This window comes from Pelodiscus sinensis, chromosome 22, assembly GCF_052426305.1.
Source record: "Pelodiscus sinensis isolate ZL-2025 chromosome 22, ASM5242630v1, whole genome shotgun sequence".
In the NCBI taxonomy this organism is placed as follows: domain Eukaryota; kingdom Metazoa; phylum Chordata; order Testudines; family Trionychidae; genus Pelodiscus; species Pelodiscus sinensis.
Window position 1 is genome coordinate 2,102,410 of NC_143073.1, and position 238,211 is coordinate 2,340,620.

Consider the following 238,211-nt stretch of genomic DNA (forward strand, 5'->3'; position numbering starts at 1 on the left):
AGATCTATTGACAATGGAAAAGGTCCAGAAAGAGGGCAACAAAAATGATTGGGGGTTTAGAACAGGTTCCATATGAAGAGAGATTAAAAAGACTTGGGACTTTTCATCTTAGATAAGAGACTGGGGGGGGGGGGGGGGGGGGGAGATAGGATCGAGGTCTTTAAAATCATGACTGGTGTCATGTAAATACAGAAAAGTTATTTGCTTATTCCACAATACAAGAATAGGAGTCACATGAAATTAACAGGCGACAGGTTTAAAACAAACAAAAGGAAGTTTTTCTTCCCTCAGTGCAGTCAACCTGTGGAACTCCTTGCCAGAGGATGCAGTGAGGGCTAGAACTTTAACAGAGTTCTAGCCATCACCGCATGGCTATTGGCCAGGCTAGGTAGGAATGGCATCCCTAGCCTCTGTTTCTCTGGAGCTGGGTGACAGGGTTAGATCACATGAGGATTCCCTGTTGTGTTCTTTCCCATTGGGGCATCTAGTATTGGCCACTGTTGGCAGCCAGGATACTGGGCTAGATGGACGGTTGGTCTGACCCAGCACGGCCATTATGCTGAAGGTAGCTAGCCACGTACCAGCTCTACATACTAGTCCCTGGCAAGCCGAGATGGGCATAGGCACGTTGGCTCAGCTTGTCACATCTACCTTAGTCTTTCCATGGCGGTTGCAGCCAGAGGGGACGCAGCTCCTCCACGATCTGTAACGCCCCCAGCCCCTTGCCCAAGCCCACACAAATCAGAAGAGGCATTTAAAAGGGGAAACATTTTAACAACCTATAAAAACCAAGACAAGATACAAAGAACCCTTTGCTTCGTTCAACTGGACAGGCTCAATCAGAGGAAGAGATTCTTCATGTGCTTCAGCCAGCAGGATGCTATGCAGAGGGGAGTGTCAAACTGCAAGTCAAACACACCCCACATCAGAATGCATGAGACACAGGAGCTTCTAGCAGCCTTTTCAGGGCACTCAGAAAAGGCCTTGCTTTCCCCCACCTGAGGGGGCTAGTTCAAAGCTGATCATGTCCCTCAAGCTACTGCCAAGATTTCACTAGTGACAGAGCAGCAGCCGAAAGGGAGTGTGGAGCGTCTCTCCAGGAAGCTGGCCTGGTGGAAGAGGGATGATCACATGAAGTTTGGCTCACTAGCCAGGCAGAGAAACGTGCTTGACAGTTCTGCCTCACAACAGGTTTAAGCTTAGGGACTTCTCTTCCCTGTTAGGCCCAGATGCTGCAGGTAAGCCACCTAGGATGGCTCCATTTTGTGCAAGTAGCAGCACGTGGGATGTCAGTTTCCACTCCTTAGGGGCTCAGGCACTGACAGTAGGAGGCTGCTTTTGGAAGTGGGTAGGGAATGGTGCAGCCCTAGACAGCTGAACCAGGCTGAGAGCCTTGAGTTCCAGGTAGACGTGCCCCCAGATACTTGTGTGGGGGCAGCCTTGGTTAGAGGCTTTACCTGGGCAGGTCACTCCTGAGTTTCCATGCTCTCTTCCTCCTCTCCTGCGGCCGTTTCTTCTTGATTCTCCTCTTCCTCCTCCCCTTCCTTCTTCTCGGGAGGCTTCTCATACGCCCTCTCTGAAGGGGTGACTATCACCCCATCCCACGTGGACATTTCAGAGGCCAAGTCTGCAAAGCAAATAGAAAAAGCCCTGTCTGCTAAGAACCCTGGTGCCCTAACCCGTAGTCTCTCTCACTGGCCCGCTGAAGTAACGCACCGCCTCCGGCTGTGGCGGTCACAGGAAGTTGGATAGCTAACCCCTAGTGACTACACTTGCAAGCCCCAAAGGCAAGAGAGGGATGGATTCATTTACAAGGCAAGGGGCTGCTCCCAAGTTCCAGCGGCAGACTCCTGCATGTAGGGCCCAGGCATGTCCTTGCCAGGGTGGGTTTGCCTCCATGCTTGATTTGCCGAGTCTGACCAATTCCAGCCCGATGGGATGGTCTTCTCTGGTGGAGCCCCTCTCCAGGTTCTTCAAGCCTTCCACACCCTCCCTGAGGCGACCCCAAATAGAGCCCCAGCTCTGTCTAGCCATGCTGCCCAGTCGGCACAAGCCCCCAAACCCCTACTCACAGCTTGCATCCCCCTCTTGGCCAAGGATCTTCCTGTAACCTCCATGCGAGAGGATTCGGACGAGCGTCTGTGCCGTGTAACACACCATGTCCTGTGACGGAAGTAGAGAATTAATGCAGGCATGCCCAGCTCTTGCTGGCGTTGTATCCGATACAGTCAGGCATTAGTGTCTGGCTCAGCCCAGGAGATGGGCGCCTGCAACCCAGCCTGTTCCAGGAGCTGGTGCACACTCAGCTATGTTACTGAGCTCTACCCCTTTCCAGACTGCCATGGGGCCAGGGCAGTCCCACCGTCACATGCCCAAAGATTAGTTCACCTGTTGTTCCAGGGTCATGACTGTGTGGACTCTGAAGTTCCCACTCTCACAGGGATCGGTGATCCCAACAGATCCAGGGAGGAACAGCCCAGCCGCCAGGATCTGAAGGCAGCGCCTGTGGGGTAGGCAGAGGTTAGCAACACAGACACTGTGATCCTCAGCGTATTTGCCAAAAGCATGTCACTGAGCCAGGGGTAGCCAGCGTGGCACAGGACAGGGTTAGCATTAAGGAGATTAAGAGGCAGGTAACTGCATAGTCCATACAAATTGTATGCACTACACCATTCGTCAATAGGGAAGGCGCTCAGAAGGAGCTATCCCCGCTGTGGCTCTGCAAATTGAACACAGGCAGCCTGGCTCCTACTACAGCCGCAGCAGGGGTAGGCCCTGGACCCACTCGCACCAGGTGCCAGATCCCAGTGGGGAGCTGGGACCACCCCCCCCACAGATAGGGACTGCTGCCAGAGCAGCTTCTGTTCATGGCCAGCCCAGGCCACCATGGACAGGGGCTGCTGGGGTGAAGCAGGCTCCCCATGCACTGCTGCCTCTGATGTGTGTGCGTGGGGGGCGGGGGGGAAGAGAGTGGTAGACAGCACTGGAGGGAACTGGCTTTTATAGCCGATATATAAAGGGGGGGGCCACGCACGCGCAACGGGGAGAAGATGCAAGTAGTCACCTTGACTACCTGAGAAGCCTGGGCTTATCTACTCTTACATCCCTAGTCAGCACTAGGCACAAGCGGCCTGAGATGCACAGCAGCAAACTGCCGATTTCAGGAGGGACAAGGCAGCCAGAGCCCGAAGCACTGGGCAGCAGACGCATTTCCAAGTCGACCTTCACTTCGCCTGCAGCACACCTACCTGTACGCCACATTGAGCGCCAAGGGCTGCCGAGTAGGGTTGTTCATCACAGCATAGTGCCCCTACAGGGAGGGGAGGAAGGCATTAGGCACAAGGGTTTGTCTAGGGAAGGTCCATTTTCAAGCTCCTGCAGGGAGCTGCAGCTGGGATTCAGAGGAGGGGGAAGCATCCCTCACAGCCCTCCCAACCAGGCCATAGAAGCCATCGTAATACCCCAGGGCGGGCAGACAGACGGTACCACATGCCTTTAGCTCAAACCTCCCTTCCACTCACATACCAGAAGGTCAAGGATCCACGGAGTGAGGGGCTCGAAGCCAGGAAATCGGATTCTCAAGTCCTTCAGCAATCTGATTAAGACTTTCACCCTGAAAGACAAACAATGCTCACTGGGTTTCGAGGTGCTGGAATGTCTCGCTGGATGCCGAGGGCCAGACTAGAGTATTACCGATGGAACTGGGCTCAGGTGTTGCCACTGCACAGCACTGACGGGGCCCTGCACCTCTGCCCAGCATCAGCTCTAGAAGAGCCCAAAGCTTTTCCTTTACCGGTTACTCTGCTAACCGGCACATTGTCAGAAAGGCCTGGCTATGAAGGAGCATGGGTGGGCTGCAGGGAGCCGAGTGAAGCCAGACCATCACAGCTACCGTGACTGCTTTGCTTGAGCTCTGGCAAGACAGGGTTCTGCCACATCACTTCAAGGTGTGCGGGAGCAGGGAAATACCCCGTTCACTGTATACAGGGAAAGCTGGAGAAATGAACCCTCTCAGCTGTACAGAAACTTACGTGGACTGAGAAGCGTTCTCTTCAAACCAGCGAGCATGTCTGATGGCAGCCAGAGCACTCTGCAGTACTTTGATATCCACTGGAAGAGGAGAGGCAGGTGGAGTTGAGTACGAGAGGAGAGTCAGGCCGAGCTGCTAAAGCACAGACTTGGCAAACAAGCCACAACCCTCCCCCCCCCCCCCCCCCACACACAGCAGGTCTCTGTGTAAACAGGGCTGCTCTGTAGTGGTCACATAGAAGCCCCCCAACCCCGCCTGCTAACCAAGCAGCCAAACAAGCTGTGGTTTCCTTACAGTGAAGCTCTGGGTCCAGCTTGCGAAGGTTGGGGGGCACAGTGGTGATGAGGATCTTCACCGTGGCATCAGCAGAGCTAATCTCAAAGCCAGTCTCGTTGGTTAACATGGTCAGCACTGCGGGAGAAAGCGTGACAGTCACTCAGTGGAATTGTGAAACACCACAGACCCAACCCAAGATGTGAAGGGTAAATACAAGGAGCAAAGCGGGTCTGTGCCTGACAATGCTGGATTTCTAGCAGCTCTCAGACCCTCCATGCATAAACCAGAAGATGGCCATCAGCAACATTAGTGCCATGCTTATTCTGGTTATCTGCATCCCCATCACGTCATGTCGCCGCAGGTTCTTACTGACCTTCAGTAGGATCTTGTGCTCTCAGGCTTTCCACCACTTTGTTTCCCAAGGCAGCAACAGCTTCCACTAGTGAGAGAAACGGAACACGTGGTTATGCTCATTCTAACCACCATCCCCAGTCAGCAGCAGAGGAGCCAATACTTACATGTGGGCAAGATTTTCAGGATCACCACCAGATCAGCCACATTGTGCCCCGTTGTCATGGTGCCCTTCTTGTAGGACCCCACCTGGCGGACTTCTTCAATTTGCTGGTTTATGGGAGGAAGCCAAGAATTCATGCCAACAATTCTACTCATATGGTCCCCTTACACACCCCACCCTCCAAAAGCAAGACTGAGTCTTTACTCAGACCAAAGAAAGCCTGTTTAATACCATGTAGACTCTGGTGTTAGCTCGGTTTTCCATTTGATATTTATATACCCACTTCCTCCTTTTGTTCTCCCCCTCCCATTTTTCCTCTCCCCTCCCCCCCATTTATTTTAGTTCTGGGCATCCAACACTGGTTTCTACAGAAGTGAGCTGTGCCCACGAAAGCTCTGATCCCATCGACATGTCTTTAAAGTGCTACCAGACTATTTGGTTTTTAAGTTAATCCTGTACAGACTAACTCAGCTACTCCTCTGAAGTATTTAATACCAGTTATGTTTAATGCTCTCCTGCCTCAGCACAAGATCAGGATAACGACCACCTGAAGTCAGAAGACAGTCTCCCATCTGAGCCAAATCCCTGCCCAGCTTGCACATCTTACTAGATAGGCTGACTCACCACTTCGAAAGTTCCTGGGGCTACGATCAAGTTGTCAATCACATTGTTTATTTTAGTCACCAGAGAAAGAATGGAAGCCTGAAAAGGAATCAGTAAGAGTGGTTGCAACACCAACGGACTGACTGGAGCCTTGAGACACCAGGCTCATGTTACAAGCTTTGGAAGGCTACAACTTACACAGCCACAGTGCAAGAGATGCACTAACCAGGTTAATTCAACCATGTTTAGAAGCCACATCACATTTCCCCTCACCATCATTCTAGAGTACCCACCCCCCGGCACGCATCTCCCATGTTGGGGTTAGAGGAGCTAGCCCTCCTTTTAACAACGTTATGAGTACAAGAAATAATAGAATGCTCTACGAAAAGCAACCTGGCCATACCCTGTGACGGCGAGTCGGGGTTCCCCCCCGATCCTGCACCCCCATAGCTGCGAGAACAGATTCCGCCAGCCAGTAGAGTAGAGAGTTTATTGCTTCTCCAGGATACGGCACAGCATAGACATGATGTGGTTATAGGAGTCAGGGCCAGGATGCCTCAGACCCTTGGGTTAGGGGCTCCATCGCCCCCTCAATCCTCAGCTTAGTCTGTTCCCTTATGTTTCCCAGCCAGCAGCTGCCTCGCTCCCAGACCCTACCCCCCAGCCAGGTGTCTGTCTCCACCTCCCTTCCTTTGTCTCTCTCCCCCAGACCCCCACAGCCTTGTTAACTGCTCAGGTTGCGACTAGGTGTCTGGGCCAATACACGTGGGTGAGTCAGTGGAAATCACACATCACAGCGCAGGGGAACCCCAGGTCACAGAACAGACAGCCCCCCCCCCCCCCCACTACATCACACCCCCACTCTTAACGTGTTTCCACTGGCAAGCACCCAGCACACACGCTTTATTAACCTGCTCAGCAGAATTGGGAGCCAGATCCTGGTTTCTCTTCAGCAAGGCTTCACTGAATGCTGTCTCGTCTGGGGCAGGTTTCACACGAGGGAAGGCCATTTCACACTGAAACAGAGAGACTGGGGTCATGCCAATGAGACAGGGTCATTCGAGTGGCTCATTTAGCAACAAGACAATTATTCCAATTTTTAACTCCACTGATTACATCCATTAGTCACTCCCAAGTGCCTCCTGCTTCTAATGACTGTTCCACTGTAGCAGTCAAGATGAGCATTTTATTTTCAGTAGGTTTTGAATGGAGCATGGAAACCTTCAGTCCTGCCCACACAGCTTCACTGGGCTCAAAGAGAGAATCACTAGAACTGGTCAATGAACACCACAGAGCATGTGTTCTACATAGAGCTGCCTGGGAACTTAATGCTATGAAATTACAGTTGAGAGAGGCACAATCACAAAAAATTCAGAAGGAACAATCCTTAAAAGCCAACGGGAGCTGCAAGGACTGTGCTGGGGCAGTGCACAAAGACCTCCCCCCCAAGAGGTAAGCGCCATGCATCCACACACATGCTGGCCCCAGCAGCCAGCTACTTGCTGGGCTAAGCCAGGGTCTTGCTGGGCTGTTGGCCAGGAGCCACCTAGAGTAAGCGCCTTCCAACCAGAGACTGCACCTGGCACCCCAAATCCTCACCCCAGCCAAAACCCCTTCCCTACTCCTGCACCCAGCCTCTGCCCCAGACACCCCCTTTCTCCCATTAATATCATAGAAAAGCATGGCCCTTGACCACTTACCAGACTCTTGGAGTGGCCTCCCCATCCAAAATTATTGCCCATTCCCGAGTAAAGCTATTAGATGCCTCAGCCTGCATGGTTTGAGCTGGGAAATGCGTGGGTACGTCTGCACAACAGATCACTCAAGTTTCCCCTAACTTGATTCCTGTCAAACAGGAGTGTCTAGCTCAAATGAAGGGGTGCTTTGAGCTCACAGCCAACATTGCAATTTTCTCCTTAACATGCAGAATAATTTTTGTTCTGTGCACCATGGCATGTGTGGATGTGCAACACCAGGAGAAACACATGCTGCTGGCTGTGGATGCTGTGTTAATCAAGTGGGCAACATTTGGATGTCTCCTGGGTGGCCACCCAAGTGCTCAGCTTACAGGGAACACTGCTCCCAGCTAGCTTGTGTACTGTTTAAGTGCAGAAGGGAAGATACAGTCAAGCTGCAAAACAATTCAGCAGCAGCTAATCAAATCACTTTGGGTAACTGAATATTTTGCAGTATAGCTGCTCTCAGTCTCACTACAGCTGAGAAGCTAGATTAGTTCAAGTGTCATTAACTAAAGTGTGCTAACTATGCTGTGAAGAAACACCTTACAATCAAGTTTATTGTTAAACCAGGAACATAATTGCAACACAATGTCCCTGCACCAGTTTTATAGAGGCAATACTATGGACTGGCTAAGCTAAGCCAGGTTACTCACCACATAGAAGTCAAAGGGGATGTGTGGCACAAAGGGCCTGAACCTAAAAAAAGAAAAAGCTGAAGATGAGTTATGATGACTTTAAACTCTAACTGCCCTTTGATGACAGGGCAGACACCCTACAGCAGACTGAACCACTGGTTCAATACATCCTACACCCTGATTAGGAGGGTGTTCAGAGAAAAGCAAACTCTTTCCCAGCCTCTCATGGGAGGACTTCTCACCCTGCTGGACAAGCCAAAATTCCCTTTTACCTGGGAGACAGAAGTTTAACACACACTGGCTTGGACTCTCCTCATAGCAGAGAGCGAAGCCACCCCAAATTGACCAGCAATTGTGCACCATAAGTAGTAGGGATGTGAATGTGTACAGTTAACGGATGAGCCTGGGTTCATCAGTTAGCATGCAGTTACACAAGGCTCCCCCCATTTACCTAAACACATTAACGTTCCTAGTAACCAGAGTATATTATTTGAAAAGGAGAAGTCGGTCAAGTGTTCCCCATCTTAGAAGGGGCCCCATTAAGAGCTCTTGCCTCTGCTGTATGTGGTTGGTTCTCCCCCACACAATGGATCTTAGCTTAAGGGGATTATGGGGCTTTGCTTCACAGTACATAGATAAAGCTCCCTCCCCCCCCCGCTTCGCAACAAGCTGCCAGAGCCACCCTGGACCCTACACACTAGATACCGGTACGGCAGGGACACCCCGGGGTGCCCACCCTTCTGCTTCTTCCTGGCCCTTGTTCTGTGGCTCTAGCGTCAGCTTAAAAACGCGAAACGCTGGCAGAGCGACGAGCCGAACGCTGCGCCCGTCCGGGGTAACGGGCCGTCTGCAGGCGGCTGCCAAGGGGGCACGTTCCGCCCCTTCCCGGGCCCCAGCGGACCAGGCCCTGGAGGTTACAAATCGCCACTTCCCTGCAGCGCCGGGCGGCCCCCCAGCCCCCGCCCCCCGCGAGCGCCACTTACCCGCTGCCCGGGCCGCCCCTGGAGCCAAAGCGCCCGCCACGGCCACGGCCTCGATCGCCCCTGGGGGAGGAGGCAGGTCGCGGGTCAAAGGAGGGAGCGGCCCGGCCCGCGGAGCCTCCCCCCAGCCCCCTCCCCCCACGGGACCGGCCCCCCTCCCCCGGCACCTCCCCCCACGGGACCGGCCCCCCCCTCCCCCCACGGGACCGGCCCCCCTCCCCCGGCACCTCCCTCCACGGGACCGGCCCCCCCAGCCCCCTCCCGGGCCCCCCCCAGCCCCCTCCCGGGGCACCTCCCCCACGGGACCGGCCCCCCTCCCGGGGCACCTCCCCCACGGGACCGGGCCCCCCCCCAGCGCACCTCCCCCCACGGGACCGGGCCCCCCCCCCAGCGCACCTCCCCCCACGGGACCGGCCCCCCTCCACCTCCCCCCACCCCCGGCCCCCCCCCGGGGCACCTCCCCCCCGGACCGGGCCCCCGCGGGGCATCTCTCCCCGCAGTCCCCCCCCAGGACCGGGCCCCCCCGGGGCACCTCCCCCCGCAGTCCCCCCCCCCCCCAGGACCGGGCCCCCGCGGGGCATCTCTCCCCGCAATTCCCTCCCGCGGATCCCGCCGCCCCTCACCTCATGGCGCCCGCTGAAGTCGAACAATGGAGCCCGCGCTGAGGAGAGGAGAAGACGCCGGCCTGCGCTGCGCACCCGCCAACAAGCTGCCCGGCTATTGGCTGGGCGCGGCCGGCCCCCTCCTGATTCCGGCTTTGCCATTGGTCTCCCCACCGATCAGTCATGAGGTGTCGGCGCCTCGGCCAATCGCAGGTCGGGCGCGCGGCGGGGCCGTTGGAGAGCAGGCGCGCCCAGCGAGGGGCCCTTGCTGCGTGTGCCGCCAGTGGCCCCGCTCTGCAGCGGCGGGTAAGGGCCACTAGGTGGAGTGCAGAGGGCGGTGCAGGGCGCATGCGTGCAGGGCGAGCACACAGCTCCATGTGCAACCTTAGAGGCTGTGGCAGCGTGCAGCAGAGTGGCGCAGCGGAAGCGTGCTGGGCCCATAACCCAGAGGTCGATGGATCGAAACCATCCTCTGCTAACCTGTTTTTTTTTTTTTTAAAAGCCCTGCCCCCCCCCCCCGGGGTAGGAGGCATTTTTATTTGGCACATCACCACCTTGCTGGCGTCCCTGTGAGCTGGTGTCCGGGTGTGACATCACCACCTGGGTGACATCATTGCTGGTCAGGTGTGACATCATCACCACATGGGCAGTTGGGTGCCAATGTTCTTGCACAGTTGTGTGTGGATGTGATCTCATTGCACTGGTGTTCAGGTGTGACATCCTGTCAGTGTCTCCGTGGGACAGCATCTGGGTAGAATATTGTTGGGGCATGACATCACAGCATCTGGGTGTGACGTCATTGCGGAGGTGTGACATCACTGTGCCTGGCTTCTGGGTGTGGCACGATGGCTTCTGTGGTTCCTGCAAGTGACGTCACTGCAGATTAGAGCCCGCTGGAGCTGCCATACAGGCCATGACGTGACCCCTGGGCCTTGCCAAGGCGTCTGGGCTAAGGAGTGGTCAGCTGGGATGGTCCCTTTAATAAGTCCTGTCCCTGCTGTCCAGGCGTTGCAGGTAACAGTGGGCATTTGCAGGGGCGGCCCTAGACTAGCTGCCAGCAACTGGCGCCCTAGGCGAACCATGCAATCAGCACCCCCCCTCCAAACCCCTCAATGATATTGCACCACCATTTGGCGCCCCATTTAACTTGGCGCCCTAAGTGACCACCTAGTTCGCCGATATGGACGGGCCGCCCTTGGGCATTTGTCCCATTCGCTCTGGCCAAGTTGGAAAAACCAGCGGGGTGCGGCACAGAGGAATGCCAGCCCGTGCAGGGGGGAGGCGAGGCTGGGCTGGAGGGGGAGAGAATGAAGGGTTCTCGTGGGGGGCAAGCGGGGTGCCAGGGATCAGTGACAGCTTCAAGGGCAGTGGAGGGGATGGCAGGGTTCGACTGACCAGTGAGTGCCTGGGGCGTCCCTTGGGCAAGGGCCCCCACAAAGGATGGGTGGCTTGGGCCAGCCCCATGCGGTGTCTCGTTTTCCCTTCGAGAAATACGGTCAGCCCACCCCTCGCAGAGCTGTCGGTCCCTGGGATGCCCACACGTGCAATTGTACCATGCTGGCGGGTGCTTTTGTTCTTAAAGCCCGACTCTGGGAGTCAGGTGGTGGCACAGAGCAGCTCGGCTCCCCTTTCGCAAACCAGAAAAACAGCTTCCAGCCCCCGGTGGCTGGGGAGAAAAGCGGGAGACCGGGGCCCAGAAGGCAGGTAACACAAGTCCCGCGTCAGGTATTGAGTGAAATCTGATGGCTTGTGGAAGCCCTGACTTATGACTTGTGAGCTCCTGGGAGCCGGGGAAGCTTCAGGCAGAGACCCAAGCAAGGGCTATGACCTACAGGCCAGGTTCCATCCACCGACCAGGTGCCCCCTGTGTCAGGCGCAGCCCTGTCTATACTCTGCATTCGGACTTGACAGCTAAACAAGCAGGAGGCTACCAATCTGCCTGGGACGGAGACAGACACTGTGGGCAGGAAGCGGGAGCAGGGAATTAGGGGGTGGTCAGATCCTGGTACCATGTAACAGGGCCCAGGCAAACCCGGGGCTGCTCACTGCAGAAGAGAGCGAGTCGCTGCCCCGCAGAATCTGCAGTCTCCCTGGAGAAGACAGACGTGCTGCACAGGACTCGGTCTCAGCCCACAGCCTCTTTCCTGGCCTGGCAGGATTTTGGAAATACTGACAAATGCTCCCCTCCCAATTCGGGGCAAAAAAGTGAAAACTTTGAACAACCCCTTATCCCCCCCTTCCGTTGCCGGTGCCGGGTCGGTCGCATTTTAAACCAAGATGCTGGTGCCTCCACAAGGCCCAGCGAGGTTTGGTCCTGTCTGCGGGGTTGGGGCTGATGAATCCGCCTTTTCCAGCACACGGGAAAAGTTGGTCTGAAAGTTTGCAGCCGGCTGTGCTCCTCCCGCCCATTGTCTGCACGTGTCTGGTGCTCCAGACCTCCGGGTGGCGCCAGGACACCACCGAACATCTGCTCGGCCCCCTCTGGACACCAGCTCCGAGCACGGAAATGTCAGGAGCAGGGCCCTGAAAAGGCCACCTTAGGGCCTCTTCTCTGGGCATCTCGGAGGATAGGAGGGGTCGAGGGCGCAGCAGGAGCGCCGTAACTGCCAGAGCCAGAGAGGAGCAGTGTGGCCCCAACACAAGGGCGAGATAAATAGGGGGTGGGCAGAGGGGCGGGGCTCATGACGAGCAGGCACCAGTGGACGGGGGGCTCCAGGCAGGGCTCTCTGCCCCCTCTCATGGCCACCCGCCTTTGGTCAGCAGGCCTGGGCTCATGGCCACTGACGTGGGTCCCAGCTGTGCCGAGGGATGGCCGGCACCTGGGGGAACAGAGCCCCGGAGCCTCAGAGTCCTGTCCTGCTGCTATAAACTCTCCCCTTCTCCTGGGTGTGACCCCCCCAGCATGGACTGGAGGACCCAGCTGTGAGGATCAGCCCCCAAATCCGGAGGGGGTTTACTGCCCTCTGCCCTCCAGACAAGAAGCACAAGCCTCAGGAGCTGGCTGAAGGGACAGAGAAACCTTTTGTGATCCAGGGCTGGGGTGGGGGTTTGTGGAGCCCCACCCCAGCACTGGCTGCTGGAGAAACCCCCCCCCCCCTACAAAAAAATCTGTACCAAGCCTGGGAGTACCAAGCTCATCTCCCCCTCCCCTAGGCCCAGGCAGTTTGGCGGGGGGAAAATTGAATTTCCCACCCGCCAATGGCATCCCCAGCCGATCCATAGGGCCACAGAATATAGGGGCCAAAATAACCAGCTTCCCCCTCCCCCGCCAAGAGTGGCTGTCCCCCCACAGCCAGCCTGAGCATCATCTCTGCAGATGTGCCTGGGCTGGGGGAGCCAGGGGGCTGGGCGGACTTAGCCGGGGTCCCATGGAGTGCCAAGGAAGGAGAGACCAAGGCAGCCTCACCCAGAGTCAGGCAATTTGGCATCCCAGCGCCTCTCCTGGGGCAAGGGGTGGAGTTGTTACAATATTTCACTTGTGGGGAAACTGAGGCAAGGGGAGGGGTTCCCCTGAGGTCAGTGGGAGGCACTTGGAAAACAACTCAAGAGTCTTGTCTCCTACTCTAACCACTACACCCCACTCCCCAGAGCTGGGAAGAGAACCCAGGAGTCCTGGCCTCCACCCTGCTTTCCCCACAACAGCCCGCTGCCCTCGAGCAGGCAGGGGTGGAGCCCGGGGTCTTGGCTCCCTCCATTACAAACGCTTTGCATGGCCCATGGGTGTGCTGAGTTCCCCTGTTGCCCAGCAGGTCACAGTCCAGCAGGGGGCAACTTTCCTTGCTGCCCCCCAACAGGCAGCCCCCTCTCTGGGGGCCAACTGCAGGCGTGGAGTAAAGAGACCAGCTCTGGGCAACCTCAAGGCAAAGGCCTCGCCCACGGGGCTGCGGCGGAACCAGAACCGCCTGGGTCTCGAACCAGGCTCCCTCTACCTGGCCTGGGCCGCTCGCTCTGCCACCTCCTTCCCAGCCGGCCCCTGGCTACTTCCCGCCCCCACCAGGGGCCCAAGCCCCCTCTTCAATCACGGAGGTGAGGGAGCAGCAGGCCATGAAGCAGTCCTGTGCTCTGCATGCCCCACTGGGGGGGCATGGCCCCCTGTGTCTCTCTAGGGGGGCATCACTCACCCATTGGGGTCTTTGGGGTTCCTACAGGCTGACCCTGTGCATGACTTCCCTTCTCCCTTTGGGGGACCCCCCACAGACTGCACTGGGCTCGGTGCTGCCAGCCCCCAAGGCTCCAGAACAGCAGCCAGCTCCCCAAAGCAGGCGGGTTTCTAAAGGCTGGGCCCTGCTGGGTGCCGGGGCCTCAGGGCAGCCCCCTTTCCCGGTCTCCTTTCCTCTGCCCCCAGGGCCAGGGCCAGACGAGGGCTGTACGCGCCAGCCCAGTCGCCTGACCGGGGGAGCTGGGGGTTCAGTTCAGGATGCTGGAATAGCTGGGAGGAGAGCTGCAGTCCTCGCTACTGCCCCCAGGGGGGGTGAAGGAGAGCTGCAGTCCCCGCTACTGCCCCCAGGGGGGGTGAAGGAGAGCTGCAGTCCCCGCTACTGCCCCCAGGGGGGGGGTGAAGGAGAGCTGCAGTCCCCGCTACTGCCCCCAGGGGGGGGTGAAGGAGAGCTGCAGTCCCCGCTACTGCCCCCAGGGGGGGTGAAGGAGAGCTGCAGTCCCCGCTACTGCCCCCAGGGGGGGTGAAGGAGAGCTGCAGTCCCCGCTACTGCCCCCAGGGGGGGTGAAGGAGAGCTGCAGTCCCCGCTACTGCCCCCAGGGGGGGGTGAAGGAGAGCTGCAGTCCCCGCTACTGCCCCCGGGGGGCGAAGGAGAGCTGCAGTCCCCGCTACTGCCCCCAGGGGGCGAAGGAGAGCTGCAGTCCCCGCTACTGCCCCCAGGGGGGGTGAAGGAGAGCTGCAGTCCCCGCTACTGCCCCCAGGGGGGGGTGAAGGAGAGCTGCAGTCCCCGCTACTGCCCCCAGGGGGGGGTGAAGGAGAGCTGTAGTCCCCGCTACTGCCCCCGGGGGGGGGGTGAAGGAGAGCTGCAGTCCCCGCTACTGCCCCCAGGGGGGGGGGTGAAGGAGAGCTGCAGTCCCCGCTACTGCCCCCGGGGGGGGGTGAAGGAGAGCTGCAGTCCCCGCTACTGCCCCCAGGGGGGGTGAAGGAGAGCTGCAGTCCCCGCTACTGCCCCCAGGGGGGGTGAAGGAGAGCTGTAGTCCCCGCTACTGCCCACAGGGGGCGAAGGAGAGCTGCAGTCCCCGCTACTGCCCCCAGGGGGGGTGAAGGAGAGCTGCAGTCCCCGCTACTGCCCCCAGGGGGGGGGGTGAAGGAGAGCTGCAGTCCCCGCTACTGCCCCCAGGGGGGGGGTGAAGGAGAGCTGCAGTCCCCGCTACTGCCCCCAGGGGGGGTGAAGGAGAGCTGCAGTCCCCGCTACTGCCCCCAGGGGGCGAAGGGGAGCTGCAGTCCCCGCTACTGCCCCCAGGGGGGGGTGAAGGAGAGCTGCAGTCCCCGCTACTGCCCCCAGGGGGCGAAGGGGAGCTAGGCTCTGGGGCTGGAGGGGGAGCAGGCAGAGCTGAGGAGCCCCGTTCCCCCCTCCCTCCGGATTTGGCCCCCTCTCCAGCCTTCATGGTAGACTCTGGACATTTGATTTTCTTCACACCCCCTGCTCCTGGCCCATTGCCCCCCCCGCGTCACTGCTCCCCCAACCCCGCCTCTGTACCCGCGCCCCATTGTACCCCGGCCCCTTCTCCGACCCCTGCCCCCGGCCCTGCCTCGGCTGCTCCCCCCCAGGCTGAGATGCTCCGGGACCCTTTGTGTCCTTGCTCTGCCTGACGGTTTATAAACAGGGGGAGCTGGGCGCCCCACCTCGACCTCCGCGCCAGAGCCCTGCTCCAGCCGGGCCCCCGGAGAGCCCCGCAGCAAACGGGGCGGGGGGGTCAGCTCTTTCCTTTCCACCCCTGGGGGGGCTGCCCCCTTGGCAGGCAATAGGCAGGATGGAGCCATGCTCTGCAGCGCAGCTGGGAATCGCCTTTCCCCCCCCCCCCAGCCCCTTCCATCTCCTCCCGCCCCATCCCCGTCCCTGCCCGCTGGGATTTCCCCCAACTCCCCCAAAATCCAGCTCCCCATCCCCCCAAACGCCACTGCCCCCATCTCCCCCCAACTCCCGCATCCCCCAGCTCCCCCAAAATCCAGTTCTCCATCCCCCCAAAATCCAGCTCCCCAACCCTCCATCCCACCCAACTCCCCCATACCCCCAACCCCCCCAAATCCAGCTCCCCGTCCCACCCAACCCCCCAAAATCCAGCTCCCCGACCCTCCATCCCACCCAACTCCCCCATACCCCCAACCCCCCCCAAATCCAGCTCCCCGTCCCACCCAACCCCCCAAAATCCAGCTCCCCGACCCTCCATCCCCCACCTCCCCCATCCTCCCTACGCCCCCAAAACCCAGCTCCCCAACTGCCCCGTATCCCAACTCCCCCAAATCCAGCTCCCCAATGCTCCATCCCCCCAAACGCCACTGCCCCCAACTCCCCCCCGGGCGGTTAACCAGTTCCGGGCAGAGTTGCCAATTTAACCCCCCTGCCCCGTGTCCCTCCCTCGGGAAACCAGGGTCCCCCCCGGGCCCACGGGCGGGGGCTCCCCCGGGTGCCGCCCGCCCGCAGGGGCAGGAAGGGGTTAAGGAGCCGGCGCTGCGAGCGGCCCTTTGTCGCGGAGCAGGGGAAGGAAAAGGCTCCAGCCGGGCGGCAGCCGCGCACTCCGGCGGCGGCGCGGAGCGGAGCGGAGCGGGCAGCTCCCAGCGCGGGGCGGACGGGGCGCGCAGCGACGGCGCGGGGCCCGGGGCTCCGGATTCCCACCATGGTCCAGGGGCAGGCGGCGGGGGTCTAGGGGCTGGACGGGGCAGCCGGGGGGCGGATCTCGGGGGTGAGGCGCAGGGCTGGGTCTTGGGGGGCCGGGTTGGCGTGGGGATAGCTGGGGGCTGGAGCGGGGCAGATCTCGGGGGTGTGGGTTGGTGGTGGGCAGCCGGGGCCTGGATCTTGAGGGGCCAGGTGGGCCTGGGGAGGGCTGGGGGGCCGGATCTCGGGGGGCTGGAGCGGGGCAGCCAGGGGCTGGATCTCAGGGGGCTAGAGGGGGGCAGCTGGGGGCCGGATCTCAGGGGGCTAGTGGGGAGCAGCCGGGGGCCGGATCTTGGGGGGCTAGAGGGAAGCAGCCGGGGGCCAGATCTCGGGGGCTAGAGGGAAGCAGCCGGGGGCCAGATCTCGGGGGCTAGAGGGGGGCAGCCGGGGGCCGGATCTCGGGGGGCTAGTGGGAAGCAGCCGGGGGCCGGATCTCAGGGGGCTAGAGGGGAGCAGCCGGGGGCCGGATCTCGGGGGCTAGAGGGGAGCAGCCGGGGGCCGGATCTCAGGGGGCTAGAGGGGAGCAGCCGGGGGCCAGATCTCGGGGGGCTAGAGGGAAGCAGCCGGGGGCCAGATCTCGGGGGCTAGAGGGGGGCAGCCGGGGGCCGGATCTCGGGGGGCTAGTGGGAAGCAGCCGGGGGCCGGATCTCAGGGGGCTAGAGGGGAGCAGCCGGGGGCCGGATCTCAGGGGGCTAGTGGGAAGCAGCCGGGGGCCGGATCTCGGGGGGCTAGAGGGGAGCAGCCGGGGGCCGGATCTCGGGGGCTAGTGGGAAGCAGCCGGGGGCCGGATCTCGGGGGCTAGAGGGGAGCAGCCGGGGGCCGGATCTCGGGGGGCTAGTGGGAAGCAGCTGGGGGCCGGATCTCGGGGGCTAGTGGGAAGCAGCCGGGGGCCGGATCTCGGGGGCTAGAGGGGAGCAGCCGGGGGCCGGATCTCGGGGGGCTAGAGGGGAGCAGCCGGGGGCCGGATCTCGGGGGCTAGAGGGGAGCAGCGATGCCGCAGTGACACCATGCCGTGGGCACTGGTGGTGCTGTGCGGGGTGCTGTGCCTGCCCGGCTGGGCGCAGGGCCAGGGGGCCAACCTGACGCTGGGCGTGGTGCTGCCGAAGCACAACGTGACCTACCCGTGGGCCTGGCCCCGCGTGGGTCCCGCCATCCGCCTGGCCATCGAGCACGTCAACCGGCAGCCGGGCCTGCTGCCGGGCCACACGCTGCGCTGGGTGCTGGGGGACAGCGAGGACAAGCACGGCGTCTGCTCCGACCTGGCCGCCCCCGTGGCCGCCGTGGACCTCAAGATGGCCCACAGCCCCGACGCCTTCCTGGGGCCCGGCTGCGTCTACGCGGCGGCGCCCGTGGCCCGCCTGGCCACCCACTGGCAGCTGCCGCTGGTGACGGCCGGGGCGGAGGCCCTGGGTTTCGACAACAAGCAGGACATGTACGCGCTGACCACGCGGGCCGGGCCCAGCCACCGCAAGCTGGGCGAGTTCGCCACGCGGCTGCAGGCCCATTTCCACTGGCCCCACCGCGCCCTGCTGCTCTACTGGGACGAGAAGCTGGACGACCGGCCCTGCTACTTCGCCGTGGAGGGGCTGTACCTGCAGCTGCCCTCCTTCCGCAACCTCAGCGTGCTGGACGTGCACTTCAAGGAGAGCGCCCGCGCCAACTACACCGGCCTCGTGCAGGAGATCCGGCACAAGGGCAGGAGTGAGTGACCCGCACGGTGCCCACCCCCACCTTTGGCCTCCGTCCTCTGCCCCCCAGCCCCCTCCCCCCCGCAACTTCAGCCTCTGCCCCCCAGTGCCACAGCCCCCCTGCAACTTCACCCCACCCTTTGCAGCCTCCACTCTGCCCCCCGCCCCACGGTGCCACCCCACCCCCCGCAACTTCACCCCACCCTTTGCAGCCTCCACTCTGCCCCCCGCCCCACGGTGCCACCCCACCCCCCGCAAATTCGGCTTCCTCCCTCTGCCCCCCAGTGCCATACCCCCCGCAACTTCAGCCTCTGCCCTCTGTCCCCCCACAGAGTCACAGCCCCCCCTGCAACTTCAGCCCCCCATTTGTAGCCTCCTCCCCCTGCCCCATGGAGCCACAATGCTCCCCCATGTAATTTGCCCCCCCCTTTGAAACCTCTGCCCCCCCCCCCCCCGTACTCCTGCTGCCCAGGGCCACAACATTCCCCCATTCAACTTCAGCCCCTTTGCAGCTTCCTTCCTCTGCTTCCCTGCCCCCCGCCTCCGGGTGCTACAACACCCCCCCATGCAACTTCAGCCTCTGCCCTCCCCCCCTGCTTAGTCTCTTCTCCCCCTGCGCTGCGCTGCAATTGCTCCCGGGGAGATTCGCGGGCCCAGCACGGCGCCCCACGGCTCCCCTCTTCCCCAGACAATGCAGTACCCCCCCTCCACGCTGGCCCCCTCCTCTTGGCCCCCCAGCCCCCGTTATTCCCCCTGGGCTGGGGGGAGTTTGTTGCGAGGTGGCCTGTGGCCGGGCTGCCTGCTCCGCTCCGCCCAGGCGGGGGCTGCCTGGCTCCCTGCCCACGGGTGGGGGCCTGAGTGTGCGGCGAGGGGCTCTGAGCTGACAAAGGCAGGGGCTGGTCCCGTCCGAGCAGCGTGGCCAGGACGCGGCCAGGCCCCTCCAGGCGCAAGTCTGGCTCCGTGCTGGTCCTGCTCCCACCTGCCATGTAGGTGCAACCCACCCATCTAGTGCCCAGGATGGGCCCCACAGGCCGGTCCCAGGGCTCTGTGCCAGCCACAGCCCCCCCTTGACATGTAGGGGCGTGTCTCCTGGGCACAGGTCCCCTGCCGGAGCGCCCCCAGCCGCTGTGGGGTGCACAGGCTCAGGGCCCCGCGCAGCAGCCTGGAGTGAGCCGCAGGGCCAGTTCGGCTGAGCCCCCAGGAGGGTGCCGTGCGGTCAGGCCCCCCGCCTGTGGGGGGGCAGCGGGGAGCCCCGCCTGGGGCCCACAAGCTTGGAGTGGCTCGTGCACGACTCACGGCTCAAGGACCCGATCCCGATCCGGCCGGCGGAGACTTCCCACTCGGGCTTCGGACCAGGCGTGGAAGTGGGCGGGGACGTGGGGAGGTGACCCACGGACAGTCAGTGAAAGCCCCCCCTCCCTTCCCCCTGCCGTGTCCAGCCGGAGGCCCTGGCGTTTTCCAGCTGGCCGGAGCGTGCAGCAGGGATTAAGTGGTGCACGGCCGGGCGTGCGTTCGCCGTGCGGGTGGGTCTGGAGACAGACTGATTGGCAGGGCTCCCTTTGCCACGGAACGACGCGGAACTGGCCCCTGTACGGAGATTCTGGGGCTTTTGGGACAAAGCCCAGCCCGGTACCGTAGAGCCGAGCCCCTGACCCGGTGCTTCCTGGGCGGCAGCTGTCAATCGGCCCCCCTGCTCCTCCCCTCCTCCCCCTCCAGCTCCCACAGGCAGGTCCCAGAGGTGCGGCCGGGCAGGGTCCCATGGGCTCGGCTGATACAGGGTCAGCCTCTCGGGGAGAGGGAAACCATGGACGGGTTGAGTCTGTGCCGGGGAGTTTCGGTCGCTTTACTGGAAAACTAGCAGCCCTGGTGATGGCAGCGAACGTGTTCCGTCCCCTCGCACGTGTGAGAATGTGTGTTTCCCTGTTTGCGTTTGCACATGCATGGGGGCATGGCCATGTGTGTTTGTGTACACGCGCGTGTGCTTGGAGGTCCGTGTTTGTGCACGCGTGTGCTGGTGTGCCTGGGTGTGTGCACGTGTGATTGTGTGCATGCGTGTTCATGGATACATGGGGTTGCATGGCGATGTGTTTGCGTGTGTGTGTTTGCATGCCTATGGGCGTGCATGTACATGTGTTTGCGTCTGTGCATGTGCGTGTACATACGTGTGCACACGCAGACTTGCGGCTGGTCGGATCGAGCCGTGTGTCGGGGAAGGGGGCTGGAGCGTCTCCCTTTCAGGATTTATGTTGCCCTCCCTGGATTTCTGAGTGCCTGGCCCTGAAAACGCCTCCGCCCCGCCCGCTCCGTGCTCCCGCTGGACAAAGTCCCTGACCCCGCGGCCCATCCCACCCAGCACGGCTGCCGACCCGCCGGACGAAAAACAAACGAGCTGCTATGGCAACGGCAGCTGCCTGTACGTGGCGGCTCCGGGAGGCCTGCCCGGCCCAGGGCCGACCCACAGGCCGAGCCGGGGCAGCCAGACAGCAGGGAGCCCCGGCAGCGCCGCCCTGGGGCAGTGCCGCCCTTCGGAGCAGGGTCCGGCCCCCAGGCTGGGAGTGCGGGCCGGGGGGTCTCCGTGCTGCGTCTGGCCCTGGGGGGAGCATCCCAGCGCTGCCCGAACAAGCCACCTGAGAGAGCCGGGGGCGGTGGGGCCAGCGGGCGACGGGGTGAGGCTGCGCGGGGGGCGGGGGTGAGCAGAGACACGCCAGGGGCCTGGGATATTCAGCCTCCCTGGCTCCAGCCGCCCCATCCTCTTCCTGCAAGGCCCTTGGGACCTCGGTGCCTGGGACAGAGCAGAGCAGGAGGGGATGGGGACAGGGGTCCCGCTCAGCCCTTCTGACAGTCGGGCGCCCCAGCGCCACGGTGATGGGCCTCCCACAGAGACGCTGTGATAGCTGGGAGCAGGGCGCCCCGTGGATGGGGCAGTGCGCCCTGTGCCGGGGGGGTATCTCTGTAGCGCCCATGGTCCCCGTGGGCCTGCCCCCAAACAGCCCAGCCTCCTGCAGCAGCCCAGGGGGGTGAATCGGAATCCGCTGCCCGGCTTGGTCTGCAGACACGGGGAGCTGGGCCGGCTGCCCAGCCGTGGCGGGGTGGGTGTGGGGTCCCACGTCGTCCCTCCCTGTACAGCCTGTTCCCCCTGGCTCAGTGTCCCAGGGCCGCCCGGGGCCCATGGGGGGCCTGCTCTGAGCCACGGCGCCCTGGGGGTGGGAGGAGCCGGGCTCCGTGGCCACGCTGTGGGCGGGTTTCTGAGGCTGCTGCTGGGCTGAGGCGTCCTCCCAGGGTGCGAAAGACTCCGCATGCCCTGTCGTGGCCCCGGCTTCTCTGTGGCTGCGTGTGGCGCTGTCCCACCCGCTGGCACCGAGCCCCCTCGCAGAGGGACGAATGAGTCTGCGCCTACCCTCCATCCAGCTGGCTTTTTGCTCACTTGCTAGAGCTCATGGCCTATGCTCCAGAGGTCGCAGGTTCTAGCCCACCTGTGGGCGCTACTTTAGCCTCCATTGCCAGGGCCGGATTTACCAGAGAGCTGGGCCCAGCAGGCTGGGTTCTCCTGTGGCCCTGCTAGAACTTGAGGCAGTCCCAGCAGAGGCAGCCAGGCTGGGTGGGGAGACAAGGCCTTGGGGGACGGCAGGGGGGTGGGGCGCTAACAAAGGCTGAGGGAGACAGAGTCAGACCCTGATCTCTGTGGCCCCGTGGAAATCCCACGCCCAGTGCCCGGGTTTGCTCTGGATTCGCACAGGCAGCACCGGGCGGGCCCAGGTCTGTGTGAAGCCCCCAGCGGGGCGGACGGCGCTGCCTCATGGGCAGCAGCTGGGCTGTGCGAGGCCTGGGGCCGCGCCACCCCGAGGGCAGTCAGCTGAGCAGGGCCAGGTGTGGGGCGGGGGCGGGGCAGGGGGGCTCCCAGAGCACCGCGGAGCCGGGGGGGGCAGGGGCAGGGGCAGGAGGGCCCTGTCTGTCCCTGGTGCCTATTTCACAGCATTTGTTCTGTGTCTGCCTGAGTTTGTTTTGTCTCGGCGGCTGCTATTTCTGGGGCCTGGCGCTCTCCCTCCAGGGACCTTCCTCGGAGCCGGGCACTGCTGCTGGAATGGGCACAGAGCAGCCCCTGGCGCCTGGCTCGGCTCCGCAGCCGGGGTGCCGGGGGCCGTCCCGGGGCTGCAACAGCGAGGGGGCAGGCGCTCCGGGCTGGCTCTGCCAACTCTGCCTCCCCCAGCAAACCCCCTGGGCGCAGCTGCAGGAGATGCCCTGGCTCCGCCCTGGCGCCAGAGCCACCTTCCACACACAGCCCTGCCAGCTGCCCCCGCCGCGCACGCCCCCTCGAGGGCCAGGCCCGGGGTCTGCATCCCAGGCAGGAGATGGAGCCGCCCTGCAAGCCCTGTGGGTCCTGCCCCTGCCCTGTGCGCCCCCTCGAGGGCCAGGCCCGGGGTCTGCATCCCAGGCAGGAGATGGAGCCGCCCTGCAAGCCCTGTGGGTCCTGCCCCTGCCCTGTGCGCCCCCTCGAGGGCCAGGCCCGGGGTCTGCATCCCAGGCAGGAGATGGAGCCGCCCTGCAAGCCCTGTGGGTCCTGCTCCCGCCCCGTGCGCCCCCTCGAGGGCCAGGCCCGAGGTCTGCATCCCAGGCAGGAGATGGAGCCGCCCTGCAAGCCCTGTGGGTCCTGCCCCCGCCCCGTGCGCCCCCTCGAGGGCCAGGCCCGGGGTCTGCATCCCAGGCAGGAGATGGAGCCGCCCTGCAAGCCCTGTGGGTCCTGCCCCCGCCCCGTGCGCCCCCTCGAGGGCCAGGCCCGGGGTCTGCATCCCAGGCAGGAGATGGAGCCACGCTCCGAGCCTGCTGGTCCTACGCCCAGCCAGCCCCTGCCCTGCCGGCGCGGGCGGGCTGGTGGGGAGGCCGCGCCGCGTCAGCACAACAGGAAGGCCGTGGCCTGCGGAGGGGCCGGGTGCTGACTCGGCCTGGCCAGGGCCCCACTGACGGAACGCGCCCCCTGACCCCGGCCGCCTTGGCTGACACGGCCGGGCCGAACAGGCAAACAACACGCCGGGCTGCGCGCGGCCGGAAAATAACAGGATGTTCCCGGCCAGCTGGGGCCCGGGAGGGGGAGGGGGTGGCCTCCGCCCCGGGCTGCTGCCCACCCTGGGTGCCTGCCCCCCCTGCACCTGCCTGCCCTTGGTGCGCGGGCCTCCGGCGCCAGGCTGTCGGGCCCCCTGCTCCTGCCCGGGGGCTGGGCTGGCCGGGTGACTCCCCCCGCTTGCCCCTGGGCCGCAGGGCCAGCGGACGTGCCAGGGCTGAGCGCCAGGGTCTGCCAGGGCCTCTCCCTGCTGGGCAAGGGCTGTGCCCGCTGGCAGAGGGGCAGCGGGACGTTATCGCCCCCACGCCTAAGGCTGCAACACGGCGCCTGTTGCACACCCTCCTGAATGACGCCCCCAGCAGACCTGGCTGTGCCCCAGGGCTGGGGGAGGCTGGGGCACATGTAGGGGTCTGCCCCCAAACCCCGGAGGGCTGGCTCCCAGCCCACCCTCTGCCCTGCTCCAACCACTAGACCCCACTGCCTTTCCCGAACTGGGGAGGGGGAGAAGCCAGGGGCGCGCTCAGCCATTCGGTGCGGGAGGCGCTGGCCCTCACCCCGCTGGCTGGGGAGCTGCTCGCTCACTTCCAGATTTCACAACCGCGGGGTGGTGCGCGGGGTCCCCGGGGAGGCGGCCCTGGCAGCTCGCGCGGGGGGGCGGGCTCTCCAGCTCAGCACGGGAGGAATATGGAGAAAAGTGCAGGCAGAGCCCTGGGGGGTTGGCTTCCTGGCCACACCCGGCCCTGGGCTCTGGGGAGGGTTAGGGGGCGGCTGGGCAGCCCCTGGCTGCTCCCACCCTGGGCTCTGCCAGCGGGGGGTGCTGTGGGGCGCAGGCCAGGAGCAGCGCTGGGCGGGGGGGGCGGGGTATGTGCGGGAGTGTTGGTCGTGCCCTGCGCCCGGCCGTGCCCCATAGGGCGACCCCACCCTGCCCCGTCCAGAGACCCGACCCTGCTCCGGGCCAGCCGCATCCCCTCTGGCCAGAGCGGGGGCGGGGAGCGTTGGGGGCAGGCGCTCGGGGCTCCCTTGGCTCTGACAGCCCCTCAGCCTGGCCGGGCCCCTAGGGCAGCGGCACCCCGGCTTGCCCTGGGGACCCCGACACTAAACCCCTCTCTGCCCCCCAGTCGTGTACGTCTGCTGCTCCCCGGACACTTTCCGCCAGCTGATGCTGCAGGCCCGGCGCGAGGGGCTGACGCGGGGGGACTACGCCTTCTTCTACATCGACATCTTCGGGGCCAGCCTGCAGGGCGCCCGCTTCCCCGAGCCCCAGCGGCCCTGGCAGCGCGGGGACCAGGACGACGCCGATGCCAGGGAGGCCTTTCAGGTGAGGGCTGCCCAGGACAGTCCTGGTTTGGCTTGAAGCTGGCCTGGACCCCCCCCCCGAGCCCCCCGGATGCCTGGGTTCTAGTCCCAGCTCTGGCCTGGCGTGGGCTCTTCTGCTTAGAGGGGAGGGGGGCTGATGCTATCACAGGGAATATGGGCGCTTGGACTCCTGGGTTCTATTCCCAGCCCTACCCCCAGGGTGCTGTGTGACATTAGGCCAGGCCCCGGGCCTCAGTTTCCCCATCTGTGGAAGAGGAGCTAGCGACCTGGCTGGCCCGGTGTTCTGCCTCCGTGCCTGAGAGGTGCCCCCCTCGTGGGCAGGAGGTGCCATGTTTGCGCCTGGTGCGCGGCCGTGACGCTGTCCTGGGCCGTGGTGTGCACACAGCTTCCCTAGGACAGAGGAGCCGCAGACAGCGCCAGCCGCTCCCCTCTGTGCGGGGTCAGCACCTTTATACCCGCACAACAGCCAGCTGTAGGGGGTTACGTGACTTGCCCAAGGTCACCGAGCACCTGTGTCGGAGCAGAGAACTGACCTTGTCCGACCCCAGGCCCGCCTGCCCCCCGCAGACACATGCCGGGGAAGGGCGCCAGGCCGGCGGGCACAGCTGCCGTCACGAAGCCCTGGCTTTGAATCCTGCCGAACGCACTTGTGCAGTGAGTTTGCTGGGCCTCCGCTGGACTGCCCCGGCCCTTGTGCCAGGCCCCTGTGGCCCTAGAGACAGGAGCCTGGCACAGGGCGGTGGGGACAGCCTGGGCCCTGCCTCTGGCCAGCTCCTGCCGCACACTCTGCAGCCAGCAAAGGAGGAGGAGGAAGGAAGCGAGATAATTTCCCTGGGTCCGAGAGCTGCCAGGGGCGGCTATGAATAGCCCAGGGGCGGGAAGCCCCCCCCCCATGGAGCCCAGGGGGGGAAGGAGCCTGCGGGCTGCCCTGGAGGGACCTGACCCCTGGGCTGGCAGAGCTGCCCGGGTCAGAGGGAGACCCGGCCCCTGGCTGGGGGCAGGCGCCGGGCCCCGCGGTCACTGGAGGGCTGCCCACGCTCCGCCTCTCCCCCCAGGCAGTGATGATCATCACCTACAAGGAGCCGGAGAACCCCGAGTACCAGCCCTTCCTGGAGCAGCTCAAGCAGGGGGCCCTGAGCCAGTTCAACTTCACCCTGCAGGACGGGCTGGTAAGAGACCCCCCCCTTTCTGCCTGGCCCCCCCTCGCCCCACCCGGCCCTGCCAGCCACCCGACTGGCCCCGCCCTGCCCCGCCCGGCCCTGCCAGCCATCCGACTGGCCCCGCCCGGCCCTGCCAGCCATCCGACTGGCCCCGCCTGGCCCTGCCAGACACCCGACTGGCCCCGCCCTGCCCCGCCCGGCCCTGCCAGACACCCGACTGGCCCCGCCCTGCCCCGCCCGGCCCTGCCAGCCATCCGACTGGCCCCGCCTGGCCCTGCCAGACACCCGACTGGCCCCGCCCTGCCCCGCCCGGCCCTGCCAGCCACCCGACTGGCCCCGCCTGGCCCTGCCAGACACCCGACTGGCCCCGCCCTGCCCCGCCCGGCCCTGCCAGCCACCCGACTGGCCCCGCCCTGCCCCACCCGGCCCTGCCAGACATCCAACTGGCCCCGCCCTGCCCCGCCCGGCCCTGCCAGCCACCCGACTGTCCCCGCCCTGCCCCGCCCGGCCCTGCCAGACACCCGACTGGCCCCGCCCTGCCCCGCCCGGCCCTGCCAGCCATCCGACTGGCCCCGCCTGGCCCTGCCAGACACCCGACTGGCCCCGCCCTGCCCCGCCCGGCCCTGCCAGCCACCCGACTGGCCCCGCCCTGCCCCACCCGGCCCTGCCAGACATCCAACTGGCCCCGCCCTGCCCCGCCCGGCCCTGCCAGCCACCCGACTGTCCCCGCCCTGCCCCGCCCGGCCCTGCCAGACACCCGACTGGCCCCGCCCTGCCCCGCCCGGCCCTGCCAGCCACCCAACTGGCACCACCCGGCCCTGCCAGCCACCCGACTGGCCCCGCCCTGCCCCGCCCGGCCCTGCCAGACATCCAACTGGCACCACCCGGCCCTGCCAGACATCCAATTGGCCCCGGCCAGCCCCGCCCGGCCCTGCCAGCCACCCGACTGGCCCCGCCCGGCCCTGCCAGCCACCCGACTGGCCCCGCCCTGCCCTGCCTGGCCCTGCCAGCCACCCGACTGGCCCCGCCCTGCCCCGCCCAGCCCTGCCAGCCACCCGACTGGCCCCGCCCGGCCCTGCCAGCCACCCGACTGGCCCCGCCCTGCCCCGCCCGGCCCTGCTAGCCACCCGACTGGCCCCGCCCGGCCCTGCCAGCCACCCGACTGGCCCCGCCCTGCACCGCCCGGCCCTGCCAGCCACCCAAATGGCACCACCCGGCCCTGCCAGCCATCCAACTGGCCCCACCCAGCCGCACCCGGCCCTGCTAGCCACCCGACTTGCCCCGCTCGGCCCTGCCAGCCACCTGACTGGCCCAGCCCAGCCCCATGTTGGCCCCCCCTGTTACCCGAGGGGGACGGGGGCCCAGAGGCAGCGCGCGGGGTGGAAAGGAGCAGATCGGTGCCAGGGGGCCCCCCCCGGCCTGCCTGCCCTCCTGCCTTTCTGAGCCAGCCGGCGCCTTGCAGATGAACACCATCGCGGCGGCCTTCCACGACGGGGTGCTGCTCTATGCCCAGGCCGTGCACGAGACGCTCCAGCAGGGTGGCAGCGTGCGCAACGCCAGCGCCATCACACACCGCATGTGGAACCGCACCTTCTCCGGTGAGCGCCGCGCCCGCCCCCCGGCCCCGGGCACTGCGGGGGGAAGGGCCGGAGCAAGGCCCAAGGGGGTTCGGAGCCGGCCCCAGCGCAGGGCATGTGGCCATCTTGCCCCCAAGACTGCCCGGGCCCCAGAACTGAGCCAAGGAGGGGGATGGGTAGCACGGCGGGGGCGGGGGTTGGGGGAGGCTCCCAGTCAAGCCAGGGGGGCACAGAGCCAGGTGCCAGCCGCGCCCCTGCCCTGCCCTGCGGTGCCAGATGGCACCTTCCCCCAGGCTGCTCCTCTCCAGGCTTGTTGGCGGCTCGGGGCGCAAGGGGGTCTGGGTGCCACGGGCCGGGCCGTGCAGCCGGAGGTGGATGGTCTGGGGGGGGCGGGGCTGGGCCTGGCTCCATCTCCACTCTGGTGCCCCTCCGCCGTGGGGCCTGTGTGCTCAGGAGGCAGCTCCTGGCTCCTTGCCAACATGGCGGGGGGGTCGAGTCCTGCTGCAGGCCTGTGCTACGCTCCACCCCAGAGCCAGCTGCACCTCAGCCCCAAAGGAGAGATCCCTGCATAACCCGCCCCGCGCTCCACCCCCGAGCCAGCTGCACCTCAGCCCCAAAGGAGAGATCCCTGCATAACCCGCCCCGCGCCCCACCCCAGAGCCAGCTGCACCTCAGTCCCAAAGGAGAGATCCCTGCATAACCCGCCCCGCGCCCCACCCCAGAGCCAGCTGCACCTCAGTCCCAAAGGAGAGATCCCTGCATAACCCGCCTCACGCCCCACCCCAGAGCCAGCTGCACCTCAGACCCAAAGGAGAGATCCCTGCATAACCCGCCTCACGCCCCACCCCAGAGCCAGCTGCACCTCAGACCCAAAGGAGAGATCCCTGCATAACCCGCCCCGTGCCGCACCCCAGAGCCAGCTGCACCTCAGACCCCAAGGAGAGATCCCTGCATAACCCGCCCCGCGCCCCACCCCAGAGCCAGCTGCACCTCAGACCCAAAGGAGAGATCCCTGCATAACCCGCCTCACGCCCCACCCCAGAGCCAGCTGCACCTCAGACCCAAAGGAGAGATCCCTGCATAACCCGCCTCACGCCCCACCCCAGAGCCAGCTGCACCTCAGACCCAAAGGAGAGATCCCTGCATAACCCGCCCCGCGCCCCACCCCAGAGCCAGCTGCACCTCAGACCCAAAGGAGAGATCCCTGCATAACCCGCCCTGCGCCGCACCCCAGAGCCAGCTGCACCTCAGACCCAAAGGAGAGATCCCTGCATAACCCGCCTCACGCCCCACCCCAGAGCCAGCTGCACCTCAGACCCAAAGGAGAGATCCCTGCATAACCCGCCCTGCGCCGCACCCCAGAGCCAGCTGCACCTCAGACCCAAAGGAGAGATCCCTGCATAACCCGCCCTGCGCCGCACCCCAGAGCCAGCTGCACCTCAGTCCCAAAGGAGAGATCCCTGCATAACCCGCCCCGCGCCGCACCCCAGAGCCAGCTGCACCTCAGACCCAAAGGAGAGATCCCTGCATAACCCGCCCCGCGCCCCACCCCAGAGCCAGCTGCACCTCAGACCCAAAGGAGAGATCCCTGCATAACCCGCCCCACGCCCCACCCCAGAGCCAGCTGCACCTCAGTCCCAAAGGAGAGATCCCTGCATAACCCGCCCCACGCCCCACCCCCGAGCCAGCTGCACCTCAGTCCCAAAGGAGAGATCCCTGCATAACCCGCCCCGCGCCCCACCCCAGAGCCAGCTGCACCTCAGACCCAAAGGAGAGATCCCTGCATAACCCGCCCCACGCCCCACCCCAGAGCCAGCTGCACCTCAGACCCAAAGGAGAGATCCCTGCATAACCCGCCTCACGCCCCACCCCAGAGCCAGCTGCACCTCAGACCCAAAGGAGAGATCCCTGCATAACCCGCCCCGCGCCCCACCCCAGAGCCAGCTGCACCTCAGTCCCAAAGGAGAGATCCCTGCATAACCCGCCCCGCGCCCCACCCCAGAGCCAGCTGCACCTCAGGCCCAAAGGAGAGATCCCTGCATAACCCGCCCCGCGCCCCACCCCAGAGCCAGCTGCACCTCAGTCCCAAAGGAGAGATCCCTGCATAACCCGCCCCGCGCCCCACCCCAGAGCCAGCTGCACCTCAGACCCAAAGGAGAGATCCCTGCATAACCCGCCCCACGCCCCACCCCAGAGCCAGCTGCACCTCAGTCCCAAAGGAGAGATCCCTGCATAACCCGCCCCGCGCCCCACCCCAGAGCCAGCTGCACCTCAGACCCAAAGGAGAGACCCTGCATAACCCGCCCCGCGCCCCACCCCAGAGCCAGCTGCACCTCAGACCCAAAGGAGAGATCCCTGCATAACCCGCCCCGCGCCCCACCCCAGAGCCAGCTGCACCTCAGACCCAAAGGAGAGATCCCTGCATAACCCGCCCCACGCCCCACCCCAGAGCCAGCTGCACCTCAGACCCAAAGGAGAGATCCCTGCATAACCCGCCCCGCGCCCCACCCCAGAGCCAGCTGCACCTCAGTCCCAAAGGAGAGATCCCTGCATAACCCGCCCCGCGCCCCACCCCAGAGCCAGCTGCACCTCAGTCCCAAAGGAGAGATCCCTGCATAACCCGCCCCACGCCCCACCCCAGAGCCAGCTGCACCTCAGTCCCAAAGGAGAGATCCCTGCATAACCCGCCCCGCGCCCCACCCCAGAGCCAGCTGCACCTCAGTCCCAAAGGAGAGATCCCTGCATAACCCGCCCCGCGCCGCACCCCAGAGCCAGCTGCACCTCAGTCCCAAAGGAGAGATCCCTGCATAACCCGCCCCGCGCCCCACCCCAGAGCCAGCTGCACCTCAGTCCCAAAGGAGAGATCCCTGCATAACCCGCCCCGCGCCCCACCCCAGAGCCAGCTGCACCTCAGTCCCAAAGGAGAGATCCCTGCATAACCCGCCCCGTGCCGCACCCCAGAGCCAGCTGCACCTCAGACCCAAAGGAGAGATCCCTGCATAACCCGCCCCGCGCCGCACCCCAGAGCCAGCTGCACCTCAGTCCCAAAGGAGAGATCCCTGCATAACCCACCCCACGCCCCACCCCAGAGCCAGCTGCACCTCAGTCCCAAAGGAGAGATCCCTGCATAACCCGCCCCGCGCCCCACCCCAGAGCCAGCTGCACCTCAGTCCCAAAGGAGAGATCCCTGCATAACCCGCCCCGCGCCCCACCCCAGAGCCAGCTGCACCTCAGTCCCAAAGGAGAGACCCTGCATAACCCGCCCCGCGCCGCACCCCAGAGCCAGCTGCACCTCAGTCCCAAAGGAGAGATCCCTGCATAACCCGCCCCACGCCCCACCCCAGAGCCAGCTGCACCTCAGACCCAAAGGAGAGATCCCTGCATAACCCGCCCCACGCCCCACCCCAGAGCCAGCTGCACCTCAGACCCAAAGGAGAGATCCCTGCATAACCCGCCCCGCGGCCCACCCCCGAGCCAGCTGCACCTGAGACCCAAAGGAGAGATCCCTGCATAACCCGCCCCACGCCCCACCCCAGAGCCAGCTGCACCTCAGTCCCAAAGGAGAGATCCCTGCATAACCCGCCCCACGCCCCACCCCAGAGCCAGCTGCACCTCAGTCCCAAAGGAGAGATCCCTGCATAACCCGCCCCGCGCCCCACCCCAGAGCCAGCTGCACCTCAGGCCCAAAGGAGAGATCCCTGCATAACCCGCCCCGCGCCCCACCCCAGAGCCAGCTGCACCTCAGTCCCAAAGGAGAGATCCCTGCATAACCCGCCCCACGCCCCACCCCAGAGCCAGCTGCACCTCAGGCCCAAAGGAGAGATCCCTGCATAACCCGCCCCGCGCCCCACCCCAGAGCCAGCTGCACCTCAGGCCCAAAGGAGAGATCCCTGCATAACCCGCCCCGCGCCCCACCCCAGAGCCAGCTGCACCTCAGACCCAAAGGAGAGATCCCTGCATAACCCGCCCCGCGCCCCACCCCAGAGCCAGCTGCACCTCAGTCCCAAAGGAGAGATCCCTGCATAACCCGCCCCGCGCCCCACCCCAGAGCCAGCTGCACCTCAGTCCCAAAGGAGAGATCCCTGCATAACCCGCCCCGCGCCCCACCCCAGAGCCAGCTGCACCTCAGTCCCAAAGGAGAGATCCCTGCATAACCCGCCCCACGCCCCACCCCAGAGCCAGCTGCACCTCAGACCCAAAGGAGAGACCCTGCATAACCCGCCCCGCGCCCCACCCCAGAGCCAGCTGCACCTCAGTCCCAAAGGAGAGATCCCTGCATAACCCGCCCCGCGCCCCACCCCAGAGCCAGCTGCACCTCAGACCCAAAGGAGAGATCCCTGCATAACCCGCCCCGCGCCCCACCCCAGAGCCAGCTGCACCTCAGACCCAAAGGAGAGATCCCTGCATAACCCGCCCCGTGCCGCACCCCAGAGCCAGCTGCACCTCAGACCCAAAGGAGAGATCCCTGCATAACCCGCCCCGCGCCCCACCCCAGAGCCAGCTGCACCTCAGACCCAAAGGAGAGATCCCTGCATAACCCGCCCCGCGCCCCACCCCAGAGCCAGCTGCACCTCAGACCCAAAGGAGAGATCCCTGCATAACCCGCCCCGCGCCGCACCCCAGAGCCAGCTGCACCTCAGTCCCAAAGGAGAGATCCCTGCATAACCCGCCCCGCGCCCCACCCCAGAGCCAGCTGCACCTCAGGCCCAAAGGAGAGATCCCTGCATAACCCGCCCCGCGCCCCACCCCAGAGCCAGCTGCACCTCAGACCCAAAGGAGAGATCCCTGCATAACCCGCCCCACGCCCCACCCCAGAGCCAGCTGCACCTCAGACCCAAAGGAGAGACCCTGCATAACCCGCCCCACGCCCCACCCCAGAGCCAGCTGCACCTCAGGCCCAAAGGAGAGATCCCTGCATAACCCGCCGCGCGCCCCACCCCAGAGCCAGCTGCACCTCAGACCCAAAGGAGAGATCCCTGCATAACCCACCCCGTGCCGCACCCCAGAGCCAGCTGCACCTCAGACCCAAAGGAGAGATCCCTGCATAACCCGCCCCGCGCCCCACCCCAGAGCCAGCTGCACCTCAGACCCAAAGGAGAGATCCCTGCATAACCCGCCCCGCGCCGCACCCCAGAGCCAGCTGCACCTCAGTCCCAAAGGAGAGATCCCTGCATAACCCGCCCCACGCCCCACCCCAGAGCCAGCTGCACCTCAGGCCCAAAGGAGAGATCCCTGCATAACCCGCCGCGCGCCCCACCCCAGAGCCAGCTGCACCTCAGACCCAAAGGAGAGATCCCTGCATAACCCACCCCGTGCCGCACCCCAGAGCCAGCTGCACCTCAGTCCCAAAGGAGAGATCCCTGCATAACCCGCCCCACGCCCCACCCCAGAGCCAGCTGCACCTCAGACCCAAAGGAGAGATCCCTGCATAACCCGCCCCGCGCCCCACCCCAGAGCCAGCTGCACCTCAGTCCCAAAGGAGAGATCCCTGCATAACCCGCCCCGCGCCCCACCCCAGAGCCAGCTGCACCTCAGGCCCAAAGGAGAGATCCCTGCATAACCCGCCCCGCGCCCCACCCCAGAGCCAGCTGCACCTCAGTCCCAAAGGAGAGATCCCTGCATAACCCGCCCCGCGCCCCACCCCAGAGCCAGCTGCACCTCAGTCCCAAAGGAGAGATCCCTGCATAACCCGCCCCGCGCCCCACCCCAGAGCCAGCTGCACCTCAGTCCCAAAGGAGAGATCCCTGCATAACCCGCCCCACGCCCCACCCCAGAGCCAGCTGCACCTCAGACCCAAAGGAGAGATCCCTGCATAACCCGCCCCGCGCCCCACCCCAGAGCCAGCTGCACCTCAGACCCAAAGGAGAGATCCCTGCATAACCCGCCCCGCGCCGCACCCCAGAGCCAGCTGCACCTCAGACCCAAAGGAGAGATCCCTGCATAACCCGCCCCACGCCCCACCCCAGAGCCAGCTGCACCTCAGTCCCAGAGGAGAGATCCCTGCATAACCCGTCCCACGCCCCACCCCAGAGCCAGCTGCACCTCAGACCCAAAGGAGAGATCCCTGCATAACCCACCCCACGCCCCACCCCAGAGCCAGCTGCACCTCAGACCCAAAGGAGAGATCCCTGCATAACCCACCCCGCGCCCCACCCCAGAGCCAGCTGCACCTCAGACCCAAAGGAGAGATCCCTGCATAACCCACCCCGCGCCCCACCCCAGAGCCAGCTGCACCTCGGAGCCAAAGGAGAGATCCCTGCATAACCCGCCCCGCGCCCCACCCCAGAGCCAGCTGCACCTCGGAGCCAAAGGAGAGATCCCTGCATAACCCGCCCCGCGCCCCACCCCAGAGCCAGCTGCACCTCGGAGCCAAACGGTCCCCCTACCTCCTCCTTCCTGGGGAGCCTCCCTGCCTGTCTTTGGGCCCCTCTGCCCGCAGCCCCGCGGGGGCCGGTCCCGCGCGTTCTCACTCTCCCCGCCCTGCAGGGGTCACTGGCTTCCTGAAGATTGACGAGAACGGCGACCGGGAGAGCGACTACGCGCTGTGGGACATGGACCCTGCGCAGGGCGCCTTCCAGGTCAGTGGCTGCCTGGCCCAGCCCCCCGCCCTGTCCTTCGCAGCCCCCCGGCCCCGCTTGCCCGGACGGAGGGCGTTGGCGGGAGGGGCGAGGGCAGCCTGGGGGGTCCTGCTGCGGCCCCTTCCTAGAGCCTGCTGTGACGGCGCAGGGGGCCCCCGACCCTGCCCCCCCATCCGCACCCAGGCGTGACTCTCAGCGGCCAGGAGAGGAGGGCCAGTGGTTCTTGGGGACACAGAGCGGCACGGGAGCGGTGTGAGCACGGGCCCCCAGGGTGGCAGCCTCATCCCTCTGGGGGGCTCCCGGGCCCTGACCCCCCTTCCTGCTCTAAGCCTCTGCTCAGACTAGCCCCCCCCGGCCTAGTTCCCCGCCTGTCTCCTGCGCCTCTCCCGGGGGCAGAGCTGCTCTCTCGGGCCCCGCACACGTTGGGGGAGTCGCCAGGAATCCCACCTAGCACAGTGCAGCCAGGCAGAGCCACCGGGTGACAAGGGGAGACAGTCGCCCCCCCCCCCCGTCACACCCGCCTCTCGCCCTCCTAGGTCGTCTACAGCTACAACGGCACCACCAAGCAGATGAGCCCGGTGCTCGGGCGCGAGATCCACTGGCCGGGCAAGGGCGCGCCCCGCGACGTGCCGCCCTGCGGCTTCGACAACAGCAACCCGCTGTGCAAAAAAGGTGGGGCCCCTCCCCCCCGAGCGGGCTTCCTCCCCTGGGCCCCTGCCAGCACAACCCCCTCCCCGCAGGCCGTGTGGGGCCATCCCCAGGAAAGCGAGCCCCCCAGCCCCCTCCCCGCAGGCCGTGTGGGGCCAGCCCCAGGAAAGCGAGCCCCCCAGCCCCCCTCCCCGCAGGCCGTGTGGGGCCAGCCCCAGGAAAGCGAGCCCCCCCCAACCCCCTCCCCGCAGGCCGTGTGGGGCCAGCCCCAGGAAAGCGAGCCCCCCAGCCCCCCTCCCCGCAGACTTTGCACCCCTTCCCCAGAGTCTGCAACAAGGGCAGGAGCAGGCACAAGCCTCCTTCCCCCCAGATGCCCTGTGCCCCCAGCACCTGGGCACCCCCCCCTCGACACTGCCTCTGCCCCGGCTGTGCGTCCCTGCTGAGGCACCTCCCCCCGGGGGATTTGAACCCAGGCCCCGGGCTCAGTCCCCCTCCCCCTGCTTTTGCAGCCAGCTTCTCCACCCTGGAGATCCTCGCCCTCCTGGTCAGCTTCGCCCTGCTGTGCGTCGCCGCCACCTCCTTCGTCGTGTACAGGTGCGGGGCCCTGGGCGCGGGGGGGGAAGACGCCTGCTGTGCAGGCAGGGGCGGGGCGGGGTGCCCGGGCGGGGGGTGGGCGCCTGCTTGCAGGCAGGGGCGGGGCGGGGTGCCCGGGCAGGGGGTTGGCACCCGTGGCGGGGTGCCCAGGCGGGGGGTTGGCGCCCATGGCGGGGTGCCCGGGCGGGGGGTTGGCGCCCGTGGCGGGGTGCCCGGGCGGGGGGTTGGCGCCCGTGGCGGGGTGCCCAGGCGGGGGGTTGGCACCCGTGGCGGGGTGCCCGGGCGGGGGGTTGGCGCCCGTGGCGGGGTGCCCGGGCGGGGGGTTGGCGCCCGTGGCGGGGTGCCCGGGCGGGGGGTGGGCGCCTGCTTGCAGGCAGGGGCGGGGCGGGGTGCCCGGGCAGGGGGGGGTGCCCGGGCGGGGGGTTGGCGCCTGCTTGCAGGCAGGGGCGGGGGTGGGGCGGGGTGCCCGGGGTGGGGGGTTGGCGCCCGTGGCGGGGTGCCCGGGCGGGGGGTTGGCGCCCGTGGCGGGGTGCCCGGGTGGGGGGTTGGCGCCCGTGGCGGGGTGCCCGGGCGGGGGGTTGGCGCCCGTGGTGGGGTGCCCGGGCGGGGGGTTGGCGCCCGTGGTGGGGTGCCCGGGCGGGGGGTTGGCGCCCGTGGCGGGGTGCCCAGGTGGGGGGTTGGCGCCCGTGGCGGGGTGCCCGGGCGGGGGGTTGGCGCCCGTGGCGGGGTGCCCAGGCGGGGGGTTGGCGCCCGTGGCGGGGTGCCCGGGCGGGGGTTGGCGCCCGTGGCAGGGTGCCTGGGCGGGGGGTTGGCGCCCATGGCGGGGTGCCCGGGCGGGGGGTTGGCGCCCGTGGCGGGGTGCCCGGGCGGGGGTTGGCGCCCGTGGCGGGGTGCCCGGGCGGGGGGTGGGCGCCTGCTTGCAGGCAGGGGTGGGGCGGGGTGCCCGGGCGGGGGGTTGGCGCCCGTGGCGGGGTGCCCGGGCGGGGGGTTGGCGCCCGTGGCGGGGTGCCCGGGCGGGGGGTTGGCGCCCGTGGCGGGGTGCCCGGGCGGGGGGTTGGCGCCCGTGGCGGGGTGCCCGGGCGGGGGTTGGCGCCCGTGGCGGGGTGCCCGGGCGGGGGGTTGGCGCCCGTGGCGGGGTGCCCGGGCGGGGGGTTGGCGCCCGTGGCGGGGTGCCCGGGCGGGGGGTTGGCGCCCGTGGCGGGGTGCCCGGGCGGGGGGTTGGCGCCCGTGGCGGGGTGCCCGGGCGGGGGGTTGGCGCCCGTGGCGGGGTGCCCGGGCGGGGGGTTGGCGCCCGTGGCGGGGTGCCCGGGCGGGGGGTTGGCGCCCGTGGCGGGGTGCCCGGGCGGGGGGTTGGCGCCCGTGGCGGGGTGCCCGGGCGGGGGGTTGGCGCCCGTGGCGGGGTGCCCGGGCGGGGGTTGGCGCCCGTGGCGGGGTGCCCGGGCGGGGGGTTGGCGCCCGTGGCGGGGTGCCCGGGGGGGGGTTGGCGCCCGTGGCGGGGTGCCCAGGCGGGGGTTAGCGCCCGTGGCGGGGTGCCCGGGCGGGGGGTTGGCGCCCGTGGCGGGGTGCCCGGGCGGGGGGTTGGCGCCCGTGGCGGGGGCCCGTGCGAGCCGGGGCCGTGTGGGGGCCTCTCACTGCCCGTGCCGGCGCAGGAAGCTGACGCTGGAGAAGGAGCTGGCGGCTGAGCTGTGGCGCGTGCGCTGGGAGGACGTCCAGTCCAGCAGCCTGGAGAAAAACCTGCGCAGTGCGGGGAGCAAGCTGACCCTGTCCCTGGTGAGCCCCGGGGCCCGGGCTGGGCGGGGGGCCTGGGCCGAGCAGCCCCCCAGAGGCCCCTCCGTGGCATCCCCGGGCACAAGCGGCCGCGCCGGGGCCTTGCTCCAGCCGCAGGCCCAGGAAGGTTTATGAAGCCTGATTGGATGGGGGAGCCAGGCGGGGGGCTGGAGGGGGCAGGAGGCGGGGCTGGGGGGGCCCATCCCAGGCTGTTTCCCTCCCCTCCAGCCCCTTTCCCACAAGCTCTGCAGCAGGGGCGCTAGGAGGGGGGTTTCTCCTGGGGGGGGGCCCCAAAAGCCCTGGGGTTCCATTCCCGGGGGGGTTGGCCCCGCTCCCGGCCCCCGCTGCCCCTCACGCCCTGCGCTTCCTTCCCCACAGAGGGGCTCCAACTACGGCTCCCTCTTGACCACGGAGGGGCAGTTCCAGGTCTTTGCCAAGACAGCCTACTACAAGGTGGGTGCAGGGCCTCGCCTGGGGGGCAGGGAGCGTCACGGCGCTGCAAGAGCAGGGTGGGGTCAGCTGGGGCACTGAGCGGCAGGGAGCGGGGCAGGGTGAGTAGGGGCACTGAGCTGCAGGGGGTGGGGGGATTCATAGGGGCGAGGTCCGTAGGGAGCGAGGTCTGTAGGGGGCGTGGTGCGTAGGGGGCAGGGTCCGTGGGGGGGGTGCTGCACTGCAGGGGTGTGAGGTTCATGGGGCGCTGCACTGCAGGGGGTGGAGTCTGTAGGGTGCGCTGCACTGCAGGGGGCGGGGCCGTAGGGGGTGCTGCACTGCAGGGGGCAGGGCCGTAGGGGCGCTACACTGCAGAGGCAGGGCCATAGGGGGCGCTGCACTGCAGGGGGTGGGGTTTTAGGGGCACTGCACTGCAGGGGTCGGGGCCGTAGGGGCGCTACACTGCAGAGGCAGGGCCGTAGGGGGCGCTGCACTGCAGGGGGTGGGGTTTTAGGGGGCGCTGCACTGCAGGGGTCGGGGCCGTAGGGGCGCTACACTGCAGGGGGTGGGGTTTTAGGGGGCACTGCACTGCAGGGGCGGGGCCGTAGGGGGTGCTGCACTGCAGGGGGTGGAGTTTTAGGAGGCTCTGCACTGCAGGGGCGGGGCCGTAGGGGGCTCTGCACTGCAGGGGCGGGGCCATAGGGGGCGCTCTCCCCTCAGTCAGAGCCCATACATGCTGAAGAGCTGGTGGGGGGAGGGGAGCTGCGCCCCGCCTGACCCCCTCTCGCCCGGCAGGGGAACATGGTGGCGGTGAAGCACGTCAACCGGAAGCGAATCGAGCTGACGCGGAAGGTGCTGTTTGAGCTGAAACACGTAGGTCCCCCCAGCGTCCTGCGCGTGCCAGGCCCCACGGCGTGGGGGGTGCTTCCCCAGAACCCCCTGCCCCACTAGAGGAGGTCGACCTGGGGCGCAGAGATCGGCGGCGGCTTCTCCGTGAGCGGTCCCAGCGCCCCCCCACGTGCTCTGCCAGGCTGGCCCAGTCCCACCCGCCTGCCACGGAGCCGCCAGCCCCCCTGCTGCTGCGGGGGCTCCCCGGGAGTGGGGCTGGGGCTCCCCGGGAGTGGGGCAGGGGTTCCCCGGGAGTGGGGCGGGGGGGTTCCCCGGGAGTGGGGCTGGGGGGTTCCCCGGGAGTGGGGCGGGGGGCTGCCCGGGAGTGGGGCGGGGAGCTGCCCGGGAGTGGGGCGGGGGCTCCCCGGGAGTGGGGCTGGGAGCTGCCGGCCCCGCCCCAAGGTGGGACCCAGGTGCCTGTGTAACCGCGAACCCCTGTGGCGCTTCCTGAGCTCACCGATTCCCAGCGTCCCGCGGGGGGGCCATGTGCTCTCTGCGGGGAGCCCCCCCACTCCGGCGGCAGCGAGACGGCCCCTTCCCCGGGGCCACTCCAGTGCGGCGACCCTCCCCGGGGGGGTCTGCCCCTCCAGCCGCCTGCCCCCGCCGTGAGCCCCCTCGGGGGTCCCCTCCCTCTGGCCCCGGGTCTCCCCTCCCAGAGGGCCTAGCACAGCCTGTTCCCCAGCCCAGAGCGACTCCGGCCAGCACAGAACAGGGGGTCTATGGAGCTTTGGGCGCAGCAACGGATCCCTCAGGCCAGTCGGCCGGGGCCTGCTCCGCCCTCAGCCCCCGTCTCCCAGCAGAGCCCCCGGTACCCCCGGCCACAGCCCCTCCCCCGGCCATTGTCTCCTCCCCAGCTAACGGGGTCGCCTGGGCCCCTCTTCTCCGCCCCCCTCCCCACCCAGTGTTCCCCCCTCGCTGGGACCAGCTGGGCCGGTTGCTGGCGTCTCCCCTCAGCCGCCCCTTGTCTGTCCGACCGTGTCCTCCAAGGAGGGTCGGGGTCACCAGGGCACCAGACACCCCGGCACCAACTCTGGGCTGTTTCCTGCAACAACAAACTCCCCCCCTTGTCACATTGAACCAGTAACTGTTGGGCACTGAGCCCCCCCATATGTAACACCCCCCCTTTGAACCCCCCAAACTCCCCACTTCCTCACACCACCTTACCGACTTCTAGAGGGGCTCCCCTCCGACGTTAGTGCCCACCTCTGTGCCAGGCAGCGGGTGCAAGGCAGAGCTGAGGGGGGCCCTCAAAGGCCAGGGGGAGAACCTGGCAAAAGGCTACGTGGTGCCACTGTGACAGGCAGCGGGGCCACGTGTGGAACTCCCTGCTGCAGGAGCCACGGCGAGGTGCAAATGAGCCGGGCCCGGCCCCTCCTGGACAGGGCGCTAGGGAGGCGCCCCGCACCCGTGCAAAGCTGCAGTGCACACGTGCCGCACCATGTGAGCGTGCTTGGCCCTTCCCAGCACAGCAGGTCTGCCTGAGGGGAGGGCTCCCAGGCAGGGCTGGCCTAGGTTACCGGCGGGGGGGGGCCCTGCCGTGCACAGGCTAATTACTCATTAGCCAGGAAGCAGCAGGGAAGCCGTGTCCTTTCCTTGCTAATTAGAAATCCGGGAGCCGGGGGCAGCGCTGGCAGGAGGGGGCGGGGGAGCCGCCTGCACCGTGTGGGGCGCTCCCACGGCCCGGCGGGGAAGCTGAGTGCGACGCGTGGGGTCTGGGTTCGCTCTGCGCGTCACGGCGTTTCCCCTGGCCTGCGGTAACCCCGGGGTGTGCCTCAGTTTCCCTGGGCCCTGCATTGCTGTCTAGATGGGGACGGGGGATCGCGAGCCATCGTCTAGACCGGGGTCGGTACCTTCCACGAGTGGCGTGGCCCAGCCCGTGTGGCTCTCCTGGGCGGGGGGGGGGAGGGGCTGCTTGGTCTCCTGCCCTGGGCTCCCAGGCGGGGGAGGCGGGGGCGCTGCTCCTGTGTCCCGCCGCCCTGGGGGGCAGGGTGGAGAAGGCAGCGCGCCAGCTCCAGTCTTTCTGGGGGCACGATGCTGGATCGCCAGCGCACTGCCCGTTGCAGGGGGAGGGGTCATTGCGTGTGCCAGTGAAAATCGCCTTGCGTGCCGCTTTTGACACGCGTGCCGGACCTGGCCGACCCCTGATGTAGACAATAGGCAGGCGTGCTGCAACCTGAGCCGGGGAGCGGGCTGTGACCAAGAGACGCCTTTGGCCTGGGGAAACTGAGGCACACAGGGGCTGACTGCAGGCCAGTAGCAATCGCACGCAACAGAGCCACAGAGAGCGAACACGGACCCCGCGGCCTCGCTCCGAGCTGGGGGGGCTCAAGACCCAACGTTTGCCGGGGGGGGGGTCTGAGGCTGGCTATGGACGTCTGGAGCCCAGCTCCCCTCCCCTACTCAGGGGCTGAGCCAGCGAGAGGGACGGAGGGGGGGCAGGCCCAGAGGAGCCAGCCCCCTGTGCCGCAGGGCCCAGGAATGGGTGCCCGGGCCGGGCTGTGGCCGTAGCGTGGCACCGGATCGTTCCTCTGTGGTGGGACGGGAAGTCGGGGCCACTGATCACGGAGCGACCTTGGGCACCCCCCCACTGCGCCTGGGCCCCTCGTAAATATCACGCGCCAGACACCGGCCAGGCAGCCTCCTGCCACCTGCCTGGGGCTGAGCAGCCGCTTCCTCCACCGTGTGGCCTTCACGCTGGGCCCCGCCCCAGAGGTGGCTGCATCTCAGCGCCACGTGGGGGGCCCCTTGGCTAAATGGTTGCCAGCCTCCCCCTGCCGCTCCCACCCCTTTGGGGGGCTGCGTCCCGGGGCCGGGGGAAGCAGCGCCTCCGGGCGTGACCCACAGAGGCCTCGGGGAGGGGCGGCCTGATGGACGCTGAGCCGCCTTCCTGTAACCCTGCACCCCCCCGCAGATGAGGGACGTCCAGAACGAACACCTGACCCGCTTCATCGGCGCCTGCACGGACCCCCCGAACATCTGCATCCTGACGGAGTACTGCCCCCGCGGGAGCCTCCAGGTGCCCGGGCGGGGGACGTGGGGCTGGGAGCCAGGGCTCCTGGGTTCTCTCTCGGGGAGGGCCAGTCCTCCCTGGGCGCCCCCCTTCCTGGGCTAGCACCCCCCGCACTCCCCCGCTCCCTCTGCAGAGCAGTGAGCAGGCCGCATGGCGGCAGGGGGCGGGGGCTGAATTAAAACAGGGGAAGTGGCAGGGTCCCCCCAGGGCTCAGGACCTGCTAGCGAGGGCTGTGGGGGCTGTGGGATGATTACGGGGAGCCCTCCCCGCCCGCGCCCTCTGCACCCACCGGCCGGCCCCGCCCGCGCCCTCTGCACCCACCGGCCGGCCCCGCCCGCGCCCTCTGCACCCGCCGGCCCGGCCCCGCCCGCGCCCTCTGCACCCTCAGGCCTGGCCTCGCCCACGCCCTCTGCACCCTCAGGCCTGGCCTCGCCCGCACCCTCTGCACCCGCCGGCCGGCCCCGCCCACGCCCTCTGCACCCGCCGGCCGGCCCCGCCCGCGCCCTCTGCACCCACCGGCCAGCCCCGCCCGCGCCCTCTGCACCCTCAGGCCTGGCCTCGCCCACGCCCTCTGCACCCGCAGGCCTGGCCTCGCCCACGCCCTCTGCACCCGCCGGCCGGCCCCGCCCGCACCCTCTGCACCTACCGGCCCGGCCCCGCCCACGCCCTCTGCACCCTCAGGCCTGGCCTCGCCCACGCCCTCTGCACCCGCCGGCCGGCCCCGCCCGCACCCTCTGCACCCACCGGCCCGGCCCCGCCCGCACCCTCTGCACCCGCCGGCCGGCCCCGCCCGCATCCTCTGCACCCACCGGCCCGGCCCCACCCACGCCCTCTGCACCCTCAGGCCTGGCCTCGCCCACGCCCTCTGCACCCTCAGGCCTGGCCTCGCCCACGCCCTCTGCACCCGCCGGCCGGCCCCGCCCACGCCCTCTGCACCCTCAGGCCTGGCCTCGCCCACACGCCCTCTGCACCCGCCGGCCGGCCCCGCCCGCGCCCTCTGCACCCTCAGGCCTGGCCTCGCCCACGCCCTCTGCACCCACCGGCCGGCCCCGCCCGCGCCCTCTGCACCCTCAGGCCTGGCCTCGCCCACGCCCTCTGCACCCGCCGGCCGGCCCTGCCCGCACCCTCTGCACCCACCGGCCGGCCCCGCCCGCGCCCTCTGCACCCTCAGGCCTGGCCTCGCCCACACGCCCTCTGCACCTGCAGCATCTCTGCAGCCCAGAGTGAAAGGCCCCCGTGGGTCCCAGCCACCTGGGCCCTGGACACATGCTCCCTTATGTGCCCACTGTCTGGTCACCAAAGAGCTGCCAGACCCCTGCGGGGACAGTGACCCCCGCCGGCCTGCACAGGGATCGCCTCACGGCCAGGCCACGTCCGTGCGTGCCACGGGCACTTTGCACCCGCGCAGCCCCCGGGCCGGTCCCGGCTGCACGTGGCCTGGCTCCGTGCCCTGTCCCCACCAGCCAGGCGTGGTCTGGTGCCCACCCCCACCCCACTGCCAGCAGGGACCCGTGCCGCCGTGGGGGGAGCTGGCGGGCAGAAGGGGCTGCTGGCCCTGGGGGAGGCTCCCGAAGGACTCAGGGTCCTAGACGGGGGAGAAGGGGGGCTCTGGCCGCTCTGCTGGGGGAGGGGAAGTAGCTCACTCCACCCCCTCCCGTGTTTCTGCCCATCCCCCCAGGACATCCTGGAGAACGAGAACATCACGCTGGACTGGATGTTCCGGTACTCGCTCACCAACGACATCGTTAAGGTAATGGGCGGGCTCCCTCTGTGCCCCCACCTGGCTCCCCGACCCCCTCCCCTGCAGAGCCTGGCCCCCTCAACTCCCTGCACCTGCCCGTCCCTTGCCTTCTGTCGCCGAGGGGTGGAGAGTCACCAGCCCAGCCCCCCACCTGCAGTCAGTGTTAGAGTGCCCAGGGGAACCAAAACGTGCGTGCACGCGCACACACACACGCACACGCACACGCACACACACACACACGCACGCACGCACACACACACACGCGCACACACACACGCGCGCGCACGCACGCACGCACGCACACACACACACACACACACAGTGTTACCATGCCCAGGGAAACCGAGGCGCGCACACACACACACACACACACACAGTGTTACAGTGCCCAGGAAAGCTGAGGCACACACACAGTGTTACCATGCCCAGGGAAACTGAGGCGCGCACACACACACACAGTGTTACAGGGCCCAGGGAAACTGAGGCACACACACAGTGTTACCATGCCCAGGGAAACCGAGGCGCGCACACACACACACACACACACACAGTGTTACAGTGCCCAGGAAAGCTGAGGCACACACACAGTGTTACCATGCCCAGGGAAACTGAGGCGCGCACACACACACACAGTGTTACAGGGCCCAGGGAAACTGAGGCACACACACAGTGTTACCATGCCCAGGGAAACTGAGGCGCGCACACACACACACAGTGTTACAGGGCCCAGGGAAACTGAGGCACACACACAGTGTTACCATGCCCAGGGAAACTGAGGCGCGCACACACACACGCAATGTTACAGTGCCCAGGGAAACCGAGGCGCGCGCGCGCACACACACACACACACACAGTGTTACAGTGCCCAGGGAAACTGAGGCACACACAGTGTTACCATGCCCAGGGAAACTGAGGCACGCACACACACACGCAATGTTACAGTGCCCAGGGAAACCGAGGCGCGCGCACTCACACACACACACACACACAGTGTTACAGTGCGCAGGGAAACTGAGGCACACATACAGTGTTACCATGCCCAGGGAAACTGAGGCGCGCGCGCGTACACACACACGCAGTGTTACAGTGCCCAGGGAAACTGAGGCACACACACAGTGTTACTATACCCAGGGAAACTGAGGCGCACGCAGACACACGCAGTGTTACAGTGCCCAGGGAAACCGAGGTACACACACACTGTTACTACAGGCCAGTAGCAATCGCGTGGGACAGAGCAAGCGAAGAGAGCGCATCCGACCCCCCGGCGTCCCGCGCTCTGCGGCCCCCGCTGCTCCCTGGCCAGGCCTGCCTGGGGTCCGGCCCTCGCTGCAGAAGGCCCCGGGCTGAGGCCTCCCCCTTTGCGCTGCTGTGCCCCAGGGGATGCTGTTCCTGCACAACGGGGTGATCGTCTCCCACGGCAACCTCAAGTCCTCCAACTGCGTGGTGGACAGTCGCTTCGTGCTCAAGATCACGGACTATGGGCTGGAGAGCTTCCGCGCGGCCCCCGACGCCGACGAGTCCCACGCGCTCTTCGCCAGTGAGCCCCCAGGCCCGGCTGTGCCCGGCTCACGCGGCCCTCGGCCGCAGCCCCCCAGGTCCAGCCCCGGCTGCCCCAGTCCCCCCGGCCCTCACTGGCCCCCCATCCCAGAGCCCCTTTCCAGGCTGTGCCATGACCCCCCATCCCCCACCAGGCCAACCACAGCAATGGGACCAGCCGGCGGGGCTCTCCCTCGGACACGTGACCAGCGCGGGCTCCAGGCCACGTCGGGGGCTGCCCCTGGGCTGGGGGGTGGCCCTGCAGCTCGGAGCCAGGCCCTCCCTCGCCCAGGCTGGCTGGAGGGCCCAGGCGGGTGCCCAGAATGCAGCAGGGCAGCCATGCCAGCCTGGTCGTGCCCCTCCTGCCCCTGGGCCGACCCTGCCCCCCTGACCCTGCCCCCCGCCCCCTGCCCTCCTGTCCCTGGGCTCAGCCCGGCGCCCCCTGTCCCACTGACCCTGCCCCCCACCCCCTGCCCTCCTGTCCCTGGGCCGACCCTGTCCCACTGACCCTGCCCCCCACCCCCTGCCCTCCTGTCCCTGGGCTCAGCCCGGCGCCCCCTGTCCCACTGACCCTGCACCCCCACCCCCTGCCCTCCTGTCCCTGGGCTCAGCCCGGCGCCCCCTGTCCCACTGACCCTGCACCCCCACCCCCTGCCCTCCTGTCCCTGGGCTCAGCCCGGCGCCCCCTGTCCCACTGACCCTGCCCCCCACCCCCTGCCCTCCTGTCCCTGGGCTCAGCCCGGCGCCCCCTGTCCCACTGACCCTGCCCCCCACCCTCTGCCCTCCTGTCCCTGGGCTCAGCCCGGCGCCCCCTGTCCCACTGACCCTGCACCCCCACCCCCTGCCCTCCTGTCCCTGGGCTCAGCCCGGCGCCCCCTGCCCAGCTGACCCTGCCCCCCACCCCGCAGAGAAGCTGTGGACGGCGCCCGAGCTGCTGCGCATGGAGGTTCCCCTGGCCCAGGGCACGCAGAAGGGCGACGTGTACAGCTTTGGGATCATCCTGCAGGAGATCGCCCTGCGCAACGGGGTCTTCTACGTGGAGGGGCTGGACCTGAGCCCCAAAGGTGAGGGGGGCAGTGAGCCCTGCGTGGGGGGCTGGGGCCCTGGGAGAGCGGGTGACCCCCCCCCCGGGGCCGTGTGCTGGGAGAGGCGTCTCCGTGGGGCCGGACCTGGATCCTTTCTGGGCTCGGCCCCCCGGGGAGCCCGTCTTGTGGGCACATTGGGGGGCCCCCGGGGCTCAAGCCAGCAGGGCAGGGATGACGCAGGCCTGGGGGTCTCAGCCCTGGCCCCTGGGGGGCCCCGAGGGGCGGCTACGTGGGCCTGGGCCTGCTGCTCACCCCCGCCCCCGCGCAGAGATCATCGAGCGGGTGAAGAGCGCCGAGCGCCCCCCCTTCCGGCCCTCCGTGAGCCTGGCCTGCCACATCGAGGAGCTGGGGCAGCTCATGCAGCACTGCTGGGCCGAGGACGCGCAGGAGCGGCCCGACTTCAACCACATCAAGATCCTGCTCCGCAAGTTCAACAGGCGAGCGCCCGGCCCCGCCCTGGCCCCCCCGTCTGTCCTGGCCCCCCCCGGGTCCCCGGTTCCCCCGCCCTGGCCCCCCGTCTGTCCTGGCCCCCCCCGGGTCCCCGGTTCCCCCGCCCTGGCCCCCCGTCTGTCCTGGCCCCCCCCGGGTCCCCGGTTCCCCCGCCCTGGCCCCCCGTCCCCCCTCCCCGGGTCCCCGGTTCCCCCGCCCTGGCCCCCCGTCTGTCCTGGCCCCCCCCGGGTCCCCGGTTCCCCCGCCCTGGCCCCCCCCCCTGTCCCCCGCCCTGGCCCCCCTCCCCCCCTCCCGGGTTCCCCCGCCCTGGCCCCCCGTCTGTCCCCCCCATCCCCCCCCCGCCCTGGCCCCCCGTCTGTCCTGGCCCCCCCCCGGGTCCCCGGTTCCCCCGCCCTGGCCCCCCGTCTGTCCTGGCCCCCCCCGGGTCCCCGGCCCCCCCCGGCCCCCCTGGCCCCCCCCCGGGTCCCCGGTTCCCCCGCCCTGGCCCCCCGTCCCCGGTCCCCCCCGTCCCCCCCCCGCCCCCCTCCCGGGTCCCCGGTTCCCCCGCCCTGGCCCCCCTCCCCCCCCCCTCCCGGGTCCCTGTTCCTCCCCCGGCCCCCCCCTCCCGGGCCCCCCTCCCTGTTCCCCCCCGTCCCCCGTCTGTCCCAGCCCCCTGTTCCCCTGCCATGTCCCCCCCCAGCCCCCTCCCCTGCCCCCTGTCCCCCCCCCAGTCCCCCCCCGGTCCCCCTCCCCCCCCGCCCTGTGCCCCCCCCCCGTCTGTCCCCCCCGGCCCCCCCCCCGGTCTCCTGTTCCCCCACCGTGTCCCCCACGCCTGTCCCGGCCCCCCCGCCTCCCGGGTCCCCTGTTCCCCCGCCATGTCCCCCCCATCTGTCCCGGCCCCCCCAACCTCCCAGGTACCCTGTTCCCCCGCCATGTCCCCCCCGCCTCCCCGGTCCCCTGTTCCCCCGCCATGTCCCCCCCTGTCTGTCCTGGCCCCCGACTCCCCGGTCCCCTGTTCCCCCGCCATGTCCCCCCCCCCGTCTGTCCTGGGCCATCCAACCTCCCCAGTCTCCTGTCATGTCCCTCCATGTCTGTCCCAAGCCCCCCAGCCCCTCTGGCCCCCAACCTCCCCAGCCCTCTAAAACGCTTCCCCATCTACCCAGCCCCTCCAGCTCTCATCACGTCCCCCCCCCGCCCCAGCCCAAGGGCACCTCCCCATGTCACGAGGCCCCTCAAATCTGCCGCATCCTCCCCCTCCTGGCCTGGTTGCTCTATGGCATCCCTGGCCGGGCCCCACAGCGCCTGGGGGGCTGAGCCGGCTGGGGGGGGCAGGGCAGGGCCCCCCGGGCGGCGTCCTCACGGCGTCCTTGCAGGGAGAACAGCAGCAACATCCTGGACAACCTGCTGACGCGCATGGAGCAGTACGCCAACAACCTGGAGGAGCTGGTGGAGGAGCGGACCCAGGCCTACCTGGAGGAGAAGCGCAAAGCCGAGGCCCTGCTCTACCAGATCCTGCCCCAGTGAGTGCCGGCCCCACGGGCGCCCCTCGGCTGCCCCCCCGCACCTGCCGGGCTCAGCCCGATCCCCCCGCCCCTCGGACCTGCTCCCCCTGGGGTCCCCCCGCCCCTCGGCCCCTGCTCCCCCCGGGGTCCCCCCGCCCCTCGGCCCTGCTCCCCCTGGGGTCCCCCGCCCTTCGGCCCTGCTCCCCCCGGGATCCCCCCGCCCCTCGGCCCTGCTCCCCCTGGGGTCCCCCCGCCCTTCGGCCCTGCTCCCCCCGGGATCCCCCCGCCCCTCGGCCCTGCTCCCCCTGGGGTCCCCCGCCCTTCGGCCCTGCTCCCCCCGGGATCCCCCCGCCCCTCGGCCCTGCTCCCCCTGGGGTCCCCCCGCCCCTCGGCCCTGCTCCCCCCGGGGTCCCCCCGCCCCTCGGCTCCACGGGTGCCCCTCGGCTGCCCCCCCGCACCTGCCGGGCTCAGCCCGATCCCCCCGCCCCTCGGCCCTGCTCCCCCCGGGGTCCCCCGCCCCTCGGCCCCTGCTCCCCCCGGGGTCCCCCGCTCCTCGGCCCTGCTCCCCCCGGGGTCCCCCCGCCCCTCGGCCCCACGGGCGCCCCTCGGCTGCCCCCCCGCACCTGCCGGGCTCAGCCCGATCCCCCCGCCCCTCGGCCCTGCTCCCCCTGGGGTCCCCTGCCCCTCGGCCCCTGCTCCCCCTGGGGTCCCCCGCCCCTCGGCCCTGCTCCCCCTGGGGTCCCCTGCCCCTCGGCCCCTGCTCCCCCTGGGGTCCCCCGCCCCTCGGCCCTGCTCCCCCTGGGGTCCCCCCGTCCCTCGGCCCCTGCTCCCCCCGGGGTCCCCCGCCCCTCGGCCCTGCTCCCCCCGGGGTCCCCCGCCCCTCGGCCCTGCTCCCCCTGGGGTCCCCCGCCCCTCGGCCCCTGCTCCCCCTGGGGTCCCCCGCCCCTCGGCCCTGCTCCCCCTGGGGTCCCCCGCCCTTCGGCCCCTGCTCCCCCCGGGGTCCCCCGCCCTTCGGCCCCTGCTCCCCCCGGGGTCCCCCCCCGCCCCTGCTCCCCCCGGGATCCCCCGCCCCTCGGCCCCTGCTCCCCCTGGGGTCCCCCCGCCCCTCGGCCCCTGCTCCCCCCGGGGTCCCCCGCCCTTCGGCCCTGCTCCCCCCGGGGTCCCCCGCCCCTCGGCCCCTGCTCCCCCCGGGGTCCCCCGCCCCTCGGCCCCTGCTCCCCCTGGGGTCCCCCCGCCCCTCGGCCCTGCTCCCCCCGGGGTCCCCCGCCCCTCGGCCCTGCTCCCCCTGGGGTCCCCCGCCCTTCGGCCCTGCTCCCCCCGGGGTCCCCCGCCCCTCGGCCCCTGCTCCCCCTGGGGTCCCCCGCTCCTCGGCCCTGCTCCCCCCGGGGTCCCCCGCCCCTCGGCCCCTGCTCCCCCCGGGTCCCCCGCTCCTCGGCCCTGCTCCCCCCGGGGTCCCCCCGCCCCTCGGCCCCACGGGCGCCCCTCGGCTGCCCCCCCGCACCTGCCGGGCTCAGCCCGATCCCCCCGCCCTTCGGCCCCTGCTCCCCCCGGGGTCCCCCGCCCCTCGGCCCCTGCTCCCCCTGGGGTCCCCCGCTCCTCGGCCCCTGCTCCCCCTGGGGTCCCCTGCCCCTCGGCCCTGCTCCCCCCGGGGTCCCCCGCCCCTCGGCCCCTGCTCCCCCCTGGGGTCCCCCGCTCCTCGGCCCCTGCTCCCCCTGGGGTCCCCCGCCCCTCGGCCCTGCTCCCCCCGGGGTCCCCCGCTCCTCGGCCCCTGCTCCCCCCGGGGTCCCCCGCTCCTCGGCCCCTGCTCCCCCTGGGGTCCCCTGCCCCTCGGCCCTGCTCCCCCCGGGGTCCCCCGCCCCTCGGCCCTGCTCCCCCCGGGGTCCCCCGCCCCTCGGCCCTGCTCCCCCCGGGGTCCCCCGCCCCTCGGCCCTGCTCCCCCCGGGGTCCCCCCGCCCCTCGGCCCCACGGGCGCCCCTCGGCTGCCCCCCCGCACCTGCCGGGCTCAGCCCGATCCCCCCGCCCCTCGGCCCCTGCTCCCCCCGGGGTCCCCCGCCCCTCGGCCCTGCTCCCCCTGGGGTCTCCCGCCCCTCGGCCCTGCTCCCCCTGGGGTCCCCTGCCCCTCGGCCCCTGCTCCCCCTGGGGTCCCCCGCCCCTCGGCCCTGCTCCCCCTGGGGTCCCCCCGCCCCTCGGCCCTGCTCCCCCGGGGTCCCCTGCCCCTCGGCCCCTGCTCCCCCTGGGGTCCCCCGCCCCTCGGCCCCTGCTCCCCCTGGGGTCCCCCGCCCCTCGGCCCTGCTCCCCATGGGGTCCCCCCGCCCCTCGGCCCTGCTCCCCCCGGGGTCCCCTCGGCCCTGCTCCCCCCGGGGTCCCCCGCCCCTCGGCCCCTGCTCCCCCTGGGGTCCCCCGCCCCTCGGCCCCTGCTCCCCCCGGGGTCCCCCCGCCCCTCGGCCCTGCTCCCCCCGGGGTCCCCCGCCCCTTGGCCCCCTGCTCCCCATGGGGTCCCCCCGCCCCTCGGCCCTGCTCCCCCCGGGGTTCCCCCGCCCCTCGGCTCTGCTCCCCCTGGGGTCCCCCCGCCCCTCGGCCCCCTGCTCCCCCCGGCCCCTGGGGTCCCCCCGCCCCTCGGCCCTGTTCCCCCTGGGATCCCCCCACTCCTTGGCCCCCTGCTCCCTCTGGGGTCCCCCCACTCCTCAGCCCCCTGCTCCCCCGGCCCCCGGGGTCCCCCTGCTCCTCAGCCCCCTGCTCCCTCCTGGCCCCTGGGGTCCCCCCACTCCTGCCGCTCCTCTCACCCACCCCCTCTTCCTGTCTCCAGCTCCGTGGCGGAGCAGCTGAAGCGCGGGGAGACGGTGCAGGCCGAGGCCTTCGACAGCGTCACCATCTACTTCAGCGACATCGTGGGGTTCACGGCCCTGTCTGCGGAGAGCACCCCCATGCAGGTAGCGGGGGCGGGGTGAGAGCGGCCCCCCCATGCAGGTAGCGGGGGCGGGGTGAGAGCGGCCCCCCCATGCAGGTAGCGGGGGCGGGGTGAGAGCGGCCCCCCATGCAGGTAGCGGGGGCGGGGTGAGAGCGGCTCCCCATGCAGGTAGCGGGGGCGGGGTGAGAGCGGCCCCCCCATGCAGGTAGCGGGGGCGGGGTGAGAGCGACCCCCCCATGCAGGTAGCGGGGGCGGGGTGAGAGCGGCTCCCCATGCAGGTAGCGGGGGCGGGGTTAGAGCGGCTCCCCATGCAGGTAGCGGGGGCGGGGTGAGAGCGGCCCCCCATGCAGGTAGCGGGGGCGGGGTGAGAGCGGCCCCCCATGCAGGTAGCGGGGGCGGGGTGAGAGCGGCCCCCCCATGCAGGTAGCGGGGGCGGGGTGAGAGCGGCCCCCCATACAGGTAGCGGGGGCGGGGTGAGAGCGACCCCCCCCATGCAGGTAGCGGGGGCGGGGTGAGAGCGGGCCCCCCATGCAGGTAGCGGGGGCGGGGTGAGAGCGGGCCCCCCATGCAGGTAGCGGGGGCGGGGTGAGAGCGGCCCCCCCCATGCAGGTAGCGGGGGCGGGGTGAGAGCGGCCCCCCATGCAGGTAGCGGGGGCGGGGTGAGAGCGGCCCCCCCATGCAGGTAGCGGGGGCGGGGTGGAGGGAGCAGGGGCCCCGGGGCTGGGGCAGGAGAGGCGGGAGCACTCACTGCCCGGGCGGGGGGTCCAGCCAGGCCGGCCCCTGGCCGCTCACCCCGGCCGCTGCCTTGCAGGTTGTGACGTTGCTGAACGACCTGTACACCTGCTTCGACGCCATCATCGACAACTTCGACGTCTACAAGGTGAGCTGGGCCGGGGGGTCTGGCTGCTGCCTGGCCTGGGACGGACACAGGCCGGCTCCCTGCCCCGGACAGCGCCTGGCCCCCGGCCCGGGGAGACGCTGCTGGGCTGGGTCGGCCCGGCCGTGAAACGCCCCCAGACTCTGCCAGCCGGACCTGCCCTGCCAGCCCTTCAGCTCCGCGCTCGGCTCCGCCCTACGGCCACCTCCCTCTGTCGGCCTCCGGAGCTCTCTCGCTCTCCATGCCGAGCCCGGGAACGGGGGAGCGGCCTGGCCCAGGCTCCAGGCTCCGGGCACCGGGAGGACGGGGCAATTCTGGGGCTAAGGGCAAGTTTCCTCCGGAGCCGGTCAGCAGACGCAGCTCGTGGCCCGAGGCCGGAGGATGGGTGTTAGCAGAGTGCAATGCCTGAGGCTCCTGGCCAGCTGAACATGCCTGGGCAGAGGCATGTGCATACACACAAGGGTCCGGGCACACGTGCAAGGGCACATGTACACGTGCGAGGGAGTGTGCACATAGAATCATAGAATCATAGAATCATAGAATAATAGGACTGGAAGGGACCTCGAGAGGTCATCGAGTCCAGCCCCCCACCCCACATGTACAAGGGCATGCACACAAATGCAAGGGGTGCACACTTGTGCAAGGGCACATGCAAGGGAATGCACACATGCCAGGGTGTGGGCACACGTGCAAGGGCACACTCATGTGCAAGGGTGCAAGAGCGTGGGCACACGTGCAAGGGAATGCACACGTGCAAGAGTGTGGGCACACGTGCAAGGGAATGCACACGTGCAAGAGCGTGGGCACACGTGCAAGGGAATGCACACGTGCAAGAGCGTGGGCACACGTGCAAGGGCACGGGCGCACACAGACTGTGGAGGGGCACCCCCCATTCTGCTCTGGGCTCAGGCCGCCCAAGGCCTGCAGTGAGCGGAGGGGGACGGTGCCTGCAACCAGGGCGGTGCTCCCCCCAGGTGGAGACGATCGGTGACGCCTACATGGTGGTGTCGGGGCTGCCCGTGCGCAACGGCAAGCTGCACGCCTGCGAGGTGGCCCGCATGTCCCTGGCCTTGCTCGACGCCGTGCGCACCTTCCGGATCCGCCACCGGCCCGACCAGCAGCTCAAGCTGCGCGTCGGCATCCACAGCGGTGAGCCCCGGGGCCGGTGGGGGGCCCTGGGCGGAGGCCGCCCCCCCACGGGACAGCAGCCGTGCCAAGGACCTGTCGTGCTCTGACCCTAAACGGACGGGGAGCCAGGGGGCTGGGTTCTCTCCCGGGTCCCGAAGGGGAGCAGACCCCAATGGGTAGAGCAGGGGGGTGGGGAGCCAGGGGGCTGGGTTCTCTCCCAGGTCCCGAAGGGGAGCAGACCCCAATGGGTAGAGCAGGGGGGTGGGGAGCCAGGGGGATGGGTTCTCTCCCGGGTCCCGAAGGGGAGCAGACCCCAATGGGTAGAGCAGGGGGGTGGGGAGCCAGGGGGCTGGGTTCTCTCCCAGGTCCCGAAGGGGAGCAGACCCCAATGGGTAGAGCAGGGGGGTGGGGAGCCAGGGGGATGGGTTCTCTCCCGGGTCCCGAAGGGGAGCAGACCCCAATGGGTAGAGCAGGGGGGTGGGGAGCCAGGGGGCTGGGTTCTCTCCCAGGTCCCGAAGGGGAGCAGACCCCAATGGGTAGAGCAGGGGGGTGGGGAGCCAGGACTCCTGGGTTCTCTCCCGGGTCCCGAAGGGGAGCAGACCCCAATGGGTAGAGCGGGGGGGGGGGGGAGCCAGGGGGCTGGGTTCTCTCCCAGGTCCCGAAGGGGAGCAGACCCTAATGGGTAGAGCGGGGGGGGGGGGGAGCCAGGGGGCTGGGTTCTCTCCCAGGTCCCGAAGGGGAGCAGACCCTAATGGGTAGAGCAGGGGGTGGGGAGCCAGGACTCCTGGGTTCTCTCCCGGGTCCCAAAGGGGAGCAGACCCCAATGGATAGAGCAGGGGGGTGGGGAGCCAGGACTCCTGGGTTCCATTCCTGGCTCCATCACTAGCTGGCTGGGAGACCTTTGGTGTTGCCCGGGCGCTTGTGCGGCTGCCCTCAGCGAGATTCCAAGGCAGCCCAGCCCCCAGCTAGGTTTGGGTTTCTGTGGGTGGTGCACATTCCCCCATGCCTTGGTGCACATACAATTTATTCCGCACCTGGATGGGAACGATCCGAAGGGACATCGGTGACCTGACCTTCCCTGCCCCCCTGGTGGCTGCTGACTGGTTTGTTGGAGCGTGTGGGGTCTGGGCAGGAGAGGGGGAGTTCTAGGGGGGCAGGGGGCCAGGCGAGCCTGGGTGCAGTTGTGGGGCGGTGCCTGATGCTCTCTGTGCCTCCTGTCCCAGGCCCGGTCTGCGCTGGGGTGGTCGGGCTGAAGATGCCTCGTTACTGCCTCTTTGGGGACACGGTGAACACGGCCTCCCGGATGGAATCCAACGGGGAAGGTAAAGGGGCCGGGCCGGTGCATGGGGAGCGGGGCTCCCTGTGGGGCGGGGTCCCCACAACACCCACGGCCCCGTGTCTGGTTCCAGCCCTGAAGATCCACCTGTCGTCGGCCACCAAGAGCGCCCTGGAGGAGGTCGGCTGCTTCGAGCTGGAGCTGCGCGGGGACGTGGAGATGAAGGTGACGGCGCACGGCCCCCCCACCCCCCGGCGCCCCACCTCTGGCGATGTCGCCCTGGAGACCTCGGCCTGCACGCTGCTGGCTGCCCCCCCGGGCACGGCTGCCCTTCCCCCTTGGCCTGCCCCGCCCCACGTCCCCAGCGTGGGCGTTGTCCAGCCTGCACCCCCAGCCCCGCCTGTACCCCCAGCCCCGCCCAGCCTGCACCCCCAGCCCCGCCTGCACCCCCAACCCCGCCTGTACCCCCAGCCCAGCCCCGCCTGCACCCCCAGCCCCGCCTGTACCCCCAGCCCCACCTGCACCCCCAGCCCAGCCCCGCCTGCACCCCCAGCCCCGCCCCGCCTGCACCCCCAGCCCCGCCTGTACCCCCAGCCCCGCCTGCACCCCCAGCCCAGCCCCGCCTGTACCCTCAGCCCCGCCTGTTCCCCCAGCCCCGCCCCGCCTGCACCCCCAGCCCCGCCTGCACCCCCAGCCCAGCCCCGCCCCGCCTGCACCCCCAGCCCCGTCTGCACCCCCAGCCCAGCCTGTATCCCCAGCCCCACCTGCACCCCCAGCCCTGCCTGCACCCCCAGTCAGCCCAGCCTGTATCCCCAGCCCCGTCTGCACCCCCAGCCCAGCCTGCACCCCCAGCCCAGCCTGTATCCTCAGCCCCGCCTGTACCCCCAGCCCAGCCTGTATCCCCAGCCCCGCCTGCACCCCCAGCCCTGCCTGCACCCCCAGCCCAGCCCCGCCTGTACCCCTAGCCCTGCCTTTACCCCCAGCCCTGCCTGCACCCCCAGCCCCGCCTGCACCCCCAGCCCTGCCTGCACCCCCAGCCCAGCCCCGCCTGTACCCCTAGCCCTGCCTTTACCCCCAGCCCAGCCTGCACCCAGCCTGCACCCCCAGCCCAGCCCCGCCTGCCCGGGGCCCTGCCTGTGGGGAGCACCCGAGGCCTCGCTGAGCTTGTTCTCCTCCCGCAGGGCAAGGGCAAGATGCGGACGTACTGGCTGCTGGGCGAGCGCGTGAGCAGCACGCGGGGCTGACCTGCCCCCGCCGCTGGACTCTCCTGTTCCGCCTCCTCCGGCCCGGCCACACGCGGGCTCCTAGCGCCCCCCTCTGCCGCCAAGCCACTTGGACTGAGCGCTGGGGGTGCCCCTGCAGCAGCGCCCTGGCCTGGGGCTCACCAGGAGTCCTGAGCTGAACCACTGGCCGGTCCCCTCTCCCAGCCCTGAGCCCCCCTCTCGCCACCCCGGACCCAGAGTCACATCCCACCCCAGCAAGCCTGGGGCCCCACGGGTGGGAGGGAGCCACAGGCCAGGGCAGGAGCTGGGGCTGCCCCCTCCCACAGTGGGGGAGCTCACGGGGGTGGGCATTGCCCCTCCCCCACACGGGGGGCTCACGGGGGGGGGCATTGCCCCTCCCCCACACGGGGGGCTCACGGGGGGGGGCATTGCCCCTCCCCCACACGGGGGGCTCACGGGGGGGGGCATTGCCCCTCCCCCACACGGGGGGCTCACGGGGGGGGGCATTGTGGCCCCTCATCGCAGCTCTCTGGTTTGTAATAAAGCCTGTGTATATCGCCCGCAGTGACGGCTCCCTCGGGCCAGCCCCCTGGGGTGCCTGTTCCGGGAGCAGGGGGCTTGCGGGGCGCTCTGGGTGGTGGGGGGCTGCATGGACAGGGGTCCAGTTGGGATCCTGGGGGGAACTGCGGCCCAGCCCCCCAGCCCCAGCATCTCTCACCCCTACAGCAGCCTGTCCTTTGCAGCACTTTGAGGTGCGCCCCTGGGGTTCCCTGGCTCCGGCCCCCCGGGCACGGCTGGAGCCCCGGGTGTCTGCCAGGCCCAGGGGAGCTGGCTGGTTGCACTCGACAGACCCAGCTCCGTGGCTTCCCTTGCCCCCAGGCTGGCTGAGCCGGTCCCTCTGTCCTCTGGGCCACGGGCTGCTAGGAGGGGCCACCCTCCCTCTCGAGGATGGGGTACGAGGGAAGGTCCTTCCATGGACTGAGAACGGGTCACAAGGCAGGAAACGGGGCGGAAGGAAGGGTCGTTTTCCCAGTGCAGAGGGGTAGTTAACGGGGTCCCCCAGGGTCCGTCCTGGCACCCGTCGCATTCGACCGCTGGGTAAATGATCTGGAGAAGGGTAAACGGTGCGGGGGCACCATGGGCAGGCGATGCTGTCACGGCCCCTGGCCGGAAACCCCCGGGGCAAGACCCCCTCTCCAGTGCGGCACCCCCGTCTCAGGGAGCCCACTCCAGTGCAGTGACCCACTCTCGGGGGGCCCCTCTCCCCTGGGGGGTCCGCCCCTCCGCCTCCGGGACTGCACCTCTCATGGCCTCCAGCCGCCTGCCCCTGTTGTGAGCCCCCTCGGGGGTCCCCTCCCTCTGGCCCCCAGGGCCTCCCCTCCCAGCGGGCCTAGCGCAGCCTGTTCCCCAGCCCAGAGCGACTCCGGCCAGCACAGAACAGGGGGTCTATGGAGCTTTGGGCGCAGCAACGGATCCCTCAGGCCAGTCGGCCGGGGCCTCCGCCCGCACGTCAGCCTCCCTGCAGCCGGCTGAGTCCTGCCTGCTCCGCCCTCAGCCCCCGTCTCCCAGCAGAGCCCCCGGTACCCCCAGCCACAGCCCCTCCCCCGGCCATTGTCTCCTCCCCAGCTAACGGGGTCGCCTGGGCCCCTCTTCTCCTCTCCCTCTCCCCCCGTCCAATGTTCTCCCCTCGCCAGGACCATGACCAGGGGCCGGCTGACCCCAGGCTCCAGTTCTGGGCTGTTCTCTGCAACAACAAACTCCCCCCCTTTGTCACATTGAACCGGTGACATCCGAGGACTGAGCGCCCCCCTCTGCATGCAGCCCCCTTGAACCCCAAAACTCCACTTCCTCCCAGGTCCCAAACTGCTCCAGATAGGTCAGAGCAAAGCAGACTCCGAAGAGCTTCAAAAGGATCTCCCCGAACTACGTGACAGGGCAGCCCAATGGCAGATGAATTTGAATGCTGATCAATGCAGAGTTAAGTAACACGCATTGGAAAACACGATCCCAACCCCACATGCAGAATCAGAGGGACTAGCTGAGCCATAAACCCCTGAGAGAGAGATCCTGGAGTCACGGCGGAGTCCTCTGAACACGTCCCCTCGTGCGCAGCGGCAGGCAGGCAGCGTATTAGCAATCGGTAAGACGGGGCTCGGACAAGACGGAGAACATCCCAGTGCCGCTCCGTAGCTCCCTGGCCGCCCACAGCTTGAACGCTGCGTGCAGACGGGGTCGCCTCATCTCACAAAAGCTCTCGCGGCTTTGGAAGAAGTTCAGAGAAGGGCCCAAAGCTGAGGAGGGGTCTGGAACGGCTGCCGTGCGAGGGGAGACGAGGGAGCGGGGAGAGGCCAGAGGGCTATAAATCGTGCCGGGGGTGGGGAGGTGACTACACAGGAGTTCTTTACTCCTCAGAACACAAGAACGAGGGGCACCCAATGGACTCCACAGGCAGCAGGTTTAAAACAAACCAAAGGGAGTTTTACTTCCCACAACGCCCAGCCAACCTGTGGAACTCCTCGCCGGGGTTCAGGGACGAACTAGATCCATTCGTGGAGCTTCGGTCTGTCAATGGCTGTTGGCCAGGCGGGGCAGGGAGGGTGTCCCGGGCCTGTTTGCCAGAGGCTGGGAACGGGCGACAGGGCAGGGCTCGCTCGGATTCCCGGGTTTGGTGGCTCCCTGTGGGGCCCTGGCACTGGCTGTTCTTGGAGGACGGACACGGCTGGACCGGCCTTGGTCTGACCCCGTCTGGCTGCTTGGATGGCGGGGGCCCAGCAGGGCCGTGTCTGCGCTGCCAGGCTCTCTCGAATCGCTCCCGAAACACTGCTTGGAAATGAGCGAATTCCTCTGCGAGCGGGAGAGATGGCCAGTAGCCGGGGGGGCACGGTGGGCGCTCGCCTTGTGATGCCGCAGTGTGGGCGTGCCCTGGGACCCCTGCCCCTGCCTGCCGGGCCCTGCCCCCGTCCACGGCCGCGTCGGCCCCCCCATCCCGCCCTGCCGGGCCCTGCCCCCGTCCGTGTCGGCGCCCCCATCCCGCCCTGCCGGGCCCTGCCCCTGTCCGCGTCGGCGCCCCCATCCCGCCCTGCCGGGACCTGCCCCTGTCCGCGTCGGCGCCCCCATCCCGCCCTGCCGGGACCTGCCCCTGTCCGCGTCGGCGCCCCCATCCCGCCCTGCCGGGCCCTGCCCCTGTCCGCGTCGGCCCCCCCATCCCGCCCTGCCGGGACCTGCCCCTGTCCGCGTCGGCCCCCCCATCCCGCCCTGCCGGGACCTGCCCCTGTCCGCGTCGGCCCCCCCATCCCGCCCTGCCGGGCCCTGCCCCCGTCCACGGCCGCGTCGGCCCCCCCATCCCGCCCTGCCGGGCCCTGCCCCCGTCCGTGTCGGCGCCCCCATCCCGCCCTGCCGGGCCCTGCCCCTGTCCGTGTCGGCGCCCCCATCCCGCCCTGCCGGGACCTGCCCCTGTCCGCGTCGGCCCCCCCATCCCGCCCTGCCGGGACCTGCCCCTGTCCGCGTCGGCCCCCCCATCCCGCCCTGCCGGGCCCTGCCCCCGTCCGTGTCGGCGCCCCCATCCCGCCCTGCCGGGCCCTGCCCCTGTCCGCGTCGGCGCCCCCATCCCGCCCTGCCGGGCCCTGCCCCTGTCCGCGTCGGCCCCCCCATCCCGCCCTGCCGGGCCCTGCCCCTGTCCGCGTCGGCGCCCCCATCCCGCCCTGCCGGGCCCTGCCCCTGTCCGCGTCGGCCCCCCCAACCCGCCCTGCCGGGCCCTGCCCCTGTCCGTGTCGGCGCCCCCATCCCGCCCTGCCGGGCCCTGCCCCTGTCCGCGTCGGCGCCCCCATCCCGCCCTGCCGGGCCCTGCCCCTGTCCGCGTCGGCCCCCCCATCCCGCCCTGCCGGGCCCTGCCCCCGTCCACGGCCGCGTCGGCCCCCCCATCCCGCCCTGCCGGGCCCTGCCCCTGTCCGCGTCGGCGCCCCCATCCCGCCCTGCCGGGACCTGCCCCTGTCCGCGTCGGCCCCCCCATCCCGCCCTGCCGGGCCCTGCCCCTGTCCGCGTCGGCGCCCCCATCCCGCCCTGCCGGGCCCTGCCCCTGTCCGCGTCGGCCCCCCCATCCCGCCCTGCCGGGCCCTGCCCCCGTCCACGGCCGCGTCGGCCCCCCATCCCGCCCTGCCGGGCCCTGCCCCGTCCGCGTCGGCCCCCCCATCCCGCCCTGCCGGGCCCTGCCCCCGTCCGTGTCGGCGCCCCCATCCCGCCCTGCCGGGCCCTGCCCCTGTCCGTGTCGGCGCCCCCATCCCGCCCTGCCGGGACCTGCCCCTGTCCGCGTCGGCCCCCCCATCCCGCCCTGCCGGGACCTGCCCCTGTCCGCGTCGGCGCCCCCATCCCGCCCTGCCGGGACCTGCCCCTGTCCGCGTCGGCCCCCCCATCCCGCCCTGCCGGGACCTGCCCCTGTCCGCGTCGGCCCCCCATCCCGCCCTGCCGGGCCCTGCCCCTGTCCGTGTCGGCGCCCCCATCCCGCCCTGCCGGGCCCTGCCCCTGTCCGCGTCGGCCCCCCCAACCCGCCCTGCCGGGCCCTGCCCCTGTCCGTGTCGGCGCCCCCATCCCGCCCTGCCGGGCCCTGCCCCTGTCCGCGTCGGCGCCCCCATCCCGCCCTGCCGGGACCTGCCCCTGTCCGCGTCGGCCCCCCCATCCCGCCCTGCCGGGCCCTGCCCCTGTCCGCGTCGGCCCCCCATCCCGCCCTGCCGGGCCCTGCCCCTGTCCGCGTCGGCGCCCCCATCCCGCCCTGCCGGGCCCTGCCCCTGTCCGCGTCGGCCCCCCCATCCCGCCCTGCCGGGCCCTGCCCCCGTCCACGGCCGCGTCGGCCCCCCATCCCGCCCTGCCGGGCCCTGCCCCTGTCCGCGTCGGCCCCCCATCCCGCCCTGCCGGGCCCTGCCCCTGTCCGCGTCGGCGCCCCCATCCCGCCCTGCCGGGCCCTGCCCCTGTCCGCGTCGGCCCCCCCATCCCGCCCTGCCGGGCCCTGCCCCCGTCCACGGCCGCGTCGGCCCCCCATCCCGCCCTGCCGGGCCCTGCCCCTGTCCGCGTCGGCGCCCCCATCCCGCCCTGCCGGGCCCTGCCCCTGTCCGCGTCGGCCCCCCCATCCCGCCCTGCCGGGCCCTGCCCCTGTCCGCGTCGGCCCCCCATCCCGCCCTGCCGGGCCCTGCCCCTGTCCGCGTTGGCCCCCCCATCCCGCCCTGCCGGGCCCTGCCCCCGTCCACGGCCGCGTCGGCGCCCCCATCCCGCCCTGCCGGGCCCTGCCCCCGTCCACGGCCGCGTCGGCGCCCCCATCCCGCCCTGCCGGGCCCTGCCCCTGTCCGCGTCGGCGCCCCCATCCCGCCCTGCCGGGCCCTGCCCCCATCCACGGCTGTGCTAGGAGGCCATGTATGAGGCTGGCTGGGCACGAGGGATGTGGGCAGGTCTTGGCCCTGCCCTGCCCTGCCCCAGGAGAGCCAGGCAGCCCCCTCCCGGAGCCGGAGCCGGAGCCGGGAAGCCTGGCCCGCCCCAGGAATGCGAGGGAGGCAGCGGGGCCGCACAGGCACCTCCAGCCCTGCCAGGAACATACAGGACTGAACAGGACATTCCCTGGGCTCATCCATCAAAGTCAGCAGCCAGGCCAGCAGCAAAGCTCCACGCCCCCGCGCCGCCTGGACAGCTGGGGGCCCCGGGGCCGCGAAACCCGCCTGGGAGCAGCCTGCGACTCAGTGTCCCCATTCCACAGCATTTGGGCCCCACGGGCCCCCAGGACTCTGCCCCAGGCTCCCCAGATCGACCTGCTCCTGCAACCTGCCCCAGAGAATCCCACGAGATCGCTTGCCTCGGGCGTCCTGGCAGGAAACGGGATGGGAGCGGCCCGCCTGGAGCCACTCTGGGCTGGGCGGGGGCAGGTTAGAACGTGGGGGGGGGTCTCCCTGGCTCTGGGGAGAGTGGGCCCCGGGGGAGGGAGCCAGGTCCTGTCCTTGGCTTTCCTGCGGATTGACTAGCCCCTGTAAACGGGCCAATGCTGCCCTGGCCGGGGGCTGGGAAGACTTGCCCATTGGCGGGGGCGGGGGAGACAGAGCAACCCCCCGCCCCCCTGCAGGCTGCATCTCACAGGGAAAGTCGCCCACCCTGAGAGCCCCCCCTCCAGCACAGCTGCCCCCGGCCCCGCACGGTTAGCAGGGCCAGGCTGCCTGTGCGGCCAGAGCTGGGGATGAGCCAGGCCTCGTGGGGCAGCAGCGGGTGCCACGGGGGTTGGCGATGGCCCCTCCCAGGGCGGGTTTCTTACATGACCCCAGGGCCAGCTCCGTCCTGCTGCCTCCCGGCTGCGGGAAGCCCCGGAGGGCCAGGAATGGGAACCTTGCCGGGGGCGTGGGGTGGGGATCTGCAGGCAGACAGTGGGTGGGCGGGCGGTTCCGGAGGGCCCAGGCAGGTCACAGAGCCGGGGCAGCTCAGCCGGCGGGCAGAACGTGGCCTGCTCTTGGAGCAGGGGCTGCTGAGCCGCAGCCACGGACGGGACCCCGGCTAGAGCCAGGGCAGGCTCTCCTGGGGGCCTCAGGGCTGCAGGGCAAGCCCCCGGCAGAGGGGAGCCGCTGCTGGCCCCACGGCGGGAAGTCTGGGGCTGCGCTGGGGGAGGCCGGCTCCGTGCGATCGGGGGCAGGGTCCTCCCAGAGCCAGACACGTCCCGGCCGGGTCCTGGCCACGAACGGCCACTCCAGGGCTGGGGGCACCTCGCCTGGGATCGTGCTCCGGCGGGCTGGGACATGGCGTCCGCCTGGCACTGGGGCCCACCTGGGCGCTAGGCCTACTGCAGTGCCAGGCCCGGGAGGAGGGGCAGGGCCCCGCCAGGCTCAGCCCCTCCGCCTGCCCCAGGCTTCTGCATGTCTCTGGGGCTGAGCAGCAGGCCCCCTCGCCTCCCGCCCCAGCTTCCGAGGAGGGGCTCAGTCCCCACGGCCTGGCCTGATGGTGCTCCATGCGCCGTGGGCGCTTTGCCCCGAGGGACAGGGCTGACCCTGTGGCTTTCAGGCCCTCTGGGCTGCCCCGAACTGCCCTGGGGGTGACGCGCTACCCGCGTCCCCCATCTCCCCCCTTGAACAGCTGCAGCTCCAGCCCACGCGGCCAGATCCCCTGCGCCCCACTGGCCCCACGGAGCTCCCTGTGCCGCCTGGGGCCTGGCAGGAACCCAGCAACCATGGATCGGGCTTATCCCCGCCAGGCCGGGCCCTGTGCTGAGCTGTCCATCCCCAGGGGCTGGCACTGCCCTCTGCCCTTTGTCTGACCAGTGCTGGGCCCGAGGGGAGGGGAGGCAGTGCAAGGGGCTAGGTAGAAACCGGGCTCTGCCCGCTCCCCTGGGAGGAGGCTGCCAGGACCCAGCTCAGGAGCAGCCGAGCCAGAACAAGGCGTGTTCCCCTCCCCTGCAAAGCTGCGCCATGTGCAGCCAGGCTCCCAGGCGGGTTCCCCCCTCGGCTCTCGCAAGCCCCGGTCCACTCATCCAGTTCGGGACTTGCTCTGCCCAGGGCTGTCGCTGCCCCTCAAGCTTGCCCCGCCTGCCGAAGTCCAGCCCCGAGACCCACGGCATGCCGCCCTGCCCGGCCAGGCCCATTCTCCTCCCGCCGGGCCAATCCCTCTGCCCTGATCCGAACAGGGCAGCGGTGGCGTTCCCCCTCGGCTCTACATCCAGGCAAAATCCAACCCCCCCCCCATCCCGAGGGCTGGGGGACTCTTTACAAGCTGATAACCCCCCCACAGACACTTTGTACAGCATGCCCAGGGCCTTTGCGCTCTCATGAGTGGCCTGCCACCCCACCCTCCCCTGGGTGGCATCAGGCAGCTGGGCCCATATCGCAGGGAGGCTCTGCTAGCCGAGTACGGGCCCAGCGCTCCTGGAACAGGAGCAGAGCCGCAGTGCGGGGCAACTAGCCCAATTGGGGGGGCAGCCCCCACCTCCTGTGTGGCCAGAGAATTGTGGCATGAGGTGAAAAGCCAGGCCTGACACAGAGCGCTGCAGGGCGGGGGCCTGGGGCTGAACAGAGCCCTGTGTGGCTGGGGGTATCACTGCAGAGCCGTGTGGAGGGGGGTATCACTGCAGAGCCCTGTGTGGAGGGGGGGTGTGACGGCGCGTTGGGGGTCCCCCACCTCCTGCACCCCGAAATGGCACAAACAGACCGCACCAGCCGGTGGAATAGAGGAAGTTTATTGCCTCTCCAGGATACAGCACAGCACAGATGTAGTCTGGTCACAGAGCTGGGCTAGGATGCCTCAGGCCCCCTTGAGATGGGGGAGACTGGGCCCCTAAACTCCAGCTCCTCTCCCTAGGCTGTCTCCTCCATGCTCCCAGACACCCAGCCACCAACTAACTAACTTCCAGCCCTGCCCCCCAGCCAGGGCAGCCTTCCACCTTCCTTTGTTCCTCTCCATGGGGGGTGTCTGGCCATACTCGTTTGCATAGTGACTCATCCTGTTTTGCTGGGTCGTGGCCCCCACGACAGCCAGTGGGGGTTACCCCAGAGCCAGCAGCATAGAAACCAGCCAGGTACCCCCACTACGTCACAGGGGGTATCACTGCAGAGCCCTGTGTGGCTGGGGAAGGGTCACTGGCAGAGCCCTGTGTGGTTGGGGGGGGGGAAATCACTGCAGAGCCCTGTGTGGCTGGGGGGGTTCACTGCAGAGCCCTGTGTAGGGGGGGTCACTGCACAGCCCTGGGGGGGTCACTGCACACTCCCGTGTGGCTGGGGGGGGTCACTGCACAGCCCTGGGGGGGGACACTGCACACTCCCGTGTGGCTGGGGGGTCACTGCACAGCCCTGGGGGGGGGGTCACTGCACACTCCCGTGTGGCGGGGGGGGGGGTCACTGCACAGCCCTGGGGGGGGGGTCACTGCACACTCCTGCACTGACAGCTGTGTGGCTGGGGGGGGGGGGTCACTGCACAGCCCTGGGGGGGTCACTGCACACTCCTGTGTGGCGGGGGGGTCACTGCACAGCCCTGGGGGGGGTCACTGCACACTCCCGTGTGGCTGGGGGGGGGTCACTGCACAGCCCTGGGGGGGGTCACTGCACACTCCTGTGTGGCGGGGGGGGGGTCACTGCACAGCCCTGGGGGGGGTCACTGCACACTCCCGTGTGGCTGGGGGGGGTCACTGCACAGCCCTGGGGGGGGGGTCACTGCACACTCCCGTGTGGCTGGGGGGGGGGGGGGTCACTGCACACTCCCGTGTGGCTGGGGGGGTCACTGCACAGCCCTGGGGGGGTCACTGCACACTCCTGTGTGGCGGGGGGGGGGGTCACTGCACACTCCCGTGTGGCTGGGGGGGGGGGTCACTGCACAGCCCTGGGGGGGGTCACTGCACACTCCTGTGTGGCGGGGGGGTCACTGCACAGCCCTGGGGGGTCACTGCACACTCCCGTGTGGCGGGGGGGGTCACTGCACAGCCCTGGGGGGGGTCACTGCACACTCCCGTGTGGCGGGGGGGTCACTGCACAGCCCGGGGGGGGTCACTGCACACTCCCGTGTGGCGGGGGGGTCACTGCACAGCCCGGGGGGGGTCACTGCACACTCCCGTGTGGCGGGGGGGGGTTACTGCAGAGCCCGGGGGCGGGGCGGGGCGGGGCTGAGTGACGCAGCACGTTGCACGCGGCGGGGGGGGCGATTGAGCGTGTCCCCAGCCAGAGGCGAGTCCCCGAGGAAGCCCCGCCCCCTCCCTGCCTATTGGCCAGACCCTCTCCCGGGCCCCGCCTCCCAGCTTTGACGGACCGTTGGGGCGGGGCCTCCTCCCCCGCCCATCGCTCGAGGGGGCCTCTCCGCGCTGCTATTGGCCGCCGCAGGGGCGGCGGGGGCGGGTTCTTCCGGCGCGCGCGCCGCTTCCTCCCGCGCGCGGCCCGCCCTCCCGCCTGTCGCTCCCAGTGACTTCCGGTCTGTGCTGCTGGGTGGGGGGCGAGGAGGCGCCTGCTCCCCCCTCCCCCCAGCTACAGAGCCGCCCCCCCGCTCCCCTCAGAGGAGACAGCCCCGCCCCTCCCCCGCCCAGCCGGGGGTCGCCCCCCCCGCCGCCCCGCCCCCGATAGCGCCCCGCCCCCCGGCGCAGGAGGTCCCGGGGGGGCTGCCCCCCTGCGCTGCCCGAAGGCGCCAGGCCGGTGGCGGGGGGAGCGGCCGCCCCGCCATGGAGAAGGGGAAGGGGGGGGCGGCGGCCGCGCCGGGGAAGCTGCTGCTCTCCACCCTGCTGGACGCCAAGGACGAGCTGGAGGAGGTAGGCGGCCCTGCCTCAGTTTCCCCGAGGAGAGAGGCGGCCCGGGGCGTGCTGGGGACAAGTCGCCTGGCTCTTGTCTCTGGGGGGGGGGGTGTGGGGGTGGGTAGGGGTGTGTCTGAGGGGTGGGGGGGTGCAGGGGGTGGGGGTGGGTAGGGGTGTGTCTGAGGGGGTGGGGGGTGCAGGGGGTGGGGGGGGTAGGGGTGTGTCTGAGGGGGTGGGGGGTGCAGGGGGGGGGGGGGTAGGGGTGTGTCTGAGGGGTGGGGGGGTGCAGGGGGTGGGGGGGGTAGGGGTGTGTCTGAGGGGGTGGGGGGGTGCAGGGGGTGGGGGTGGGTAGGGGTGTGTCTGAGGGGTGGGGGGGTGCAGGGGGGGGGGGGGTAGGGGTGTGTCTGAGGGGGTGGGGGGTGCAGGGGGTGGGGGTGGGGGGGTGCAGGGGGTGGGGGTGGGTAGGGGTGTGTCTGAGGGGGTGGGGGGTGCAGGGGGTGGGGGGGGTAGGGGTGTGTCTGAGGGGGTGGGGGGTGCAGGGGGTGGGGGGGGGTAGGGGTGTGTCTGAGGGGGTGGGGGGGTGCAGGGGGTGGGGGGGGGTAGGGGTGTGTCTGAGGGGGTGGGGGGGTGCAGGGGGTGGGGGGGGGGTAGGGGTGTGTCTGAGGGGGTGGGGGGGTGCAGGGGGTGGGGGGGGGTAGGGGTGTGTCTGAGGGGGTGGGGGTTGTAGGTGTAGCACGCTGGCCTGCTAATGCTCCAGAGGGGCAAGTGGTTCCTCACTTGGGCTTCGTCTTCTCCGCCTTCGCTGAGGGCACCCTGGAGCTGCCAGGGCCCCAGAACGAGGCCACGAAGTCTGCTTGGTACATCAGCGTCGGCAGGGTTCCTCGCCGTTCCTTCCCGGTAACAGGAGAGCTTTGCCGTTCTGGAAAGTGTTTATGCTGACTGCCCAGCTGTTTTGGAGCCCCGGCAGGACCTGAAATGCGGGACCTTGAAGTTATGTCAGTCTGCTCATTGTCTTGCTTTTTCTCCCTGCTAGGGATAGGTGGTTAGAGACAGGTTGGGATATTTGGCATCTGTTCATGGGGCTGAGGCATTGTAGTCTAGTGGTTAAATCAGGGCCTAAAAGGCCGATCAAGTTCCTTACTCCTCTTCAGACTTTCTGCCTGACTTGAGACATATAATCTCTCTGTTCCTCAGTTTACTCATCAATAATGTAGATAATTATTATGATAACTGTCTCACAGGGGTGTTGAGAACCTCTGAAAGGAGCAATTGTAGGGTGAAGTACTATCACTTAGTTGTGACATGATTGGAGCAGCTAATGTGTCTTGAATGACAGGACTTGCAAGTCCTGCTTTTCTTGACCATCAGGGAGGAAGCAAATGTATTAGGGACTGTTGACACAGTGCTGGATAACATGGTGTTGGAAATCAAGTAGGGAAGAAAGACACAAAGGTATTTGGAATGACTTGGTCTCGGAGTCTTATATTAGGGATGTAAAATCCTGTTTAACTGGTTAATGGATTAAAGGGGGGCTGGGCATGGGGGTTGCTCCATTCTGGTCAGAGCAGCCCCTGCCTGCCGCATGCCAGGGCCCACCATGGACAGGGGCTGCTCTGGCCCAGCTGGAGCATCCCTGTCCCCTGTGGGGCTGGAGGTGCCTCCTGCCTGCGTTGAGTGGGGAGCTGCTCCAGCCCCCACCGGTTAACCAGAGCCAGTAAACATCACTTGTTAAGGGTGATGCTTACCGGTTAACCTTGCGCATCCCTATCTTAGATATAATACAAAATCAACTTTCTGGGCCTGGCCGCTCTCGTACCTTTGGCAGAACTCTCCGTTGTGCCTGTGTATTTTTGGTGCTAGTTCAGGTCTGAATAGAATATCCCGGTCCTCGGAGTACTGCCGCTGTGTGTGCATGGCCTGTGAGAGCTGAAACTTCAAGTTCTCCTAGAAACCAGGCCAAGGAGCCTCTCTGTGGCTTGTCTGGGATCTGTGCAGCACTATTATTTAGTGTTTCCCATGGATCTCAGGGCAGGAAAGCTCTCAGACTTTGCCCATCCAGCGAGGCAGGGATTGCTGCTTTACAGCTGGGGAAATTGAGCCGCCAACAGGTGACTTTTTCAAGGTCTTAAAGCTGGGTAAGTACCAGAACTAGGAAGCAAATCCAGAAGCCCTGACAAAACGGTCCCCTGAGTTCTTGATGGGAATTGCTCCTTCGTGCATTTATTTTAAAGCCTTAAAGCATTTAAAGGGACACCGACTTGGAATCCAGTCAGTCTGTAAGAAATGGGTTAAAGGTTTTGTTAGCGGCACCTGCTCCTGAGTCCCCCAGCCAATTTTAGTGCTTTTACTATGACATTTTCCAGCTTAAAAAGTCAAAACAACCCTGTTCTATGCAGTGGTGTGTAGGACTTTCCCGAACGGGGAAGCTCATTCTAGAGGGGAGACATGTCTCATGTATGCAGTGTTGCTAAATGCCCAACATCAGCACAGTGGCAAACTCCAGAGAAGTGTTTTTTCTCCCCTTTCAGGATAGTAATGGTACATGCTGATTATAACAATGGTAGGTTAAGCAAAGCTGATAGAGGAGTGTTTAAGTTGACAAAGTTCCTCTAAAACCTATTACGTGTGAGTTCTGATAAAGTGCAAACAGCTCATCACTGGGCAGCATGCTTTTAAAATTGCTGTAAGGTAGGGATAACATCTTTCTGTTAGACTAACCATTTAGCCACGCTTCAAGTTTGTGTACTGATAGGGAGCTGCACTTCCTGGGTCTTACCTCACACCACGTGTTAGAAGAGGGCTATCTGCAAAATGTCAGCTTCTGCCAAGAGAGAAGTACTTGGACCCTTTCTCTGCTATGGAGATGCTGAAACTGGGTGTGTGGCAGGTGTGCATGTGCTAGGGATGTCAACGGTAGTCCTTCACATGATTAACCGATAAGCCTGGCCTTTGCCTGCCCCCTCCTGCTGCCTCTGTGGGGCAGGCAAGAGCAGGTCCTTGTGGGGGGAACTGGCTCCTCTCAAGCACCAGCTCCCGTTGGGCTCCCCTCCCCCCACGTGTAAATGTGTAATTGCTGAAAAATTCAGCTGTTACACATTTACCAAAAACACATTTGATAACGTCCCTAGTGTGTGCATGTGCACTTTTTTCTATCGTTAAAGAAATTACTGTTCTGATGCTGATTCTGCAAACAGTTATTCCAATGTGTGTTAGGGATGTAAAATTTTGATTAATTGGCTGATCGAATAGTTGACACAATTTGTATCGTCTAGTTGATTAGTCAGTAAGGGCGGCTCCGCCTTTGAAGTGTAGCAACAGCCCCAGCGCGGAAGGTGAAAGTGCTTCGGGGTGCATGAGGCCAGCGGGGGACTCAAAACAGTCCCCCCGCTGTCTCTGTGCTCCCCACGACATTTCAAAGCGACATCAACTCATGGAGCCCAGGGTCAGCTGGGGACTCAGGGTACATCTAAACTACACCCCTCTGTTGGCAACGGGAGGTAAATTAGACATATCGAAAGTGCAAATAAAGCCATGATTTAAATTTGCCATGCTTCATTTGCATAATGGCAGCTGCCACTTTTTTTTTTCCAAAATGGGGCTTTTTGAAAAAACTGGCAGGAGTACAGGACCTCTCAAAACGGGGCATTTCTGTCGCAAATGCTCCGTCTAAACTGTCAATTTTTTTCGAAAGCCCTGTTTTGAAAAAAGCTCTGGCCACCATTATGCAAATGAAGCGTGGGATATTTAAATCCCAGCTTCATTTGCACTTTCGATAGGTCTAATTTACATCCCTCTGCCGACAGAGGGGTGTGGTTTACACACACCCTTAGAGTCCCCAGCTGACCCTGGGCTCCACTCAACCCTGCTGCTTTGAAGCACGGCCTTCTCTCTTCCCTCCCTCCCTGCCCCCGGCTGCCTCTTTCTGGTAGAGGCTGCAAGGGGAGAAGCAACTACTGTGTCGACTATCTGATAAGCATTTGTTTATCGGATAGTCACGTAGTCGTTCACGCCCCTAGTGTGTGTCACTCCCTGGGGACCCATCAGGGTGGAGACTAATGGTGTGAGGCTTGATGATCCCGAAGGTGTAACTGTTAAGTAGTGGTCCCCAACGTTTTGGGGCTGCCGGGCGCCTGGGGGCGGGGCCGCTCACGTGCTGCGCGTATGGGGGCGGGGCCGCTCACAGGCCACATGACTGGGGGCGGGGCCAAGCATGCGCCGCACGCCCAAGGTCAGCACCGGCATGTGCTGCAATCCCGGGCAGGGGCTGCCCAGGTTCCGCACGGCACCCCCGGAGCCAGGGCCGGCAAGGGCATGCACGGTGCCCCCGGGGGCGGGGCCAGGGCCGGCAAGGGCATGTGCGGGGGCCGGGGCCAGGGCACGCGCTGCGCACCTGGGGGCGGGGGTCAGGGTCGGCACCGGCACGCGCGGCGCACCCGGGGCCGGGGCCGGCCATGCACTCCCAGGGGCGGGGCCGGCTCAGATTGCTCCATGGGCGCATGTAAAGGGCCCAGCGGGCGCCATGGCACCTGCGGGCACCGGGTTGGGGACCACGGTGTTAGAGTTTCTATTGCCATTTTCTTTCCGATTGATCCCCTAGAGATAGCGGGTGTGCATGTGTGTGCACTTTTAGTGCAGCAGCCAGGAACCTACGCCAGTAAGGGGGCCGTGAGTGGCCCTGCATTTCATTGGGCTGCAAGATTGTCGGGTCTTCTGGCTTAAGAGGGTCTTGCTAACTGTGCATGCGTGCCTAGAACTTGCAGGGGGAGTGGATTGAACCGTAGCTGTGCTGTGGTTGGATCGGGAGGAGAGGGGGATGGCTCTCACAGTCAGTGTTGTGTGCAAACAGTACGCATCTCCCTTCATGTGCCTGTGCCCTGTGTGTGTGTCACTACTAGTGCCGGTAGGAATAAAACACCGACAGAAACCAGCAGCATCTGGCAACCCTGTGCGTGGGCAGCAGTGAACAAACTGTCACAGCTACACACTGAACCCCAGTGGGCCGCAGGTTGCCCACCATTTTCTCAGTGTCCGGACAGCAGACTTAGTCTTCAAAAATATTCCTGGCCTTTGAAGCCAGAAGGGACCCCTGTGGCCATACGGCCTGAGCTCCTGCCTAGCAGGGAGCACAGAATTCCGGTGAATCCCACCTGGGACGGAATGATTCTTCCTCCCACTGTACAGGTGGCCTCGCCAAGCCCAGCAGCTTGGGCCTTGCCTCCACTGACCCGGAGGGCAATCTCCTAGTCAAGACGTGCTTCACCGACTGCTGATTGCACCCCCTTCGACTCGGGTCCTCCTCCGGGTCGCGAGGAGTCCGGGAAGTGAGAACAACTCTCCTGCTGACCTCCCCCGGGGGGGGGGCACCGGGGACATACGAACTAAGGTCTGTTGATTCCAGCTATGCCTTAGTCCGACTGTGCTCCCAGTGTAGACCCGGCTGCGGAGTTAAACTGGAGCGTGCCGGCTGGGAAGTCGGTCAATCTTGATTTAAACGCGGAGTGTCCAGGAGCTTTGGGAAGCTGGCCAGATAGCTAACTACCCGGACCGCTTCACGAGTCCTACTTCCAGTTGGAATTTTTCCAGCGTCAGTTGGTGCTTATGGGCTCTTGTTCTGCCTTTGCCAATAATGGAAGTGGGCCTGCCTGAGACCTGGGCTTTCAGATTCTTTTTGCCTTCTGTCACCCAGTCCTAAAAAAGCCTTACTGCAAATCGGTGTTGCCGTCTGCCCTTGCAACTCAACACGCAGGGGCCAACATCCCCCCGAAGACAGACCGTGAATGGAGATGGTCCCCTTTCCCAGTGGCTCCCTCCTTAGTCTCGTTGGTCCTTCTGGGGGCCGCGGGGGGTCGCTAGCCCGGGCCGGGCGCGTGGTGGATTTGTATTTTAAAGCGGTGCTGATCCCAAAGCGACAGCGCCGGAATCACTCCTTCGGAGCCTGCTTGTCTCCTTGAGTGGCAGCTGGCAGCTCTCCCTGGCACGACCGAGTCATTACCCCATTAACTCTGCAGGAGCATGAGGCAAGCTCTTCTTGCCTCGCTTCTCCCAGGTGCAGTCGGTGGCTGTGCTCATAGGCGAGAGCCTGCAGCTGGGTGATGGCAGAGCCAGAACAGTCCAGCTGGTTCCTCAGATCCTGCCGTGAGCCTGTGTGGCTGGTGGGTGGAATGACGGGGCACGGTGCAAGGCACGCCTCTGCCCTGGGAGGCAATGCATCTGTGATGGCAGCTTGCACAGCCAAGTCATGGGCGAGAGACAATCACCTTTACCGCGGTGGAGCTGCCTCTCCACTGATGGAAGAGCTAAGGGCTAGCCCGGGGAACGCTGCAGGGTCTCTTACCCTTGGCCTCGCACAATGGGATCCGTGTCTGACTGCCTGGACGGCTCCGTGTGCGATAGCGGGAGCCCTCAGGTGGGCGTGAGGGTTTGGTGCTAGGCCGGGGAGGTGGCAGCGGTTCTGTCTGAGCGGTGTCCGCCGTTGCCTGCGGAGCTGCACTGCTGGGGCCATGGCACAGCTGTCCTCTTCCCTAATGCATGTTCTTCCTGTCCCACTGTGCAGAGCCCTCCCGCTTCTTGGCCTCCTGCTCAGCGTGCCCTACCCCCTTACCGAGAGCCGCGTGGGAGTGGCTAACACATGTCCTCCTTTTCCGTGTGAGGGCTCTCACTGTTCTCCAGCCTAGCTAGGACCTGGCTTCCTAAGTGCGCTCAGAACGGTGCGGCTCTGTGTGCCTAGGCAGGAGCAAAGTGTGTGTGACCATAGCATGGACTAAGCCTAATCCAGCACCAGCTCTTCCCCATGCTGCCTTGGAGGGGGCTGCTGTCTCCGTGGCACGTGCCTGGAGCCCTTGGGTAAAGTCATGGGGGGGCTCTGCGTGTGTACCGGGAGGAGAGGAGATGAGGGCTGGGAATGGTTTGCTGGTAAGTGTCACCCTTTACGGGTGCCGCTTGCCGGTTACAGTTAACCGGCGGGGGCTGAAGCAGCCCTTCCCCGCGCTCCCGTTTAACCGGTTCAAGGGTCAAGCTCAACGTTTGCCTGGTGAGCTCAGGCAATGGGATTTCACCTCCCTGGGGGGATAGGCAGTGCTGCTGGAGAGGCAGCGTGTTGCTCTCCGGATGCTCACATCCGAACTGCCCACAGACGTCAGTCAGCTGATCCCTTGGGAGGATTAACTTGCAAAAATCCAATTAAAATAACCCCTGTGGATTTCTCTGAGGTCGAGTGGAAGCTTTTGCTATTCACGCCTCCAATTTCCCGTCCTGCGCTGCTATAACTTAGCAACGGCGAGCAGGGCTTAGGCCATTCCAGTGCAGCGCGTCGCGCAGGAGGTTTGGCTCTGATCGGAGTTTGGGCTACCGCAGGGCCTGTGAGCTCTCTGCTGCCCTCACCACCACGCTAGCCCACTGCACACGGGCACTCAGGGTGCGTCTACACGGCTCACGAGGCCGGGCCTGTGGATTTGGGTTTCCAAGCCCCTGCCTGAGTTTTCTCCCCGCAGCATAGATCTGGGTTTCCGGTGCTGGGCCCGTGTCTCTCAGCGGTGCTAACACCCACACGGCCCCTTGACTCCGGGCTGCGCCTTGGCCTGCAGCCACTCTGCAGAATGGCAGGGCTCGGCCCTGAGGTGCAACAGGGCCCCGGCTGTGACCACCCCCCACTCCTGACGCATCACACTGACTTGTAGCCAGACGGAGGGCCCAGCGCCGGGCTCCTCACTTTGAAACGCCACGAGGAGCCTGGCACTGGGCTCCCCGGAGCGTTCAAGGGGGCAGCACCGCAGGGAGCAGCTGACCCAGGGTCCGTGTGGCGCTGCCCCTTTGAAGTACCCCCTCCTCTACCCCCTCCCCCCCAGCTGCCTCTATCTGATCCCTACGTCAGAGCGTCCCTGGGCCCCTGTGCAGGCTTGCCGCAGAGCTGCCCCGTGAGACACAGGGCTCTGTGCAAGTCTGGAAGGGGCAGCTTTGTTCACCCCAGAGTCTCTCCTAGGGCTCCTTTCCCTGTGGCCGAGCGTGGTGCACGTGGGCTGGGCAGCGTCCGGCTCGCACAAGCCAGTGTGGTGAGTTCACTGGGTGCTGCCTTTGCCGGACACGTGTCCCTTTCCCCAGCCCGGGCTCCGTTGTGCAAAGCGTTAATTGAGCCCTTAGGAAATGGTTTCACGTCCGAGCCCGCCTCCGCCTCCCTGGCCCGTCGGTCCCATTTGGCCCCTCTCCCCTGTTGCTGTAGACAAGAGCCCCAGAGGCAGGGAGGTGGGCTCTGCCCCAGTGCTGAAAATCCACATGGAGTAAAGTGAAGCCCCCCCCCCTTCCCCCCCCCCGAGGGATGCCGCGTTTTGTGATCCCCGAACCGCAGCAGGCCTTTGCCACCCGACCGCTTGCACCGATCCCAGTGCGAATGCTGCGGAAGGGCCTGCCTTGGTGAGCTGGAGAGGGCAAGGGTGCCCCGTTAGCGTGTTGGTGCCAGACGTGACGCACTTACCAGCCCCGGTGGCTGGTGCTCCTGCCCTTTACCATGACAGGCACGAACAAGCATTTTACTTGCCTGGGGTGAGTGGCATGTTCCTTTCGGGGCGTGCAGGTGGGCACATGGGGCTCGGCAGGCTGGCATGGCCTCAGAGCTGTAGGTGAAGCACTGGGTTTGGACTTGGAAGAGCTGAGTTCCATTCATGTCTCTGCCACAAACTCCCGAGGTGACCTTGGTCAGGTCACTTCACATATTTGTTCCTCGATTCCCCAAGTGCAAATTGGTGACAGTGGGGCTCTCTTCTCCTCTGCTCGCCCCATCCCGTCTGTTTGGATTGTAAATACTGTTCATGGGGGACTGTCTTTCGCTGTCTGGAGTTCCTGTGGGACTCCTTACCAGTGGAGGCTGTGAAGGCTAGGACTGTAACAGAGTTTAAAGAGAAGCTAGATAATTTCATGGAGGTCAGGTCCATAAAAGGCTATTAGCCAGGGGATAAAATGGTGTCCCTGGCCTCTGTCTGTCAGAGGCTGGAGAGGGATGGCAGGAGACAAATCGCTTGATCGTTGTCTTCGGTCCACCCTCTCTGGGGCACCTGGTGCTGGCCACTGTCGGCAGACAGGATACTGGGCTAGATGGACCTTTGGTCTGACCCAGTCCGGCCGTTCTTGTGTCTCCACGGGGCTCAGTGCAGGGCCACCCTGATCTTGGTTGATGCTTCTAGGTGCTACTAAGAATGTACAGGTACAGTAGCAGCGCTTGGAGCTGTGTCCTTCCCTCTGGGAACAGAGACCCCAAGAGTCCCCAAATGTATGTGCTCTTAGAGGTCCCATTCCAGGGTCAGGGCCTGGGCCCCGTTGTGGTACCTGCTGCCCAGCACACAAGAAGACGGTTGCCAAGAGGATCCAAGCCGCGGGCAGCGCCCTTGATGTGCACGCGTCTGGTACGCTGTAGCAGTTGGGCTCTGCCCAGAGTTACCGTCACGATTTTGCAGTTACCGTGGGCTTCGTGTCCTCCTCTGTCACTCCATGAGCAGGGACGGTCCCGTAGAACACCTGCAGTCTGCTTGCACCAGCAGCTACGTGCAAAGGGAAGTAGTGAATCGGAGCCCCGTGCGCCCCGGTGCCTTGCCTGGGTGCCGAACTCACACAGGCAGTGGGGCTGCAAAGACGGGTCGGCACGTGGCCCGCAAGACAAGGCGTGCCGCCCTGCTGTGGCTGACGGGCACTAGCATGTGCCCCGAGTAGCCTCTGCCACTGGGGCATAACCTCTCTGTCTGTGACACTCGCTCTGCTCTCAGAATGGGGACCCGTGTCTCTGGGTCACATTGGTCTGTGGGCCCGTGATGCTAGTGTTAGCATTTGCTGGCCCTGCAGCGGGGATGTGAAATATCGGTTAATTCAATAGTCGAGTAGCCTCGTGAACTCTTATCGGTTACTCAGCTATTTGATAGTCCCCAGGGGTGGGGCTGGCAGCCAGCGCGCTCTGGCCTCACTCCCGAGGAGCCCCTGCCGCTCCACGCTGCTGCTGCTGTATCAGAGGCAGCAGCACGGGGTGCCAGGTGGGAGCTGGTCCATGAGGGGAGCCCGTTTAAAAACCAGCTCCCCTCGCAGACCGGCTGCCTGTCACCCCCGCTGCTGCTTCTGAGAGAGAGGCAGCTGTGAGGGTGGCAGCAGCCCCCATCTAGGGGCACGTCTGAGCCCCCAGACCCAGCATGAGCCGGGCCTGCCTGGCTCCTAATACGCTTTCAATGCAGAGCCACAACACGGATCGGTCCCGGACCCAGCGGGAGCCGGGCTGCTGGCCTGCCTGCTAAGAAATGCCCTGGGCAGGATGCACGTAGTCTAGAGCATTATCTGCGCCGCTTTTGCGTCTGGGTTAACGGACTGCGCTGGCCCAGCCCCGCTCGGCAGCGGGGTGCTTAGAGCGCAGGCGAGGAATACGTGACGCATTGTGAGGCGGATCCTGGCGCAGGGAGAGGATGGTTGTCGTGCTGGTTTGACTGTCTGGGTTTGCATGGCCTGTCGCGTGCGGTGTCTGAGCAGGGTGGCAATAATTCCCCATCGCCTCTCATCACCCTTTCCACGGGAGGGCCCAGGGTTTCCGTTTGGAAAGTCAAGCCCCTAAAGACTTCTTGAATTAGGCTCCTGGGACTCTTGGTCTCTGTGTTGGTGCTTGCACAAGGCACCGTGGGTGGCCTAGAACGCGGGGTCTCCGGGATGCAGCTGGCAGGACCAGGTATATTGATGTGTTTTGTCTGTTTCAGAGACTAGAGCGGTGCATGGGCATCGTGACGGCGCTGACCAACGGGGTGTCCGAGAGGGAAGCTAATGACGCCCTAAATGCTCACGTAAGTGCCGGACGTAGCTTTCCGTTGGCCCATGCGGAGTGGATGGGGGCTTGTGAGCTGACGGGCGGTGGGAGGCGCTCCTTCCAGCGTGGCGCTGACTCCTTCACACAGCACGGCCCGTAGTAACGAACTGTCTGGAGGGCTGTGGTCCCCAACCATTTGAAGCTGCCGGGCGCCAGGGGGCGTGGCCGTTCGCCTGCCGGGCGCCAGAGGGCGGGGCCACACATGCGCCACACCCCCATGAGCCACCCAGCAACCCTATGCTCCGCCCATTTGCAGCAAGCTCGGAGCCAGCGTCCTGCAGAGCCACACGCCCAGGGTCAGCACCCCCCATAGCTGCACGCCCAAAGCCGGCATCCCCCCGATAGCTGCGTGCTCGGGGGCGGGGATGCCAATCTTCCGCACTCCCGGGGCCGGCGCTCCCCATGCGCCCGGGGCCGGCTCCGGCACGCGCCCGGGTTGGGTCCACCCCCGAGCACTTGGCGGGCGCCCACAAATGCCCCTGCGGGCACCGTGTTGGGGACCACTGCTGTAGAGCATCTGTTCGCTAGCAGTCCGTTATTGCTCAAACGTTATCCACGCATTCCTTCTGCAGCGACTGCCTTGGCAAGTTACAAGCTTTACTTTCTACACACACCTGTCCTGCAAGGCATGCTGGGTGTAGTGAGTTTGTCAGCTCTCGGGAGAGTTGTCTGCAAAGAACAGGGAACCCTTGGCCAAGAGGCTTCTGTGTCGAAGTTAATCTTGATGAGAGGAAATATCTCCTCTCTGCAACAGAGGGCACCTCTGAGAGACAGCTGCTGTGGGGCTATTGGCAAGCAAGTGTGACCCTTCTAGGAGCACTGGAGGGAGTGCTGTGCCATCTCCCCCAGTCTGAACACTGACAAGGCGTTTTCCATGGCTATTTAAGAGACACTCACACCCTGTATCTAGTAAATCCTCTGGCGACGGAGCCATGCCGTGTTTCTGTGCTGAAAGCCGGCATCTGCCCGCACTGTAACGTTCTCAGAGTGGAGCTGTTGAGACTGACTTTCCACGGCAGGGGTGCGTGACTATACATGTGCTTGGGGGGGGGGGGGTAACTTGCATGTGATTGCAGTTGCCATGCACCTTTTTGCATGCTCTCTCTGCCTGAGCTCCTAACAACCGAGCCCCAGTGTACACTTCTCCCCCTGCATTTGCTTCTAGTCTGAAAAGTCCCCAAGTCCTGGCCTGCACCCTGATGTTGCTGTGTAGCAAAAATGTAGTATTGGTATAAGAGCAGAAGTCTGATGTATAATCACTTCCTTGAGAGAGCCCTGTGCTTCTATATCACCCTCTTCCTCAGCATTAGACAATGGCTGCATTGCTAACTAGGCCGTGTCCTGGTCACTCTGCAATGCTTTGCCTGGAACGCTTGGTGTGAGAGAAAATCACCAGGAAGCTCAAAAAGACTGGAGAGATGAGAGAACGTCCTTGGTGCCCGTATTCTCCACCAAAAATGTTATGCTTCTAAGAAGCACACGGGATCTTTTTCAGGGCAAAGGGCAACGCCCTGCGTGTGTTGACAGTACAACATGAAGAGCAGCACATGGCACACGCACACACATGCACACGTGTCCTGCAGATGGTGTGTAGGTACCAGTTGTCGTGGCTCAGGTCAGTCTTACTGGCCAGGTAGGATTGACTGAGTGAGGAGTCGGGGTCCTTTGATCGCAATTTGAGGCTCCTCTGAGGCTTGGCTTGCAGGGCTGAACCCAGTGTCATGGTGTGCTTGTGAGAGCCCGGTGGAGTCTGTGGGTGTCATGCTGCCGTCCTTGATGTGTTAATCCTGGTGTTTCCCCGCAGTTCTTCTTTGATGTTTATGCTCAGGCTTCCTTATCTCGTTTGTGGTCTCACCGTCGGGAGCGTCTGCCCGTCTCCAGGGCTCGTCTGTTCTCCCGATTCAGCATCTCCCAGTCTTACTGAGCATCTGGACCTTCCCGATGACTCTCTCATTCTCCACTCACACCAAACGTTTTACAGGGCGTTCCAGGCAAAATGTTGCAGAGTATCTAGAAGACACGAGTTAGTTTGCAATGCCGACCTTGTCTAATGCTGAGAAACAGGATGACACAAAAGAATACGGCTCTCCTAAGCCCATCGGTGTCCATGGCACGTGCACTCGTATACCCATACTAAAACGCTACAGCGGTGCCGAGAAAACGCCAGTGATGTTTAGCGGGTCTAGTGGATTGGCAGCAGTTTTCTTCCCCCTTGAATCTTTAGCGCTGGAGTCACGATACTGAGCGGCCTGGCCCAGCACGAGGGATGTGAAATGGGCCTGCCAGAGCCGGCGGGTGCAGGTGGGAGCCTTTCCCAGGTGGCTGTGTGGCCAGGGAAGTGTGTCTCACGCGGCTCTACCACGCCTCCTGCGAGGCCCCGGGCGTGGGCAGAGAGCGTCACGTCCTGGGGAGTCACCTGCCTCCCTGCTTGTGCGCGATGTGGGCATCCGGGCGTGGGCAGAGAGCGTCACGTCCTGGGGAGTCACCTACCTCCCTGCTTGTGCGCGATGTGGGCATCCGGGCGTGGGCAGAGAGCGTCACGTCCTGGGGAGTCACCTGCCTCCCTGCTTGTGCGCGATGTGGGCATCCGGGCGTGCTGCCAGGGAACCCTCCAGACCACTCCCCGCTGCCAGGGCGTCTCTGGGACGGTCTATTTTAACTCCGGGGTGGGAATGTTGGGGAAGTCCTGCTGCTGGGCTTGGGGGCGCTGGGTGCTGGTGGGAGCCGCCGCATGCAAGACACCCCGCCTGAGCCAGGACCTGTGTTGCCTCCCTTTCCCCTCGCAGGTGTGCAAAGGCGCCCCTCAGCACGAGGAGATCTGTCTGGGCCTCTTCACCCTGGTCCTCACGGAGCCCACTCAGGCCCAGAAGGTAAGGGACGAGCCGGCCTCGGGATGGCACTGCGCTGGCCACACGAGGCCTTTCTCACCATGGCTGTGGTTACTCGGCTCTCACTGTTTGTGCGGCACAAGCCTCGGTCTCTGTCGCCGCCGGGGGTGCTAATGTGGTCGTAGCAAGGCGTGGAGTCTGGGTAGCTCCTGGGTTCCTGGCTGGTGGGGGAGGGTGGGTTCTGAAATTCAAGGACGGGCCCTGGGGAAGGCTGTGACCTCATCTCTCTGCTCTTGCAGAGTGGAGATGTTTGCTGGCCGGCCGCGTGGCTTTGCACACAGCAGAGGTCTCCAACCTTTTTACACCCAAGATCACTTTTTAAATGACAGACCAAGCCAAGATCTACCGCCCCGCCCCTTCCTTGAAGCCCCGCCCTCTCTATTCTCCCCCTCTCCATCACTTGCTATCCCCAATCCTTATTCTGCTGCTTATTATTATTTTTTTTTATTCTTCTGTAGGAAGAGGTTTTTCCAACATTGGCCTGTCTACACTGGACCAAATGTCACCAAAAAACCCCTTCTTTTGGAAGCCACCTTATTCCTCGTGGAAAGAGGAATATAGGGGTGACCAAAAGAGCCTGTTTGCTCTTCCACTAAAAAAGCAGAAGAACAAACACAACCCTGGATGCAGAAGAGTTTTTCTGGGATATCTCCAGAATCCTGAAAAACTCCTGCAGTCTAGCCGGACCCCCGCTGGGTTGAGACAGGATGTGTAGTCTCTGCGGTGGGAATGAGGGATTTGGGTGTGGGAAGGGGTGAGAGGTGCAAGCTCTGGGAGGATATCTGGATGGAGGAGGAGGTGGAGAAGGGGACACTGGCTCGGGGAGGGGGCTCCAGGCTGGGCAGTGTTGGGATACTAAGCAAGCCACAGGCTTGCAGATATGAGGGTGCAGGAATTTGGGTTGGGGTCTGTGAGGGGCTGAAGGCAGGAGGTTCCAGTGTTTGATAGGCTCAGATCTAGGGTCTGGGGAAGGGGGAGTGCAGGAGTGGTTGTGGCCAGATGGGGGCTTGGCCCCAATTGGGGGTTTGTTGGCCAGGCTTCATTTTTAAATAGAATACTATGTTAAACAGAAAAAGTTTCCCTGCCATTCTCATAAATAAAGACAATGCAGAATCTGCCCTGAGTCAGGGGTCACTGACCCATAGAAAAGTCATTTGGGAGCAGGGGACACAGTACTGGGGAGGAGTGCTGGTGGGTTCTGGGGCAGGGAACAGGGTGCCAGTGGGGGCAGGGGAGAGGGGGCAGGGTGCCAGGACAGGTTTCTGTAGTAGGGGACAGGGTGCCAGAAGGAACTGGTTTCTGAAGGGGGGGCAGGGTGCCGGGGGGCAGGTTTCTGCAGGGGGGCAAGGGAGAGGGAACGGGGGGCCAGGAGGGCGGGGAACAAGTTTGGGGCAGAGGAGAGGGAACAAGGTTGGGGGCAGGGAGTTCCCTACACCAGCCACGGAGGGAAGCCTCCGACCCGCGCTCCCTCCGGACTGACCGCAGGGCAGCCGGGCTGGAGGGAAGAAAAGCGGCTGCCCGGCCAGCTGGCCATGGTGCTCAGCCAGGGTGCACCAAGCTCCACGTGGGCAGGCGCAGAGGGGAAGCCACCCAATCGGCTGGAGCACGGTTCAGCCTCCTCTGGGCTGAACCCCACAGCCAGCAGGCCAGGCAGCTTCTCCTCTGTGCCAGTCCACATGGAGCGTGGTGCACCCTGGCTGAGCGCCATGGCCAGCTGGCTGGGAAGCTGCTTCTCTTCCCTCCAGCCCGGCTGCCCTGCGCTCAGCCCAGGGAGGCTGTGCCTAGCTCCAGCTGTGAAAGCCACAGTCAGCTGGCTGGGGTGTTTCAGCCCTCCCGACCTCCCAGCTCCCACCATTCCTCGCAGCTACTCACCTGTGGTGTTGCTCAGTGAGTAGCTGCTCCTCGAATGAGGAAATCTAATGTAAATGTACTGCACAGGCGCGCAGTTCAGAGAGGGCTCAAGAGCTACTCTTAGAGCCCCTGAGATCTACCGGCTCACGATCTACTGGTTGGTGACCACGGGGCTAAGGCAAAGCGGTGGGAGCAGCCCGGCTCTCCAGTGTGCCAGCTGGATTTCACGTTGCATACTCTGGCATGAGGCTTGCTGGGCCCTGGGCAGCAGGGGTTCCTGCGCACCAGGGATGCGCTCCGGGGCTGCAGTCGAGCACGTCCTTCCCTGTGGAGGCCGCGACTGCGCGGCGGGTAGAGGGTTTGGAGCAGGGATTCGCCCCGCTCCACACGTGCGGGAAAGCGCCCTCCAAGTGCTTGAGGCTTCCAATTGCCGAGGGCTCCTCAGCAGGCGTAGCCAAGCCCAGGACGGTCAGCGGCGCTGCCAGACCCGCCGTCTGAAAAGCTAACCCTGGGCTTCTCGACCACGCAGCCGTGGCACTAGCCACTGAGCCACGCTGTCTGTCTGCTGCGCCTGCCTGGGCGCTGTCGGCGGGGTCTGGAGGCCGCTGAGGAGCAGGCGACCAGGCTAGGCTGGGCACTCCCGTTGCCGACAGAGCCCGAGCCTGGCTCCTGGCTGCGTGCGGGGGAGAGGCCGCAAGCGTGGGCAGGGGAGCAGTGCGGGGGTGATCAGAGACCCGCTGGGAGCGCTGGTTGCTTATTAGTGCAGTGGGCTGCCTGCCGGCTGATTGGCTGGCCAGGGAAAGATGCTCTTCTGGTGAACCCAGTCAATCATCCCCTCTTCTGTCACTTCTTTGGAAGCCTGGGCTGCCTTGGAGACATGCAGCGCGGGAGCCAACGCTGCACGTTTGCTTTCAACGTGGGCCTCTCGCCTGCCAGTGGCTCCGCCGGGTCCCGCTGTACCGCTGGTCTGCATTGCTGGCTGCTTGGGGAGGGGCCGTGGGCTCGGACACAGCGCTCAGCGCTTTCTTCCTGAGCCGTGCCATTCTCCACACCGCGCGGGGGCCAGCGGGGGCGGGCGTGTGAGGGGGCGGGTCCCCGCTGCCCTGTCCGAGGAGCCTGGGGTGATCCGTGCGAGGGATGGAATCGTGGGGTCGGTTAACCAACAAGCACCCGCTTTCCAGTGAACGCTCTCGACTACACCCCACAGCCCCCACCCTGCAATTACACGTTCTAGTCGGCTCCCTCCAGCCCCAGCAACTGCCCCCGCTGCTGTAGGAGCCATGCCCGGCTCTCCCCGCTGCCGTGTGCGTGCCGGCACGGCGGAGGTGCAGCGCTGACCCTTCTCGCTTCAGCGCGTCGTCGACAGAATTCTTGTTGACTTTGCGATTGACGAGTGACGTGCTTCTTAACGGCCCCAGTACGAGGTGGGGAGACCGTGGCCGAAGGCGGCTGCACTTGCGGCTCCCCGCGCTTGAAGCCAGCCCTCTGCCTCCCACTGCTGGCGTGGGAGGGAGCGGAGTGGCCACCCGCACTTTCTGATTAAGCAGAAAGCCCTTCCCAGCCTGTTGCGGCTCAGCGGAGGGATGCAATCGCCGCCTTGCCCCCGCGCTGGGAGAGGTGGACGTGGCCAGCTGGGAGCCGGGAGGCTCCTCGGTTCACACATCCAAGTGACAGCGGCTGGTCCCTACGAAGCTGCCTCCTCCGCCTGCGCCCTTGGCTTTAATTAACCTCCTGCCCTGGGCTGCATGGCAAGCAGCGCCCTCTCCCGAGTCCCCGTGGCTGCTTCCAGGCACCTTCCCGCGGAGCTCCCGCTTTTGGGGGGGGCTCTTCTGCAGGGCCTGGTTCCTTGGTTTAAACAGCACCCCCGCCAGGCTGCCCCCTGCCGGCGCCGCGGCTCAGGCCCACCGGTAGCAGGTGTGAGACGATGGGTCGCTTTTCCCCTTTGAGACTGATCCGGAGACTCCGGTTCCCCCCTCCCCCCGCCGTATGGGTGCGGTACGTTCCCTCCCCTTCACTCCCAGTCCCACGGGCAGGAGGGGCAAGCCAGGTGCCCCGTCTGCCTGGGGCAGTGAGGCTGCGTGGCCGGGCCCTTGTGCTTGCTGTGCCCCAAACCGCTTTCCTTCCCCCCCCAAACCTTTGGGACCCGCGGGGGGTGAGAAGCTGAAACCCGACTGGCCCTGTTCACCGGGGGACCAAAATACCCAACCCTCCGGCAGCCCCTTCGGAGTCCCTGTACTACCTGCTCCCCCGCTCCGGCCTGTCAGCAACAGGCTGTCTGCCTGCCGGAGAGCCTGGAACCCGGTGGGGCTTGGGCTCCAGGGTGTTGAGACAGCCCTGCAAAAGCTCCCTCCGGGAGAGTTTCCGGCGGGCTGGCTCCCTGGGCGCTGCCGGGGGAGCGGGGAGCTGTGGTGGGGAGCAGTAGCTCTTTGGAGTCGGCAGGTTCTAGTCCTGGAACTCAGCAAGTTTCATTTTCCAGAGCAATTCTTTGCCGACTAGCGTCCTGCTCGGGGTGGCTGGGCATGCAGCTTCCTTGGATCACTAAGTGGACGTGCTGGGGGTGACGTGCAGCCAGGCCTCACCCCGCTGGCACAGCTCCCAGGAGGGGAGAAGCTGTTACTGGCTGAGCAGGCAAAGCGCTAGAGGGACCAGGCGGGCGGGGTGATGGCCGGGGACCCCTGCGGCTGCCCAGGAAAGCTACCGACAGCCGGCCGTGGAGCTTGCGAGCACTGCTGAGGGTGGAGACGGAACGGCCTGCGAGGGGAAATGGCAGGGGCCGGAGCCAGTGGGGCCAGGACACAGAGATCTGCCCCAGGAGGGGGGTCGACTCTGGCTGAGGCCTGGGGGAAGAGGGAGCAGCCCGCTCACCTGAGGCTGGTGGAGCAGCAGGGAGCTGAGGCCGGGGTATAGTCCGGGACCAGCCGCGTCCGTCCCTGCTCCGCGGGCCTGGCAGGAGCCGTGGGGGTGTCAGGGAAGCGGTGGAGGCGGCTGCTGGCGTTGGGAGCTGGAGGCCGCGGCGAGCTGCGCGTGGCTCCTGTTGGCGGAAGCTGCTGTAGCCTTTCAGCCTGATGAAAGGCCCCGCGGAGCCGCCGCCTGGCGCGGGCGTGTTTTATCCCGCCAGGTGCTGCCTGGCGGGGAGCCCGATCACAGGGCTGGTGCAGGGCCCCGCTCTCCGGCACGGCCTGACATTTAACAGCACCAATTAACATTCACGTCCACGACTCAGCAAACTGCTTCCTAATCACCCCACCCCCGCCACATGGAGGGGGGGCAGCCTGCTCTGACACCTTGGCTGCTTGCGGGTGGGAAGGCCCTTCCTTCGCCCAGAACGTGGGGCCCAAGGGTCTGGGTTCCACTGGGACCTGCCGTCGGGGTCGCGTGAGAGCCCAGGGCAGGGTGGGCGGCCTTGCTTGGCTCGCCGGGGGGGGGGACACAGCATCCCTGGTCAGCCAGAGCCTTGTGCTCTGCGTGCGAGACCCTGGCCGGGGCGGCGTTTGCCGTGGCTGGTGTGCGAGCGCCGGGGGCGGGCCCTGTGTTTCGCTAGCCCAGACGGCCACAGGCGCACGGGGAGGGGCCGAGCGCTAAATAGGTCTCAGCCTGAACTCCCCTTTCCTGTGTGGGCGGGGGCGGAATTGGGGTGCGCTGCTTTGGGCCCCAGGGCTGTTGATCCAGCCCCTTTCCCCGCTGTCAGGAGAATGGGACTAGCCCAGGCACCCGATTAAGGGTGCAGGCCTGGGGGAGCACGGGGCTGAGCAGGGCCGAGAGCTTGTGGGGGCAGTGGCCAGACCAGGCCTGAGGGGAAGGGAGTCTGGCTGCCCTCCCTGGGGATCCAGCGTAGTCACCCCTCTGCCAGCTTCCCCCGCGGGTGCTTCCCTTCTGTACCGATTCCCAAGGGGGCTACTGAGCATTTGGAGCCTGGGGCAGGAGCCTTCTGCGGCCGTCAGTTCCTGGGGCTGCTCATCCGGGGTCCTGTTGTCTCTGCAGAGTTACCGGGACCTGGCCTTGGTGAGCCGCGACGGCATGAACATCGTCCTCAGCAAGATCAACCAGATTCTCATGGAGAAGTACTTGAAGCTGCAGGACGTCTGCCGGACGCAGGTGAGGGGGCCGCCTCGGAGCGGAGCCTGACAGCAGGGAGGGGGCTGCAGCCCGAGGGGACGGGGACCCCGCGCCCGGGGGGTGCCGATGCAGCAAGGGGACGTGGAGGAGAGAGCAGCATCCGTCTCCGCCCACCCCACGCGGCTGCTGACTCCCTCTGAGATGCCACCTGCTGCCCCTGGGGTAGGGCTGGGCTGGACCTGCGCTGCGGGGGCGGAGTGGGGCGTGGCAGCCAAGTCCCCTCTCACGCTGGCCCTGCCCTGCTCTAGCTGGTGTGGCTGCTGCGGGAGCTGGTGAAGAGCGGCGTGCTCGGGGCGGATGGCGTCTGCATGACCTTCATGAAGCAGATCGCAGGTGAGGCCGCCCTGGCTCGGTTCCTGCAGCAGGAGAGACCGGCCCCCGTCCTGCCGCCCTGCCCCACGGCCCCGCCCTGCAGCAGGAGATACCGGCCCCCGGCCCACGGTGCTGCCCCACAGCCCCGCCCCACGGCCCGGCCCCACCCCGCAGCAGGAGAGACCGGCCCCCGTCCCGCCGCCCTGCCCCACGGCCCCGCCCCATGGCCCGGCCCCGCCCCGCAGCAGGAGAGACCGGCCCCCGCCCCGCAGCCCCGCCCCATGGCCCCCCCGCCCCGCAGCCGCGGCCCCCGCCCCGCAGCCGCGGCCCCATGGCCCCGCCCCACAGCAGGAGAGACCGGCCCCCGTCCCGCCACGCTGCCCCACGGCCCCGCCCCGCAGCAGGAGAGACCGGCCCCTGCCCCGTGGCCCCGCCCCGCAGCAGGAGATACCGGCCCCCGGCCCACGGTGCTGCCCCACAGCCCCGCCCCACGGCCCGGCCCCGCCCCGCAGCAGGAGAGACCGGCCCCCGCCCCGCAGCCACGGCCCCGCCCCGCGGCCCTGCCCCATGGCCCCGCCCCACAGCAGGAGAGACCGGCCCCCGTCCCGCCACGCTGCCCCACGGCCCCGCCCTGCAGCAGGAGAGACCGGCCCCTGCCCCGTGGCCCCGCCCCGCAGCAGGAGGCTGGCATCCCCAAGGCAGCTGGAGCCCGTGGCCGCCGTGCTCGGGGCCTGAGTGTGGCTCGGAGCTTTGCCCAAGCCAAGGCGGCTCTGGGCTTGCCGTGGAGGCAGCTGGCGCCCGGCTCTCAGAGCCTCGCTCGGTGGGAGTGGCGCGTTTCGGCGACTGGCTGAACCTGGCCCCGGCCCTGGGCGGGGCTATGGGGCGACTGGAACCGGTGGGATTGCTGTCTAGGCCCCGGCATCCTCCCTGGGAGGGTTCCCCTCGGGTTGGGCCAGCGAGCAGTGTGAGGTTAGGCCGCTCAGTGGCCCTGCAGCCTCTGGAACAGGCAGTGGGGCTGTGGATTCCTCAGCGCATCAGCGTCTTCCCTGAGCCCGGCCTAGCCCCAGCTCTGCCGTGTGGGCGGCTGAGGAGCAGCCGGACTCGCCTGCGCAGGGCCTGACGTGGGGTGGTAACTCCTTAGCTCCCCCGGGTTCTTGGTGTAGAGAGCCCCTGGGCCGCCCCGAGCAGTCTCCTGGCACCTACGTCCATGGAGCAGGAACTCGCGTCTCGTCATAAAACTTGACATTTAATTGTTATTGCCAACATGGGACGTGGGGCCGCCCCGGGGAGATGGAACCCCCCCTCCATAGCCAGGACGTCTGGGAAAAGCCGGGTTGGCAGGGCGGATGCTGAGCGAACCAGCCACCCCCCTCCTCCCCGATGGGCACGGTACCAGCCGTGGTGTCGTTCAGCAACCCCTGGCGATGCTGCCCCGAGGCTCCCTGTGCAGGGCCCCATTCCACACGGGTGCTGCTGTTTGTGCTGCCATGGTGGGTGTGAGCGCAGTGGCGTGCGGGGTGCCTCGCACGTCTGGATTTCCAAATGCCTGAGTCCAGCCCCGACAGCCACGGGCTGCAGCTTCATGCTGGTCACTTGCTGGCAGCCTTGCTGAGAGGGGATGTGGAGATAGCTGGGGAAAATGTCAGGGAGACAGGGGCAGTTGGTAGGAAGGACTTTCCCTCACAGGTCGTGGAAAACTGATAAGGGAAGCTAAGGGACACGAGGAGAAATCTGTGGCCTCTGAGTTAAGGACCATACGGAGTTCTTGAAATCTATTCGGACCCAAAGAATCCCCGTCACGGTGTTGCTGTTTTCCTAGATGGAGTGGTAGATTATCAGTAATAATCCGGACGAGGCAGACGTGATCAGGAAATATTCCTGTTCTGAGTAGGGAAGAAGTGAGCGAGACTTGCCCTGTGTGGTACTGCTGCTCTTGCCAGTCTGTTAACGCCTCTGGCTGGTAGTAGCCAGAAGCCACTAGTTAGGCATTTTTAAATCCGCACGTGAGGTAACTGCACCCAGGAGCTTGGAGAGAGCAGGCCAAGGAGCTTGCTGGACTGTTAACGTTGATTTTCAATTGGGCTTGGCCCGTTGGGGGGGCTCCAGAAGTCGGGAAGAAAGCAAACGTTATGGCACTTTGAAAGGCTGGCGAATGGGGAGAGCCAGCTAATTACAGGCTTCGCAGCCTGACCTCGGCCTCAGAGCAGCGGACACACGACGGCGGGGCTCAGCAAAGGGCAGACAACCGGCCTGGGAGAAGAGACTTGACGCGCTGAGGCTGCGTAGGTCCCCGAAGGGCAGGCTGGGGGGCACTTCGGTCGAGAAGTGCCCGTGGGAGGGGCCCGTTAATGGGAGGACGCTGAACCATGGCTGGCGGCTGGAAAGGGGAGCCAGACATGTGCAGACCGGACTGAAGCATAAATGTTTTCTCAGGGAGGGTGACTGACCGTTGGGCCATGCTGCCGCGTGTGTGGCGGGTTCTCCAGCGTGTTTCAGAAAGCTCTGCTCCAGGGATCGTCTGGGGAAGCCCCTAGCCCCGTTAGCTAGGAAGTGGGCTGCTCACCGGGCTCTTCCAGCCTAGGGAGCCAGAGGCGGCTTGGCAGTCCTGTTGGGGCCCTGGCTGAGGGGCTGAGCGCTTTGCCGGCCTTCGTTTGGCTCTGGGTTTTCTCACCCTGAGAAGTGACTTGCCCAAGTTCGTGAGGCGACTCGGTGGCAGAGCTGGGAATAGAAGCCAGTGACCTAGGCCCCTGCTCCACTCACTGCACTACAGCTGTGATCTGCCGACTGCATTCTCCAAAGTGTCTGCTCTCTCCTCCACCTCTCCCCTGAATCCCACATCTCTTCCGCTCGGGCTCTGCCAGGAAGGTCGCTGCAGAGTGCGTGGCCCTGGGACGGACCGTTCTAGGAACATCAGCCCCCACGACGGAAAACGAGGGTGGTCCCCGGCGTGTTCCTGGGAACACGCTGCACCCGTGCCTGGAAGCAGCCAGGTGCCTCGGCGGCGGGTGGGATGGGCCCGATGTGCAGCTTGCCTCTGGACGGGGAGGGGATCGCTAATTGTCGCGCCGGGGCTGAGCCGGGGCTGGCGGGAATGGAACGGACACCCCAGACGATTACGTCGAGCCGCGTGAGTAGTGTTCTGCTCCCTGTCGTGCCCTTGCAGGTGGGGACGTGACGGCGAAGAACATCTGGCTGGCAGAGAACGTCCTTGAGATACTGACTGAGCAAAGGTACGGCGCAGCGAGGGCGCAGGCTGGCCTGCCGCGAGGGGAGCAGGAGAGCTCCCTGCGTGCGCGGGGCGGGGCGGGGCGGCGCACTGGGGATCTGGTCAAAGCATAATGTGGCTTTGTCTTGTGTCCATGGCAGGGCGTGGGCCTTGCTCTCCTACCACGGCAGCCAGCGTGTGCCCTGGTGGGGCGCCTCGCGGGGGCTCCTTGGCCCAGCTGGCCGTCAGCTCTTGTGCAGTTAGTAAGGGAGCTGGCGGAGCCGTGCGGGGCCAGCCCATCCCCTCGTCGGCTTGGAGTCCTGTGCCTGGCGGGTCACAGGAAGCTGATATCCCAGAATGCTCCTGGCCGGTTGCGCTGCCCGGACGCCTCCCCCTGACACAATGGGGCAGAACAGCCAGCACTTCCGAGAAACCTTTTCCTGCTGACCTTCCCGAGCCGCGCTGGAGGGTGTTCCTCTTCCCGGAGAGCCTGAGCTCCGTGCGCTTCCTCCCGCTCGGCCGGGGCTGCAGCCTGCTGTGGCTTGTGGTGGATGGGCTGTGGGGTGGCTGGGGCCCTTGTGGGCAGAGCGGTGGCTAAGGGAGGTCAGGCAGCCTGGGTGGGAGGGCAGCCCACAGGGTTACAGTGCCTGCTGGCCTGGCGAGCCACCTTTTCCTGGCCTGCCCCGCAGTGCCCCCTAGTGCCTCTGCGCTGGAGCTGTGCTGGCACTGGCCGCCCAGGCTGCGAGGTTGGCTGTGGCCTGGAGAACAGCTGGGAGTTCTCAGTCCGCATGTTTGTTGCCCTAATGGGGGATTTCCCTCCTGCTGATGCACCCCCATTGCAGCCGTGCATTCTCGCGTCCCTCCGCAGCTGCGCCCCCGTCCCGCTGCTCCGGTGTGGGCCCCGGCCAGTCCCTGTCCCAGGCCCGGCTGCTGCTCCGCTCCTGGGCGCCTCTTGCCAGATGATGTTGTGGTTTTGCTCATGAACAAATGACTCAAATGTTTTCCGAGGAAAAAGCAAACTCTCCCCTGCGATTCAAAGCCGCCTTTGGCCGGGATCTGCGGACGCCAGCCCAGCGCATTAAATCACGGAGGAGAGGAGCTTGTCGGGGCCACGAGGCGAGGCTAAGCCCCGGGTGGCGGCCTGGCTCGCTTTTCCAGAGCGCGCCCTGCAGCCGATTGGAGCGCCTGAGCTCTGGGGAGCGAGCCCGCAGGGAGCCGCCTGCAGAGCCTGGCTGGGATTTATGGCCTTGGATTATGGGGAAGCCAAGACTTTAATTAAACAGTGCATGGGAAGATCAGATTGTGCTGCCGAGTGTCGGCTGCGTGGTTTAATTAAACGAGCCGCTCCGGAGCGGGGGCGGGCTTGGAGAGGAGGCTCGTTCGCCCGCTAGCGCTAATGGCCAAGCCATTGCTGCTGCCTTGGAAGGGTTTGGAAAAGCTCAGGTGCTCTGCCGGCCGCGTCCTGCCCCTCCTGACGGCGGTTTGCTGCTTGTGAGCATCGGGGGGCGAGGGGAGGGACCGGACCTGTCAGCCTGCGAGGGTTCATTCCCTCACGCATCCAGGCCCTGCCCAGCTGGAACCTCAGCCCCGCTGCCAGGCTAGCGCTGGGGCCGGGCGCAGCCGGCCTGGGAGAGCAGAGCTTGGCACTGCTTCCTGGGCACTGCCCCCCCTCCTCCTCCCAGTGATCTAGGGCAGCTGACTCGTTTGCCATGGAGCCATTGTCTGTCAGTCACGCTAACGGCCCCAGCTCTGGCCTCTTCCCAGTGGCTGGCAGCAGCTCACGGCTGGGCAGCGTCCCTGCCAGCAGGCTTGGCAGCGGGCCGGGGCCGGGGCCGGCGGGCTGCAACGGCAGGAAGGTGGCGCTTTGGCACCCGGAGCCCGTGACCGTGTTTCAGGGAGCAAAGGTCGATCCTGAAACCCCTCTGGAGCCGGGGGGGGTGCTGGGGCAGCGCCCAGGCAGGGTGGCCAAAGGCACGAGCTAGATGGGCCGTAAGCCCTAGTCAGCTGCTGGCCTGGCTCCTCAGAAGGCAAGTGCTGCTGGAAACAGCCCAGGCCGGGCTGGCCCCGTGTGCGCATCCTTCTGCTTGTGACACTGGGCGCTGGCAGCAGAGGCCTGTGTGCTCTGCCGGTGCCGCCGCCGCCTCTGGGGCAGGGCTGGTCCCTGGGTGTGTGGCCCAGACGGCTAAAGCCCTTCAAACGTGCAGATCCCACGGGCGTCGGGTCGGCATGCTCCGCCCTGTGGGGCCCCCCCGCCCGTGGTCCTTGAGGCAGCTCGCTCCGCCCTGTGTCCCCCCCTCCAGTGGGTGGCGCGCTGCTCTGTCTCCCTCCCCCCCGCCCATGGGCATTGGGGCAGCTCGCTCCGCCCTGTGTCCCCCCCCTCCCGTGGGTGGCGCGCTGCTCTGTCTCCCTCCCCCCCGCCCATGGGCATTGGGGCAGCGAGCTTTGCCCTGTGGGGCGCCCCCCCGGGGTGTGCTCGACGGCTCACTTTTGTGGCTCTAGAAGCAGCTGTGGAGACAGTCTGTGTCCAGCCCCTCTGCCTGGTGCCCACTCTGCAGCCTTGTGCAGCTCCCCAGCGGCAGCCGCTTCGGCCCTTCTCCAGCACCCTGCTTCTTGCTCGGCCGTCTCGCCGCCTCCCGTTTCCCTAAGCTCTCCCCTTCTCTTCCTTCTCTCAGCCCGGTGCGGTGGGCCTGGGGCTTGTGCGCTGGTGTCCCTCGGTGCCGGGCGAGACCGGCTGGGCACTGAACATGGCACTGGTCTCTGGACCCGCCCTGGTTCCCCTTATCACTGCAGACTGCTACCCTGCGGGCTGTCACGGGTGCGGGCCTTGACACGGGCACAGGAAACTCCCTCCCTGAGAGCTGGCAGGAGCCGCCGGGGAGGCAGCACTGGGTGGGTGAGGGCATGGGCGAAGGGGGCAGCGTGATGGGGCCAGGAGCAGGAGGAGGGACAGATGCTCTGCCCCTAGCCTGTGGCTGTCTGAGCGTCGGGCAGTGCCACGCGGGGAGAAACGCCCGGTGGCTTGCCAAAGGCTGGCTGTGCTCAGTCCCTCGGTGGGCACGCAGCCGGCTCTGCTGCGGGTCCGAAGCCGGCATCCCTGCGCGGCGAGTGCTTCCTCGGCCAGGCTCCCGCTGGGGGTCCGAAGCCGGCATCCCTGCGCGGCGAGTGCTTCCTCGGCCAGGCTCCCGCTGGGGGTCCGAAGCCGGCATCCCTGCGCGGCGAGTGCTTCCTCGGCCAGGCTCCCGCTGGGGGTCCAAAGCCGGCATCCCTGCGCGGCGAGTGCTTCCTCGGCCAGGCTCCCGCTGGGGGTCCAAAGCCGGCATCCCTGCGCGGCGAGTGCTCCCTCGGCCAGGCTCCCGCTGGGGGTCCAAAGCCGGCATCCCTGCGCGGCGAGTGCTTCCTCGGCCAGGCTCCCGCTGGGGGTCCAAAGCCGGCATCCCTGCGCGGCGAGTGCTCCCTCGGCCAGGCTCCCGCTGGGGGTCCAAAGCCGGCAGCCCTGCGCGGCGAGTGCTTCCTCGGCCAGGCTCCCGCTGGGGGTCCAAAGCCGGCAGCCCTGCGCGGCGAGTGCTTCCTCGGCCAGGCTCCCGCTGGGGCTCGTGGGAGCCGGATTTGACAGGCCCGGGCCATTGGCAGCTATCAGTGGGAGGTGCCCAGCCCTTGCCACGGCCTGGGCACGCCGCGCATCCTGCTCCCCTCAGGGCAGGCATGGTGTGGGGTCAGGACCGGTGTGAGCCAGCGGGAGCCGCTTCCTCCCATGTCTCGCAGGGTTAGTGCCAGCGGCGCGGGGGCTTGGCTGGAGGGGAGTGGTGCTGGCTCACGGGGCTGCCCCTGCCTGTCCCCAGAGAGTGGGTCGTGAAGAGCAGTATCCTGATCGCCATGGCGGTGTACACCTACCTGCGGCTCATCGTGGACCATCACGGCACCTCGCAGCTCCAGGCCCTGCGCCAGAAGGAGGTGGACTTCTGCATCTCCCTGCTCCGGGAGCGGGTGAGCCAGCCCGGGGCGCGTGGGGGCGAGGGAAGACCTGTGTGTGGTCCTGCTGGGACCCGAGCTCTGCCTGTCGGGTACAGCCGGGGCAGTGGCTGGGGAGCAGGGCGTGGCACCCGCAGCTGCTCTGAACTGGGGGCCGTGGGCTCTGCGCCCGGCCGGCCTTGCTTGGACCCTGCCCGTTGGTTGGTGTGCTCGGGACAGCTGGCTTGTGGGGCTAGTCCTTTGGGGGCTTTGTCCCATGCCGGGCCCGGTCCCTGCCCCCTGCTCCAGCAGCAGCTCCAGCGCATCACGGCCCCGCGTCCTCCGACCGTAAGAGCACGCTCGATGGGCACGCAGCCGGCGGCGGGGGGCTCGGTGGCCCGCTCTAGAAGCCACAGGCCCCGCAGCTTGGCACAGGAGGCTGGGGGACTCGGGGGTCCACAGTGCTGCTGGCGCGCAGGGCTCTCCGCAGCAGGTCGGGGTCAGCCTGCTGCCCCTTCGCCGGAGCCTTCAGCATCAGACCCTGAGCTGCAGAGCCTGTCGCTGCGGTGGAGATAAATCCCGAGATTTACGGCCCCCTTGTTCATCTGAGAGCCAGTGGCCTTCCCGCCTGCCAGCCGGCCTCCTCAGAACCTGCCCGCGCGGCGAGGGTGTTGTGCAGAGTGACTCACGCGGAGCCGCTCCCCGGGAAGAACTGAGTGTTCCCGGCCCCCTCCCCGGAGCCGGCAAACAATCCAGCATCTCTCCTCTCCTTGCCCAAGTTCATGGACTGCTTCATGATTGGCCGGGACCTGGTGCGGCTGCTGCAGAACGTTGCCAGGATACCGGAGTTTGAGCAGCTCTGGAAGGACGTTATCCACAATCCGCAGGCACTGAGCGCCCAGTTCACAGGTAGGCGGCACCCGGCGGGCGGCTCGGCGGCCTCGCCCGGGCCCCCAGAGCCGGCACGCACCTCTGGGCTGCACGGAGCCAGGCACAGCCCACCGCAGCGGGGCATGGCCGGCAGTCCGGGATGGAAAAGTCCCGTTACGTGGTGAACAGCGTTTACCTGGTGAGCCAGTTGGGGGGGGGGTCCAGCCCCCGCTGGCGTACCGGAGCCGGTAACCCTGGCCCGTTGACCATTCACGTCCCCGCAGGGAGAGCGGGCCGTGGGCTGCAGAGCGCTGCGGGAGAGTCCCCGGCGCAGGAGCTGGATATCCTGGTTCCCGCCCGCAGATCCCTCGTGCTTGGGGCGCGGCGAAGCTGGAGCAGCTGTGATGGCCCAGTGTGCGCTCCGGCGCGAGGATCCCCCGCCCCGCCCCCCTTACAGGCCGTTCATGAGTCCGGCTCCGGCAGAGCCCCTCCGGGTCATTCTTGAGCCCGGTTGCACTGCCCTGCCTGCTGCCTCCTTGGCCGGGGGGCGAAGGAGCTGGGGTGCGCCGGAGCCTGTGCCCACGTGGCTTTCCTAGGCCCGGATGTGCCGCCAGGGCCTGGCGCCGTGTGGGCTCTGTGCTGTCGTCCAGGCAGCTTTCCTCGTGTAGGGGAGGCAGGCAGGCACCCGGCAAGCAGGGGCACTGCTGGGTTCGGCTCCCTTTGCCGAGAGCCCCACGGAACGGCTGAGCTCGGCAGGCCCCCAGGAAGGCCCGTGGGGAGCGAGGGCAGCGGTGGCTGCTGGGGGTCTCCCCCTGGCGAGCGGGGCCTGAGCTTGCTGGGCCTTAGCCTGTCTACATCGCCCTCTGCGGCCTGCAGCCCTGGAAGGAGCCTGTGGGAGGCAGCCGCCCTGGCGCCTGGCCCTGGGGGCGTGTTAATGGCACTTGAAAGAGCCCTTCTCACCCAGCCCTCGCTGAGCCTCTGCCGGGGCTGGGGACCCCTGCCGCTCCTGTTGCCCTGGCTGTGGGGGCTGGGACAGGTCCTGCCCTGCGCGCTCGTCCAGCCTTAGAGCGTAGCCTGGCCCCCGCCAGGGCTCCCGGCTGCACGCTGGGCCCACTGCGCTCGAGCCCTCGTGCTGCAGCCCCCAGTGGGCAGCTGGTTCCATTTCTGTCCCTTCCCCAGACCCCACAGCTGGTGCCTCACGCGGCCAGGCCGGAAGGTCCCCCCGGATCTTGCTCCCGCAGTCTGCCTGTGCGGAGTGGGGTTGTGCGGTGCCGTGAGCCCGGCCCAGGCGCCTGCCGGGCCGCAATTCCCCCAGCGACCGGCCGCACGCCAGCCAGCCAGCACTCGGCTCTGCCTGTCCGCCGCCCGGACGCGGGCGGGATTTCGGGGGCCGTAGACCTGGTGTAGGAACGCCAGCGGAGCTGTACGTCTGTCCCGTCCCGCCGCGGCTGCTGGCGTCCCCGCTTCCCTTTCTCAGGCCTTGCCTGGCCTCCCGGCGCACAGGCGGCTTCATCACCGCCGATGCTCGCTCTCCTGCAGCCAAGCCAGAGAGGGGCTGGGCCCCGAGGCAGCCCCGCTGGCCAGGCCACCTGTGGGTGGGGGCCACACTCACAGCGCACGGCTGGCGGAGAATGCCCTGGGGCTGCCCTGGGCGCCTCGCTGCGGTGGGGGCTGGGCTGAGACCGTGCTCGTGAGCGGGGCCGAGGGTGGGACGTCGGGAGGGAGCTAGCCTGCCCCAGCCCAGACCGGCCTCGGGCGGGATCCCAGCTCTGGGGGCAGCATGGCTAGTGGTTAGCGCAGGCGCCTCAGCGGCTCTCCGTCTCTTCCGGAAGCCTGGCGCCCGTGCAGGCAGGAGGGTCAGGGGACGCGGGACTGACCTCTGAGCCTTTCCTCTTCCCAGGTGTCCTGCAGCTCCTCCAGCTGAGAACTTCGCGCAAGTTCCTGGCCTGCCGCCTCACCCCGGACATGGAGACCAAGCTGCTCTTCATGACGTCCCGGGTACCCGCTTTGCTCCTCCCGCGGGGCCCAGAGGGCGCAATGGGGCGGGGGGCTCCTGAGCTCTAGCGGGGGGCAGCCTGTCCCCTCCGCCCTCCTCCAGTGCTGAGCGGGGACAGCCGGGGGTGGGGCCTTCCCCCGTCGGTGGCTCTGGACACACAGGCCTCTGGCAATCCCCAGAGCTGTGCCAGGGCTTTGTGCCTCGGCCCTGGCGGTCTCCCCTCGGCCGGGGGACGGGCCTGAGAGTGAGATTGGCCTGGTCTGGGTTTGACCGTGGCCGGTCGCCAGGGGCTTGCTGAGCCGGCCCCGCTGGGATCAGCAGAGCGGGGGAAGTGCCCCCGTGGCAGGAGAGCCGTGGCCCAGCTGATGTGCTCATCGACCGCCCCAGGGATCTGGACTCGCTCTCGTTGACTCCCTGCAGCTGCTCTGGGTTCACACTAGTGTCCCCAAGAACAGGAGTTGGGCCAGTGCTGAGAGGGGGGCTTCCCGCGGAGTGTTTGCTGGGGCTGGGTGGGTTAGTGGCTTTTCCTGGGCCAGCCCTGTGGTGCTGGGGAGGAGCGCCCGGGCGTCTGCGCAGCTGGGGATCTCTGCCACGGGAGGGCATGGAAGCTGGAGTCGGGCGTGCTCTCCCCTCTAGCCGTGTGCCCGGAGGGAGGGAAGGCCGGCCGGAGCTGAGCGGCGAGCCCGAGGCGCTGTGCAAAGGCCGGCGTTGGGCTGCGGAGCTCTGCTCCAGAGGGGGCGCCGCGGTTTCTCTGCGGGCGAGCCGAGCTCTGCCATGCCGGAGGGGCAGGGCCGGTGCCGGGAGCAGCCTTTGTGTGTGCAGGCAGCAGGGCGGGCTCGCTCCTCGCGCGGCGGCCGCTTGCTGGGGGAGGAAATGAACCTTGGAGGGCCGAGGGCCGGGCCTGGTCCCAGCGGGCACGGGGAGCTGGGGTCTGTCCAGGCGGCTGAGAGCTGGTTCTCAGGGACTGGGGGGTGGCTGTGGCAGTGAGTCGCTGCAGCCCCTGGCGCCGGGGGCTCCGTGGCCCAGCCTGTCTCTCCCCTGCCCCGCCAGGTGCGCTTCGGCCAGCAGAAGCGGTACCAGGACTGGTTCCAGCGGCAGTACCTGTCCACCCCCGACAGCCAGTCCCTGCGCTGCGACCTCATCCGCTACATCTGCGGCGTGGTGCATCCCTCCAACGAGGTGCTGAGCTCCGACATCCTCCCCCGCTGGGCCATCATCGGCTGGCTGCTCACCACCTGCACGGTACGCCCCCGCGTGGCTCCTCCCCAGCCCCCGCGTGGGGCTGACGCAGCCTTGGCCCCCGCCGGGCCTGCCAGCGCACACCTCGCTCGGAGGAGCAGTTCACCCATCGGGGCCATCTGCGGGGGCCTGGCTGGGGCTGAGCGTGGGGTGGGAGCCGGAGCGAGGAGGCCTGGGATTCCGGATCCCGGTTGTGCCACGGAACCGCCATGCGCCATCGGCGAGTCGCCCGCTCTGCCCTGCTCGTGCGTCGGGGCTCTGCCTGTGGCCCAGCGGGGGCGTGAGCCCTCCCTTGCCTCCGCCGCTGGCTGTTCACGTAAACCCAGCATGGGCCAGGGGCTGCCGGACGGAGGGGAGACGGAGGCCTGGGAACCCGGGAGCTGTGGGGGCGGCCTTGCTGCGGAGCCGCGGCGAGGGGCAGGCTTCAGGAGCGCCTCGCAGCCCGTCGGGTGCAGCTGGGCTTGCCGGCGGGAGTGGGGCTCTCCTGGCGCTGGCTGAAGGCGGCTGTAGAGCAGGCAGGTGCCTGCAGGATTCCCGGAGACCCCAGGCCTGACCTGCAGCGTCGGGACGGAACAGCCGCCCTGGCCCCCGGCCCGTGTAGCAGCTGCCGACGGAGCCAGTCACCTCCAGTGCTTCCCAGGCCTGACCCCTCCCGCCCGTAGGCCTGCTGGGACCCCCGCGCCCAGCCGGCGGCGTTCAGAGCCGGGCCCGAGGCTGGCTCTGCCCCCTTCCGCTCAACCACGGCCCGGGCGGGGGGACGCTGCTGCCGTCCTGATCTCAGGGTTCTCTCCCCCAGTCCAACGTCGCTGCCTCCAACGCCAAGCTGGCCTTGTTCTACGACTGGCTCTTCTTCAGCCCCGAGAAGGACAACATCATGAACATCGGTACCGTGCGCCCCGCGCCCGTGTGTTCTCAGCCCCCTCCTGGAGCGCCAGGCAGCCCCGGGGGTCCCATCCCCAGTGCGGTGGGAAGGCTGGCTCCCCAGTGTGTGGCCCAGGCCCCTGGAGCCAGGAGGTGACAGCGCAGATAGCGCCTGAAGCCTGGTCTCTCGGCTGGGGCTTGGCAGGCGCTCCCCTAGGCTCTGTGGCTGGGCTGGAGCGCGGGGGCCTGGCCGACCCCACTGCCGCCCAGCCCAGCCCCTGGGTGGGGGCTCAGGGCACTGATGGGCCCCTTCCCTGGGCCTGGCTAGGCCCAAAGCCCCCGCTGTGGGGTGGGCCGCGAGGGGTACGGAGCCCCGTCTGCCGGCGTCTCCCAGCGGTGTGAGGCGGTGGGTGACCAGGCCTCTGCTCCTGCTTTCCAGAGCCGGCCATTCTGGTGATGAATCACTCCATGAAGCCGCACCCTGCCATCACGGCCACGCTGCTGGACTTCATGTGCCGGGTGAGCTGCACCCACAGCCCCGGGAGCTTAACGCGCTCAGGCCGGGTTCCCCCGGGACACTGGGGCGGGGCGGCCTGGGAAGCTCTGTGGGCAGCGGGTTGCTGCTTGGCCCTCGCAGCAGGTGGCAAAGGAGAGCGGCGGGGGAGGGTGGGCGGGCTGGAGGGCTCGGTCCAGAGACCCTCGGAGCGGCCGTTCTCTCCGGTCCCCGCGGCGGGAGGTTCCCTGATGCGCCCGGGCGCTGTCGCGGTTCCCAGGGCTCCCCGAGGGCCGTGGCCGCGCTGTGAGCTGGCGCTGCCGATCGCTGCCTTAGCGCGGGCCAGCGGGTCTGCGTTTCGCCCTGGGCGTGCGGCTCCCGGCAGCAGGGCGCCGGCACTAACGGTTTTCTCCTCCCCTCGCAGATCATCCCCAACTTCTACCCGCCCCTGGAGGCGCACGTCCGGCAAGGCGTGTCCAACTCCCTCACCCACATCGTGGAGAAGCGGGTCCTGGCGTAAGCAGGCTCTGGGGTCGCGCTGTCGCCCTGGCCCAGCCCAAGCGCCTGGCGGCTCGTGCGGGGCCGGGGATTTGTCCTGCCTGGGAGCGAGGGGCCTGAGAGCCTCCGCTCAGCCCAGGGCTGCCTTGGATGAGCTCCCGCTTCTCTGGGGAGCACGAGTGTCAGAGCCTCCCAGTCTGGGGATCTCTGCTCCCGTCCCTGGGCGCGGCGCGGACAGCCACGGCTCCTCGGGGCGGGTGGGGCTCTCCTGCTGCCAGGCTGCCGGGTTCCAGCTGCTGCCTACGGCCGGAAAGGGGCATCCTGGCCGCAGCTCCCGCGGCAGAGTGGTCCGTGGTTTGAGGCCTCCCTGGGGGAGTGAGCCTGGAGCCTGGGCCGTGGCTCCTCTGCTGCGCCCCAGCAGCCAGCTTGCTGGCTCTGAGGGGGGCGGGCGGAGCTCAGTGCCAGGGCTGGCTGCTGCTAAGGGCCTTGCCGGGGGAGGGGAGCAGCCTGGAGCAGTGGGGGCCGTTCCCCGGGCTGGTCTCTTGGCTCCTGCCCTAAGTGGGGCCGTGGGGCCGCAGCCAGGCAGAAGTAGGGACCCTGGCACCGTCCCTCCCGTCCCCCGGGGGCGGATGGGGGTGGCCAGCAGCACATGCCCCTGGGATTGGGTTTTGGATCCCCCTGGCCCAGCCTGGCTGTGCTGGGCAGCATGGCTCACGTGCCGGGGCTCGCTCCTGGGCCCAGCACCTCACACCTGAGCGTGTCCCGGTGCCGGGTGCCCTGCGCCCCAGAAGCAGGGTGTGGGCGAAGTGCCGGGGCCGACCCATCCGTCTGCGCTCAGGCCTGGCCTGGCTCCGGGGCTGCCGCAGGGCCTGGAGCTCCTGCTTTGGGCTCCTTGGGGTCTGGGCGGGAAATGCATCTTGGCTTGGCTGTCTCCCCTCCCCACGCAGGCCCCTGGCCCCCCTGTTTGACAACCCCAAGCTGGACAAGGAGCTGCGTGCCATGCTGAGGGAGAAATTCCCCGAGTTCTGCAGCTCGCCCTCCCCGCCCATGGAAGGTAGAGAGCAGGGCCCTACTGGGGGGGGGGCAGCGGTGGGTCCCGCGGGGGGTGGGGGGGGGGTCACTGCCTTGCGGCTCGCCCCTCTTGCTGCTGCAGCCCCCTGCAGACTGGCTGCTCTCCGGTGTCTGGCTGGAGCCTCCCGGCCAGGCATCTAGGAGCAGACACCACTTTCCAGAGGTGCTGCTCCCCCATGGGGCCCTTGGTGTTGGCGCCGCGCCCCGGGCTCCTCTCCCGCGAGCTGCGCGTGACGATGCCCCGCCCACAGAGCCCCTCGCGGCGAGTCAGTGACCCGACGCCCAAAATGCAGCGTCTGCCCCGTGTCCTGCTGCGGAGGCTCTGCCTGGCACCTCCTGGGCACTGCCGGCCAGGCCTGGGCGCGAGGTGCCGGCTCCTACAAAACATCCGTGCCCTGCCCGGGTCCTGGAAGTGGGGCTGCGGGTCGGGCGCGCCCTGGGGGAGCGTGGCCGGGGGCTCTGCCCCGCTGCGGGTGGCCAGGCCCCCCCGGCCCACACTGATGGCTCGGCCCTTCACTTCCGCAGTCAAAATCGAGGAGCCAGTTTCCATGGAGATGGAGAATCACATGTCGGACAAGGATGACAGTTGCTATGACAACGCCGAGGCGGCCTTCAGTGACGATGAAGAGGACTTGAATAGCAAAGGTGAGGAGGCCGTGGGCCGCCAGTCCCGCCTCCCAGGGCTGCCACGTCCCCCCTCGCCTCCCTTCCCGCCGAGCCGGGCTCCCAGGGCCACGTGCTCCCAAGCGGCACGTGGGCAGAGCTGCCCCTCGGGTGGGGGCCGGGGCGGGGGAGCTGCCGCCTGGGCTCCTGCAGGCTCCGTTCTCGGGGCTTAGCCTCCCCGGGGGCCCCCAGCCCCTGGATACGCCCTGCTGATCTGACTGGCTCTGGAGCCTCCCCTTGAAATGGGGCCCAGGGTAGGCTGAGCCGTGGGGCGCTGCTGTCTGGGACCCCAGAGGCCTGGGCCTGGACTCTCCCTCCAGGGCTCGCCCACTCCCTGGGGATCTGGCCCTGGGCCATAGGGCTGGCCGGTCTGGAGGCCTGACGTGCTGTTCTCGGATGCTGCCTGGCTGCCACTGGCGGAACGGCTCTGAGTCTCCGGCGCTCTGGCGATGAGGGAGTAAAACGGGGCGGCCCGGCCGGCGAAGCAGCGGGCTGCGCGTGGCAGCGCTGTCCAGGTGCCGCAGGCTGGTGCCCTGCAGGGCGCTGGGCGGGCTGGCAGCTTGCTCGGGTGGGGAGACCCTCCCAGCTGGCAGCGCTCCGTCTCTGCTGTGGGCTGGGGCAAGTTGCTGAGCAGGGTGTGGGGGTGGAAGTGGACTGGCGTCCCGCAGCTCCCCAGCCTGCGCCGGACCCCGGCAGCACCAGGCGTCTGGGGCTGGCTCGCTGGGCTGCCAGTGCCTTGGAACTCGGGAGCCGTGGCATGACACTTGGTGCCCCCGCCGCTGGCTCTGCCCTTTGACCCGCGGCCCCGCTGGGCTTGCGGTGGGGGCAGCGGGGCTGAGCCTGGCTGGGTTTCTCCCGGCAGGGAAGAAGCGGGAGTTCCGGTTCCATCCCATCAAAGAAGCCATTGTGGAGGAGCCGGTGGACATCACGCCTTTCCTGGACCAGCTGGACGAGTCCTTGAAGGACAAAGTCCTGTTGCTGCAGAAGGGCAGGTGGGCTTGGCCGGGGGCTGTCCTTCGGGGCTCTTCCCGAGTCGCTGTCTGGGATGCCGGGCCGGGTCTGGGCGCCGCGGAGGGCGTCCGCTCAGAACCAGGGCTCCTTACAGCCCCAGACTGGAGACCTTCCCAAATACGCCCCCACCAGCCACACCGCGCGCTGCAGCTGCCAGTCCGGCCAGCAGGAAGCCTCACGCGCAAAACGCCCCAGCTCTCCCTGTGCCACAAACAGCCCCGGGCCTGCACACCAGTGAGGGGTTAGAGAACCCATCTCGCCTACCCGAACGGGTCCCAAAGAACCAGCCCCAGATCCCAGTCCATGTACGCTCCGGATCGTCCCCACAGAGTGCGCTGGGCCAGTCCTCGAGCATCGCACATCTAAAGGTGTATTCAGCGGAGGAGAGGGAGGTTAAGCAGAGCACGGTCCCCTGCATGCACCCGTCGCCCTCGATGCAGGCTCGCCACAGGGCTGGTACAAACGGCCGGCTTAGGATGTGCACCAGACTCCTATGTCAGGAGGGGTCGGCGACCCCCCCCCCGGCTCTGTCCTCGCAAGGCCGCATCCGGGATCAGTAGTGAGATTGCAGACAAGATGGAACCCGCCTCATGGCACTTTATATCCCTCCCTGGTGTCTCCCACGCGGAGCGGGTCACGTGGCCCAGCGACCTGTCTCTGTTCCACATGGCAGCAGCCATTCTACCCTGGCCAGTTGGCAGGTTCCCAGATGCGTTGGCCTCCCCGGGGCCGTGCTAGCGAGCACAGCCGTTCACTGGCCATCCCTTCCTCACCACAGGCAGTCCAGGCCCGCTGCTGTGTCAGGCGGAGAACACTCACAGCAGGGAGCCTGTGTCCATAACTCCCCTCCTGACACCACGCCAGGACAGGAGTAGCGCACGATCAGTAGGACATGAGCTTCCACTTGACGCCTCCCAGGGCCCCCTTTGTACCACACACACACACACACACACCCCCCCCCTTGCGCGGGCACAGCAGTGATCTGGCTGCTCCCCTTAAAATCCAATCATGTGACTGATGCCCCCAGGGATTCTGGCCAGGGCCAGGACCCGGACCAGCTGTGCAGGGAGAGGCTCCCCACGCTCTCCTGTGGGGCTTGGGCCCCGAGGGAGCCAGGCAGCGCCAGCCGGGCTGGGTTTTCTTCTGGAGGCAGCACTGGCCCCGCCCACACATCCCCACGGGCGCTGGAACCCCAGGCGGGCGGCGAAAGGCTCCAGTCCACGGCCCTCTGGGGGGTGGGGGGCTGCTTTTCCCTGGTTGGCCACTCGGGGTCTGTGCTGGGGCTCCGCGCCCAGGCCCTCGGCCCCCCTCTGACTGCCGCGCCCTGGGCGTTGGGTCTGTCTCCAGCCGGCTGGCGCGGCTCTGTGCTTCCTGGAGCCTGACCCAGCACTGGTCTCGCTGGCGGCGTGCAGCGCCACCCCTGGGTGCCCTCCCGCACGGCTCCGCCCCCTGCCCGGCCCCCAAATGCACGGGTCCTGCGCAGAGCCGGCTGGCCCAGTGCCCCTGCCTCCCCGGTGACTCCTGTTTTTGTGCTGCAGCGACACGGAAGCCCAGTGTGAGGTCATGCAGGAAATCGTGGATCAAGTCCTGGAGGTAGCTCCCAAACACGACACGATGCTCCCGCCTCAGGCTGTGACGTGGGGGTGGGGGGTGGGCCTTGGGGACGCCGTCTGCTCCAAGCCTTGCGTTCCCCCTGGCCATGTGACTAAGCCAAGCCCTTTGGGGAGCGTGCCGCTCAGCGTGGGGTGCCGGGCTGGGGGTGGCTACCGCGCATGGGAGGTGAGGGCAGGCAGCCCGGTGCCCAGATGCCATGGTGATGGGCGCGCTGGCAGTGCCCGGACAGGTCCCACTAGCTAGCGCCAGTGCCCCTGGGCGCGGAGCCAAGGGGCATCCTGGCGCGTTCGCTTATCTCGAGTGTCCAAGTGACGGATCCCCTGCTTTGATGGCGCTGGGCTCAGGGCACATGTCAGGGTGAGAGCCCGGAGGAGCTCCCAAGGGGCCGCAGCTGCGCTCTGCCGGCCGGGGCTGGGGCTGGCCGCTTGCCCGGGACCCAGTACATCCCCAGTGGGGCAGATTGCCCTCAGCACGCCACCTGCGGGCCGCGCCTGTCCTGCTGCGCAAGGTCCCTCGTGCCGCTGCACGGCTCCGTCTGGCTGGGGGCGCAAGCAGCTGGACGTCCCAGCCACTAGTGCCTGGCAGAGACGTCTCGCTGTAACCAGCTCTGACAGCCGGCACCTGTCTCCGCCCCGGCGGCCCGATCCCGTCCCCGCAGCCAGGGCGCCCGCGCTGGGGGAAATCGGAGACGGGGCTTTGTCTCAGCCCTTCCTCTCTCCCCAGGACGACTTTGACTCGGAGCAGCTGTCCATCCTCGCCTCCTGCCTGCAGGAGCTCTTCAAGGCTCACTTCCGCGGGGAGGTCTTGCCGGAGGAGATCACGGAGGAGTATGTCTCCGGCTCGTCCTTCCCTGCTGGCGGCTGGGGTCTTCCCTCCGCAGCTTCCACAGGCCCCGGCTCGTGGAGCGGCGGGAACCCGGCTGGCCCCTGGCCCAGCACGCGGCGCCAGGGCGACAACGGGACCCTGTAGCCTGAGCCATACGTGGCAGCTAGCGCCATGCCACGGGCTCTGGGAGCCCACGTCTAAGTGCCCCCGTGGCCTGTCCTCATCTTGCCCCTGGTGGGAGGGAAGTGGCCACGAGCATCTCCCCTCTCTGCGGGGAGGGGGGGCTATCGCAGGGCTGCGTGTTGGCCCTGCCCCACGGGTGGTGCCGGCCGGCGGCTGACGCTGCGGTTCCCTCGCAGGTCTCTGGAGGAGTCGGTGGGGAAGCCGCTTTACCTGATATTTAGGTGAGTCTCTGGAGCTTGGCCTGACTCAGGGTCTCGTGTCGCCCGCGGCGCACTGAGCCCTGCGGCTGCTCGGGCCTAGCGGGGGTCCCCGGCGCAGGGCAGCGGCTGTGTGGCCCCTGCCGGCCCAAGGCCGGGCGCTGTTTGAAGTGATGGAGCCGGGTTCCTGGCTTGTGGAGCTGTGTCCCCATGGGGCGGGGGGAGCTTGCCGGACCCATCGTGTCTCCTCGGCCCATGGAGCTCGCTGAGAGCGGAGATCTCCCGCCCCTGCTCTGCACGCGCCCCCCCCCCCCCCCCCCGCCCAGGTTCCGGGCTGCCACCCTGCCCCGCTGCACCGCGCTCCTCTCACCCTCAACGCGCTCCCCCCAGGAACCTCTGCCAGATGCAGGAGGACAACAGCAGCTTCTCTCTGCTGCTGGATCTCCTGTCTGAGCTCTACCAGAAGCAGCCCAAGATTGGCTACCATCTCCTCTACTATCTGAGAGCCAGGTAGGGCGGGTCTGTCGTGGGCTGGGCTCTCGGCGGGGGGACTCCCCCAGCCAGGCGGCTCTAGGGGCTTCTTGCCTTTGCTGTGCTGGCTTGTCCGGGCCCTTCCTTCCTTCCCACCCCAGCTGCTGCTGAGCTGGGCTCCCCGGGAAGGCAGGAGTGGAGCTGGGCCCTTCCCCGGGCCGGCTCGCTCACTCCCCCTGCTGCCCCTCTGTAGCAAAGCAGCGGCCGGGAAGATGAACCTGTACGAGTCGTTCGCCCAGGCCACGCAGCTGGGGGACCTGCACACCTGCCTCATGATGGACATGAAGGCCTGCCAGGAGGACGACGTGCGGCTGCTCTGCTACCTCACCCCCTCCATATACACAGAGGTGAGAGCCCGGCCCGGCCCCAGGTTCTCCCGGTCGGCTCCGGTGCGCAAGGCACCCTGAGCTAGGCCCGCAGGTCCAGGCAGCCCGGACCATGCAGGGTAACTGCTCGGCCTGCTGCTTGGGTAGGAGCCCTGCAGGGAGCGAGTTCTCTCGTGGCCTGGCAGCGCCCGAGGCCCGTTGCAGGGCTCATGGGAACTCCTGCCCCACAGGGGCGGGCTGCTCTGCTGGCTGGCTGGGGGGGGACGGGAGGGCGAGCCTGGCTCCCCGGGGCCCGCGTCTAGGCCGGCTAGCTCCAGGCTCGGGCTCGGTTCCACAGTTCGTCCCTCCCCTCTGGGCGCCGCTCCCGGCAGAGTGTGCGAACGCGGGGCTAGAGTCCCCAGCGCGCTGCGCCCAGCCTGCCAGAGTCGGCACGACCCGGGTCACGGCTTGTCTGCTCCTGGCAGGAGCAAGCTGCCCACCTCCCCCCCCGGCTCAGGAAACGCGGCCAAGGGAGGGGGGGACAATGTGGGAAACCAGCCTCAGGGACTGGTCGCTCTGATCCCCCGGCGTCCCCCAGACCGGCCTCGGGGTGCTGAGCCGGGGGGGGGGGGGGGGATCTGAGCCAGGCACCTCGGCCCAGCGGCGGCCCCACGGAGCACGGCTGCCCTGGCCCGGCTGACAGGGCTTAGTGCGGAGAGCCCCCGGCACAAGGCTCTCCCCACTCCGCCCCTGCTGGCCGTCCCACGGCCTGGGGCGCCCCCTGCTGGGCGCAGGGCCCCCCTCAGGCAGCCTTCTCCCGGGATGGGGGGGGGGGGGTCTTCCAGCCTTGGCCAGGCCCAGCGGTTCCTGCGACCTGGTCTGTGCACGAGGGACGTCCAGAGCAGCTGGCTCCCGGGCCCAGACGTGGGCAGCGGCTTCCTTCCTGGGAGGCTGAGTCTGTCCATGGCTCCCTCGGCCTCCTCCCTGAGCCGGGCTCTGCTGGCGACTCTTTCAGTTCCCGGACGAGACCCTGCGGAGCGGGGAGCTGCTGAACATGATCGTCGCCGTCATCGACTCGGCCCAGGTAGGAGCGGGGAGCGAGCGCCTGCCCCGTCCCAGCGGCACCCAGCAGCAGCCGTGCCCGGAGCCGTGGCAGGGCGGGCGGAGCCCTGGGCCGCAGCGCCGGTCAATGGCAGACACATCCATGCAGGGCCTGTCCAGCTGGCTGCAGGCAGGAGGCGGGGGGGCGTGGGCAGGGATTTGCTCTGATCCCGGCTGAGCTGCGGCGGGGGGGCGCGGGGGCAGCAAAGGCTGCAGCAGAGCAAACCCCTCCCCTGAGAGAGGGGCCGAGCGCGACCCTGGCAGTCTCGGCCCCGCCTGGCTGGCAGATGCTGCGAGAGCTGGGGGCACGGCGGACACCGGGGTGCATCTGCTCCCGGGGGTGCCACAGCCTCGGGTCAGGCCGGTGATCTGCTGCGGCCCGGCTGTCCCTCCTTCCCGCTCCCCCCGGCAGGAGCGCAGGCTGCGGGGGGGCTTGCCCCGGAGACGGCTCCCCCCGGCCCTGCGCCGCAGGGGCAGCCCGTTGGGCTGGGGTGTGGGGCCGGGCCCTGCTCGCTCTCGGCCTGCCAGGCCGTCCATACTGCAGCCCTGCGTGGCGATCGCCTGGAAGGACCCTCTCCCAGCCCCAGCGCTTAGGAGCTGCCATGACAGCAGCTCAGGGGAACCCAGAAATAGCGGCGGGGCCCAGCGCCGAATTCTCCCGGCGGGGGCGTCTGGAGCAGGCGCTGCCGAGAGCCTCGTGGGCTGCATGTCCGACGGCTCGGCAGGCCGCTCGATGCTAACGGGCACAGGCAGGGCCAGAGTCCGGGTGCCCGCCTGTGGCTCGGGACTCCCTCCGTTTTCCCAGCGCACGGCGGCGCCTTTCCTCTCCCACTCGCCGCCTCTGCTTGCCACGCTCCCCGGCTGGCCCTGCCTGCTGCCGGTGAGGGGCAGGGACCTGGCTCCCCTACAGCTGGCAGCCCTGAGCCAGCCTCTGCTGCCGGGATCCAGCCGAGGTGGGCTGCTCTTGGCTCTCCCGGGAGGCCGCAGGGGCCAGTGTGTCGGCGCCGGCTCGCGTGGCCGTGGGCGGAGGAGCCGGTGGAGAGGACAGCGGGGGAGGGGGACACAGCAGAACTTTGAGGGGGGCGGCTGGGTGCAGACGCTGTTGGGAGCACCGGATTGGCCCCAGCCAGCTTGCAGGTCGCTCCAGCACAGGCAGGGTGAGGCTCAGGGTTCCTTCCCCAGGACACGGGGTACTCCGCCCGCACTGGGAAGTGTGCCACGCCGCAGGCCCAGCGTGGCCGGCCCTCTCCAGGGGGGCAGGGGCAGCCGGAGACGGGCAGGCGTTGGCACCCCACCAGCCCTTCTCCGGAGCAGAGCAGCAGCCTTTGCTTCAGTCCCACCAGGCCCTGCGCGGCAGGGTAGCGCTAGCCCCGGCTCCCGCTGCCCCTTCCCTTCGCAGGGAGGCAGGCAGGCGTTGGCACCCCACCAGCCCTTCTCCGGAGCAGGGCAGCGGGAGGCGGGCGCAGGCTGCCAGAGGGGCCAGGGCGCAGCTGGCCCCCTGCGAGTGGCACCGTTCCAGCTGGGTTCTGCCTGCATGGCGCTCCCTCCGGCAGCCGAATCCGAGAGTCCCCGTGGTGACGCGGGACTCCTGCCCTGCGGGGCCAGCCCTGGACGGGGGACCCATGTGATTGCTGCTGTGCCTGGGCTCCCGCCGGCCTGTGGGGCGTGCTGCCTGACACCGGGACGCTCCCTGGGGCCCTCGGCCGGCGGCATCTCCGGGAGCCGCCTCGCAGGGCTCTGAGCCACAAGCCCCTGCCCCAGGCTGCTGGAGCCCTGCTGGCACTGGGGGCCGCTCGTGTGCGCCGCACGGGCCGTGCTGGGGAAACCCCCCCATCCTGGGCCTGCCTGTGCTTACGGCTCTGCCCTGCTTCCAGCTGCAGGAGCTGGTGTGTCACGTCATGATGGGGAACCTGGTGATGTTCCGAAAAGACTCAGTGCTCAACATCCTGAGTGAGTAGGTCCCCCCTCGGGCAGGGGGCTGTATGGGGTGGACGTGGGGCGCATACGGGAGGGGGGCTCGTACGGGGCGGGCGTGGGGCGCATACGGGAGGGGGGCTCGTACGGGGCGGGCGTGGGGCGCATACGGGAGGGGGGCTCGTACGGGGCGGGCGTGGGGCGCATACGGGAGGGGGGCTCGTACGGGGCGGGCGTGGGGCGCATACGGGAGGGGGGCTCGTACGGGGCGGGCGTGAGGCGCATACGGGAGGGGGGCTCGTACGGGGCGGGCGTGAGGCGCATACGGGAGGGGGGCTCGTACGGGGCGGGCGTGAGGCGCATACGGGAGGGGGGCTCGTACGGGGCGGGCGTGGCCATACGGGAGGGGGGCTCGTACGGGGCGGGCGTGGCCATACGGGAGGGGGGCTCGTACGGGGCGGGCGTGGGGCGCATACGGGAGGAGGGCTCGTACGGGGCGGGCGTGGCCATACGGGAGGGGGGCTCGTATGGGGCGGGCGTGGGGCGCATACGGGAGGAGGGCTCGTACGGGGCGGGCGTGGCCATACGGGAGGGGGGCTCGTATGGGGCGGGCGTGGGGCGCATACGGGAGGAGGGCTCGTACGGGGCGGGCGTGGCCATACGGGAGGGGGGCTCGTATGGGGCGGGCGTGGGGCGCATACGGGAGGGGGGCTCGTACGGGGCGGGCGTGGGGCGCATACGGGAGGAGGGCTCGTACGGGGCGGGCGTGGCCATACGGGAGGGGGGCTCGTATGGGGCGGGCGTGGGGCGCATACGGGAGGAGGGCTCGTACGGGGCGGGCGTGGCCATACGGGAGGGGGGCTCGTATGGGGCGGGCGTGGGGCGCATACGGGAGGAGGGCTCGTACGGGGCGGGCGTGGCCATACGGGAGGGGGGCTCGTATGGGGCGGGCGTGGGGCGCATACGGGAGGAGGGCTCGTACGGGGCGGGCGTGGCCATACGGGAGGGGGGCACGGACCTGTAGGAGTGGCTGTGACGGGCGTTGAATGAACCTAGGGCGGGGGAGGCGATCACCCCTCCAAGGTCCCAGCCCCTCCATCACGGGCAGGCTGTGCCAGTCGCTACATGGCTGTGTGGGCGGGGCCACGCTTGCCAGTTTGGGCAGGCAATGCCTGCTCCCCAAGCCCCCAGTGGCTGTGAGCATGTGGGGTAACCGGGGGGCCAGGCCTGGAGGTGCAGCCTGTGGCGGACTCTGGCCTCTTCTCCCTGCAGCGTTACACTCTGGGCTGGCAAAACCCCCCTCCCATCCCTGGGGATGCCAGTGCCGACTCTCTCTGCTGGGGCTGCCAGGCTGTAGAGGTGCTGGCCAGGGCTCGCTCCTAGTGCCACAGGCAGCGCGGTTCATTGCGAGACGTAGGCACCAGCCTTTGCTCCACTTTGCTGGCCGGGCAGACACGGACCCTGCCAGCGTCCCTTTAAGTCTTGCCGTGCGAGGGCGGAGTGAGCTTGGTCTTGTGCACCAGTAGTGAGGTCACGTGCGCCAGCTCGACACGTGGCACCGCCCACAACTGACTCACGTTACCGAAGAGAGAATCCCCAAACGAGGGAGAATCAGCAAGGTGCACGATGTGAGATCAATAAATAACTCACACGACAGGGTTTTCAGTAACCAAAATCTATGGCGGCGTCAGCCTGCGCGGGTAAAGGCCCCTCCTCGCACGAGCCGATAGACGCGGGGCTGGTATTCCCTCTGCAGCTCACTAATTGAACAGCCCAGTTACTTCCTGAATTCCTGTCGGTTAGGCGACTGTTCGGCAGCCAGCGTGGGGGGCCGGGTGGGAGCTGGTCTGTGAGGGGAGCCCGTCTAAGGACCAGCTGCCGGATACAGAGGCAGCAGTGAGGGGTGACAGCAGCGCATTGGGGGTGGTGTCTGAGCCCTGGGACCTGGCGCAAGCCAGGGCTGGGCTGAGCTGAGCTGCCTGCCCTCCTGGCAGCAGGGTAGGCCCCAGATTGAGCCGGGCCAGCCTGGCAGGGGAGGGAAATGTGTGTGGCCTGTAGCATTAACCTCTAAGCTTCTGCTTCTCGTTAATCGACTCCCCCGTTGCGTCCCTGCGCAGAGGAAGGGGCTTTGCCCACGAAGCTGCCGATTCCATAGACTTTGCTGTGCCAGCTCCGGCTGCCCTGCCGCTCCCCTGCAGGAGAGGGGCTGCCAATCGCGCTCGCATTTGCGTATCTGCCCATTCTTTTTGCGGAAGGGGTTTTGCCGAGGATACGCCCCGTCACGTGGAAACCCATCCCGAGATCCCGGTGTGACAGCGTGTCGGGGAGCCCCGACCTGCACCCCCGTCTGTAGCCCCATGGGGCTCCGCCAGCCAGTAGAGGAGAGAGGGCGTGTTGCTTCTCCGAGAGACAGCCCGGCACGGGCTCAGTGTGGACACAGGAGTCGGGGCAGACGGCCTCAGACCTCTTGGGGGCAGGGGACACAGGCCCTGACACCCCCACCCCCGTGTTCAGCTTCCTCTGTTCTCTTCATCTTTGCCCAGCCGACGGCCCCTTCTCCCAGCCACGGGTCACTCCCCCCTGCCCCCCCAGTAGCCACACCCCTTCCTTTGTTCCAGCTCCTTCCCCTGGCCAGGTGAGACGTGGCTGGGCCACGGGCCACGGGCCACGGGCCCGCCCTCAGGGAGCATCCCCCGCCGGGCACTGCAGACACACAGAGTCTCTGCAGAGCAGCACAGGCCAGTAGGGGGCAGCCACAGCCCAACAAGGCAACCAGTGACTGCAAACCAGAGGGGGCCCAGGGCGCCCCCCCCCCCCCCCGGTCACACCCTTATTCCTCAAAAATGGAGGGTTCCAGGGGCTTGTGAAAGAGGCTTTCCTGACACTGGCCCTGTCTACACGCCAATAAAAAGCCCCAAACCTCCTCCGGAAGAAGATGTGCAAATGCGAGCGGGATTTGCATAGCCTCTTCCGCAAAAACCCAGCAGTGCAGCCGTAGCCTTAGGCTGGGTCTAGACTGCACCATTCCTCCAGGAAACACGCACGTTGCAGCCCGCCACTTGCGTATCTTCCCGCTTCTTTTCTCGGACGAGGCTTTTCCGACAATTGGCTCGTCTACACTGGGCCACATGTCGGGGAAACCGTTTTTCAGAACATCCCTCCTTCCGCGTCAAACGAGGCTTACAGGGATGCCGAAAAAACGCATCTGCTCTTGGGGAGAGCAGACACGTTCCTTGGACACAGCAGAGTTTGCCGTAGACGTATCCTCAGGTGCCACTGGACCGCTGCTTGTTTCTGAAGCTCCAGACTGACGCGGCGGCCCTCCTGAGAGCGAGGAGGAGTTTGTCGTGGCACGAACATTGGGCACAATTAGGAACCAAAGGAAACCCGCAATGATCCCCATTGCTTACTTCATCAAAGGCTGGTTAGAAACCCAGCTGACCCCGTTTCCATTCAGCGTGGGGCTCTGGCCAGGAAGAGCAGACAAAGGAGCTGGCTAGGGGCCTGTGAGGAAGGCTCTGCTCTCCCCCCCATGACACGGCTGTGTCTGCACATTGCTGGGGAGGAGTGGAAAGGTTCCTTTTGCCACTTCACAACTGTGCCCTGACCTTTAGAAAGAGTCACCGGCGAATCGCGCACGCAGCAGGGATCGTGAGCAGCAGGGAGGTTTCTTTCCACGCTGCAGTTTTCCTAGGGAAGGATTTTCCTGCTGTGACAGGCCAGGCCGGGTCTGGGCACCGCTGAGGGCGTCTGCTCAGGGCGAATTGCTCAAAACCAGGGCTCCTTACAGCCCTCGACTGGAGACCTTCCCAAATCGGCCACATGTGTCACACCGAGCGCTGCAGCTGCCAAACCAGCCAGCAGGAAGCCTCACGAGCAAAACCCCTCGACACCCCAGCTCTCCCTGTGCCCCAATCAGCCCCAGGCCTGCACATCAGTGAGGGGTTCTAGAACCCGATCTCACCTCCCCCAAACAGGTCCCCCGGTCCCAAGGAACCAGCCACAGATCCCCGGCTGTTTACACTCTGGATCTTACCCACAAGATCGCGCTGGGCCAATCCTTTAGCATCGAACATCTAAAGGTTTATTAATAAAAGAAGGAAAAGGAGGCGAGTGAGGTTGAGGAGAATACGGTACATGCACCAATCCCCCAGTTCTCGCTGCAGGCTCTCAGCAGAGCTGGTACAAACGGCCGGCTTAGGAGTCTCTGGTGCACGTCCCATGTCAGGAGGGGTCGGCGACCCCCCCCCCCCCCCCCCCCCCCCCCCGGGCTCTGTCCCTCGCAAGGCCGCATCCGGGATCAGGAGCAGAATTGAAGACAAAATGGAACCCGCCTCATGGCACTTTATATCTGTTCCTGGTTTCCCAAGTCCGAGTGGGTCACGTGGCCCAGTGACCTGCCCCTGTGTCCCATGGCAGCAGCCATGATATTGGCTGGGTTGCAGGTCTCCAGAGCATCCCTCAGGTGTGTTGGGCACCCTGAGAGCCATTGTCCCTGGAGCCTGGCCAGTAGCATAGTCGTGGGCTGAACAGTTGCTCTTTACGGCAGGCAGAGAGCATTCCCAGCACCAGCCCAAAGCCCATGCCCATAACTCCCCCTCCTGACACCGCACAGTCAGTAGAGAACAACCTCCCGTGGCCCCCTTCATGCCCACTTTGGAGCAACCGTCCCCCCGCGGGCGCAGCAGTGACCTGGCTGCTCCCCTTAAAATCCAGTGACGTGACACCTGCCAGTCTCTGCGGGCTTCCCAGGCCGGGTTTCTGTGTGTGCTGGAGCAAGAGCCGGCGCCGCACGTCGAAGTCCGGGGCCTTCTCCTGCGCGGCTGCCCCACGCTGCTCGGCCTTTGCACCTTCGCTTAGCTCAGCCGTGCACTCACGGGACGCGTCGGGGGAACCCACAGCCCAACCATCCAGCGAGCCTTTGCACCTTCGCTTAGCTCAGCCGTGCACTCACGGGACGCGTCGGGGGAACCCACAGCCCAACCATCCAGCGAGCTGAAAGCCCCTCGGCTTCCCCTCCTGCCATTCTCCTTTTAGTTCCTGGGCAGCGGCAGAGGCAAGCAGCTCTGGCTCCAAAGGGGCCCCAGGCAAAGTCCATCCCATCCCGGGGCAGCGGCTCCAAGGCCCTGGCGGGATCACGCAGTGACTGGAGGAGGGAAAGTCTGGAGTTAGCAGCTGAAGGAGGGGAAGGCGGGAGCAGTGGAACAGGGTTACGCCCGCCACGCGCCAATCAGAGGAGGGGGGAGCGCGGCGGCCTCGAATTCCTTGTATGCAGCTGCGCAGGCGCACACCTTAGAGGGAACCAGGGCCCCCCCCAGACCAGCCCTCCCTGCAGCGTGCGCCTCAGCCACGTCGCTGGCCTGCAGCACTAGACCCTGCAGTTTGGGGGGCTCGGGGCGGGAGTTGAGGTCCAGGAGGGGCTGGGCAGGAGAGGCTGGGGGTGGGAGTTGGGGTGCGGGAGGAGCTCCCCGGACTAGCTGCGCGTTGGGGGGAACAGGGCTCCCCGCGGCCCTGCCCGAGTCCCTGCGGCAGCTGGAGCCGTTCCCGGCCTGACGGGCACTTTGCCCCCCGCTAGTTCAGAGCCTGGACTGGGAGACGTTCGAGCAGTACTGCACCTGGCAGCTCTTCCTGGCTCACAACATCCCGCTGGAGACCATCATCCCCATCCTGCAGCACCTCAAGTACAAAGGTGGGCGCCCCTCCCCCCGTCCCGCAGTGCCTGGGCACCCCTCCTCCGCCCGGCCACGTGTGGGCAGAGGAGCACGCGGTGCCAAGGACTCTGCACGAGGCTCCGCTTTACGCGGGCGCGGTGTGCCGGGCGCCCGTGGCCCTGTCCCAGGCTCCCTGGCAGACGGCGGGAGGAGTCCCGGGGGCAGTTGGTAGGCGCTGTGGGTCCCTCGGCTCAGGTTCGCTCCCTGCGGGTCCCCGCGGCTAGGAGCAAACGAGCCCCCTTGGTTTCCTTTGCAGAGCACCCGGAAGCGCTCTCCTGTTTGCTGCTGCAGCTGCGGCGAGAGAAGTACGTATGTGGGGGGCTGGGAGCGGGCCAGGTTCCCCCAGCGAGGGGCGAGCTGGGCCGGGTTCCCCCATCGCGGGGGGCACTGGGTGCAGGCCAGGTTCCCCCAGTGGGGGGCGCACCAGGCCGGGGTTCCCCAAGGCGAGCTGGGCCGGGTTCCCCCATCGCAGGGGGCACTGGGAGCAGGCCAGGTTCCCCCAGTGGGGGGCGCACCAGGCCGGGGTTCCCCAAGGCGAGCTGGGCAGGGCCAGGCGCTGCGGAGCCCCGTCGGCAGCCAGGGGGACCTCTGCGTGGGAACCCTGGGGCCGTGGCCCATGCGCAGTTGGCTGCCGGATCAGGGCCTGTGGCAGGGGCTGAGTCCTGCCCGGCTGTTGGCTCGGAGGTTCCCGTGTCCCGGCTGGGTGGACGCGGGGGGGGGGGGGGGGGCTCGGAGAAGCGCTGCTGCACGTGGAAAGGACGTGTCCCCCGCCCCACTGGCCAGCCCCTCCTGCGGGTCCCCGGGCTGAGCAGCACCCCTCTGGTCACGGGGCGCCCCCCCGTGGAAGTGCAGTGCCCGGGTCCTGGGCAGGGTTTGAAGGCCAGGTGGTGTCAGGCTGGGCAGGGCGTGCGGCCGTGTCTAGGCGGGGAGGGGGAGGGGGAAGGGGAGGCTAGGCCCCGGGCCCTCCCTCCCGGAATCTCTCCTCCGTCCCCGTCTCTGGCTGCTCGGACCCGGCACTTCAGGCTGATCTCTGCCTGGGGGCTGCAGAAGCGCCCGGCCTCATGTCTGGCACCTCTAAGCCCCAAGCCCATTGCCCCGCCAGCACCTCTGCAGTGGGGATTCTGCCCATTTGCAGAGGGGAAACTGAGGCCCAGGAAGGGGCAGAGACTTTGGCACAGCCAGGATTGGAACCCGCGAGTCCTGGGTCCCTCGCGGCTCCCAGCAGCTGCGGGAATGCTTGGGATCCCGGGCAGGACGGGCCCAGGGCTGGTCCCTCCGGGGCGAGGGGGAGTCCTGCCCCCGGCAGTGTGTGGCGCTCCACTGACGGGCCGAGCCCCCCCCTCCCCAGGCCCAGCGAGGAGATGGTGAAGATGGTGCTGAGCCGGCCGTGCCACACGGACGACCAGTTCACCACCAGCATCCTGCGGCACTGGTGCATCAAGCACGACGACCTGCTGGCCGAGCACATCAAGTCCCTGCTGATCAAGAACAACAGCCTGCCGCGGAAGCGCCAGAGGTGAGGGGGGGGCGTACCCCTCCCACAGCGGCCTGCTCAGGGCGCCGGAGAGAGCCCGGGCCGGCTGGGAGGCCTTCGCGCCGCTGTTCTATTGGCAGCGCGCCCGCGGGCCCCAGGGGGTGGCGGCTGCGCTCCCCCGGGCCCCAGGGGGTGGCGGCTGCGCTCCGGGGCTGCTGGGATCCCTTCTCCCAGGCCTGCTCTGCCGTCGGTGCGCGTGGCCCTGCCCCTTGAGACGCCCCCACACCCACCCCTGGGGGCCGGTGCCCCGACCCTGCCCGCGGCCGCAGCCCGACGTGACCCCGCCGGCCAGTGGAGTAGAAGGGTCACGGCCTCTCCAGGAGCGATGCCGACACCGGAGCCAGGGCAGAGCCCAGTCCTCTTGGGGGAGGGGTCACAGGCCCCCGACCCCCCCCGGCCTGGACTTAGCCTGCTCTCCTCCGCTTCCCCCAGCCTGCCCTGCCCCCAGCCAGGTGGCGTCTCCCCCCCTTGTTCCCTGCCCAGGCTGGGCCGAGGTGCCTGGGCCAATCCACACGTGGGTGAGTCCGTGGGAATCCCACAGCGCAGCCAGGTGGGGGCACCGGGTCACAGAGCAGACCCCCCCACGTCACACCCCTGCGTCTGGCTCCTTCCTGGAGACGTGACGTGGCCCGAGCCCTGCTTGCCCCCCACGGCCACCTGAGGAGCGGTTCCCTTGGCAAGCGCCAGCTCCATCCGCCGGGGGCTGTTTCCCTCGTTAATTAGCACGCGAGCGGGGAACACCAGGCTCTTTCATCAGTGGCTCTGGCCCGGTGAGCGGGCCCTCGTAATCCCTGCTAACGAGCTGGGCACGGCGAGGACACGGCGTTCCCCAGCCCGGAGCGGGGGTCAGGCCAGGATGCCGGGCCCGCTCGCCAGCGCCAGGAGGGCCCGAGTGAGCCACAGCTGCTGGCCTGGCGTGGCCCAGAGAGCGGGGGCGGCTGCGTGAGCCAGCGCGGGGCCCACGAGGGGGTGTGCGGGGCCGTGCTCTGCCAGAGCCCAGCCCGCGTGGCAAGGGCCCGTCGGCTGCCCAGCAAGGGGGGGGTCTTGACGCTGCACCTGAGCGCGGAGCCCCAGCAGGGCTAACGGCGCCTCCCTTGCCCCGCAGCCTGCGCAGCTCAAGCAGCAAACTGGCCCAGCTGACGCTGGAGCAGATCCTGGAGCACCTGGACAACCTGCGGCTCAACCTGAGCAACACCAAGCAGAACTGTGCGTGGCCCTGGGGGCGCCGCGGGGGCCATGGGGCCGGCCAGAGATCGGCAGCGCGGCTCTGGGGCCTGCTGGGCTCGAGGTGGGGGGGGGGGGGCCATGGGGCTGGCCAGAGATCGGCAGCGCGGCTCTGGGGCCTGCTGGGCTCGAGGTGGGGGGGGGGGGGCCATGGGGCCGGCCAGAGATCGGCAGCGCGGCTCTGGGGCCTGCTGGGCTCGAGGTGGGGGGGGCCATCGGGCCGGCCAGAGATCGGCAGCGCGGCTCTGGGGCCTGCTGGGCTCAAGGTGGGGGGAGCCATCGGGCCGGCCAGAGATCGGCAGCGCGGCTCTGGGGCCTGCTGGGCTCGAGGTGGGGGGGGGGGGGCCATGGGGCCGGCCAGAGATCGGCAGCGCGGCTCTGGGGCCTGCTGGGCTCGAGGTGGGGGGGGCCATCGGGCCGGCCAGAGATCGGCAGCGCGGCTCTGGGGCCTGCTGGGCTCAAGGTGGGGGGAGCCATCGGGCCGGCCAGAGATCGGCAGCGCGGCTCTGGGGCCTGCTGGGCTCGAGGTGGGGGGAGCCATCGGGCCGGCCAGAGATCGGCAGCGCGGCGCTGGGGCCTGCTGGGCTCGAGGCGGGGGCACTCCTGGGGGATGGGGCAGCACCGGGCCCTGGTCACGCTCCGGGCCCTAGGGACACATGGCCGGCCCTGAGCTGCTGGGGGGGCCGTCGCTGCGCGCTGGGATTCACCGGGCGCGGAGGCGGGATGGGGCCTGCCGGCTGGCGCCCAATGGCGGTGGGCCGAGGGACGTCCCAGCAGGCCTCGCTCTGGCTCTGCCTGTGGGGCTGACGGTCTTGCCTCTCCCTGCTGCCAGTTTTCAGCCAGACGCCGATCCTGCAGGCGCTGCAGCACGTCCAGGCCAGCTGCGACGAGGCCCACAAGATGAAGTAAGTGCTGGGGGGACCCCGGGGGGCCCCAGGCCAGGGCTGAGTCAGCCTGCCTGCGCCATGCAGTGGGGCCGGGCCAGCGCTGCTGCTGACTCCGGCCCCTCACGCTACGGCCTCCCCTCGCCGGGCTGGACACCCCGGGCAGACAGGCGGGCCCTGGCCTTGCGAGCGTCTCCCCTCGTGCTCCCCGTCCCAGGGCGCTCCGCTGTCCCCAGCGGGCTCTCGCCAGGGCGGCCGGGAGCTGGTGCAGCCTGGCTCAGAGTGGGGTGTCCTGACGCACCCCCTGCTCCCTTGCCAACCAGGTTCAGCGACCTCTTCTCCCTGGCGGAGGAGTACGAGGACTCCTCCAGCAAGCCCCCGAAGAGCCGCCGGAAGGCCGCGCTGTCCAGCCCCCGCAGTCGCAAGAACACCGCCCAGCCAGCCACGAACGAGGAGGAGTCCGCCTCCAGCAGCGCCTCGGTGAGTGCCCCAGCGCCCTGCACCTTCCTCCCCGGCGGCCACGGCCACGGCCCCACCGGGCTCTGGGCTTTCAGGGGCTCTGGCTACCCCCGCCCAGACCCTGCCCACGATCACCACCCCCACCGGCCCTGCCTCTGCCCTCAGTGATGCCCACGACAACTGGGGACCCCCCCCTTCCCCTCCTCCCGCCCGGCCCGTCCTGTCCCCTCCTCCCGCCCGGCAGGTCCCGTGACGACTGCCCCCTGCTGTCCCACCAGGAGGAAGAGGACACCAAGCCCAAACCCAGCAAACGGAAACGGAAAGGCTCGTCTGCCGTGGGCTCGGACAGTGACTGAGGGCGCGGCTCCATGCCCAGCTCCACCTGGCCCGCGGGGCCGGCAGCCGCGGCTCTGGAGGTCCCTGCACAGTAGCAGCCTCAGTGGTTTTGGAGCAGCTGGGCAGAGCCGGCCAGGCCGGGAGCCAGGCGTGTGCCGTCTGTGACTGCAGCCTGCGCCCCGCACTGTCCCCCCGGCCCTGCAGGCCCGTGGCAGCGGAACGCCGGGGTGCCCGGCTGGCGTGAGCGCCCCTGAGGGAGCAGCAGGCAGGCTGGGGCTGGAGATCAAAGGCCCTGGCTATAGCAGAGTTGTGAAGAGCTAGAACTGGCTGGCTGCTCCCAGGTGCTGCCAGAAGGGGCAGCCTAGAAACCCCGCAAGGACCCTGCCAGCTCTACCCAGCGTGGCTCCCCCGGCCCTGGCAGAGCCCGCTCGCTGCTGAGGCCATGCTGGGGCTGGGTGTCCGGCGAGAGCCAAGGCCCACGAGCAGCCCCTGCGCCAGGCCCTCCGGCGGGGGAGAAGGACCCACTCGCCCGCCCGGCAGGGCTCCTCCAGCGCAGGCGGCCGGGCGCTCCCAGCAATTGGCCTTTTAAAGTGTTTTTAAACCGACAATAAAACTCCCGCGTTTTGTACAAGGTGCCCGTCTGGCCGCTGGCGTGTGCCCGGGGCCCGAGCAGCGGGCAGGGGATGGGCACAGGCTGCTGGCTGTTTCAGGGACCAGCTCTGCTGCCCCCGGAAGCCGGGGGGGCCCCTGTGCTCGGGCGCTGGCCACCTCCAGCCAGCCTGGGCCCTGAGCATGGTCCTTGTCTGCAGCTTCCCCAGGGCCCAGCCACACAGGAGCTGGAGCCAGAAGCGCCATCCTGGCTCCCAGCCCCTGCTCTGTCCAGTAGCCCTGCCCCCGGCTGGGTGGAGTGGGGGCCAGTGGGCAGAGCAAGGGCCCTGCACGGCTGGCGCCCTGGCGTTAAGCACGTGCTGCTGCGGCCCGGCGGAGTAGAAATGGAGCCAGGAGCCAGCAGGGGAGGCCTCTCCAAGGGCCCCCCGCAGGGCAGGGGAATGACCTGCACGGAGCCTGGCCCGGAGCCTCACTTCCGCACCGGCTGCCGTGTTTCGAAGCGCACGTGCCTGGGCACAGCCCTGTTTGGGGCCAAGCTCGGGGCCAGCCCGGCTGCCGGGGGAAGAATGGGCCAAGCGTCCCGCCTGGGGTGGGCCAGGCCTGCCCCGGTCACGCCAGGCAAGGGGCCGTGGGCCAGTGAGGGAACACACGGGGGGGCCCCAACTGGCCTGTTCTGTGTAGGGGCTTAGGCCTGGAGTAGCCCCCCCAGAGCTGCCGCCCACTTGCAGCTTTGGCCCTGAAACCAGGCCCAGGCAAGCCGCCCGGCTCGGAGCCGCCCTGCTCTGGCTCTGTCTGCCTGGCGCAGCTGAGTAACCTTTCCCCCATTTCTCCGGTTCCAGCTCCCTGGCGCCGGCCCGGAGCCTTCCTCCCAGCAGCTGTTGGGAACGGCCTGCAACCTCCCCCTGCCCCGGAGGCGGGCGGGCCTGGGATGTGCTGGGGCTTGTCCCCTTCCACAGAAAGGGAAGGAATCTTCCCCTTCCACCCCCCTCGCTGCAGCCTGCCCCGGGGAGGAGGGGGCCAGCCTGGCCTGTGCACGTGGCCTTGGAGGGAGGCCACCAAGGTCGCTTGCAACCCGCGGCCAGATGCCCCCAGCAGCCCAAGGGCTCAGCCAGGCAGGGGCTGGGCCGTGCCTCACCCAGCGGCCCCCGCCCGGGGCCCGGCCCTCGCTGTTACCCCTCTGGGTCCTTGGAGCTCTGCCTCCCACCTGCTTGCTGCAGCTGCCCGTGGCGCTTGGGGGGCCTTTGCCTTTCTCCCCAGGGCCATGGCCCCTTCCAGCCCGGCCTCGCCCAGCCCCCCCCCGGCCAAGCATTAGGGCAGCTGGGGGGGCTCTTAGGCACTGGCCTGGTCCCATCAGCCCCGGCGGCCAAGGACTCCTGCTGCCCCCAGGCACAGGGGGTTACAGGCGGCCCTGGCTGTGGCCTTGACCCTGCAGGGCTCCGAGAGCCGGGGCCCCGCTGGCCCCTGCCTGGCGCAGGCTGCCTGGTTCCAGGCTAGGTCTGGCCGAGCTCCCAGGGGCTCCACCTGACCTGCCCCAGCTGCCAGCGAGGAGCGGAGCTCTGGGCCCCCTGGCCTTGCGGGGCGGGGCGATGCTGCTTGGGGGCCTGGCTACGGGCACGCAGGGACGCGGCCAGCCTGGGGGGGGCTAGAGCCGAGACCGCGCAGGCCCCTGCGCCCCGCCCCTGCGCCGGCTCCAGGCGGCCCCCCGCCCCCCTCCGGCGCGCCCCGCCCCTGCTCCTGCGCCCGGGCCGGCAGCGGCGGCATGTACCTGGCCGGGGCGGCGGCGGCGGCGGCCGCGCTCCTGTGGCTGCAGCGCTGGCTCTGGCCGCACGCGTGGGCGGACGCGCGGTTCCTGCTGCGGGCGCTGCTCTGCCGCCGCCGGCTGCTGCGGGACGCGGGGCCCGGCGGCTCCAGCCTGGCGCAGCGCTTCGCCTGCCTGGCGCGGGCGGCCCCGGAGCGGCTCTTCCTGCGCTTCGAGCGGCGGCGCTTCAGCTACGGGCAGGCGGAGCGGGAGAGCCGGCGGGTGGCCAACGCGCTGCGCGCCTGGCGCGGCCCCGGGGGGCCCCTGCTGCCCGGCCAGACCGTGGCGCTTCTGCTGGGCAACGAGCCGCGCTTCGTGTGGGCCTGGCTGGGGGTGGCCCGCCTGGGCGCCGCGCCCGCCTTCCTGGGCACCGGCCTGCGCCGCGGGGCGCTGCTGCACGGGCTGCGCGGCTGCGGGGCGCGGGCGCTGCTGGCGGCGCGCGGTGAGTGCGGGGCCGGGGGGCCGGTCTGTGACTCATCGCTCACGGGGGCGCGGGCCGGGCCAGGGCGCTGCCCCCTAGGACCCAGCTTCGCTGCCCCTGCGCCCTGCCCGGCTGAGGCCCTGCGCTGGCGCCTTCTGAGCCTCCCTGTGGGTCACCCCCCCAAGAGCCCCAAACAAGGGGGCAGGGTCGGCACTGAGCCCAGCCTGCGGGGTGCCGGGGGGTGCCGGGCGCTCGGCCCTCAGCCCCGGGGATGCCGCTGGCTGCTCTGGGTCCTTCCCATCGGTCTCCTGGCGCCCTGCAGAGCCAGTCCTGGGTGCAGAGGGGTGAGGCGGCTGGGCTGGGGGCAGGCAGGGTCCCCACCCGGTGCAATCAGCAGGGGCTCGTGTGGGGCTCCCAAGTGGGGCCCGGGCTGGCGGGGGACCCGGGCCCCTCTGGCACCAACGCTCCTGCCAAGGCTCCTGCCCGCTCTGTGCCCCTGGCTCCCCAGCGGCCCTGGAGACCGCAGCAGCCTCCCCACCGGTCCCTGGGGGCAGGGGCTGGGGCCGGGGCCGGCGCTGCCCACCGTGGCCCACGTGCTGCTGCACTGGCGTGGTCGTTGTGCCCCAGGGACGAGCCCCGGCTCTGCCCAGCACCCGCCTGCCAGCCCTGGGGCTGGGCTGCTCCCCCGACTGGCCCCTGCTCGGGGCCCGTTCTGGCTGCCGTGCTGACCCCGGGCTGGGCCCTTGTTAGCCCGAGCTTGGGGGACGCTCCCCCCTGCCAGCTGCAGAGCTGTGGCCACGGGAAGGCCAGGCCCGTGGGACCAGCCCGGCAGTTGTCCCACTTCCCTAAACCCGAGAGCCCGGTGGGCGGCTCCTAGGAGGCTGCCTGGCTCTGCGGGGGCCCTGGGCTGGGTAGCGCTCCTGTGCCCGGGCTGCTGGCTGCTCGGTGCTGGGGACCCGGCCAGGGCCCACGGCTGGGATGCGCTGGGGGGTCGGGGCTCAGCGCAGGGGGCGCCTGGCACGTGGGGCTGAACTCAGGGCTCCTCCTGCCACTTGGGCTGGACCAGGAGCTGCGTCCCTGCCGCTGTGGTTCAGCCCCCCCCCATTTCCCCCCAGCAGAGCCCCGCCTGGAGCGCCCGAGACTCCCCCCCCCCGCCCGGTCCCCCTGCGCTGCCTAATGACGGCGTCAGCGCAGGCAGTGCTGCCGCTCGGGGGGCTCGTGGTGGTTTAATGGGTGACGATTCGGCCGAGCCGAGGCTGGGTGGGCCCACGAGAAACACGCAGCTCCACGCCGGGGGCAGGTCCCCCCGAGCCTGGGCCAAGTCCTCGGCCGCCGCAGCTCAGGGCACTGACCACGGGACGGCGGAGACCCCATTGCCCCCCCAAGCTGACGTGGCTCCCGGCCTGGCCTGTCCTGGTGCCAGGGCGCCACCTGGCTGTGGGCTCGGTGCCACCCACGTCTGGCCCCGGCTCCTTGCTCGCCGTCCCCTCGGTGGTGGGGCAGGGCCCCAGCCTGGCAATCGGCCTTGTTGCCCCGCGCTGGGCTGGCGGGTGCTGCTCGTCGGGGGTGACACCAGCCGGCGCAGACCTTGGCACCGGGCCCCGCCGCACTGGGCACTGCACCCCAAGGCGAAGGGGCCCGGCCCCGCACTCACGCCCTCCCCCCCCGCAGATCTGTATGAAGCTGTGGAGCCCCTGCTGCCCGCCTTGCAGGAGCTGGGCATTGTGGTGTGGGTGTGGGGCCCGGGGCCCTGCCCCCCGGGGGTCACCAGCCTGCAGGAGCTGATCGACGAGGCGTCCGAAGAGCCGGTGCCTCCGGAGTTATCCGCGCCCAAGAACATGATGGACACCTGCCTGTACATCTTCACCTCGGGCACCACAGGTACCGGCCAGGGGCTGCCCGGCTCTCTCTGCCGCCTCCGCCCCTTCCCAAGCCCCCTGGTCAGGGAGCAGGGCCCGGGGCCATGGGCCAGCTCCGTGTGTGAGGCGGGGCCATGGGCCAGCTCCGTGTGTGAGGCGGGGCCATGGGCCAGCTCCGTGTGTGAGGCGGGGCCGGGTCGGCCTGGCTGCTCCATGACCTGGTGCTGTGGGGACAGGGCGTGTTTGACACTGGGCAGCATCAGACTCTCACCCCGGCTGAGCTGGGCTTGGGGAGCGACAGCTGCAGTATGCGAAGTTGGGGTGGGGGCACCAGGGAGAGCCCTGTGGGGGGGAGTTGGGGGGGCGCCTGGCGCCAGGGAGAGCCCTGTGGGGGGGAATTGGGGGGGGCGCCTGGCGCCAGGGAGAGCCCTGTGGGGGGGAGTTGGGGGGGCCCTGGTGCCAGGGAGAGCCCTGTGGGGGGGAGTTGGGGGGGCGCCTGGCGCCAGGGAGAGCCCTGTGGGGGGGAGTTGGGGGGGGCCCTGGCGCCAGGGAGAGCCCTGTGGGGGGGAGTTGGGGGGGGCCCTGGCGCCAGGGAGAGCCCTGTGGGGGGGAGTTGGGGGGGCCCTGGTGCCAGGGAGAGCCCTGTGGGGGGGAGTTGGGGGGGCGCCTGGCGCCAGGGAGAGCCCTGTGGGGGGGAGTTGGGGGGGGCCCTGGCGCCAGGGAGAGCCCTGTGTGGGGGAGTTGGGGGGGGCCTGGCGCCAGGGAGAGCCCTGTGGGGGGGAGTTGGGGGGGCGCCTGGCGCCAGGGAGAGCCCTGTGGGGGGGAGTTGGGGGGGCCCTGGTGCCAGGGAGAGCCCTGTGGGGGGGAGTTGGGGGGGGCCCTGGTGCCAGGGAGAGCCCTGTGGGGGGGAGTTGGGGGGGCTCTGGCGCCAGGGAGAGCCCTGTGGGGGGGAGTTGGGGGGGGCCCTGGCGCCAGGGAGAGCCCTGTGGGGGGGAGTTGGGGGGGGCCTGGCGCCAGGGAGAGCCCTGTGGGGGGGAGTTGGGGGGGCCCTGGCGCCAGGGAGAGCCCTGTGGGGGGGAGTTGGGGGGGGCCCTGGCGCCAGGGAGAGCCCTGTGGGGGGGAGTTGGGGGGGGCCCTGGCGCCAGGGAGAGCCCTGTGGGGGGGAGTTGGGGGGGGCCTGGCGCCAGGGAGAGCCCTGTGGGGGGGAGTTGGGGGGGCGCCTGGCGCCAGGGAGAGCCCTGTGGGGGGAGAGTTGGGGGGGCGCCTGGCGCCAGGGAGAGCCCTGTGGGGGGGAGTTGGGGGGGGCCCTGGCGCCAGGGAGTGCCCTGTGGGGGGGAGTTGGGGGGGCCCTGGCGCCAGGGAGAGCCCTGTGGGGGGAGAGTTGGGGGGGCGCCTGGCGCCAGGGAGAGCCCTGTGAGGGAGTTGGGGGGGCGCCTGGCGCCAGGGAGAGCCCTGTGAGGGGGAGTTGGGGGGGCGCCTGGCGCCAGGGAGAGCCCTGTGGGGGGGAGTTGGGGGGGGCCCTGGCGCCAGGGAGAGCCCTGTGGGGGGGAGTTGGGGGGGGCCCTGGCGCCAGGGAGAGCCCTGTGGGGGGGAGTTGGGGGGGCCCTGGCGCCAGGGAGAGCCCTGTGAGGGGGAGTTGGGGGGGCCCTGGCGCCAGGGAGAGCCCTGTGGGGGGGAGTTGGGGGGGCGCCTGGCGCCAGGGAGAGCCCTGTGGGGGGGAGTTGGGGGGGCCCTGGCGCCAGGGAGAGCCCTGTGGGGGGGAGTTGGGGGGGCGCCTGGCGCCAGGGAGAGCCCTGTGGGGGGGAGTTGGGGGGGCGCCTGGCGCCAGGGAGAGCCCTGTGGGGGGGAGTTGGGGGGGGCCCTGGCGCCAGGGAGAGCCCTGTGGGGGGGAGTTGGGGGGGCCCTGGCGCCAGGGAGAGCCCTGTGGGGGGGAGTTGGGGGGGGCCCTGGCGCTGGGGGCCTCACAGCAGCGGGGGGTCTCCCCAATGGCTGCTGCTGCGCCGACCCTGCTCCCCGCGGGCTGGGGGCGCCCCCTGATCCCCTGTCCCCCTGCAGGCCTGCCCAAGGCCGCCCGCATCAGCCACCTCAAGTCCATTATGTGCCTGGGCTTCTACCAGCTGGTGGGAGCCTCCAGCAAGGACGTGATCTACGTGGCGCTGCCCCTGTACCACATGGCCGGCTCCCTGCTGGGCATTGCGGGCTGCATCGGGATTGGTGAGTGGCGGGAGGGGCCTGCCGGGGGGGGGGGTCTGTAAGAAGCAGGGGAGATGCCCTGGGGGGAGGGACAGAGGCTCTCACAGCAGCCCTAGAAATCTCCGGGATGCCCGCCCCAAGATGCCTGCCTCAGGCCTGCTCGCCCAGCTCAGCAGAGAGCCTGGAACAGACCAAGAAAGGGGCTGACTGGAGGGTTGGATAAGAGTCTCTCAGCCCGACTGCAGCAGAGAAAGAGCATCCGGAAGTGTTAGTTACTTCTAATACCAGCACTGGGGGGTCCCCCCAAAATTAACAGGCAATTAAGACAAACCAAAGGAAGTTTTTCTTCACTCAGCGCACAGTCAACCTGTGGAACTCCTCGCCTGAGGATGCGGTGAAGGCCAGGACTTGAACAGGGTTCTAAAGAGAACTAGATAAATTCATGGAGGTTGGGTCCATCGATGGCTATTGGCCAGGCTGGGCAGGGGTGGTGTCCCTGGCCACTGGCAGAGGCTGGGAATGGGCGACAGGAGGGATCACGGGAGGTTTCCATTCAGACAGGACCCTGGGGCCAGGGGATGGTGCCGCAGCCACTGATCAGCGTCCATCCCCGTCCGCCGGGACCCTCCAGGGCACCAGCCCCTGCAAATCAGCGGGTCCCTGGGCACCAGGCTCCTCCCCGCCCTGCCATAGAGGCTGGGAAGAGAACCCAGGACTCCTGGCCCCCCTTGCCCGGTGCAGCCAGTGGGCCGGTGTCGCTGGGGGGTCGGGGCAGCTCTCTGAGGGCACACTCCCGGCCAGGTGCCACGTGCGTGCTGAAGAGGAAGTTCTCGGCCAGCCAGTTCTGGGGCGACTGCCGGCACTACGGGGTGACTGTGTTCCAGTACATCGGGGAGCTGTGCCGCTACCTCGTCACCCAGCCCCAGGTGAGCGCAGGACAGCGACTGGGCCCCTGCTCATGCCCCAAGCGGTGCCCACTTGCCCCCAGGCTGCCCCCACGGTCCCCTCGAGCAGGGGCTGGTGCGCGCCCGCCCTGGGGGGACGGGGCAGCTAATCGGCACAGGCCCAGCCAGATGCCCAAAGCGGTGGGCACCCCACGAATACAAACCCTCCCCACATGGGGAAACTGAGGCCTGGCATTTGCAGGGCCAAGAAGAGGCCCTTGCGTGGGCAGCAGGGTCGGGAGCCAGGACTCCCGGGCTCTCTCCCCGGCTCTGGGAGGGGAGTGGGGGCTAGTGGTTGGGGTCATTGAATGGGTTAAGATCGCGCATTAACCTCTCCCCATGTGGGGCTTTGGGGGGAGCCACCCCCGCACTGACCCAGCCCCCCCACCCCAGGGAGAAGGGGAGCAGGGGCACAGCTTGCGCCTGGCCGTGGGCAGCGGCCTGCGACCTGACGTCTGGCGGGAATTCCTGCGGCGCTTCGGGGACATCCGCATCGTGGAGACGTACGGCATGACCGAGGGCAACGTCACCTTCTTCAACTACACCAGCACCCCGGGGGCCGTCGGGCGCGGCAGCTTCCTCTACAAGGTGAGCGGGGCAGGGCCCTCCTTGGCAGGGGCTGTGGGGTGGGAGTGAGGGGCACCGGCAGGGTGGGGGGGGCTGCGGGGTGGGGAGTGGAGGGCACCGGCAGGGTGGGGGGGGCCGCTGCGGGGTGGGGAGTGAGGGGGCTGGGGGGGGGGGCCGCTGTGGGGTGGGAGTGAGGGGCACCGGCAGGGGGGGGGGGCCTCTGTGGGGTGGGGAGTGAGGGGCACCGGCAGGGGGGGGGGCCTCTGTGGGGTGGGGAGTGAGGGGCACCGGCAGGGTGGGGGGGGCCTCTGTGGGGTGGGGAGTGAGGGGCACCGGCAGGGTGGGGGGGGCCTCTGTGGGGTGGGGAGTGAGGGGCACCGGCAGGGTGGGGGGGCCGCTGCGGGGTGGGGAGTGAGGGGCACCGGCAGGGGGGGGGGCCTCTGTGGGGTGGGGAGTGAGGGGCACCGGCAGGGTGGGGGGGGCCTCTGTGGGGTGGGGAGTGAGGGGCACCGGCAGGGTGGGGGGGGCCTCTGCGGGGTGGGGAGTGAGGGGCACCGGCAGGGTGGGGGGGGGCCGCTGTGGGGTGGGGAGTGAGGGGCACCGGCAGGGTGGGGGGGGCCTCTGTGGGGTGGGAGTGAGGGGCACCGGCAGGGTGGGGGGACTGTGGGGTGGGGAGTGAGGGGCACCGGCAGGGTGGGGGGGGCCTCTGTGGGGTGGGGAGTGAGGGGCACCGGCAGGGTGGGGGGGGCCTCTGTGGGGTGGGGAGTGAGGGGCACCGGCAGGGTGGGGGGGACTGTGGGGTGGGGAGTGAGGGGCACCGGCAGGGTGGGGGGGCCGCTGTGGGGTGGGGAGTGAGGGGCACTGGCGGGGGGGGCCGCTGCGGGGTGGGAGTGAGGGGCACCGGCAGGGTGGGGGGGGCCTCTGTGGGGTGAGGAGTGAGGGGCACCGGCAGGGTGGGGGGGGCCTCTGTGGGGTGAGGGGCACCGGCAGGGTGGGGGGGGGGCTGTGGGGTGGGGAGTGAGGGGCACCAGCAGGGTGGGGGGGGCCTCTGTGGGGTGGGGAGTGAGGGGCACCGGCAGGGTGGGGGGGGCCGCTGCGGGGTGGGGAGTGAGGGGCACCGGCAGGGTGGGGGGACTGTGGGGTGGGGAGTGAGGGGCACCGGCAGGGTGGGGGGGGCCTCTGTGGGGTGAGGAGTGAGGGGCACCGGCAGGGTGGGGGGGGCTGTGGGGTGGGGAGTGAGGGGCACCGGCAGGGTGGGGGGGACTGTGGGGTGGGGAGTGAGGGGCACCGGCAGGGTGGGGGGGCCGCTGTGGGGTGGGAGTGAGGGGCACCGGCAGGGTGGGGGGGCCGCTGCGGGGTGGGAGTGAGGGGCACCGGCAGGGTGGGGGGCCGCTGTGGGGTGGGAGTGAGGGGCACCGGCAGGGTGGGGGGCCGCTGTGGGGTGGGAGTGAGGGGCACCGGCAGGGTGGGGGGGGCCTCTGCGGGGTGGGGAGTGAGGGGCACTGGCGGGGGGGCCGCTGTGGGTGGGAGTGAGGGGCACTGGGGGGGCTGCAGGGTGGGGAGCGAGGGCAGGCGGGAGGGCAGTAGCCCCACGGCTGGGCATTGTGCCCCCCCATGGGGCAGCCAGGGGGTGCGTCTGACTGCGTCTCTTTCAGCTCTTTTCCCCCTTCGAGCTGGTGCGCTACGACGTGCTGGGGGGGGCGCCAGTGTGGGACGCGGGCGGGCGGTGCCAGCGCGTCAGGCCCGGTGAGTGATGGGGGAAGGGGGAGGGAGACCTGGCTGGCTAATGCCCCGTCACAGGGTGTGGGGGAGTCCCCGGGCACTGCCCCCCCATCCGCAGCCGGACGGGACTCTCCGGCGGCAGGTAGAAGAGAAGGTTCATTGGCTCAGGGGGACACAGAGCAGCTCAGACTCGTTACAGGAACCAGAAGCCAGTGCAACCCACCTTGGGGAGCGGGGGGCCCAGGGCCCCAGGCCCCTCCCTGCACCCTCCTCTGGCTGAGAGCTCACCCCCCCCCCAGCAACTCCTCCCTCAGCCTGGAGGCAGCCCCCCCCTTCCTTTCTGGGCAAGGTGTCAGCTGGTTGCTCCCCCCCCAGCTCAGGGTACAGGACAGCCCAGGTGCTGGTGTGCTAAGATGGGGCAGCCCCCCACAGTGAGAGCCACCCCCCACATTCCCATCCCCAACTGGGCCCAGGAAAACTGAGGCACCCCCCGGGGTTCCGGCAGGAAAGACCGTCAGAATCACATGCCACGTACCAGAGTGAACGTGGTCCCCACCCGTCACGTGCCCCGCTGCCCCCCCAGGCGAGACGGGGCTGCTGATCGCGCCGGTGACGCCCCGGAACCCCTTCCTGGGCTACGCGGGGGCGCCGGAGCTCTCGGAGCACAAGCTGCTGCGCGGGGTCTTCGCCGAGGGCGACACCTACTTCAACACGGGCGACCTCCTGGTCCAGGACGCCGCCCAGTTCGTGTACTTCCGTGACCGCACCGGGGACACCTACCGGTACGACCCCCCCGCCCCCCCAGGGTCAGCGCCCCCAGGGCCGGGCCCGAGCCGCGGGTGTGTCCCTCTGGCGCCGGGGCCCAGGCCGTGGCCCGACCCCGCTCAGGCTGTGCTCGCCCCCAGGTGGAAGGGGGAGAACGTGGCGACGACGGAGGTGGCGGAGGCCCTGGCCGCGCTGGACTCGCTGCAGGAGGTCAATGTCTACGGGGTCGCCGTGCCAGGTACCAGCCCCCAGCTGGGCTCCCTGGGGGCAGGGCTGCCAGCTGGAGCTGGGAGGGGGGCCAGGTCCTGTCCCCCCCCCCCCCAGCACACTGCTCCCTGCCCGCCCGGGGTTCACCGCTGCCCGTTTCGCAGGGTACGAGGGCTGGGCTGGCATGGCGGCCGTTGTCCTGCGGCCGGGCTGCGAGCTGGACGGGGCACAGCTCTACAGCCACGTGGTGGAGTTCCTGCCCCCCTATGCCCGCCCCCGCTTCCTGAGAGTGCAGGTAACGCCCGCTGGGCACGGGGACCACGGGGGAGGGGCACGGCTGGCCCCCGGCCAAGGCTTGGCAGTTGCCAGGGCTGGCTATGCCGGGCTGCCTTGCCCAGCACTGAGCTCCTCTGGGGTGGGGGGGGGGAGCCATCGGGCCCCAGATAACACATGCAGCACCCCCCCCCACCCAGCCGGCGCGATCAGGGTCAGGGTGTCAGCAGGGGCCCCCAGTATCCCCCCCTTGCTGCCAGCATCCCCCCAGTCCCTGTGGCACCCCCTGCAGCGCCATGTCCCCCCAGCCCGGCCCTGACGCTGTCTCCCCGGCAGGATCACCTGGCCATGACCCAGACCTTCAAGCAGCACAAGGTGCGTCTGGCCAGCGAGGGCTGCGACCCCACACGCCTCCCGGACCCACTGTACCTGCTGGACGACGCCTCGGAGGCCTACGTCCCCCTGAGCCCCCAGCTCTGGGAGGACGTCGTCTCGGGGGCTATCCGCATCTAACCCACCTGCCTCGGGCTCCCCTGGGGAGACTACAAGTCCCACCATGCACTGCCCAGAGCCATTGCATGCTGGGAGTTGTAGTCTCTTACCGTACCTGGGTGCTGCAGGGGGGTGGGGCAGAGCTGCTGGTTCAGGGCCAGGGCTCTGGGGAGCTGCCTGCCTGCCCCATGGGGAGGCCCAGCTGGCTGCAGGGAAGGATTTTTCCCACATTGCAGCCCCTCTTCCTTCCAGAGCCCCCTGCCCCACCCCCCCGTTTGTTACCTCCCGTGGTACGTCCCCTTTGGCCCCCATCTCCTGCCCCCGAGAGCTGGGAGAGGGAACATGGCGCCTCTTCCTGGCCCTGCCCTGCCCAGCACCCACCCCCACCAGCATAGCACCTCCGCCCCCCTCCCTCACTCGGGATGACCTTGGGCTGGGCCCTGGGGGGAATGGTGCTGCCTCCCCCAGCCAGCCACAAGCAATACTGGCAGGGGCTGAACCTGGCTCCCCCCCCCCCCCCCCCCCCGGACCATTCGTGTCCCAGGAGTCACCAGGGGACCTCTGCTTTGGGCCTAGGAGTGGGGAGAGAGGTGCCGGGGGAGGGAAGGGCCCTGGACTGGGGAGGGAGGAAGGGAGGGGCCCTGGGGTGGGGAGGGAGGTGCTCAAGGAGGGAGGGGCCCTGGGGTGGGGAGGGAGGAAGGGAGGGGCCCTGGGCTTTTTGTACTTTTTATACTTTTTGGCAAATAAAACATTTTTTAACAAAGCGAGTTGCTCCCCCTTTGCCCCTGGTCGCCCTCTGGCCATGGGGTGCTCGAACCCGCAGCGGGGAGCCCCTGGGTCGCCCACCACTGGGTCCCGGGGCACTTCAGCCACCTCGGTACCAGATGCTGCGAGGGAGGGGGATGCAGCAGGACCAGTCGGGATGTGAAGAGTCTCCCGTCCCCGGGTTCCTTGGATCAGCCTGGGGGGCAGGAGGGAGGGGCATGGCAGGCTGGGGGGGGCAGGGCTGTGGGGCGGGAGCGAGGGGCAGGGGGGGGGCAGGAGGGAGGCCGGGGGGGGGGCAGGGCTGTGGGGTGGGAGCGAGGGGCTCGGCAGGGCTGGGGGGCAGGAGGGAGGGGCATGGCAGGCCCGGGGGGGCAGGGGCTGTGGGGTGGGAGCGAGGGGCTCGGCAGGGCTGGGGGGCAGGAGGGAGGGGCATGGCAGGGCTGTGGGGCGGGAGCGAGGGGCACGGCAGGGCTGGGGGGCAGGAGGGAGGGGCATGGCAGGCCGGGGGGCGGGGCTGTGGGGCGGGAGGGAGGGGCACGGCAGGGCTGGGGGGCAGGAGGGAGGGGCAGGGCTGGGGGGCAGGCCAGGGGGGGGGGCGGGGCTGGGGGGCGGGAGGGAGGGGCACGGCAGGCCGGGGGGGGCAGGGCTGGGGGGCGGGAGGGAGGGGGGGGGGCGGGCGGCAGGGGGGGGGCAGGGCTGGGGGCAGGAGGGAGGGGCACGGCAGGCCGGGGGGGGGGGGCAGGGGGGGGGCGGGAGGGAGGGGCTCGGCAGGCCGGGGGGGGGCAGGGCTGGGGGGCGGGAGGGAGGGGCACGGCAGGCCGGGGGGGGCAGGGCTGGGGGGCGGGAGGGAGGGGCATGGCAGGCCGGGGGGGCGGGGCTGTGGGGTGGGAGCGAGGGGCTCGGCAGGGCTGGGGGGCAGGAGGGAGGGGCTCGGCAGGGCTGGGGGGCAGGAGGGAGGGGCTCGGCAGGCGTGGGGGGGGGGGAGGGGCGGGGCGGGGCGTGTTTCCCTCTGCTTGCCCGGCAGAGCCGTTTTGGGGGGGGGCCGGACCTGTGCAGAGAAATCCCCCGGGAGCCAAGGGGGGGGCACTTGGTCGTGCGGGGCCTGGCGCAGCCGCTGGGGGCTGGGGGGGGTGTTACTGCCCCCCCGCTGGACCCCTTTGCGTGACGCTGGGGCCGGTTCTCCCCGTGGCGGGGGGGGGATGAGCTGGAGGATGATCCCCCCCACCCAGAAGGCGGGGGGCGGAGCGCAGGAGGGGCGGGGCTGGAGCCGAGGGGCAGTGGGCAGCCCCCCCCCCCCCCCCCCCGGGCCCGCGGCCCCTCGCCCTTTGTGTGGGGAGAATGGAGCTAACAGCTTGTGAAAGTGACACCGGGAGGGGGGCGTCTCCCGGGGCAACCGCGGGCACTCGGCGAGCGGCGGGGGGGGGATGGGGGGGGGCCAACTTTGAATGGGACCCGCCCCCGGCTCCCCCTTGGGGCCCCGGCTCCGGGCCCTGCTTTCTGGGGTCCCCCCCCCCCCCGGCTTGGGAGCCTCGCTACAGGGTTGGTTTTGCCCGGAGCTCGTCTCAAATCCCCCCCCCCGGCCAGACCCCAGGAGTCCTGGCTCCCCCTCCCCCTCCCCTCTCCAGTCTTCCCCCTCCCCCCCGGCAAAACCAGCCTGGAACCTGATCGGCCCGGCCCATCCGCGTCCCCCCCCCCGGACCCCCCCAGACCCCCAGCACCTCTCCTGAGCCGGGCAGACTTCAGCACCTGGGACAGCGGCCTTGACGGGGCTCCCCCGCCAGCGCCCCTCACCAGCGCCCCAGGGCGGCAGCCAGGCCCCGCAAAGGGGACCGACCCATCCTTCTGCCCCGCCCCCATCCGCACCCCAATCCCAGATCGGCGGGGCCCGGCACACGGAGGGCGAGCACCGTCGGCCCCGTGGTTGTCTTCACCCAAACAGCCAGCGGGGCACCGCCTCGGGGAAGCTCCGGGCGGGCTGGGCTTTGCCGTCCCCTGGCAGTGAGTTCCGCAGGGTAACGCCGCGGCGCGCCGAGACTGTAGCGCGTGGCCCAGCCCCGGCAGCGCAGGGGAGATCTGGGGGGGTCCTGCTCCCCCCGCCCCTCCTGGCCGATCTGCAGCCTGGAGGGGGGGCTGCGCTGGGAAGTCCCCCCCCCTTAACTCCGCGGGGTGTTTGCCCCCCTCCAGGCCTGGCTCCGGCCCGGCTTCCGGGGGAGGCTGACCCTGGGGGGCGGCTCCGAGCTCGGGGGGGCAGGATCTTCCCTCCCCCCCCCCCCGAGTCCCCCAGACCCTGGAACCGCGCGGAGCCGGACGGGGGGCGGGGCGGGGCGACCCCTGCCCGTCACCTGGCGCCGCGCTGCCATTGGGCGGCCGCTGCCCCCCTCACCCCCCCTTGTGCCGGTCCCCCCGGCCGGCCCGCGGGCGGCTCACTGGGCGCTGGGCAGCCCCGCGGCCGGCGGGCAAGTTCCGCGGCGCCAGCACCGGAGCGGAGCGGCCCGGAGCGGGGCGGCGGCGCGAGCCGAGAAAAGTTTTCCGGGGGCTCCCCATGGCCCGGCCCCCCCGCGGCCCCGGGCTCTGAGCCCCCCGGCCGGAGCATGGCCCGCTGGCGGCTCTGCCTGGCCGGGCTGCTGCTGCTCCAGGCCTGCGGTGAGTGGGGCGGGGGGGGGGCACAGAGCCCAGCCGCGCCTGTCCCCTCCCCACCTGCGCGTGAGCTGGGGGGACGCGGGGGAGCACGTGCAGCCCCCGGGCCCCTCTGCCCCCGACCCCCGAGATGCTGGCCGGGGGGGGCACGGGGACCCGGAGCAGCGCTGGGCTCTGTCCCTGGCTCGGGGAGGGCCGTGTGGGCTAGTGGTTCGGGGGGCGGACTCCAGGGGTCTGTCCCTGGCTCAGGGAGGGCCATGTGGGCTAGTGGTTAGGGGGGCGGACTCCGGGGGTCTGTCCCTGGCTCAGGGAGGGCCGTGTGGGCTAGTGGTTAGGGGGGCGGGGGGCGGAGGGCTCCGGGGGGGGGGGTCTGTCCCTGGCTCGGGGAGGGCCGTGTGGGCTAGTGGTTGGGGGGGCTGGGGGGGCGGACTCCGGGGGGGGGGTCTGTCCCTGGCTCGGGGAGGGCCGTGTGGGCTAGTGGTTGGGGGGGCGGACTCCGGGGGGGGGGGTCTGTCCCTGGCTCGGGGAGGGCCGTGTGGGCTAGTGGTTAGGGGGGGCGGACTCCGGGGGGGGGTCTGTCCCTGGCTCGGGGAGGGCCGTGTGGGCTAGTGGTTAGGGGGGGCGGACTCCGGGGGGGGGGTCTGTCCCTGGCTCGGGGAGGGCCGTGTGGGCTAGTGGTTAGGGGGGCGGACTCCGGGGGGGGGGGTCTGTCCCTGGCTCGGGGAGGGCCGTGTGGGCTAGTGGTTAGGGGGGCGGACTCCGGGGGGGGGGGTCTGTCCCTGGCTCGGGGAGGGCCGTGTGGGCTAGTGGTTGGAGTGGGACTGGGCAGGCTGGTGAGGGGGGCCCACGTTGTGCTGGCCCCCCAGCGTCTCAGGGTGCCTCTGTGATGGGGCCTGTGACCCAGCGCTGGGGCTCTGAGCTGGCTGGGCCCCCGTTGGATGGGGAGTTGCTGCAGCCCCAAGTCCCAGCTGCTGATCCCGCTTTCCCTGCCTCTCCCAACCCTCCGCCTGCCCATGGGCCGGCCTGGGCCTGCTGTGTGGCTGGGCCTGGCCCTGGCCAGGGTCAGTCTGTCGGGGCTGGGGGCTCGGGCCGTGATCCCCCCGGCCTGGGGCAGCGCAGGGTGTCAGGGCAGGGCCAGGGCCGTGATGGATGGAGGGCGGGCCAGCGAGTCAGGGGACAAGTCATGGGAACCTCACCCCCAGCCGGTCACGTGGCTGCCCAGGCAGGCAGATGGGCCGCAGGGCCCCCGCCGGGCAAGGTGGGGGCTATTGTGCTTGCTAGGAACACAATGGAGCTGCCTCCGCACCCTCTGACCCGCCCATTGTTCCCCACCCTGCGCCCTCCACGGCCCTGCCCCCAGCCCCGTTGCTAAGGCCGGGCTGAAAGAGCATCAATCACCATGTCAGGCTGGCAAATCCCCCCCCGCCCCCGCCCGCTGCTCCATTGTCACCAAGTTAACTTTGGTCTGGCTTCCCCCGCCCCGCGCGGGACCAGGGGCCTGCGGCTCCCCCATCCCCCGGCCTGCGGCGCCTTAGCCGCCCGGGGCTGCCCCGCAGGGTGGCGCCTGGTCCTGGGGCAGAGCTGGGCGCTGGGGCAGTGACGGGCTGGGGACGCGGCGCGCTGGTGACTGGCCCACAAGCTCGGGGACGGGGCTCTGGTTTTCCAGCCACACGGTGCGCCGGGGAGGGGGGCCCTGACACCGGGCTCCAGAGATGCTGAGCTGGGCAGGCCCAGCGGGGCAGTGACCCTCCCCCCAGCTGGTGCCAGGCTGGGAAGTGCCCACCCCCTTACAGGGACGACTGCCCATCTTGCGGCAGCTGCACCAGCCTGCGTGGCTGCACAGAGAAACTGGGGTGTTACAGACGCACCCGCGCGTGCATCGCACCAGCAGGGCTGTTACACGCCCCAGGCTCAGCACAGATGGAGGGTGCACAGGGGGCCAGTGGCACACGGATTTGCACGAGCTATGTTTGTGCGGGGGGGGGCTCCCGGCCCCTGTGCGTGGCCCTTGGGATGGTGTGTCTGCCCTGCCATTGGGTGCCGTTGAGGCACAGGGCGGCCGCAGAGGGCAGGCTGCAGACACCACATGCTTGGCCTGCTGGGGCATGTTTCCCTAGGTGCCCTAAGGAGCCAGTTGGGTCCCTCTCGGGGGGAGGGGGGGGGACAGGGGATCCTGGGCTCCAGCCACAGCAAGTTGGTCCCACTTGGCGACCCTGGAACTGGTGCTGTTTCATAGAATCATAGGACTGGAAGGGACCTCGAGAGGTCATCGAGTCCAGCCCCCCGCCCTCAAGGCAGGACCAAGCTCCGTCTACACCATCCCTGACAGATGTCTATCTAACCTGTTCTTAAATATCTCCAGAGAGGGAGATTCCACCACCTCCCTTGGCAATTTATTCCAATATTTGACCACCCTGACAGTTAGGAATTTTTTCCTAATGTCCAATCTAAACCTCCCCTGCTGCACTTTAAGCCCATTACTCCTTGTCCTGTCCTCAGAAACCAAGAGGAACAAATTTTCTCCTTCCTCCTTGTGACACCCTTTTAGATATTTGAAAACTGCTATCATGTCCCCCCTTAATCTTCTTTTTTCCAAACTAAACAAGCCCAGTTCATGAAGCCTGGCTTCATAGGTCATGTTCTCTAAACCTTTAATCATTCTTGTCGCTCTTCTCTGTACCCTTTCCAATTTCTCCACATCTTTCTTGAAATGTGGCGCCCAGAACTGGACACAGTACTCCAGCTGAGGCCTAACTAGTGCAGAGTAGAGCGGCAGAATGACTTCACGAGTTTTGCTTACAACACACCTGTTGATACAACCTAGAATCATATTTGCTTTTTTGCAACAGCATCACACTGTTGACTCATATTCAACTTGTGGTCCACTATGACCCCTAGATCCCTTTCTGCCATGCTCCTTCCTAGACAGTCGCTTCCCATCTTGTATGTATGGAACTGATTGTTCCTTCCTAAGTGGAGCACTTTGCATTTCTCTTTATTAAACCTCATCCTGTTTACCTCTGACCATTTCTCTAACTTGCTAAGGTCATTTTGAATTATGTCCCTATCCTCCAAAGAAGTTGCAACCCCACCCAGTTTGGTATCATCTGCAAACTTCCCGTCCCCCTCTCCCGGCGGGATGCCCTCTCAGCGGGGGCGTGGCAGCCTGGGGCCACTTGGCAGCCGGGCCCTGCAGGGGAGATGGTGGGGCAGGAGCTGTGCTGCCACCCTGCACAGTGCAGTAAGCAGCTGCCACGTTGTGCCCCAGAGGTGGCCGAGTCCAGCAGGGCAGCGTGGGGCCGTGAGACCCAGCTCAGCACTTGGGCTAGGCCCGGGGGGCAGCAGACAGCTGGGAGTGGGCAGGCCAGCGGAGGGAGGACGAGGGGGGGTGCAAGGGATGGATGGAAGCCGCCCTGGCGGTCCTGCTCCCCCGGGATGGCGCCGGATGGCGCGAGGGCCCGATCTTGCCCTGCTGCAGATGAGGGCGGGCCCTGGCCGCAGGATCTGGCCCACGGGACTTGGCGGCTCCAGGACTAACGGCTGCTCCCCGCAGGGCTGGGTCGCCCGGCAGAGCTGGCCTTCCTGCAGGAGCCGGCGGACGTGATCGCGGTGCGGGACAGGCCGCTGGTGCTGCACTGCCGGGTGGAGGGGGAGCCGCCGATCAGCGTCACCTGGCACAAGGACGGGGCCGCGCTGGCCGACGACAGCGGCGTGGCCGTGCTGGCCAACGGCTCGCTGCTCATCAAGCGCCTCCAGCGCCCCTCCAGCGCCGGCGACTACAGCTGCGCCGCCCAGAACCGCGACGGGCGGCTGCTCAGCCGCAGGGCCCGGGTGCGGCTCGCCAGTGAGTCGGGGGTGGGCACGCGCCAGCCCACGGCCCCAGGCTGGCCCAGCTGCCACAGACGCGCCCCCAAGGGCTGGGCTGGGAGGGGCGGGTGTGTCTGGGCTCGGACCCCGCTCAGTGGGCCGGGGGGGGGGTGTGCTGATTCAAGGCCATGCTCCCAAGTCAGACTCAGCACCCTGGTCCCCCCCCTCCCCGCTTAGCACTTTGGGGGTGTCTCAGCCCCCACCTGGGAGTATGGGGGGGAGAGTGGGGGATGGACCCTCCTTTGCACCCCCCTGGTTTTGCCTTCTGCAGCCACCCCCAGGCTCAGACGTGGGGCAACCCCCCCACCCCCGCATGTGCAAGGGGGGGGCCCTGGGATGGCACTGCTCCCAGGGTGAGCGCAGCCGAGGCTGCCAAGCTGGAGGGTGTTGCCAGAGGGGCGGGCGGGGGAGCTGCCCTGGGAGGGAGAGCGCCTCTCCACGGGGATGCATGTGCAGCTGGGGGCCCCGCTGGGGGGGTTCTGCCCTGACAGCTGCCTCCCCCCACAGCCCTGTCCAAGTTCCACATGCACCCGGAGTCCATGGCGGTGGAGGAAGGGGGGGTCGCCCGATTCCAGTGCCTCATCCAGGGCGTACCCGAGGCCACCATCGCCTGGGAGTGTAACCGCACGGCCCTGCCGCCCGACGACCAGCGGTGAGCCCAGAGCTGGGGGGGCTGCCCGCCAAGCCAGCCCCGGGGGGGGTGAGAGCCGGGGGGGAGCCGCCTGACCAGACCAGCCCCGGGGGGGGGGAGAGAGCCAGGGGGGACCCGCCCGCCAAGCCAGCCCCGGGGGGGGGGGGGAGAGAGCCAGGGGGGACCCGCCTGACCAGACCAGCCCCGGGGGGGGGGAGAGAGCCAGGGGGGACCCGCCCGCCAAGCCAGCCCCGGGGGGGGGGGAGAGAGCCAGGGGGGACCCGCCTGACCAGACCAGCCCCGGGGGGGGGGGAGAGCCGGGGGGGAGGGGGGACCCGCCCGCCCGGGGGGGAGACCAGCCCCGTGGGGCGGGGGGAGAGAGCCAGGGGGACCCGCCTGACCAGACCAGCCCCGGGGGGGGGGAGGGGGGGGGGAGAGAGCCAGGGGGGACCCGCCCGCCAGACCAGCCCCGGGGGGGGGGGAGAGAGCCAGGGGGACCCACCCGCCAGGCCAGCCCCGGGGGGGGGAGAGAGCCAGGGGGGGACCCACCCGCCAGGCCAGCCCCGGGGGGGGGAGAGCCAGGGGGGACCAGCCCGCCAAGCCAGCCCCGGGGGGGGGGGGAGAGCCAGGGGGGACCAGCCCGCCAAGCCAGCCCCGGTGGGGGGGAGAGAGCCAGGGGGGACCCGCCCGCCCAGGCCATGGGACTGGCCCTGCCCAGGGAGCTGTGGGGACCCTGAGGCCAGCCCGTGGGCAGAGCAGCGGGACAGGCCCTGCCCCTGGGCTAGAAGGGGGGGCTCTGTGTTCCCCCCACAACGGACCAGGGCTCAGCCCCTCCCACCAGGCTGCCCACGTCCCAGCCCCGGCCCGGCCCCCTGACCGCGCTGCCCCCCCAGGTTCACCCTCCTGCCGGCGGGGATCCTGCAGCTCACCGGGGTGCGGCGCGCTGACGTGGGCGCCTACCGCTGCGTGGCCAGCAACATCGCCAGCACCCGCTGCAGCCAGGAGGCCCAGCTGGACATCAGCGGTGAGCAGGCCAGACTGGGCGGCCCTAGAGCAGGGGGCTGGGCGCCAGGAGGCCTGGGTGCTCTCTCTGGCTGTAGGAGGGGAGTAGGGGCTAGTGGTTAGAGCGGGGGGGGGCGGGCGCCAGGAGGCCTGGGTGCTCTCCCTGGCTGTAGGAGGGGAGTAGGGGCTAGTGGTTAGAGCGGGGGGGGGGGGCCGGGCGCCAGGAGGCCTGGGTGCTCTCCCTGGCTGTAGGAGGGGAGTAGGGGCTAGTGGTTAGAGCGGGGGGGCCGGGCGCCAGGAGGCCTGGGTGCTCTCCCTGGCTGTAGGAGGGGAGTAGGGGCTAGTGGTTAGAGCGGGGGCGGGGGGGGGGGCCGGGCGCCAGGAGGCCTGGGTGCTCTCCCTGGCTGTAGGAGTGGAGTAGGGGCTAGTGGTTAGAACGGGGGGGCCGGGCGCCAGGAGGCCTGGGTGCTCTCCCTGGCTGTAGGAGTGGAGTAGGGGCTAGTGGTTAGGGCGGGGGGGGGGGCTGGGCGCCAGGAGGCCTGGGTGCTCTCCCTGGCTGTAGGAGTGGAGTAGGGGCTAGTGGTTAGAGCGGGGGGGGGGCTGGGCGCCAGGAGGCCTGGGTGCTCTCCCTGGCTGTAGGAGGGGAGTAGGGGCTAGTGGTTAGAGCGGGGGGGGGCTGGGCACCAGGAGGCCTGGGTGCTCTCCCTGGCTGTAGGAGGGGAGTAGGGGCTAGTGGTTAGAGCGGGGGGGGGGGGCTGGGCGCCAGGAGGCCTGGGTGCTCTCCCTGGCTGTAGGAGTGGAGTAGGGGCTAGTGGTTAGAGCGGGGGGGGGGGGCCGGGCGCCAGGAGGCCTGGGTGCTCTCCCTGGCTTTTGGAGGGGAGTAGGGGCTAGTGGTTAGAGCAGGGGGCTGGGGGTTAGAGTGGGCAAGGGCTGGCAGGGCCGTTTGGGCTCTATTCCCTCCCTCCCTAGTTTCGGCCCCCAGACGCTACAAGGAGCCGGTGATCCTGTCGGGCCCCCAGAACCTGACCCTGACGGTGCACCAGACGGCCGTCCTGGAGTGCATCGCCACCGGCCACCCGCGGCCCATCGTCTCCTGGAGCCGGCTCGGTGAGGGGGGGCCGCTGGCTCCTGGCCGGGGGGGCTGGAAAGACCCCAGGAGAGCACAGGGTGACCCAGGCTGGGGGTGCATATCGGGGAGTGGTGGGGGAGGGGAAGGACGGGCCCTGGATGGGGGGGTGCACAGACTAGCAGGGTGGGGGAGGGGAGCAGCACCCCCCACTCACCCATTGCCCCCCCCAGATGGACGCTCCATCGGCGTGGAGGGGGTCCAGGTGCTCGGCACCGGCAACCTCATGATCTCGGACGTCTCCGTGGAACACGCCGGGGTCTACGTGTGCGCGGCCAACCGGCCCGGCACCCGCGTGCGCCGCACGGCCCAGGGCAGCCTCATGGTGCAGGGTGAGTCTGGCGGGGGAGGGGCTGACGCCCACGGGCCTGGCCAGACAGACCGACCCCGAGCAGCCGGGCCGTGCAGGACAATCCGCCCTTGGCTTTGTATGAGCGGGGGCAAAGGTCACGGGTGCGAGCCCCCCCGGGGGCCCCTTCCAACCCCCCCAGGGGGCAAAGGTCACGGGTGCGAGCCCCCCCGGGGGCACCTTCCAACCCCCTCAGGGGGCAAAGGTCACGGGTGCGAGCCCCCCGGGGGCCCCTTCCAACCCCCTCAGGGGGCAAAGGTCACGGGTGCGAGCCCCCCCGGGGGGCCCCTTCCAACCCCCCCAGGGGGCAAAGGTCACGGGTGCGAGCCCCCCCGGGGGCACCTTCCAACCCCCCCAGGGGGCAGAGGGGTGGGAACCTGCCCAAAGTCCCCCCCCACAAGGGGCTGGCGTGGGAATAAATCAGCGTCAGCACCTGGCCCATGAGCGCAGAGCAGGTGAGGCAGGGAGCCCAGGGCTCTGAGGGGGGCAGGGTCCGGGGCAGGCAGCTCACAGCAGGGTGGGGCTGGGGTCCAGCCCCCCCCACAGAAGGGGGCATCAAGCCAGCGCATCCCCCATGGCAGGGCCCCTGCCCCCCCCGGCACTGGCCGGCTGCGGGGCTGAAGCCCCCCTCCCCCGCCCCCAAGACCCCCCTGCGGCGCCGCCGGCTGCAGCCTTTGATGGGGCTAATGAGCTGTGGCCCCGTCACGGGGCCTTTTCGCCGCGCCAGCTGGGCCCTGCCCCTGGCCTCGGCAGCTGGGGGGGCTGCCGCTGGGGGGTCACCCAGGCAGTGAGGGGCCCTGGGCCAGTGCCTGAGACTGGGGATTCTCCCCCAAGCCCGCCCCACTCCTGGGGGTGCAGCAGCTGGCTGGGGCTGGGTGTTCGCCAGGCTCCCAGAGCGCCCCCCCCCGACCGCCCAGCTGGGGTCTCTCCAGGCTCTGCACGGCCCATGGGGGCACAGGCACGAGGCCAGGGCAGGACGGCAGCCCCCCCCCCCATCATAGGGGTTGGGTGGGAGCGGCAGGGGCAGGGGCCAGGGGTGGCATTGCCCCCCCCGCTGGTCCTCACCCATCTCCGCCCGGCAGCCCCCCCCGAGTTTGTGCAGTGGCCCCAGTCGGTGGCCAAGCCACTGGGCAGCAGCGCCAGCTTCTCCTGCGTGGCCCAGGGCGCGCCCGAGCCCCACCTCGCCTGGCTGAGAAACGGCAAGACCCTGCGGCCGGGCGAGAACGTCCGAACCTCCCACAGCAACACGTGAGCGGGGAGACGGCCCCAGATCAGCCCCAGTGTGGGGCCCAGCCGGGGGGCGGCGCTGGGCGGGGGGGCAGGGGAGGGGGCCCAGCCGGGGGGGGGGGGCGCTGGGCGGGGGGCAGGGGTTGGGGCGGGGGGGCGCAGGGCCGGGGGGGCGCTGGGCGGAGGGGCAGGGGATGGGGCCCAGCCGGGGGGGGGCGGGGGGGGGCGCTGGGCGGAGGGGCAGGGGATGGGACCCAGCCGGGGGGGCGCTGGGCGGAGGGCAGGGGAGGGGGGGGGGCGCTGGGCGGAGGGGCAGGGGACGGGGCCCAGCCGGGGGGGGCGCTGGGCGGAGGGCAGGGGGGGACGGGGCCCAGCCGGGGGGGGCGCTGGGCGGAGGGCAGGGGATGGAGCCCAGCCGGGGGGGGGGGCGCTGGGTGGAGGGGCAGGGGATGGGGCCCAGCCGGGGGGGGCGCTGGGCGGAGGGGCAGGGGACGGGACCTTTCCTTTCTAGGGGGCACTGACTCTGCTCTGGCCCCAGGGCAGGGAACCGGCCGGCAGGGGGGCAGGGAATGTGACATGGGGCGCAGGGCTGGCTGGGTGCTGCGGGCAGGGCTGATCCCCCCCCGGCCCCCCCAGCACCCTGCTGATCCAGCGGCTGACGGCGGCAGATGAAGGCATCTACCAGTGCATTGCTGAGAACAGCGCCGGTACCAACCAGGCCAGCGCCCGCCTGTCTGTCGGCCTGGCCCCCGCGCTGCCCAGCGCCCCCGGGGGTGTCCGGGCCACCGCGCTCTCCACCACCTCCCTCCAGGTGTCCTGGCAGCAGCCCCCCCCCGAGGTGACTGACGGGATCATCGGTTACGTGCTGCACATCCGCAGGGCGGGAGGTGAGTGTCCCTGAACCCCCCCCACCCCATGCTCCTGCCTCCTGCCCCTGCGAGCCCCCCCAGTTCTGTTCCCCCAGCCCCACTGAGCCCCCCCGGTTCTGTTCCCCAAGCCCTAGCGGGACCCCCCAAGTTCTGTGCCCCAGAGAGACTCCCCTGGGTCCGTTCCCTCAGCCCCTGTGACGTCGTGGGGGGCTGCTCACCCATGTGGCCCTGGGCCCGCTCTCCTGGCCAGTCCCTGGTTTCTGCGTTGGGCTGTGGGTGACCCCTACTGGCTGGTGTCTGTAAGCGCTGCCCAGCGGGGGGGGCCCTGGGGGCAGCAGGCATGTTGGCCATGGCCAGTGGCATCTCACCTGGCCAGGGGGAGCTGGAACAAAGGAAGGGGGGGGCTGCCTGGGGGGAGGGAGGGGGCAGCCTTGGCTGGGCACACATGAAGAGAACAGACTGTCAAGTTCTGGAGGTTCGGGGGCCTGTGGACCCGCCCTGAGGGGTCTGAGGCTGCCCACATGGAACCGGGCCGGGCTGTATCTCTGAGAAGCACTAACCCCCCCCATTCGCCTGGCTGGCGGAGACGGGGGTGCAGGGCGGGGGTCCCCGAGGCACTGGCACAGGGGTGTCGGGGGGGCTGCACTGCACCCTGTGGATGGAGCATCGGCTGGTGAGTCTGCACCCCGGGGCTCGGTGGGGAGATGCCTGCGCCCGACTCCTGAAGACAGACGTGGTGGGGCTGTGCAGAGAGTGGGGCCTGCCCCGGGAAGAACCACCAAGGCCCAGCTGATTGCCCAGCTGGAAGAGAAAGACCCCTCCATGGGCCTGGAGCCTGTCCCGGCGGGGAGCAGCCAGACACGGCCAGGGCGCCTCAGGCCCTCAGAGCGGATGCGGGGCTGGAGTCCGCCAGACAGACGTGGTGCCCACCAGGCCACGCTGTGCCGGCAGCGGAGTGGGCCATGGCGGAGCGGAGACGCCGAGGGGCCCTGGCTGCGGCGCGTGGGGAGGGGCCCGGGGCCTGGGACGGCCGGACACTTGGAGACGCTCGTGTTGGCCCAGTGTAAAGACGCGGGGGACACGGACGGGTTTCTTAGCACCAGATCCCCAGCGGACGGCTCAGCAGCTCCCCCCGTGCTGGATCAGGAGGCCGCAGGGGGCTCAACGAACGGGTCACGGGGGCCCTGCTGCACAGGGGCCGACCCCGGAAACGTGCAGGAAGAAGTTCCGGGGGGTGCAGAAGGCGCCAAGGGAGACCCGTGTGGATCTGGCCTCCCGCCTGGCGCGATCCTGCCCCACGCGGGTGTGCGGGGGGGGGGGGGGGGGGCCCAGGCCGCAGAGGTCCTGGTTAAGCTGCTGATGCTGGAGCAGTTCTATGGAGGGTGCACACCCAGCCTCAGGCTGTGGCTCCAGGACCGGAGCCAGGGGACCCCAGGAGGCCGGGAGGCTGGCGGATGAGTTCACGGCGAGCCGGGCCGGGTGTGAACGGGAGTCCCGGAGAGAGAGGGAATCGCGCAGGGACCCGCTGCTGGCTGAGCAACGGGCCGAGGCAGGAGACAGGGACCAGCCATCCGCCACCAGAGACAGCCAGGGCCCGGCCCGAGGGGACCCGTGGGACCTGCCCTGCCATCGCTGCGGGCAAGGGGGCCCCAGGCACCAGGACAGGCCCCACAACTCCAGACTCCCCGGGAGATCTGACACGCCGGGAGGTGGATTGCTCCTGTACCGGTGGGGCAGGCGGGGCCCTGGAGCGAGAGCTGGATGGCAGGGAGGTGACAGCTACTGGCCACGGGCGGAGGTGACGCTGGCCTGGCTGACGTAATGGCCCCACAGTGCGTGGTACCCAGCACCCAGCTGTCCCTGAGGGGCATAGCCGGGACCCCATTCAAGGTACCCGTAGCCCGGGGGCATCGGAAATGGGGGGCTGAGGGCCCCCAAGGAAGTGGGGGTCACCTCCAGCCCACACAGCAACCAGCGAATGCCCAACCAGCCTGGGCCCAGGGCCACAAGAGTGTACCCCCCCACGTCACAGCCCCCCAGCTCCATTCCCCCGGCCCCTGAGAGCCCCCCCCAGCTCCATTCCCCCGGCCCCTGAGAGCCCCCCCCCAGCTCCATTCCCCCGGCCCCTGCCAGCCCCCCCCCCCACAGCTCCATTCCCCCGGCCCCTGAGAGCCCCCCCCAGCTCCAGCCCCTCCCCCCCCCCCCCCCCACAGCTCCACCCCCCGGCCCCTGCCAGCCCCCCCCCCCACAGCTCCATTCCCCTGGCCCCCCCCCTGCCAGCCCCCCCCCCCCAGCTCCATTACCCCGGCCCCTGAGAGCCCCCCCCAGCCCCCCCAGCTCCATTCCCCCGGCCCCTGAGAGCCCCCCCCCACACAGCTCCATTCCCCCGGCCCCTGAGAGCCCCCCCCCCCACCCCCTCCCCAGCTCCATTCCCCCGGCCCCTGAGAGCCCCCCCCCCCACAGCTCCATTCCCCCGGCCCCTGAGAGCCCCCCCCCCCCCCCACAGCTCCATTCCCCGGCCCCTGAGAGCCCCCCCACACAGCTCCATTCCCCCGGCCCCTGAGAGCCCCCCCCCACAGCTCCATTCCCCCGGCCCCTGAGAGCCCCCCCCCACAGCTCCAGTCCCCCGGCCCCTGAGAGCCCCCCCCCACAGCTCCAGTCCCCCGGCCCCTGCGAGCCCCCCAGTTCTGTTCCCTCTGTGCCTGATGCTCAGTGAGCCCCCAGCCCCGCCTGGGCAGCTGCTCATCAGCCTCCGGGCCGGCCTGTTTCAGAGGCCGAGAGCCACGAGCTGCAGGAGGCCGTGAGCAAAACCACCTTCCAGCACGTCCTCACCGGCCTGGAGCCCGCCACCACCTACTGCATCCGCCTCCGGGCCTACTCGCCACTGGGGGCCAGCAAGGACTCGGAGCCCGTCCTGGCCGCCACCACGGGCCGCCGTAAGAGCCCTCAGCCTGGGATCCAAGCTGCCCTGGGTGCTGGGCTGCAGGGAGGGGCGGGGCCCAGCAGGGGGTGCTGTGGTGCGGGGGTAGGGCCCAGCAGGGGGCGCTGTGGTGCGGGGGTAGGGCCCAGCAGGGGGCGCTGTGCTGTAGGTGGGGCCCCAGCAGGGGGGGCGCTGTGCTGCCGGGGGTGGGTGTATGTGTGTGGGCTCAGCAGGGGGCGCTGTTCTGCCGGAGGTGGGGGCCCAGTAGGGGGTGCCGTGGGGGTGGGGCCCAGCAGGGGGGGCTCTGTGCTGTAGGTGGTGGCCCAGCAGGGGGCGCTGTGCTGTAGGTGGTGGCCCAGCAGGGGGCGCTGTGCTGCAGCGGGCAGAGTGGTCACAGCTCCCTCCCTGCCCCGTGGGGCTGGGTGGGGGGGCGGCTGGGTGCTGAGCCCCATGGTCTGTTCAGTCCCCGCAGCCCCCGGCTTCTCCACCGAGGTGCTGAACGCCAGCGCCGTGCGGGTCTCCTGGGCGCCGCCCCCCCTGCCCGGCCCCCTCCAGGGCTTCAAGCTCTTCCACCGCAAACTGCCCAGCCCCCACTTCGAGGGGCCGCAGCTCCTGGCCGCCACGGCCACCTCCTACGTCTACGGCAACCTGGGTGAGCCCCCCCGGCCTGGTCCCCCAGCCCCCCCGGCAGAACTCTACCCCCCCCCCCCTGAGCTCCCCCCGGCAGGACTCTATCCCCCCCGCGGCCTGAGCTCCCCCCCCCCCCCCGGCAGAACTCTACCCCCCCCCCGGCCTGAGCTCCCCCAGCCCCCCCCAGCAGGACTGAGCCCCCCTCCGTGCTGTGCTGTGCCTGCTGCCCCAGTCTCCCCCTCTCCCCCTGCAGCACTGAGGTCTTCCCAGCCCCCCTCTCTGCCCCCCCCCCACTGTGGCCCCTGGCCCCACCCGTGTGCCCTGCCTACCTGGCTTGGCCCCGTCCCCGTTGACGCCCTGCGGCTCCTTCCCCCAGAGCCCTCGGCCACCTACGAACTCAAGCTCCAGGCCGTCGGCGGCGGTGGGGACGGGCGAAGCTCCGTGCAGGTCGTGCAGCTGGAGGGGGGCAGCCAGATGCTGGGTGAGGGGCCCGGCTGGGCCAAAGAGGGACCAACAGCTCCGAGCCGGGAGTCCTGGGCCTCCCCCCTGGCCTGCCCAGGGATCACCCCCCCATGACACGCAGGCAACTGGGGGGCCCAGATGGGGTCAGGGCTGGGGGCAGCATCTGCCTGTGGGGGGGCCGGCCTGGGGGCAGGCTGTGCCTGTGCGGGGCAGTGCAGAGCAGCTGTGGGGGGGGGGGGGCTGGGGGCAGCCTGTGCCCGTGGGGGGCGAGGTGACAGGGGGCCTGTGCCCGTGGGGGGCAGGGCAGAGCATCTGTCCGTGAGGGGCAGGGCTGGGCAGGGGCCTGTGCCCGTGGGGGGCGAGATGACAGGGCCTGTGCCCGTGGGGAGCGAGGTGACGGGGCCTGTGCCCGTGGGGGGCGAGATGACAGGGCCTGTGCCCATGGGGAGCGAGGTGACGGGGCCTGTGCCCGTGGGGGGCGGGGCAGAGCGTCTGTCCATGGGGGGCAGGGCTGAGCAGGGGCCTGTGTCCATGGGGAGACCCAGCCCATGGGGTGGGAAGGGGCCAGTGGCTGCGGGGGGGGCGGTTTGGACACGGGCTGTTTTCCCTGCCCCCGCAGACCCAGACCCCCTGTGCCGCTGTGGGCCGGGGGCGGACAGCTCGCTGGCTGGCGTGGTGGTGGGCGCCCACATCGGCACGGCCTGCATCCTCTTCTGCCTCCTCGGCCTCACGCTCGGCTGCCGGAGGTGAGGGCCCTGCAGGGGGTGGGGGCCCGAGGGGCCTTGCAGGGGGTGGGGGGCCGAGGGGCCCTGCAGGGGGTGGGGGCCCGAGGGGCCTTGCAGGGGGTGGGGGGCCGAGGGGCCCTGCAGGGGGTGGGGGGTCCGGGGGCCCGCTCCGTCCGTCCCTTCCTGGCACCCCGGTCCCTTCACACGGCCCCACCCCGCGCGTGCTCCACGGCCCCCCGAGCTCCGCCCGTCCCGCACAAGCTACATGCCCGGGGGGTGGGGTGGGGTGGGGCTGGCGCCCCCTGGGCCTCCCTGCAAGCCCCTACCCATGTTCCCCCCCAGCCAGCCCCGGTGACTGTCGGGAGGGGGAAGGCGCCTGCCTTTGGCGGGTCCCTACGAACCCAGCACGTCTCCCCCGTTGCAGCCGGCGCTGCAGGAAGGGCGCGCAGGACAGCTGGACCCTGCCCCGGGCCGGGGCCCCCGCCAGCCTCGGCCCCCAGCTGGGGAAGGCCGAGCCCGTGGAGATGATCGACCTGGTCGCCCAGGTGAGGATGCGGGACCCAGCTGGGCGGGGAGGAAGAGCCGAGCCACCAGCCCCCGGCCCAGGAGCAGCACCGGGGCCACGTGGGGCAGTAACTGGAGGGGGGGGGGCTGTTTTCCCCCACCCCCTGAGCAGCCAGGGCAGGGGGCCGGGATGGGGGAGGGGCAGTACCCTTGGCGCAGCCTGACCCCATCCCCCCTTCTTCCCGCAGAGCCAGCCGTGCCCGGAGGTGCCCCTCGGCGAAGCCCCCAGCGAGTGCTCCCCTCCCCCACAGTCCCTGGGGTAGCTGGGGGGGGCACCCGGACGTGGCTCAGGGTCCCCACGGCCTCCAAAGAACCTACCTCATCCTGCCCCCCCCAACCAAAGCTACCTCAGCCACGTCCGGCCTGCGGCGCCCCCCCCCCGGGGCGAGCCCCAGTACCAAATAGCCCCCTGGGGCAAAGTGAGGGGGGGCGAGTGGGGCCGTAGTGCAGGCAGGGGGCTGCAGCCTTATCGAGAGGCTCAGGCCCCCCCACCTCTCAGCCCTGCCCCCCACCGTCCGAGAGGGGGCAGGGAAACACCAGACCCCTCCAGCGTCCCTGCTGCCAAGGCAGAGCCAGTTTGTCAAAAGACTTGAGCCCCGGCTCCTCCAGGTGGTGCAGCAAAGCCAGAGAGCTCTGCCCTGGGGACTGTCCACAGAGGGACCCCCGACGGAGGGGCCCTGCACCCAGAGGGACCCCCGACTGAGGGGCCCTGCACCCAGAGGGACCCCCGACTGAGGGGCCCTGCACCCAGAGGGACCCCCAACAGAGGGGGGCCCTGCACCCAGAGGGACCCCCGACAGAGGGGCCCTGCACCCAAAGGCCCCCCGACAGAGGGGCCCTGCACCCAGAGGGACCCCCGACAGAGGGGCCCTGCACCCAAAGCCCCCCCGACAGAGGGGCCCTGCACCCAGAGGGACCCCCGAGGGGGGGCCCTGCACCCAGAGGGACCCCCGAGGGGGGGCCCTGCACCCAGAGGGACCCCCAACAGAGGGGCCCTGCACCCAAAGGCCCCCCGACAGAGGGGGCCTGCACCCAAAGGCCCCCCGACAGAGGGGCCCTGCACCCAAAGGCCCCCCGACAGAGGGGGCCTGCACCCAAAGGCCCCCCCATTCAAAGCTCCCTTTGCTGCTTCGCCATTTTTATGTCTCTATCCAAATATTTTTTTAAAAGCCAAAATTCTGCCAAAGACACGGAGCTCTAAGGAGCTGTTGTCCTGCCATGGGGCCTGGCCCCAGCCCCCCTCCCCAGGCTGGCTGCACCCTACTCGCTCTGGGGGGGCACCAGGCCCAAGGCAACAAGTTTGTGTCCCCCCCCCCGGCTTGCTTGGGCCTGTGTCCCCTCCCAGGCGGCTCCTCCACATGGGCCACCCCACTGCCCGGCCCACAGGAACACCCAGGCTGGGCTGCAGTAACCAGGGGGCACCAGCAGGGGGCACACAGCCACCCACTCCCCCACAGGGCACCAGCCTGCCCCTCCCCTCCTCCAGAGGCAGGAGCCCAGCTCCTCAGTAAAGCAATAAGGTCTGCACCCCCCCCCCAAGCTCCAGGTGGAGGGGCAGAGCCCAGTCCCACTTCCTGCCCTTTAAACAAGTCGCCCCTCCCCCCGCCAGGGACCATCGCCACCTGGAAGCACCATGTGTGTGTGCACGTGTGAGTGTGAGAACATGCGTGTGCAAGCCATGCTACCAAATGCCAGGTGCACGTGAGTGAAAGCATGAGTGTGTGCACGTGCAAACCATGCTACCAAAATGCCATGAGTGTGCGCGTGTGCAAGCCCCGCAACCAAATGCCCTGTGTGAGTGTGCACGAGAGCGTGTGCACGTGTGTGCGTGCGAGCCATGCTGCCAAATACCCTGCGTGAGCGAGCGGTGGCAGGGCTGCCCGCGTGGCCCCGAACCAGAAGCCCCTTTGAGTAGACGAGGGAGGGTAGCGGGGGGGGGGGGGGCCCTGTGGCCAATCCGTAGCTGAGGAAGGCACATTTTGCTTTGTTTGACAGTGGCTCCATCGCTGGGCTGCCCCTCCCCCCCGCCTGCCCCCACCCGACAGACCCAGCATTACCAAAGTGACTGCCCAGGCCTGGCCCGGCCTTGCCCAAAGACGCCCCCCGGCCCCCGCCCAGCCCCGCACCAGGGTCCAGGCAGCCCCGGCCCCCCACTGCGCTGAGCGTTAATTGGTGCAGTTTGCAAGTACCAAACTCTCCACCCCACCGTGCAGCGGCCCAGTGCACTGTCCTAGGCAGACCCCCTGCAGGCCTGGCCCCCATGCCCCGCTGGGCTCTGCCCCTGCCGGGCTTCGGGGGGGGGGGGGGGAGGAGATGCCCACCCCCTGCTGCTACAATTTAAGTCACCCCTGCCCAGCCAAAGACTCGCCTGGACCTGGTGCCATGCAGTGGGGCCTGCCCCCAGCCCCCAGCCCGCTGAGCCCAGCCCTACGCTCACGGCTGCCCCGTCCCATTTTCAAGTGCTCCCCCCCCCCCCCCCCCGGTCCCATGGAGCTGCTGCCCTTACGCATCTAGATGTGAAAGCTAGAACCAATGAGCAGGTCTGTGTAACGCGCCGCCCGCGCCAGGCCCACCCCGCCGGAAGCTGGAACGGGCCAGGCTCGCCCCACCTGGGGCACCCAGCCCGGGAGCCACCGGACCAGGGACTCCAGCGCTCAGCCCTGGGCAGAGCACGATCCGCGTGGGACGGGCCCAGGCCAGAGCCGGGACGGGGGCCTCGTGGGGCCCAGGAGGAAGACCCGGCCCTGCCTCCATGGGCTGCAGCTGGAAAGGTGCAGCCGCTGGACGCGCAGCCGGAGCGTGAGATCCAGGCAGCCGCCGGCGCTGGGAGAACATTAAACCTGACGTGGAAACCGCCCCCGGCTGCGAGCGTGTCCTTGGGCGGGAGCCGGGCTGGGCCTGGGCGGGGGGAGAACAGAGCAAAGCCCCGGGCAATGGCCCATGGACCAGACGCCCTTAGACCCTGGGCTGTTGCTTGCAGCCCTGATGCCAGGCCAGAGGGGCCCCACGGCCAGAACCCGCCAGCACTAAGCAAGCTGGAGCCCAGCAGCTCAGGGCCCAGTGCCCCCAGCAGCTGAGCAATCGCAGGGACGGGAGCCGGTCCGACTCCACACCCCGGGCAGGGCCCATCCAGCTGAGGCTGCAGTTTTCAAGTAGGGCTCCACAGAGCTAGCTCGCCCCTGCCCTCTCAAGCAACCCCAAGTGCCCGGGGGTGGGGGGCGGAGACCTTCCCTGGCCAACCCTTCCCCTCAGCGCTGGCAGCGCGTTTCCTGGCGCCAGTGCAGTGGCCCAGAGTCCAGACAAGCAGCCAACCCCTCCCCCGGTCCCAAACACCGGAGCTTGGCGCTTGAACCCAGGCTGGGAGAGTCACTCGCAGCCCTGCGGGGCTGGCAGCTGGGGGGGGGGCAGGGCTGTAGCCTTACACACCCCCCGGGGCCGGGATGGGGCCATGGCAGGTGCCAGCTGGAGGCTGCGCCCTGGCACTGCAGCACACAGGAAGGAGCAAGGCTGGCAGAGGGGGCAGGATCCGCAGAGCCGGTTTAACCCCACACCACGGTTGGGCCAAGCTTGCTGTCAGGTGAGGGTCACATACAGGGCCAGGCTGACCAGCCCCGGCCTTCTCACCCCCCACCCCGAGTCCAGGGGGCAGCCCAGCGAGGGGGTTGATTGACCCTCGCTGCCCCCCCAGCAGCAAGGGGAGGGGAAGCCCCGGTGTGTGGATCTCCACAATGAGGCAACGTGGGAGCTAACAGCCCTTGGCATGAGCAGTTGGATTTGCTGCAGCCTACAGCAGCTTTTCCCTCTCGCCTGTGGGGCACAGTCAGCCTGTGGAACTCACTGCAGCATGATGCCATTGAGCGGAGCTGCTGAAAAGGGCATCGCCCAGGGAACACCAGTCAGAACAGTGGAACTGCCAGCGTTCCCGCTTGAGGACGGGCCACTCGGATTGCAGGGGCCAGGCAGCCGGGAGCCGGCCCAGCGGTAGGACTGCTGGCGATGCCGAGATTGGGAAAGGAGGCTCCATCCCAAATAGGTTTTCACTCTTCATCCCTCCATTTCTGGCAGCCCCCCCCCCAATATTTAGTTCCTGAAGGTCTCAGCGGTTGCTCGTTAAAACCGATCACGGTTTCAGGGGACACAGCGGATTCGGCGTTTCTGAAAAATCCCGGTGGGAATCCTGCAGCCTGTCCCAGCAGGGCCCATGGGCTGCAGGCACCGTGCGGCAGCTTCCGGCCCCACCGGAACCCCACCCCAAAGGCAACGCACCAGCCTCATGAAAAGTTATAAATCATTCCTTTCTTTATTAAACATAGCTTGCAAGTGATAAATATTACAAAGTTTTTTTTAATCCTTTCTCCAAAAATTAGCTTATTATTTTTAATCAGTCACTGCATAATTGCTTGGCAGTATTTAAACAGCTTTTTTTTTTAAACCAGATTTCAAACACAATGCAAAAAAACTTAAAATTGTGCAAAAGGCCTGGTTTCCTGCCCCCCTCCCGGATAGCTAGGCTGCAGGGGTGAGGCTGGGGCCCCCTCGCTTTGCCATGCAGGCTGGCCCCCCAGACCTCTCCCTCCCCAGCTGTGACGGGGCCACTCGGGAGCTGCGGGGGGCCTGGCGCCAGGCTCTGTGCATGAACTCGGAGCAGGAGGCTTTGCTGGGAGGCTGTACCCTGCAACACCTGCCCGGGGTTGGGGGCCCTCGAGCCGGTGACTGCAGCCACAGCCCAAGCTGGCAGGCGTGGGGACGCCTACGTCAAGGGGTCCAGACTATCAAGGCCCCTGGGGGGCAGCGGCCGCCCACGCAGGGGAAGGGACGCGAGGCCGGGGCAGAGCTGTGGAAGGGCGTGGCGGCAGCCGCGCTGCAACACTGACCAAGAGCCTCTTGCTCCCACCCTGAGCGGCGCTGCCGCCGTTTCCGCCAGGCAGGCTGCGGGAGATGGTGGGAACGCGGCGCCCAGCTCCCAGGGGCGTCCTGGGGCCGGTCTGGACTCGCTTTCCGTGGGTGGGCGAGCAGGCGACTGCCCGCCACGGACAGGTCTGCACAATGCACTGGCCAGGCCCCTGCCCTCAGCTGCAGGCCGTTTCCGGGCCAGCATGTCCCCCTCGGCCACCGAGCGCTTAGCGCGTGGGGAGATGGAAGTGACACCAGCGCGGCCTCCTCCGCCCCCAGAACCGAGTGGGCCCAGCTTCCTGCCCTGTCCCCAGGGGCCTGCAGCCATCCAGGCCCCTCCGGGCACCGCGACAGCAGGGCCAGCGGTGGCTGCAGGCCCCAGAAGCCCATCCTGGGAGGGGCTCGGCCCACGGTGTTTGATCCCCCGGCCCCGGTGGGAGCCGGCCGACACCACGTGCTGGCAGGCAGGGTGAGGGGGACTGGGGAGCAGGGAGCCCCTTTGTTAGAGCAGCCCGGCCTGGGGGGGTAAAAACAGGGGGATTTTGCAGAGGGCAAAGGGGGTGAGCAGGGCCTGCCAGCTGTGCCAAGGGGAAGGCACCCGCTGGGCTGAGCAGGGGGGTCTGCAGGCGGGGCTGTTTGAGCCCCGCAAGGCGCGTGCAGGTTCTGCAGGCTCAGACTTGGACCTCCCCAGGGATGGGGGGGGCGGGACGAGGAGCCGGGCTCCAAATCCCTTCGGCACTCCGCTCTCGCACAACCACCGGGCGTCTGCACCGGCCCGACACGGACACCTCCCGTCGGAGCTGTGGGCTGCGCCAGGCCGGGGCCACAGGAATTGCGGGGCGGCCGTTGGGAGGGGCCCCGGCCCAGGACCTGGAGACCCGGTGCCTCCAGCTCTTTGGATTGTCCTAGCCGCGGGGAGCGGACGCGGCGCCGTGTGGAGCCCCGCGGCTGGCGCTCAGCGGAACAGGAAGGAAGCCGCACACCGCAGGTTGTTCGAGATGTATATTGTATAGATGCCAATGCAATAATAAAAACAGTGCAAATACAATGACAGTTCATAATACTTGTCCCCACCCCGGCCCCACTCCCAAGATCCGGATGCTCCCGGCGGGAACGCCCCCTCCCCCCGTCCCGAGCTGAAGCCCTGATGCTGGGGAAGGAACAGTCCCGTCTCCGCTGCACTAGGGGTGCTGGTCACTGGTAGGGTCCTTCTTTGTGTGTGGGAAAGGCACAGATTTGGGAGGTGGCGAGTGCCACCAGTGCATTTCTGCAGGCCAGCCGCCCCGCCCGGACGTGAACGCCAGCCCCGGGTCTCTGCCCTCTGCAGCCGGCCGACTTGGCTTCCCTACCCCGCCCGGCGGAAACCAGCCCTTCTGCACGTTTCAGGTCATACACAAGAGGTCACACTACAAAAGGACGTAACAACTTTCACAATATCCATGGCGAGGCGGGTTTTTTTTTGTTTTGTTGTTTTCTACACAATGTACAATTGTTTTTAATGTGTCAAATAGCTTATATACACGAATGAGTCCTTGTTATAACATTTCGGCAGCAATATCATAAGCTAATTAAGATCTTGTCGGGGCGGGCGAGTGGAGGCGGGGAGGGGCAGAGAAGAAAGGGGAAGAATGGGTTATGCCTTGGGAGGAACAAAATAAAACCCCACTAAGCGTTCACAAGCGGCTCTACATCTAGCTGTAAAAGAAAAGCTAACCGAAGCGGGGAAAATCCCTATTTCCGTATCTAAAAAAAGAGACAATTTCCTACCGTACATCACAGCCAGAGAGGGGGCACTGGACGAGGGACGGGGGTCGCGCGCGGTGGTCAAGACAAAAAAAGGAAGCCTGTGCGGATCACAAAGCGAGCGCCGGAATTCCCCTCAGACAGAGATCAGTAGGTGGGGCGGGGCGGGGCGGGGGCGGCCAGGCCTGCGAGGAACCACTGCACGCTGGAGCGCTGGACTCTCCCCCTTCGCCCTCGGCAGTGCAAGGGGGGAGCCGGGGGGCCCAGGGAGGTGGAAGCAGCTGCCCAGGAGTCCCGCCACCTGCAGAGCTGTGCGCCCTGGCTCTGTGCTTTCTAACCGGGTGCTCTCCGCGACAGCGGTGTCCGCGGCCCCGCGGAACAAAGCCCAGAGCGGCGGCCAGCCCCCAGGAAGAACCGGGGCTGGGCGCAGGGAGACCCCGCTACGGGCTCCCTCTCCCTTCACGCCATCGATGTGCAATTCCAGGACAAGAGGCGGGGCGGGGAAGGGGCCTTGCGAGATGCAGCAGCTCAGCAGCGTGGGGCCACGGAGGGCCTGGGTGAGGAGTGGAAGCCAGCCCGGCTGAGCAGCACGCCGGGTGTCCCGCGCTGCCTGGGGCTTGAGAAGGGCTCAGCACAGCACCCAAGAGGGAGGAGCAACCCAAGGCCACAGCCAGCACCAGATGGGCCGGCCGGGTCCGACCACGCCGCACCTCACCCAGTGCCACTGCACGCCCCAGCCCGCACGCTGGGAGGCCCCGGCTCCACCCTACAGCTGGGGAGACAAAGGTGAAGGACTTGCGCACGCCACAGAACTGGGACTTCCTGGCTCTCGGGGCCCTGCTGCCTGCCACGGAGCAGGTTGCCTTCCCTGCCGTGGCTCAGACAGGGCACCCACAAGGCATGGGCTGCAGGACGGAAATGCATCTCCAAGCCAGCCACTGCAATATCGCCCGGGGGGCGGGGACCCAGCCCCTTCCCAAGACATGTCACTTAGCACCATTCTGGTTAACTTGCTCTGACGATTCGCTCGCGCCCCAGGCCCGGCGGGCGGGACTCGGTAAGTATTGCACATTTCACGTTTTCATCTCAGCCAATCTGCCTGGGCTACCTCGTACCTCTCGGGGAGACCCACGGGGAGAGACTGGCACTTGAGTGGGAGGGGGCGTGGGACAGAGCCAACTCAACAAGGCCAAGAGGCAAAGGGGGGGTTGAAGAGCGCGCTGATAATTTTATCAACGGAGACAAATGGAGCAAGGTGCTTCCGCCCAGCCCAGCAGGTCGAGGAGCGGATCTGGCTGGTTCGTCACCAGGTCCCGGGGCTGCGGCAGAGCCGGGGCGCCAGCCAAGCCCCAGGGAACCACAAAACAAAAGCAAAAGGGACAAGCCACCGCGCGCGCCACCAGCTGCCCAAAACCATCGGCAGGGCCCTGGCCACGACGCACCCACGCCCCTCGGGTATTAGTAAGTGCTGGCTGAGTGGAGGGGTGGGGTGCCCCGAAGCCACCCGGCACGGCCCCCACATTGAGATGACGGAGGGAGGGGCGACTGCGCCGGGCAGGGAAGGCCGAGTCCTCACATCGGTACGGGCCCCCCTCTGCAGAGGCAGGGCCGGCGTGCTGGGCCTCTTTGGCGGAAATCCTGCTGCCGTGCAAAGGAGAGGCTGCAGCCCCTTCCTCGGCCGCCTGGCAGCTCAGGGCTCGCAGCCACAGTTCCCAGACGTCCGTGGCGACGCGGCACGGGCCTTGCTGGAAAAGGCGCCTCTGCCGCTGGGCACGGCTCCCGCCAACGCCAGGCGGGCGGCGACGTAACACTCCATTGCACAATCGACACGGCAGCCGGGAAGGCCTTCCCCTCGGCACCAGAAGTCTAGCGGATTCTCTGCCTTGTAACAGTCTGGCCAAGGGGGGCATCCAAGCAACAGCAAGCGGGAAGGCTCCATGTCGCTGCCCCGGACGCGGCGCTGCCGGGAGAGTTCGGCTCTGGCCAGGGCCTCTCAGCCGCAGGGAAGTGCAAACAGAGCGATCCGCAGGCTCTCAGCTTGCTCCTGCTTCGGGTTCACTAGCTCAGTCCGCACCGAGCTCCCGCCACGGCGTCAGCTGGACCGCGGGCCGGGCACAGAGCTGCTCGAGAGCAGGGGTGTTAGACAGGCACGAGGCCGCTGTCCCTTTTGAACGTCCACCTCCGACCAGGAGCATGGGAATCGCTGGGAGAAGGAAACGGGCCCTGGGCGAGGAGCCCCATCCCCTTCCACTGCCCCCACGACAGGGCAGCCAGGCCACGCCCACAAACCCCTCCACCCCGCACGCCAGACTGAGGCCTCCCTGGCAGCCCCTTCGCGCCGGGGCCAGCATCCTGCGCCATTCAGCTATGCACACGGGCCAAGTCCAGCCCAGCCCCCGCCGGGCGTGGCCGCAGCCCCTCTGCTCCTTACCTCTTCTGGGGAGCAATTCCTACCGCCCTCCTAAGTGCATAGACCAGCTGTCCGGCCGCCTCACCCCATTCCCCTCGGGTCCGCGCTGAGCACCTTGCCCAGCGGGCGCGCGGAGGCTCTAACAAATCTCTGGAAAGGAAGAAGTTGAACCGGCCATTCAGCAGAGGGGAAATAAAACACAACACAAGTAAAAAGTGGATGCTTTGTCATTACAAAAGAGGCGCGGAAAACGAGCATTAACACATGGCGAGTGAGATTCCAAGCAGGCCACGGCCCTGCCCGCGGGCAAGGGCGCCTTCGCGGGGAGCGAAGCGTCGGGGGAGGGGCAGGCGGCTGGAGTTTGGAAATGGGTTTGTCTTTTCCCCGTGGATGGTAGGCACCAGTACAGGCACTGCATGCGACAGGAGGGGAGGGGCACTAGGCGTTATTTCTGTCCGCTGATGGACTGCGATATAGACCGAGGTGGGATCATATCTAACAGGTACTCCCGCTGGCGGTCTGCCAGGCTCGACGCTTTGTGGCCTCCGATCCCAGCATTCAGGTATGCAATGTTCACACCTGGAGGGGGAGAAAGCAAGGAGGGACCATTACTCCTGTAACACGGGACCCCCAGCCCCCCGGAGGGCACAGGGGGCCAGCACTCCCGGGAAGAGCCGGTTCCACACCCGCCCCCTTCCAGTCCCGGCAGCAGGAGCCGGCAACCTGCCAAGCCACGAGGCCTCCATGCACCAGGTGGGAGCAGGAGTGACGGTGCCAGCCACGGCTGGACACGGTCTGCGCTGGCCTTCAGTCACCAGGCTCTCAGCCACCGTGGTTACAGGGCCAAGGCGCACGGCGGCAGAGGCGGTCCCAGGAGCTGGCTCCTGCGGCCAGTCGCCCTGGTGTGGGGTGGCCAGCGCCCGCGCACCCCAGGCACTGGCCTGTCCCCGAGGCGCGTCCATTGGGAGATGGAGGAGCAGGGACGTACCACGACGACCTGCCCTCCCTCCCCTCCCCTCCCCTCCGCGCGCGGCCACTGGGCGGTTACCTGGCATTCCGAGGAGACCGCCCGCGACGGAGAGCTGGGGCGCCTGAGCGAAGTTGGACAGCATGGAGCGGGCAGAGGTGGGGATGCCGCGCTGCAGGGAGCTCTGGGGCTGCGGAGCCTGCAGGACAGAGCACGGGGGGGACAGTGAGCAGGGCACAAGCTGCCCGCCTCTCCCAGGGGCGCAGCCACAGAGACCCTGCCCCAGGGCGGCAGCCGGGGGGGCAAAGGGACAGACTCAGAGCGCCCGTCTTGGCTGGAGCCAGGGGCAGGCGGGGCCCGGGGCAGCGACCACCCTTGCCTGGCAGCAGGGGCCAGCGGTCAGAGACGGGCTCTGCCCTTTCTGCCTGTGTCCAGGGCTTGGGACCCGATTCCTGCAGGGCTGAGCGCCCCCTGCTGGCTGCTCTGGCAATGACCAGCGCTGGCCACAGCCACCAGGGCCTGAGGCCCAGGGCAGCATGTCCCACCCATGGAAAGGGCCGGCCGGCCGCCCAGGAGGGGCTCACCTGCCGGAGCGTGTGGTGCCTCATGATGGTCTCCTGCTTGCTGACGCTGGGCACGGCGGGAGCTGCAGTGGGAGACAAGGCTGCCTGCTGCTGTAGCCTCTGCTCAATCTCCTGCAGGAAGCAGAGGCCTTTAGAGCCACGCGGGAGGGAGGGGAGAACGCGCCAGGCGGGGCCGCCTCCGAACCCTTCCGCCCTCACAGCAAGAGGAGCGGCGAGCCTGGCCTGTGCACGCTGGCTACCGCCCAGCCCCGCCAGCGGGCCAGGCCGGGGACAGCCGCCCTGCAGCAGAGGGATGGGTGCGTGGACCAGCCTGGGCCGGGACAGGTGGGCGAGCCGGAGTCCTGGTGAGGGCCTGGCCGGCGGGACGATCCTGGTGGATCTCAGCAGCCCGGCAGACCCGGGGGGCTGAGGGGAGTGTTGGGAGGAGTGCCCAGGTCCCAGAGCTGGGCAGCCACCGCTCCCCGGGGGAGCTGAATCTCACACCCTGCTGCCCCAAGAGGAGAGGGAAGGCGACCCTAGTCCGGGGGGGGGGATGATTTTTGATGGGGGCGCCACCCCAAGATTTTGGAAGTGCTCAAGGCCGCAGTTTCCTGCAGAGGGGGTACGGGCTCTGGAGGGAGGTTAGGGGCCAACAGGAGCTCGTGTCGGGGCTTGGGAGCAGGCTCCAGAGGGCTCCACCCTTGCTGTGAACCAGGGTGCCAGCTGGAAGAGCTCCGGCCTGCCCCTGTTTAAGCAGGTAACTGGTTCAGTAGGCTCAGACACCCCTAGCGGGGGCATGTGCATGCAGAGGGTTTGGGTGGTGGCCTGGGGCAGGGAGTTGGGGGGCAGAGGCCGGCTCCGGCTGGGAGGCGCTCCTGGCCAGTGGCGCAGCGGGGTATTCAGGCTGGCCCCTGACCGGCAGCCCCAGGCCGCTCAAAGAGGCTGGTTGCTTCTCGCTCCTTCCTGTGTCCCACCCCAACGGAGCTGAGAGTCTGTGCTGGGGCGGGGCAGCATGGAGTCTCCCTCCCCTCCCCCACCCCCGCGTGCGGCCACGGGGCTGCCAGCGGGGTGGGCGGGGTCCGGCCTGTCCCTGCACTAGTCAGTCTCCAGCCTGGCTCCTCCCCCTGCCCTTGTTCTCAGCCCCTCCCCTAAGCTCCCTAATGCCACCCTGCCGTCTCCAGCCCTCGAGAAAGGGGGCTGGTGAGACCCCACCAGGTGCTGCCCAACCCCAGCCTGGGTGCCCCCGCTCTGGGATCCCCGAGCGGCCCAGCAGGTCCCCTGCGGCCAGGAGCCTGGCAGCCCCCGGACAGGGCACGGCAGCGGTGGCTGGGCGGAGGAACGGCAAGGTGCTCTAAGAGCCAGGCTGCGTTTAACCGAGCCCAGTGAGCCGCCGTCCCTGTAGCTCTGACTCAGAGGCTGGTGACCAGGGAGCCTGCAGCCGAGTGATGCCACAAGGGGGGCAGCAGGAGACGCTCTGGCTGCCCCTGGCGGTGCCCTACCAGAGCAGCCTCTTTCGAGACTCACAAAGGCTCAGCCCTGCCCTCCGCCTGGCCAGGCTCCTCGCGGGGACCGAGACAGGCCCCCACACTGCGGGCCGCCGTGCAGGTGGAGCTCTTCTGGGAAGAGCAGCCAGCTGCAAGCTCTCGGCTGGCACGCGCCAAGGAGCGGCCACACCCTGGGGGCAGCCCGCCTGGCCGGATGAAGCGGAGAGCTTAGCAGGCGGGCTATGCTGCCAGCAGCAGTCCAAACGCCCCAGAGGATTGGGCCTTGGGCCATGCCACGGAGAAACCCGGCAGAGGCCTCGCTCGAGAGCCGGGGCAGCATGCATCTGGGCGCTCGCCCTGCTGAGCAGCCCACAGCGGCTTTTACAGAGCGCTCGGCTTGTCTCCGCGCTCTCCTGGCTGGCTTGTCGGCTGCGGCCCCTGGAGAGGCATTCAAGGGCAAGGAGCCGGTCCCGGCAGGGCAGGCCCTTTCAGATCCCCCCTCGGCCCGGGACAGAGCACACGCCTGGCCGGGGAGGGGAGGGGGGAGCGCGGGGGACTCGCCTGCTCCTGCTGCAGCGCTTTCACGAAGGCGTTCTTCAGCCGGTTGGTGTGCTCGGCCTTCAGCGCCTTCTTCTGGTTGGAGGTCATGCACTGCTCACACAGGATCTTCCCGCTCTTCTCCTGCTTCCAGTGCGGCGTGAAGTCGGTGCGGCACTGAGCGCAGACAAAGGGCTCCACGCGCAGGAGGGACGCACAGCCTTTGCCTAGACCAACAGCCGGGGTCACCAGGGCGGCGCAGACGCCCAGCCTCCCCCGCCGCCCAACCGGCACCTCTCGCGCCCCTGGGTCAGCGCCGGGCACAGGCAGAGCGACTCAAGGGAGGGGCTCAGGCGGGGCTGCCGAGGTACTGCCCGAAAGGATGGGAGTTGACAGTCAGAATCCTAGAACTGGCAGGGCCCTCGAGGGCATGGAGTCCAGTCTCCCGCCCTCAGGGCAGGACCCAGCACCGTCTAGAGCATCCCCGGCAGGTGTCTGGCCACCCTGCTCTTCAATATCCCCAGTGATGGAGATTCCACAACCCCCCTGGGCAATTTATCCCAGTGTTTCACCCCCTGACAGGCAGGAAGTTTTTCCTAACGTCCAACCTAAACCTCCCTGGCTGCAGTTTAAGCCCCTTGCTCCTTGTCCTGTCCTCAGAGGCCGAGGGGAACACGTTTTCTCCCTCCTCCTTGGAACACCCTTTAGATACTTGAAAACCGCTCTCATGTCCCCTCTCAGCCTTCTCCTTTCCAAACCAAACAAGCCCAACTCCTTCAGCCTCCCCTCAGAGCTCATGTCTTCTAGAGCAGTGTTCCTCAAGCAGTGGTACTTGAGAAGTCTGGGCGGAGGGACAGCAATACAACTGACATTTGGAGAAAGCTGAAGTTTTAAGTTTTACAGCTTTATTGTTTTTGTACTTTTTACCCCCCAAAATTTCATCATCCACCCAGCTACGATCAATTGAGTGTCTGAAAACTGTAGGTACTGGGTGTGTGGGTGTGTGTGGGGGTGTGTGTGTGGGGGGGTAAATATGAAAAGGGGTACTTAAAAAGATTGAGAAACAGTTCCAGACCTGCATCATTTCTGTTGCTCTTCTCTAGCCAGTGGCCAGCTCTAAACCCGGGTGTGAAACTGCGAGGTCCCAACCAGTGCCGATGGCCCCGCAAGTCCCGCTGGCGGGCAGCAGGGCAGACACGGGAAGGCTGGCTGATTTCAGACGGCCCTCAGCGGAGGAGTGCGGGCCCCGTGCACCCCTGGCCCTTTCCAGCCCAGGTGGCCCCTTGCCCAAGAGTACTGCAGAGGGCTTCTCCCAGCTCTGCGCCTGGCTGCCCCTCCTGTTCCCGGGAGGGAAGGTGCTGCGCGTTGCCCTGGGAACGGGACCAGCAGGAGCCGGAGAAGAGGGGCTGGGTTCGCTGGGGGGTGTCCCAGCCAAGGGGCGGAGGTGGGTCTTTATCCAGCCTCCCTTGCCCCAGCTGAGCGGCCCAGGGACCCATGCGGTGCTCGCTAGCCAATCAGCACTCTGGTCTCTTCCGCGTCTGCGCAGGCAGCTCCCTGCTCGCCGCTGCTAGCCAGGGGAGGATTTCACCAAGCAGGCTGGCAGCACCTGGCAGCCATGACCCAGGCAGGCAGCCAAGCCCTGCCCGTTCCCAGAGGCAAAGCCGGGCGGGCAGAGGGGACACGGCGCAGCTGGGGGTCTCAGCACTCGGCAGAGCCTGTTTTCCAGGAGGGAAGCGACAGGCCCGTGCTCCGTGCGGGAGTGGAAGCCAGCGCCCGGCACTCACCTTGGCTGTCGATAACACTCTGCACCACCTCCTCGAGCCCCACCATGTAGATGAACTCGCTGTTGGCGGCGCTGGGCAGGAAGTGCAGCAAGGGCGCCGGCGGCTTCGGCGGGGGGATCTCCAGCAGCGTCTTTTCCAGTTGCTTGCGCAGGGCGAGCTTGGCAGCGGCCTGGGAATTGGCGGCGTCGTTCAGCGCGCCGGGGCTGGGGAGCGGGGAGGACACCCTGTTCACAGCCCCGGGCTGGATGTGGGAGGCGAGGTTCATGTAGATGGCTGAGGAGGTCGAGCGCTGGCAGGGAACAGAGCTTGACTGCGGGAGAGGGAGGAGAGAGGTAGTGAGGGCAAGCCGAGGGCAGAGCGCTCTGGCAGGGCCTGGGACCTCGCCGAGCCACCACAGAGAGGTGGCCAGGAGGGACCTGGGTCCCAGCTCTACCATCAGTTCAGCAGCCTCCCACAAGTGCCCCAGGAACCATCTCTGGAGCGTCCCGCTGCGTCAACCCCTCGTCTGCAGCATCCAACGACCCAACGGACCCTCCCGCCAGCTCCGAGAGCCTGGCTGCATGAACACAGCCCACCTGCATCCCCCCGCCCCCCGGCGCAGGCAGCACCATGTGCTGGGCTCCTCCCCCTTTGGCCTCACTGATCAAGGACTAGAGAAAATGCCCGAGTTTCTCAGTGAAGAGCTCAAATTGTCAGGCTTACGAAAGCTCAAGTGAGGCCTTGCCACGTCTCCAGAGTCCTGGGGAGCGCACACGGGGTGCCAAAGCACTCTTTAATTAGCAGAGATGGGCAGAACAAGCAGCAGTGACCGGCAGCTGAAAGGAGGCCTCGAGGAAACGCACAGCCTCGGGGCTGGGCGACTAGTCGCTGGAACCAACGTATGGGAAGTGGCGTGTGCTCCGCTGCCCGGGGTCTCCAGGCGCCGAGTGGTGCCCCTCTGCGACACACGAGCCAACCCAGAGCACTCAATCCAGGAGCAACGGGACAAAGGCAAATAGACAAGGGATCAAACCAGATCTGGCGGCCTGCTCTGGCCTTGGACACGCCATGCAACGCGGCTTCCCCACCCTGCCTAGGGCTGCTGCTGGCTTACGACCGTCTCTTCTCAGCAGCCTCACCACCCTGGCCTTTTGACACTGGCCTCAGTTTCAGCCACCCCGTAACAGCTCCAGCAGGCCCAGCCTGTGACTTGGCCGGCGCACGTCACCCTGGCATCTGGGCGACAGGAAGCAAGGGTGCTGTGCTAGACCACTCCCCATGACGGCCGCGAGCACCGGGTTTCTCCGCCTGCTGAGATGGAGCTGGCACCCACGGCCTTTTGGCTTGATCTTCAGATCGCATCAAAGCCTCGTGCGAGCGCACCGATTCCAGCCAGGCTTCGGACAGGCCCACGTGGCGCGCTCACCCGCACGCCAGCCCACTGGGCTCCTGGTGAAGTTCCCTCAAGGTGGGTGCACGCCGGGCTGGACGCGAAGCTGGTACTCGGAAGCGTCCAGTGGTCGGTGACTGGTTGAGCCCGTCGTCCACCCCCCATCCATGTGTTCCAAGGCTCCCTGTACTCACACGGCAAGGGCGCATTTAGAGGGGTCTTGGGTCCCTTGCAGCCGGATGTGTCTACAAGAGGCTGTCCCCTCTTCAGGCACTCAGCCGTAGCGGCCTGACTTCCGGACGCTGCCCCAGGACGAAAGATGGCTGTAAGATTCATGCCCTCACACTGCCAGGGATATTCAGAGATCTTCCGGCTCCTCCCTTCCTCTGGGCAAGGCAGGGGAAATGCGCAGGCTGCCCGGCCCCCACTGGATTTGCCACATGCGCTTTACACCTTGGAGGGGTGATGATGGTAGCTTGATCTTACCGATGAGACAAAATGGCCCCAAAGTGCTGAGCTCCACAACCTCCACCCTCCATGTGTCTCAGGGTTAGACTTCATCTGCTCTGGACCCCGCTTGTTGGATCCAACCTTTGATAGCCGGCAGTCAGTTTCCAAGTGGAAGAGAACCCCTCCCCCCCCAAAAGCCATTCGTTTTAAGGACCAGATCTGAGGCACTGTCCCAGGGTGAGATGTCAGGGCAGGAAGACTTGGAACCACCTGATGCGCTGAAGAGCTGTAAGTCACCAGGACCAGCTGGGATCACCCAGGAGCGCTGCAGGAAGTCCAGTGAAGCTGCCCAACAACCCATCGTGGCGAGCAGCCTGTGTACCAGACTGGCGGCTCGCCCAGGTAATCACAGCTTCTAGCAAACGTTCCAGAGGTGACCCTGGCAATTACATGCCGAGGAACCTCACTTCAATCTACGCAACAGGCTGAACTGGTAAACAAGGACAAACAGAGGAATGATTTACTGGGGAGGAGTCAATGCAGAGCGTGTCCAGGGAAAGCAAGCCTCCAGCACCAATTCGAATTCTGTAAGGGCATCAAGAAACGTGGCCAAAGGGGAGATCCAGTGGAGAGCGGGTTCTTAGATTTTCAGAAAGCCTTTCACAAGGCCCCTCACTGAAGGCTCCTAAGCAAAGGAAGCCATCAGGAGATATTAAGGAAGGTCCTCTCCGGTATCAGTAACTAGTTAATAGGTAGGAAACAGACAGGAAGAGTAAGTGGTCAGTTTTCACAATGGAGAGATAAATAGCACGGACCTTCAAGGGTCTGTCCTGGGACCAGTGCTGGCCCACATGTGCCAGGAGAAGGCCTTTTTCTGTAGCCATATGATAAGGCCTAAGGCCTTCGTCCGCAGCCAGACAAAGAGCAGCCGCCATGGGCTGAAAAGCAGGGAGGTCCCATGGAATTAAGGCGGCAGCTCTGTTCCAACGGCACCAGATAAAGAAACGGATCTCAGGATAGCTGAAGCAAGCTTAGTTTGACAGCGTTTCATCTGGCAAGAAACCATTTCTCAATCACTGGGGTTATGAAATCGTCGTTCCTTTATTCTAGCACCCTGGCTCCCACTTTCCCGTTTGTTGGACAATCTCTGTCGGGTTTTAAATCCTTTCTGGCTGTCGGGATGGCTAATTTTGCTGGGTGCAAGCTGATTAAGGTGGTGGGGCAGGGCTGGTTAGGGAATTCCGTTACAGTACGGGAGGGTGGGGAGTAAAATGTTAGTACAATAACTGGTTACAGTCTAGCTCAGCAGGACTCAAGTGTCTCTGTAAACTGGGGCCCAAAAGGAAGTTCTTTGGGACCAGCTCCAGGACACAACTCCAGAGTGAGAGCTGCCAGAGCTCAGCCCTGTGCCAATAACTGTGCAGAAACGGGAGTGGCCAGACAGCTCTGATCCTGCCTGACCACTAGACTGGTAACTGTATGGCCACCCGCAGGACCCGAGCGCACAGGTGTGAATGCATATGCTGCTTTCCAAGTGTATTTTCAGTCAATGCGAGGTATTGTCTTTCCTGAGAAAGATTCCATCTGCTTCTTACATGCCTAACACATTCACAAGCGATCTGTGTTTACAAAGGGGTAAACAGTGAAGTGGCAAAGTTTACAGACAATCCAGGACACCGCAGGGAACCCAAAGCTGACTGGGAAGGGTTACGAAAGGATCCTACAAAACAGGGCAACCAGGCAACAAAAAGCAGATGAAATTCCAGGTTGATAAAAGCAAAGTAATGCACAATGGAAAACCAACTGAACTACACACCCAAACCACTGGGGCATACGCTGGCTGTTATCACTCGAGGAGCTTGGAGTGACGGGATGGTTCAGAAAACATCTGGTCAGTGCGCAGTGGCAGTCACAAAAGCTAACCGTGTCAGAAGCCGTTGGGAAAGGGTTAGATCATAGGCCACCCACACTTTGAACAGTGCCTGCAGGTCTGGGCTCCCCGTCTCAGCAGGGGCACACTGGAATGGAGAAGATGCACAGAAAGCCAACCAAAATGATCACGGGGGATGGAAGAGCTTCCGGACCAGGAGATTTTAAATCCGGAAGTGTTCAGTTTAAGAAAGAGCCAACTAAGGGGCTTTGACAGAGGGCTGGCTACAGTTCATGGCAGGTATGGGCAAAGTCACTAGGACCGTGTTATCTGCCCCTTCCCAGAGCACAAGGGCCAGGGGTCATCCACAGAAATCAATAGGCTGCAGGTTTAAAGCCAACAAAAAGTAACTCACATGATGCACTGGTAACCAGGGGAACTCATTGCCGGGGTTGTTATGAAGGCCAAAAGTTCAAAAAAGAATGCTAAGTCTATGGAGGATACACCCGCCAATGGCTATTAGCCAAGACAGTCAGAGACCCGACACACGGCATCCTGCAGCCTCTGCCAGCTAGAAGCTGGGATGGACGACAGGATGGGTCACGCAATAATTGCCCTGAACTCTTCTTTCCCTCTGAAACATCTGGCTCTTCCCCCTGCTGGGTGACGCTACTAGGCTAGATGGACTGCTGGTCTGACCCAGCCTGGCTCTTAAATTGCCCCTTCCACTTCTCATGCAGGCTAGACCTTTACGCCTTTGTCCACCCTGCAGATGCATTTCCGCACCGCGGCTTCATGAGGCGCCTTCACCGTGAGCTCTGCTCTTCGCCAGAAGTCTGGAGTTATTCAAGTGCTCAAAAGCCCCTAGCCGGCATCTCCCCTCCCGGCGCCATTGCGCTGAATCCATTCTCGGCAGAACAAAGAGGAACTTACCGGCTGGTAGTTGATGGCTGGATTCATGCTTGGAGTTGTAGTGCGGATGAGGCCAGGTTTAGGAGGAACACGCTGTCCTTGTAACTGGGTGGGGTTTGGAGCAATCACACGCTGCGACATAAGCATATGGGGAAGCGTCGTGTTTGTGGCAGACCTAATGACACTGTGACCCTGTCCAGGGGAAAGGGGGAAAAGAAAAGAGAAAGAGGTTATCAGGCAAAGTGGGATTTGTAACAGAATACGTAATGCACAAGCAGGTGTTGACATCAACCAATTGCCATCTCCATTAACCCAACTTCCTCGAGTCGCGACATTTCACAAAGGGCTGCTCGAAGGCAATGCAGAGCCTCAGGTGGAGAGGCTGGGATTTCAACTGCAACAAGAACGGGAGATTAACTTCCCCGCGATCCAGCGGCGTGCTCTGGAATGGGACCTGCGCTGGTGGGGGGCTCAAACGTCACACCCCACAAATGGAAGCTGGGATACCAAGTGCTCAGTCCGTCTGTCTACCCCCCTCTGCTATTAACGGACCGAGCTGCTCCGACCCACAAGCAAAGCTGCAAGCGGAAGAGGCCTACTACATGCCACAGTGGTGCGAACGGTAACGGTACCTGGATGGTTGCTGATGGGTTTTTGTCTGAGGTCATTACAATGAAATAATGCCCAAGAGAATGTACTGGAAGGGGGGCTGTTCTTTAGCACGGGTTGGCTAGCAGAGTTCAGAAAAACCATCCTAGCTCAGCAGGATTAGGGGAACCATGCTGCGATAAACACTAACCCAAGTGCTCAGTACGGGCTGAACCCAGCACGGGTCAGCCCCTTGCTCTCCAGACTGCAGGGCATGTGCAAGGCTCCTACTGCTTTCTACATTGCTGGGGCCACGGCCGCGGCCGCGCAGGAGAGCATGTGACAAAGGGATGGATTCTGCACTTAGGAAGGGGTAGATCAGAAAGCAGTGTCTCGCTCCTCACAAGGGTCTCTCATCACAGCTCCGGAAACCTCCACCCAGCATGCAAACACGCGCCCTCTTTGCTTGAAGCCCGTTTCCTTCCCACAGCATGATCGGGCTGCATCAGCGCAGGCTTCACCCCAGAATCACTGCCACAGCAGGGAAACAAGTGCCACCCACACACAGCGACGGCTAGCGGGGAGAAACGGGTCAGCGAGAGTGGGCCTGAAGCCGCCGCGCTCTCGGGCAGAAGGCTACGGGCAGCAGTAAGACAGCCACGCACCACGTGGGCTCTCGCCCACCGCTCTGCCGGGACAGGAAGCAGTGCTGCTTGAGGGTGCATTGCCTCGCTTCCCTCTGCGCCGTGGAGTACTGTGAACACCGGTCAGCGTCAGTGAACACGGTCAAGCACCAGCCTTGCTTTTCACTGCCCACAGCCACAGTCTGACAACCCTCAGGGGACGCAGGCAGCCAGGGCAAGCTAGCAAGAGTCTATTGTGGGTGGGCTGGACAGTGTCAACTCAACCGCATGCTGTGCACATCCCCCAAGGGAAGGGGACACCCCAGCACATGGCAGAAATGGGAGGAAGGCCAGGGAAGATAATGGAGCAAGTAATTAAGGGCTCCAGCTGCAAACAGCTGGAAGTTAATATGGTGATAGGTAACACCAGCATGGATTTGTAAAGAAGATATCACGTCAAACCAATCGGATAGCTTTCTCTAATAGGATAATGAGCCTTGTGGATAAGGAGGAAGTGGTGGATGTGATACACCTAGACTTTAGTAAGGCATTTGGCATGGTCTCGCATGACCTTATTAACAATAAACTAGGGAAATGCAACCTAGATGGGGCTATTATAAGGTGGGTGCATAACTGTCTGGATAACCACTCAGTCATTATTAACGGTTCACAGCCATGCTGGAAGGGCATAACAAGTGGGGTTCCACAGGGGTCTGTTTTGGGATCAGCTCTGTTCAATATTTTCATCAATGATTTAGATGATGGCATACAGAGTACGAATATTAAGTTTGCAGATGATCCCAAGCTGGGAGGAGTTGTGAGTGCTTTGGAGGATAGAGTCATAATTCAAAACGATCTGGACAAACTGGAGAAATGGTCTGAGGTAAACAGGATGAAGTTTAATAAGGACAAATGCAAGTGCTCCACTTAGGAAGGAACAATCAGTCTCACACATACACAATGGGAAGCGACTGTCTAGGAAGGAGTACGGCAGAAAGGGATCTATGGGTCAGAGTAAACTACAAGCTAAATATCTGGGAGGAATTAACAGGAGTGTTATGAGCAAGACACGAGGAGTCATTCTTCCACTCTGTGCTGATTAGGCCTCAATTAAGAGTTCTGTGTCCAGTTCTGGGCACCACATTTCAAGACAGATGTGGAGAAACTGGAGAAGGTCCAGAGAAGAGCAACAAGAATGATTAAAGGTCTAGAGAACATGAGTTAGGAGGGAAGACACAAAGAATTGGGTTTGTTTAGTTTGGAAAGAAGACGACAGGGGACATGAGAGCAGCTTTCAAGTACAGGCAGTCCCCGGGTTACGTACAAGATAGGGACTGTAGGTTTGTTCTCAAGTTGAATCTGTATGTAAGTCGGAACTGGCGCCAGCCGCTGCTGAAACTGCTCAGTTTCAACAGCGGCTGAATCTGGACGCCAGTTCTGACTTACATACGGATTCAACTTAAGAAACCCAGGTGTCCCCAAGTCAGCTGCTGCTGAAACTGATCAGCGGCTGATTCTAGGAAGCCCGGGGCAGAGCAACTCTGCCTCGGGCTTCCTGTAGTCAGCCCCTGGTCAGTTTCAGCAGCGGCTGACTTGGGGACCCCTGGGGCAGAGCAGCTGGGGTGCTGCCGGGTTGGTACAGTAGCGCCGAGGAGCGGCGCGGGACCAACCCGGCAGCGCCCCAGCTGCTCTACCCCAGGCGTAGGCAAGAAAAGCCTGGTCTGCTGGGGGGGGGGAGGGGGGACACTAGCTGCACACACACCCCCCCCCCAGCAGACCAGGGAGACGCGGGTGGCAGGACCGCCCGCGTCCTCCACAGCTTTGCTCCGTCTCCCTGGTCTGCTGACCAGGGAGATGGGGAGCAAAGCCTTGGAGCACATCTGCAGCAAAGCCTTGGAGCATGCTTGGAGCACTCCCTGCAGACCAGGGAGATGGGGAGCAAAGCCTTGGAGCAAAGCCAGGCGCGCCTGGGCTGTCCCGCTGCGGGCGTGCTCCGCGGCTTTGCTCCCGGTCTCCCTGCAGACCAGAGAGACAGGGAGCAGCTTTTCTCGCCCCGGAGGATGGGGGCGGCGGGACTGCAGCGCATCTGGGCATCCCGCCGCTCCAGTCCTTCGGGGCGAGAAAAGCCCCGTTTGTAACTGCGGATCCGACATAAGTCGGATCCGTGTAACTCGGGGACTGCCTGTATCTAAAAGGGTGTTACAAGGAAGTGGGAGAAAATTGCTTTCCTTGGCCTCTGAGGATAAGAGACAAGAAGCAATGGGCTTAAATTGCAGCAAGGGAGGTGGAGGTTGGACATTAAGAAAAACTTCCTGTCAGGGAGGTGAAACATTGGAATAAATTGCCCAGGGAGGCTGTGGAATCTCCAACACTGGAGATATTGAAGAGCAGGGTGGACAGACACCTGCCAGGGATGATCTAGACAGTGCTTGGTTCTGCCACGAGGGCAGGGGACTGGACTTGATGACTTCGAGGTCCCTGCCAGTTCTAGGATTCTATAGGGGTAGTTTAGGGTGATCTACAAGCATTTTTAGATCCGTAGGTACTGCAGGACCTCGGTTAGAGGCATGTTTTGTAGCAGGTGCGTTGATCTAGCTCCCAGGGGTAGTCTAGATTTGTAGATTCCCTCAGTCTCACAAGGAAAGGGGTGAGCTGCAGAGAGCACGTGACCAGCACTGCAGAGGGGGCTCACTGAAGTTATCTGCTAGAGGAGAGACACATTTCTGGTGGGAGTTCTGCAAGATGGCAACAGAGCACTGGGCCCTACAGCAGAGCTGGGTAAAATGCCAAGAAAAAAATCCATATAGCCTGTCAGTGTAAACATCCTGCTCTGCACACGCAGAGTCCTCACTCTAGTGAGCTCAGTGTTGGCTTTTCATTTATCGCCACAATATTAAACAAGTGTGACATCTAGGATTAGCATGTTTCCAGTAAGCATACATGAAGGTGTCTTTGTGAAATGGCACCCAGCTCTGGCTGTTTACCTTCTTTGGGAAACAGCTATTCCCGTGTACGCGTGTTTCCCCTCACCCTCTGTCCCAGGACCAGCTCCACCCAGAGCAGACACCCCTGTTGGTAGACACCTGCACTCCAACAACCCTGTGACTTGATCGGATAAACCTGCCAATCAGTGACCAACCCAGCCGTCTTCAGTACCGTCATCCTCACGTTGCACTGTGCTAGTCCTTTCGTCCCACAGGATCTCCAAACAAGGCGAGTTGTTAACCCACATACCCAGTCACCAAAAAGCATCCAGCTTTGAAATGGGAGGGGAACAGCTGGATCCACCCATTCATAACATGCCCGGCAACACTAGGACAGGAAAGTCTTCTAGGGACACAGATGGATTTTTTCCATCTGTGTGTGGAACAAATGTGTGTGCCCCGAGGCATGTGCAAACGTGCACCCACCACAGAAACGAAAAAACTAGCTGTGGGCACTTTGCTAATCAGCAGGGCAGCACCGAGTCTCTTCTGAGTGGCCCCACCAGTACACAGCTTACAGGAAACACTGGGTCCAGGGCTCACGCCACATTCTAAAAACAACAACTAGCCCTGTAGCACCTTAGCAGCTAACAAAACACGTCGATGAGCTTTCGTGGGCACAACCCACTTCTTCAGATGGATGGAGTATTACAAGTCCAATTCCAAAACACACAGGGGATGGGGGGGGGGGGGCATTCACATTACATGAAGCTGATAGAGGAGCCGCCGATTGTTCTTAAGTGCCCATTGGTTGGCTAAGTCGTTAGGCTGTGGAAGGTTTTTAGTCATACCTTTGTAATAGGACCCAAACTTGTCCAGGAAGTTAAATTCCAATGACCCCGCTGAAGCTTTTAGACATTTGAAATCATTCAGGACAGAAAAATCATCTCCCCCAGCTTCTTTCAAGAGCCAGTCCCACACAGAATACAAGGCAGGAACTGCCGTCTAGTCTAGTTATCTGGTCCGAGAGCACTCACTGCACTGGCTTCCCTCGTTTGGCGACCACACCCCAGGAGCCCAGGCAGTGCTAGTCATGGGATTCAGCGGTGCCCATGTTATTTACTGGGAAAGCCATCTCATCTGCAGAACGGAGAGAAATGTGCGAAGAACTTCCTGGCTTTTGGAGGAAGCACTGTCTGTGGGGAAGAGGGTTTTAATCCTGAGCCTGGACAGTCTTGGACGCCCCTGACAGCAGGGAGAATTCTCTCAATGATGTTTACCTGTAATGTTCTTAAATTCTGAGGCTCAACCCCCTGAGCTCCAGGCCTGGAGGGAAGCTTGGACAGTCCCTGCTGTCCCACATGGGCAGGAGATGGCTGGACAATAGAGGCAGCATTCTGCACAACTGGAGTCTAGATGGAGACAGAAAATGCCAGTGTCACTGCAGAGCACTTACAAAAGGAAACGCACAAATGGACTGATCCCGGAGCAACCCTGAGGATGCTAAATCAGATCCTAACACTTCCCAGTGACCTAGATTTATCTTCTGCTGGTCTCAGGGACGAGGAGCTGGCTTCACGGGACAGATGGCCGAGGCTCTGGGACAGGCACTGACAGGACATCCGTGTGAAATAAAGGAGTAACGAACATGGGCATCCCAAGAGACATGTTTGGCCTTCCCACGCACCCCACAGGCCTGACTGAGCACCCACCCACCTCCCGGAACCTCACCTTCTGGACAACATTCTCCTTTTGCAGCTGGCTTTGCCTCAGTTTCTTCAGTAACACCAGCCTGGCCTCTTCCAGCCGCAGCTCATCCCGGAGCTGTTTGATCAGCTGCTGCCGCTCCTCTATGCCTTTGCCCTGCACAGACCGAGAAGCACATAGGACGCACGGGTTACCCTTTGGCAGCAAGAGACCCATAGTGAGGGTTAGCAATGTTGTGCTGTACCAAGAGGGACCCTTGGGGCGAGTCCCCTCAACATCACTGCATTGCCCACTCTCCCCCTGCGACTCCCAGCTCTAAGACCTTGCCCCTTCCCTTCCCACTGCAGGGCTCTTTATTGCACAAGACTTCGGCTCCCCAGGACGTCAGCTGGATGCTTCTTACCTTAAACATTTCAAGGTTTGCTGCCTTGAGTCTCTCTTCCATGCGGGAGCTGGAACGTGGGCTTGATGCCTCATTATCGGAGAGGACGATGATATCTGGTGAGGGGGTCAGTCGGCCCCTGTCCTGGTCACTGCAGAGAGAAACGAGAAGGTTGAACTGCCGGGCTCTCCCGAAGGCAGAGAGATTTAGGAATCCATGGCTGGAGTAACCCCCCGACAGAACCATTCGAGTTCCAAACACGAGGTCTCATGGGACGCAGCACAAACCACTGGCTTCGAGGGCTCTCTGCTCACACGTTACACTTCAGATTCAAGGATTCACTCCAAATGCGTTCTTCAGTCCCAGGTGTCTCTAGGGACTCGGTTCCCACAGAGGCCGTGTCTGAGACAGACATGTACACGTTGTTAAGGAGCTAAACATGAACCACACAGGGAAATGGAAAGATGCTGAGGCGCTGGACACGGACACCGTCACCTGTTACGCAGAGATACGGAGGACGTCGCTGCTACTCACATGATGCGGGAGATGCTAAGGGGAAAGCGCTCGACGTTTAAGACACATGTAAATACCCCAAACCTATATTCACACCCATCTGTTTGTAAAAGGCCATAAAGGAAAAGCCAGATAACAGTATCCTGCCCCGAGTCAATAAAACCAATAACCGAAAGGAAGAGCAGCTCCAGAAGCGTCGCTAGGAAATCAATGCTATAATCCAGTGGTAACCAGGCACTGTTGCATTCTTTGTGACATCATTTGGAATAAGGTGGTTACAATAAAAGCTGCACCAATTCAATGTAATGGGCTTGGTGTGGCTTGCAAAAACCACCCCCAAGTCAGGATGCTAACTAGTGAAGAGCCGGTATCAAGGGAAGGGAAAGGAAGGGGCACAGCCATCTCTCCTGCCTACAAGAAGTGGGCGTAACCCCCCAGCTGTTCTCCCCAAACAACTGGACTGGTCTGAGGGAGGGTCAGTCCCGCTCTCCCTTTGAGACACGGTGGAGCTACTGCCAGGGTCTCACCTCGGCCCAGCTTGGCAATGCCCGACAACCCAAGTAACAAGGTCAGCATTTGCCACGTCTTGGTGCGCAGCCGCCAGCTCAGGCTGGGTCACTGTGTGATCGGTTACCACAACACGCCCGCCTCGCTAGCCGTAAGGCCAGCTGATGGGCTCCTGGGGACACGGCCGTCTTACTGATCAGACAGCACACGCCGAAGTTCTGACTGGCAGTTCACGGATGGCTGTGCCTCTAGAGAAACACCCCCAGCACCGCTCCCTCGAAATCAGGAAGCCACACAAGCAGTTTGCTGACCCTGTAAGAACAGGGACATTACTATGCAAGATCTTACGGACTCAGATCACAATGGCAATCAACACCCTCTTGGTGGGCCATTCTGTGCTTACAGCATCATATGACTATGGCGCTGTACAACAGATAGAACAACATCCCTATTACAGGAGAAACCGACAACGCAGCTTAATCACAGGCCCAGGACCCTGGAGCTCTTCACCCAAATGCCAGCACTCTGTGGGCTTAGGAAGGGACTGTGCCTCCGTTTCCCCTGGGGATCTCCTCCCTTGCAAGGGGATGGAAGAGACAGCCCAGGATCAGCAGCTTAAGTGGTTACAGTACAACACAGCACAAACCGGCACCCCAGGCAGACACAGGCCTGGGGGTACCGGCAGCTCGAAGGCGCCAGAGAACGAAGGAGGAAGCGTGGGACAACATAGCTCCATGTTATAACAGGCTCGTCCGAGTTCAGAGCGAGGCTCTCGAAGCTCTGGTTCTCGCGCACTGGGCACAGGCCCCGTGCTGAGGTCCGGTCTGGCTTACTTCACCACCTGCTGTGCCTTACGTTACAGCAGAACCCTCGGGTCTACGCTGCTGGCCCACTGGCGGCTCATCTCCTGGGGGGCTCTCCGGGGCACCTTGGAGCTGGGCTCCTTGCTTACCATGACTCAATTTCAGCCTGCCCTAGTCCTCTGGCTTACTGTCTCCTATCAGCGCAATTGGCGGCTGGGGCCCAGCACAGCTAGCACATCTGGCGGCCACCATCTGTCCCGGACAGGGGTTCAAGTTTCGCCAGCTGCAGCAGAGGCTCTGGCGCAGCAGCAGGAGACGCACGCAGCTGTCACGGGTGAGCGCTCTGAGCCAGTGTAGTGGAGCCCTGCGGAAAAGGGCCACTAGCTTCCACACATACCTAGCCCCATGCTATTAGGCACCTGGGCATCAGAGCTTGGCTCCATAAGGAGCCATTGCAGCACCTGGCACTGGCCACTGCCAGGACAGCGAGCTAGATGGATCTTGGGCCTGACGCAGCGAGGCTGCTCTTAGCTCCATGTGTGCACGCTCTTATTCTGGACTGAGCGTGCCTCACTCCATTTAAACTTCATCCGCTCTGGTGGGGGAGAGGAGGGGGAAGCCTCTGCCATTCAGCCAGCACAGCCCAAAGGCGCTCAGCACCATGCAGCTTGTGTTTCTATTGCTCTCTGGTGCGTCCTTTCAGGCTATCTTCACGGTAAAAAGCAGGAGACTGAACTACAGGTTGGACCTCTCTAGTCCGGCACCCTTGGGACCTGCCTGGCCCTGGAGGATGGAATCTGCTGGCCAATGGGAAGGTCCCAACAAGCCCCACTGCCGGCTCCTTCAGCCCAGCCGGGCTGTCTGTGGGCCAGCCCCAGGACCACTGCTGGCAAGCAGCCCCAGCCCCACTTCCAACTGGCACATTGCCCGTGCTGATTCTGTGGGGCTGCCGTGGCTGGCTTCCCCTCTCGGGCTGCTGTGGCCCTGGCCTCGCTGCCGGGAGGCAGACAGTCCGGACTGCACTCCGCCCAGGCTGCTGTGGCCCCACTGCTTGCAGACTCGCATGGCTACACCGCACTCCCAGCTGCTGGCCCTCCTGCCCTGAGACTCTGATCCAGGAAAATCCGGGGACATGCCGGAGCACGGATGTGCCAGACAAGAGAATCCCGGATTTGGGAGGTGCAACCTGTAGCACACTCTGGAATGAGAATGCCCACACCCGGCGACTGAGGAAGAGTGGCTGCACTTTTCATTTGGACTAAGGGAGGGTGAACATTTCCTGTTAGCGTACATCAGCCCTTGGCCGATCTAGTTGTGACTGCGAGGCTCTTGTGCCTACGTGGGATGTCAGAGGTGAAAAGTAAGAGGCATCTCAACTCTCGTGTTGAGAACTAGCCTAGATATTGGGACAGCTTGTACCTCCCTTAACCGGGACTCTGTGTCCGGTAGGACCACAGATTCTAGGTACAAAGAGGTTGGGCCACAGGGCAGGAGGGGACGTGACACAGCCAGGAGCCCCATGTTGAGGGGAAGGGGGGGCGCAACAGGGAGTTCTGGCCCCTACCGCTGGGTGGTTGCAGGGGACCGGCAGTGGCTGCAGAATCGCGGCAGCCACGGGGCTTGGCTGGAGTCCTAGCTGGGGGCAGCACAGGCCATGTTGGGAGGTACCTCCCCTCGTTCGGGACCAGTCAGTCTCGAGGGTGCTGGACGAGGGAGGTACAACCTATACGAACTTTCCCAATATGGTCTGTCCTGGCTCTTGACCACCAGGGCAGCGCTGCACACAAGCTTGCGCCACTGTGCCCAAAGCAGCTCTCTAAAACCAGTGTCAGTATCTGGATGCAAGCCTGTGCAGGGATGCTCTTATTTTGGAATGAAGAGCTTGAGTCAGTAGCCAATACCCTCCTCATTATAAACAGATCTGAATTCACACCTGTGCTATTTCAGGAAGTTCAGACCGAGAACAGCCCTCAGACAGCTCAGGTGCTCTGTGCTCAGGTGCAGAGTGAGCCTGTTAAAGACAGCTCAGAACATCCATTCATCACAAGACATTGCTGCTTTCCTCCTGATAACTGTAGCTGCTTTGCTTGCTCCAGGAGGCTGTAACCCCTCACGGCTTTGGCCTCCACTTTGCACCCTGGCACATGCCAACTGATCAGAAAGCACCAGTTGAAAGTCTCTGAAATTCAGATGGCAGATACTGTTCAGATGGGACTAGTGGGTTTAATTTACATTCCACTGACAAATACCAGTGCGAAAGCCAGACGGGGGAAAAGGGGCCTTCTGTAAAGAAGCGCAAAATGTGTCCACTTGTGATTGACTTTTGTCAAGACATGAGCAGAACAACAACAAAGCTACTGGATGAGATGCAGCACTGGGCCCGCAAGAGCCAGGCCAAGCGGGAGGCGGGTGAAACAGGCCTTCCCAAGCTAGCCCTTGCTCTTTCCAGCAGGAGAGGGACTGAATAGCAGACATACTTCTACTGCTACCGAGTCTGGGTTTTCCTGAGCTATACTGACATTTTTGGAATATTTTCTCCCTTCCTCTTTAGGGCTGCTTCGGTTTGATTCATCAGTGTTTACTTCTGAAGCCAGTCTCTCTCTCTCTCTCTCTCTCTCTCTCTGGTTATCTTCCCCTCTTCAGGCAACACACATCCTTGGGAGAAACTAAACGTAATGAGACAACGCCATGCCTACCTACTGGGCGGTTATGGCTGGTTTGGTTCCCTTCTAGCGCTTGGCCGGCTCATCTTCATACCCACTAAATTCCTTTCCCTTCCCCACAGAGGCGGGACAGACTCCGAAGGAGAGAACCATTCTCTGACCATGCCACCACAACCAGAGGGCCAGTCTGACTGGGACAGGACACACCAATTACCAACCCCTGAGAATGCACCATACAGAGCCTTACTACTCCTAGGACACGGCGCATCTGTACTCAGCCTTCAGTATGTACAACATGACCCATGTGTCGCAAACGGGGCGAGCTGCCCAAGGCTGCAGGGCAGACAGGTCAGCAGGCTGGGATGAACGCTTCCGACTGGCGGGTCCCTTTGCATGGGGCCATGCAGTCTCACCCCAAAGATAACCCACATGACCCTGACTGGCTAATGGTAACTTCAGACCAGAGGGGCTCTACCACTTGCTTGTGCCACAGGTCAGGCCAAGCCCCGGGTTTGTGCGGCTCACCCCACGCATTAGACAATTCTTCACAGAAGTAGTGGGATTGCGAGGGCCCCCGCAGCAGAAACCCCAGCAAGTGCGCCACCACACTGCTCCACAGAAGAGCTCCTTGTGCTGACAATACTGCTGGATCCAGATACTTCGCGATGGCAGCAACATTTCCCCTTCTCCCCACGTGAGCGTCTTTGAGATAAAGGAAACCAAGTCAGAGGCAGCGGATGAGATGGAACGCACGGGAGGGGTCACTGCCAGCCAAAAGGGCATAATCCAGGCAAATGTGCCTTAGAAAGACTCTCTCCCGCCTGCTAGGGGCGTCTCAGGCCTCCTTGCTCTTTGCATGTCAGAATGTGACTGATAAACCCATGTGTTGAGACGCGTGCTTGAGTAGTACACAATCCACTGGCATCACCCACTTACTGTAACAGCAAGCGGAGGCCTGGAAGACACGTGAAGCCTCCCCCAACCCTGCACACCAGCTACCGTGAAAAACGGAGGAGCTTCCTTAACTCCAGCGTTCTCTCTTCAGACAAAAACTCACTGAACAAATGTACCTGGGCACCAGTAGCTCAGGCAGGATTTTGCTCAATCACAAACCAGTTGCTTTGAATTCACAATGGGAAGGTCAGAACACGGACCAGAGTGCATCTCATCACCAAATGAGGGGTGTCTACGGTTAAAAGAACCGGCAGCAGGAATTTCTCCTGCCTGCTGTTATGCAAAACATTCCGAGTAAAGAAGCCACCCTGATAGTGGATAAGCACAGAACCAAGGTTGCCAACCAAGAGATTCAAATCTGGCTAGCCCTCCCAGACCTGGTCTTGTTACATTTGGAAGGCAGAAGCGCTGCCAGTTCCCTGCTGCGCCCTGTCCCTTCTCCCCACAGAGACAATGCTGGGGGGAAGCGGCTTTTAAGCTGGCTCCCCCCTGCCCACTGCCTCTCTCAGATAGAGGTGGGGGGAGGGGCCAACAAGCGACTTAACATCCCTATTCTATAGACCCAGGGGGTGGGCCCAACTCCCGAGGAGCCGTCTGCCATTCTGCGCTGATGCCGCTGTATCAGAGGTAGCAGCATGGGGTGCCAGGCGGGAGCTGGTTTGCCAGGGGAGACAGCTTAAAAACCAGCCCCCCAGTGGACTGGCTGCCTGTTGGCTGGGGCGGGGCAGGAGGGGTCTGAGCTCCCAGAGCTGGACTGCTGACCAGGCAGCTAAAAAGTTTAGTGTTGGGTGGGTGGAGGGGGGGGGAAGCATGTAGTCTATAGCATTAACCTATAAGCTGCTGCTTATCAGTTAGTCAACTACACTATTACATCCCTAGTACCACTTCAACTAAAAACGACATGACTGACACCCAGCAGTGGATTTGTTAAGCCAGCAAGCAGCACTCTGCACAAGGACCACCATGAGTTCACAGTTAAGTGTCAGACGGAACAACTTGAAAGTCCACTGAGCGTGAAAACATCTCGCCAACAGGTCTGAGCAACCTACTCTTGACGCAACAGTCTCCTTTTCAGTGTCTTGGCCAGACTCGTCAAACAAAGAGTTAACCGGAAAAACTTTAACAAATGAATAGACTAGTAGCACCTTAAAGACTAACACGACACGTAGATGGTATCGTGAGCGTTCGTGGGTACAACCCACTTCTTCAGAGCATCCAAACCAGAATACAGAACGTCAGAGCCATGAACAGCCCCAGAAATAAAGGTGATCTTCGCTGTGTGGTGTTACAGCCTCTCCTAGTTCACATCAAACTTCCTTAATATTTACCACCAGCCCATCTCAGGGGATGCCTGAGGAGAAGTCAGTAACTGGAGCCCAGCTGCAGCAAACCTAGCAGGCAGGCACTGCGCATGTGCCCAAGCAGCACCCCCCCCCCCCCCGAAAAGGGATGTAACTCACCGGCCACTGATAACCTTTTCCCATGCTGTCTAAGGCCCTGCCAAGAAAACAATTACCTTCTTACTCCTGGAGTTACCAGTCTCTCCAAGGTTAGGGTCAAGATTGATTGGCCGTGCACTTACCACACTTTACCTTCAGCTAAATAGAAGGCTTTACTTGTCACTTTTGTAGGAGCTAATAAAAGACTAAATGGAGTGGGACTGTTTGATTAAAGGCACACAGACAGGCGTCTGCTCAGCCAGCCATGTTACTGCTGTAGTTTATACCCTATATCCAAACGGATCAGTCAAGGAACAAAACCCACCGGTGTGTTGGGATGGGAGGGGACAACACACAGTGTGCAGAGGCTTCTTGAGAGCGGGAGAACATGCTACATGCCCAGAAACCCTGTGCTGGGTTCTAGCTGAGCCTGCCAGAGTTCACAGGCAGCCGTTCAGATCCCACAGAAGAGCGCCAGGCTGCCCCACTACATGCTGCTCTAATTCCTGTGACCGGGGCCTCACACCTGGCTGAGTGGAAGGTCGACAGAAGTCTGCGCCCAGGTGTAATGGACGAACTCCAGCAAGCAGCGGCCTACCTTCTCCTGGCGCTCATGTCCACCGGCTCGTCATTAATGTTCTCCTTGCCTGCCCGCCCTGCAGTCCTCCCATCCGCATGGGGCCTCAGGCTCCCATTCAGTTTCTCCTCATAGACTTTGACGCCATCCTGCTTCACCGGGAGCTCATGGGGCACCTCGAGGCCCGAAAGATCCTTCCTCTTCAGCAGCGCCAGCATCTTGAGGCGCTCCATGGCCTCATGCCCCTCCATTTTCAGCCTCTTTGCCAGGACGTCATCCCGGTCGTCTGTTTGGTCCAAGCTGCGTTTGAGGAGGTTCAGGCGCAGCGCATCCTCCGTCATTCTGTCCATCCTGGGGGGAGAGACATGAAAGCAGGGTCAGTAACAGGGAGGAAAAGCAGCCAAGCACGAGTCTCCTGACTGACCAGAGGCGCTCTTTGCAGCCGGATAACCTGGGAAGACCCAAGCTCCGGCACAGTCGCTAGCAGTCTTCCCCTTTTCTCCCCCAACCCACTGGGCTCTGCCACTCTACTGGGCACTGGCGCCCCATGGACATGGCACACAGGGGGCCGGCCTCCTGTTCTGCTGGGCAAGTCAGCCCACAGGCGCAGTGAAGGAGGCTTTTATCCCAGCCTCATGCAACCTGGCGCACTCTATGCCTGGGTTTCCCCTACGCACTACGGGTGGGAATGCACCCAACAGACAAGGGGGAGGGGAAAGGGGGCTTCAGTCCCTCGGGGGCCAAGAACAGGGAGTGGAGCTAGAGCGCCACACTAACGGAGCCAGGGGACAAAGCTGCTGGCTGCTACAGCGGAGGTCTTGGCCTGAAAGGCGTTCAGCACAGGACAGGGAGGCTCAACCCCTTCCTCCACGAGGTACTTGGGCTTTCCTGAGAAGTCTCCCAGCCGGTTTCTTGGCAGAAGCAGGGCATGTTTGGTAGGAAACAAGCCAGGACCCATGTCTACACTGCAACACTGCTCTGTGGCAGCCTGACCAGCACAGAGCAGCCAGTCAAGGGTGCAGAGCCCAACACGCCCCTGCCAGCACAGGTCCCTGGGGCAGGTGCCAACTGTCTATGGGTCACGTTTGCTTTCCTCTAGGAACGGGTCTATCACATGGTTCTAACCCACGTGGGGTCTGCCCACGAGTTATGAGCAGGGGTTGAGGGGCACCCTGCTATGGTCCCACAGTCCATGTGCCATGGCAGACACACAGCACACCCGCCTTGTGTGAAGCCCACGAAGGCCTCGCTTGGAGCAAGGAGGCCCCAAACGCCATCACTTGACTAAGTTTGACCATTTTTACCAATAGTTTTAATAGGGTTAGTGCTTCATCCCACTCTCGTTCAGTAGCTGAACTGAGGGTTTCTGCCTCTTGGACCTTCCCTGCAGAAGCCAGCTGGGAGTGGGCTGGGCCAGGAGGGAGGCTGTCCCGCTTGGCCCCTCCATGCTCCTGGAACATACTGGGGCCATGCAAGGCCGATCTGGGCTGGGGCAGAGAAGAGCAGGGGGCTGGGAACACCATGGGAAGGGCTGTGCTGGCTGAGTGCGGGACCTTTAGTCTTTGGAGAAAGACTCTCCAAGCAAAGAGATGCCAAGTCTCAGGCCAGCAACAGAGGAACAAAGCTCTCCCTCCCCAAAGAGAAGACTCTCCTGCCTAGTGTCCCCTTTCTGCGGTCGGCTGCTTTCAGCCAAGATACCCCCTTAGTCTGCACAGCACGTGATGCACGGACAGCGACAAAGCTGCATCTTACCAAAAAAGGTTAACACGAGACCATTCCCACCGTCTCCCTCACTTCTAGGGCAGCCCATCACCGCCAGTCAAGGGGAGAGCTCTCCTCTGTCTGCTTAGCACATGCATCTGCCTGAGCAGCGCTACAGCCTCAGCTGTGCCAAGGCTCCACTACACACTCTGCAGCTTAGCCCTAACCCTGCTTTCATCCTATGCTCCTCATTCAGTGGCCAGGTCAGTCAGAGGGAAGTAGCCACCTGGAAGCCGAAAGCAGAAATGCTTGTTTTGCTCTTTAGTCTGTGAATGAAAACTAGGTGTGACGCTGAGCTCTACCAGCTCTATAAGCTCGAAAGACACGGTTACCAGAAACAATCATTACCTGCAGATAATACTTCTTTTTAATGATGCAGTTAGTTTTAAGTGCACCATGTTTTGAGAAGAAAATATGGTTATCAAAAATTCAAGCATGCAACACTTCACCGGGTTTTATTTCCTAAAAAAAATAATGTTTTATGCATTTAATTTAAGAAAATCATTAACCACTTAATGTTTATATTAGATTCTGAATAATATAAATAAAGTTACAGACTTGCTTAAATAAGTCTGCATGGAAATGCCGTATCTTGATGATAGCAGAGCACCCAAGTTAATGCAAAGGCTGTATTTAGCGGCAAACGGCACGTTTTAATGGTTACCAGCCAATTAGAACCAGCCTCTCTCTGGGAAAAGAACTAAAAGGTACAAATACAAAACACGACCTAATCAGGCGCGGCCCCTAGAATGGAGCACGAAGCGCCCTCATCTCATGTCCCGCAGGCCTGACAAGCTCACTACACAAAGCAACACAACTCTGGCAGGAGGGCGAGCTGGTCACTCAGAGGAAGGCCATTTTAACACAAGTCAGGGAGGAGAACCCGTGTAAACCTCGAAAAGGTGACATTTTCATGCATCTGCAAAACCCCACCTGTGTCTAAGCTGGAAAGTCCTGCTGGCCCAGTGAAGGTGCAATGGTTTATTTCAATGGCCTTTCTCCATGCACGAGCGAGAGCGCAGCAGCAAGCCAGCGAAGCCCAAAAGATCCCACGTGCAACAGTAAGTCAGTGTGAGCTGTGTCCCTATTCTCTGTAACGTAAAATCCCATTTAATCAGTTAAATGGCATGTTTAACCGCTTAACCAGTTAAATGGGGGTTGGTGGGGGCTGCTCTGGCTGGCTGGGTTAACCATAACCAGTAAGCATCACCTGGTAAGGGGGATGCTGACCAGTTAACTGGTTAATCATTCACATTCCTAGTACTTAACTGCGATTTGCCAGTTACGAGCCCAATGATTTACAAGCAGTCTGTAATACTGGACTGAATGTTAACTAATCTCTACTACCAGAAAACCTGGAGAGCTGATGCAAAAAACTCAGTGGAAATCTTGACTGCCCACTCCCCCCGTCCATTCTACCGTGCTCAGCTGACTGGCCTCAGCTCCCACACTTCACTTGTCCTGAACGGCCACGAAGATCACTGCAGGCACAGTAAACACAACTGTGGCTTTCTGTACTGCCGCACCCCCACGCATCCGAAGCTTGCCAGCGTGTGAGAATCCTTGTATCCCATTGCTTTTAAGGGAACAAGGATCTTCCTACACCTAGATATGGGAGCGTATGGTACACACATTAAATAGCACACCAAGAGTCTGACTGAAATCTAGAAAAATCTTGTTCATTTGCAATGCAAAAGCTATAGGTTCTCCCCCCACACATCAAGCTGAAAGGTCACCAATGCCCCAAACAAGCACCTCTGAAGAATCCTGTGACTTGCCAGTCCCATGGGAAAGTAAGAGTCAGTGTGAGCTGCGTCCCTATTCTCTGTAACGTAAAATCCCGTTTAATCAGTTAACCAGTTCAATGGCATGTTTAACCGCGTAACCAGTTAAATGAGGGTTGGTGGGGGCTGCGTGTCCCTGCGTGTCACACGGCTCCTCTAGAAATGGGGACGAAGACAATCCTATTTGTGAGTGGGGAAATTAACTCCAAACTCTGGCTTGCCTGCTCAAGTACTGTCCTTAACAACTGCATCTTGCTACGTGCCACCCACTTTGCGTCACCTGGCACAGCTAGGAAGAGGCCAGTCTAGACTTACCCATCTATTAAACCATCTTGTTAGTCTTTAAAGTGCTACATAGTTTTTCCTTTTGTTTTAGCAAGATCAGACTAACATGGCTACCTCTATTATCATCTAACACTGCTGCTTTAAGCCACAGTAAACTAATCTCGTCCCTGTTTTCGCTTTTTCAAAATCAAACTAGTTTTTCTACCCTGAGCACTGAAACATGGCCACGTGCATCAAGCTCACATGTACAATCTCCCACCTTAAAAAAGTGAGAGAGAGACAGACACACACACACACACACACTGACGCCAGGACACCGTTTTGGGAGGGCTGTGCGAACTGAGATGCCGTGTGCTCTTCTTCCCATCCCCCTGCCCACCATCAGGGAGTTAGGGAAAGTACACAGCTTGCATGAATTATTCTTCTGCCCACCCCCACCCCTCAAGAGGAATGCATGCAAGCTCAGTACTTTCCCCTCACTCCCTATAGCCAGGGAAATGGGAAAAGGAGCAAGCAATGTCCTGGTACATATGGCTGTAGCTCCCCACCTCCCAAATGGTGCCCTTGGCACAACTGATTCTAAGCTTAACAGGAGTGTGGTGAGCAAGACACGAGGAGTCATTCTTTTGCTCTACTCTGCGTTGACTAGGCCTCAGTTGTCCAGTTCTGGGCACCACTTTGCAAGAAAGATGTGGAGAAATTGGAGAAGGTCCAGAGAAGAGCAACAAGAATGATTAAAGGTCTAGAGAACATGAGCTCTGAGGGAAGACAGAAAGAACTGGGCTTGTTTAGTTTGGAAAAGAGAAGACAGCGGGGGCATGACAGCAGTTTTCAAGTATCTAAAAGGGTGTCATAAGGAGGAGGGAGAAAAATTGTTCTCCTTGGCTTCTGGACAAGAGGCAATGGGCTTAAACTGCAGCAAGTGAGGTTTAGGTTGGACATTAGGAAAAACTTCCTGCCTGTCAGGGTGGTGAAACACTGGAATAAGTTGCCTAGGGGGGTTGTGGAATCTCCATCACTGGAGATACTTAAGAGCGGGACAGACACCTGTCAAGGATGATCAAGACGGTGCTTGGTCCTGCCATGAGGGCAAGGGACTGGACTTGATGCCCTCAAGGCCCTTCCAGTTCTAGTGCTCTGTGATTCTACAAGTATGGTTTTCAAGTCAGTCACTCATGGGCTGAAGTCTCAAAGGCTGAATTTCTCCCAGGAACAAGCTGTATTGACTCCTGTACCCATTCCTCAATTACACGTCTTTCCAGCAGAACCCCAATACCAGCTGAACTAGACCAGGGCGCCAAGACAATGCCTCCGTAGGGGTGCAGAAGTGCCATGCCACAGCAGCAGCGTTCTGACCGAGCAGGACAAGGGAAATGTGGAAACATGCACTGCGATGTACAAGCCCAGCCAGCCTGCTCCGGCAGCTCTGATCTCGACTAGGGCGTCTCACCGCATGTGAGTGCCGGCTAGAGGTCTTCCCAGTCCGGAACTAGGCCTTGCTGCAGGAGCACTGACATCTACGGCAACCAGTGACAGAAAGGCAGGCACAGACAAGCAGGGTCAGTGCTCTGGGAGAGGTGTGAAATGCAGATCCCCGATTCAACTCGGGGTCACTTCAGAGAGACACAAGCTCATCACACCCAGTTTGGCACAGCTGCAGTCAGGGCCACATGGAAGGCCCTCAGCATAGCCTTCCTAGTCTTTGTGCTGTTGGGAGTCACAAGGAGGAGGGTGCGGCAGAGGAAGAGGCCTATATTTTTGGCAAAGGCTGACACAGGATACAGTGGGCAAGAACAACAACATTTCCTCCAGACTGGCTTCGCGCTCAGTGTCACTGACTGGCAGTCCTACCTACTTGCTTCCGAATGCATGATGTTTCATACCAAGCCTCACTGGGCTTGGTATAACCCACCCAGGAGGAAAGGCACCATGCAGATTTTCTTCCTGAACAGAAGGCTAGCATCTTGCCTATGAAAAACAAAAGCCTTAGGAAAGTAGATGCTCCCTGAAATGATAAGCAATCCAATGCGACTTTACTGAATCAGGTCTCGGTACTCAAACACCTTGCGCTACTTCAGACACAAACGTCTTTCATGTCGCGTGACCTGGCACCAAGACAAGTGCAGCTATAACATTTGCTGGCAAGCAGAAAAATAAAACAATATCCAAGTGCATAAAGGAGATTTAGGCCTCCTGAAGACACAATGGTCTTGTCCCGGCCTGCAGAAGGGCAACAAGCCGATCATTTGCACAGACGTAGTTTCACTCTGTTTCAGTACTTCTCCATGCTTGTTTTTTTGGGGAAGGGATTTAATCTGTCTGCACCTGAGGTGTCTCCATTGTCCAGTGATTGTATGAGCACGACACGTTACATACACCAGCATTATTCTAACCACCATCATCTCCCATTCTGGGCCTGTCCTTTCTGAAGGGCATACGCCTTTTAAGCAAAAAATAAAAGATGGTTTGTGAAAGTTGCCAGACAAGTTCAGCTCCCCAGTGATGCTTGCTTGGCCTGGGGCCCCTGGATTGGCGAAGGAGAGTAACTCTTCCTACTCTAAAAACAATGATGGTCTGGTAGCACTTTATAGACGAACAGAACATGTAGCTGGTATCATGAGCTTTCGTGGACACAGCCCACTTCTTCAGATGACCGGAGTTACGAGTCGGGGATATGAAAACTCGATAGTCTATAAAGTGCTAGGAGACCATTTGTTTGTTTCCTGTAACAGACTAACTCGGCTACCCCCTGAAGTTCTTCCTACTCTGAATGTCCTTCCAGAGCGGCCTCTGGGCATTCACACGGACTGGATTCAGCATTGCCAGTGTGGAGCTGCAAGCTTGTTCAGAAAAGCCGTGTCTGCTGAGAGCCCGGTGGCACGTTTGAGCTAGGAGATCACATCGCACTGGGAGTCCTCCAGCGCGGGCACTCCTGCCCACTTCTCAGGTGCACTTCTTTTCTCCTCTTCCCCCTCTAGCTCATCTAATCCATGAACACGAACTCAACAACCATCTCTATACAGATGGGTCCACCTCTACTCCAGACCCATCTGGCCCACAGAAACCTCAGCCTCTCTCTGGCCCCTCCTCATGGATGTCTCACCACCAGCTCAAGACCACCCCGGCCAGGACAGAGCTCTCATCTCCACCCACACCTCATTTCTTGCCTATTGCTCAGGCCCCTGACTCAAGTGCCATCTTTGACTCTGAGCTCTCGCTAGGGTCTCACATCCAGGTTGCACCTAAATCTTTCTGCATAACATTCCCAAGATACAGCTTTCCCTAGCCATCCACACAGCTCAAACGCTCATCCACGTGCTGGCCATCTCACACCTCAACGGTGGCAACGTGCTTCTTTCCTGGCCTTGACAAACACCGTCTTGCCCCACCGATGCCCCTGCAGTACCCTGCTGCAAAGAGCATTTTCAAGGCCTGTCACTCTGCCCATGTCACCCTCTTCACTGGCTCTGCCTTTAGCCTATCAAATTGTCTACTCAGTTTCACTTCCAAGGCCCTTCATGACCTTTCCCCACCTACCACCTTGTCCGAATATCAGCAGGTTAACTCCTGCCCCCCATGCAAGCGCATGTCACCCACTGGTGACATTCCTCAACAAGCATCTGTGTGCTCTCTCCCATGCTGCGCCTTGCACCCAAGACAAGCTCCCCGGGGAACTTCTGCAGAGTTAATTGGTTGTGCTCCTCAAAACACTCTTCAATTCCCCTTTACTGCGAGTCGGACAAAAACACTGACAATTAGGCTGCTGGGTGATAAGAGCACAGCTTGCCATGTTGGCCATACTGGCTCTTCCTTTATTCTTCTGCATCCATCTGCTGTCACTTCTCCCGCTGAGACGGTAAACTCTTGGGAGCAAGGAAAGGCTTTGCTTGGCCCAACAGGGCCCTGACCGGAGAGCCGAGGTGCCAGGGCCGTGCTGTCAAACACGCTAAACAACGGTGGCTATTTGGCTGGTTGAGTGTGGCGAGTTGGCTGGAGCTAGAGTGGCTACTTCAGAACTGATTGGACACCATGGGAATACAAACCATAAAACAGCAGCTTCAGTTTTAAGCTCCCTTTAAGCTGAGCTGCTGCGGGAGCTCAGGGCTACGGTGGGGAGAGACGATTCTCCTTGCCGGCCCCAGCACAGAGCTGCTGCTGCCAGGTTCCTCTTGCCCAGCCCCCAGCCCGACATGCCAGGGCCATGGAGTGACGGACCTCCCTGGCCAGACCCCACGGGAGCTGCTGTGCCATGCAGAGGCTCGGTTCACCTGGCCTCAAGCTTTTGTGGAGAGAGGGCTGGGGATTGTTCTCGCCCCCTAAGGCAGCCTGCACCCCTCAGCCCAGCCCCATCCTAGAGCTCATATCCCCATCTGGGGCACTCCCTTCTCAGCTCTCACTCCAGACCTGAGCCCCCAAAGCCCGCAGTCCCAGCCAGAGCCATCACCCCCTGCTGCGCCCCAACCCTCTGCCCAGGGCCTGAGCCCCTCCCACACTCTTAACCCCTCAGCCCACCCCTGCCACACACCAGCCATGTGCAGAATGCATGTTGCAATGTGCACCAATATGGATGTGGTGTGTCATACGTCGCAAAATTCATTCTGCACAAAGACAGAACTGGAGCGAACACTGCTTCTGTTCCTTCTCCCATATCGGCAGAATGGTAACACGCACAAAGAACTCCAAGACAGAGGGACGGCGGGTGGCATAAATGCAACAGTCACTAGTAACCAACCTTTAGTGAATACCCACTAATGCAGTGCTATCCAACCTTTGTATACCCAAGACCAATTTCTCCATTCCAAGACAACTCAAGATCTATCCTGTCCCATCCCGCTCACTCATCCCCCCCCTCTCCCTCTCACTTTCACTATGTTGGGTCCACTGGGATTGTCACCTAGTGTGCTGATCAAGTCACTGATGTCTGCCTTCCTGCCCTCTGCGACTACCCACCACCCTGTCCTGCTGGGCCAGAAACTCTCTCAACCAAGGCCCAGAGTTGGGATTACCAGAAGCGAGGCCCAATCCTTCCCCTGTTTGGTCTGAGATATTTGCAGCAGGCACCTTAGATAGTAAGTGGGGATCTCCTGGCATCTGGCAACTGCTCCTATTGTTTTATCCCCCTCCCCCCATATTCCTTTTGCCCACGGTGGATACTACCTGTGCTCAGTTCAAACGCCTCACCTTGTGTGAAAAAGTATCAGACCCAAAACGGGTTCCATCAGCAGGTGGCCTGGCCTCATGTCTTTGTGGGCCCAACTACAGTCTGTACTCACAGGAAAAATGGAACTCTGTACAGGCTGACGACTTGATCACCGAGCCATCAAATTCCTAAAGTATCATTAATGAATGGCTTTTACTAGAATACATGGACTGACAGAACAGGATTCCATTGAGTATTTCTAACGCCACATACAAGAATGATACACGCACACAAGCAAGGTATACAGATTCAGAGGATTATAACCTTTAAAGCATGAGTTCCCAAACTGGGGGGCGTGAAGAAATTCCGGGGGGGCACAAAGCGACCCAGCCTTCCCCCCATCAACTTTTGCTGCCCTGTTCAGTTCCTTTTTTTTTTTTTTTTTGCTGCTGGGGGGGGGGGGGGCGGGCGCTGAGGGTTTTTCAAAAAATCAAAAGGGGGGCGTAATGCCAAAAAGTTTGGGAACCACTGCTTTAAAGTGACTTGTCACAAGATCTGATTTGCATAAAGCATCTTCATCTCCATGCCACAAATCTTCATCTTCAAGCATCAAATCTTTATGCCAATTTGCATAAAGCACGGGGGGCCATGGTTGGCCTGCAGGAGGCTCAGGTACTGACTCTGGGAGAGGGGTCTGGGCTTGGTGTGAAGGAGGGCGTTTGGGGTGTGTCTCAGAGGGGGTCAGGGCCAGGGTTTGGCATGCTGGCTCTGGGAGGGGGCTGGGGGTTGGTGTGCGACCTCCCACCAGGTGGCACGTACCATCAGTGGCTCCCCACCAGCAGCACAGCGAAGCTGAGGCAGGCTCCTCGTCTGTGCCAGCCCCACACTGTTCCTGGGAAGGGGCCAATGCTCCCGTGGCCCCTGGAGTGGGAGGCAGGGGGCATGTAGCTCAGCACACTGCTTTCAGCGCCCCTTGGCCACAGTTCCAGCAGGTGCTGTGAGGGGCGGTGCTCTGTAGGCAGAAGTAGTGCACAGAGACTCCTGTCCCCTGCCATCTCCCCCACACACCCGGGCTGCACTGGCTGCTCCCAGGAAGGGGCTGGTGGAAGCAGGGAACCTGCCTTAGTGGCAGTCACCAGCGATCATGATCAACTGGGAGGCACGGCTGCTGACCCCTCTGAGAAGGGTCACTTACCCTAGAGAATCTGGTCCCCATGGCATTGGCTTGTGGCACCGAGGCCCTTGCCCAGAGCCGAGGGAACGGCGCAAAGCCTGCGTCTCACCGGGGGAGCTGGTCCTAGAGAAGACACCGCCCCCACGGGTAACGCAACACAGGAGCAGGATCCATCGGCATCTTTCTGACAGGTGCCATTTTAGAAGAGGCGGGGTGGTGCTGAACCGCGAGAGGCTACCTCTGGAATCCAAAAGATGCAAGTCTTTCCTAAGCAGCCGATGCAGAGCAGGAGCTGGCTCCCATCAGTGAGTGCACAGGCCCTTGAAGTAGAATAAGGGTTTCCGTTTTGACAAGCGGGAGGCAGAAATTCTGTTGCCTGGCTCCCTGACACTTCCCCACCAGAAGGGGGCTTTTCGCTTTGGGTCACAGAAGGAAACTGCTTGTGCTGACTATGATCTGCATAAAGCAGCCCACTTGCTGAAGAAGGAAAGCCCGAGTTAGCCTGCTCTGAACAGCACCCTGACTACTGCCACAGCCCATCCAGGGCAGAGTCCGCAAAGGCTGCTGATCCTTTGCAAGTCGCCCCTTTGCTAGAATGAGAAACCAACTCCACAATCCCCATAAGCAGGTACTGTAACACTGTAATCCCCTTGACGGGACGGGACTGGCTTGGTAAATCAACATGCACTTTGAGCCAGATTCAATAAAAAATTAAATTGGGCTTCAGAGATTTTACTGATTGAAGCCCTTCGGTGGTGTTCGGTCAGTTGCAAAACACATGCACAGGACGGGGGTAGGCTGGGGGGGTTGGCTGGGGGGGGGGGGGGGGAGACGGACTGCCACTTTGTTAGGATTTATATGAATTCCCAAAATAACCTCCCCTCTTCCTTAACTGCAGGGAAGAAGGCACAGTGGGAGTAGCAAAGTATTTTTTCACCTAACTTAGGAGGAATACAATTATTCTTTAATATTCAAGTAAATCTGGAGGTCTGACAGTCACGAAGCTTACACAAATGGGGAAGCGTTTTGCATCCAAGTAACCCAAGTAGATAAACTAGCAACACTTCCAATGTGTTTCAGCTTTGGCAGCGAAGCAGAAGCACACACTGCTGAAGGTAAACCTTCATATTAGTAATCTGGCAGTAAACACCAAACCAAAAGCATACTTTTACACTCCTAGTTTTACACTGGTGACTATCAGAGGAAGTCATTGGAGAGTTTGGCAGTGAAAAAGCTGGCCGATAATTGGATTCCTTTCATGGACAGATATGTAAAGAGACACTGACTCCTAGAATTCCAGTGCATTAAACACTACACTTTGTTGCAGGGTCACACCTGAAGGCTAAGATACCAGTGGCTTTACAACACATCTTCACCAAAAGGTAACAAACCAGATGATTCAGAATTTTCTCCTGCTTCCTCAACAGCAGTTCCTAGTAAATCACTCCCAGCATTTCTGAACATCCAAGGAAGTGGATTCTCCATTTCACTTCCCTAAAGGAACTCTCACCAAAAAATCCTCAAATGGTGGCAGATCCCCCTAAGGGAAAACAAGAGAGCTATAAAACACGTTTTGTTCCAGACTGGATAGAGACTGTAACTGTCTCCAACAAGCCTCTCTGCAGGTGAGCAAGATTTACCGACACCAGCATTGTTCTGTTTCAGAGTTTAGAACCAACACTCAGGAGTTAACAGACCCGACCCACCCCCCCAAGGAGGAGGAGACCAGAAAGGGCGCCCCATCACTCCCTCCCCCAATGAAGTCCTACAAGAAAGTTAATGGAGAAAGTCTCCCCCTCCCTCTCTCTCTAGGAAGGCAATGGCCAGCAGGCTGGGACTCCGCCATCTTGCCAGCACACCAAGTAAGTGGACCCCAGCCTCAAACCCTCCCCCCCAAAGGCCCCTGGCAGACTAGCACAGGCCTGGCGGAGGAGAAAAAGGGTCCCAGCAGGCCGGGCTGGTCCCTGAGGCGGTGAGAGAACAGGCAGGCTGGGGAAAATAGGCCCCTGGCGGCAGGCCTTAGGCACGCTCTCAATCACAGGCCTTTAAACTAGACTGCACGTGCACACGGCAGAAATGCCCTATCGCCCACACGCCTAATGTCGCCCACGTCAGTGTTCACTCATGAAGGTGGCACACTGAGCGCCTCGTGTTACTTCATTCTCAAACGAGGAGGCAGGTGTGACCGGCCGCAAAGAAAGGCCCGTTTGCAGCCAGCTGAAGGAAGCCATGGCAGTGCTTTGAAGCGGAGCGTTTGTCAACCCAGATCATATGAATAGCTGCAGTGCCCGCAGTCTAAAGGAGCTGCGAATTGACCACTTGCAGAAGCTAAAGAGGGCTGGATGCGACATGGCGGACAGTTCTGAAGAAATCTGGGACTGTGAGGATGTTGCAAAAAATAACGAGGCAGTGGAAGACAGGGTGTGACCTGCCTGCTAGTCGGCCGGCTGCCAGTGTCAGCGCTGGGAACCCCAGCAGCATGGCATTTAAGGAACCCAGAGTTTCAGAGCAGGCAGTGACACTACCCCTTGTGGGGTTAGGCTGAACCCCAAAGAATCACGGTGGCTAACCCAAAGCACTGCACACAGAGGGAGGGTGCTTCGAATCATCAGGTACGACTCTGCACACGTATGTTTGTGGACTAAAAAGAGCAAATTGTTAAGTCTTATTTTGGAGTTTTCGTTTCTTATTTTTGAGTCAATTATTCATTTTTTTGTAGGCCCTAAGCACTGTGCCTGTTGTGCCTAATGGATAATCTGGCCCTGCCTGAGCCCGTTCTCAACCCCAAACCTCACTCCTGTACCCGCCCCAAGGCCCTGCCCTGAAGAACGGAGGCAGCTCTGGGTAAGTTTGCTAGTAGTAAATACTTTTAACAGCCAGGAGAAACTTCCTCAGCAGTTTGGAGCCCCTCTCTCTTCCCAACTGCCCATTTCCTTTGCGTCAGCTCACCACAAGTCACCTTTCTTTGCGGGGGTGCTGAGCTCCATTCTCCAGAGACACGGCAGCATCTTGCCGGACCGTGTGCGCCCTAGGCTGGGCATGCTGCCCCCCCACCCTCCCCAGATCTGTTCGCTTCCAAGGCTTCAGTATAAATTTCGTTTCACGTCACTCAGACACCTGCAAGTGAAGCCAGGACGTGCAGAAGGCCCTTATCCTTGTTCTCCACCTCCCGTCAGTAACTTCTGAACACAGGAACAAATTCACATACCCACCAAGGTGCGGAAACCGGATTCCCAGTGCCCCCCAGTTACTGCAAGTCCCGTCTCCATAAAAGCCTCATGCTCCAGCTCCCTTGACTGCCACAAGCACACACAGTGCTGTTGCCAGGACCTCACAGACTTATTCCCACGCCTCTTTCTCCACTCCCCTCATCCCACTCCTGTGATGGGCTGATCACAGAAGTCCCCCTGGGCCTCCCTACCTGCCCTCCGGGGCTCCCCACCACCCTGTTCTGCTGGGCCAGAATCTCTGGTCTACCCCAGCCAAGGTACAGAGTCGGAGTTACCACCTCAACAGAGCAACCCAGACACTGCTCCCAGAGGGCTCAGCTTTAGAGCCACAGACAGCTCCTAAGAACCCAGCCCCCAAATAAATCCATTTTACTTTGTGAAGAACTTTTACTCTGAGAAAGCGGAAAAGTTCCCCCTCTTTACCAACAAACGAAACGCACAGTGGCTGCTCTCTCCCAGGTAAGAATTGTTTATACTGGGCTTGGTAAGTGTTTTTATTAAGCACAAAAAGTAGGATTTAAGTGATTGGGAGTGAGAACAGACAGATCAAAGTAAGCTACTAAGCCAAAATAAACAAGAGAACCCCACGCCAGCTACTTCTGCTACACTAAGAAACTTGTTACATGAAAATTCTTACCCTAACAGTTGTTCTAATCATCCCTTTCACAAGACAGGCAGCCTCTTCGTGTGGGCCTGACCCTTCCCCCTAGTCAGTCGGAGATATTTCCAGAGGCCCCTTAGGTAGTAAGCGGGGGTTTCCTGACGTCTGGAGACTACCTCAAGTGTTTCATTTCCCCCATTTACATCCCTTTGACCCAAGGCCGGAATCATTTGTGCTCAGTTCAAATTTCTCTCACCTTGAATGGAAAAGAACTAGACCCAAAGGTGGCCTGGTCTCATGTCTTTGTAGGACACATCAGGAAAAACAAAACCACTGGTCACCGAGCCATCACATTCCTCAAGTACCAGTAGTGGCCTTTTCTAGAATACATGGCCTAATAAAACAGATTCCCACTTAATATCTCTAACATCTCATACAAGCAAGATGCATGCGCACAAATAGAACACACCTGCAGGGGATTACAACTGTTAAAATGACGTGTTACATCACCCGTTTTGCATAAAGCTTCTGAGTTATACATATTCATAAGCCAGTTTTCATAAAGCATGGAGGGGGGAGGTCTGTGACAACCCTCACTTAGAATCAGCCTCTCCCCAGTTGCTCAGCAATGAGTGCAAGAGCCTTCACCTCTGCATCTCCTGCCATCTGCAACATCTCTGCCTCACGGACCCCCAGCTCTGCACCCCCATCCTCTTGGGATAACAGCCCCACAAACACGGCCTCGATGGGCCAACTCAGTGTCAGGGATCCGGGCCGCAGGGCTAAAAACTGCTGTGTAGATATTCAGGCTCAGGCTTGAGTCTGTTCTCTGGGACCCTCTCCTGCTGCAGGGCCTGAGCTCAGGTTCCAGCTCCAGCCTGAATATCTACACAGCAATTTTTCAGCCATGAAGCCCAAACCCCATGAGCCTGCCTGAATCAGGTGACCCGGGCCAGCCGCAGGTTTATCCCTCTGTAGGCAAACTCTTAATTTCTGGATTCAGCTGCCGTTGACCTATAGAGGAGTTCACTCTAATGCGCGTGGGGGTACAGCGTGTATAAGAAATGCTGCCTACCATACCCAACCTCCATCCCAGACCCCACACCGCCTCCTACTCCCAGGCCCCTACCACAAGCTCCTTACCGTACCCAACCTCCATCCCAGACCCCTCACCACCTCCTACTCCCAGGCCCCTACCACAAGCTCCTTACCGTACCCAACCTCCATCCCTGACCCCTCACCACCTCCTACTCCCAGGCCCCTACCACAAGCTCCTTACCGTACCCAACCTCCATCCCTGACCCCTCACCTCCTCCTACTCCCAGGCCCCTACCACAAGCTCCTTACCGTACCCAACCTCCATCCCTGACCCCTCACCACCTCCTACTCCCAGGCCCCTACCACAAGCTCCTTACCGTACCCAACCTCCATCCCTGACCCCTCACCCCCTCCTACTCCCCAGGCCCCTACCACAAGCTCCTTACCGTGCCCAACCTCCATCCCTGACCCCTCACCCCCTCCTACTCCCCAGGCCCCTACCACAAGCTCCTTACCGTACCCAACCTCCATCCCTGACCCCTCACCCCCTCCTACTCCCCAGGCCCCTACCACAAGCTCCTTACCGTACCCAACCTCCATCCCAGACCCCTCACCACCTCCTACTCCCAGGCCCCTACCACAAGCTCCTTACCGTACCCAACCTCCATCCCTGACCCCTCACAACCTCCTACTCCCAGGCCCCTACCACAAGCTCCTTACCGTACCCAACCTCCATCCCTGACCCCTCACCTCCTCCTACTCCCAGGCCCCTACCACAAGCTCCTTACCGTACCCAACCTCCATCCCTGACCCCTCACCACCTCCTACTCCCAGGCCCCTACCACAAGCTCCTTACCGTACCCAACCTCCATCCCTGACCCCTCACCCCCTCCTACTCCCCAGGCCCCTACCACAAGCTCCTTACCGTGCCCAACCTCCATCCCTGACCCCTCACCCCCTCCTACTCCCCAGGCCCCTACCACAAGCTCCTTACCGTACCCAACCTCCATCCCTGACCCCTCACCACCTCCTACTCCCAGGCCCCTACCACAAGCTCCTTACCGTACCCAACCTCCATCCCTGACCCCTCACCTCCTCCTACTCCCCAGGCCCCTACCACAAGCTCCTTACCGTGCCCAACCTCCATCCCTGACCCCTCACCCCCTCCTACTCCCCAGGCCCCTACCACAAGCTCCTTACCGTACCCAACCTCCATCCCTGACCCCTCACCCCCTCCTACTCCCCAGGCCCCTACCACAAGCTCCTTACCGTACCCAATCTCCATCCCAGACCCCTCACCCCCTCCTACTCCCCAGGCCCCTACCACAAGCTCCTTACCGTACCCAACCTCCATCCCTGACCCCTCACCTCCTCCTACTCCCCAGGCCCCTACCACAAGCTCCTTACCGTACCCAACCTCCATCCCTGACCCCTCACCTCCTCCTACTCCCCAGGCCCCAACCACAAGCTCCTTACCGTACCCAATCTCCATCCCAGACCCCTCACCGCCTCCTACTCCCAGGCCCCTACCACAAGCTCCTTACCGTACCCAACCTCCATCCCAGACCCCACACCGCCTCCTACTCCCCAGGCCCCTACCACAAGCTCCTTACCGTACCCAACCTCCATCCCAGACCCCTCACCCCCTCCTACTCCCCAGGCCCCTACCACAAGCTCCTTACCGTACCCAACCTCCATCCCAGACCCCTCACCTCCTCCTACTCCCCAGGCCCCTACCACAAGCTCCTTACCGTACCCAACCTCCATCCCTGACCCCTCACCTCCTCCTACTCCCCAGGCCCCTACCACAAGCTCCTTACCGTGCCCAACCTCCATCCCTGACCCCTCACCCCCTCCTACTCCCCAGGCCCCTACCACAAGCTCCTTACCGTACCCAACCTCCATCCCTGACCCCTCACCTCCTCCTACTCCCCAGGCCCCAACCACAAGCTCCTTACCGTACCCAACCTCCATCCCAGACCCCACACCGCCTCCTACTCCCCAGGCCCCTACCACAAGCTCCTTACTGTACCCAACCTCCATCCCTGACCCCTCACCCCCTCCTACTCCCAGGCCCCTACCACAAGCTCCTTACCCAACCTCCATCCCAGACCCCACACTGCCTCCTACTCCCAGGCCCCTACCACAAGCTCCTTACAGTACCCAACCTCCATCCCAGACCCCTCACCCCCTCCTACTCCCCAGGCCCCTACCACAAGCTCCTTACCGTACCCAACCTCCATCCCAGACCCCACATCCCCTCCTACTCCTACCACAAGCTCCCTTCTGTACCCAACCTCAATGGAAAGTGCGGCCCTTGACCACTTACCAAAACCTTGGCGTGCGCCCTATCAAATATCACTGCCAACCTCTGATTTAGCTTGATTTCAGGGTAGGCGCTTGCTAATGGCTGCCTTGCTTTCAAAACTCTCTCTCATTTGCTTTTCACAGGCCTCTAGCTTCGGCTGCTTCAGAGTAGGGATGTTAGGGACACAGGGTTTCCAGCCCTGGACAGCAAAGGAACAACGTGGCCCAACTTCCAATTCCCGTGGCATCCTTGTGCTGCACGGATTAAGCAAGGCAGCAAGATGGGCGATTTGAAAAGCTCCATGTGAGTTGCCAATGTAGCCAAGGGACAGCAGAGAATGTGTCTTTAGACAGACTCCACGAGCCATGCCCACACACCGTTACACAGTGCGTACGTGGGCGAGGGATATGTGCTCAGAGGCCTCAGAAACAGGCAGCAGATACCAACAAAATCTGTTACAACCGAAGCGAGTGAGTAAAGCCAAGCTACGCAGCTGTGCGTGGAGACACTTTGTCTAATGACAGCACTTACAGCCTCCAATGGTCCCTGCGCTCCTGGCCTCCACCTGGAAGTGATGCAGAACATCCTTGCAGGCTCCAAGCTACATCTTTCACCCACAAGGCAGAACCTCCACCACTCCAGGCTGCCGGGTTATAGCTCTTAGACGGACACAGCAATGCCAACACTGCTGCACCTTGGCCAGGATGTGGGATCCTCCAGGCCTAGCGCCACATAACCCATGAAAACAAAGAGTCGCCCTAGAAGACAACCTGCAAGGCCTTCGATTGAACAGATTCGCCGAGTCAGCAGAGGATAAAGCTGTAACCACCACACACCAGCAGCGCAGAATGCTCAGGGCTGGGAAGACCAGGTGCAGAAACACTTGTAGCTGCAGTAATTCTACCTTCTGTACCCTCCGAACTGACTGCAGAGGAAGGAATGTGAGCAGCACTGGCTCCCTTGCCGAAATAGGGAAGGTAGTATGGAATCTGGTGCTAACGCCAGACGTGAACATGGCTGTCTCCAAACCTAAACTCTGCACATGCCTTCTAGTTCCACACAGGCCTCCCACCTACACAAGCTGGCGGCAGTTGTGCTGGCTAACATACCCAAAGTTTTCAAGTTCCTTTTATCAGCCAGGGCCGCGCTTACGGATTATCAAGGACAAGACGTTCTATTGCCCTGTCTCCTACCTGAAGGACAAAAGGATGGTTTGGGCTGGTCTCTTTCCATACGGACTGTGCCATAGGGAAAGCTTCTAAAAATGACATTTTAAAAAAGGGGCTAAAGACTAAGAAAAGCCTGGCCATAGTGAGGAAGTAGAATCCCTGTCAGATCCTTCAGCTGCATTATCCTTCAATACCCTGCCTGGTGCCACTCCAAAAATAGGCAATGCTTTCTTGCCCTTTTGATCTAGCACTCTCAAAGCACTTCGCAGACATAGGCAGCCTTACACCTCTTATTCAAAAGCTCTCGAGGGGGAGCAGAGTTAGTCTGTAGCTGGAAAAACTTACAGAACGACGAGCAGTCCTGCACCACCTTACAAAGACTAACAAAGCATGTCGATGGGATCCTGAGCTGTCGCGGGCAGCCCACACGCTCATGATCCCATCTGTGAAGTAGTGGAGATGGTATTCACTCTGGCTGCTTTGCTATGCTGCCTGTGAAGTGCCCAACAGAAGATGGGATTTTTGGGGGGGGGGGGGGAGAAGAAAGACTCCTGAGGGAAGGTAGGGAATGGCCCAGGCCAGCCTGACACCTGATACTAGGGGAAATGCAGCCAGTGAGTCAGATAACACCTTGGGCAGGACAAAGGAGGAGGCGGAGCTGCCTGGAGGGCTGTGACCAGTTGCTGAGGGGGCGGAGGTGAGTTGTTTTTTTGGCTGTGAGGAACTCCAAAAAGATCTCACCAAACTGAGTGATTGGGCAACAAAATGGCAAATGAAATTTAACGCGAATAAGTGTAAAGTAATGCACATTGGGAAAAATAACCCCAACTATACATACAGTATGATGGGGGCTAATCTGGCTATGACAAATCAGGAAAGATCTTGGAGTTATCGTGGACAGTTCTCTGAAAACTTCCACACAGTGTGCAGCGGCGGTCAAAAAGGCAAATAGGATGCTAGGAATTATTAAGAAAGGGATAGAAAATAAGACCCAGAATATCTTACTGCCCCTGTATAAAACTATGGTACACCCACATCTTGAACACTGTGTACAGATGTGGTGGTCTCACCTCAAAAAAGATATTTTGGCCTTAGAAAGGGTTCAGAAAAGGGCAACTAAAATGATTAGGGATTTGGAACAGGTCCCATATGAGGAGAGGTTAAAGCGACTGGGACTTTTCAGTTTAGAGAAGAGGAGACTGAGGGGGGATATGCTAGAGGTCTATAAAATCATGAGTGGTGTGGAGCGGGCGGATAAAGAAAAGTTATTTATTAGTTCCCATAATAGAAGAACTAGAGGACGCCAAATGAAATTAATGGGTAGCAGGTTTAAAACTAATAAAAGAAAGTTCTTCACACAGTGTGTAGTCCACCTGTGGAACTCCTTGCCAGAGGAGGCTGCGAAGGCTTGGACTACAACGGAGTTTAAAGAGAAGCTAGATAATTTCATGGAGGTTAGGTCCATAAAAGGCTATTAGCCAGGGGATAGAAATGGTGTCCCTGGCCTCTGTTTGTCAGGCTGGAGAAGGATGGCAGGAGACAAATCGCTTGATCATTGTCTTCGGTCCACCCTCTCCGGGGCACCTGGTGCTGGCCACTGTCGGCAGACAAGCTACTGGGCTAGATGGAGCTTTGGTCTGACCCAGTACGGCCGTTCTTGTGTTCTTATGGCTGACTTGGGGAGAAGGGAGTCTAGCTGGCCCGGGGAGCTGGGCAGGGGCCCCCCCTAACCCCCAGATGGATTGTGCTGAATGCTCCTGGTTCCTGTGACAAGTCGGTGCTACACTGTGTCCCTGTCAACAAATAAACCTGTGCTACCTGCTGGCTGAGAGTCACGTCTGGCTGTGGATGGGGGTGCAGGGCCTGGGGACTTCCCCCCCCCCCCCGTGACACCATCTATATGGTTTGTTGGTCTCTAAGGTGCTGCAAGATTGTTTGTTTTTTCAGTTTTACCTCTGATTCCGATGGGAAAGTGGAGGCAGAGCACGGTTAAGTGATCTAAACCTCCTGGATCACGCATCAGTAGCACAAGACAACCAATGAGTCCCCACTGCCAGTTCTCTGATATTAAGAACAGAAATTGCAGAGTGGCTCTCATCGGAGGCTCATGCAGTCCAGTATCCAGTCACCAACGCTGGCCAGCACCAGAGGGTCTGAGGAACTCTGCAGTAGGCAGATGTGGGATGCTCTTTTACGCCCCATATCCCTGTTTTATAGAGCAACCCCTCGGGGTTTAAATCAAAGGGTTAACAACACTTTTTTTTTTGTTTTAAATTCTGGAGATTCTTGATATCCATACAAATGTTCAATCCTTGTTGAGTCTGGTCAAGTTCCTGGCCTTAAGGCCTTCATGTGGCAGGGAGTTCCACAGGTTAATTACGCTTTTTGTAATTCCTTTTATCAATTTGCCATCTTCTTTCATCTCACTGAATGTCCCTTTGTGTGCTGTAACAACTTACGAGACCAGAAGAGAAGTTCTTACTGCCTTCTGCCTACAATTTATCATTTTAATACACTTACTGGCAGGCCCCATCTTCTATTAACTACACTCTCCCTCTAGAGATTAATCAGCTCATCAAATAGTTGATGCAACTGGCATCGATTAGTTGATAGACTGTTGCTACACTTCAAAGGCGAAAGCGCTGCGGGGAGCACGGGCCAGTGGGGGACTCCAGTCCCCCTCTGGCCCCATATTCTCCATGGCGTTTCAAAGCGGCAGCACGCACCCCCTCCTTTCCCCGCTTTCTGATAGAGGCAGCAAGGGGGAGGGGAAGCGACTAGTCACATCACTAGTTGATTATCCGATAAGCTTCTGCTCGGCTAGTCTCTTCCATCCCTACCCAAGAGTCTTTCCACCGTGGGGTTTCGAAAGCCATGATGCTCCAGATAAACACTAGCAAATATGCTGACTTGAGGACGGCCCTTCAATCCCAACTGAGCCAGAACGTTTCTGTGCTACTTGCATATGGAAAGCTGTCACCTGGTGACCAAGTGGGGGTTGCCTGCTGAGGTGGTGGGAATCAGTGCCCCCGCTGTTACTGGTTTGATGAGGAGAGGGGAAGGGAGTTTGCTATTACAAGGACCAGCACTGAACTTGGGTCCCTGGCCAGGGCCTTGGAGAATGGAGACCCCAACGACTGTGACCACGAGGCCCAGGTCGGAGGGCACAGCCTGTTCTGGCCAATGGAAGGGCAATGGACTGCAGAGGGAGGACTCGGTTACTTTGACTAGCTGGTTCCCACGGGGGGGGCAGAGGCAGAGAATAAAGGGGCCCAAGCAGACTGTTTCCCTGGACAAAGGATGGAGGCGGTGCTGCTGGGGCCAGTGATATTGGAAAGAGGTGGATTCTGCACTGGGCAGGGGGAGCAGACAGAGGCCACAGGGATGGGCTGTGCTGAAGAAGGCCAAGTCTACAGGCCTGAGAATTTCCTGTGCTGTGTTGCTTTGTGCTGGCTGAGAGTCACTTGGGGCTAGAGAACAGGGCTGTGAAAATCCTTCTGGGAGTAGAGGCCAGTGTTCCCTCTAAGCAACGCGCTTGTGCGGCCGCTCCGGAGAGTCAGATGCTGCTCAGCTCATTAGCAGAGCGCCTGCAGCCAGGCTGAATGTGGCTATTGGTGGTGCACATTCACACGACTCAATGCACATACAATTCCACACGTGGATGCAAAAGATTCGAAGGAATGCTGGTGGAAGCCCCGGGGGCAGAGCAAGTGGACTCCCCCAAGAAACTGATGTGCTGAAGGCTGAGAGGTGCAGTCCCAGGAAGCAGAGGGGCATAGGCCCCAAGTGGTCCCCTGAGAAGGGCTGTCACACTGAAGATGGTGCCCCTGCGTACCGTACATCTGAGAGTGGGCACATCTGAGAGTCGGACACTGGGGTTTGTTCGAAAGAAGTCCTGGGAAATTGCCTTTTTGAAGGATGCTATCATTACCCCCACATCCAACAAGAACCCTGGCTGGACACCAGCATGGATAAAATTAACAACCTGTTTCACAGATCAATCAGAAGCTGTTCCTACCCTTCAGGACCTTCTTGCAATGACAGACAAGTGTCATCACTAAGAACAGCAATGCCACAGACACAGGGTGCCTCCAAGTCCCTTGATCTGACGCAGGTACTAGACCGCCTGACAGCTTGCAAAGCAGAGGGATGTGGATGGCAAAGCAACTTTGCCAACAAGAGTCTGCAGCTCATCTGACATTTTAGTTCAAGTAAGGGTCTGGGACCCTGGGTTCTAGTCACACATCTGCCAGCAACTCCGAGTGCTTGAGGAAAGTCACATCAGCTCCGTGACAATTTCCAAGGGTAAGGCAATAGCAAGTCATTCCCTGACATACGTAAACCAATCTTCCCACGCAGCATCCAAGATCTGGCCTTTCCTCTCCATCCTGTAACAACTCCCCCGGTCCCAGTTATGTCTTGACAACTGCAGCATCCTCTTCCCTCGGCTAGGAGGAGCCATTCTTGCCCCCAGCTATACGCACCCAAAATACTGTTGCAAATATTTTGTCTCCTCACATTGACGAGGTTGCTCCTCTCTGCATCACTCCACTGGACCAAACCATTTCTCTCAACTTTCAAAGTCCTCCAGGGCCCATCACCATGGAACCCATCATCTCAGCTGCTGCTAAGATGCTGCCTCCTGCCTCTGCCGCCAGCCCTTATTGCCCAGTTCTTAAACTTTCCAGCAAGCACACTGGTGAAGCCCCTTAACTCCCCTTGGCCACAATGCCTACAAAAACTTGGCAGCGAGCGTACCATGGCCGCTGCCCATCATGCTCCCTGGACTGTCTGTCACCTTCCCCTCCAGCCACACCAAGACCGTAAGCTCCCTGGGGCAGAAATCACTTTTGTTCCATGTTTGTACATTGCTTAGCACAATGGGGACCTGGTCCACGATTTGTGACAATGCCCAGAAGACAAACATCTGGAAATGCTCCATGCCACTGATGAATGGAGTGTCTGCCTTGTGGGTTCCTTACTCCACGAGCCTCAAGGAGTGAGAATTACATTTCTAATGCAACAGATGCCTCTGTCCTCCTTGGCTCAAAGATTCCACCTCCGATTGCAATGAGACTATTGGAGGCTTAGAAACATCCCCCAGTTGGAGACTGCAGAGGTGGGGTGCTGGTTGTGCTGAGATGTGGTAAGGGCACATCTCAGTAAAACAGCCTCTAGTGAATTGGAAGAACAAATGGACACTGAATTCAACAAAGGTGGCAAATTCAAAGCGGTTAAAGGAGAATATTCTCAGACACTGGGACTCCCTGCCCCAAGAAATCACTGGCAGGCTCAAACAGAATTGGATGCTGGTACGATAAGCAGGCTTCCAGAATTGGAACAGAAAGGATAGCACTGGGCTGGGTTCCCTAGGCAGGGGGTGGAATCTCCAACCCTAGAGGTGTTTAAGTGCGGTTTGACCAAGCCCTGGCTGGGATGATTGAGTTGGGTTGGTCCTGCTTTTGGGCAGGGGGTTGGACTTGATGACTCCTGAGGGCTCTGCCAGCCCTGGGATTCTGTGATTAGCGCACACAAGTATTTTGGAAGGGTGCAAACCTTCCTGCTTCACGACTTCAGCTAATCTCTAACCCACAGGAGTTGAAGGAACTTTGTGGGCAGACTATTTCAAAATGGCTTCCTTTGGGGAAGGGTGCAAGAAACCCTGCAGCAGCTGGCACAGTCCGCTGCCAGAGATAACATACCAGGCTAGACAGACTGCTCAACCCCTCCAGTCTGGAATTTCTTAAAGGCAAATTCCCCTGGCTAAATTAATCTTCAGCTGCAAGGCCCACTCCCCTGCCACCTGAGAAAAAGCAGCGTCTACCCTCCTCAGACATGTTGCCCCAGCTGCACTGCAAGGCATTATGAGGCCAGCTGCCAGGCAGGCACAACTGACCAGCCCTAAACAGCAATGGCAGCTACCTGGGCACTTGTGCCCACAAAGAAAGCGCCGCAATATCTGTGAAGCAATAACATCGAAATCGGCCCCAGCTCCTGCTGCTTATGGAGCTGCTTGTAACTTCATACAGGTGAAGAGGCACAACCCAGCCAACATGCCCTCTTGCTGCTGCCTCAGCTCTTGGTCCACTGTGCCCATGCTCAGGTGGGCCTGCTACTGAGAACCAGGCAGGGTTTCACCTGCAAAATTTGCTCCCCCCACTCTTTTTTCCTCCTTCCCACCCTTCCCCATGGAAATCTCAGCTCCCTGAGCAGCAGATGTGCTGCTGTGACTACTGACTTCAGGAGACAACGTGGGACGTGCGGTCCCTGTGAGCAACACCTGAGGGGTGCAGTTTCACTGGTGTCCGTCAGCACTCAAAACACTGTTAAAAGCCAGTGTGCATTTGTGTGTCAGCCTTGTGTGCAAGCTCCTGCACAAATACTACTGCACTGAAGTCGTCAAACATCAGGAGGAGAAAGTGTCTCCAGAACCAACTGCTGGGGTGCCCCGGGCAGTCAGTGCCCAGCTGGGGCTTATTCACTGCTACTCATGGGGAATACCATGCCCGACGCTTTATTCAACTCCGCCCAAGTTAGAATAATAGACACTCAGCTCAGTCCGACAAGGGAAGTTCTCTCCCGCCTTGGCCGGCATTCCTCCACCCTCAGAATACAGCCAGTCAACTGATGGCCAAGGTCAAGCAAACACCACTCTTGCCACTATTCAGAGCTGCCTGCTATGCACCCTGCTGCCTGCGCGGGACACACCCTGTGTGAACAGGGCGGCGTGCTCCCCAGGCAGCTTGTGCTAAGGGCTCACTGACAGAATTGGAGAGAGCTGCTGCCATTACCACAGACTCCCACATTGCCAGACCAATTGCTCCCATGCCACCCTTCAAGCCAGCCAAACAGGTTCAGCTGCCGCTGGTTCTCTATGCCCAGACCAGCCATACCTGGGGCACCCGCAGAGGATGCTGGGCTCCCCATGGGTCTTCCTGAGTGGAACCCAGCTGACTGGCTCCAGGCCGTTCTGCTTTTCCCCCTCACTATGCCCAGACCAATTGCTATCTCTGCAGAATCTGGACTGGTGAACACAAGGGCACGATGACCCTGCCAGCCCATCCCAGAGGGTAAGCAACTCTCACAATCCTGCTCCAATCCAAGAAAGGCATCAAAATCTTGCACAAGTTCAACTGATAAATTCATTTGATGGTGTCTAATGAAATCCATGGCAAGGGACAAGCCAAGACCAGTCATTTAAGGCCCCACCCAGCTACTCAGGAAGTCTAGGCCTCCTGTTTGAGTCTCAGCAGAACCAATTCTGCCCTCCAATGCTTTGAGGAAGAATAACCAAGTTGCTGTGGGGAGGCCTAGCAGAGGAGGCCTTAGAAGCAGAGCTCGTTTGTTTCAACTAACCAACCATGGTACCTACCAATCACACTTCATCTGTCCATAGACTTTGATTCTGCTCCGTCTGCACCTTCCTTGCCTCACAAAACCTGCGAGCTAGAGAAACGTGGGGCCAGAGGACAAAGTCTTGAAGTGCAGTTACCAGGCACCAGCTTAAATGTACAGGGAAGTGAAAGTCCGCCAGCCTCCACCCCAACAGCTCCACTGGCATTCCCAGCTGCCCTCCTCCTTTACACTGACTCCCCCACCAAAGACCTTGCCTCATTACTCCCAGCTCTCTGCTTGCTGAAACATTTCCTCCAGTCTTCTCTAAACCACTGGCACGTTGACACACGAGCTTTCTTTGCACCCTCCGTGTTCTGGAGCACTTGTAAAACGTGTCTGACTATTTGAAGCTCATCTAATACCTCTCCCCCATTTTCCCATAGAAAGTAATTAACTTTTCTTGGACTCCAGTTTGAGGGCAGGAGGGAGAAGGAAAGGCTGCCCTGGAGTTCTTCACCAAACATCATACCACCCTGTGACACAGGATACTCTACAGTCCACTTACATAAAGCAGTAGTTGAATCTCAGCAGCAAGGGAACGGATTTCTGGCACATGTCAATACACAGGTCTCTTGTCTTGAAGACCAGTAATCTCAGATCCTGTCAGCTGCTCCATACTACAGCCCCACTGCTTTAAACACAGACATATGGCAGCCACTGAGATTTTGCTGTGTAACCGTATTTGTAAAGCAGGATCCCTCAGGACACAAAGATGTTAGAAAAGATTCTACATGAGCTACAGTAAGGGAAAGAACTGTGCTAAAAGCAGCAAAGTAATACCCAAAAGGGGAATAAGTCTGTACAGGCCTTTGAAAATGCCATGACAACTTGTCAGAGTAGGAAGTTGTGGTAAAAGACAGCTACCATTGCCACCAATAGAGAGAAGCAAGAACAGAACTAGTCTGCCATCTGCAATAACCAAAGTACAGTAAGCCCCCTTCATGCTCAGAATCAAGAAAATTAGCTTGAGTTCTCTTCGTCCCAAGGGGAAGGTGAACATATACCTACATGGCAAGCTGACAATGTCCATGCACAGGTGACCTCAGGAAACAATGGGACAACCCCATCAACATGCGAAAAACAGAACCAGAAAAGAAGAGAAGCCACCCAAGCCACAGGGCACTGCAAACAGACTGACCCCGTCATATGGGAGAGCATATGACATAGTGGTTTGTTGTTAGCCAAAGGCAACCTTCATGCAGGCCACACTCAGATGGACTGAAATTTACAGTAAAACATCCCACTGCAAAGGAGGACTGACTGCTCCCCATACACTTCAAGCCTCAACCTTCCTAGGCAGCTCAAACCAAATTGTTTCTCCACTTGAATTTCTGCACCAGACCCATGTGCCCTAGAACACAGGGCAAACAACTGAAAGCCCGCTAAAAAGCTAGCACAGGTTGAACCTCTCTAGTCCGACCTGACTGGTGACAAACCAGAAAATTTGCCAAACCCTGGGAGAACAACACTGCCTAGCAGCACTACCAACACGGCCACTGCTTGCTGGGCTCTGAGAAGACATTGAGGGGTAAATCAGAGCTAAATCACAGCCCAGAACACTGAGAGCCAGGACTGGTGGCTGTAAACAAACTTGAGGGGACCACAGGAAACTTGGCTATACCCATGATCAGGGCTTGACAAGCAGCGGCGAGCCCTGCTCGCCAGCCACGTGGTTTAGGACGCTGCGCATGCGCTGATTGTGCTGCGGCACCGTGTCGGACTAAAATCTATTCGCCATGGGTGAGTAGATTGCCGTAATTGTCGAGCCCTGCCCATGATAAGTGGACATCCAGCTAACTGAACTCATGCCGGACCACAGATATGTTCAACCCGTACAGCCATTATTCTCACACAAGTCTGTAATTTTTACCACCATCCAAAGGAAGAACTTGCAATCCTGTAACAATGTCTGTCCATTGGTTCCCAGCTTTGATGCTCTTGTGCACCTTAAACTAGACTTCTTACTAAATATACAGGACCTTACCAGCAGGAGCTCCACAGGCAAATGTATTAACCTCAGAGACCAGAGGAAGACAGCAAAAGCAACACACATAAAAAACCCATATAGGAAAACATTCTTCTAATAGAAATAAAAAAGTTACTGAAGCAGCATTAATTCAAGAAAGCAAACAAGCCGGGTTATGAAAACACGTTTATAATGCACAAGGTTTGGGGATACAAACAATGAACCCACTCGGATGTACACAAAATATAACACCTAACTCTAGCAGCTTCTTGGAGTGGCAGCATGAAGTTAGGTGTTGGTCCAATTTGAAGAAGCGTAACATCCCCACGTTATCCATCACATTCGCACAGAAATAAATAGAACTAGGAATCCAACTTAAGCACCTCAAGGCACACTGCCTGTAGCTTTAAGTTAAAGTTGCTGACATCTTCTTACTTCTGTGAAACCCACTGATTTTTAAACAGGAGTCACTCCAAAAAGTCAATTGCCACCATTTTGGTACCCAGAACACCAAAGCCCGAAACCTTGCTAAATCCTAACCAGGGTATTTAAAACGAACACTTCTTTGGGACAGAAGAAAATATCAAGCTTCTATTGTTTATGCGTATTAAAAATTCTCTGCACACCCTAACAAAGCAAAGGTCCTGCATACCTTCACTCGCTCCACTCAGGCTGCTCAACAGCCACATTAGCATGTCTGAAATTTAAAGATTCTAGTTTCACACAAATAAAAGCAAGCCTATACGTAAACCAAGGATTTTACACAGATTTTGGCTTCTCACTCGCAACCTGCTAGAGCAGTTAACCGGCAACGGAGGCTGAAATAATTTGTCTACTGGCTCAAAAGAGCCTGACATATGCAGTGCTACAATGTCTTAACTTCCATCTACGCTGAATACAAACCAACATCTATGTCGTAAAATGCATTTCAACACAGCACACACAAAATGGCTGGCTCCCAAGATGAGCATTTCCATACAATACTATAAAAAGGATAATAACCTACAAAGGTAATTATGACTTAACGGCTAAGCAGTCAGAAGAGAGATTTGCAAAAACACAGATACTAAACACTAACAAATAAAAATACGCTGTTCTTCAAATCCCCATGCTTCGGCTTGTAAGTTGTCAAGGAATGTTACACTCCGTGCACATTAGTGTGTAACTTGCAAACAGATACTATGGTGTGACTGAGTATTTGATTGAGTATTTGTGGATGGGGAAATTTTATACTGCTAAGGAGGAGAAGTAGGCCTATGATGTAGTTTTTATCGCGAGCAGAAAATGCATCTTTAAAAAGAAAGACAATCCTAAATCCTCCTTGACAAAGGAAAAATTGCAAGCCAAGAAATATCTCAAATGCTGAAAGTGAAAAGATCCATTCATAAATTAGGAATTTCAACTAGGGTTTTTATACATTTTTTTTTTACTCTTGCACCAGCTGAATTAAATTAAAATAAAGATAACATTTAAAAAGACAAACAATGCTAGTTTCCAACAGAATCAGGGAGCTGTCTCTAGATTGCAGCAAACCATAAATTCTTATAGTCATTTCAACGCAAACTCACTAACCAGTTCTTCAGATCTGAATGATCAGAGCCAACGTAAGTCCTCACATAAACGAAACAGTAACATTACGACAGCTCTATTCATTAATGTGCATGCTTAATTCTCATTTCTCCAATACAAATTCAGGGTCTGTGCCATACAATGTGTCTAGGAAGCAAATAAAAATGAATGGAAGAAAATATTGTGGTCAATAAGATAAAATTACAACTTCCAAATCAATTCACCGTCTCTCTGAACAAAATGCCCATAACTGCAATGAAGTATATTAACCTTACAGCAATTAACAGCTAATGAAACGCCATCATCCACACCAACCAGAACCCCAAAATACAGCTGTCCAGATGCATGGAAACTCGGAACACTATAATTTTGCTGCCATGTGTTTGACTTTTGTACGGTACAAACCCAACTGCATGTAGCAGATGGCATAAAAAAGTATTTCTACTACCATGTCAGACTCTACCGAGAGAGGACCAGAAGGAGCAAAGTGTTAGTATTTGCTCTAGTATCTGACATTTCATTTTTCTGGTATGTTGTTTTCCGAACAGCTAAGTTATTAAAACCAATCTGGCATTAACACAGAAACCTTAAGAGTCTATAGCTATTGAATACAGAAAGGCTTTCTATTCATGCCCCCCGCCCAAATCATTGAAAATGTGGGGAGACAAAAATATAAGCGGCTTCCCCTCTTTCGGAAAGGGAGGCAGAGAATCTCTCTCTTCCTCTCAAGGAATGTGTCTAATTGAATGTTTGGGGAAACTGGTCCTGCAAGGCTGCAAACATTACCCTCCCTCAACGAACCGGTCATTTCAAAATAAAGAGGGGGCAAAAGGGGAGTTTTCCTTTTAACCATCCTCCTCCAGCTCTACTCCCCATCCGTCAGCCTGAGCAAGCAGAGATGACGCAGGCTGCCTTATATAATAGCTTGTGATTTCCTAGACTGCAGGCCTTCCCTTTGTGCTCTGTATACACTTACACACACGCACACACAGATTCACAGCCCCTGGCACCATGCCAGCACTAACCCTCCGTCAGCTGGTTGACTCCATTCACAGAGAGGGGTTGGAGCTGACATGAAAAGAAGGGGGGGGTGAGCTATTACATCAAGCCATCAGCACTACAGACAAAAGACATTTTTTTATATATCTAAAATAAGCCTTCCCGTGCAGCTTTAGACCAGGGAGAGTCGTATTTAGGAATTCCACAAGACGACCGCACGATGAACAAGGAACCTGAACGGAGGTGAGGTTTTTTGGGAGGTAGGGGAGGGAATCATTCCAACAGCAAACACAAGCAACAGTGCAGTTCTCTCTTTAAATATAATGTAAAAACATTACATTTAACCTTCCAACTCACGTTAAAGGAGAGAAAAAACAGGCATGATAATCCATAAAGAGCCTTTTGTCTGTTAAAAAGGACAGTCTAAAGAATACTTACAGGTACAATATCCTGCTGCCTTCTTTAGTTGTCAAGAAAATTAGAGACAGAGAGAAAAGAAGGGGGGAAAGAGACAGAAAGAATAGAAGACAGAGTAAGAGGGGGAGGGAGGGAAAGAAAGACAGATTTTTTTTATGAGAAGCCCTCTCCGTAGAACATGGGCGGCCCCGCGTGCCATCCCCCTCTAGGGACCTGCAGAAACCCTGTCTCAAAACGGGCACTTCCCTGCCAATCATGCGCTGTACTGTTATATTAAACAAAAGAAAAGGGGGATGCTTACTTTTACCCATGATGCCTAGCGGGGGCAGGGGAAAAAAACCAGTTGCAGCCGGTTTGTAACCTCAGGACATGGAATTATCTCTTAATTTTTTTAAAGTCGTTTGTGGTATAAAAGTCAGTTAGCTGCCTCTCCCCCCCACCCCTTCAGCAGATTCTGGCACCTTGCCAAACTTTGTCTTCATTCATGAGAGCTCATTTCCTCCAACGCTATTTTAACTGTTTAGTTCCCAAAACAAATTTTAAGGACATTCCATCAATGTGGAGAAGCAATTCATAAAGATGTATCTGTGCAAAGGGAATGCCAGTCATCTCATTGTTCTGCAGCTCTCCAAACAGGCTTTACCTGCCTGATGCTAGAGTCAGGGAATAGACAATGTAGCAAAGATTTGGGGGAAGGGTGTAGCATTCCTAACTAACATGGCGTCAGACATGAAGGCATCAACCCCTCAATTTTCCCCCTCCAATACCAGTAACTTGATTATAATTGGCGAGCACTCTGTTCCTACAATCGATTTGTTACAGGCATTTCACAGAGATGATCAGTTACAGCGCTTGTACACATTGCAGCCAAAACCAGGTAGACCACCATACCCAGATTACTCTGCCTTCCACGCAACCCACACCCTCCAGAGAAGCAAAGTCACTTCTCCCCAGAACCCTCACTGGCCTTTCAACACCTCTGTCCCTGACATGCTCAACAGCATTTCTGTGCCCACGAGGACTGTGCCTGGTGGTTTGTTGAGGTTTGACAACATACTAGGATTCTACGCCAATGTTCTGACCAAGACATCACGCTTCTGTAGGAAAGGTGGCGGGGAGCAAAACACAGTTACATGAACTGCAGATGAAGTGTGAAGTAATACCTGTGTGCATCTGCAAAGTTTGAAAAATGAATCCAAAGCATACTAGTCCAAGTACTCACTCTATTGTTCAGGTCAAAATTACCCCAAATCCTCTCCCCACTCCACTGCAAGCCGGTTACTACCACCTGTAGCGCTAGAAAGCAGTGCATGTGCTTACAGTACTCAGGAGCATCTCCCAAGGGCAAGAGAAATAAAAGAGTTTCAAGTCTAACCTACACGCTCCTGAGCCCCATCTGTCTGGTCTCTAGCCAACCTTCCACTGATAGAGGCCGGGGGGGAGGGAAGCAAGCAACTAGTCGAGTATTGACTCAACTATTCACTTACATCTCTACCCCAGAGTAGGTCTGGTCTCAGATCTGTCCTGACTGGCTGAGCTCAAAGGCTCTGGCCTCCTCTACCTTATTCTCCACTGGTCAGCACACCTAGAAACCCCAGACCCCCTAGTACTCAGGGCCCTTTCAGTCCAGCATCTCCTGTCCATCAGGCCTTGCCATAACTTGAGCCTTGAAGTCCTGGCAGCAAGATATTGGTTCCTCCCCTAAAATCTGGGCCTGAAAGCTCATCGGCCACTTCCTTCCTGACTATATCCCCACGAGGGCTAGGTCTTGCCTAGCGGATTGAACTCAACACCACTAATCAGCTCCCCACAACAACTGTAGTGCTTTGGAGCCCTGGGGTACCATTCCAGGACGCCCAGGCTTGCTTCTTTTGGACTTCTGCTCCATACGACTTCTAACTCTGGGCTTTCGGCCATGCTGTAGTCCTCTCCCACTGTCCCCTTTCCCCTCAGGCTCTCACACTGCCGTGGGGGTGGGGGAAAACAGGGCTGCAGAGCACCACTCACATAGTAGAACTAGGAACTGCCATGCCCGCACTCCTCAAGCCATTACAATGGGTACCAGCCAGCCCCAATCACCAAACCTACGTGGTTCATTTCTTTGGGAAGAACAGGGCCAAGGACACCTGTGCCAAAATAAAATAATTTCATACCACAGATTCCTGCAGCTTTCTACAGCACATGTCTCCATGGCATGCCAGGTCCTTGCCCCCCAAGAGAGTTTCAGTCTAGACTGGACAGGGGCAACAAGTGAGGATCAGGGGCGGGACTGGAAGCAGATGACAGACGCTTGCAAGGAGACGAGTCAGATGCAACTAGTGAAATGATTTGACAGGAGAAGAAGGTTTGATTGGAGCAAGGGAGATAAGGCAGCTGCATTATTAGGGAAATGGAGTGAAATTGATGGTAACGGAGGAATCTCATGATCATGAGAATTGTGTGTGGTTAGTACAATAAACCTGCAAAATTGCTCAGCAACAGTACAACTGGCTTCCTCAAGCCCAATGAATGCTCCTCAGCTGTGGTCTCTATACTGAGACCATTTTCAAACACTGCTAGGAACTACAATTAAGTCCTATTAAGGAGGACACATTATACAGCTACTTGATGCAAAAATACACTGAACTGCTAAGAATTTTCAGCTACCAATGAGGTAACAAAACAAACTAAAGCCAACAAACTTCTGACAGATGTTCCTAGCAAAAACCTGGTGGCAACTTCCAGCTCTTGGACAATCAGCTTTGAAGGGCTGATGTGAATTTAGCCACACTAGGTAAATGAGAGGTCATTAATTTAGGTTGCACGTATAAAGGAAGGCTATGGAAATCGGTCTTCAGAATATCCAAAAAGTTTAAATATAATTAGGGTGATTAAGTAGCAAACCTCTTTTAAATGTTACCCTGAAGTCTGAATTCAGACACTGATGCCACATTGTTGGAAGGCAAGACATGGATTCATTTGGTCTAAATGATCTAGTAACTGAAGCAAATTCTACCTCCAGACACAGGTACCCAATTCCAATGACATTAGACACAGAGCATCACATGCCTACATGTGGCCCATTCTATTCAGTCTTTAGTTACTTGTATTTATAAAATTATAAACTCTAGTTCTATGGAGAATGATTAACACTTAGGCTGTGTCTAGAATGGCAAGTTTTTCTGCGAAAGCAGCTGCTTTTGCGGAAAAACTTGCCAGCTGTCTACACTGGCCGCTTGAATTTCCGCAAGAACACTGACTTCCTACTGTCTGAAATCAGTGCTTCTTGCAGAAATACTATGCTGCTCCCGTTCGGGCAAAAGTCCTTTTGCGCAAAAGGGCCAGTGTAGACAGCTCAGATTTGTTTTGCGCAAAAATAGCCCCGATTGCGAAAATGGCAATCGGGGCTTTTTTGCGCAAAAGCGTGTCTAGATTGGCGTGTCTAAAGTGCTTTTGCGGAGAAGCGTCCGTGCCAATCTAGACGCTCTTTTCCGCAAACGCTTTTAACGGAAAACTTTTCTGTTAAAAGCATTTGCGGAAAATCATGCCAGTCTAGACGTAGCCCAAGTGTTTGTTTTCAAGGCAACACCAGGCTAGCATCATCCCTGCAAGAGAGGGAAAGTGAGGCACAGCCACTCAACAGTCTCTCTCCAAGGTCAGCGAGTCAGAAGAGCAAAGAAGAAAACCTGAGTTCCAACCCCCTGCTCTAGTCTCTAGAGAGACCGCTGCTCACACGCCAGTTCATGTGTCTTTGAACACCAAATCCCCACACCTGCAGAGAGGCTGCTGATCAATTCAAGGAAATTCAGCTACCGTAATAAGCAAGGGGCTTGCTGCACTTAGGACATTCACATACAACTTTCATCTGAGTAGGCTGAAAGCTTCAGCACTGAGCACTTACAATCATTATATGCAATTTTATTTAAAATTTGCACACTGAATTTTGGGAGCAGGTTATCCCTGCTGACAACACACAAAACTGAACCTGTGCCCCTATTTCATGTCTTTGCTTTGTTTCAAATAAACTTGCTACTTATGACAACATATTCCCTACAATAGTCATATAAAGTGTCTCCATATGACCTTAGACCTCACCAGCAAGACTACGCTACAGATACGTACATCATGCAGCTCTGGTTGTAACGAGCTCTAGTGAGGTTTTCAACTATTACTGTATATTGTGTTAGTGCATTTGCTGCCCCACTCTTAAGACCCAACTAACAGGCCCTTGTGAGCGTTAGAAGTAAGGCCATGACATCTTGTGACCTTGCTAGGGAATCGGATTGTGTTCTAAGTGTCATGCAATGCAATTCTCCTAGAAAGAAACAGCAACTCAGATTTGGTCCAGAGATTAAGATTGTTAAAATACAAATATTTCTGAAATCTAGACTGATCAGATATTTAAAAAAAAAAATCCTGGAAAAATTTCTGATCTAGGCAGTTTTTACACAGAAGCTCCCCTGTGTTTCCAATCCAGACATTACAGAATTAAGAACCTGAAAATGAAACCCACCAAGAAAGTGAAACTTAATTTTCACTACTCATACTTTCATGTAAAATGTTGTATTTTAAAAATCTTCCATGGAAATGAATGCATTATCAACAGTTTAAACACTTTAAAATAGTCCATGGTTAAAAGATGCGAGGTGATGCTGTAGCCATGTTGGTCCCAGGTTATCAGAGGCAAGATGGGTAAAGTGATATTTTACTTAGTACTTTACCTACTTCAAATACTCTGTTGGAACAAAGAAGTTCTTCAGTTCAATAAACAATACTGCTTCACCTCATCTCACTAATGTTTAAATAGCCAATATCCTTTTAATTATGTATCACATAACTCATTCTGTTAGGAACAGGATTAGGTCTAATATTGCATAGGAGCTAACTAAAAACTACAGTTTAGCCCACTTCAAACTGACTTGTACTATCTTTTAGAAATGCACACTGATTATAGTAAAATCTAGTCATTAATGAATGTTTTAGCGTTTTCCAAAGCTGATAAAACAGATTACTTCAAAACCTAGCACTACATTTTGTTTGTAAAACACAAATTAAGAATCCAACGTGTCAGTCAGAAACAGGATGCAAATTATTTGTTTATTGTGTTAATGCACAGCAGAAATATCTTGCAAAATGGGATGTTTCATTTTTGGTGGCAAGAGCACTATGGTACATTTGGAGATACTTAGTGCATGTAATTAGTATTAGTACTACATTGAATTTATTTGTGGAGCAAGCATAAATATGACTGACTTACAAATTACATCTTTTGCAAGATTTCTGCATTCAAACCAATGAAACCTGCATGAACTAAGTATCCAGTCTTCTAAAAATAACCTATTACACAATGCACAAATAACCATGTAATCTACAATCCAGTTACTATCATGCACTTAACCCATGAAGTGCAGAGAATCTGGTAATTATAGTAGAGTTTCCATGCCATTCCAAGCATTGGTACCATCTGAGTTACCCTTATTTAATAACACGGAACAATTTGGTTTACAAAGGGAGAAATAACTGATTAGTCTATAATTACATAGTAGTTACCATAGAATTATGACCTAACGAGGTAGGTGGTTGTTTGAGCGCTGTAAGATGTCACCACTAATGCTTTTCAGGATGTGCACAATGAAAACGCTACCAACAGCAAGTGAAGAAGGAATCCCCAGTTTGAGACACAAAGAAATGAAGAGGCCAAGCACAGACTACACGCTAGTCCTTTGTATTGTGTAGAATGTTTCACAGGTTTATGGAAGATCCTGAACATGTTCTTCTGTTTTGCCTACCAGAAGAGTTAGCCAACATTGCTCAGGTCCTTAATTCAAATAAGCTTTGTTTTTCTTTGTTTAAATTGTTGTTCAGGGATAGGGTTGGGGACGAGAAGTTTAGTATGAAGCTGTCTCAGGGAGAGAGGAGAACCCCAACTGTTTCTCACTGAAGCAGACTGGGGCCAGGTGAGAAGCATCTGTCCATGGCTGCAATGGGTACAGCTAGGGGAGGGTGCATGTCCGCCCCTGTCCCCCCCCGCCCTTCTCCCAGCTGGGGACAGACGCACACAGAGAGAGAAACTCTGAAACAGATATAGTAGATAGCTGTCTTGGTTTCCAGCTATGGCCCCTTACTGCCCTCTTGTGGTCATTCTGCTATATAACTGTCCCTCCTGCTAGAATCCTCCCTTTCCATTCTATGAGAAACAATTCAGTTCCAGGCACATCCCATTGTCTTGCCACAACCAAATCTTTATATTGTTTTAAATTATAAGAGGAAGCTGAATACCAAATTTGGTGGTCCTACCTCTTACCATTTCGGAGGAGTTCTTGAAAAAATGGACTCTCAGACCAATGCACATTTCAAAAATATATAGTAAGACAGAAGTTAGGCATCTTCAAAATGTATCATGTAAGAAACTCTCTCTTATGAAGCATGGAGACTTTCTGAAGGAACACATCAGCTTAGTGTAGAAGTCCGGACTAAACTGCCTCTGATCATGGAAGTCCATCTATCCAGAGCTGGTGTGTCCTTTCAGACATCAAGCCGGTGAGTTACGGGCAGAAATTTCTCTTCTCTCAGTGAGAAATTTTTATTTTCCTTTTACTAGGTTCATAATCTAGGAATCTCTGGATACTAGAAATTCAGGAGCCACCTCATTAGTAAAGAAGTCCAAGAATGCTCCCCCTCAACCACCATCTCCAATCATATTTACTTGCCGACATGTCTTCAACTTCTCCTTTTGGATGCACACTAAGTTACTATCACTTTTTCCTTGGTTGCTCCTAGACCAAATCCAAGAGCACAAATTCAGGTCATGTCAGATGCTACCCGCTTAACTCACGGTGTTTCTTGCAGGGAGCGCATCATACACATGCCCCATGGACTGCATAAGATTAGGGTCATTTCCAATTAAGGCCTGCCTTGAGCCTAGTACGCACGGTATGGTTTGGGTACTGATTTAGTCACAGGCTGCTCCTCCTCTCCTCAGGCTTAGTCTCTACAGCTGAGATTCACAGACAACCCGTCAACCTGAAGCATATTCTCACCAGCAACTATACACCGCACCATAATAACTCGAACTCAGGAACCAATCCTTGCAACAAACCTCGGTGCCAACTCTGCCCACATATATACACCAGCAACACCATCACAGGACCTAACCAGATCAGCCATACTGTCACTGGTACATTCTCCTGCACATCTACCAACGTAATATATGCCATCATGTGCCAACAATGCCCCACTGCTATATACATCGGCCAAACTGGACAGTCCCTACGTAAAAGAATCAATGGACACAAATCTGATATTAGGAATGGCAACATACAAAAACCTGTAGGGGAACACTTCAATCTTCCTGGACACACAATTGCAGATCTCAAGGTAGCCATCCTGCAGCAAAAAAACTTCAGGACCAGACTTCAAAGAGAAACTGCTGAGCTACAGTTCATCTTCAAGTTTGACACAATCAACTCTGGATTAAACAAAGACTGTGAATGGCTCGCTAACTACAAAAGCAGCTTCTGCTCTCTTGGAATTCACACCTCCAGATCAGCTGCTAGAAGTGGGCCTCATCCTCCTTGATTGGATCCACCTCGTCATCTCCAGCCTGATCCTGGCCTGCATATTTATACCTGCCTCTGGAAATTTCCACTACATGCATCTGACGAAGTGGGTCTTTGCCCACGAAAGCTTATGCTCCTACACTGCAGTTAGTCTATAAGGTGCCACAGGACTCCTCGCCGCTTTTGTAGATTCAGACTAAGACGGCTACCCCTCTGATACTTGAACCCAGAGTCAGTGGATGCTAAAAGTATTTCAGCACTTTATGCTGCTTTTTCTCAGGTGCTTAGGGTTGCCAGGTGTCTGTTTTTTAACTGGACAGTCCAGTATTTGAGCTCTCTGTTCGGGAAACAAATTGAAAAAATAGAAATGAGAAAACAGAACTGTCCGGTATTTTCTAACTAAGACGTAATGTAGATTGTGATGTAATGGCAAGTGTGTCCGGTATTTCTGTTGAAACCATCTGGCAACCCTAGAGGTGCTTGAACCTTGGTTTAACACAAATGTAGACACCTAGCTCTGTGTCAGTATGACTGGGCGGGATTCTTTGAGTTGGCATAGTGTCGAGGTTGGTTTAATGCATGTCCCTGAGCCTGGAGGTCAGGAGGCATGCTCTGTACAACGCAATGCATCGCGAGTTAACGAAGGTCAGAGCCCTCATAGGATCAGGTTCCTCATCTTCTCACCGTGGCTTGTTACAAATCACTGGTTAGCTTCTCTCTGGGGCAACGAGCATCTTTCCAGTCTTCTCCATGCGGTCGAGAGCAGCAAAGAGAGAGCGTTTACACTTGGATACGATTGTCTCCTAACTCACCTCCTCACAACCAGTCTTCTCTTACCTCGTTTCCTGGGCTGCAGTGGGATCAGCTGGCCCAGACAGTCCATTTAAGAGTATCTTTAGGCACTGATATTTTTGAAGACTTCATCACTGCTTTGAGGTCTCTCTCTGATTCAGCAAAGGCAAAAGTGGTTTCTACCAACTGGGGGTGGCTCTTGTGCTCCGCAGCTACCCAGTCCCCTTCTCTGTCTCGCATTCAAGACTTCTAAAGATTTGCTATAGCCAGAGGGCAAAGAGGTACTGGTCAGATGTCACCGGACTATTCACTTACACGCATTTTGGGATTTTCCCCGCTGGATGCTTCTATTTCCACTTAGTCACAGGTTTTTTTTAGTCTACAAGAGTGGTAGCAATGGCCGGTTGTATGCAGCACTCTTTCCAGAGCCTGATTTACCATCTTTAGGTGACCCATGACTGAGAAATCTCTCCTAAATCCTGATTGCTCTGCTGGGAGATTGAAGTCCAGACTCTTCACTTGTGTTTCTAAAGGATCCTTGTGTACCTGAAAGGACCTGTGGCAGGGGTCTATAATTTGAGAGCCTTCAAGTTACTTAGCTTATTCGTTATCTGAGAAGAGAAACCCGTAGCTGACCATAAGCATAGGGAAGCACGGCATGCATGTAATTGCTTTGAGTTATTAATTTAGATGTATTGGCAATCTATCCAAATTTCACACAAATTAAGATTTGTTGCGGTCACATTTTCAAAGGCAGAATAAATCACAGCACATGTAAGCAATGACAAGACAAGACATACGGCCTCACTTGGACACGGTGTGCCAAACCAGAAAGCTGGGCTGAGAGCAGAGTCCAAAAATGAATGGTAAAAGGTGATTAGGGCCTTCAGAACGTTTGTGACAAGTGTCAGACAAGTCTATTAAATGTAGCCAGACGGAACAAGGGTTAAAACAGGCACAAGGACCACGGCAGCTGGGGGTGAAGGTGTACACTGCTGTGTTGAACCTTACCCGTGGTTGAAGTCTTCCATCACTTACAGCAGGTAAGACATGGCCGGAGATTATTTTAACCTAGAAGCATGTTGTGAGACATTAGGGTTGACAGAAAGCACAGAAATGATTCTTTCCCACATCAAGATATTTGATGCCACATGAGAAACGAAAGGGGGGGATATAAGGGATTTAAATAAAATCAAATCTTCACTAATTTTTAAATTAGTAAATATTTTTCCCTCCCTCCTGCACTGTGTGTGTGGGGAGGGGGTAGGGGGGCCCACAGGGGGGAGGGGAAGATTGCATTTAACCAAGTCTTTGCTTATGCAATACCACAAAACAAAACCAGCTACCTGGCAACAGACCAAGCTGCGCACAAGTTTGTTAGTGTTGCACAGGTAAGAAAAACAAAGCAACATCCTAAACACTAACCCCTGTGCCACCAATGAACAGCAACGTAGACACTGTTAGGGTCTTGTGCTACTTAATTCTAGATGCTCAGGTTAAGGTTTGACTGAGGATTGGAAGAGAGCTCCTGACCACCTCTGTCGTCACCAGCATCCCCATCCATAAGTCAGCCCTCCTGAAGCTATCAAGTATAAGAGGGGGCCAAGCTGATGAATCGGGACAGGAGATACAGCATCTCTTACCGAACAATGCAGGGGCCTCATTTCAATCTTACTTTCTTTTCCGATAAAATGCTTTAGTCTCAAAGCACAGATACTCGGCATGACTAGACCTATGAAGATCTCAATTTCAGCAGCCTCACCTCCAAAACAAGGACATTTAAACTCAGTCTAGCATTTTGTTACACCATACAAAAAACAGCAGGGCTGACACAAGATTGCCACCAATGGCAGAATGGGCTCTCTCTGCTGATCTCTGTTCTCTTATCCTTTACTTTCCTGTGCAGTATGAGAATGAATAATCTGACCAAGCATTATAAGGCCTAGGTATGTCTTTAGTTCAGGTTTTTCCATTCTTACAGCAACTACCAACTGCTCTCTGAAATAGAAAGGTGGGTGCCCCCTGCCCTGTAAACATGTACCTTAGTGTGAGATTATGGGTGAGGCGAGATGCTTCTCAGACCTTGAGACTATGGACTGTGTAATGTTGGTGGGTTGTATTTCTATCAGTAAAGGCATAATTGAGTAACACCTCACAAGAAACTGTGCCTTTACACTTCTACGAGGTCACAGCAACTTCAGGAGTTAGAATTAATCCAACAAGGCTGATGAAGTTCAGGAGAAACCTGCAGGTTACCTGGTGGGGCCACCACATTTTAAGCAATTGGAAAGCCTGTTTTTCATACTAAAGTGACCCAGATGAGAACAGGGTATATGCCATGAGGGTTTAATCTGTTCTCCTGCTCCTTATTCCTCACGTGATTTTTCTAGGTTGGGAATCTTTGCTCTGCTGCAGTGAATGCTCTTCTCTTCCAAACCAGAGATTCTGAAGCACCTTCTCTTATTTTAGGTGGGGTTTTGCAGCAGTGTTTTTTTCAACACCAGCAGTCTCCACTTGCAGACAGATAAGGTACAGCTTAGAATTCATGGGAAGACATTTGGAGGGACTCTCTCACCTTTAGCAAAACTGACCCACCCCCTGTTGAAACATCTTTTAAACAGGAACCTCATTCAACGTAACTTCACAACATGCCCTGAGCCAATCAAAGCACAAGGAAAGTGATTATGCAATAACTGGGCGTTACCCCCAAACTAGACTGGCGCAGAAGAATGAGGATCAACAGGAATAGGCAGCAAAAAGTGACTCAGTGTAAATCACAGCCATTTCTATTTCAGAGCACTAGGAAAAACAAAGGGGGAAACCAGAACTGGAATAAAACCACCTCAAGCAGGACTTCAGGTCAATTTGTGTCTAGTGTTAACCACCCTGAAGTTATGAAATTTCCAAGGGAATAAAATACAATTAAGGATTTCCTGGATTAAACTAGAAATGTGAAAAGCTAACTAGTAAGCATCACCTTTAACAGGTGTTGCTTACCAATTCTGGGCTGCTCCAGCCCAGCTGGGCCTCTGCCTAAGGTGGGGGAATCCCGCCGCCCAGCCCCTTTTAACCAGTTAAACAATTGGTTAACCAGTTAAACATATTAAATGGGATTTTCCATCCCTAGATTAAACATGTCCTTAGACTTATTCACCTCTTCAGCAATTACACTGTAAAAAAATAATGCAATCTAGTTACTAGTCTGTGTTAATGTACCTTACCTGCACAGGAATATTTTTGGCTGTTACCCAATTGAGTTCCAAGGCCAGGCAGAAGAAGTCAGCAATCATCTAGTCTGACCATCTATAATGCAGAACTGCCCCAAGTAATTCCTAGAGCAGATCTTTTAGGACAATATCCCATCTTGAATTAAACACTGTCAGTGATGGAGAATCCTCAAAATCCTCCTTGCTAAGTTATTCCAGTGGTTAAGTAACCACTGCCTCTTATTTCCAGTCTGAATTTATCTAAGCTTCAACTTCTATTCATTAGCTTGTGTTTAGTCTCTCTTTACTCGACTGAAAAATCCACAATTAAATGTTGGTTTCCCCATGCAGATACTTAGACTAATATTCTGATAAATCTATTGTTTTCTTTGAGCTTGTCACTTTTAGGCAGGGGTGGCAATAATTTTTTTTTTACAGGGAGCCACTTCACAAATCGTGGAAGTGGTCACAGGCTGTCCCTGAAGAGATGGGGTCTTGGCCAGAAGGGGGCAAGAGACTTTGCATGTTCTCTTGCCCCCAGGCCTTGATTGGCCATGAGGAGCATGCAAAGTCTTTGCCCCCTGCTCCCGCCCTGCCGGGGTCATGGTGCGTAGAGAGAACAGCCAGCTGTTTTGAACAGCTGGCAGTTCCCTCTAGGTGTTGCGCCCCACTAGCGGGAGGAGGAGACTTCATGTACTCCCTCAATTGACCTGGGGACGGCTGCACGACTACAGGCTGGATCAAACAGCTTGGCAGGCCAGTTCGGCCCATGGACCCTCTCTCGGCCACCCCTACTTTAAGGCATGTTTTCTAATCCTTTCATCATTCTTTGGGTCTTCTCTGAACCTTCTCCAATGTATTGGCATCTTTCCTGGATTGTGTGGACACCAGGACTCAACACTGGATTCCAGCAGCAGTAGCACCACACCAACAGGTAAACTAACCTCACAGCTCCTACTCAAGATTCCCTTGTTTATGCATCCTGGGACTGCATTAGCCCCATTGCCCAGTGTCACACTGGGAGCTCCAGGTTAGCTGATTATCCACCATGACCCTCCAAATTGTTTTCAGAGTCTCTGTTTCCCAGAACAGCCTCCCATCCTGTAACTCTGGTCAATATTCTTTGTTCCTAGAAAGGTATGCACTCACAATGAGCCAAATTAAAACCCATAGCATTTGCTTGTACCCAGATTAGCAGGGATCCAGATTACTCTGTATCTGTGATCTAAATCATTACCAGATTACTGTCTTGTATTATTTACCACTCCCCCAATGTGTTTGTCACAGGCAACTGATACCCACAGGACCCCTCACCAGAGAGAAGGGAGGTCCTGGGGCCCAGTGATTACAGGAAACAGCTGAGTCCCAGGAACCGCAGAGTCCAAGGCTCAAGTGCATAATGAATCATTACAGCAAGACCTTGTGAGGTGCCAAGTGGCCTCGCTTACTACCGCTCTACCTGTGGCACTCACGGCCAATTTAGGTCAGTTAAAAAAGTTAATCTTATTACAAGAAAAAAACCCACAAGAGGAAGAGAAAGAGAAAGTAGACAAAGCAGGGAGTCTCAGCCTCGCTGGCTAGGACATGGCGCGAGGGGAGCCCATCCACCACCCCGCATAAGGTGGGAGCTCCAGCACCCTTACGGCAACGTAAGGAACCACTGTTTGATGCTTGGCAGCTCACAGGACCAGTCCCTCAGTGATCTTTAGTGAGTGCCAGGGGGCAGAAAATCACCATCTGACATTTTGTTAAAGTGGTTCTAAAAGAGTATCCCAGAGTCTCTTGTTTCAAGACCAAGGAATTTGTAAGGGATAAATACTCTCTCGTGTGCTCTTGCTGCATGTGTTAGAGGGCTACTAAACATACAGTGTTACATTAAACCAAGCAAAATTCTAGAAAAGATATCTCTGAATTCAAAGCAGAGACTCTCCTGTTACTGTATTCGGGCACATTTCGGTGCCATATTTATCCATACTGCTGCTAGTTTGTTAAAAATTGTGAAGACTGAAACAATAAGCTATTGAAATACCAATTCAGAATTCCATAGCACTAGTAGGTATTTAAAACTGTCAAGTCTCCAAGATTAAATTAGAATCAGGGACTTTAACAAGAAGCAAGTTAACGAATGATTCATTGGGAAGTGGGGATGGGGGAGGAGAATGCATTAGATTTGGACTTATTCAACAACAAGGGACTATTACTAAGCAACCATTTTGAAACTCCCTGAAAGTCTGCTTCTGTCTGATTGATTTCCTTTCACTCAAGATTTCCTTTTACAAACAAAATCTGAAGATGACTCTCTCTGGTTTATTACAAACATATAAAAGACACTCATACATGCACAGCCACCCCTCATATTAAATAAGAGCCCCAAAAAATGTGTTTACCAAACAGACAATGTCTTTTCAAAGGCAGGAATAACCATCTTCATATATTCACTGCAACACTCAATATAGTAGAGTCATAACTCAGTGAACGTTACCAGATACTGTTTAAAAAGAGATGAGGACTTAAAGTTAAGAGTAAGCCACCTATTCTGATCTAAACACAAAACTATGAAGGATACAACCCCACCACCGTAAGCCATGCAGAGCACTTGTATTCAGCCATATAACAAAACCAATGAATTTGCTTCAAACTTACCACATCCTTACTCCTTACAGAATGTCACTTAAGATTTCCCAATGCTTTAAAACGCCACACAACTACAATAATAAAGCTAAGAGGTGTAATTTTTTTCACACAGCCTTTTAATCCACTAAGTAACAGAACAAGAAATGGCCAGAATTTACAATGCCAAAGTAATATTCCAGAGATTTTGCATACATTCAATTGAACAGTCTCTTAAATGTTATGGACTTGTTTTGCCTCTGGATAAATGCACACAACTTCCATTGACTTTACATGGGAAAGCAAAGACAAAATTTCTGAATAATGATAATAAATATAAAGATTGTTAGTTTTAAATGGCAAAGTGGAAGAAAACCTGAACCCTCCAAAACATTGCCATCAGGATAACACAGTGCCTTACCCTATTCTCTCTCTCACACCCCACCCCTTCCCCATATAGCTAAGCACCTTTTCTCTGAAAGGGTGAGTTAATAAGTGAATTTTATTCTACTGAAACCGCAAATCTGCTGTGGAAAGAAGGGGAAAAAATGAAGAGCCACTGCAGCGAAATAAGTTTTATAATTCATCAAAGTAAATTCTTTTTCTTTTCAGACAAACAGTATTAGGCAGTCAGGGGAAGGGAAAAAGAACAAGAAAGCTGTTAAACCAAGAGCTAGTCAATGGTAAAAACCTTGTCTCCCGAGGAATCTGAAGTTATCCATTTCACTTAATGACCCCCACACTCCTTGATTGTAACGTTTAATACTGCCACCCTAGTGCACCATACAATCTCATGATGACTCCTCACACAGCAAAGGCCCATGCAAAGATGTTAATGAGAAATGTTAGCTATGGACGTGAAAAAAAAAGCTTAGCTGTAGTCACTATCCCCCTGCACTTGTACATAACTTCTCCACGTTAAATACTTTTTTTAGGGAGGGGTTTAAGATTTTGGGCAAAAACTGTTTGTAAACAATGACAGGAATATGCCCCCTTGCCTTGACTAGAGAACTCCATTTCAATCGTTCCCTTGTGGGGAAGGACTGACAGAAGGTATTCTGGATGGACAAAGGGGACAAGGGGGTGATGAGGAAGCTCAAATTAAGCACGTTATTTTACTAGCATGGATTCAAAGAGCACTTATGTTTTTATTCCTTTTCTTGGGAGTCTTGGTTTAACCATCCACTTCTTAGGGCTCTTCAGTTGGGAAAAAGGCAGATGCTCCTATCTGCTCCCACACTAAAATGAAGAATTACAAGAATTACAAAGCTCATGTGTCACCCCAGACTTGGTCAGCTGGGACTCAGGGATATTTGGGTTTGTCTCCCCAAGAGAGATTCTCCATTCGAGAAGACATTTCACAGCTCAAACACCACTCCACCTGCCGGTCCCAAGGAGCTGAGACACTAAAACTGAAGTGAGGAGGTCTGCTTGTTGATTAGTCCTACACTCTCAACCGGGGAGGTCATATATATCCTACCCCTCATTATCCTCTAATGCTGCAAGACTCCAAAAGGCTATTATAGCCAGACAGAGAAAGTCATCACCTGAGCGCGCCAGCATAGAGAGGGCTTCTTACCAACCACTTGCAGTCCCTCCTCTTTAGGTTGTGTTTGGAAATAAAAATGCTTCAACAAATTGCACAGTGACATTTATCCATGTTGCCATGGAATCATTTATGACACTGCAACAGCCAAATCATCTTGTGAAACCTAAGGCCCCAAATCCTGCAATTAACTCCCTGCATCCACATGGAGACCCCGTGAGTTCCACCGGATTCCCCACGTGTAGACCAACATGAATCAGAATGCGGTACCAGGGCCTAAGACAAAAACTAGAGTATACACGAACGGCCAGACTGGGTCAGCCCAAAGGTCGATCTAGCCCACTGCCCCGTCTTCCAACAGTGGCCAATGCCAGGTGCCCTAAAGAGAAGGAACAAAACAGGTAATCCATTCCCTGTTGCTCATTCCCAGCTTCCAGCAGAGACTATAAAGGAGAGGAGACAATCTATTTTAAAGTTTAAAATTGTCTGATTTAAAAATGTTATTGAAGCTAGTGTTCAGAAAGTGTACACACTTTGACAAAGTTTCTGTACATCAGGGTGTCATGCTTGGATGTCATGCTTAAGTTTTGCTTAAGGGACATGTGTCACACACAGTATATAATCAGCAACAACATAATATTATACCTACCCTGAAATCTGCAGGTAATTGTGTGTTTTTCACAGTTAATAAAACAAAAGTGTCCCTTCTCCTCTGTTGGGGTTGTATTTAAGACAAGTCGCAGGAAACTTACCAACTGACTGCACCGATGGAAACAGTGAAGCCAACCATATACAAACTGAAAAATAATTCCAGCCCTCTCCAATCCTCTTGAGAGACAGTTATTTTGGCTCCTCCTTTTAACAAGTGTAAAGAGGCTTTTTAGACAGATGTAGAATTTTTTAGACTGGCTCTGGCTCTTAAAAAACCCACACTCGGTTATTTCAGAATAATGGCTTTTACTTCTGGCTTTGAGATACCTCAGTATCTGAAAAAACAGCACAGACTAACTTGGCTAAATTGCATTATTTCATGCTTTAGCTGAACATATTGAAGAATGTAGGTGCTTTAGTCTAATTATTAAATCTGTGACATGACAGAACAGTCAGAGCCCTGAGAGATGAGAAGAGGAATGTGGAATAATGGGTCAGTCTCATTTTCCTGGATGAAAAACAGGACTTGGGTTGGGCATGTTCTGCAAGAAGAAATGAGGCCTTCTCATGCTCTTGATAAGGCCTGGTGCCATGATATGAAGGCCACAGGCATTTCTCATTCACCTACACCAGAGTGCCAAAGTGCATGAGGATGAGGCCTGACTAGCACCCAGACACGGAGCTGTTTCCAGGGTCTAGATCTCTGCAGCATGGCTCTGCCAAAGCTCTCTCTACCAGTTTTGAAGGCATTCACGTGGGAAAGGGTAGACTTTGCCATTGCGTGCTGGACTGTATTTTGTTATGACATACATTCCACTGAGGTTTGTTATTGAATCTCGAAGTAGGCATTCGAGAGGGAGCTGTTCATCCAGTGATAAATTCTAGCCTATATTACTGTAAGGCTGCTGCCGTGGTACCATACTGTTGGGGCCCCACAGTGCTCAAAAATCTCAACCCAGAAGAAATAAGTTTGGGGACAGAGGAAGAAACAAACTGCTTCTCCTCAGCAGCAGGAAGGGGAGTGGGCATAGATAGAGCCTGCAAATTTGTGGATATCTGTGGCTCATTTTTGCAGCTAAAGATGCAGGGCTCTATGCATATGCACCCCATAAACCAATTTTGGTTTATCTTCATTTAGTAAACTCCCACAGTACCCTTAATACTACTGCTACGCAATCTCCTTTCTATCACCATTAGACTATCCAGTACATTATTACAGGATGCATGAACTAGAGATATAATTTGCATAAAACCCTAAAAAATTGCTTCTAATTATGTTGAAAACAGGACATGTCCACCACAGCTCTCAGCAGTTTTCATATAGCTGCTGGCCCAGTGATGATAAACATGCTGCTCAGAGACAACACCTTATGCCACCTAAACAACAATACATTCGTGCACTGAACAAAATGATGTTTACCTTGGCTCAAAAAAAGTGATGAAAATTGTACACAGGAGAGGACCTGCTAGGATGATCCCAACTGCTGTGAGGAAAACCAACAAAAGCAGGGCAATGTACAGGTTAGGCTGAACTCTACTACATCTCCAATACCTCTGCACACAACAGGGCATCTTCCACTCCTTCCTTAGCACTCCCCAGGGCACTGAGGTAGTGCTGGAGACACAGTTCATTTCATCCCTAACTAAGAATTCCTTTGGCTTTCCTGTTCTGTTGCAGCCTTGATGTTCTTTTAATGTATTTTTTCCCCTTGTGACTCTTTCAGTCATCCTGCAGGATTCTTCAACTTTGAGAAATGAGACAGGTCCCATGGACAGAGAGTGAAGACTATTGTTAGAACCAGACTGAGATTGCTTTCTTGAGTCATTTCATACAGGGTTTATCCCCAAAACTGTGCCAACTCCCACAAATCATGCAAGTCTAGGAGGAGTATCCATCATTATATGCAAGCTACCAAGCCACTGAGCTACCACCTAACCGAACACGTCAGCTAACACCGTACATTTTAAATATTCCAATGAAAATTAAAGCAAAATATACATGGCTGCCCAGAGATTCCCAATATGGCCTTATGACTGAGACAACTGCCATGCCCAGGGCTCGACAAATCAGTGAATCTACTCGCCCCGTTCACCGGCAGCGCACGCGCAGTGCAGGGCTGGCGAGTAGATTTCACCGCGGTTTGTCAACCCCAGGTTATGCCGATATTCAACTTGCTACGGCTGATGTGGGAAAAGGCCCATAAGGTTCTTTATAAGTTTCTCTGCACTTTATAATTACAATAAATAATTGGTTTGGACAGAAGTCTAAGTTCTTCTTTTAGCACCCTCACATTTATATGGAGCTGGAATTTCCCAACGGTGATTTTTACTTGTTTTCAGGCTTATTCTGGATACTGCTTTGAGAACAGCCAATGTACTGCTCCTTTATTCAACTGACTAGATTTTAAGGCTTTCAGTTGTGTAGCCATATTGGTCCCAGGATACAGGAGACCAGGTAAGTCCCAACTCCACTGCATTACATGAAACAGACACTGGAAGGAGGAGAGGCGAGAGTTCTTCTGCAGACAGCAGGTGTAAAGGGGAATGAAGTAGGCTATGAAGTCAGCATACAGGATAGGCTGCCATCAATAGAGATGATGAGGATGGGGGCACCGTGGAAGAAAAAACAAAAGACAGGATGCCCAAGAAAATAACGCCAGTTCAACCGGCAGTTAGATCTAAAGGCCGACCACCAATCAGATGTTGGGAAACTGTACACGGGACATGACCAGGCTGGACTTGAAGACAAGCCATGGCCAGGACTGACTGGCACTGCTGCTCAGACACTCTGGGGTGAGTAGCAGTAGCATATCTCAATACACCTTGATGGAAGGGGGCCCAGGGGCAAAAGTGCCTTCAAAGAGTTATCTACTGCATGAGGAAGACACTACTCTGCAGCAAAGGTTCTTATTGAACCTTCCAACACCACAGCCACACCAGTAAGCAGCCCTCCCTTCCTCCCAGGTCCATATCCCACTAAAACTCAGCCAGACAAAGGCTTCAACACACAACATTACTAATGTAGAGTCTCACTGAAGTTAACAGACCCACCTGTGGGAGTGAAGCGGTACACAAGACTGGGGCGTGGACCCGCACCATGTAATGTGGATACGACCTATATCCCGCCTCATTGACAAACACTGTTCTCCGTTAAAGTGAAATTCATTAAATATCCATAACAGCATCTATAACATTTTAAAAGTGCTCGCTCACTTCCCAATACAGACATCCACCGCACAAGTAACACCTTTTGGCATGTTCTATTATGTTTGAAATGCTGGGGATGGCAGCAGCGGGGGGGGGGGGGGGGGAGAAGGGGGGAGTAGTTCTGTCCCTGGTTTATTTTTAAATCGTTACAAAGCGCCAGACCCACCGCTAGGTACACAGCTCTGTTTTAGCAAAAAGGAGACCTGACAGAGCGGGCTCCAGCCCACCAAAGCTTATGCCAAGTTAAACGTATTGGTCTTTAAGGTGCCAGAGGACTCCTCATTTTTACTAAAACAGACTAACACTGCTACCCCCTGAAGCTCTGTTTTAGGTTAGCGAACACGTTATGGTCATTAATCTCCTCAGAGTAAGAAAAAGAAACATTCCAATTCCATGTGCCTAAAGAACTGCTGCCTTCTGTGCAAGGGCCGGAATGGAGGATTTGCCGTCACAGTGGACTACCAGCCTCTCTCCGGAAATGAAGTGTGTGTTGCTCCTGGCCCAAACTCACTGACAGAGTTGAAACCTTACTCTCCCACTTCCACTGTGTCAAAAGTAAGAAGGTGGGGCAGGAGTTCAAATTACGCCAGACACTCCGGGAGAGAAAGAAGAGAGAAGCCCGAGCCAGCAGCAGTAAAAACAGCTTTCCTGTAGAGACATCACTGCTCCGGAAATAGTGTTGTCACTGTAAAAATATGGCAGTCCACCCTAGCACCGGAGTCCACTGTGCAAGTTTAGATGAATTGAGAATACGAGTGATGCATGCTGTCTGATTCCACAGCAGTGCCTTGGCAGGCTCCAAAAACAAGACTCGGGTTCTTACGTTATACAGATTTAAGAACTGAAAGATTGCAGACTTTGCAGGTTGTACAAGTGCTCGAAGACGCCACTTGCAAAAAAATGATATTCCTTAAGGGAAAATATCAATTTTTAACACTACTCATCAGCATGGCAACTGCACCTCTTCAAGCAGGAGCATACCATGCCAAGACTGGCTGCTCTTGCACAATATTTCGGCCTTTCCCCCTTTGGGAAATAGGATTGTTGCTGAGACCAGCACGGCTCCGCGCATTCCCACTCCTGTGCCTTGCAAAGCTCCTTTCAGCAGGCTCAGACAATCAAGTGGTTAAAATGCCCACGGTCACCTGGAGCCATCCCTCAACTGCTCTGGCATTAACTATAATGAGACACTCTCAGAACAGAGTCCATATAGAAATAGCCACCCAGGGCTAACCCATTATTCCAGTGTTACAGAAAGTGACTCTCTGGCTGCCTCATCTCACACTTGTTAAACAATAAAAGGTTTGGTGTGTGCTGGCAAGGAGCAAATTCATCGTTTTGGTTTTTAAATGCCAAATTATCTCCTACTATTCTGATGTTTAAACTGATTGTGAGTAGCAGCTTACAACTACACACATAATAGTGAATACAGGAAATAAAATGTATATCCCATATTTCTTGAGAACCACTGTTTGGAGTATCACTCCAAGCAGATGTAAACTAAAAACATTCGTAGAATGGCAATACACCATGCAACAGAAATTATCCAAAACTAAATGCCTGCACTCTTATATTGGGCTTCTCTAAACTCATCTTAGACACACGAAAACTTACTGCAGTTATGTGCAAAAACAGAAGTTTCAGATGCATCTTTGTGGGTTTATCCAATGCTATAAAACTGCAACTCCATGTGGCATTGTCTGATAGGTTGAATTTTCCTGAGCAAGAAGTGGATAACTTGACATGGAATTAGATTTACAGCCAGGCTTTCTTCCCTCAACATAAATATCTTGTGTATTGTGCCTCAATACGAACATGATGCAGAGCTTGAAGTTCAATACTTACGTAAGAGTGACTTCACTAGTCCCTTGCAAGTCCTAAAGCAGAACAGGACTTTTTGAACAGATGTCCTTTTTTAATTAATATGAGAGCCCATCTTCTGCTGGCTGTTGGAAGCATGAACGTTTAAAAACCAGAAAAATCAACAGTTTGACCATTTCTCTTCCTCCAGTGGCAGTGAGCCCCATGGCTTAGGCTGACCCAAGATTCATCTTACTTCAGTCAGGATACAACAAGGTTCTTTCCACCAACCTGGGAACAGAGAGGCTACTTGCTTGACAAAGGTCTGCATTTCTCCCACACTGGGCTTCTAAAAAAATGCCACCAAAGTCTTAACCTAACCTGCCATGCTGTACATGTCCACCTCACTCAGTAAGCAACTGAGAGGAAAAACAAAAGTAGAAGTAAATAAGGAGAAGGGTAGGTTTTTTTTTTAAACTTCAGTTTTTTAAACTGCAAAGAAGGTTAAAGAAATCAAGAGACTGCATCCAGAAAATACACTTCCTTAGCCTCATGCATTTTCTAAATTGCTTATCTCAAGTACCATGTCTCCTCTCCAGCAGGAATCACTGGCATAGAGACAGAAAGACAGATGACACTTCCAAGAGCACCCAAATTGAATTCATTCGGTTACCCGTGTATCCTCCTTTTGCTCCTAACACTGACTAAGTGGAGACATGAAGAGCCATAGCTCTTTTGTTTGAGTAGCATAGAGCCTAACAAAAAACAGTCGTTCCAAATATCAGAATTCACAGATACCGTTTAGACAGCTAAACAGGAAGTCAGACCATACTAGGTAAAGGCAAACCACAGTACCACAAAGATGGATGCTCCCTGTCTGTTGCATGTCACACTCAGTTTCATACAACCACGTGATCAGGAAAGCAGAGAGGCAAACGTTCCACCTGGTTTTGAAGACCTTTGCTAGTCAGAAACCAGATCATCAGTCCAAAGAGACCTGGGTTCTTAGGGCCTCTGCTACCTCTCAGCCAGCCAGAAATCCAAGGAATGCGATCAACCCCAAGCATGTGCCTAACTCAAAGCTCGTGTACCCAAGGCTTCCCTTTACACAGCTGCCCAAGACAAGATTGCAGCTGTGCTAGGTGCAACATGCTACAACCCCATTTCCACACCTTGCAACTCTGGTTGTGACCTGAGGGTGAATAGGACCCAAACATGTTTGTGCTTGTGGTACATGCAGCACCCTTTACCACCTGGCTAAAAGATGCTCAAATAACCTATCAGTCAAAACCAAAACCTAAACGGAGATGCTTGAACTGAAATACTCAAACCCTAATGGCAAAAGAGAACACTCTGTTTAAAACAAAACCTGCTGTTCACATAAGCAGACCACAAGGCAGAATGTCTTGGATAAACATGGTTTCCAAGGGGAGGGGAGTCTTCCCAACACACCTAGACTGATAAGAGCTTGATTAGTCCTTTGCTCCCCACACAGTGAAAGAAGAGGCTCCTTTGCCTGAAATCAGCCATATGTGAGAGTCTTTAAAAAAAAAAATCACTGCATCTCCAAATGCCTGTTTGTTGCAACCACCCTCCTCCAGAACTCCTACAAAATGTGGAGAGTTGACTCTTATTATGATGTTCACCAAGGGTATAGTCTTCCACCCACCTTAAACTCCCCACTCCACCCCCAGCCTGTCAGTAATCAAGGAAGGCTCAAAAAATTCCTCTTTTTTGGGGGGGGGGGGGTTAAACTGCACACCACTAACACAGCACTGTATGATGCCTCTTCCTTCCCTGTTTACTTCTAAATTCCCCCTCCCCCATCCTTCCCACACAACCACGCTCAAAGCTTAGACAGGGTGCACAGGAGCAGGGACAGCATGGTTTAAACCGCTTGCAAATGAAACCTCCTATCCTAGGAAATCAGGCGAGAGGAGAGTAGCGGTACCAGTACCACGCTAACTTCCGATGCCCAGGATGGGAATTGCCTGGGAAGGGGAGTCTAGTGGGGCTCTCTCAACTCCCCCCCCCCCCGATGAAAAGGCCTCTGACGCCACCAGGCGCTCGGCGCAGCTCCCCGTTGTGCAGCGGTCCCCTCCCCACATGGGAAGCTGTGGGCCCGGGCATGATGCTCACCCCCACATGGGAGGCAGCGCCCGGGTAGGAGGCGATTGCCGGGCTCCACGCGTGTGGAGGCGTCTCGGGAGCGCCCTCGCCCCTCCCACGCGCAATGTGGGGAGCCGGCGGGGGGGGGGAGTGTCAGGAAGGCACCAGACCGGGGGGGGGGGCACGCGGGCACCAGAGCGAGGCAGCGCGAGGGGCGGGGAGAACCAGCGATTGTTGCCCCCGCCCCCACCGCGCGGGACAGGCCCCCCCGCCAGGAAGGGCCCCCCCCAGGGAGCAGTGACAGCGGGGGCCGAGCGCACGCGCCCCGCGGGGGGCTCCATGGCAACGAGCGGGGGGGGGGGGCTGCCCCGCCCCGGAGTGAGGCCGCGGCGGGGGGGGGGGGGGGGAGGGGAGGCTGCGCTCACTCGCCGGGGGGGGGGGACTTCAGCCAGTCCCACCACGGGCCCCCCCCAGAGGGAGCCAGGCAGAACCCGCGCCACGCCGCCCCCCCCCCGGCCGCGCGCCCTCTCCCCGCCCCCCCGCTCACCTAGGCCGCGGCGGCCCCGCTCGCTCCCCTCAGGCCGGGCCGGGCGGGCGGAGCAGACGCTGCGCCGCAGACACCAGCGGCAGCCGGCACCACCACAAACAATGATGCTGATTGGGCAGCGGGCCCGCCGCGCCGGCTCCGCCTCCCGACCGGAGGAACGACGCCCATTGGAGGCGCCGGCGGACCGACGGGCGCGACGGCCAATCGACAGCGGGGCCTCCACCGCGACGCCCGCCCTGCGGCTCCCACTGGCTGGCGGGACGGCTGATTGGCGTCGGCCGCGACCACTGGCAGGCGGCAAGTGCGCCCCGTGGGGCGCCTTTAATGGGTCCCTTAGCCTGACATCCGGGTACTCAGGGGCCGGTTATGTGTCGGCGGGTAAAAAGCACCCGGGGCCCTGCCCGGGAGCCTGGCCCGCGGCGGCCGCCGTACTCGCGTCCCCAGCCCGGCCCCTGCTGGAGGGGACATGGGTGGGGGGAGGGGCAGGTCAGTGCGGGGGGCGCAGGGCAGGGCAGGGCAGGGCAGGGGAGGGGATGTGGGGGGGGGGGGCAGGTCAGTGCGGGGGGCGCAGGGGCAGGTTGGAGCAGGGGAGGGGATGTGGGGGCAGGTCAGTGCGGGGGGGCGCAGGGGCAGGTTGGAGCAGGGGAGGGGATGTGGGGGCAGGTCAGTGCAGGGGGGGCACAGGGGAGGGGATGTGGGGGCAGGTCAGTGCAGGGGGGGCACAGGGGAGGGGATGTGGGGGCAGGTCAGTGTGGGGGGGCGCAGGGGCAGGTTGGAGCAGGGGAGGGGATGTGGGGGCAGGTCAGTGGGGGGGGGGGGGCAGGTTGGAGCAGGGGAGGGGATGTGGGGGCAGGTCAGTGTGGGGGGGCGCAGGGGCAGGTTGGAGCAGGGGAGGGGATGTGGGGGCAGGTCAGTGGGGGGGGGGCAGGGGCAGGGGAGGGGGGTGGGGGGCAGGTCAGTGTGGGGGGGCGCAGGGGCAGGTTGGAGCAGGGGAGGGGATGTGGGGGGGCAGGTCAGTGTGGGGGGGCGCAGGGGCAGGTTGGAGCAGAGGAGGGGATGTGGGGGCAGGTCAGTGTGGGGGGGCGCAGGGGCAGGTTGGAGCAGGGGAGGGGATGTGGGGGCAGGTCAGTGTGGGGGGGCGCAGGGGCAGGTTGGAGCAGGGGAGGGGATGTGGGGGCAGGTCAGTGTGGGGGGGCGCAGGGGCAGGTTGGAGCAGAGGAGGGGGTGCTGCCAAGGTCTAATGGCCCCCTAATTGCACATGAGGCCTGATGACTCTGGGGGCTGCCCCTCCCACAGGTCTAGGAGCCAAGGGGAGCAGTGGGGGGATGTAGAGGGACAGGGGGCCACCTGGTATCTGGAGGGGATGTGCCCACGTGAGGAGAGGGCCACAGGGAGGTGTTTGGAACAGGGCACGCGCAGCAGATGCAGGGGCATCGGAACATGAGCGTGGCCAGACGGGGTCAGACCAAGGGGCCTGTCTGCTGGCGGTGGCCAGTGCCAGGTGCCCCAGCGAGAGAACAGAGCAGGGAATCCCCAGGTGACCCCTCCCCTGTCGCCCACTCCCAGCCTCTGCCAGAGGCCAGGGACGGCCTCCCTGCTCAGCCTAGTAGCCATTGGTGGATGTTAAAGTCCTAGTCTTCACCCCCTCAGACAGGCTAGAAGAACTAGAGGACACCAAATGAAATTAATGGGTAGCAGGTTTAAAACTAATAAAAGAAAGTTCTTCACACAGCGTGTAGTCAACCTGTGGAACTCCTTGCCAGAGGAGGCTGTGAAGGCTAGGACTGTAACGGAGTTTAAAGAGAAGCTAGATAATTTCATGGAGGTTAGGTCCATAACAGGCTATTAGCCAGGGGATAAAATGGTGTCCCTGGCCTCTGTCTGTCAGAGGCTGGAGAGGGATGGCAGGAGACAAATCGCTTGATCATTGTCTTCGGTCCACCCTCTCTGGGGCACCTGGTGCTGGCCACTGTCGGCAGACAGGATACTGGGCTCGATGGACCTTTGGTCTGACCCAGTACGGCCATTCTTATGTTCTTATGCTCAGGGCCCATGGTGCACACACGGGACAGACCCACGTGCCTGCTCATGCAGCATTTGCGAGCAGAGTACAAGAGCTGACTCTCCGGTGGCTACAATGCCCAGTCAGCCTGATGCCTGGAAGGGTTCAAGCCAAAGGAGAGGAGTTCCTGGGGCCCAGTCTGTCAATGGCCACGCTACCCAGGGACACACCCACTAGTTTGGAGTCCGTAACCCTCCGCGCCAGGACTGCAGCTTGGGACGGGCTCACTTGTGCTGTTCATTCCCTCGGAAGCATGTGGCACAGGCCAGTTCCAAGGATGGGATACCGGGTCATGGCCCATCCCTCTGCCCCGCTATGGCCATTCCATGGCCTCGCCTCAAATGGCCAGCGAAGCCCCGCTAACAAGACTTAGGAGGAGCAGGACACTCGCCGGATGCGGCACAGCTGCTGTCTACACCAGGGCTCCCCACACGGAATGCCAAGGAATGAGATTCTGTCCCAGCGGGGGCACAGTGCCACAGGGTCCACAGGCCCTGCTCCCCATGGCTGCGAGCTGGGCAGGGTGATAGTTGGGGGCAATGGGGTGGTGCCGATATGCAGGGCACCGGCGTCCTGCAGGTGTCTGCGGGCTCTCTGGTGTGACGGCGTGTCGGGGAGCCCTGACCCTGCACCCCCGTCCACAGCCAGATGGGCCGCTCAGCCAGGCCATTGCTTCTGGGAGATACAGCGCAGCAGGCTCGCCATTGCCACGGAAGTCAGGGCAGCCTTAGTTCTCTTGGGGGAAGGGTTCACAGGCCCCTGAACCCCCCTGTCTGGACTCAGTCTGCTTCCTTCATGGTGCCCCAACACCTAGCAACTCAGCCCCCAGGCAGCCACGCCCCTGGCTTTGTTTCAGGTTCCACCACCTAGCCCAAGTGTCAGGCTGCTGGGCCCTGCCTACATGCCTTCCCCCGGGGACCGTCCCCCGCTGGGTCTCTCTCAGCATGCAGCAGTAAGGGTCACACCCAGCACAACACAGCAACCAGCAAACGCCAAACCAGAGTGGATCCAGAGCCACAAGAGTGTACAGCACACCCGCCATGTCCACCTGGCGTCTGGCGCCGCTGCACACCCCTGCTTGCAGTGGGACCGGGCCGGGCTGCACATCAACCACGAGTGCCCCCCTGCCACTTCCACTCGTCTCAGACGTCAGGGGAGCCCTCGCCCGTGTTCCTGGGCAGCCTCCGCCGAACTCCAGGTAGCGAGCCCAGGCCATGTGCTGTGAAAACACCCCCTAACATTATCTGCATCTGTTTGGGGGGTGCGGCAGCCCTGGGGGAACAGCACATCCCGGCACCACCGCGTACGCCGCATCCTGCCGCACTGGAGTTTCCCCTTCCAGCTGCATGGGAGCCTGGGGTGACACCCTGATGCAGCTGGGCGCGGGGGAGGTTGGCCACTGGCGCCCCTGCCCGGAGTATGTCACACCAGCTCCAGGTGTATCGTTCCCCTGGCTCACAGCACTGGCCCCA

General features: G+C 62.7%; 6 protein-coding genes and 1 non-coding gene across 17 annotated transcripts; 5 read left to right on the forward strand and 2 right to left on the reverse strand.

Annotated features, from left to right (window-relative positions):
• Positions 1-753: 753 nt before the first annotated feature.
• On the reverse strand, positions 754-9,552 carry ILF2 (interleukin enhancer binding factor 2). The gene is made up of 15 exons (XM_075908173.2): positions 9,401-9,552; positions 8,781-8,840; positions 7,816-7,858; positions 6,335-6,439; positions 5,445-5,522; positions 4,825-4,927; positions 4,680-4,745; positions 4,325-4,441; positions 4,032-4,110; positions 3,526-3,613; positions 3,249-3,310; positions 2,389-2,503; positions 2,073-2,163; positions 1,458-1,627; positions 754-902 (listed from the first exon to the last, which is right to left on the reverse strand). The coding sequence occupies exons 1-14, from the start codon at positions 9,403-9,405 to the stop codon at positions 1,467-1,469; spliced, it is 1,173 nt and encodes a 390-aa protein (XP_075764288.1). The 5' UTR covers positions 9,406-9,552; the 3' UTR covers positions 754-902; positions 1,458-1,466.
• A 233-nt stretch (positions 9,553-9,785) lies between these two features.
• Positions 9,786-9,857, forward strand: TRNAM-CAU (transfer RNA methionine (anticodon CAU)). Its single transcript has one exon. It is a non-coding gene; the product is annotated as a tRNA-Met (tRNA).
• A 7,104-nt stretch (positions 9,858-16,961) lies between these two features.
• Positions 16,962-55,232, forward strand: NPR1 (natriuretic peptide receptor 1). Of its 4 annotated transcripts, XM_089772346.1 has the most exons (23): positions 17,113-17,190; positions 17,238-17,952; positions 24,114-24,313; positions 25,368-25,481; positions 26,935-27,070; positions 33,536-33,627; positions 34,164-34,299; positions 34,785-34,869; positions 36,519-36,639; positions 37,015-37,089; positions 37,861-37,938; positions 40,865-40,969; positions 42,642-42,713; positions 44,082-44,241; positions 45,149-45,304; positions 45,594-45,762; positions 47,128-47,274; positions 50,063-50,186; positions 50,976-51,044; positions 52,016-52,190; positions 53,393-53,491; positions 53,579-53,670; positions 54,627-55,232. In XM_089772346.1, exons 2-23 carry the CDS (start codon positions 17,259-17,261, stop codon positions 54,687-54,689), a joined length of 3,162 nt encoding a protein of 1,053 aa, XP_089628472.1. In that variant the 5' UTR covers positions 17,113-17,190; positions 17,238-17,258; the 3' UTR covers positions 54,690-55,232. The 4 variants fall into 4 exon arrangements, with proteins under 4 accessions (XP_089628474.1, XP_089628473.1, XP_089628472.1 ...); XM_089772347.1 differs by lacking the exon at positions 37,015-37,089 and having other exon boundaries at positions 16,975-17,190; XM_075906949.2 differs by lacking the exon at positions 17,113-17,190 and having other exon boundaries at positions 17,197-17,952.
• A 9,334-nt stretch (positions 55,233-64,566) lies between these two features.
• On the forward strand, positions 64,567-118,182 carry INTS3 (integrator complex subunit 3). Of its 3 annotated transcripts, none has more exons than XM_089772686.1 (30): positions 64,567-64,905; positions 75,603-75,686; positions 78,496-78,579; positions 84,430-84,543; positions 84,813-84,897; positions 88,040-88,106; positions 91,921-92,065; positions 92,809-92,938; positions 94,800-94,897; positions 95,946-96,137; positions 96,916-97,018; positions 97,435-97,514; positions 97,913-98,004; positions 98,934-99,040; positions 99,583-99,702; positions 100,583-100,712; positions 102,270-102,324; positions 103,069-103,172; positions 103,530-103,574; positions 103,941-104,060; positions 104,275-104,428; positions 105,402-105,470; positions 107,362-107,437; positions 112,982-113,090; positions 113,369-113,417; positions 114,461-114,628; positions 115,752-115,852; positions 116,703-116,775; positions 117,078-117,234; positions 117,492-118,182. In XM_089772686.1, the coding sequence occupies exons 1-30, from the start codon at positions 64,819-64,821 to the stop codon at positions 117,563-117,565; spliced, it is 3,072 nt and encodes a 1,023-aa protein (XP_089628812.1). In that variant the 5' UTR covers positions 64,567-64,818; the 3' UTR covers positions 117,566-118,182. The 3 variants fall into 3 exon arrangements, with proteins under 3 accessions (XP_089628812.1, XP_089628811.1, XP_075763898.1); XM_089772685.1 differs by having other exon boundaries at positions 64,568-64,905; positions 112,977-113,090; XM_075907783.2 differs by having other exon boundaries at positions 64,569-64,905; positions 96,931-97,018; positions 112,977-113,090.
• A 1,706-nt stretch (positions 118,183-119,888) lies between these two features.
• SLC27A3 (solute carrier family 27 member 3) lies at positions 119,889-129,560 on the forward strand. Its single transcript, XM_075907784.2, has 10 exons — positions 119,889-120,398; positions 122,049-122,258; positions 124,292-124,450; positions 125,231-125,355; positions 125,767-125,961; positions 127,596-127,686; positions 128,246-128,444; positions 128,568-128,665; positions 128,799-128,929; positions 129,244-129,560. Exons 1-10 carry the CDS (start codon positions 119,918-119,920, stop codon positions 129,418-129,420), a joined length of 1,866 nt encoding a protein of 621 aa, XP_075763899.2. The 5' UTR covers positions 119,889-119,917; the 3' UTR covers positions 129,421-129,560.
• Positions 129,561-132,581: 3,021 nt separating this feature from the next.
• Positions 132,582-151,433, forward strand: LOC142819517 (immunoglobulin superfamily DCC subclass member 3-like). 4 transcript variants are annotated; one of them, XM_075907283.2, is made up of 14 exons: positions 132,585-132,807; positions 136,355-136,645; positions 137,176-137,320; positions 138,193-138,323; positions 139,271-139,408; positions 139,601-139,759; positions 140,859-141,024; positions 141,640-141,890; positions 144,644-144,808; positions 145,256-145,444; positions 145,799-145,903; positions 146,504-146,630; positions 147,034-147,154; positions 147,362-147,566. In XM_075907283.2, exons 1-14 carry the CDS (start codon positions 132,756-132,758, stop codon positions 147,434-147,436), a joined length of 2,115 nt encoding a protein of 704 aa, XP_075763398.2. In that variant the 5' UTR covers positions 132,585-132,755; the 3' UTR covers positions 147,437-147,566. The 4 variants fall into 4 exon arrangements, with proteins under 4 accessions (XP_089628729.1, XP_089628730.1, XP_089628731.1 ...); XM_089772603.1 differs by lacking the exon at positions 147,034-147,154 and having other exon boundaries at positions 132,582-132,807; positions 147,362-151,432; XM_089772604.1 differs by lacking the exons at positions 145,799-145,903; positions 147,034-147,154 and having other exon boundaries at positions 132,582-132,807; positions 147,362-151,433.
• A 16-nt stretch (positions 151,434-151,449) lies between these two features.
• On the reverse strand, positions 151,450-234,830 carry GATAD2B (GATA zinc finger domain containing 2B). 3 transcript variants are annotated; one of them, XM_075907280.2, is made up of 12 exons: positions 234,678-234,782; positions 220,013-220,072; positions 179,857-180,186; positions 172,401-172,530; positions 172,022-172,153; positions 171,571-171,702; positions 166,177-166,347; positions 161,555-161,864; positions 159,795-159,997; positions 157,771-157,881; positions 157,268-157,385; positions 151,450-156,798 (listed from the first exon to the last, which is right to left on the reverse strand). In XM_075907280.2, the coding sequence occupies exons 2-12, from the start codon at positions 220,030-220,032 to the stop codon at positions 156,665-156,667; spliced, it is 1,791 nt and encodes a 596-aa protein (XP_075763395.1). In that variant the 5' UTR covers positions 220,033-220,072; positions 234,678-234,782; the 3' UTR covers positions 151,450-156,664. The 3 variants fall into 3 exon arrangements, with proteins under 3 accessions (XP_075763395.1, XP_075763396.1, XP_075763394.1); XM_075907281.2 differs by lacking the exon at positions 220,013-220,072 and having other exon boundaries at positions 234,678-234,830; XM_075907279.2 differs by lacking the exons at positions 220,013-220,072; positions 234,678-234,782 and adding an exon at positions 210,693-210,929.
• Positions 234,831-238,211: the final 3,381 nt, after the last annotated feature.

Coding starts and splice junctions, on each gene's coding strand:
- ILF2 (XM_075908173.2), bottom strand. Junction 5,523..6,334: donor CTCCCAATTCTGCTGAGCAG/GTTAATAAAGCG, acceptor ATTCCTTTTCAG/GCTTCCATTCTTTCTCTGGT. Junction 4,746..4,824: donor CCTGAAAATCTTGCCCACAT/GTAAGTATTGGC, acceptor TTCTCTCACTAG/TGGAAGCTGTTGCTGCCTTG.
- NPR1 (XM_089772346.1), top strand. CDS start 17,259: ATGCCGTGGGCACTGGTGGTGCTGTGCGGGGTGCTGTGCCTGCCCGGC. Junction 50,187..50,975: donor CGGAGAGCACCCCCATGCAG/GTAGCGGGGGCG, acceptor GCTGCCTTGCAG/GTTGTGACGTTGCTGAACGA. Junction 53,492..53,578: donor GATGGAATCCAACGGGGAAG/GTAAAGGGGCCG, acceptor GTCTGGTTCCAG/CCCTGAAGATCCACCTGTCG.
- INTS3 (XM_089772685.1), top strand. CDS start 64,819: ATGGAGAAGGGGAAGGGGGGGGCGGCGGCCGCGCCGGGGAAGCTGCTG. Junction 94,898..95,945: donor TGCTCTTCATGACGTCCCGG/GTACCCGCTTTG, acceptor CTGCCCCGCCAG/GTGCGCTTCGGCCAGCAGAA. Junction 114,629..115,751: donor CTGCCGCGGAAGCGCCAGAG/GTGAGGGGGGGG, acceptor CTTGCCCCGCAG/CCTGCGCAGCTCAAGCAGCA.
- SLC27A3 (XM_075907784.2), top strand. CDS start 119,918: ATGTACCTGGCCGGGGCGGCGGCGGCGGCGGCCGCGCTCCTGTGGCTG. Junction 127,687..128,245: donor GTGCCAGCGCGTCAGGCCCG/GTGAGTGATGGG, acceptor CTGCCCCCCCAG/GCGAGACGGGGCTGCTGATC. Junction 128,930..129,243: donor CCCGCTTCCTGAGAGTGCAG/GTAACGCCCGCT, acceptor TCTCCCCGGCAG/GATCACCTGGCCATGACCCA.
- LOC142819517 (XM_089772603.1), top strand. CDS start 132,756: ATGGCCCGCTGGCGGCTCTGCCTGGCCGGGCTGCTGCTGCTCCAGGCC. Junction 132,808..136,354: donor GCTGCTGCTCCAGGCCTGCG/GTGAGTGGGGCG, acceptor TGCTCCCCGCAG/GGCTGGGTCGCCCGGCAGAG. Junction 139,760..140,858: donor GGGCAGCCTCATGGTGCAGG/GTGAGTCTGGCG, acceptor TCCGCCCGGCAG/CCCCCCCCGAGTTTGTGCAG.
- GATAD2B (XM_075907279.2), bottom strand. CDS start 210,928: ATGATTGGCAGGGAAGTGCCCGTTTTGAGACAGGGTTTCTGCAGGTCC. Junction 172,531..179,856: donor GACATGAGCGCCAGGAGAAG/GTAGGCCGCTGC, acceptor TTCTCTCTGCAG/TGACCAGGACAGGGGCCGAC. Junction 166,348..171,570: donor AGAATTTAAGAACATTACAG/GTAAACATCATT, acceptor TCCCCTGGACAG/GGTCACAGTGTCATTAGGTC.